At 38.4% G+C, this 260,965-nt stretch overlaps 4 protein-coding genes and 1 long non-coding RNA gene across 10 annotated transcripts; 1 reads left to right on the top strand and 4 right to left on the bottom strand.

The window, feature by feature from the left end:
- Positions 1-377: 377 nt before the first annotated feature.
- PPP1R21 (protein phosphatase 1 regulatory subunit 21) lies at positions 378-29,140 on the bottom strand. Of its 2 annotated transcripts, XM_032217035.1 has the most exons (22): positions 28,982-29,140; positions 27,703-27,771; positions 26,679-26,825; positions 26,407-26,508; positions 24,931-25,095; positions 24,435-24,493; positions 22,454-22,548; positions 22,122-22,174; positions 20,297-20,446; positions 19,226-19,327; positions 19,051-19,139; positions 17,437-17,573; positions 16,679-16,771; positions 16,071-16,198; positions 14,754-14,906; positions 13,402-13,494; positions 10,228-10,476; positions 9,281-9,316; positions 8,639-8,755; positions 4,158-4,256; positions 3,470-3,598; positions 378-1,896 (listed from the first exon to the last, which is right to left on the bottom strand). In XM_032217035.1, the coding sequence occupies exons 1-22, from the start codon at positions 29,039-29,041 to the stop codon at positions 1,867-1,869; spliced, it is 2,355 nt and encodes a 784-aa protein (XP_032072926.1). In that variant the 5' UTR covers positions 29,042-29,140; the 3' UTR covers positions 378-1,866. The 2 variants fall into 2 exon arrangements, with proteins under 2 accessions (XP_032072926.1, XP_032072927.1); XM_032217036.1 differs by lacking the exon at positions 9,281-9,316.
- Positions 29,141-43,680: 14,540 nt separating this feature from the next.
- FOXN2 (forkhead box N2) lies at positions 43,681-88,012 on the bottom strand. Of its 4 annotated transcripts, none has more exons than XM_032215350.1 (7): positions 87,863-88,012; positions 81,505-81,672; positions 73,240-73,790; positions 58,494-58,618; positions 54,068-54,132; positions 52,949-53,017; positions 43,681-51,098 (listed from the first exon to the last, which is right to left on the bottom strand). In XM_032215350.1, the coding sequence occupies exons 3-7, from the start codon at positions 73,774-73,776 to the stop codon at positions 50,572-50,574; spliced, it is 1,323 nt and encodes a 440-aa protein (XP_032071241.1). In that variant the 5' UTR covers positions 73,777-73,790; positions 81,505-81,672; positions 87,863-88,012; the 3' UTR covers positions 43,681-50,571. The 4 variants fall into 4 exon arrangements, with proteins under 4 accessions (XP_032071241.1, XP_032071242.1, XP_032071240.1 ...); XM_032215351.1 differs by lacking the exon at positions 87,863-88,012 and adding an exon at positions 86,821-87,305; XM_032215349.1 differs by lacking the exon at positions 81,505-81,672.
- Positions 88,013-131,027: 43,015 nt separating this feature from the next.
- LOC116507991 lies at positions 131,028-134,132 on the bottom strand. The gene is made up of 2 exons (XR_004255258.1): positions 133,627-134,132; positions 131,028-132,487 (listed from the first exon to the last, which is right to left on the bottom strand). It is a non-coding gene; the product is annotated as an uncharacterized LOC116507991 (long non-coding RNA).
- A 246-nt stretch (positions 134,133-134,378) lies between these two features.
- Positions 134,379-208,243, top strand: FBXO11 (F-box protein 11). Of its 2 annotated transcripts, none has more exons than XM_032216426.1 (23): positions 134,379-135,001; positions 184,227-184,354; positions 184,553-184,634; positions 186,460-186,604; positions 187,888-188,017; positions 189,642-189,725; positions 189,812-189,944; positions 195,244-195,350; positions 195,443-195,554; positions 196,146-196,252; positions 196,349-196,486; positions 198,751-198,968; positions 199,538-199,623; positions 199,707-199,801; positions 200,858-200,980; positions 201,057-201,142; positions 202,950-203,026; positions 203,116-203,259; positions 204,002-204,112; positions 205,200-205,307; positions 206,571-206,679; positions 206,766-206,864; positions 206,934-208,243. In XM_032216426.1, exons 1-23 carry the CDS (start codon positions 134,770-134,772, stop codon positions 207,076-207,078), a joined length of 2,799 nt encoding a protein of 932 aa, XP_032072317.1. In that variant the 5' UTR covers positions 134,379-134,769; the 3' UTR covers positions 207,079-208,243. The 2 variants fall into 2 exon arrangements, with proteins under 2 accessions (XP_032072317.1, XP_032072318.1); XM_032216427.1 differs by having other exon boundaries at positions 134,380-135,001; positions 206,949-208,243.
- On the bottom strand, positions 207,931-238,148 carry MSH6 (mutS homolog 6). Its single transcript, XM_032216425.1, has 10 exons — positions 237,697-238,148; positions 229,270-229,472; positions 225,168-225,343; positions 222,012-224,559; positions 218,035-218,297; positions 216,273-216,390; positions 214,541-214,630; positions 211,613-211,767; positions 208,795-208,994; positions 207,931-208,372 (listed from the first exon to the last, which is right to left on the bottom strand). Exons 1-10 carry the CDS (start codon positions 237,846-237,848, stop codon positions 208,297-208,299), a joined length of 3,981 nt encoding a protein of 1,326 aa, XP_032072316.1. The 5' UTR covers positions 237,849-238,148; the 3' UTR covers positions 207,931-208,296.
- Positions 238,149-260,965: the final 22,817 nt, after the last annotated feature.

Genomic DNA, 260,965 nt, shown 5'->3' with positions numbered 1-260,965 from the left:
ACCCTGCAAATGTAAATCAGCATACTGTGAAATTGCATGCAGTTTTCTCTCTATACACGAGCTTTTCATTAATCTTCCTCTACCAGATGTTTTCTTTTTACCCAGCCCCCTTTAACAGCTGCCTTACTATCTTAAAGGCTGAGAAAGAGATAACAAAAGGATTTCAGGAATCAGCAACATAATATGAAAATAGCCAAGATCAAATCAGCCAGTCATTTTAAAATCTATTCTCTCTTAGTTCATATTTCAAACTAAAGAAATATTATGAATTTTCTAGACAGTTTGGGGTGATTCAAGGGTAATTCCCCTTTTACAACCATCAGTTTAAAATTTGTTTTTGGCGGAAAAAGCATTATTTTCTTCAATGCATAAAATCCTTCCGTGTTTCCATTAGTCAAGATTTTTAATATTTGTTCCAGACACTGTAGTACAGATATATTCTTAAAAAAACATAAAACATGAGATATAAACTTACTCAAGACAGTGTTGTTCAATATTACATCGATTGTGAAATTGTGGACCACTACCACCCTCCCAAAAACTTCTAAAGGGAATATTTAACTGGCAGTGTATTTATTCTACATTCATAAAGCACATTGACGTAGTTTATTTCATACAGTGGAGTAACCTGATGGTAGAACAGCTATCTCTTATAGGTTAGTAGAATTAATACAGTAGTGAATGTTTCTGTGAATTCCTGGTTTGATAAAACCCTTGCAAAAAAAAAGTGAATGGAAGTATCAGTATATTTAGATGGCAATTTCAAATTCCATACAGCAATCAACCAAGGATTGATTAGGCCTCTAATAGGGCCAGTTAAGACTTTTAGAAGTCTGCTAGAATTTGAAAACAAATATTTCTATAAAGTAGTAGTGTGAATCTCAAGATTCAAGCCGGCATTCTCAAGAGGACTTGAACAAGATAGAGAAAATAACAAACGATGATGTAAAAACGTAGGCAGAGATGCAAACACATCCTCAAATCTCTGCATTGCACTTCTTAGGGTGTATTCTTGGTTCATCAAATTCCACAGCAGTCCTTCTGTACACAGCTTTACTAATTCAGTAACTTATTTTATCTTATATACCAGCTTTTATCTGATGACCTTTTCAGTGTTTTTCCTCTCTGCATCTTATTCCAGCTGGCGAGGGTGATTTCTTAGTAATCGCTTTTGTGTGAAAAATAAGTAAGACAAACAAAGATAAGAGAAAGGTCCATCACAATTTTACATTAACTCCTTCTCTGACCCCCTTTCTCTCCTTCATTTCAAAAGACAACTATTGTACATGTTCAGTTCATTACAATTAATAGGAATTTGTATTAGTCACATTGTATTGAATGTTTCAGTATAAGCATTTTGCGGCTGCCTCTCTTAGAAAATCTAAAGTCATTAGAGACATACTACACTAATTGTACAGTTGGACAATGCCAAAAAAAAGTCTTGATGTATCTGGTTTTGTTGGTTATTTCTTGTAGACAAGAATGGATGAGCAGGACTGAAGGAAAAGACAACTACTGCATTGATGCCCAATATGTTCATCTAGTATGCATCAAAACATACACAACTGAAGAAGTTTGAAGATGGAAACTAAAACCTATCCGAAGTGTATGATAAAAAATTATGGTTAAGTTCTATTCATGCTATCCGTACAATATTCATTTTCCAGCCCGTTTTTCTGACCACACCAAGTTCAGTTTTGCTGGCTAACAAAGCCAGTGTGGTTTCAATTTTATGGACAACATCAGAGCCTAAGCTGAATTACAGCCATATCCAGGCAACAGGTGATTTGACCAACTGAAATCCAGTCCCAGCATCGATGTTTTCTTTGCAGCAGCATAATTGTAAATACAGCTAGCCAACCAATACTATCGGCTTTTGTTCTTCTTGGAATTTCCCTAGATCAAAAAAAAAAACAGACATGATAATTTAAAAATGACAGAATGCTGCTGTATAACTACATTGGATTCTGTACTTCCAGCTCAATTTTTTAGATGGCAACAATTATGCATGGCTTCTTTTAAAGTTTTTAAATAATTTTTTTAATCAGCTTTATCAAGAAACGGCCTTTAGGGGAAAAATTCACCATTTACAAAAGCCACAGGTTTGAAATTTTAGTTACAAGCCAGATTTTGGAACTTGGGAAAACAGCAAGGAAGTTCAGATTCCATACATGAAGAAGACTGCTGAGAAGACAACTGATATGCCAGCTAGATTGGATTCATACAACAAATTTGCTAGTGCATCTTCCAGCTAGTCAAATGGTGATTTTTTAAAAGTCACTTTAATAAATGGTTGCAATTTTATTTCAAAAATTGTTTACCACAAAAACATATCATAAACAAACATGTAAATAAATATGAAGTTTATTATTTAACACATTTCAGAAATGAAGCTTTGCTCACAAGACACTCTGGTTACTTGGAAGAAAGGGAAGTCTCTTCATTAGTGAGAAATAACGTTATGATTTGGGAGCTTAATTGATTACTTTCTTCAAGAATTTCATAGTACTGATTTCTAACAAATCATTGTATGGTTGCTGGCTTGATTTCATGTTCATATTGAGTTTGAATTCACATGAATCTTGATGTAAGATTCAAACTGATCTAATGCTATGTAAATTGTCAGGAAGCATTCTATTAATAATAGTAGTAAGTAACCAGTAATTTTAAAATTAGAAGGCAGATATTTTATTCAGACCTGAAGGGTTATAATTAGCCTTCCTAAAACAGAAGTGCATGCATGTTTTCTCATTCACGTCTCATCAAATTAACTCACAATATCGCCATGCCTGAACAGACAATTGATTTATTTCAGCCCAGAAAAATGGCATCAATTGTCAACAGTTCAAGATTTAAGATAGACTTTGTTATCAGAATTCCTTCTAAATGGAGAGGTCAAGGAGTGAGCCTAAAATCATCTAACTGTGCTATGACTCACAATTTTAAAACTCAATAAAGTCTTTGTCCACTCATTCAAAATAGACCCTTTCTCTATTTCTCTATTTTTCTTATTTCAGTGCTTTGCACTTTCTACTGCTAAGTATAAGTCAATTTCTTCACTTATTCATCTCCTCAAAACATGTATCTTTAAACTTTTCTTCATCTCATCTTAATTTAGTGCCTTGTTTTGTGCTATCCATCCTGTTACCCTTTATTCTAAAAATGGTATCTCTTTCCTGATCACATCTGAACACTTAATGTAGAATATATTCCTTCTGAATGAAACTTGCACCTTGGACATAATTAAACATTAAACCACAGACAATCTTTATTGCAAAATCAAAACTCTCAAGTTAATTTTGCATAATTCACAGAATCTATAGTGTACTCATCTGTGTATCTTCCTTGTGAGGCCTAAGGCATTTCCACAGACCATTAAGGTAAATATCCAGAAATGCACAGAACAATACAACATTCCAATAAATTGCACAAGAAACCAAATATCACTCATGGCATTGAGATTACTTACTTTGTTAGCCAGTTTTAATGTATCTATCTCTTCCCGTTGTTTGGTTAAGGTTTCATTCATACTGCAAAGGTGATCACTCATCATGCTTAACTGATCTTCATAGCTTCTCTTGGTTGTTGTCAGTTCATCCTAAAAATCCAGAGGAGGACAGCTTTAGGTTCTGTCCAACATTACAAAACAATCATATATTGCTGCAATCAGTACGCAGCCTATAAAACAGGGGACACACAGAGAAAAAAACAGCTTCATATTCTAATGCTTATTGTGATTTTGCATTTCCTTTAAGATGTTGATCAATTCCTGTTTTAAAGAATTACATTGGAATTAAGCTTACTACTAGAGGGATGGCAAACAGCACTGAAGACCAACCACTTTACAACTGGAACTCAAAGAATTTTTTTTACCTGAACAACACATAACAGGCTTGGAAAAGAGACTCTAACATTATCAATTTACCCTGCAACACACACATACCCAGTGATAAGAAATTCAGTGCGACCAAGCAGATTTTTAAAAAATCCAACCAACAGAACTGGATTGTGCATTGGAGCTGGGCAGCTATTAAAAATTATGATAAAATAATTAAACTTTCACTAATTGGACAATTCTTAAAACCATAATTAAAACTGCAAAACATTTTTTTTTAAAAATGGGTTACATCATTATCAAAAAATTATATAAAACTTGCCTGTAACTTGCTGATATTAAGTCTTGTTGATTTCATTTTTTCCAATGATGTTTCTTTTGCGTTCTCTGCTAGAGTAAGCCGTTTTACAAGTGCTCGGCACTATTAAAAAAAAAAAAAACACAGTAAGTTAAGTTTCCAACAACTGTAGCTAGAGCATAGTACATATGCCCCAGAAATGCTGACTACTTGATCTCCTAATAATGCCTCTTATTCTTCCTCCGTTTCCCCCCAATTATGTTAATCTTCTTGTTGATAGTCCATCTGATCCTACTGCCTCCTGTCACTTTTCCTTAACCGCCTTCCTCAATTTCTAGCTTTGGATACAGCCCAATACTCTTCTGCCCAGGGGTGGGTTCTGGCTGCTGCTACTGCTGGTTCGCTCAGGGATGTGCTGTGCGCGCATGCACAGTACAAAAAAAATAAAGAGAACTGGTTCAGAGGCATGGAAGGCCAAGTTACTACCTACTCGGCCAAACCAGTCCAAACTGGTAGGAACCTACCTCTGCTTTTGCCCCCACCCGAGTTCACTACTTTAGGTTACCTTTTGTCTCTCTTTTTTGTTATAATTCAATAACAAAAAGTTTTGATCTATGCTGGTAGTCCTCAACTTATGACAATTGACCCCAAAATTTCTGTTGCTAATCAAGACATTGATTAAGTAAATTTTGCCCATTTTATGACCTTTCTTGCCACAGTGGTTAAGTGAATCATAGCAGTTGTTAAGTTAGTAACATGATTGTTAAGTGAATCTATTTTGCCCATTCACTTTGTTTGTCAGAAGGTCACAAAAGGGAATCACATGACCCTGGGACACTGCAGCCACCATAAACATGAATCAGTTGGAAGGAGGAGCTGACGTCACAACGACACGACGTGCATCTTGGAGCTCCAAGATTGCAGTCGATACTTTTGCCGCTGGACAGTCCTTTTGGACCTAAACCATCCCGAAGGGGGAACAGGGAACAGTATGTCTTGCTGATCTCAGGGACACCACAAAGTCTCTGATTGATTCAGGAGAATCTCTTTTTGCAGGCGATAGAAACGCAGCCATTGAAGCTGCTGAAGTTGGGACAGCTCCGGAACGGGAGGAAAACGGAAAGAGAAAGTGTGTCCATCTGGTGAGGAAATATTATTATAAAAGAGACTACCCCCAAAAAATTTAAGCTAAATTAAATTTGAAAACAGAAGAGAACAAGCGGCGAAATTAAGCTACGCTAGACAGTGTATTATCCTTTTTTAAAATTTTCTTTCATGAATGGAACTTTTGCAAATGTTTCCTATTCTTTAAATTGAACTGATTAGTTTTTCTTCTACTTTTTATATTCTTTTTTAATATACCTATGGATTAAAATCTTTTCCTTATTTTTATAATGCTGGATTGGATGGGGGTTTTTTTTTGCTCCATTTAAAAATTTTGTTTTCTTTAAGCCTGGAATATAAAGAAGATATAAAAGGAATACAGAGGGCTGTAATAACAGAGGGAAAGGAAGTAACACTGCCACTTGGAAGCTTGGAAGGCTTGGAAATATTGTCTTTTCTTTTTTCTCCTTCAGGTTTCAGGTTTAGTTTATTTGTATGCCGCCCTTCTCCAGGAGGGACTCAGGGCGGCGAACAACTCCGAAGGGGAAAAGGGGACACAAACACAATACACATAATTAAAATACACAAAAGTCGTACAGCCATACAAGTCGAGAGGGGAGGGGAACTCATTAACCCCAGGCCTGCCGGCACAGCCAGGTTTTGACGGCTTTCCGGAAGGCCTGGAGAGAGGTGAGGGTCCGAATGTCTGCGGGGAGTTCATTCCAAAGGGCCGGAGCTACTACAGAGAAGGCCCTCCCCCGGGTGGTAGCCAGATGGCATTGTCTGGTGGACGGAACCCAGAGGAGGCTGACCCTGTGCAATCTAACAGGTCTATGGGAGGTAATTGGCAGCAAGCGGTCTCTCAAGTACCCAGGTCCAATACCATGAAGGGCTTTATAAGTTACGACTAGCACTTTGAAGCGTATCCGGAGACCGATCGGTAGCCAGTGCAGCTCGCGGAGGGCAGGTGTAACGTGGGTGTACCGAAGTACACCCACAATCGCTCGCGCGGCTGCATTCTGGACAAATTGTAGTCTCCGAATACTCTTCAAAGGCTGCCCCATGTAGAGCTCATTGCAGTAGTCCAGTCTTGAGGTCACGAGGGCGTGAGTGACTGTTGCGAGTGCCTCCCGGTTCAGGTAGGGGCGCAACTGGTGCACCAGGCGAACCTGGACAAATGCCCCCCTGGTCACAGCCGACAGATAATATTCTAAGGTCAGCTGTGGGTCCAGGAGGACTCCCAAGTTACACGCCCTGTCTGAGGGGCGTAAATTTTCACCCCCCAGCCTGAGCGATGGAATACTGGCCAAATTCTTGGGAGGGAAACACAACAGCCACTCGGTCTTGTCTGGATTGAGTACAAGCTTGTTAACTCCCATCCAGACCCTGACAGCCTCCAGGCACTGGCACATTGTGTCAACTGCTTCACTGAGTTGGCACGGGGTGGACAGATACAACTGAGTGTCGTCCGCATACTGATGGTATTTTATCCCGTGCCGTCGAATGATCTCACCCAGTGGCTTCATGTAGATATTGAACAGAAGGGGGGACAGGACCGAACCCTGAGGAACACCATATTTCAGGGGCCTAGGGGTCGACCTCTCTCCCCCAACTAACACCGACTGCGACCTGTCCGAGAGGTAGGAGGAGAACCATCGAAGGACGGTGCCACCCACTCCCACCTCTCGTAACCGTCGCAGAAGGATACCATGGTCGATGGTATCGAAGGCCGCTGAGAGGTCAAGGAGCACTAGGATGGAGGAATGACCTCCATCCCTGGCTCTCCAGAGATCATCGGTCAGTGCGACCAAAGCGGTTTCCGTGCTGTAGCCAGGCCTGAATCCCTTGATCATTTAACTTTGCATTTCAAGGTTCCTCAGCTTGTTTACAGAGAGTGATCGTGAGAAGACCATGGGTTATTTATACAGGTGCTCTTCGGGAGCTTTATTGGCACCTGGAGTGGAATGAAAACAAAGCCTTGTCTTGAAAGATTATAAATGAACTTGCTTTAAATTTAATAAAAAGCTTTGAATGCCAGAGTGGCAGTGTTTACAAGTTGGAAGAATGGCGCAACATGAAAAAGAAACCTTAACATTGCAAAAGATTATGTTTGAAATTCAAAAATTAGAAGTTACAGAAAAAATTGAGAAAAGATTGGAAAACATAGATCGTAGAACAGTAAAATTTGATGGGAAAATTGAGGATGTTCATCAAATGAAGAAAGTGGAGATCAGAGTTCTAAAAACAAGAAAAAAATAAACAAAGAGACAAGAAAATTGTTGATACTGACAGTGAACTGGGAGCAGCTGCCCGGCAACCCCAAAACAATAAATCCTCCCCCTATAATAAGCCCAAGGCCATATTTCGTGGAGCAAAAGAAAATAAGACCCTGTCTTATTTTCGGGGAAACACGGTAATTACTCATCTGCCTCATCATTTTGACAATGCAAAACCTTTCCTTTATCCCCGTTACTGGTTTTCTAACTATTCCTAATTACATAAGCTTCCTGACTTCAAAATGGGAGTCATCAACAACATTCGGTTTAAGGAGTATAATAGCCACTATATAATAGCCAACAGGCAGAAGACTAGCAGAATGCATCCATGAAGACCAACTAGCAATCAGAAGACATGATGAAAACTCCTTATTTTCTTTCTGCCCTAGGAGAGAAATATCTGCTTCTACCTAGGATTGAATTCTGAGTCCTCCGAGTGGGAAGGGAGTGTCTTCACCACTTGGCTACTACATCACTCATATTAACACCAAGATTAACACTAAACCAAAATCAAGTAAACAATACCCCAATCTAGGAACTATCAGCACAGGAAAGAAGTATGGTAAGCAACAGCTAATCAAGGAACCACAAAGAAAGAACATTCTCACCAATGCTAACAGGGCAAGCCATTGGTATAATCCCACTCCCTTCTAACACTGATGATGTTAGCTAGTTTGATAATGAAACACCCTGAAAGCTCAGAGAGCACCAAGGACCCTATCGTGACTGAAAGCTCAGAGAGCACCAAGGACTCCATCGTGACTTCACCTTGTAAAAACTTCATGGTCTTCCTATTTATAGCCCAATACATTTCTTTATATGACTACAGCTCCGTTCTTTCAAACATCTAAAACATTTTCTTTTACTTGTTTTTACTGCTGTTTATAGTTGGAACGCCCATGTAGCAACTTCCCTTTTTATGTCCTGAAAATCCATCTTTTCTAGGTATTCTTTTACTTGTCATCCTTGTCCTAATATTACTTTATAGCTAAAGCAAATTATTCTCCTGCTTACCAGATATAAATGGCAAGGAATTAGCCAATGAAAAGACCTCTATAAGAAACAGAACATTTATTATAACACTAAAGTCTGATTTTCAGAGTAAGCCACTTATTGCTCATTTACCTCCGCATGAAAATGTACAGACTTGCTATCAGCAAGCTGCAGCTGAGATGTAAGCTCTATAATTCTTGCCATATAGTGGCTCTTTATCAAATCTTCTCTGGTATCCGCTTCTGGAATCTTCCAAGCAAGAATGTGGAAAAAAATGTAATTGTTTGTTCAAGTATGAAAAACATCACAAATAAAACATGTCTTCCATTGCATTAGATGCCCGTGAAAACCATAATTCAAACAAACAAATTGTGGAGTTGAAAAAGTCCAAACAAAATTATGAAGCGATGGCAACAGCTCATTTATGAGGAATGTTTTTCTGGGCTAAAAAAGGCAATATTGAATGAGAAGAGCATTCACTGAGATTTATAAAATATGCAATATACAGAAAGCAGAGCCTCAAATTAACTGACTGGTGAAAGAAAAACAAAGCATTTCTTCACATTGCACATAGTTAAAATATGGAATTTAATTTCTCGTATCTTTAAAGTTAGACAACAATATCAGAAATGGTTGCAGAAATAGTATTAATAAAACTAGAGCAACAAAAATAACTGCCATTCAACTATATTGAACTGTTTTCATAATCATAATGGCCCAAATAATTTGCATTATTTGATATTCTAAATATAACATATAATATTAATGCTGTACCTCTTCATTTCCAGTGGTCACTGTTAACATTCCAATCTTTAAAAGAAATCAGGACAAGGTTAATTCAAAGTAGTAATTTATTGTTTTAAAATCATTTATATACAGTAGAATTTACTCTTTCTTACTTCAGTAGAATCTTAACTAGAATATGTTCTAAATTTTAAAAGTGCAACTGTGCTTTCATCCATTTCAAAGGATATATTGGATAAACAATATGCCTAATTCTGTCCCACTAGAATCTATGGGTTCAATGAGGTTATAAAACATTACAACCCAAGATGCATGAATTGTTTTCCTTAATACTGTGTGTTAAAAACATTACATCAGAATTGCAAAAGTATCAACACCAACAAATGCTAAAAAAAAAGAAACTCTGAAGCACTAATTGGCATAAAGCATCAGGTTACCAAGTGTCTAATATATACAATTAAATAATCTCCCGTTATTTATTACAGAAATGTTAAGCCGCATAAAATTTGCTTAAGGTAAAAATGGATTAGCAGAAACAAAATCCAGACTGATGATAGAGCATTGTACTTCTATCAGAAAAATACTGGCATACTGACATACTACCCACTGGGATATTTACATTTGTTAGCTATTGTCCCGTTGTACTCTTCCTTCTCTTCTGGTCTTCAACATTCTTCAGATTGTGCACACAAACTCTTCAGAAGTACAAACATGCCTAATCTAATTCAGGAACTGCTCTTTACTAAAAACAACCATCTTCAACAATCTTGCTACCTATTCCGTTTCAGTTGCCAAACATTTTCCAATAGCAATCCAATTCTTCCCCTAGACTTTTGACTGATCCTTTTTAAAATATCATTGTGGCATCCAAATGCTAATTTCCCCAAAGTGCTAATTAATAAATCCATTGTTTCATGATAAACATCCATGAAAAAATTACCATATTTCACCACCTCAGTGGCATGTAATACACTTACCAAACTTGTACTTTGAACTGGCTCTCTCAGTGTTTTTTCTGCATGATCATCCTTCTCTTGTTCCACTGCATTTAACACAAAGGAATTTTCTGTGGTTGCTTCAATCAGTTGGTTGCCTATAGAAGTTCTGGCCTTTTCAGATACTTTTTTATTCTCTTTCTCTAGCTTAATTTTAGCTAGCTGGGCCTCCAGCATCCAATGCTCTTTTTCTTGTTCCAATTTTGCAATTTTTTCCAAACTCTGCTGGACCTGGGAATAAGGAAAATTATCACCATGAAGCAAACTGATTTGAGCTACCGGGAAGGGGGGGAGGGGGAGTTGCAGTGGATAGTTTGAAAAATAATTCACATGGAACTGTAAATTGCAAAAGGAGGTTGGAGGAACAGAAAATATCAACAATGTGCTGCCATGTGGTCTGTAAATTTCCAAGTGGTTTGCATTGAGAAGTTGCTAGCAATCATAACCTCAAGAATAAAGAACAAGGCCTTGATTCCAGTATTGTGTGCCTTTCTATTCCCTCCTTAAAAGGGAAGAGTATAGAAAACATTTTAGATAAATCATAGGCAGTCATTGACAAGACAGCCAGATTTTTATGAAGCTGAATGTTCCCTTAATTTTAAAATGTAAGCATATGATAGTAACAAGTTGCACAGCTGTGTACGCAAGCCATAGCAATTCAACTGCAGAAGAAACAGATGCTTGTAATAGCTGATTAGATAACATTTTATAAATCACAACCAAAAAGACATTATTTGTTTTAAAAACCTTGAACAGTATGATTTAATTAAGATACAAGTACATTAGCGTGATCTCTTTCCCCAACTATAACAAGTTTTGGTTAATGGATTGTTCACTCTAGATAATGTTTTGCAGCTGGGAAAGAGTGTGAAGTTATTCTCCAAAAGCCCCAACAGGAAGTACATTTTGGACTGTACATTCCCATCGATTTACTAATTTCCTTTTTTAAATCAATCCTTCTAATTACTGCAAACTGAATTATACTTGAAAACTAGACCAGGATTTCATAAATAATGTTAAGTCTTTTAACTGCTGTTTACAAGTGAACCCAACACTTTTTAGTTTGAAACGAATTTAAAAGGCAATTTATGTACCTCATATACATAATAGTGCTATGAACTACTAGTACACATTCATACTACAGACTGATTTCAGCTAGACAAATATCCCAAAGAAGGTATTAGATGAAGCAAATGCAAACAGTAAAAAAAAATAAAAAAAAAATCATTGAAGTACCATATTTCCATTTGCTGAGCTCTGGGCCAGTGGTGGGTTCCGGACCCCGGTGTAGCCGGTATGTTGTGCACGGGCCAGGTGTCCTAGACGGGCTTGTGCAATGCGCGCACATGCGCACGCCAGCGCCCTGCAACACGCAGAGATCACACGGGTGCCGCACGCTGTGCGCACGTGCACAATGGGCCGGCCGTGTTATAAACAGCCATGGAACGTGGCTGTTTATAACACGGCCTGTGAATAAACCAGAACACAGGCTTGGCTGTTTGCCACTATTTAATTATGAAGATAACAAATCCTTTGGTTGAGGGCCCAGACAACTCACATTCAATAGAATCGCTTGGCAGCAACCCAGATAGTTCAAATGAAGCAACGCAGATAATCCCCAACAAACAGACACGGTTAGAATACAGACAGATTTTCTCCACTGCTACTTCGAACGGTTGTTTCCTGCAAATGTCCCCTCCCAATATCTCACTTATAAACTCTCTTGGGAGGGGCCCATCCACAAACACCTGTGCCTAATTATCTTCTATCAGTATGCCTACGGAGTTGCTGCTTGCGTTTCTCAGCCCTTCTCAATCGAGCATCATGGATAAACTGCCTGATTTTCCCCACTGCTCCATGCCTCAAGCTCCTCCTGGTGGCCAAACAGCCTCTCTGGTCCCTGCTCTGAGTCTGAACCCTGCACAGGATCCTCCACATCTTCCATGGCAGACTCGTATGGTTCCTCGCTATCCAAGTCCATCAGCAGCCCAACCGGATCCTGCTGGGCCACAACAGGCGGGTGGGTGGGACCAACGAGCCACAGTACCGGTATGGTGGCAGGTTCTCCCAGCTACTACCGGTACCGCCATAGTGGGTTCCGTACCGCCTGGAACCCACCACTGCTCTGGGCATAGGGGGTGGCAGAGAAGGAGAATCAGTCTATATTCGCATCTAACATAATCATCTATCTATCTATCTATCTATCTATCTATCTATCTATCTATCTATCTATCTATCTATCTATCTATCTATCATCTATCATCTATCATGTATGTATGTATGTATGTATGTATGCATGCATGCATGCATGCATGCATCTATCTATCTATCTATCTATCTATCTATCTATCTATCTATCTATCTATCTATCTATCTACCTACCTACCTACCTACCTACCCACCCACCCACCCACCCACCCACCCACCCACCCACCCACCCACCCACCTACATCTATCTATCTATCTATCTATCTATCTATCTATCTATCTATCTATCTATCTATCTACCTACCTACCTACCTACCTACCTACCCACCCACCCACCCACCCAACAACCCACCTATCTATCTATCTATCTATCTATCTATATTTATCTATCTATCTATCTATCTATCTATCTATCTATCTATCTATCTATCTAATTTATCTAATTTATCCATCCATCCAATTTATTTGCTGCCCATCTTGTGGTTTGGATGATTCTGTTGGTTTATATCAGCTTCAATGGCATAGCTATGTTTTTAAGGCCTTTCTTGAAGTCTCAGTCTCTCCCTCTCCCTCTCCCTCTCCCCCTCCCCCTCCCTCTCCCTCTCCCTCTCTCTCTCTCTTACATTTTATACAGATAGGGTAATGTACAACAGCAGATAAGCAAAGTGCAGGTCTAAGTATTATAAAACAGTGTTACTGGGCTTTTGCAGAGAAAACTAGTTTGGGGAGGAAAAGGTTATAAAAGAATCTGTTTGCTATTCTGCATTTGGATTGAACTTATACTGCAGCAGAGGTTCGGAAACCAAGTTCATTCTCCCCTTATTATGGATGTCTGCATTTAGATATCTAATAGTACATGTAATAAATGAAGATGTCTCCCCAGTGCAATTCCCAAATATGGGTGCATATGCTGTATTTTGAAGGGGCTGCATATCAGATCACGAGTACCTGCTGTGCGAGGCCTTCTCTGCTCTCGGTGGAACTCAGAAGAATCCTGCGATTGGCCAAAGCCTCTTCATAAGGCACTGAATCAGGACAAGTCTGGAATAAAACAAATACATTTTAGTGAACCAGGCTAGGCAAGAATATCTTGTTTTTCATCATTTTTCCCCTTGTTAACAAAAAAAGACATTCCAGATGCTTTCCCATCCTCTAGGGCAGATGTCTGTGCCATTATTCTTAGCATTCCACAGTGGAACTTGGCAAAAATGGAAAACCTTCCTTGTGCTTCTCCTCTATATAAAATCGTACCTCAGCGCAATGAATTAAATCAGGGGTGTTATTTTGAAAGAAATGGTATTAAACTACACGCGGTACAAAGATAGCAAAGACTGCAGGAAATGTTGGGAACAGGGGGGAGATTATGGCTGTATGAGGGAAAAATAAAATGACAGCTGGCCAAAGTGATAAAAGTCACAGATGAGAAATGTTTTTTTCCCAGCTCCTTGCTACTAACAAACACAAATGAGAGTGTTACTCTTGCCAGTTTTCTCCATCCAGCTAAAAGCAAAACATGAAAACACCGTTCGTTAAATTAGTATTTATAGCAAGTGAGACTTCATGTCCCTTGTAGCACTTCACAAGACAAAAACACATGAGAATTCAAATAGAAATATTTTTAATCAACCCATTTTATCTTATCTGTGAATGTACTATAACTAATTCAAACTAATAGGCTGAGGAGATACATGATTAGGGATCTGAATCCTTCCTGGTGCTTATATATTTTGCATGTGTGAAAATTTCTCTTTCCATCAATCTCCCCTGTGATATGTTATTTCTGTTTTCCTTATCCTTTGTATCATGATCTTCATATTGTAAACCCATGGGGTGGGACAGTCTTGTTATAAGCAGCTGAGCTCCTATTTAAGCAGCTGAGAATCTTTTCAGCTGAAGTAGTAGACTATGAACAAAGACATAATTATTTTTTTAAAAAAATTTTAAATAAAAAATTGAATATCTGTTTTAGTATCCAGCACTTTATATTCTAATAACAGACATAAATTTACCAATTATAAATTTAAGCATAATCCTGAATTTCTTTCAGTTTCCCTCACAGGCTAACAGCAGGAAGCCTATTACAACTCTCACGCTCATCCATCAATTTTCAGCCTCTGCAATCTCTGAAGCGGCTTCAAACTAGCTAATATACCACTGAGTAACAAAAATGTTTCCATCTCTAACAAAGAACCTCTTCATAAGAGGAAAATATTTCAGTCCCACATGAAAAGACTTTTTGAGCCCACCCAAGGAATCCAAGTTGCTGTTGGTGTATCTATTGTATGTGAACAAGCACAAACCTTCTTCAGAAGTTTTATGTAGGCAGCTGCTTTCTTCTTATACTGAAGCATGCACTCAGCTGAGAGGGGGTTGATAAATGCCATTCCTCCTTTAGGTCCATAACTCAATGATAGAGTGAAACTATCTAAATTATTGCAGAAGAATGACGCAATCTAGACATAACCCAAAAAAAGATGATATATACTGGTCTGCTTTGGATATAAAATTAAACCACAGTTTAACCTAAGTGAAATAAATAATCAGATGATAGCTTGTCAATTCAAAAAAGATGATGGTGACTAGTCACAAAACACCCAAATCCCAGAAGGCCAATAGATGAGATGGCCCTTGCCTCCTTTAAGACAACGCTGCATGGACACACAAAAACAGCACTGGCTTACCTACCAACCATTTTTGTATCTTTAAACTCCATAGGGCCTTGAACTTTTTATGAAATATGTTAAAGGTAAAGGTTCCCCTCACACGTATGTGCTAGTCATTCCCGACTCTAGGGGGTGGTGCTCATCTCCGTTTCAAAGTTGAAGAGCCAGCACTGTCTGAAGACATCTTCGTGGTCATGGGACCAGCATGACTAAACGGTGAAGGCACACAGAATGCTGTTACCTTCACACCAAAGGTGGTCCCTATTTTTCTACTTGCATTTTTACATGCTTTTGAAGTGTTGAGTTGGCAGAAGCAAGTAACGGGAGCTCACTCTGCGGTGCTAGGGATTCAAACTACCAAACTGCTGACCCTTCTGATCCATAAGCTCAGCGTCTTAGCCACTGAGCCAACCTGCCCCTATTGTGAAATATGTTAGAGGTTGATTTTGCAACATCAGCATCCCATTTAATTAAAAGAACGAAACTAGTAATAACAATAGTGGGGGCTAGGGTTAGGTAAATGTGTAGAAGTTCCAGTCTAGATGTATTGAACTTATATTCTACCTGGCTTTTTTTTAAGGATTTACCACATGAATAGTATTTCTCAAAAAATTAGCCCTAGTCACAGTATAATATAGTGTCCTAAATATATCTCCAAGATGACGGATAAACCTCTTTTTTAACTTGTTTTTTTTTTCTTGGTGCCTTCAAGTTAGTGTCAACTCCTGGTTACACTACAGTTGAAGTTACTGCAGTTTTCTTGGCAAGATTTTGGAAGTGGGTTATCATTACCTGCTTCTTAGAGTTCAGAGGAAGTGACTGGCCCATGGTCACCCAGCCATTTTTGTGCCTAAGGTGAGACTACAACTCTAGGTCTCCCAGTTTCTAAACTGAAGCTTTCACCACTACTGGCTCTCCAAATAAGTCACTGCTTGAGTTGAAAACAAACTTTACCTTGCTTGTTACATTAGTTAATGCCACCACAGAGGATAAGATACAATCATTGGTAGTGATGAGTTTCTGAGTGGCTATAGGGAGCTCATGTTCCAAGGTAGCTTTTTGACTAAAGTGCTTAGAAATATCTAAAATCAAAAGAAATTAATATGTATCAGTTATGCACATAAATCACAGCACCGTTACCTATAAGATTTGTATTCCATCTCAAGGGAGTTCACGTGGAGATTTTCCTTCATTGTATTCCCACAAAAATCCTGTCAATACTCATGATTGAAAGTGAAATGGAAATCTTCAAATTCTCAGTCTTGTTACATCAGAAGGCCTCCATTCCTTTGAAACCTCTCATTCTAATCCAATTTGAAAATCTTGCTATTTCTTTTACTTTTTTCTACCCAAGAGTATTTTTATAAGAAAATACATCTTACTTCCTGCTCACCATTATGGAGACCAATAGCTCCCATATGTTGCTGCTCAGTAATCAATTTTGTTTTGTTTTTTTAAACAGGCTTTCTTGCCAGAAAAAAAGCTTCTAATGTAATTGCTTCCCTCACCTTCTCATTTCCTTGAATCAAGGTGAACTACACAGCAAGTTCAATTGGTCTCACCTTTCATAACTTCATGAAATCCATTAAGAGCTGAAGCAATGCATGTAAACACAGAGTTGAAGTTCGTTCGAACCAGGTGGTCTGCTTTTGTGCCTAGATTGTATAAACAGCAATATATTGAAATTTGGTGACAAATACAATATCTAAAGAAGCATGAAATGGGAAGAGAAACACAGAATAGTATTGAGTAAACAAATCAAACACCTCTTTTGAAATAAACCACAGACCTAACTTGGTTAAACTGTGTAATCAATGAGCCCAAAAGGCAGCAACATCCAATTATAGTTTTTTTCTGCTTATTTATTACATTTATACCAAGTTCAAATTTCTTCTTTTAAGCAGAATTAAGATGGCACAGAAAAACCATCTGAAAAATGTGATGTGGAATTATATTATAAAATATTCAAATTAATTGCATTTTTATTGTCTAATAATTGTCAGCACACAATAAAATTTCTACCATTCAGATTAACAATTTAAACAAAATTAGAATCACCCAACTGAGTGAGAACCCAAATTAGTGAAGTTTTAGATCAATCTTACTTTAAATAATTCAAATCATTTCATGGGATTGATTTCAATTATTTTCCTTCATCTATTACGTGAGTTATTACAGTGAAAGATACAAATGTTGTATAGGTCAGCTTCTTTGGGTCAATTAACAGAATGAATTCAGAATATGTCTTCTTTCTTGAAGAAGTCACATTTCATACAACACACTGAATCCTGAATTGTTGTTGTCCAAAGCCCACACTTACTGGGTAAGGCTAGAAGACTAATATATGTATGCAGCTTCTCAAAGATTGCCGTCAGCTTCTTCATATCATTTTGCAGGTTCATATTCATGGCTCTTAATGCAGCTGTGCAAAGAGAAGATTCACACTCTTCTTCCAAACTAGGAACATATGAATTTATGTTTTTGAGAGTGAGTATTATGATGGTGCTTTGATACTTTTAAAAAAAAAGTAGGAAAAAAGGAACATAAGAAGAGCCTGCTGGGTCAGGCTATAAAACCAATCTAGTCCTGCATTCTGCATTACACAGTGACAATTGCATAGATTTGGACAGCATAAAGCCTGAAAGAGTAATAACTCCTTTCCACTATCACTTTCCAATTAAGCATGCTCCTCCTGAGTAAACAATCATCAAAATCAGTAGTCATTGAAAGATTGATCCTCCATAACTTTTTCAGCCTTCATTCAAAGCCACTCATATTGACTGCCATTGTCAGAAGTCTAAGCAGCAATTTCCATTCAATATTTAAAAATCATTTAATCCATTATTTTCATAAATAACTCAAGGTGGCAAAGATATCTAATGCTCCTTCCTCTTCCAGTTAATTTATTCATCATTAAATCTATGACTAATCATGATTAATTATAAATAAATGATTTAATTATGTGTGATGTGAAAACTTATTACCTACTTGAGCCTTGAATTTTTCTGTTTTAGATTCAATGAATAACTAAAATGCTACATTGTCTAAGCCATGAATAAATTTATACAATTCTATCTTTCTTGTCTTCCCTTACCCACTTTCATTTAAGATAAAGAGTTTTTATAATCTTTCTTCATACTCCAGCCTCCTCCTAATAATTTTGGTGCTTCATTTGTACAGATTTTTAGTTCAATAATATTGTTTTCAAGATTTGGTGGTAGCAACTGTACACAATATTGAAAGGATAGTTTCATCACAGATTGCAAAAGAATAGTAATCAAAGGTAACTGCTAAACATAACTGTTTCTTACTAATTCCAAACATGGAATTTGCGTTCTTTCTTTTTTTAAATAGCAACTGCACAATGTGCAGGAGTTAAGAAAAGAATTCAAGGTAGGCTGGACTTAAATCTCTTGCAGGTGCACAGGGACTTATGACATGTTAGGTTCAGCCTGGTCATCTCCTATAAATCCAAATCATTGATGTCAATGCATCTGAAATGCACCAGTCCAAAGAAAGCAAGAGTGCATTAGGGTGCACAATGGCTCCCAATTGCTCACTATTGCAGCCTTCACCAACCTGACTGTCTCCAAATGGAACTATGACTATCAGAATTCCCAACCAGTACAGATACCATTACATCTGGAGAAAACAAGTTAATGCATTTCTTTTTTAAAAATCCAATTTGACATTATAAAGCAACTTTGACGGGGCATGCCCTGACACATTAGATTCTGATGGGTATTCAAGCATCACATTTCCTGCTTAATCTTCCTTATGACCATTGACATCACTGTAAAGAGGAAGCGCAATCAAGTTTGCTTGTTTCCTCTTGCCCTTCTCCCGAACTGGTGGAAAAAAGATCTGAAAAGGGGTTTGTTTTCTATGTATCTGCTTTATTTAAATTGCTTTTGGGGGAAAATTTTGATAGTACCTTTTCAACTGATAAGGAAGAATCTTCCTGAGAAAGTAGACATAAGATGTTAAGTAGTCAGAAAAAGTTTTTAATTCCGTAGTTGTTTCCTTGCAAGGAAAAAAAAAGAAGTTTTAGATATTTAGTACCAAGAAGCTTTAAACAAGCAGGTATAGCAACAAAATAACAATATTACCAGCACTGTGATGGTGTCTTCTGTGATGCTCTCAAACAAGTGCAGAATTCCTTCCTCCAGTGGGCGAATGTAGGACGCATTTTCATGAAGGTACTGTGAGAACTGGATGCAATGAGATCTATTAGTTGGCACTACTGCAACATCTTAGTTATATTAACATTCAAGGGTTAAGGTAATCAGAAAGATTTTGCAGTTGATTTTGTACTGCAACTTGGAACAGGGGGAAAGGAGAAGAAAACAAACTTTTAAAGGTATGTGAACAGCTAACATGTTCAGAAGCAATTTAAAAATTGAAGTTATTTATATAACAGAGATATTTTAGAAAAGTTTTATGTTGAAAGAAAATAATTACAATCCTTTAAATATTTCAGAGACTCATTGTGGCCAAATGGTTTAATGGTTCACAGATTAATTTGGTCAAACTACTGAAGGACAGAGTTTAATTTTTCATCAATTACACAGCTTCAATCATTCCTAACCACAAATAGGCAACTTGCTCTACACACAATACCTTTTCCTGATACAGAAAAAAAAGCTTTCCATAGTTTGATCACTGTTTCATCAAATTCAACATTGTTTCTAATCGAAGGGTATTCGGAAGGCACTTTTCTTTCCCTCTTTATAAACTTTTATTAAGTTCCCTTTTAAATATTCTAAATGAAGCAAGCTCCAAGTGATTCAGTAAGAAAGTGAAAAAACATCTGGAATATTAATAAATGCCCTTTTCTGGACCTCTAGTCACTTTCTGGGTAGTCACATCCTTAAGTCAGTATCTTTTAGCGTTCCATCAACAACAGTATCCTCAGTTATCACCCACCAAATTGATTATTTTAGGGCAAATACTTCCCATGATTATATTTATTTTTAACTCAAAAGGCATATGCATATTTAAAACTACAAGTGCAGGGAAAACTCAGAAATAAAATTCAAAAAAACAGAAGCCCTAAATCAAAAAATCCTATACCAAAATATAATTCTATTGTACTTGTCAAGATATAGAAAGCTTAGAAGTAGCATGTTATTTATCTGTTCATTATATTTAATGGTATAAAATTCCCCTAATAATTTTACCTTCTGATTTAATGGTGAAATAGTATCTGTGGCCGAATCAATGGGGAAAATCTGAATTCGCTGCTCAGTGTAGGTGTGGAAATTAAGGAGAGCTGTCACTAAATCCTGGATAAAGGTCAGAGCTTGACCAGCAAGATCACGAAGTTTCAACTGTAAAGTATAGAGAACCAAGATACAATTTTATAAGAGCTGTTATCCAACAGCACTCCCAACTGAAAAATAGAAATGCCAGGATGATATTTAAAAGACCAGATATACAAAAGCTCAGTAGCATTGAGAATTGGCATGTCAAATTAGACATGGAGTTAAATGTAAGAAGCATACAAACAAAAAGTAGATCATACCCTGTTTCCCCGAAAATAAGACCTCCCCGGATAATAAGCCCAATGGGCTTTTGAGCACATGCGCTAAAATAATCTCTCCCCCTAAAATAATCCCTCCCCAAAAATATTGCAACACAGCAGCAGTCATGAGGTGACCATGCCCGCTGCCTCCTGCACCTGAAAAATAATAAGACTTCCCCAAAAATAAGGCCAAATGTTTATTTCAGGGGTCAAAAGAAAATAAGACCCTGTCTTATTTTTGGGGAAACACAGTATAAGTGACTTTGCTCTTCCACCCTTCCCTAGTATCTCTTCTGAAGATACTTTCCATGTTAGAGTATATTGTATTACATAAGGTTTCATTGGAGTTGTTCCCAAATGAGGTGGAATGGGAGCTGACACAAGAACTTTGCCATTGATTTGAGATGATAGTCTTACAACACTACTGTTAGGAATATAATCTAAAGGTTGGGTTGGCAATATATAAATCATGTAACAATGCTATACCTGTTTCTTTAAATCATGCTGTAAAATGTGATTGGTTGCTGTTTTCCTCAATCGGCCGTAAGAAGGAACCAGAATGACTTTTAGCTCTCTGTTTGTTAGATGGTGGGCTGATCTGATCTGAGTGTTTTGGAAGCTGGCTGTTAGAAAGTGCCGTAAGCTATTGTAAATTTTGCGACTGCTAGCAAACTTTGAGTACCGGACTGTTTGTATGTTTATGGACTATGTTATTTGGATTATCCCTTAACTGAAAGACATTGATGACCGACTGTCTTATGCGTGTATGACTTGGAGTGTTTGATGGACTCTGATACCTATATTTCCACGAAAGTAAAAGCCTATTTAAACTGCAGTCTCTCTGTATGCTGGTTTGTGTGTTCTCCAACACAACTCTCACAATGCTTCTCTGAACGCACTCGCTCTCCCAACGGGGAGCTTATCTAACAACTACACTCAATATCGTATCTGCAAGATACAGTATTTATTTATTCTTCAGTTAAATACAGCATCTAGCTAATCTTGATCTCGAAAATATAAGTAGCATGGATCTGATTAATACTTTGTTAAGAGATCATGAGAAAAACCCAGATATGTAGGGTAGACTGGAAAGTTGAAAAAAACATAACAGACAAGAGTAATGCAAATGGACGTATCAATGTACTCACCAGAAATTGAGTTCAGCTCAACAACTTTCTATCTTTTCATGAAAATAGATCAATCCCATAAACTGCAGTTCAAAATGGGGGAACAAATTCTGGCATTAAGTGCTCCTGCCCTGCAGCTGTCCTGCTTCACTTCATTTCTCATTGAAAAGGAATCAAGCAGAGTTTCCGGTCTCTCTTCTTTTAAAAAAACATTTCTACTGTACTAGATATTACTCAGAATCTGAAATCATTTAAACATACTTAATGGAGAATCTGCATCACATATGCAGTGATTCACAAATGCCAAAGAAATGCACATTTCTTAATTTAAGTACCCTTAATTGTATTACTCACTTGCCTGCGTCGATTATGTAATGGCACATTCAGAGCATTATACTGGCTAGATCCTACAAAATAATCAATTCACAGTATTAAATCAAGTATATTTCCTCTGACCACCTTTTTTTTTAAAAAAAAAGTTAGTTCATAAATCATCCAAGAGTGGATAGTATCTTTACAACCTGTACCAGTAACCACATTTTAAAATGAAAATAAAATAAATATATAAATACTTGTAATTAAACATTTATTAAATTGGAATAAGGAAACAATCTCAGCTTTTCAATTTTCTACGATTTTTCCCCTTTATTCAACTGCAAATGCAATCAATTCAATTCAATACCTACTTGTATCATTGAAAGGTACTTTTTCACTTATAATTTGTAAAGATTCATCCAATCTGCTACTCAAGTCTCTATGAAGATGCTGTAGCTGCTGCTGGCTAGGAGACAAAAATAGAACATCAACATTTTATTCTTTGTTCATTTTCTTAAAAAGTTGATAAAATAAAGAAGTATACTCCCAATATTACAATTCATTAAGAAAACAAAACTTTTTATTAATATAGTTCTAATTAGTATTATGCTATTAGTACGTCATGGCCCCATCGGAGCCCAGTTTGGAGGACCTTGCCCTGTAAGAGTGCTTCTACTCTATGGATTTTCTTTGTAATATACGGGCTGTTGTTTGGGGGACTGAGGGAGACTGCCTTCCGAGTAGAGTGGGCTGTTTGTTGGAACACTTACTGAGAGCAATAAAGGACTTTCTAGAGGCCTGCCTTGCCTTGACCGCCTAGGTCATAACGTACCGTATTTTTCGGAGTATACGCCGCATCAAGATTTTGAAGAGGCACATTTTTTTAAATACATTTTTTTTGCACTCTGCAAACCTCCCAAAAATGGCCCATTTTTCGCAAAAACAGGCCATATTTTTTTTTCCAAAAAAAGGGCATGAACAGCCCTTAGGAGGCTTATAGAGTGTTCCGAGGGGGGGGGGGGGCAAAAATGAACAAAAAACGGTCCATTCTTCATGAAAATAGGTCCGTTTTTCATCAAAAAAAGGGCATTAGGAAACTTATAGAGTGCTCCTGTGGGCTGGGGTGGGGAGGGCAAATTTGAGGGGGGAAAAGCCCATTTTTTGCTCATTTCTGCCTTCCCTAACCCCCAGGAGCTCTCTGAAAGCCTCCTACAAGCTATTCATGACCATTTTGGTGAAGAGGGAGGGGTTTCAGGAGGCAAAAAAATGCTGTATTCAATGTATAATACACACCCAGATTTTCAGCCTCTTTTTTGAGGGAAAAAGGTGCATCTTATACTCCAAAAATATGGTAGTATGACATTATTGATACAGGTCATCCTTGATTTACAACAGTTTGTTTAGTGACTGTTCAAAGTTACAACAGCACTGAAAAAAGTGACTTATGATCGTTTGTCACACTTTCAACCACTGTAACATCTCCATAGTCTCATGATCAGATGCTTAGTAACTGACTCATAGTTATGATGGTTAGTGTCCCGTGGTCATGTGATCACCTTTTGCAGTCTTCTGACGAGCAAAGTCAATGGGGAAACCAGATTCATTTAATAATGGTGTTGCCAACTTAACTGCAGTGATTCACTTAACGACTGTGGCAAGAAAGATTGCAATATGGGGCAAAACTCACTTAACTCTCTCACTTAGCAACATAAATTTTGGCCTCGACTGTGGTTATAAGTTGAGGATTACCTGTATTAGCAGTGCAACAATACTGCAGTGCAACAATACAGTGCCACAATAGAAATATTTGCATCTCCTTAGCAGTTATATATTCAAGTACATTTCAGCAGTACTTTTCGGTCACTTGTTATATTACTGTAAAACCAATGCAAGACCTTAAGTCGGAGTGACTTTTGACCAATTTAACAGTTTGTTTTGTTTTGTTTTTAGAGGTACAAATATTACAGCCTGATCTTAATTACAATGACAAAAAAGATTCAACAGTAACTTGAGCACTCACCTGAAAGCAAAAAGCAGGGGTTTATCTATCACTAGCTCATATGCTAGTATATTATTTTTACATACTCTGATTTGGCAGTAGATTTTTGGTGTGCTTCATGAAGTCAATGCATACGCTCACCCAACCCAAAAATCATACAGGACTAAAAGGCAGTAACAGTAAAAGGTATATATACAAAGTTTTAAAACTAACCCTATATGTACTTAGGTATGCATTTAAGTTTAATGCTGGTGCTTGATGATCAAGGTGATAATAAACAGTACTCATTTAATTAAAAACAACTTTCTCTAAGTAGACATTAATAGTATTTAATCTTAATATCAAAAGCATACCACTCTTCTGTTCGACCTCTGCAGTCCTTGGCTTCCTTCTCTAGGCTTTGAGATTTGACCTAAAAGAAAAGGCAGAAGAAAGATCAGAATTAGCAGTATATATTTGTACAATCAATTCTATTCTAAGATCAGAAATTAGCATTAAAGAGCACTGTATACTAAAAAAAATTAAACTATCAACAAAATTTTTTTAGGAAACTAGACAACTGAAAATGTCATAGAATGAGAGAAATGAAGGAGCAAAAAAGCTGTATGCGAGGATCATCATCATCTTTTAACAACCCCATAATCCTTTGTGTGGTGGAGTCTGAGCAACTGAATGGAGCAAGCAGAGTGTTTAATGGCCGGATGCCCTTCCTGTCGCCAAAGCTGTATGCAAGGATACAAGGTTCATTCTGCTCTCATCTGAAATTTAAAACATACAATTCTAAAAGTGTCACTAGTTGAATCAAAAGAGCAGAGTTCTACAACAGGGAAGTTATAGCTTTAAACTTACTTCTAACTTGGCTTTATCATTTTGCAGCTTTTCTATTGTATCCATATACTTCCTAGTAAGGCCATCCACCACAGCTTGATGCTGTGCAGTCTCCATCTCTAAAAATTCAAGTCTGCTTCTCAGCTCACCTTCTAAGCGCTTATGTTGCTCATCTGCCTCAAAGAACTGAAATGAGAAGGGCAGAAGTTATCACACATATTAAACTCCGTCAATAGCTGCCAAGATAGGCAAATTGCATAATAATAAATGTTGGAAATGCCATGAAACAGAAGGAATAGTTTAGTATATATGGTACATATTTTCTAAAACTCTTTAAAGTATTGGAAAGAAATATGCAGCATCATTCAGAGAAATTTAGAAATCAAATCTGAAATGAAACCACAATTTTTCTTACTAGGCATAATTCCAAAACATATGAAGAGAAATGGTAATTTGCCTATTTATCTCATAAATTTATCTCATAAATTACCGGTATGTGTTTCTAAGATGCCCTGCTACTTATACAGATAGTTCTCAGTTAACCAGAACAACTGTGTCCAGAACTTCCATTGCTAAGTGACACAGTTGTAAAGTGCAACATCATGTGACCATGCTGCTTAGCAACAGCAATTCTGGCACTTCTGGTTGGCGTTGTTAAACAAATACTGCAATATTATTAAGCGCAATGGCATGTGGACACCATCTGCAGCCTCCTGTTGGTATTCCCATTGATTTTGCTTGTCAGAAGCCGGCAGTGAAGGTTGCTAATGATGATCACGTACCCATGAGATGCTGTAATATTGGAATTGTAAGCTAGTTACAGATTATGATCATGTGACTATGACCATCATAACTGCAAGCCATTTTGCCAGGCACCCAAATCACAATATCATGACTGCAGGGACACTGCAACGATTGAAACATCAAGGACTGGTCATAAATATCATTTGTTCAGCGCCTTCATAACTAGAATAGGTTGCTGAGCAAATGGTTGTTAAGTAAAAATCACTGTACTGACACAAGCCAACTCATTTCACAGCATAGTTGTAGAATTGAATCATTTTTGCCTAAGCTGTCCTGATGTTATATTCAGTTTCATGTTCTAACTGCTTCATTTTAAGAATGGAGAAACACTAACCCACAAGCCTAATCAAACTTTCAAGACCATTTGCCCAGCTTATGGGTTAAGGTTTTTATTTATTTAATTTATACGCAGCCCATCTTGCTGACATGTAACTCAGTTGAGGTCCTTTTTTTCATTCAAAACCATTTATTTCAGAAAGATGACCCCCAGATGTATTTGTTGGGCCTGGAAAAAATAATTCTGTCAGCTTATTAAAATCAACAAGAAGATAAACTTGCAATAACATTACTCAGACCAGGTGAGTGTGACTGGGGAGGGATACAACTTTTTCACTCAACAGTGCCCCACTCTTTCCTTACTAATTTCTGTCAAGAATGTAGTGTTTGGATGGTGCATTAAACAGAGCTACCTACCTGAATATGTAACCTCTCATTTTCTTCTATCTTTTTTTGAAGATCTTCACCAAAGACGTTTTTCTGTTCTTGACTCAACTGAGGTACAGAGTCACCACTTTTCTAATCAAAACAAAATATGCTTGTTTGCTGAAGGCTCTTTTCATATCATTATTTCCATGGATTTTTACAATAAAATAATTAGTTAGCTAAGAATTCTAACATGGGAGAATTCTTAACTATTTACTTTACTACATTTATAGAATATGCTAGAAAACCTGTTTACTACGTACCTTGTTCTTCTTGCCTTTATATTCATTTAATGCAAGTTCATCTTGAAGGAGCTCTACTCTCTTGGCCAACTGCTGATTTCGAAAAGTCAAACTATCCATTTCCTGTTGTAGCTTCCTGAGCGATTGGTCTTTCATTTTCATTTGTTCCTGTATTAAGATAAAATGATTCATCACACTGAATTCTAGCATGGATTGATTTTAACAATTCCTTGTCATATCCAATGTCTTCAAAACACCATAGAGAATCATGGTGTTTTATCTAAGATTACTAAAGTGATGTATTCATCATTTCTGTATGGAAGTAAAGTATCAAAATAATGTTTATTTGATAGATATAAAATATATTTATTGCATTGACATGTTGCTTTTCTTTTTTAAAACCTCAATGTAACTTATATGGGAGTGTCTGTCTAATGTCTCCATAACAACAATTCTGTGAGGCAGATTGGAATAAAAGATCCTGACTGGCCAAAGGTTATTCTGTAAACTCTTCCATCAAATATGGATTTGAATCTGGGACTTCTTGTTTAAGGCTAATACTACACTACACTGACACTTTTACTACTGATACTTTGGTGGGAGTTTAAAAAAACAGACTTTCAATAGGTTCCATGTATCAATCAAAACAAGCTTAAGATCAACAAATGAAAATGCTTCTATATGGAAATTTAAGAGAAGATTGTTTTGACTGTTGTCAATTCTGTGATAGATCTTCAAAAAATCAAAATGTGATTTTTGTCCATCCCAAAGTGAATGACAGCATTTCTCCCACATGGATTAGCTTTCACTATAAACCCAATTCTGCCACAAGAAGTCAAGAGATCTTACCAAAAGAAGTGGTGACAGATTTCACAAAGATTAAACTAAAACTCTCTGTGATACAATTTATTTTTAAGCTGAAAGAATATTTCACACATTACACATCAGCTAACTCAGAATCATAGTAGACTAGTAGACAATGACCAGCCCTATTGAGAAATGTTATTTTTTAATCACATTATTATTCAGTATTTTTAAGCTATACCTTTAGAGCTGCTGAGTTTGCCTGCTCATCCATTACACCCTTTTTCAATACTTGATTTTGAGCTCGAAGCTGCAAACACAGAGATAAATTATTAACTCAGTTATGAAGCAATGTGGTCTTTGACATCCTTTAGGAAAATATTAAGCACTTTTAGCAAAATACAGATACCCAAGAAAGAAAGAAATATTCCAAAACAAATTTAAGCTTTGGAAACGTCAATTAACAATTTGTTTCACAGCCAAGGTGAAACAGCATTTCTGCACAAACATAATTTGGGCCCATAAACCTGTATACCTATAGCTAAACAAATATTTGAAAATTATCTATATAATTGAATAGCATTGGTCCAAAGAGGGTCTCAGTAAACAAGCAGTGTTGAAATAAAAGGATTCCAACCAGAGTTCTTGAAATATAACCCAAAGTGCTATGATTAATCAATGAGCATGTACATTCTTTTAATATTATTTATTACATTTATAGCCCACCTTTATTTTTTTACAACTTAAGGCGGTTAAAGTATAAAGCTCTTACCTTCTATCCCCCTCCCCCCAAAAAAAACACCATATGAGGTAGATTGGGCTGAGAGAGACTATGACTGGCACAGAATCACCAACCAGTTTTCCAGAGAAAACTGGTTGGTGATTCTGGTTATGGTTTCACCAACCTCTGCTCTAATATCTTAATCACTACACCAAGTGAAGTCACAATATAAGAGACTGGATAAAAATTCTAATTTAAAAAATTCACATATTAACATTTTATATCAGTGTTGTGACCTCAATAAAATGCTACATTTTTCATTTTAACCCAAGCTAGTTGTTGGTTCTTTTTTTACAATACAGTATTAACGCTCTTCAAACCTTTCTTTCCCAATTCCTATCATGTGAACAGGTTATTTATACAATCCCTGCCTTCCCTAAACGGGAATGAAGGTGGGATGATGGAGCGGAGGACAAGAAGGCTGAATCAGATAAAAGGAAATCCTCAGGCTAGAATCTTTCACACCAGTTGCTCCCTGAATTGATTTAAACATCAGGGCGTTGAATGCATGCAAACGAATTGGCTAAAAAGCTGCGTTTCCTTCCTCCATTGAAACAACAGACAGGGGAGACAAAAGATATGCCGGCTCAACATTTCAAACAGAAAGAGAATGGCACCAAGTCTTTCTTGATACCTAGAAACGATAGGAAGGAACACATTATGGGAGGCTGAAATCACTGGCGGCGGGCCGGCACTTTTCAGGGTCTCGGTACTTAGAGGAGTTGGCACGTGCCAGTACCTTGGAATATTCCTGCGCTAGTTTCTGGTACTTCCCTTGCAGCTCGGTAGCTGCCGCCATGACTGCCCCTGTGTACGAGAAGCCGCTACCCGGAAAGCGCCCCTTCGCCTGCTCCAACCATTGTAGGAGACGTACTTCCGGGTGTGGGCGGAGCGAACGTCAAGCATCGCCCATCCCGACCCCGCCTAGCGCTGCTCGGCTGTCCACCATCTTGAGCAGCTCTTAGCTCAGGAGCCGATCTGACTTAGAGCGAAAGGGCGGGGACTGAACATGGCCCCGCCCCACTTTCTCTGGCAAGGAAAACAGCACGACGGACGGAAGGCGGGGAAGGGGGGTGAAATGTGCGCATGTGGGCTAGTTGCTCCTTACAATGGCGGTAGAAGGAGGGGTGGTTTTTTTCCTGTTTTGGGCAGTTTCGAGGCGGTTCCCTGCACTTCAGTTTAGCATTTTCGTCGTAGCCGCCGTTTTATTTGTCCCCAAGCAACAGAAAACAGATTACGCCCAGGAGCTTTAATTAATGTAGATGGACAGATTACTTAGAAAAAATTAAAAAATGGTTAAAAGCCACTCGTTTTAAAATGTATACGTGTAACCAATTAGACTAATGCAATGCAGGGAAAGGAAACGGAAGCGTTGCATAGCAATGTATATTGTGGCTCCGCTGACATCCTAGTTCTAATGCCTGGGGGAGGGGAATCTGGGTTTTAGTAGCCTTCCAGAAGATTGGCACCACCCGAATCTCGGGGGCAGAGGCAGTTCCATAGGGAAGTTGCTTTGACAGAGAAGATATAGATATATACTTCTTCCTTCAAGATGGCAATATTTGAGAGAAGGCTCTTGGAGCATGCCTCCCCCTCCCCCAATCAAAAATCTGGTAAAATAGGCAAAAATTGACCACACTATTTGATGGTTGTGCTGCCCCAGCAGTATATAGTTAGTGTAGGAATTAAGAACTGTCTCCTTTAAGAAACTACCTCATGGGAAATGTAGGCAGAGACTGCCTTATGAGAAATGTAGTTCTATAACATGTGATCACATCTATGTTTCTGATTGGCCACTGGGACATTTTGCCCATGGGTAAAGTATATAGCCGGTCAATTTGAATGCCTTTGTGAACCGGAATAGTAGTGTGTATCTCCGTGGGAGTAAAATTATCTTTTTACAGTGATGGGACAGATTATGGAAAGTCAGAAGTATCTTAACACTGAACTGTAAGTTTTGCTATTAAGAATGCCTGATAATAAACTTGATCTGAAAGAGATTCCTAAGCATAGAATTAATTGCATGCCCCGAGCAAGCCCACAATGGCAACGCCTAAGGCAGAACAATGGACTCACAAGTAAATTGGCATGTCCCATGTAAGAATGTGAAAGTAATAACTGGTATATTAGGTTGAAGCAGAAAATACTATATATAGGAAGCCAGTGCAACTTGGAGCACCCAAAATGATATTATGGTGGTGCTGCTTTCTGCACCAGATGAAGTCTCTTGAGTGCTCTTCAAGGGCAGCCACATGTAGAGCATGTTGCAGTAAGCCAACTGAGAAATGACTATGGCTGGGTCCAAGATTAGCACAACCAACGGACAAGATGAATCTATGCTGCAGCTGTGAACTGTTGTTTCAGCAGTGAGTTTAAGAGGACCCCAGATTGTACACCAACTTGCTCTAGTGCAGTGCTATCCCATGTAGAGTTAAACCCAAAGCCACTTGGTCTTCCCAAGGTTGAACTACAACCAGTTATTCCCCCGCCCAGAAGAACTAATGAAGCCAGGGGTGGAAATATAAAGCTATGTATCAACATATTGATGATGGCATTTTACCCAATGCTAAGGAATGTCCTTGCCCATAAGTTTCATATAGTTCAGGTCTGCACAGTTTGTAGAGGGAAAAGGACCACGTTGATAATTTAAAATCATTGCTGACCATTGGTGGCCAATCAGCTGTTTCGCTGCTAGCAAGTGTCAGCAGCACTGGAGCAGGCAATGGTGGTGAGACTTGGAAGTGCTAGGGATGCTTGACAGCACATGTTTAAAGACAGTGTCTGCAGTGGAATTTATTGATTTCCTTAAAAACACCAGTGGGTCACAAATGGCTGCTTGATAGGGTTCACGTGTATATGTAGGGCTGATATAGATATTAAATAGGAATCAAAGGAATATTGTAGCAAAATCTTCAGAGAGAAAAAAGATTGTTCCACAATTTCCTCAGAAACTTCAACCATAATTACAAAGGTTTGACATCAGAAATAATAATACGCTATGTGATCATGTAATTATATCTTCTTCATCAAAATTATTGCATCAGCAGAATGCCCCATCAGCATTTTTAGGAGTTTCACCCTCTCTCGTGGGAGGCAAGAAGCAATAGGATTTTTTGTGCAGGACTCTTGAAATATAGGATTTGGCAGCTGAAATTGCTCAGATTTGTTCTGGCTGGTCATCATGTGGGTGGGTTCAGAAGACTGATTGGTGTGTTTTTTACCAGGGTTCATTTCAGCTTTCTGAATCCGAGGAATAGATAGGACGATCTGTTATGTGAGGGTTACATACCTATCCTTGCTGGATTTTAATCTGTGTATTTTTTGCATCTTTTTACTGCTCTATTTCAGAGTTATGAATCGTTTTCGCCATATGGAAGTCAGTGGGACTGTCCCCTGTGTAGTGAAAGTGACCTGATTTGATTTACATTTACAGGGGATTTTTGCTGCAAGGATTTTATATTCTAATAATTTTTAAAAGCTCTGGTCTTACCTCTTTTAACCTCTAATGGGAACTTCCCCCTTTTACTATTCATTTTTTATTGTGGGAAACATTCTCTCATTCTTTTCTCTTCTGCCATACTTAAGTTAGTATATATATTCCAGTTCTTGAGAGCAACTATTTATGTTTTGTTGTGAAAGCTCAGCTACAAGAGCGGTTTGGACTATATTAAAAATTCAAATAACAATAAATTAAAGACTCCAAATATATATCATATATTCCTTACAATGTCTATAAAAAGAGATAAAATTAAGGCAAGAGCCTGATCAACTTAATGTTAAAGCCCTTTGGGGAGCCTTTGGAAAAAATGTTTTTCAACTTACAAATTTAAATTGAAAATGGAGATAAAATGTTTAAATTAAAAATGATTTTAAGTGAACCCAAGGATGGCATTCAGATACAAGTAACAATAGCTAAATCAGGCTTACAATTGGATGGATTGGAATCCAATTTGTAGCTGGCAAATTTGAAGGAGGAGGAGCTTGGTTTGAGAATTGCAGGCTTATTGGAAAAGACTGAAAGGGACATAGATTCAAAAGATTTGGAGATGATAGAATTGATGAGTGATTGGACTTTCTTAAGATTGATGGAGAATGGACTTATTATATTGAATCAAAAAACAATTATCAAGAGATGCTACATTTCAACTTCTAGGGAAATTATTTGAACAACAAAGGCTGGAGAAATATTTACAACAGATTTATGAGTTTAGGGGATGAGATGCAATTGTTGGAAAAGATCCCAATAAAATTTTTAAGGAAAAGTTTTATCATTAAGAATCAATCGAGGATATTTGATCAGAGATAACGATTGTAGCAGTTTATGGTAGATCAGAAGCAATTACTATTTCTGAATTAATTATCTTTGAGTTAATTACAATAATCTCTAAATTATTTCTGTTAATTACAATAATAGATTGTTAGGAGAGGACTTTGAAGTTTGTTGTTGCTTTTCCTGTTAACTATTTTTTATATATAGTAGATTGATGCTATGTCAAATTGGTTAGATAAACAACTGTAAAAGTTCATAAATTATGGGCCTGTTTTGCAAGCGGGGGGAGGAACTGTTATCCTTGAAATATATTTATCAGTATTCAATAAGGGGCAGCAATCCCTGTGTATGCTTTTTTAAGCACTTTTTAATGTCTTGTTTTATTTTGCTATGTTCTTGAATTTTTGCCCTCTCTTTTCTTGAGTTTCTATTTTACCTTTGTGAACAAAATAAAATATTTATTGGAAAAAAATTTCCCTCAAGCTTTTCACATTTCCAACTCTGTTTTGAAATACATCTGTACATTTTTGATAATTTATCTGGTGTCGTGTACCAAATTTAATACAATAACTAATTTTATTTAAAAAATTTCTTAAATGATGACCCACTGTTATCTATTAGCAAACTAGGTGTATAGTATAAGTCTTGACCTGATGCCTAGATGTGAAGCAGCAAGTTGTCTTTTAAAACCTTCAGAGTAAAAGTGTTGTTTGTCCTGAAACAATTTGGCATTCTGCCAACCCATTAATAACTCTGAACAGGCAATAGGTCCTCCTGTAAGAGAAGACCAACAACTTGCTGGGATCCAGACAACACATACCCAAAGGATTAAGGTCTGGTGAAAGAAACCAAGAGTGACACAAGTAGTGACTCCAGAGCAGTTTGTTGTTGCTGCCTATAGACAGGAATCTTGCCAGACTAAAACACAAATCTATGTAACTATTACACAAACCCTATGAAAGATTAGAGAGAGTCCACCCTGTCACTCTTTCTACATGCCAAAGATTCCATGCTGAGCTGCCTCTGTTCATTAGAAAAGACCCCCTTCCTCTTGTAACTGTACTACATTCCATCACAGGAAAGCAGTCAAAACTAAATTCCTTCACAGAAGGTTTTAATTAATTTTAATGAATCATTCATTTAAATTGGGTATTGTTGCTTAACATGGTGAATACTGTGATAGTACGGTGTTGGTTTTATTTTGTTTTTCTTTTTTAACTTCCAGGAGTTTGTATGGAATTGGTGATATCTATAAAAAAATAAACCCAGGGAATGTTTTTAGATCCATTTGTAAACTATTTTTATCAGAAATTCATAATTCTAAAATGAATTGCTAGGAAATCTTATGCAATACAAAACTGCAGTCTGATGAAAAATATGATACAGTAAGAATGCATTGGTTATTATTTTCTTCTTGCCCTTCCTTCTTCATAACATCTCATGTCTGAGAAGATGTCAAAGAATTATTAGGCAGAATATAAAAGATAAAATGTTCAAATCAAATTTGACTCCTAGTGATTTAAATAAGTTGCAGGCAAGTACCTGCTCCTATTCTTGGCACGTTCAGAGCATTGCACAGTCCAAATCAATACTGCTATAATTTTCCTTATTTTTAAGTCAGCATATAAGCATACTCTTTTAAATGTTCAGAAAGCACTCGTTAGTTCAGGTTCCATATAGAACCTGTTAAAAATACTGCGTGGTTCCCTTATAGATGAATTTTTTGTGATAAGGAAAAAAATAGAACAAACAGGGAGAATATAAGATTGTGACAAATGGAAGATATGTCTATAACTTGCTACATCTTATGTATGAAGTAGGAAATTAATATAAAAATGTGATCAAACATTATATAGATAATGTTTGTAGATGGTATTAAAAGGCAGAAAATTACAGTCTGCCCATGAAATACAGTAACATGAATAACAGTTTATTTCAAACAGTAATATATAGGATTATCGCATCTAACGTTCTGGTGAAATATAAATGCTTGATAGTGAATCAAGTTTTCATTTTTCAATTTATCTTCAGTGATTCTGAAAATCTAATCAGTAACCCCAATCCTAGATTGATTCATTAGGGAGAATTATTTCATGTAGAAATATGGAAGCCCATAAGTACTACATAGAGTTATTGTATTTCACAAGCATAGAAATATGCTGTGATATAGCTCACAAATACACTGTAATTTAGTGATACTTAAAATTGAATGCTGCTTCTAAAGGGTGGTCACTGAAATTATTGCCTAACAGTCACAGCTTCTCAGATGGTATTCACAAAAACCCTTCACCTCCTTACATTACAATCCATGAAACCTTTGCCTTCAGTGTTGTGATTTTGTAATACATTTATTAAATATATGTAGTGAGATGCCCCATTTTGCACCTTAGTGCTTTCTATTGGTTAACTGGAAACAGGAATTTTGTGCTAAAGAACTCAAAAACAGTAACGTAAATTTAAATCCCATAAAGATGCGTTCAAAAGAAAACAATCCCCAGATAGTTATATGTATCTAAATAATGTCAGAACATTAAGACTCAACATGATATATGTATTTATCTGTTATAAAAAATTAATTAGTTCAGACTTACATAATTCAGCCATGAATTATTTGCTTGGCCTCCCAAGATTCTGAGACAGATTTTCTTAAAGTTTTAAAATTGAATATTTTTAAAAGTTTAGATTAATTGTCCTAGCAAATGTCCCTTATCAAGCAAAGTCTATTAATAAAGTAGTATACGTTATTTTGCAATCTAGCTCCTAGGTGCAGAATAGTATTGGAGTTAAGAGTTTAGGAAGTAAGTTATAGCTCAAGAATGCTTAAGCATTTTAATACAATATGTTAGTTAGTTCTTTAAAAGTTTTTAAAAGCTTGCTAGTAGTAGATATGATAGCACATCCAATTCTTGGGTGCATGTTGAAAATGTCTAAGAAGAGGATTATGGGAAAATGACAAGATAGCAAATATTAGTCAAGCACAAACCATGATTTGCTATTTGGAGTTAAATGAGGGGCAAGTGTGATGCTAAACTTTTTCTTAATCCTGATATATATATCAAAACCAGTTAAAAGCAATTTAAAAAAATAAAAAATGTAAAACAATATCACAAGGAGGAAAATATTGCATAAAATGTAGCCAACATGCTGGGTGCCTATTACCAGGGCAAGATTGCCAAGATTGAAATTGAAAAGAATACATTTTGAGGGCTTTCCGGAAATACATGGGGTTAAACTGCTGCTGCATATTTAAATCTTCCTGATTAAAAGTAGTTAATATTTACTGTATCCTTTTGGATGCATACTATAATTTTGTTATTTATTTTTGATACACTAGGGGGAGCTTTAATGCTGCATTTGGTTTGTAATTTCTGATTTACTTGAATAGGAGAGAAATACTGGTTTTTTTTGCTTAAAACTTTATATAATTTTAAATTATAAATTATTTGTAAATGAACAAAAAGCAAAACATAAGTCTTCTTGTTATAAAAGTATGTTTTGGGGTTTCTTAAAAAAACTTTGGTAATTATAATTGCCCTTGAAAATATTTAGTCCAGTCATGATGAATTTTTGAGGCTTAAGCATGTACTCTTCACAATTGTAGCAGAACATATCATGGCTGTTCCAATATTGGTGAGACATTTCTGCTGTCATTAATCATCCTATAGAAAGTCGATAATTGACTTAACTTGTTGTGTAAATTACATGTACTGTACATAGACAAATCTTGAAACAACAGCATCAAAATACATGGAAACTGATATTAATGAAATGAGTAGCATCTGTGCATGCAAACTGCTTTTGTAGCCTTTCCAAAAACCATCCAGTTCTATAAATGTTGTGTCCTGGGTGCATGGCTGGACATGCATGAACTACATAAAGCACAACACAGGCAAAAACTAGTAAACTTTGTATGTATGTTTGTTTGTTTGTTTGTTTGTTTGTATGTATGTATGTATGTATGTATGTAGTCCTCAAATTGTAGCCATTCGTTTGATGACTGTTTCAAGTTGCTGTGGCACTGGAATAAAGTGACTTACAACCATTTTTCATGCTTACAACCGTTGCAGCATCCTATGATCATGTGACCAAAATTTGTATACTTGCCATTGACATGTATTTATGATGGTTACAGTGTCCCAGCGGGGTCATGTGATCACCTTTTGCATTCTTCGGACCAGCAAAATCAATGGGGAATCCAGATTCACTTAACAACTATGTTACTAATTTAAAAACTCTAATGATTCATTTAAACGTGACAAGAAAGGTTAAAAAATGAGGCAACATTCACTTAACCACTGTCTTGTTTAGTAGTGAAAATGTTGGGTTTAATTGTGAGTCGAGGATTACCTGTATAACATGAAATTACAAAAACAGATTTCTATCAAACAGTAAATGATAGTTTAAACTACTGATTACTTTCATGATTACAGCCAAAAATCTGACCCAAATGTGTTTAGGAAGCAAAATCTTTGCTGCCCAGTGTTATCAGAGAATTATGATATCATTTCTTATGAAAAAAGGGCAAAGTATTATTGTTACATCCAGTGCCAGATGGGGCTAAACCTCTGCCCTGTGTCTCTATCATGCCACAGTTTATCCACATTCAGCCATATTGTTTTTCAGAATATATTATTTTCTACAGAAATCTAAATATATTTAATTGAATAGAATAAAAATCAGAATATTTTATGAAGACACACGTTCTAGATATTCAGGAGAGAGAATGATAACTCATCCTGAATTAATGAGAAATAGAGGTAAATGAAAGGTGAAAACATTTTTTCCAGTTTTTCGGGCATAAATAAAAGCTTAGAAGAAGTGAGACAGTAACAGGTGGAATGTGAAAATCCTGGACATTCATTGCATTACTCACAAAAACAATTTTCTTTTGTATATTTTAGTTCATATTATATCTGAAATTCTGCCTTTTAAAGTCATTCAACTACTACTACTTTTAAATTCACTCATATTTCTTTATTTAAATGCCACAGTTGATTAAGACTTGAAGGTTTCTGAATTAAAAATGAATGACCAAAAGGAAGGAAAATTTATATTAGGAACAGAAGTAAACAGAAGTAGAAAAATATAGACAGGCCATTTTTAACCAACAAAAGCAGAATCAAACACCCAGAATATTTTTTCCTAAAGTGAAAAAATATTACAGAATTCACTTCTGAACCTCTGTGTTCAATTGGATCAGAATTGCAGATTGAAAAGCAGGTTTAGCATAGGTATTCAAACAAATAAATACTTCAAGGGACAATTACCTTCCTCAGAATCAGAATTTATATATAAAGTAAACCAATATCTGGGTGTTTATTTACTTTGAATATCTGCAGAGTTTTCTGTTTTGCCCTCTTCAAAGGAAAGACATATATATCTTCTTGATATCAATGTAGAGTAAGCATATTGGTCATTTTATCACAACATAAAAACCCTAATCTCTCCCAGTCACTAGGCTTCCAGTTTGTGCCTGCAGCGCATGATAGTTGATCTATATTGTGAAGATCATTTTAGCAGTCTTCTCAGCCATTGCAAAGGAAGCTAGGAAGTTATCACTTCCTCTTTCACTTCCCTTTTCTTTGTTTTGCGAGCTGAAACAACAAGACATTTTATAACAGTCTACAAACAATTTCAGGACAGGAGTGAAATTCAGTAATACAATAGATTGTTCCACATCATTGGTCCTTATCATGGAAGCCACAGAAATAACTGTTGATGTTAGATGCATCATGTTGGGTCGGGAAGAACCTGTAAGAAGAGCCTTGGGGAAAAAAATCTGGAAACAGAAGACAGATTACAGAGGAGGCAATCTAGTAGGCAACTTGGACTCGGCTTTGTATACTGATGCAAGTTTATTTATATTTTTACAACATAGAAAGATTAACTTGTTCAATTATTAACACACAAGTTTTGTTTCAAACACTGCTTACATTCAGTTACAGCATGTTAAGATCTCTTAGTTCACTCTGCCCAAATGTGAAAAGAGCCTGTATTGAAATACTTTCATGTGAAATAAAACTGAGTTGGTTGGTTAGTGGGCTGAACCAGTTTGTAGAGCAGAAGTTGCAGTGATGGGATTCACTTATCTTCCCTACCGGTTTGCAAATGTGAGCACGCACTCAAGCTCACTTCGCTTGCACACACCATGTCTGCGCATGCACACCGCCTTCTGTGCATGCGCAGTGCTCATGCATTACGTCAGGGTGGGTGGGTGGAGCCTCCCGCAGCCGTCCCTACCAGTTCACTCAAACCGGAGAGAACTGGCTGAATACCACCTCTGAGAAGTGGTTTGAAAAATATTAAATAAACAAAACTCCAAACTATCCCAAATTTATGATTTTTTGCATCTGTGTTTTTATGTTTTATGTTTTCCTAGACTTGCAACTCCTGCTCAACGAACAGATGGCAGTCATGGCTAGGAGAGCCTTTGCACAACCTTATTTTGTGCACAAGTTGCACGCTCTCCTGGATCAGGAGGACCTGTATTCAAGTCATTCAAGCCTGGATCATCTCATGCCTGGACTACTGCAATGCATTATACATGGGGCTACCCTTGAAGAGCATTGAGAAGCTACAACTGGTGCAGAGTGAGGTGGCACAGACAATCTTTGGATCCCGTAGAATGGCCCACATTACACTGCTGTTCAGTGAGCTACACTAGCTGCTGGTTTGCTTCCAGGTGCAATTCAAGGTGTTGGTTAATTACCTATAAAATCCTGCATGGTCCAGATTATTTACGGAACTGCCTCATCCTGATAGGACGAGCCTGCAATCTGAGCTAAAATCCTACACCATGTGAAAACTGTACAACTTAAACATCAATAAAAAACGTTTCTACTGTTCAGATAGGTATATAAGAATTTCACAAGTGGCAGTTGGGCTGGGGTTGGGTACAGCCATTTTTGGAGAAAGAGTCATTGTGAGTCATCAAAGGCCATCAGCCAAAGCTGGAATCAGACCTCTGGATGCTGATGACACCAGGCTCTGAATTGCTGCTTTGTTTCTCTTATCATAGCAACTGTAGGACTGGATCACATGTGCTTTTCCTGTTGAAATTCTCACAAATCTATTAATGAGGCAATACTTTTTAGAGCTCTTCTGACCTGTCATGTTAGAGCTCTTCTGACCTCATTTTATTTTATAAAATGAGGCAGAATACTTTAGGTGGAAGAAGAGAAAATGAAAGAGAACAAAGATTATTGAATTTAAGAAATATGTATTAGGCTTTTGGCAACAGAGAATCAGTTTGGTGTAGTAGCTAAAATATCATGCCAGAAACCAAGAGACTGAGTTCTAATCCTGCCTTGGGCATGAAACCAGCTGGGTGATCTTGAGCCGGTCACTTTCTCTCAGCCCTAGGAACGAGACAATGGCAAACCACTCTTGAAAAACCTTGCCAAGGAATCTGCAGACTTGTCCAAGGAATCTGAGAATCAGACATAATTGATAAGAAGAAAAAAAATGAAGAAATACCAAAAACTGTAATACAAAGAACCAACAATAATTTTAATAAAAATTAGGAAGTAAAATATTATTTTAAAGAGATGCCTTGCTGATATCTGAGATGGACAGCTATATAAATTCAATCAATCAATAAAATTTAATATAAGATAGAAAATGTTCCCATCTCAACGCAGAGCATTCTACATACAAATTAATGTTACTAAATTCATTTTTCCACATTTTGCCATCAACTGTCAACATTATAATTCTGTGAATGCATCATTTAGTAGTACACATAAGAGTCTATAAAATAGGAATGATTTTAACCCTACTTGTTAATTATTTCTGATCATCTAAAGGGTGTCTGTTTACTGCATGTTCATCCAAAATGGTTGGAAGTGAATAACAGCATGTTAACTTGCCTGATATGCTCTAGATTCTAGCTTGCATAGAATATCATGTGCATGCTTGGAATAAAATGCTTAGAGCATGCTGGGCTTTGATTGTACTTATATCGGATTATCGAAACTGATTGATACTTTCTTTACTATTAGTTATGAATGCTGCATGTATCACACCTACAACCAAAGCTCTTAATTTAGCTTACACCTTTTTGGGATTACTAAAAAAGCATTAATTGAAAGCTTTGATTCACCAGCATCAGGATGGGCAGCAAGGTTAATATCTATGGGTACATCTGACCATATCAGATAGAAGGTGGCAACTTGTAATATGATAGCTAAAGAGCACAACTTAAAAGAAATGAAAGAGGAAAATAATATGCCATTTGTCTAGGAAACAAAGGGAAAAAAGAATTAAAGTGTTATGATCTTGTTATGTTGATTACAAAATGGAAGAAACCAAGAAAATTAGTTTCATTAACAAGCATTAGTGGCAGATAGCTTCACATTGAGCCAGAAGCAAATTTCCTGAGAACTTCTTCCAATATCCTCTGGCAGTAACTGTACTTAATGTCAAACCACTATGACTCATCATCACTGGTTGAAAATTCTGTGTATTTCAGTCTCAATACATCTAGAGAGTGCCCAGCTGCTTTAGAAGACAAAGAATTTTGTATGCAAGGATACATGAGATGGAGTGGGACTATGAAGCCCTATCTTGCCTTTTCATCAGCCTAATTGCTAGCATTTCTTAGTAGTATTTCTAATATTCTTCTCCCAACCCATGTATCTAAATTCTATATTTCTTTCTTTCTTTCTTTCTTTCTTTCTTTCTTTCTATCTATCTATCTATCTATCTATCTATCTATCTATCTATCTATCTATCTATCTATCTATCTATCTATCTATCTATCTATCTATCTATCTATCTTACTCTAGGTGAAATGAATCCTGGTTCTTCTAGAGTTAAATCTTTAAAATTAGGTCTTGCTGAAAGAAAGCTGGCTTGGTTTCCTAGCAACCACTGCATGGGATGCTACTGTCATTCACTGGATACTTCCCTGGAGAGTCAACCTTCTGCTCATACAAAACAGGTTATGATTGGGTAGAGATGACATCACACTATCTGACAAGAGATACAAATTGTTCCAAAGGCATCTCTGAACGCAATGACTTTCAAACTCATTCAATAAGAAATCTTTTTGTTTTAAATAGCTTTCCGTAATGCAATGATCTCTCTTCAAGTTTTGGACTACAGTTGCCTCAGGGTCGAAGAAAAGCTTCTGGATTCATAAAGCAAAATTTCTATAAAGATATCATTCCATCCTTGAGAGCCTTCTTTACTTTAGCTAATCTTAGCAAGAGAATCTGTAAAAAGAAAGGTTAGTGAATAGTTGTGACACAACTATTATTGGTTACATAAGAGAGGTACACATAGTGAAAGAATATTTTTCAGACATCCAATTTGTTTTCACCTTTCAGGACATTTTTGAATGATACAAGTCCTGTACAAATGTATGCTAAAGGGGGCAATGTATATGTAGACAAAGCCATACTTTACTCCTTAAACCAAGTTGTGTTTCATGAGATTATGGATTAAAATTATGTGAAACATAGACACAGACTCCTCTCTTGCAGGATATAAATATTTCCTCCCCCCCCCCCCCAAATTCTAAAACATCTTTTTTCCAATCCGGAAATTTTCCAGATGTGATGAATTTTATTTCCTACAGAAAAATGCTGCTGAATTATGGGAGTTAAAGTAGAACATAACTGCAAGGCACCAGATGGGGGAAGGCTCTTCTATAAGCTTCCATATTGTTTAGGATATCCATGAACCTATCTATAAACTACCTTTCTTCTCTTCTTTCTTAAGTGAATGCGACTTCACTTAAATTAACAGACATTGGTGGCAAGTTGATGTTGAGAAGCTAATGTATACAACTTAGTTTTCATAAAATGTACATGTAGCCAAGTAATTGGGATGGATGTTAAAGCCTTCTCCAGCATTGAGAGATGACTGACTTTTAATTATAGATTTGACAACGTGCATGAGGAGGTTGTTTAACTCTGGATTTCTCTAGTGTCCATCACAGGTTATAGCTGGGCACTCTCCTTTTGTGTGGATGTTGCAGTATTGATCACCAATATCTCCATTTATAAAGATCTCAAAGGAACGGGACTAGGAAAGCATATGGCTTAAGAACAGGGACATTACCACTGCATTACTAAAAACTTTAGGTGGCCATCATTGCCTTTAAACATGTATTTATCTTACTCATCTTTACTTCAGAAATTTGAAGTGCTAAATATAGATCTTAGTCCACCCATTCTAATTATCTTAGCAGCAAATTTGTAAAATAGGATAAGCAAAGTGTAAATTACTGACCCCAAATCACTTTGCAAGGTGGGTTGATTTGAACTTGTTTCCCAGTTCTAGACCAATACTCTAATCATTGCTCACTGCTTCCTGTGACTGCATACCGTAATCTGACACAGCCAGCTGAATTAACCATGTTAACAAATGTAATAAAAAACACTGAAGGCTTTTAGTATTAATCTAACTTTCCAAGGTTTCATCATTTTACTTCTCCTTCTGACAATCCTGTGTTCCTCCATGAGTAACAAAAGCAAGAAGCAGCACAAAACTTTGACTCTAATGGAATGAAATTTCACCATATTGCAGGAAAAAGTGAAGTGATCCCTTGAATGACAATTGAAACCATCAAGAAATCACCAGATGTTCTTCTAGCACCTGTCACCTTCAAACTGTCTTTCATATTATTGAAACAAGTTTTAGAGGGAAACACATTTCTTATATGAATGAAATTAAAACCATAACTTTTTGTGTCTGCATGCAAGTGAATAGTGGCTATTTAGTAACTGCAAGAACAGCAAATGACAAAAGTAAAAGGGCAAGAAGCACGCAACCAAGACTTACCTCCCATATGGGTGTCACACGGTGGCCAATATGCAAGATTTGGAAAGTCCGGTTCACTTCACCCATCTTAAAATTTTGGTAATGGGTTGGGGGTGGGTGGGCTTTGAGTCATTGTTGACTCCTGGCAACTGCTTTGAAAAGTCCCTGCCATTTTCTTGGCAAGATTTCAGAAGTGGTTTGACATTGGCTTTTTTTTTAGGAGAGAGATAATGACTGGCCCAAAGTCACCCAGCTCGGTCCCCCACCAGGAATTCACAGTCTCCTGGTTGCTAGCCTAGTACCCTAATCACCACACCAAATGGTGTTCCCTTTCTATGGAAAATATAAAGTATAAGTTTTGCTCTATTATCCAAAAGGCAAAGAAATCCATTACTCCAAAGTGTTATAAAACAAAGTTTATTTTGAAATACTTTATCATAATGAATTGCATCTCTTTGGTAAAAATAAACTCCATCAACATTTTAATTAATAGAGGTTAGCATACAAAAACATTTTTAAACCAGGTCAACTACTAAACGGGGCTCAAGGAATTTCAGGTTAGAAAGGGGTTAATCTACTGGCAGAGTTAGTCTCAGTCAACCCAAGAAGTTGCAGGGGCAGGTAGTGGGGAGAAACAGCTAATGTAGATTTTTTTTTAAAAAAAAAGAATTGCTTACTTTGATCTGAAAGCATTCTTACAATTTCCATTTTTAATAAATAATAGTTACAGTGAATTGGCAATTGTAAAAGATCTATCACTACAAGATGGCAATGTAATACTTTTAAATTATACACTTTAAGTCTGAAAAAAAAATACACTTCTAAAAACAAATCTTTTCTTGGCACTGGCAGTTAAACTGTAGAGAATGTGCTTTTTCAAATAAATGGCAGGTACAAGATTTTTTAAAAATACTCTATTCCTTTTTTTCAATAAATATTTTGACTACCCCTTCATTAGCATTGCAGGGTGTGCTTTGCTTTTACTGTCGTATTTGCTTTAGCCAAATAAAGAAGCTGCAAACTGTTCCAATTCAAAGTTGGGCTTTTCTAAGGAAGGCTGCCTGCACTTCTCACGGAAGCTATAATTTAGCTCCAGAATATGAAATGGAGAAAGATTTGCACAATACTGGCATCAGCTTCTACCTCAAGAACAGGTGGGTCTCCCGCAGAAAGCCCTCCATGCTAATTTTTAGGAGCTGAAGAGGATCAGATAATATTCCACCATCACCTCTTTTTCCCCTGAAGCTAAACTAATTTTCTGAAAGGAATTTACCATTTTTTAAAAAAACAAATTAAAGGTAAGATTACACTTTGCATCTGAAACAAAGCATGTCCATCATATCTACTTCTCCTTGACTATTATGTACACAATCACTGGCCAAGGGCCACAATCTGCATACACTTCCTCACAGGTAGTAGACAACATTATAGAATGCATCAATGCAGCCTGACCAAGAGCAAATGATTCCATGTTAATAGGGCACAGACTGGCTGGCCTAGGGATGTTCTCTGTGCAGCAAGTATATGTCACACATATCAGTTCCACACTATTAAATCATTGCAACCATCCTTAGCCTTTTGTTTCCTCCCAAGAGATATAGCTATGCTGACAAAGACTGCTACGAGTTTGTAGGACCAGCACAGCTAATCTAGCACATCCTGAGACGCATGCAATGGCCCTAAATTATCCTATTTCCCTTTCTTCTGAAATGTACAAAGCCATTAATATATCTGTAGCTGTCCCAAATTCCCAACATTGGTTCCTTGTTTTTAGAAGCTAATGCATCAGGAAGGATTCTAGGTTCCTAGTTTTCTATGTGCAAGAATTATTTCATGAAGCCAAACTTAAGAGTAGATAACTCTATTGCCCTTCTCTATTGAACATCCAGAGGGTGCAGATACATGCTCCATTCACATCACAGTTACTTCACAATAATAGATCTCTAACCTTGCTGTTCAGAACCCTGGCCATTCCCATTTGTTCTGGGCTGACCCTAGAGCGCACACATTTTAGAATGGAGAGAGATGCATAACTGCAATAAAAGCGTCCCAATTTACTAATCAAATTTTCTAGCACCATCTGGATGTGTTTCAGACATACCAGAGCTAAGTAACCTTAAGCAAAGAAAACGAGGACTTCTCTGCAAAGATATGAAAACACTTATTTCTCTTTGAAAATTAGAACAGTAAGTTCAGCGTGGATTTTGGCCATAGGAAGACACATATTTTTTGTGAATACGGCTAGTAAAGGCAAAATAATAATAATAATAATGCAGCTTTTCCCCATATCCACAAGAACTTGGATATGGCAGTTCCCTTCTTCATGGAATTTCCACAATGAATTTAGAGATGAATCGAATCTAACACATTACAACGTTGTTCTACCCATTCTAGAGAAAGTACATGTGTAAATCCCTGCTTTGAATCTCTTCAAAATGGGAGGAGGTGGGGCAAGATGTCATATTTTTGCATCTCAAAAAGCACCATGCATATAGTAAACAAGCATATAAGGAGGAAAAATCTAAACCTCTCTCCGATATGCTATTTGCTACCTGCATATATATTACTTCCCATTTATAGGCAGAAATTGTACAATCAGAGGACTTCCCAAAGTCATGTTATGTAAGGTAACTAAGATTGCCTGCATCTACAATCGTAGCTCTTTAAATCTGGACTTTCTGAAGCATCTGTTCTCACCAAATGCTTTTATTGCTCTGCCTTTGGACTTGAAGACCAATAGGGAAAGTGCTACCAATATTAATGATCACTATGCATTTTTCTATCATAGAGGTGACACTAGACTTTTTCGCAATGGGAGGACACTGAAAAACAATTGTGCACAAATCAACTTTTATCTGGAGAAAAGAGATTGCAAACAAGACTTTTAACAGGTCAAATGTAAGACGACAAACCTGAGCAAAGGAGCTCTTAGGGAAAGTAGCCTCAAGCATGAAAATCTGGCCAATATGTATTGAGAACTGAAGTCAACTTTTCTCAACTTTCAAGAGATAAGACCCAAAGAAACACATTTCTTTATAACCATATTACCTGCATTGCTATGGAAACAAATTTCACATCACGCAAGTTATTAAACACACATTTTGGACAAATGTTAAATGGGACATCTCTGCACAACATACAGGACTTAAAATGTGCCTCGACACTTAATATACAGGCTTGCTTATAAATTTGTGAGTGGTGACTTTATATTAAATCCCCATGCTGTAGGTGCTCTCTGGATCATGTATATAGTACAATATTCTTCACTTATCCACATGTTACCACATAGAAAACCCTATTTCATAGGAAGGATATATGATTAGAACCATTCAAAAGGTCAGATGATAATTTTGCTTACTATGAATTGATGTAAAAGTCTTCAACTCCTGTGATTTCTAAGGTGAGATTTTTGTGACTCAATTCTACCCAGTAACAACCTGATTACTGCACAATTATACAGTATTTTATTTTCTATTTATTGACTGCTTCTTTTAATTAACGTAGGTATCTTTTGGAAGAAAATACCATACTTCTCAAGCATACAAAGAGCCTTAAATAACCCTGACTGGCATGTTTGCAGGGCATTCTAGGCTTCCACATGCTCTATTTTACAAATGTAAAACCTAGTAACACTGTGAGTTATTTTTTGTAGTAGTCATACAAATGGAAGACCCTATTCAAAGAGGGGCAAATATTATTTGACAGCAAATAAAAACAATATACTGAAAGGAACTTTTAATCCATCGGTCTTTTTCCAATCAATTCTCAATCACCATGCTGTGTGGAACTCGCAATATTGATTAATGACATTTTTAAAAAAGAGATTGTTGTACAAAATCTATCAGACTTGGAAGTAGACCCCTACATTACTCCTTCCTTAGCAAAACCTAATCAGCAGGTATTTCAAAAGTGATTCTGGCAAGCAGGCAGTTTTTCACCAATCCATGAGAATTTCTGGATTGAAGAGCTGAAGCAGGCAATATACAGAATGAGCACCATTTGTGTTTAAACTTGACATCAAAGAAAGTTGTCTACAAACAGGTGAGCGTGCAAACATCCATGCATTAGATTTTTGTTTCTGTCTATAAAATAACAATGTGATTTACAAGGTTGACTCACTTATAGGTTGCTATCGTTTTAACAAAAAAAAAATTCTGAAATACTAAAAACTACATAATTTTCACAAACTTAAGGCCTACACCAGGAGAATCTCTGCTGATATTATTCTAATAGCACTGTCCTGGGTGTGCTGGGACTGCAAATCTCAAAATTTCCATTGTTCATGGTGCCTGGGAATTCTGTGACTTACAGTTACACTACAGCGGGATGTTGCCAAATTAAGGGAAGCTGTAACAGTAGCAGCATTCAACAAAGTAGGGCTGTGCGGTGCTTTGCATTCTAAGGCAAAAGAGCATATTGGAGCACAAGGGGTGTGAACACTACATCTCTCTGCTTTTTTTGCTAGCTCAAAATACCTGCCTGGTATTTGTGGCTGGGAAATCTCAGGAAATGATAAATGTGACTTAAGGGATTGTAGATAGGTGCTATGTGATTCTCCCCTTAAGCTCCAAAGGACCATTTTGCCTTTAAATCTAAAACCCTACACAAGCCTACAATAAACCTCAAGGGGGGATCGCTCCTTTTAGTTCTGGAGCTGTTATAATCAGTCCAGTTAGGATCACTGGAACCTGGCTAAGGCATTGAACTCCTACAGAACATTTAACAAAAATTACAGTGACAGAGTTTTTAGCAGATATAAAGAGACAGTATGCAAGAAAAGGCAGTGAAGTTAAGTCCCAGACATTTACATCTTTGACACTTTTGTCAAAGCAGCTCTATGTCATCAGTAGAAATGTAATGTACAACTCACAAGAATGCAAAATGCAGAGAGGTAATAGGCAGATTTGCTTAAAGGGCCACTAGTGGACTCTCTTCCCTTCATTCTCAAAAGCATGGAAAATGTGCAGATGAAATGCCATTTGTCAAGCTGCTTTCCAAACAAGTTATACTTTGATCATTATGCAACATGCACAGGACACAACAGCCCCAGCCTGTAGCATGCAAACAATTCTTCCACAAGTGACCACTGAAAAGTAATGTAATTGCATTAATAGACTGCAGCCAAAGATGGCTGTGCCGGCTTGGAGATTCCTATTTTTCTGAGTTAAGCTCATTGTTTCCAGTGCTGTTTGTTCCAACCAGAGACGCTTGCCACATGACTCCAAACTCATCAATATGGCTGACGGTAACAACAAAAAGATATCTGGATAGTTTGGCCCTGTACTTCAGACTAACTATCCCACAGGCAAATGTCTTCTCTTATGGCCCCCAGAATTGAGAAGATGCAGAACTGTTTCTGAATAAATGCCTAGGAGAGACAGAAATCCACAATTTTAGAAGTCCACATCTGGATACATTTCCAGATTTTGAATTCCCCAGTACAGTGCACAAGGTAATTCTCATATTACATGGCCCACGCATTGTATATATTATGTTCTGTGCAACTGTCACGCTATATCTGGACTTATCTAAGAGTTCAACAAGGGAGATTATATTATTGCTGAAATAATAAGATATAAAACATAAACAAAATCCATCCCATCTCCAAGAAAAATGGAGGCTGCCAGAAGTGGACAGTATCTATCTCTAAGCTTCCTCTGTTGTTTCCAGGAATGCTGGGTTAAATCAAAGCAAAACTGAAAGCTGCAGGGTAGGCTAGGAAGTAGTCTGTTAGAAAGCTGACACTGAAAGCCCTTGTTCTCACACAGGTGATACACAGCTGAACTATACTGCTGCAAAAAAGAAGAAGAATCTCTCATGATCATCCCATTATAATTTTTAAAAGCTTTACTCATAAAGAATCAGGGAGAAGTTTAGTCTAGAATTGTTCAGCCAACAGTGACTTTTCAAAGCACTTATTTCTGTTGCATATGGAATATCATTCCATTATGGTCTGCGAGGTGATGTGCTAGAGCCCCCAAAACAACTCTTAGCTTATGAAGAACTAGTCAAGTATCAACTACCTTAACCTAAAGAAAATTAAAGATCTCTGTGCAATGGTCATTTGCAATTGAGCAGTTACTCTTTTGCACATAATTTAGATATCAAGACAGAAAGAAGAGCCTCGGATTTGCAAACAGATGTAGACATCATTGATCCAATATATATTAATTACAATTAACACAAACACAAGAGAAAGAACCAGCCCCTTACCTTGTGTTAAAAATAGGAAGAAAATTCTAATTACCCATTCAAGATCCCACTCTCAAAAATAGGAAGATTCACATGTTGTATCTCTCCCCTACCCATCAATTTTATAATTGCAAACACCAGTCAACCTGCAACTGATTATCATGGCAGTTTTATACCATTCATGTAATCACAGAACCTTGGCTTTAAGTTGAGGAAATCAGTTAACAATGGAAGCTAAAGCTGAAGGCTATAAACACATGTCTTTATGTGTCTTGCTCTGCATTCTATATCGTTTAAAAAATGAAGACACTGTAGACTCCATAAGCAGTGAAAAATGGGGACATTACCTGCTTAGTTGCCCAATTTCAGATAGGCCTCTACACCTTTAGGACTACCAGATTCATGCATACTGAGCACCAACTGGGAATTAGACATATATATGTGTTGTTTGCTTAATTTTTATCGACCATTCTGAGGGCTAAGAATCCTATAATTTACGCCTATTTTGCATAAATGAAATATACTTCATTCATTCAGTATCTAATCCTCACAACTAGAACGACAGAGATTTTTCCTTAACATGATCAAACTCTTTGCATCTAGCCTCTTATTCTAAAGTACAACATACAAAAATCTGATAGGCCTAGAAACTGAAGAGGCATATTGGGAAATGGCAAGCAATTGTCTTCTCCACAATATACACGTTTTTAAAGAATCCCTTGTGTAAAGGACAATTCATTCCTCCAATTATCTATTAGACCCTACATGTCACACCTTTAGCACACAATGACCCAGCCAATGATATCCATGTGAATCAATCATTCCAATGATAACAATGAATATTCCATTTCATTACAATTATTGAGACTTCCTCATCCGTTTCACACAATTTCCATTGGCCCTTCAACGCACAAATTAATTGCTCTTATAATTAAAAATAAAAATAAAATTGTATAAATGGCAAAATTATAATCTGCAAAAATTAAGAACAAACAAAAAGTCCTTTTATGGCTTTGATCTCCCTTGCAAAGGGTAAAAGGAGGAATATTGCCAGCCTAAAAAATAAAACATGTATTTAGATATAGATAGATCAATTATATTCACACTGTGTTGTCATTTTTTTTCCTTCTCTTCTGGGCGTGGCTCTTTGCAGTACTTATTAATGAGCCGAGACAAGTGCTGATCCCAGCAAGATGAAGAAGTGACCCAGCCGCCTCTTTGAGTTCATCATCAATTTCTTGGCAGAGTTCCTCCAGGACCTTCTGATGAGGCTGGGCCTCATCTGTGATACTGACACATGGCTGTGAGGTATAACCACTGTCTGCCAGCGAATCATCATCATCTTCGTTGTCATCTGTGTCCACTTCACTCTGAAACCCTTCACTGCCATCACTCCCTGTCCGGGTGGCCTCTGAGACAAATTTGTATACATCATCGACAGAGGACAGGGAAGACATGCTAGAGAGCGATGCGCAACGCTGTGCAGCCACACTGCTGGCACTGTAATTGTGATCCTCCTTGGGGTCAATGTTAGGGACTGCTGGATCACTCTCTTCCTGGGTGTGGTTATGGAATGTGCTACCATATTTCCTTTTCTTGGATAGCTTGAGGGATGGTGGCTTTTCACCTAAGGCGGGGGGGGAAAGAAAAATCTTCTGAAAACTCAAGGGAGACAATGAGTCCAATAAACATGCTTCCACGTTTAAAGCATCAGGAAGGGATTAAATTAAAACCCAGCTCAAGAATAGGAATGAGATCCTTTCTTTCATTGTGTTTATTTCTTAGCTGAAATTTAAGATAATTCATTTCTGGAATATTTTCATTATGTAAATCAACAAACTATTCAAGGGTACTGAATCAGGTACTGAACCCAGCTGTTCCTCCTCTTCCTCATCAGGCACCTCCAGACCTGGGGGCTGTTGACTCTCCATCTGAAGGTTGACAGACACCCCATGCTCCGCCTCTGTATCTCTCTCTCTCTCTGTTTCTCTCTCTCTGCCAGTTTCATTTCTTCTTCCCCCTTGGACCTCCCAGGTGGCCTTGATGCTGACCTGACTCCTACACCTCCTCCTCCTCCTCCTCCTCCTCTGATTCAGTTGCTGGAAGGCCCCAACAGAAATTTTACATCACTCTTCCAATTAATAGATTGCATGGAAATACTGTAAAACTTTATTGGCAATGTAAATGAATCTCTTGCAGATATTCTGAAATATAGGTAATCATCAACTTACAACCACAGCTAGCCACTGGAATTTCTGTCGTTAAGTCATTGCAGCAATAAGTCAAGTTGGATCTGACTTTATGACAATTTTTATGGTGGTCATTAAGCAAATCAGTTTCCCAATAGGTGTTTATTGCCAGAAATTGGCAACATTTTGCAAACCAGGGGAATAGGAAAGTGCAACCATTTGTAAATGTGAGCCAGTTGCCAAGCACTTGAATTGCATTTATATGATCATAAGGTGGTGCAATAGCCATAAATGTGAGTGCAGATTGTAACTCATTTTTCCCCAAGGTCGTTGTAACTTTGAACCATTGTTAAACAAATGGTAAGTTGAGGACTACCTATAAAACTAAAGAGTGCATGAAATTATACCATAGGCCATGTTGCCCACACCTGCAACAGAGGCATCTAATCCAGCATTCCGATTCCCAGAGAGCAACCCGATGCCTTGGGGTTACTAACAATAAGGGCAATAGCTATCTATGCCAATACTGCCTTCAATTGAAATTTGGAGACCTACTACCTCCACAAGCATGCTGTTAACATAGCAGTTCTCCATGAATGTTTCTAACACCCCTCTGAAATTATCAAAGGTAATGGACTTTGCATACCTCGTAGCTCCTAAATCCATAAAGTAATACAACTATGTGAGAAGGGCTTTCCGTTTCCAGGAATCTCCTGCCTATTACTTTCAGTAGATGATCCTGAGTTCTGAGTTATGAAAGAAGGAAAGGAGGGAAAAGAAAACACTTCTTCCGCTACCAGGAAAACATCAAAGCTGTAACTGGTGTAACAAAAAGTGATTTAAATCTTTCTCCATTCCCTTGTTTAGAAAATGCTACATGACTTTCATCCTGTTTCCTTTAAACAATCCCAGAATTGTTTTAGTTGTCCTTTTCACATGATTTTGGTTGATTTCAAGGTCAGGGTCACACATGGGCGAAATTACTAGCGCTCTAAGTAATCTCAGAAGTTGAAAAAAAAAACATGACAAGGTGTTTTTGGAAAAGAGAAAAAAACTTCTCTGTAGTTGCCAAGAAAGCTTCATGGATATGTCTATAATAGGAGTTAAAGAAAACTTGAGGGAAACTTTTCATCGTTAAACTTTTCCGGGCCCATAGCAACTCTAAAATGTGGCCTTATCTATCAAACTGTCATTTGCTTAAGCTCAGACATAGTTTTAAAAAATTATAATTAAAATAAAATTTAAAAAACAATATTCTTTGAAAAGAAGTCAGATTTATCTTACTTACAATCTAAAATGTCTTGTTCAATGGAAGTATTCAAGAGCATCATGGCAGTAGCAGCATCGATATCTGAATCTAAAAATCAGAAAAGGAAAAAAGCACCCCATCTTAATTAACCTCAATTAAGTTTGACCTGGAACAGTATGATTATCACAGAATAACCAGTCGGAATTCATTCCTAGAAATTTCAGTCGGAAACAATTATTCAAAGAACAAGACTCTTAGAGCTTTGACTAGGTAATATTTATCAGAAAATGATTAATAAAACCAAAACCTCAGCAATTAAACTGCTGTCAATGAAAAATCCCTATATCAAAATTGGCTAACCTTTTTGTCCTCACATTTCGAAAGTGCATGTGCCTCCATGCTCATGCGTGCGCCCATACCCATGTGCGTGTGACCCCCGCATTTCCCCCTGTCCCCATACATGTGCACATGACACCTCCCCTGCGCATGCATCTCCCACATGCGCCCCACCCCCCGCACATCCATGGCAGAGACCCAAAAATCAGCTGGCTAGCAGGAGGCCTGCACGCATGCGAAGTGGAGCTGAGCTGGGGCGATGGCTCACGTGTCCGCAGAGAGGGCTCCATGTGCCACCTATGGCACATGATCCATAGGTGCACCATCATGGCCCTATATAGAACATTTAAAATGGCCGTTCTAGGTTTTTTTCCCATGCTTTTTCACTGCAAAGGCCAATTTCATATCAAGGTTTCCATCTGTTGATTGCTTTTTTTAACTGTGTACAGACATCTTCTCACTGCAGGATGTTATTCTCACGCAGTGATCTAAGGCAACAAAAACTAGCCATACTTCTGAAGCAACCCAGGCAAATAATACAGGCAAACCACTATTGAAACTTCAAACGAAAGTTTCCTCTTAGTTTTCCCATTTGCTACCTGTACAAATGCTGTGACCAAAATCTTGCTTTGAAACTAGGAACAAGTTTTGAGTTCAAATTCTTCCTTCTCCTCATGTGATCAAATTTCCCTTATATCAATAAAGTGCAGTTCTAGTCAGATTTATGGAATCTGTGTCCTATCTGCCTACCTTGATGGACCGATCGATTCTGACTTTTTGACAAAGGATAGGTAAAGGGGCAACAGAAAAAAAAATGCTTACCTTTGATAGATCGTCCCTGACACTGTTTCCGAACTGAGGTTAAATAGCAAGGAGATGATGAACCACTGGAAGAGAGGAAAAAGAATCTCAAAATTCAGCGTCTATGCTACGGAAGACAAAATTAACATGAACCAATCGTATTTTCTTTTATGCATTAGCTATTATGATTTCAATACGCGTAATTAAATCTACATAACAAACACCAGCCTTTTGCTGCATCTTGTCCCAGGCTTTATTCCACATCACACATTACTGTCTGACACAAAGCTTGAAACTGTTGTCCAGAAGTAAATGAAATTTTCTAATGCTGAAAGGAGAGTACAGATTGTCCTCGACTTACGACCACAATTGAGCCAAAAATTGTTAAGTGATTTTTCTCCATTTTATAACTTTTCTTGCAGGGTGGATTTGATTTAAATCACTTGTAAAAAGGCTTGATTTAAATCAACTTGATTTAAATCATAATTTTTAAAGAGCAACTGTCATCTCTGTCCTGCAGTGGCTCCTCCTCTGATCTGTCGTTGACTCATTTGACCGTCCCAATATTGGAGAATATACAGCCTCATGCTACATAACTAAGCTCCATTTCATGCTGAATAAACTAAATTATGAATGTATCTTAAATAGAAAACTATTTTTAGATAGAATTTTACTTGAAAAGCATTTTATTAAAATAAATTTGATAAAAATAAAAAAATTCAATTTAATTTTTTTTTTAAATCACTTAAAAAAAAGAATCGATTTTTATCCACCCTGTTTTTTTGCCACAATTGTTACGTGAATCAGTGCAGGTATTAAGTTAGTAACACAGTTGTTGAGTGAATCAAGTTTCCCCATTCATTTTGCATGTCGGAAGGTTGCAAAATGTGATCACTTGACCTGGGATACTGCAACCATCATAAATATGCATCAGTTGCCAAAAATCCGTTGTTAAAAATCTCTTCGTACGTTTAAAGGGGGAGGATATTTTTGTATTCTGAAACAATTTTCCTAAAGAAATTTCTACTACAGGGTGTCCTCAATTTACTACTACAATTGAGCTGAAATTTCCTGTTTCTAAGTGAGACAGTTGTTAAGTGGGTTTTGCACATTTTACAACCTTTCTTGCAACAGCTGTTAAGTGAAGCACTGCAATTGTGAAGTTAGTAAAAGGGTTGTTAAGTGAATCTGGCTTCCCCATTGACTTTGCTTGTCAGAAGGTCACAAAAGGTGATCACTTGACCCCAGGACACTGCAACCATCATAAATCCGAGTCAGTTGCTAAGCATCTGAATTTTGATCACATGACCATGGGGATGCTGCAGTGTGAAAAAAGTTATAAATAACTTTTCTCAGTGCTGTTGTAACTTCAAACGGTTACTAAATGAACTGTTGTAAATCAAGGATTACCTCTTCATCAAGTCTATTTTGGGAAAAGGGTCTAGGAACAGCTTGTCCTTCCTGCAGTGATGCACTTATCTCAGGACAGGCCATACTTTAAGATGCCTGTGTAATTTTCAAACGCTTTCTAATCTATAAAGCATACTTACATCTAATCAATGGGAAAGTTCTTGGTTTGATATTCAATTCGCTTGTATTGAAAAAAAAACTGTTATCACCAGAAGCATTGTGATATCACTAAGAAAACTGGGCCTACACCTTCAAGCTATTACATGCTAATTTATGCTCCTGAAGACTAAGAAGGGAGTATACCTGAACTATAATATAATATAATAGACTCCTTAGAGCAAACCTGGACATTTTATGGTCCATGGGCCACATGTGGTCCTTTGGCTGTTCCTGCCTGGCCCACATAAGGTTAATTGGAAATTAGAAATCAAATGTAAGTAAATGTATGCCATGTATGCAATACAACTGCATTGCTTTTATTTTGAAGACAACTGATTATTTTTTTCAATTTACTATAAGAATATGTCTGCGGGCCTACACACAATCACAGCTGTATTAGTTCCACTCTTCACAACAGTCCCAGTTTTTCATGTGGCCCCTTGGAAAAATTAATTGCCCTCTCCTGCTTTTGAGCAATGAGGAAACAAAAGCCAAGTGATGGGTTTTGTAAAAAGTTGTTAACTCTCCAGCTTTAGCTCTTATGTACTTTATTCAATTTAATTTAGTAGCTCTGTTTTACAACATTTCAAATATCTTCTTCAGAATTTAATGGCTAGTGGACAATTATCACTGAAACATTTTTTTTGTAGAAAGCCTATGTTATGGACAACTTTCCATAGACCTCTTTTTTTTTTTAATCTTTAAGCCTCAGGCAATTTCCTAAATGTATTAACACAGGAGTTCATTTCTTTGGTTATGAACCACTTTGCTTATGGATAAGAAGCATCCATTGGTGAACAGGTCCAGAATTAACAACATGAGGCAACTTGATTTTCTTCCAGCCTTCTTTCATTCTAGCACTTCCCAAAGGCTGGCACTATCTTTGGAAAGTTAGGGCAGGGTTCATCTGAGCCCTTCAAGTCTATACTGACCAGGCTAAGTTGTTGCTCACTCCAGGAGTTCAATTCTGAGCGGCTCAAGCTTGACTCAGCCTTCCATCCTTCTGAGGTTGGTAAAATGAAGACCCAAATTGTTGGGGGCAATATGTTGACTCTGTAAACTGCTTAGAAAGGGCTGTAAAGCACTGTGAAGCAGTATATAAGTGTAAGTACTATTGCTATTCTTTTAATGGACCTAGGACTCTTTCAAATAGTCTTCTGCAAGTTTTTCTAAACTGCTTTTTGAATTACTCATTTCACTTCCTAATTGGCCCATTTTTATACCAGCTTATTTTTTTATCTATTGCTTTCATATATTTTACTATACTAAGTCTGTTACTGTGTTTCAATATTCCTGCAGCCACCTTAAAAATTACATTGATAGCAAAATAAAAGTATCAAGTGTGGTATTAATTTTTAAACAACATTCTATATTTAAAGGCTGAGGGACCTATTTTCAAGGCTAGATATGGCACAAAACAAAGAATGCAATATATGGCAATCTAATATTGTAATAAATATGCGCTTATTGTGATATTCAAGTTGGAAAACAGAAAAAACTCTAACATAAAGTGATATTGTTGTTAGTTGAGAAGTCATGTCTGACCCATCACGATCTCTTGGACAACGTTCCTCCAGGCCTTCCTGTCCTCTACCATCCTCTGGAGTCCATTTAAGCTCACGCTTACTGCTTCGGTGACTCCATCCAGCCACCTCATTTTCTTTCGTCCCCTTCTTCTTTTGCCCTCAATCTTTCCCAGCATTAGGCTCTTCTCCAGTGAGTCCTTCCTTCTCATTAGGTGGCCAAAGTATTTGAGTTTCATCTTCAGGATCTGGCCTTCTAAAGAGCAGTCAGAGTTGATCTCCTCTAGGACTGACCAGTTTGATCACCCTGCAGGAGTCTTCTCCAGCACCATAGTTCAAAGGCCTCAATTCTTTGGTGCTCAGCCTTTCTTATGGTCCAACTTTCACAGCCATAAATTGCAACTGCTAAAAAACTGGTAAAAGTGATGTACCAGAGATTTTATTTTTGTGCCTACCTTAATGTACAATGCTCCTAAGAACAGAAAACAAAATTCATGCATCTTTTTTCCCAATTATTGCTAGGCATGAATATAAGTCTGAATTTCAATTTCACAGACCTGTGCTTCCAAAAAAAATCATCTCATCCTTAATACTTCCTCAGAAATGTCAGTTTTTAGATTTTTTTTTCTTTAAAAGGTCTTATGCACTAGTGTCTATTTTTAAACTGTATTTTCTTCTAATTTTTTTATTCAGTTGTAATTTCATGTGAAAATGAGCTTTTCTCTCTCAGAGTATTGCCACACTACAAGACACCATGGCCTTGCAAGGAGCGGCAAAGCCTCTTTGTGCTTGTAGGTAATTGGTACACCCCAGGGGTAGAAAATAGAAAATATCTGAGAAATGTGGAATTAGTTCATAGTATGCAAACCTGGGCCGTTAATGGTCTCAACATATTAAGCAAGAAGCTTCATTACCTGGCTTACATAGGTACTCCTAAACATCTTTCAGATATCACAAACAATTACGTTCTTTTTTTTAATCCTAGTATCAAGATCCCAATAACTATGATAAGAGGCAGGCTATTGAGATGAAAAAATAAAACTGCCTTGTTCAGTGCTGGTCTCCTGTATTCTGTGACTGAGACATGCTTTTTTTTTTTTGGCAGGGGGGAGCACACTCAATGCATTTGGGGAATGGAGGGACTCTGGACATGGAAAGCATTTCTGCCTACAAAACATGGGATCTGCCATTGAATATGAGCTGTTCCCCAACTTTCATAAAGCAAAAAAAATTATATAGAAAAACAGCTTTCCACCACAGCGTTGTCAAAATACAAACTGCCCCGTCTTCTTTAGTAATATTATCTGGAAAACCTTTTATTCCAAGGTTGTATTGCTTGAAAAAAGAAATCCTACCTTAGTGGTGATGCTGGTGGGGTATAAAATGCAAACGCAGAGGGGAATGGCTGCTTCTTCAGAGCCTGTACAAGGTTTGGTTTATATTCTGGATCCACACACCACAATGAACCTTTTCCGTTCACCTAGGAAACAACCATGCATTAGCAGTGATTACAGGCAGTTTCAATAGGAACATCAGATCTAAAAGTGTGTTACACTCCACAGGTGCTTGAATAAAACACAATGTATCACTATTTTTATGTCTAAAGATCTTAAGATGAATGTAAACACAGCTGGAGGCACACCTCTCTGAATAAGCATGGTCAACGGATCATTACAGCACCATTACTGCAATCCTACCACTTTGGCACTGTATTCATCACTGGTAACAGTGGCAGAAGACCTCATGAGGGAACTGCCATCCCTACAGCCCTGTGCCTCTCCAGAAGATTGACTGATCTCAGAAATGTGATGGGAAAAGAAGGGGCTTGCAACGTTCCTCACCAAGTGCTTTTCTTTTCCTCATGGCAGCACTGGGGTCATATTTATGAACAAATATACACTTAAACCTTTTAAATCTAATGTTCAACTACTTGGAAAGTTTGGATATTTTTTGCCACTATCAAACTTCAAAAAGAAACCTTCTTTTCTTAAAAACAATAGATATCTTGCGGGCCAAGCTTCTCCAACCTGTAACTACATTTTCATAAGACATTAAAAATGAAGCATTACATATGTATCAGATTTTTGTCTTGCTTTTCATTCTGGAGACCAAGATAGCATATTGTCAGCCCCACTAGGCAGACCAGACCAGGAATTCAACTCCACATGAAGGCTAAATTGATTTCATTTAGATCGGCTACAGTAATGAAATTCTGAAAGTTTGATTGTGCTGCACCTCCCCTTCCTCCATCTTCAGTGAATTAAACAGGTTTCTGTCCGAGCTGCTTCCAAACTCTTTGTTCTAGACTTCATCCCCTTTTGATTTGGCAATACTTCCTGCAAGACCATCTGACTGACTGATTGACAGGTTTAGCAATTTGCTTTTCAATACTTGATATTTGAAACATGTCAAATTACTTGTATTGATTTACTGAAGTAAATAGTTCCTCTAAAATATCCCTTTCTTTTCATAAAAAAGACCAACTGACACCATTTATTTTAAAAAAAAATCAAACTTCATATTAAACAACTGCTGTGACAACAAAGTTTGAAAGCTACCTTTGTTTTCTTAGAACCACCATTCATAATTCTTACTCAAACTATGAGAAATACACTTTTATTAAGGAAAGGAGAATTCTGTAGCTGTTCTCTACTGTATTCCTTATACAGGTAGTCTAAGGTGACCAGATTTTCAGATTGGTAAAGAGGGACACCTTTGACCGGGGGGAGGGGGGGGTTTGATTAAAAATTTTATACGGAGCAACAAAAATTTTCATACGACGCAAAAATAGTATTGTAATGTGTTTTTTTATTTCAACATAACTACAATTTACAAATATAAATTGTAACTGTTGCCAAACATCCGAATTTTGATCACATGACCATGAGGATGCTGCAACGGTCGCTAAGTGTGAAAATGGTCATCATTCACTTTTTTCAATGCCATTGTAACTTTGGTCACTATATCACCTTTCTTGCCACAGTTCTTAAGTGAATAAATGCAGCTGATAAATTAGTAACATAAGTGAATCTGGTTTCCCCATTTGACTTTGTCAAAAGGTGATTATATGACCTCAGGACACTGAAACCATCATAAATACGAATCTGTTGCCAAACATCAAAATTTTGATCGCGTGACCATGAGGATGCTGCAACGGTCGCTAAGTGTGAAAATGGTCGCTAAGTGTGAAAAATGGTAATCAGTCACTTTTTTCAATGCCATTGTAACTTTGGTCATTATACCACCTTTCTTGCCACAGTTCTTAAGTGAATCTTAAGTGAAGATGTTATATCTTAAGTGAATCTTAAGTCTTAAGTGAAGATGTTATACAGTAGAACCTCTGGTCACGAACGCTTCTGACCAAAATATTCACATTCTCCCCGCTGCTGATTTCCCCTTCTGCACCATTTTTTTTTGTAAGCACCAAATTTCCAAAATTAGGTTTGATTCATGACCAAATCAGTTTGCGACCAAAGTTATGGAACGAATTATGGTTGTGACCAGAGGTTCTACTGTATTCATGCCTTTACATACTCTATATCACCTCAAAATGTTGCACAGCCTTCATAAGTTTCTAATACAGATAAAATTAAATACAACATCAAAACCATAAAAAAGTAAAATTAACCTGGCTGGAAAATCCTATGCCTGTCTTGCTATTATTACTGACACACTTGCTGCAATATTTGATGACTAAAAGAAAAAAATATATTGTTAAAGTGTGTATTATGTTCACTCCCATGTCTTGTCTGCTGCGTTGATTTTGAATTCATTAAAAGAGCTTATTTTACATCAAATCCCTCTCATATTATTCTCCTATGTTCAATAAACCCTAAGAGACAGCATACTATACATGAAATTCCTGTAACTGTATATTTAGTAAATTGTGGAGCTGGGTTTATCAAATTAACTCAGTTTTTGGACTTGAGTAATCACATACAATAAAGGAATGAAGTGTAGTTGGCTATTTCTGATTAAGGGTGTCATGCAGAAACAATTATAGTTTTGGTCAGGAAAATACCCTAAAAAAACCCTTTTGTTCTTTCAGGGTTTTTTTTAATGATTTTTCCATGTCACATCACATATTGTTTTGAATAAAAAAACAGTAGCTGCACATTTTAAAAAACCTACATTATTTTAAAATGCATTAAAAAATAAAAATAAAAAACCCAGCACACTTACCAGAAAGTTTCTTTTCCCACCATTTTGAGCAGTCCTCCAACCTCCGTGCCCCTCCCCTCCGGAAAATCCAGGAAGTAACACTGGCGACCCCTCTAGCCATTTCCTGCAGCTCTATGGTACTAGGATCATTTTTTTTTCTTATAAAATGAGGTAAACGCAATCGGCGTGGGGGGAGGGGAGAGGTCTGTTTTGTTGCTTTAACGTTTTAATATCTTCAGTGAAAGTACTGAGACAGAGAGAGAGGTTAGACAGGGTGTCTTTTGTTTTGCCCCGGTTAGGATTTCTTAAGCAAATCCATTGGGCTTTCAACATGAAGCCAGAAAAAAAATCGGGACTTTTTTAAAAGGCGGAGGGACGCGGAAAAAATTGTTAAAAATCGGGACTGTCCCGCTGAAATCGGGTCATCTGGTCACCCTAAGGTAGTCCTCAATTTAGGACTTCAATTGAGCCCAAAATTTCTGCTGCTAAGTGTGGCAGTTGTGAGGTGAATTTTGCCTTATTTTACAGTTTTTCCTGTCATAGTTGTTAAGTGAATCATTGCACTTGTTAAGCTAGTACCACAGTTGTTAAATGGATCTGGCTTCCCCAATGACAGAAGGCTGCACAAGGTGATCACATGACCCTGGGACACGGCAACCGTCATAAATGAGTCAGTTACCAAGCATCTGAATTTTGATTACATGACCACAGGGATGCTTCGATGGTCGTAAGTGTGACAAACAGTCATAAGTCACTTCTTTCAGTGCCATTGTAATTTCAAATGGTTACTAAATGAACTGCTGTAAGTCAAGGACTGCCCATATGTATTCTGAAAAAGCTATTTTTTAAACACAAAAACAAAAGCAATTAGTAAATTAGTAATTAGTAAAGCAATTAGTAAAGCATTAGTAAAACTGACAAAAAATTGAGGCAAAGTCTGGAATAAATTCCTCAAAAATGCATTATAAAATGATTGACTAAAATTGGATTTTGGCACCTACTCCTTTCCTCATCAGGAATGCTTCCTGCAGATTTTAAGCTGTGCTCTTTCCCCCAATCTCACCCCAGGCCCTGGCAATCTAGTTTTGTTTTTGCAGACCATCCATATTTTGCGTTACCCTTTTAATATCCTGGAATGGAAGAAAATATACTGTAACAGGCAAAGATTCAGCAGGCTGATAAATGCTGAATCAGATTTGAATCCTATTTCTGATACCCAGGGCCAAACCACTTCCCTCTGTTGGTTTAAATATATTTATTTTGTTCTGGGCAATTTTGTTATTCAGTGTCTTTTTCATTTGGGTTTGCGTGCATGTTACATTAATATTTTGTCTTCAAATGCCTGCTTGGAAGCATTAAAACTGAAGTTGAAAACATCAATAGATAGGATTAATAGAGTAATTTCTTAATAGCAGCCCTGCTTGTATTTCTAATTGGCTTTTATTTGGAGAGGCCTTTTGTAAAAGGGTGTTTAGGACATAATGCATGCATTCATCCTCAGCCATCTCTTTCTCTTCAGACAATGAATAAACAGGCACTATTCCAAAATAGCGATGACTTTTCCTATCGGTTCCCAATCTTCCTTTCCAAGTGCTCAAGGTGAATCAACTGGGGCTGTCTTTTTGTTACTCTTAACAACATATCTTAAATGAGGTACATCTGGCCAAGAGATACTGCCAAAAGCATTTAAGAATTGGATTCCACTGGAGTATAGCTATATAATTGGACTTCATATTTTTTAAATATATACTTATTATCCTCCTTTTTCATAGGACTGCCAGCAATTCTTCATCCAGGGAAATCAAAGCTATTCCTGCTTCAACTTCAAACAATGATGCATCAAGATGGCTCACTGGGCATCTCATTATCTATTTTAAAGCCACGTTCTAGTGCATGCAAAGACATCACTGGGTGGTAAGTAATCTCATTTCAATTACTGAACCTAATTCACTTTTAATTTTAAGTCCTATACATAAGACGCTGAAAAAGTAAGAATAACCTGAATGGTCCCAATATGTTACAATATGCAGGATATTTTTAGGAATCATTGGGTTTGTCATATTTTTGCCATGAACGGTGGTACGTTGGGTAGATTTGAATTATTTATTCTTTTGAATAATTTTATTCCTCTTGGATAAAATAAGAGAATGCGTTATTTTTCAAATAATAAAATTTCCACATAGAAAGTCCCAGATTCAACTATTTCTGAGATAATCCTTTGAATATCTTAATTAACAAATTGGGAAAAAATTACTTACCACATGGAGGGGAGGAATCCTCAAATTTGAATTTATTTAAAACATTTATATAGCTGTCCTTCTTGAACCAAACTCTGGATGTCTCATAACCTCAAAATAAAACAGAATCTATCTACAATAATAAAACATCAAAACAAAAAGATTTGGCATCACAACTAAACTTTCCCATGTAACCTATAAGTTCATCTCCCCAATCTCACCCTAGCCCAATGTTTGGCGAAAAAGACAGATCTTAAGTATTTTTCAGAAGGTTAAGTGGGGGCTGCCAGTCCTCTGCCGGAAGTGTGTTCCATATGACATATGCTTCCACAGAAATGGCATGTTTTCTAAAATAACATTTAACAGAAGGGATTAGGCATGCCCATTTTATCCAATCTGAGAGGCAATCATACCAATAACCCAGTTTTATATCATACAGGGCCATAATAAATATAATTAATAGAATAATATTGGGAGCCAATGCAACTCATACAACACGGGTGTAACATGGCTGATCTTCATGACACTAAACTCTGGATCATCTGTAATTCCAGGCGGTCTTCAAGAGCAATCCCAAATTTCAGTAATCAAAAGTTAGCTATTGTTTATCAAGAAAAAAAAATCTCCAACTTGATTCTATCCAGATAATTTGGAACTTAGCATGTCCATGTGTGATTTATGCTCATGTGTCCATAGTTTTAGCAGAAATTTTAAAACACCATACCATTTTTGGAATATTGCAAGTCTTTTCTGGATGAAAAGAATTCATTTAGAGGAAGTCTGTGCTAATTTCTATGCCAGTTCCTATGGGCAACCATCCTTTCTACAACATATATAACCCCAGGCTGTTTTTCCAAATTGAACTGCTGAAATTCAATAGAAAAACTAAGAAATTTGATGCACAACCTCTCAATTTAGAGAAGGCTGTGATAGTACTCAATTACAGATTCCCCAAGGGATGCATATTTGTTTAGCAAATCTCATTTATCTAAGCATTGTGTACCCTACCCTGCTTTGTTCAGAATACTTCTATTAGTAACTTTTTTCAATGATCTGATCCCTTTTAACATTTGGATCAATATTACAAAAAAACCATTTCATCGATACAGAGAAGTTTAACATCTGTGGTACATTTGGGAGATCAAGCATTGCAAAAACCTCTTTCCTAACACTCTCTATATAGAGGTACATCATTTTCATAATGAAGATTGCAATTTTAATTCTATCATTTGAGTTCAACAAACTTACTTTAAAAAAGGATGACTTTAGGAATAGTCTTCAAATTTCATTATGATAGGCTTCTCTAATCTAGTGACCTCCAGATATGTAGAGACCAAATCCCAGAATTCCTTGTCAGTAATATTTCCCTCCTATTTAGAGGAATCTGGAAATTGCTGGATGAAACAATTCAAACTTCTACGAGTAGCCCTTGGCATACAACCATTTGTTCACTGTTTGAAGTTATGGCGGTGTTGAATGAAGGTGGCTATAAGTTGGTTATTGGAATTCTTGCCACCCCAGTATCTTCACGGTCATATGATTATGATCTTGGAGCCAGGTCATGCTTACAATTGGTTGCAGTGCCTCATGAAATCATGATTTCTATTTGTGAACTTCCCTCCAACTTCCCCAGAAGTCAATGAGGAAGCCATCAGGGAAGGTCTCAAGCCTGAGGTAGGTTTTCCCCTCATATGCCTTCTCCGAACCCCTCTACCGCACCAGCCATTTGCACATTACACCTTCCTCAAGCCTCACTTCATATCCCCCACTTCTCTCACTCCTTCCCTAAGCCTCCCTTTCATCTCCTTCCTTCACATTTCACCAGGCAACAGCCATTTTACCTGCCTGCCAGCCTGCTTGCAAGCCACTTTGCAAGGCTAAGCAACTTTCCACCGGCTTCCCCAGTGACTTGGTTATTGGAAGCTGGCATGAAGCTGCAGTATCTAATAACGATGGGAGTCAGTTAACAGGCAGAGATGGGATTCAGCCAGTTCAGCCCAGTTCACGTGAACTGGTAGTTCCGCCCATGCGCTAGTCTGTCCTATATTTCCTTTGTTTGAAGCCCAGGGTGTGGCAGAGCGGATTGCCGCACCGCAGCTGTTTTACTCACCGGTGCTGCAGTAAAAGGTAAGTTTTAGAGCTGTTTTCAAGCACACTTTGCACGCTGAGCAAACCAGTTGTTACACCAGTTGAATTCCACCACTGACTGCAGGGATTGCCATCATTAAACAATGCAGTTTCACTTTATAACCACGTCACTCAGTGATGGAAATTCTGGCCCCAATTGCTCGCATAAGTCAAGAACTACGCATACTCTTGTTCAGGATTTATGTTTCTTTTGTCTCAGTGGATTAGGAAATAAAATACTCTGAGAACATACTGGCTGAGTATTCTGGAAACTTTAATCCGAGCATATAGGGAGGGTACCAGTGGAGAGAAAGCTTCACAATTAACCTTTATTATACCAACACAGTAAACCAACTGTTTAAAAAGTGAGCAGTTTACCAGAAGTTTGTTATGCCAAATAATGCAGACAACAAGTGGTAATTTTATGTACATTTTAATATTATGAAACAATTTCTTGTGGAGACATACTCTACCAGGGAAAGAGTCCATTTGATTCCAGATGGGTTTTCTATCACCTGAGTTCCTTATTTATTTAAATAGTCATTCTGATGGTGTAATAAAGGAAAGAGACTTTTATATTTTGAAGCGGCGACAGTCGTATCTGAGAGAACTTAATAGGGACAAATGTGTGTGACTTTAAACCTCTCCATGAAAACTGGCCTCTATGTAAGCTGCAACATTAAATTAGATGAAAAGCCTTATTACTACCATCATACCAGAGAGAGATACTTGCAATGTAACAAAGCAATATTCAATATATTTGGCTTGCATATCTTGTTTCCATTGCATAAGCAGTTCCTCTTTATTTTCTATAAAACCAGTTCTGCAGAATAACTAAAAAAGCTAGCTAAGTGCCCTCAGATGCTCTTGAGTTTATGTTACATCAAAACATACAAACACATGTGCATTTGGGATCCACCCTTACACCTGAGTTTAAAAAGACAGAGAAGAGAGTTGACATCTCCCACCTCCAGCCAGCAGCACACCCGATCAACACAGCTTCTGCTTTGCACTTCCAGTCACTCATAAGCCAGCCAAGCAAGAGGAAATGCTACCATGGCAACACAAACCAGGCTGCTTAAAGAGCTGGTACTTTACACACTAAGCTCTTCCTACCACAAACAGCATAACTTTCAAATAACCCATTTCTCCTACTTTAGGCAACAGAACTAACGCAACATACAATTTCCAGGTTTTCTAGGACAACCACAATCCTCCTACCATGAAAACTCTGTAAGCTGGGAAAATGTAAGTCACCTGGATAGGTAGCAAAGGAAAACCAAGTGTGAACATATACACTGGTGTTCATTCTTACAGGATGGTTTACAATGGATACAATTGGATAAATTCTTTATATTCATTTCTATTAAGCTAACTGCATGAAAATTATTAACTAGGCAAAGAACAAATCTACACATACATCCCATCTTTTCCCTCCCCATTTTCTACACATTCAGTTTGGAAGTCTAAAGCAGAGTTGCACTCATGTTTGCTAGAATGTAAATACAGCTCCATAATAAAAGTTGTCCAAGACTCTGCAGTTATATTTATGTTCTAGCTATGTATGGGCCCCTTTTAAATCTCACAGCTGAACCCATGGAGATTCGGGAGATTTTCATCTCTACCTCATCTCTACTTTGAAGCCTTGCAGACTTTCCACTGAATATCTATAGAAGACATAAGGAATGGTCTTGAAGCACAGGAGGAAGAGTTGCTAGCACAGCAACAGCAAGGTAAGAAGATCTTGAATCTGTAACTGAGTAATAAGAGAGAATGTATCAAGCAAACTCTTTCCTAGTTCACATGAAGATAAAGTGAGGGAGGAAAATTTGGAGGCCTGTCATTATAGATGTTACAATAAAAGTAGTCCCAAAGGCACTTTTTCAAAAGGCAATTGGACTTAGTTTTCCCTTGAAGACAATTCTCTTCTCATCCAAGAAGCTTCTTCAGTTTTGAAGAAGTCCAATGCCTTTGGAAAAAAGTACCTTTGGGACAACCATGACCTGGATGACTGAGAATCTCCATAGACAATAAAAATAGTCTAAGTCCATGTGGTGTTGGTTTCAAAGTCTGGTCTACTTTGCAGGGCTTCAATCCATCATTTTTTTCAACCAAGTGTGTGGGATCTGATTGCTGCTCTGATTTGAAATCTCTTTGCATCTTCATTTCTCCTAAACATATTTCTGTACTTGCTTTTTCTAATATATGAAACTGTACAATTTTCCCTTTGTAATTTCATGATTGCATGCCGCTTCCATCAATGTATAAATATTTCTCCATGTTTCCCACAAATATGTTCATAAATAACATCACAATGTATGTTTCGCGATTGTCAACTTAATATACTTTGTTTTGGGCTTTGGTTTAAAGAACGCACATTTTTGTAAATGTACAATAAAATGGGAAGTTAACTGATTTGCCACTCGTCCCTAGTTTAGTCAGATATAATTTAAGAATCATTAAATGAAGTGTTAAGCAATAGCAAAAACATATAATGGCAACCCACTATACTGCTTGATTCTTGTAGCTCAGCCAATGACGCCACCTAGCATACGCTTCAAAAATCCCTCTTTACCAAAATTAATCCACATTTCTTATTAGCTATTACAAGTTTTGTAAAATACACCAAAATAGTTATAAGAACAAATCCAACACATCTAGTTAACTTAAAAATCTCAAAAGCGGACAAGCTTTCAGTAGTTTTTGAAATTTCTTCATCAACTAAGGTATTAGAAAAATTAGGTTACGAGAGAATAAAAATAGATTTAACTACACTGTTAAGAGTTTAGCTCAAATGTGTGCAGTGCGAGATCCATATTACATGCAACTCTTGAATTCCTTGGATATAGTTTAAAGAGAATTTGAGAAGTTACTATTAAATTGTCATTTTCAATACACTAGGGAAAACACTACATTTATGACTGGTATTAATCTTATTAACTTGATTTTATTTTAATTAAACTGAAGTGTAAGGTACAGAAAATCAATTTTAGTTTTTCAACTGGCTTCATTCACTACTTTTTGGAAAACCACCTTGGCATGTTACTCAAAGAAGTACTGTTGGAGATGTAAGCATTTATATTATACTGTACCGGTCATTGGATACTTGGCTTATTTCCAGCCCTATTATTGTAATTTTGGGATTAAGAAGTAAGCAAAACAATGACTGCTTTCCTGTTCTCAGAAAAAATATAAAATCTTCTTGTAAATTATTTTCCCAGCATGATATTTTTAAGCATTTACTGTCAGATCTTAAGAGGTTAGTTATGCATTCCCAGGAATGTGATAATTTTCTACCCCCCACCCTTGCATTTTTAAGTCTTATCTGAAATCTGCCACACCCTGGCCTGCCATACCCTGCTTACGGGCAATTTCACAAAGCTTGACTTAGCTAATTTTACCACCATTATGCTGAATGAAAGATGCCTAAGCCTTCCTCCCAACACTGAAATTGCAAATGGGGAAGGGTGGGTACAATTCCTCAACCCCAAAGATGACTAAACACCAGAATACGTTTTCTTTAATTATACCTTTGCTTTGTACAAGTGAAACACCTTGATTCTGAGCTCATAATGTAATTCAAGTACAAGTTTTAGCTTAGTGGATTGTGTGAAGGAAGAAAGCTGTTTGGAAAACTTGGAAATGGTCCATATGATATAACCAAAACAAAACAGAAGTTGGCTTCACTCAATACACTACTGCTAAACTAGCAACTCAACATGATGAGCTAGCTCCCACAATGTATTAAGGCAATGACTGAATTCCAAAAACAGTAAACTGTGAATTACCAAACAATAATATAGCCCATTGTGTGAACAAATCTAGCATGTTGTGTGAACCCAGTCTTTATGTCTTCAATGCTCTTGACTACATCCAAGCTGGTGAGGGGCAGCAGAAGTATTCAGGCTTGTCCTTAATTTTCATTCTAAGAGACAGAATTCCAGTCTGCTGACTATAAAGGAAGGTATATTCAGCAATGTCACCCCAAATTTGCTGGTTCTTAATGCAAGTAGTCTCCACAACTAATTACTGTTGCCCAGAAAACTATATGGATTCATATACCTTTCTTTTTAGAGCTCAATGTGAGATACGTGGTGCTTCTTCCTCAAACCTAGTCACCTTGTGAATTTCCTTTGCTAAGACTGGATTTGAACCTGCAATGCCAATCAACACATTACCTCTATACAAAGGCAGTATGACTTTATAAATTATAGGTAACATACTAGATTTTATGTTGTTTGCAGCCTTCACATTGATGACAACCTTTCAATATTTCTTCATGATATTAACATCAGAAGGAAAACAAATCATCCAAAATGATGGTGCATATTTAAAATTATTCCTTTTAATCTGAACAATACAAAATGTATGTCCATCATAAATAAATAAATGCAACAGCCTGTCCAATTATGGCTTTGTCTTTCTATTCTAAATCTTTAATAGTCAAAAAAATTTATCACAGCACACTGAATATTTGTGACAGATTTTCACAGGTGGTTTACTGTATGGGTTCAGTCGAATAAGGATAGGAAAGATAGTCTTATAGATACCAGCAACTAAGCCATGTAGAACTTAAAAGTTGGCCACCAGTATCTTGACTTGGATCCAGGAGCTATCTGCTATCAATCTGCTATCTTGCCACAAAGATAGAAACTATAAATATGGAAAAGATCTGCTAATGGCAGATATCAAGCTGTCTATGTAAATATATGATCCAGGATTTAAATTTTAAGGCTTTTGCGTAGAGATTTTCAATCTGTGGAAATCTGGCCAGTATGAGGCTTGGAGGCACCTGATCAATGCTTACACAACAATTCTGTCTAGTCTGAGAACCAGTAATCCCTGCCATACCAGTTTCAGGTCTTACAGATTGGAAAAAACCTGTAGAACAAATCCTGGACAACTTTTAACATTAAGCATTAACAGTGCTGAGTTGGGTGGAACAATGGCTGCCTGGGGAGAAGGCAGCTTTCTAGGTATAGAAATGGGAGAGGAACTGATAGTGAAGCCGAGAATGGAACTGGAAGGCATAAACTCATTTCCAGCTGTTCAATACATGCAAATAGTATTTGTTATCACCCCTTTTCTGGGTACAAATATTTATCATTTGAATTCTACCAGGAACTCAAGGGAAAATACACAGCATTCCATCCTTCCATTCCCTTCCCCCAACAATCACCTTATGACATAGACTGAACTGGGAGACTGAATTGGTCTTACCTGAACTGTTATTTTAAGAGGTGTTTGCAGGATGGACCAGAGATGGTTATTATCATAGCCAATTGGCCTCGAGACTGGGCTGAATCTAAAGCCACGCCTCTGGGCTCCTCTCCTCTAACTGCAGTTTCAATGCAGTATGCGCTCCCGAGATCCTGAAAACAAGTCACAAAGGAGACACCTCCACCCCCCAATACTGTCTATCTAACCTAGGGTGGGAACTGGCCCATCTTGCAAAGATCTCTTAAAATAACAATTCAGTTAAGACTAACTGTCATTTTCCAGAGTGAGTTTGCAGAATGGTCCAGAGATGGGACATGCCCAAGTTTCGTCCCAACGGTGGGCCCTCACTGATCCGACAGGACCTGTTGCAGGACCCTGTGGCCGAATGCTGCGTCGGAGGATGCAAAGGCATCCAGCCTGTAGTGCCAGATGAAGGGCAACGGGGATACCCATGTCGTTGCCCTGCAGATGTCTTCTATAGGGGCCTGGGAGGCCCAGGCTGCCAAGGTGGCCACACTCCTAGTGGAGTGGGCCATGATGCCAGCCGGAACCAGCAAGTTCCGCGCCTCGTAGGCGAGGGCAATGGCCAGACGGATCCACCAGCTAATGGTGGACGGGGAGACCCTCTTCCCTAACGCCGAGGGTTGGAATAACACAAACAGAGCCTCAGACCTACGAAACTCCGCCATCACCTTAGGTAAATCCGTAAGTCCCTTCTTACATCTAAACGGTGCCAACTGTGCTGGATGCCCCAGGCACCTGACTATGGCTGGGGGTAGGTGCCAGAGTTGGCCTGGACGGATCTCTACCTCCCAGCTGAGTCTCTAGGGATGGAAACCCCTGCTGGTTATTTACCTGGTCAAAATCCTCCATGGAAAGGGGAGAGGAATGGGCAACCCACCCACTGCACTCCCTCAAGGAATCTGGTGACCTAGGGGGAGAATCCTGCCTGGAAGGGCCTCCTAGGGGTGACCTGGACCTGGAGGGGGAGGGACTGATCCTGCCCTCAGAGCCCTCAACCTCTCTGCCCTGGAGAAAGTTCTCACCAAGGCCCTGTGCCTCCTAGCTTCGTCTCTTTGGCTGGCATGGGAAGGGCGAGTGTCAGCTGAGGCTTTAAGCCTCCTGGAAGAGGCAGTGGGACGCTACCTGGTGGAAGTCCCCTCCCCAGGAGACATGGGGGGAAGGGGATCTACCCGCCATCACGCAACTACTTATGATCACTCCTTGTGCTTCCTGCGATTCGCTCTTCCATCCCCACCTCCGCAGCTAGAATGGCAAGGTCCTCACTCCTTTCATCACGCAGCCCAAATTCTAAAACACTGCCAGGGCGCGTTTCGGGGTTGCTGTGGCCTCTCAGGGAGTCTGCTGCTGCTGCGCTGCTTCCCAGCCACCTCTGCCACTCCTGGGGCTTCTGCGGCCTTCACGCGGCCCACATGCTCTTCTGTGCCCTCTTTTAATGCTGCTGCAGCAAGGCACGCTCTCCTTTTAGGCTTCTGGGCTGTCAGGCTGGAAACCAGAGCCCTTTAGCCCCCACCGGCGCCGATCTGCCCTCTCAGGGCTCCACGTGGTCGCTGGCCAAAATGGCCGCCAGGACAGCAATCCAGCCACCAGAGCCTCCCAAGCCTTGAGATTTAACTCCCGAGTAGCTGGAAAAACTGCAGGGACTTACTGGGAAGTGAAGGAAGGGTCTCCTTGTGAGAAGGAAGCAAGTTGAGTCAAGGATGCCCCAAAAAATTTGAATCAGATCAGGAGTCAACCTCTCTTTGGCCAGACTGGATTGAAACTGGAGTCAGAGGAGAGGAGACCAAAGGTGTGGCTTCAGATTCAATCCAGTCTCAAGGCCAATTGGCTGTGATAATGCCATCTCTGGACCATTCTGAAAACTCACTCTGAAAAAAGAAATTGCTCTAAAGTTATTCTTTTATTAAATAGAATTTTTAAAAATGGGGCAGTATAAAAACCATCGGTAAATAAATACTTACCCACTGAGCTTTTACACCTTAGAACTGACCAATTGAACATTCTAACTAACTTCTGAACCACATGGGTTTTACGTGATGTTTAAAAGATGTCAAAACAGAATGTAACAGCCTTATGTTTATAAGGAGCACAGTTTCCTTAACTAGGTCTCTCTGATGCATTGACACTGTAACGATTAGGCTGTCTAATCAACATAATCTGAAGTCCCAACATATCTGGAACGCACCTGTTTTAATAAAGCCATTATAAGGTAACGAAGATCCCAAACATTCCATATTTATTTATGTTCTACTAAACATCTGAATCAAGGGTTCCACAATAAGGAAAATGGGTTTACAGTAATTAAAAAGACACATGTAAACAACTCTAATCTCACCTTGCCATGGCTTCTCTCCACCTTTCGGAAACACTTATTCAGAGAAAGATTATGCCGGACGGAGTTCTTCCAGCCAGTGGGAGCCGTAGCAAAGTATGGGAAGCGTTCCAGAATCCAGCTGTAAATTTCTTTCACTGGCAGGCTTTTATTAGGAGAATGTTCAATTGCCATGTATATAAGAAGGCTGAAAGAATATGGGGGCTTAGATGTGGCAGATTTCTTCTTCGGATTAGAATAGCAGGAGGATGGATAGGTTGGCACATTATCCCCCTCAATATCATACAGAGGACTAACAACTGGAAGACCTTCACTTCCCAGGCTAAAGTTCGTTAGGAGATTACTGTTTTCATGCAGCCAGTTCAAGTTGGTGAGCTCATCGTCCGCAACTTCACTATCCACAGCTGTGGCTTTTGGTCGAGCAGCATCACCAGCCTCCGGCAAGCTTCCCATTCTTTGGATATGCCTTAGACCTGCAGCTTTCTCTACTCCTGGCGTTTCAGCTTTCTTATCCGGAGTCATTCCTGTTACTGGACCCATTTAATCTTGTAGGCCTAGACATAAAAATAAAACCCTAAGCATTAAAAGGTGGGTTGTTAGTGGTCCTGTATTTAGTTTGATCATCTAGTTCAGTATTATCTAGATTTTCTATTTTAACAAATCTTCATCTATATTTTTATAAAATGCCTGACAAAATGTGATAAGACATTCCTTGTTTACTGATTGTTTTACTTAGCAATTTTTTGCAGTTATAACAATGATGAAAAAATACCTTTATGACAAATCCTGCATTTACAACTTTTATAAGTCTTAAAGCAAGTGAAAGTTTATTTATTTATTTATAAAATGTATATAGTTGCCTACTTGCTCATAGCAACTCTAGTGGCTTACAAACAATAAAACCACAGTATAAAAAATAACAATAAAACAATAAAAGCCTTCCACCATCCAAGTTTAAATAAGATCATGAGCAAACCGCGTCACAGTTTCACTTCGTGATCACTTTGTTTAATGTCTGAGTTGCCAATCCTAATTGTGGTTACTAAATGAAGACTACTTGTAGTCTTATTAATAGTGAAGTAGTGGTTTATTTGGTTTTGAATCCATAATGATAGGCAGGATTCTTGGTTTTCAAAAAATGAATTTCATAGCAAAAATACTCCACATCTTCACAAGAGTGAGGGCTGCTTCTTCTCTACAGTACTTCTGGAAACACCATGCAACCACATAAATATTTTTATTATTTATTTATTAAATTTATATGCCGCCACTCTTATTAACAAAGCGATAATATGACCAATATTGATTCTTCACTTGGCCATTCTAGAAAAGACAGCAAAGGAAATATCTCTACAAAGTTTTCCATTCCTCAGTGCTCAGAGGATGTTACAAAAAGAAAAACAAGAGCTCATAGCACCCTCAAAGCAAAAGTTCCAAATGGCAAAATATGCTTATTCTGGTGATTATGATTATAACATTTACTATCCTAACAGCTTGAACATTCAAAGCAGACAAGCTAATTATTTCAGCAACTAGTATGAACTTGTAAGGTAGATCAGTATTATTAAAACATTAAAACATCCATAATCTAGTCCAAAATCCACACAGGCAATGCTTTTATTTAGCCAACAATATTTACAAAATATTTTAAGTTTCCAGGAACTTTATCTTAGGCAAGATAGGAAAAAAACCCTACAGTATAATGCCAACCAGAATCCAGTTAATGTAAAGCTAGCAAATCCACAATTGAGGCTAGCACATCTGCTATTGTCATTGAGGCTTTTAGAAGCCAGAATGGCACAACTTGCCACGGTCAACTTGCTGTGAGACAACTTGCTGTCAGACAATTTAACAAATACAAAAGCGAAATTAATTTTCACGGAACCTTGGCCAATAATAATAAAAATTTCAGTCCAGAAATACAAGCGTTGCAGTAATTTCGACGAAAACATGAGCACCAATAATAAAAGTAACTGAATGAAACAATTAAATTGTTTGAATTGTCCCATAGCGAATTGTCCCACTAGGAGAGCAGCAGTCTCCTAGCAAGCAGTGGGTGAGCACGCAAAGCTCCGCTGGACAGTTCCCCAACCCACAGGGCCAGAAAGGTTGTTTTAGAGGCTAATTATTGTTTGAGCAAAATGGAGAAAAGGAAGATTCTGTTGGAGAAAGCTCAGAAAAATGAGACTTATTTTGAAGAACTACAGCAGAATACTAGAGATATTGGTTTATCTTCCAGCATATCCTTTGTTTGCTTGATGTATTTTTTTAAAATATTTATGAGAACTATAATCCATTAGAAAGCAATAAAAATGCTAAAACCACACAAAAATGACTGAAAGTGGTATTAGTAACAATGTTGCTCTGACTTCCTGCATTATATGTTAAAGATGTTTTTGTCAGTGTAGACTTATCTTTAGAAGATAAGGCTTTAGAAGGTTTAGGCTTATATTTAGAAGGGAGGGGTTTATTTTGTTTTCTATATCTGCTCTTTGACAAAATATATTTAAGATGTAAATATGTTTTTTTAATTTTTTACTGTTATATTTCATTCATAAACATATAAAATATGTTTTAAATTTTTCATTGCCTATTTCCTCTGAGCTGGGATCTATTATCTTATTTTTCATAGAAATATCAGTCTGAGTTGTGCAAATTCAAATAATGAGCATTTCAGTGATTCATTATCAGTATTAGTTGACACCTACCTGTATACAGTTTATGTATTAAACTCCGTAATGTATTTAGGATGCTAGTTTACTTAAACCTTTTATAGCTGCAGGTAAAAGGAAGCTCCCCCTATCTTTCCATCTGTTAATAATTCTTACGATTACAAGCTATTAGTCTAATAATATTAAAACTGGAGGAATCTCCAAAGCTAACCCTTTGGAATTAGTTGCGATTTCCCAAAAGGTACAGGTGGTGACGTGACAAAAACTTATTATGCACTCCTCTGATTTTGAGAGAAATACAGTGAATGTAAGATAATATGGCCTATCATTTTCATCTCAGAATTAATGTTCAGCTTTCACTGGCAACATGCTTCCATTTAGTGCACTGAAGAGTGAAGACGGATCCACATCATCTGTAATACAACAGGGAGTCATTTAAAGAACTATAGGTGGCTTGATGGAAATGTACCATCACAATACATTCTGAAGAAAAAAATGTTTGAAGTTCAGGGTATGAAGTAAAAAAAAATTGGCGATGGAAAGTGTTAGCTGGCTTACGCGTGAAAATACTAATGGATTAAAGGTACATGATATTGCTACTATACACCTGCACTGTGGTTCGGCAGTATATCTGCTTCTATTTCAAAATAAAGGACTTAAAGATAATGCCTATAATCTTTAAGCATATTAAACTATCAAGAAACAATAATAAAAGTAGTAGATCTATCAATAACTAAATGTTGCATATCTGAGACAATGGCTAGTCATAATTTACACACCATGTTTACACAATTTCACTGCATTCAGTGCTCACCACTTTGATGTCTGCAGTTTGGGTATGCTTTGCTGTCAAAATCAGACTTGCCAACAGTGAAAGGAAACATCTTCTACAACCAATATATACTAAGTGTGTATTGGGAGTCCTTGCTGTTCTCTGAGCTTGGTTATTTACTTACACATTTCATTATTCAAATAATCATTATTCAATCACTAGTGCCTGTTGCATTGATAATTGCATTAATATTACGTACGTAGTAATGAAATTTCTACAAGCAAACAACCAAATTCAAGAGATCACCAAGGACTCCACAGTTCAATCCTGAGTTAGATACATTCTTGACTATTGGATGCACCAAGCTCTTAAAAAAATAGAAGCCCTTCCAGAAAGATGGTTGGATCATACTGTAAAGTACGTTTAATGCACCGTGCATTTAGTGACATTAAACTGTGAACCAAAAAGGTCTAATAAACATCACGATTTTTGCTAAACAAGGTTAGTGTTGTTTGGACCCAGTCAAAGAGGCCTCCATTTGAATGTAAGGAACTATTTTTTGTATATAAGAACACATTTCCCAATGGGAAGGATAAACTCTGTAATACCGAGTTTTTCTCTAAATTAAAACACCTTAAAACCTTTACCACAAATGTATTAAACTTGTAGCTCACAACAGAGCAGCAACATTATGCTTGCTGGTTTGCTGTAACCCACCTTGATTAAATTCTGCATCAAAGTCATTTGGTAAGCTGTAAAGCAGTGGAATTTATATTCTTTCTCTACATAAAAGAAATACTGTCTTCATTTCACAGTAGGAACCTGGAGCACATCAGTGTGAATCAAACAGAGTTATGACATCTAATCAAGTGCAGGTTTCTATAGCAATGGCACTGTGATTTCTTCAAACCTAACTGGCAGCTGATTTGTGGCAAAATACACCATACTTTACATATGTGAACATCCACAGAAGAAAAAGCATTCTGGGAAGTTGCTGTTTTTTACCACTCTGTCTCTCTCCCACGTACTGAGCTGATAGAGGGCTGATTTTCTCACAATTCACAATAATGAAGGGATTTTAATTCTAGCTACCTAGTAGTGTTTCTCTCCACCTGCAATGTTATTCTTTGCCACACAGAGCTGATAAAGCCACCTACCTTCAAATAGCTTGGAAGGAATAATATTAGCCAAAGACCGTTCCTTTTCACAACTTCTATTTACTCTCTCAAATACCTAAAAATTGCCATGTAATATAAATCCAGTGGTTACTGTTTTACAGTATTATTTTATACATAATTTTACAAAGTACTGATTTTACGTACATTTCAGAAAGATTTCCATCTACACAACAGATTTATGATAAAGTATTTGATTTCAAATTTCCAAATAGTTATTGTGCATTCCTGCTTTTCAAGCCCTTAACTTTATCTGTACTAAACAAGTAACAGTAGACCATACTGTGAATAGGTTAACACCTATTCAGTGTTAACTTTTGAGCCAGGTATGCAAAAAGTTGAAAGACCAAAAATATCTTCAATTTTAGCTTTTAATATGATAGATTAATATAGTGCAACAGATATAAAACTAAAGAAAATAAAATTCAGGTTGTGTCCTGCTCGCTTGTTTGGTCTATCCTTTCCCCTTCTGTAGAATTTCAGCCCAACACACAGAAGTTCAAAGCTCCTGCCAAATCAAAGTGGCACATCTTTGTACTATGCCATGATATCAAACCTAGCTTCAAAGTAATCCAAGTTATCCCCAACAAGTTTATTCATGATGCCAAATTAGAAAATAAGCAAACCAAACAAAAAGAAACAGATTGCTAGAGGAAGGTTAGGAGAATCTGAGCTAGGATACACTGCCCATCTTATCAGAGAATACAAAAAGACATTTGATCAGGTCAGAATATCTGTCCAGCCTAGTTCAGTTTTCTCCAATTAAGAATCCTCCAACTATTATGTGACATTTCTCATAAGTCCCAGCTAATATGATCACACAGAACAGAATTAGAAGACCCGCGTGGTCCAATTGGGAGGAGATCACATAGGGAAGGGCTACCTGTTCCAGTTCAAGCAAATGTCCTTGAACTGGAAATACTTTTCAGTGCCTCCAAGCAACTTGAGTATTTCTCTCTCCCTCCTTGTTTGTGAGGGATATTATGTGAGGGATACTGTGACTTTTTTTTTCTTGAAAAGCCAATTACAGCTTTGGAATTGCTGAATTGAACTAGTACCATGGGTAATTATCAAATTCCTAATTATTTTCATTAAGCAGACATTCTATATGTTTTTTTAAAAATCCAAATTGCAAAGCTTTGCCAAAAAAAGTACTGTATATTTTGCCTCTGCTATGTCTTGGGTGGGAATTTTTCTTTCCAGTGGAAGGATCCTCTCACCTCTTTGCCCATAGTTGGGGCATCAGAGAGTTGGGCAGTTTAGAAATAACAAATATAAATAAAATAAAATAAATAAAATCAGGCAGCCTGGGAGGGCTGAAGCTAGCAAGTGTGCTGTATTCCAAATAGTGTCATGTTCAGCTTCCATGACTTCCTGCTTGCTCAGCATTGCACGTTCCAATCAGCCTCTGAACAAATGGACTGTGCCCTCATTACCAACACTTAAACCTTTGGCATGTAATGCTAGAGTGCATTATGTTACGATGCTTTTAGGGCGTGTGTGTGCAGAAGAGTGCAAGTGGAGGCAGGGAAGGAAGAGGAGGATTGTTACCAAACCTGTAATTATTAAGTGACATCACATAAAACTTGTTTTTGTTGCAGGCTGAACTGGTTTAACAAAATAAGGGAAGGATTCCATGTGATAAACAGAGACAGCTGAAATAGCACTATAAGGCAGCAAGGATTTTCATATACAGAGCAATCAAAACCCAAAAACCAAGAGTGGAACTTTGAACACTGTTTAGCATTATAGCATAAACAAAGAATATGGTGAAGTTCACATGTCACTTTAGGCTATGGTTTACTGATTGATAGAATTTTACAATAACCTAAATCATAATTTAGAATGACTGGATTCATCCAACAAACTAAGCCAAAATCAAACAAGCACGTGATGGTTTAGCTTGACATGTGAATTCAGCCAGTATCTCTGCTTGCTGTGTGTTTGACAATCAGTTATACAGGGTCAAGTATATTTGAGCCTGAAACACAGAATGTTAGCTTGATCATAGAGACTGCATCTATCCTGATATTTAGCATCTTGACAGCTCATTAAGAGTATTTTACCTTCCAACTTTCAAAGTACATGCAGCTTCTTTGAAATCAATGCCTATTTCGTTCTGATACCTTAATGTTCTAGTGGAGCACAGCATGTACACAGAGAAAAACCTAAAAAAGCAACTTAAGTTTCATTTTGCTTAGCCATCAAGAGCAAGAACAATCATTCACAGAAAGTAGGATGCATTCAAGAAAAATGCAAGGTATCTAAGGCAAAGAATTATATCCATTTCTTTTTCCCTTTGTTCTCAGAATTTACCACATATGTGCTAATATATACCACCCATCTTACTGGAGCTGCTACTGGGATCAGAGGTCAGATTTAAATCCCAAAATGCACCGCAGAGAGCCTGTACTTGATTACAATCCTACTTACACCACTATGTATCCAAGACAACTGAAACATTATGTTCTCCTCGGGGATAAAAACCTACCTCAGTCACAGGTTTAGGCAAGCTGGCACATTAGTTGACCAGATGAAACTCTGCATACTGGAATATTGCTCAGCATCAAAAGATCCAAGTTACTGTTGTTTTTCTGTTGCCTGGTGGCAAGACCTTCTGAATCAGTCTTAAGATTTTAAGCACATCCAGGATGTGCACTCAGCTTTGCCATTTGCATTATTAATGAGACATGTCAACAGTCAGCCTTTTTCTCATAAGCATCAGGTGGCTGGTCCATTTTTTTAAATGGCTCATATATGTACCCATCCTTTATTGTAAACCTTATTTAGCAATTAAAAGAAAGACGCGTTGCAAAACCAGCTATGAAAAATAGCCTTGGAAGTATAATGCTGTCAGCAAAGAACCCAGCTAACTGGGACTTTCCACAATTGCTTCTCCTGGGTTCAAACAGTCCATGCCTTCATATGCTCAACATTGAAAAAAGCAGAAGCTTGCTTTAAGAAAAGGGTGGGGGGGGGAGGAGTACAGGTAGCCCTCAACTTGCAAAAGTTCATTTAGTAACCTTTAGAAGTTACAATGGCATGAAAAAATGACTTACGGCCATTTTTCACACTTATGACCACTGCAGTATCCCCATGGTCATGTGATGAAAATTCAGAGGCTTGGCAACTGATTTATATTGATGAAGATTGCAGTGTCTCGGGGTCATGTGATCAGCTTCTGCGACCTTTTATAAACCAAATTAATGGGGAAGGTAAATTCACTTAATGAACCTGTCACTAAATTAACAGAAGGGGTTCACTTAACAAACACGACAAGAAAGGTCATAAAATGGGGCAAACATTCACTTAACAAATGCCTCACTTAACAGCAGAAATTTTGTGTTCCATTGTGGTCGTAAGTCAAAGTCTACTTGTATATATCTGTATGGAGCAGAGCAAGGTTTTCAATGCGAATATCTGTTTTTCACTTTGAAAGCTTCTCCTCAATTTGTACCTAATGATGATACAATCATGCCCTGATAATATCTATTTTTAGAGTGTCTTGATGTTGTTCCTTTCCTTTTACACCCAGACTATGAGTAAGATAGGCTTAATTTCTTCTTAACTTCATCAGTGTTATAATAAACTTTTCCTTCTTCTTCCCCCCACGCCATGTAAAGATAATTCCAAGTTATATAAAACTTACAATGCTTTGCTTTGCATTATGTTGGAGGAAAGTGATGTGGGCAGAGCTGAAGTGGCAATCAGTTTTTCTTTCCTGCCAATTCAAGAATGGGCAGATAATACTCTACAGCAGAGGTCACCAACCAGTGGTCCATGGATGACTGGTGGTCCGTGAGAAAAGTTTGGTAGCCTGCAGAAAAATGATTTGTATTTTTATATTGCACTAAATACTATTTATCTTTTTAAAAAATTCATATTAGTGGTCCGCAGGATCTAAAATTACGAATTTAGTGATCTCTGAGGTCCGAAAGGTTGGCGACCCCAGTATAAGGAGAGAGCTCTGAGTAGAAATTTGGAAAATGCTGCATCAGAATTAAATGTTTCAATGTCAACATTAACAGCTAGGCTTTAAAAGTAGTCCCACTAAGCTAAGAATTAGTTAAACAAATTTTTCAATAAGCCACTGGTATGCACAATATGTGAATTTTTTTCATTAAGTGATTTTCAGGAGGGAAATAACAAGGAAAAAAAGATTCTTGATTTTAGAGGCTCAAGTGAATCAACACCTACACATTTCTAGTTCCTGAAACACTAACATAAATCATGGGCCAAACTAATTACATTGCCAATTAAAATGTTAAATTAAATATCTTTCAATAGCATAAGTCTGTTTTTGTATATATGCAACTGAACATTTATATTCATTCCACCAGCTGTAACTTTTCAGGATATCAGGCTCAGATTCTAGCAAAACTTGGAAGAAAATAGTATATTCTATTTTTGGACAACTATTGAGCCTGACTATAAATGTGGCCTTCTGCCAACACACATAGCATCATTTGTTTGATAAAATGTATAACCAGACAGGCAGTAATTTGTGATGGCTTGGCTTTGCTGTATATATACACATCTACTGGAATGAATAGGGCAAATGCATGAGCACAAAGAACCAAAATACACATACAACTTGATTTGAAAAGCCACAGCTCTATTTGGAAAAACTCTATGAAGTCAAAAGGGTCCCAAGAATGCCTATAACCATCCCATCTCAGTAGTGGCTGAGCACAGAGTAGGGACAGTGCTTTTGGATTGGCATGTGTATCTGTAATTTTGCGATTATGCTGTAAATGCTCCCACAAAACGGCTGTTTTGTCACAATGCACCCATTTTTCAGAAGACAATACAAAGACAACCAACTAGAGAGGTTGGGAATTGACAGCATGCAAATATGATACATAAATTAACATGATTGTTGGTTTGGGGAATCTTTTCTGAAATGCAAATGTACAAGATTTACAGAATAAATATCCTGTTTCCCCAAAAATAAGACCTTCCCTGATAATAAGCCCAATCGGGCTTTTGAGCACATGCGCTAAAAGAAGCCCCTCCAAAAAATAAGCCCTCCCTGAAAATATTGCAACACAGCAGCAGCCATGAGGTGACCACGCTTACCTCCTCCTGCACCTCAAAAATAATAAGATCTCTTCGAAAATAAGGCCAAGTCCTTATCTCAGGGGTCAAAACAAAATAAGATCCTGTCTTATTTCTGGGGGAACACGATGTCCAAAAGATGTATAAGAGATGTATACTATGTCTCAAAATGCCCACAAGTCAGAGGACTGAATCGAATGGCCAACAGTACTTTCCAACGCTTTGATATTGTGGTGCTAATTATTCTGGTTTTGATATCTGAGATTTTATAGACATAGTAGCCCTAGAGTGCGATTGGCGGCAAATAAATTTAACAAATAAAAAAATATTTCTCCATAGCAAAAAGTCAGTATGGTCTTTTGTTCAGCAACATGCCAGACAAATTAAAAAATCATCCCTCATCCTCAGTGATGGTCACTACATGGTCACTGTGTGGTTATAGTTCTGCACATGAAGAGGAAAACATCCCCCCCTTTATAATCCATGACTTCTACTTCCATAGGAGCTCCCTGTGTAATATCAAACCTAATAAACAGTGAACTCTGTAGTGTGCAGCTATACTATAATAGTCCGAAATTGCAAAGAAGAAAGCAAGAATAGTGACTGTGAGCAAGTTTTTCTCATTTTTCAACCTCTTATCTAACTAGAGGGACAATTACACAGGGTAATTAATTTAACTTTATGCAGCAGGCATGGACTTTGATTCAAGATCTCATATTACAACATAACATGGAATAAGTTAAAACTGGTTTACAACTACCTACTGTTTTATAGCCAACCAGATGCTGGATTCCCTGTTTCAAAATGGAATGAAAAATAATTTCTGCCTATGTTCCACAATGAGCAAACAGAATAGATACTAGGGCCTAGGCTATTTAACCTTATGTACAGTTCTGATATTACATAACTTTATTCACATTTTCTTTCTGAGGCTTAGAAGGAAAACAATTTTGCCTAATAAAATATTCGCTCTCTTTTAGGGAAAGATCAAGCTGACTGTGAAAATGCAAAAGATCTTGTCAAGGTACTAGGAACAGTAATCTAAGTAGTTCCGAATTGCAGGCTCATATGAATCAAACATATCAAGACAATATGAGGAAACTGCATGCCAGATTAAATTTGGGTCTACATGGAGTTGAAATATTGGACAATGTAATGTATAAAGGTAAGAAAAACTCCAATACAAGGTCATGATTTTTCTCCTGGCATTTTCCATGCTCCAAATTCTAGTACTTATTAAAAACCCATTGCCTGTGCTGCACAATTGTTCATTTCCCTAGTTACAACAGGAATTTTTGTTCCCTTTGAAGAATAGATTTTTACGATTCAAAACAATTTGGATGTGGAGTCCTATGCATACTTAATTGCTTTTCTGAATTCAATAGAACACACTTGAATGGATACATACAGCACTGTGCAAAAAGCTTTTTGAATATTATCTACACAATTACTGTTACTTAAGTCATTTGTCCATGTGATTTTAAAACTTTTTATCTTCAAGGAACTTTTTCCATATTAGCACTGGTGAAGCACTAAGATTCAAACAGGGCATGTAAACTATGATTGGAGAATATGGGGCTAAATATGTGTTGGCCCTACCCCACCTATCCATCTCATACCTCATTAAAATACAAGACTTGGAGAGGATAATGGTTTCATTAGTCTTCACTTCAGTGTAGCAAAAGACCTTGATAAAATCTAGTCCATATCACCTGGAAGGTTTGAATTTTCTAGTGAAAAAGTGTGAGTGTGTGTGTGTGTTTTGGCCTACATTAACTTTGCACAGCAATATACATTCTATGCTCAATAGCATATGCAGAAACTTATGATTTTCTATATGTTGCTGAACCACAACAACTGCAGTTCCTTCAGAAAGGCTGTAAGTGAACATAGATAATTAATGAATTACATAACCCTTTTTCCTTCTGGTGAGCTATGCTGGAAGTTGAGAAGGCTTCAAAAGTTTAGTAAGTAACAGTATTCTTGCAAAAGTAAGTAACTTATAGTAACTGAATTGGAAAATGTTATTTCAAAGTTTAATATGGCTTTCAGTAATAATAGTGAACATCATAGCAAAATGCCATTAAAGCCAAAATTAAACCTATCGTTATGAACAGGTGTTCAAAGGTTAGTGAAAGAGGTTTTTCCCATCTTTTAAACACTGGCACCAAGTACATTGCTTTAGAAGTACATTCCATATTTCAATACTGGGAAATCATATTCCCAGCTTCTCATTACCCAATAAAGAAAATTAGTGCTGTGCATTTAGGGTGTAGACTTTGTCAGCCTTCTCCCATTTGATGCCCTTTGCACTTGTGCAAATATAGTGCTGTAATTCTCAGGCACAACTTTTTGAGATTACTGTATTTCAATACACAAGAGACTGAACTTAATGGTTTAATATGGTTATCAATGACTAAGAGGGGGCACATTAAAATATGTCACTAAGTATTCTCAACTGTATTTTCTAATTCTAAATAAATGATCTCTAGAAAATGCTGCAATTTTTTCATCACAAATACAAAAAAATAAATAAACATAACTTAAGTAAACGGTAAACTGCTTAGAACAGTCTTTCTCAACCTTGGCGACTTTAAGTCCGGTGGACTTCAACTCTCAGAATCCCCCAGCCAGCAGACCTCTGCTGGCTGGGGGATTCTGGGAGTTGAAGTCCACCGGACTTAAAGTCGCCAAGGTTGAGAAACACTGGCTTAGAACCTTATTTAGGTTGAACAACACATAAATTGTGCTGATAAATTAAAAGGAATAATGTAGCTGATAAATTAAAAGGAATAATGTACATGTATTTTAAAAGAGTAGATACACATACATGTCGTTTATCTGCAATAAAAAAAATCTTTATGGAAGAGGGAAAAATACTAGCATCTTCTAGATAACAATGCAACAACCCCCAATTTGCAAGAAATGGCTTCAGATGGCTTACAGTAGATTGTTTTCTCCATTCATGTTCAGGGCTATTAGAAAAGAACAATAGTAGACCATTGTTTCACTAAAGTTCTCTGTTTCATACATACAGAGATGGGGCTTAAAAGTGTGTTTAAAACTGAGGATGTATTTTATAAACATTTCAGATATGTTTGCAATTGTGCAGTTAACGATTTTCAAGGGGAGATTGCTATCCTTTCTACCCCTTTGCCCAATCAAAACGAAATGGGTGCAAGTTTGTTTCCTGCACTTCCGTTCAGTTTTATCAATAGTTTGCATTATTTTTTTAGCAGCCGGAAGCGAAGAAAGCGGTACAGAGGGAGGAGGGGTTGATGCAATATTGCAGAGATTGCATGGAGGGGGGTTCCTGTTCTTAAGCTCCCCTGGAGGAGGAGGAGGAGCTTTACTCTGTGTGCCTGGCTTTGTGTTGAGCTGCTTACACAGAGCCACACGCTCCCACAGTCGCCCGTGTGACCCCATGGCCGCCTCTCCCTGCGCAAGGCTTTGCCGGCCACGTGGCTGTCACAGCCTCAAACCAAAATGGGGGAAGCAAAACTGGCGGAACTAAACAAATCGCAGCCGGTGACAAGGGGGAAGGGAAGGGGAGGGGGAAGCCTACTTTAAACTGGAAGAAATGTAACTTCCAAGAGCTAAGTTTTCTGCAATCTGCTGGAGAGATTTTAGCCGCATCACTTGACACGGAAGAAAACTGACGAGCTTGTCAGAGGGACCCTGGTTGTTTTGAGCCTTATAACATTTCAGCGGTCGCTCAAGCGTTTCTCTTCCCCCCTCTTTATTACGACCGTCCGTAGAGAAAAGGATCAGCAGCCACATGGCAGCGGGTCTCCCACGAGAGCAAGGAAGAAAGGAGGCATTTGCGACAGCTGAGCAGCCCCAAGGAGTCCCCCGAGTCTTAAAGCCCAATTCCCTGATCGCGGGAAAGACTCGAGTTCTTCCTCACCGTCACGGAAACTCAACACCACCCGCCGCCGCCTGCCTACTCTCGAAAGCTGTAAAACTCTTCCCTCGAATAGACGCCGCAACGCCTCCGGAGTACAACTCGCAGCAGGTCCAGACATTAGCAGTTATTTCGAGGCTATTGGAAGATATTCCCTCTTTTGGTCTCCGCGTTCTTCGATCAACAGGCAGAAATCGTCTCCAGCAGTTCTCCTTCATCCAGAAAAGAAGCTTTTCTAAGCCTGTTCACATGCCTTTAAATTCACTTCTCCCCCGCGTCCCATTTGAACCGTCGGACAGAGCCGATCTCTCCCCATGCAAAATGCTAACTGCCAATCAACCCAAAGTCTTTCTTTCTCCCAACCTCTGGCCTCTGCAAAAACTGGCTGGAAGAAGCCCTACTTCGCGGCTGGCGGAAAGCGACCCCTCTTTTTTCAAGTCGCTCCTCTGAAATTCTTAACCTTCTTCTTCGTCTCCTCCCCCCCCCTCCCCAAGCGAAGAGGCCACAAAGCTCTGGCTTGGCCATGCAAATGTTTTTCCTCCCAGATGAGCAAATAGAGCCTCTGGAGGTACAAACTCCAATTTACGCTGATCTTCGACATACGCTCGACCCGATCACCTTTCCCTCCCCCCCCCCCCCCACATTTGCAGCCTTTGCTCGATTCCACCCCTCGCCCGAATTAAATCTTCAGCCGGAGCGCGCGGAGACACGCAAGCACGCCAGCGGCGCAATTTAAGCCTCCGCGTTACCCAGCTCACATTGTGCAACCGAGGGAAGAAAAGCTCAGGCAGCGTCTTCCTCAGATACATCTTAGCCCCACATCTGGATTTTTTTTTTAAAAAAGAAAGAAAGAAAAGGAGGGAAAAGGAAAAGAGAGAGAGAGAGACTAGCTGGAACTTAGCATTTAAAGATTTGGAAGTTAAAAATAAACGGAAAGAACAGAAAATCCCAGATTTTGGGGGGAGGGGGGGAAATGGAAGAAATTATATTTGATTCCCGCCCACTTTTCCCAGAAATAGTTAATAAATGAAATATTCCAACTCACTGTACTCATGAAGCAGGCGCATGGGGGGGAGAGAGAGGACGGGGGCACAATATGGCAGCAGTAGCAGCAATATGGGAAATGTGTCACAGAACAGCAGCGTCGCCGCCTCTGGCTTTCCCTGCCCTGCGAAGCAGCAACAGCAGCGGCGGAACCACCTCCTCCCTCTGTCTCCCCATAGCAACAAGGCGTCCGAGCCATTAACTCCTCCTCCTTCTCTTCCCGCATGCTAACCTTCCTTGCTCACCGCCAACTTTCGCCTCCCTTTATTGTAAATGGGCCGCCCGGCTCCTTTCCTCGCTTCTCCTGGGACAGTCACCGAAGAGCCGAATCCATTCGAAAGGAAAAGGGCGGGCAGGTATTTTTTTGTCGGGAGGTAGGGAGTGTTTAGTTAATGATAATTCCTATAAGTATGCATAGACAACTGGCACCCCGCGGTCCTCCGAAGAAAAAGGCATGGAATTCCTCTAGTTAGTAGTTCCTTCCACACCTTGACCTTGAATCAGTTCATTCAGGGAACATCCTTAAAGTCTGTCTATTATAAAAGGGGAATTAATCTATTATTGGAATTGACTATTATTGAGAGAAGGAAGTGGAAGAGTTCAAAGAGCTGATGTGGTTCCCATCTTCAAAAAAGGGGGAAAAAATAGATCCAGGAAACTACAGACCTATCAGCCTGACCTCAGTACCAGGAAAGATTCTGGAAAAGATAATCAAGCAATGAATTAGCGAACACCTAGAAGCAAACAAAGTAATAGCCAAAAGCCAACATGGGTTTGTCAAAAACAGATCATGCCAGACTAATCTTATTGCATTCTTTGACAAAGTGACAAAATTAGTGGACCAGAGGAATGCCATCGATATAGTTTACTTGGATTTCAGTAAGGCATTTCATAAAGTAGACCATAACCTACTACTAGATAAAGTAGAAGAATGTGGGTTAGACAGCATCACCACCTAATGGATTTGTAACTGGCTGACCAACCGCACTCAACATGTAGTCCTCAACGGAACTGCATCTTCATGGAGGGAAGTATGCAGTGGAGTACCCCAGGACTCTGTTTTGGGCCCAGTACTTTTCAACATCTTCATCAATGATTTAGATAAGGGAATAAATGGGGAACTCATCAAATTTGCAGATGACACCAAGCTAGCCAACACTCCAGAAGATAGGCTAAAGATACAGAAGAATTTTGACAAACTTGAACATTGGGCACTATCTAATAAAATAAAATTCAATGGTGAAAAGAGTAAGGTTCTACATTTAGGCAACAAAAACGAAATGCACAGGTACAGTATAGGTGATACCTTGCTCAACAGTAGTAACTGTGAAAGGGATCTTGGAGTCCTAGTGGATAACTATTTAAATATGAGCCAGCAGTGTGCAACAGCTGCCAAAAAAGCCAACACAGTTCTAGGCTGTATAAACAGAGGGATAGAATCAAGATCATGTGACGTGTTAATACCACTTTATAATGCCTTGGTAAGGCCACACTTGGAATACTGCATTCAGTTTTGGTCACCACGATGTAGAAAAGATGTGGAGACTCTAGAAAGAGTGCAGAGAAGAGCAACAAAGATGATTAGGGGACTGGAGACTAAAACATATGAAAAACGGTTGCAGGAACTGGGTATGTCTCGTTTAATAGAAAGAAGGTCTAGGGGAGACATGATAGCAGTGTTCCAATATCTCAGGGGTTGCCACAAGGAAGAGGGAGTATTTTCCAAGGCACCTGAGGGTAGAACAAGAAGCAATGGGTGGAAACTAATCAAGGAGAGAAGCAACTTAGAACTGAGGAGAAATTTCCTGATAGTTAGAACAATTAATCAGTGGAACAACTTGCCTCCAGAAGTTGTGAATGCCCCAACACTGGAAGTCTTTAAGAAGATGTTGGATAGCCATTTGTCTGAAACGATGTAGGGTTTCCTGCCTAGGCAGGGGGTTGGACTAGAAGACCTCCAAGGTCCCTTCCAACTCTGCTATTGTATTGTATATATAAAATATATAACTGAACTCTTTTTGGTTTTTTTTTTCCAGAATGCCATCACTCTGCTTAACAACAATTCCTACAACACTGGCAATAATTTACTAAGACTATATTACTATTATTCTTGTCATCCTTCCTAGTATCTATCGCTCCCCGCTTATGGCTATAACCATGTTGCTTGTATCTTTCAATTTATATTGTTTTTTATTTGTTTCCTAGTACGATTTGATAGTTTATTAGTAACCTTGACTATCACTACGTGTTGTATCTTTTTATTCTTGATGAATGTATTTTGTTCTCCTTATGTACACTGAGAGCGTATGCACCAAAGACAAATTCCTTGTGTGTCCAATCACACTTGGCCAGAAGAATAGAATTCTATTTTATTTTATTCTACTCTAAAAAGAAAAACCTGGCCAGGGACTGGCAGTGGAAAAAGATCACAAAATTGCTCACATGCAAGTTCAAAAACAGCCAACTAATTTCCATGGCATGATCTTCATTCTTATTCATCATTTGCAAGGAGAACATCAGGAAATCCTGAACCTCATTGATCGGGAAGCAGAGGAACTATGAATAACCTTAAAGAAGATGTGAAAGAGAAACCACGAAAGATTAAGAAACAGAAGAACGCAAACTGGTTGGCAGAACAAACAACAGAAATTTTGAAGAAAACATGAGGTGAATAATTTGCTTAATACCTGATCACTTAACCATTTAAAGTTACAACAGACCTCCCTCCCGAGCTATTTCATGAATTCCAGAGATCTGACAGTTGTATATACCCTGTGAGCACATGACCACATATCAGGTGCATGGCAACTAGCTGACCTTTACTGCCGGTTTCAGCTTTCTGTGATCATGTTATTGTGATTCACCATGCTTTTTGCCTGTTTCCAGCAAAAAACACCTATAGCCGTAATGCCAAAACTGCCCGAAGTGGCTCGTAAAGCCATGTCAACTGGCATGCACAGTGCTGCCCATCCCTCTTCCAGGTTTCTGGCACGCATGCGCGTGCAACGATCAGCTGGCCTTTGTACGTGCAGCAGTGCTGGAAACTGGAAGAGCTGGTCTTCCATTTTCCAGCAAGAGCATGCGTGCCAGCCAGCTGATTGGCACATGTGCATGTGCAGCAGTAGCCAGAAGACTTGCTGTCCAGCGCACATGAGTGCACCAGAAAGCAGAAGTTCATTTTCCGGCACGCGCATGTTTCCTGGACAGCTCTTTTTCCTGCGCAAGACATGCGAAGGGCTCCCTTTTTGGGAGCACCATCATTGACCTATAGAAATACATAGAGTTTTCTTGATGACTGCTGCATTCACTTAACGACTGATGGGTTCACTTAATGATTGCCATATTTGCTTAACAGTTGCTTCAAAAATGTTTTAAAATCAAGTCTGGTCACATGGGTGCCTTAAGTTAAGATTTGCAGCCTTCATTATTTATTCCATGCTCCATTCAAGACTTAAGTTGAGAACTAACTGTAGTAACTGATTCAAGGAAGATCAAACAAGGACTAAAGGAATGTAGTGAAATTATGTATACTAGAGATGTTAACATCTAAGATACCCTAGAAGACACATCCTGCTTATGTGAATATCTAATGCTAGAGAATGAAATTAGATCAACACTCCACTTGTTACTCAATGAGAAGACTATAGGAATTGATGGAATATCTAAAAAAATGGCAAGCAACAGAACAAGAAATTGTAAAAGTTCTAACAGCCTACGTCATCACACACAGTTCTTACATAGGACATAGCTGCTGTTATCCTGTACTTTCAGTTTTCCAAGAGCATTGTATTTGTTCAGGTCAATATATAGTAGTGTTTGTTTACATTCTGCATGCATGATACAAGATTTCAGGAATATCTTTCTACATTTAAACATGGGGGCAATAAAATAAAATGACAAGAAATAAGTGACATAATCAGTATATTTACAGCATTTGAGAGTACTGTTCTATTATATACAGAAGATAAGGTAGAGTACTTGATTAGTTTTCCAGTTAGATTATGCTTAAACTTCATTTTAGTCTTTATGAGTATGGGAACCTATCATTGTTTTAGAGGAAATCAAGTTGATATGAACTTTGTGATTAGAATTAATTGCCTAGTTTTAAAAATGTAAGTAGTGCTGTGGAATGCTTGCACATTATGTTTCTGTTGACATGGCTGCTTCCAAGATACCAAGAGCGTAATTCTACTAATAATATTCCCAAATCCTACTTACATAAGAATTATATACATTTGTGTAAACTGAATAATGTTCCCTCTACTTATTTTTTACAGGTATAATATGTCAACCTTCACTGTTGACAATATGGTTAAAACTAAATTAAACAGATAAATCAACACAATACACTATGTCAAAACAGTCACTACCAGCAAGTAAACCATCCTAGTCATAAAAATTATAAAACCAAATGACAAGCAACCTTAAAAATGAAATAACACTGTTTTAATAGTCTTACAAAAAAACAAATCACTAACAAGGGTGCTATACTCACCTTGAGGGCAAAGGATGCTAAAAGAATGGAGTTCATTCAAGAGGAATAAATCCTTTAGCTCTGTGTCCCCTGATTTCTTTCAGGGACTGCACCTTGAATGTCCCTTATCTAGGGTCAGCAAGTTTTACATGGAGTGAACATCCCCTAAATTATCCTGGAGTGAAGCCATAAACTACTTTGAATGGAATTCTAAAATGGATACAGAAAAATAGAAGCCATGTTGCAATAGTGATTCTCACCCTGGCCATATTTTATACCAACTGAAATTTTTGGACCACTTTCAAAGTCAGTTATTTATATTGCTCTTGACATTATTGGTAGTCCTTGTTTAGCAAGTTCCTCGTAGAGCAGGAGTGTCAAACTCAATTTCATTGAGGGCCATATCAGGGTTGTGTTTGACCTCACAGGGTGCGAGGGGCAGGGGGGGCATGGCCAGCTCAACATAACTCCTGTCGGGGGGTGCCTATGATGGCCCTAGTCCTCTGCCTCTACTAAGATCAGGAAGAAAAGATTTTCTCCATGCCCCTTCACATAAGGAATGTCATCAATAGGGTTCATGAAGTAAGGCTTTCTCAGTTGCTGCCCCAGTATCTCTGGAAAGGCAGTCTGCCAGAAATTAGATTGACCCCCACATTCTTTAGTTTTCAAAAGGAAATAAAGACTTGATTTTTTTTTCAACAAGACTTTGGGACTTGATGATATTATCTTGCTCTTCTTTGCAGGGACTGTCTAGATGTGCATTGTATTATCAGCATCTGAGGTATTTGGGATTGTATATTTTTATACAAATTAGAAATGGAAATCTATTGAAAAATAATCCACATTAATTAAGTGCTCCATTACCAAAGTAACAACCCAAATTCCCACAAGAGAAGCTGTGTAAGAACAAGCTGTGTAAGATGAGCACTAATGCACTGCAGCAATAGGAACACCAAAAAAAGAGAACAGACCAGAGGTGGGGTTCACTTACTTCCCTACTGGTTCACTAATGTGAGTACATGCTCCTCATCTATGCATGTGCACTGCCTTCTGTACATGTGCAGTGCTCACACATTACATCGGGGCGGGGGCTGTGGAGCCTCCCACAGCCGCCGCTACCCGTTTGCCCAAAGTGGAGAGAACTGGCTGAATACCACCTCTGGAACAGACCACATACTGTATACATCTTCCAACAAAATTGGCCCCATGTAACTTTAACAAAAAGTCCTGACCAGTCAATTCACTACAGCACAACAAACAGAAGCTATGAAAAGGATAATACTGCTATACATCAAAAACACAAAGGCATTTTAGAAACAACCAACAGATTATTACAACCACATGGCATCACATATCATACAAACCAACTAAAGCCCTCTAAAACATGTTAACTAACCAAAAACCTCAGTAGCCCAAGTGGAATGGGGAGAACAGGAATAATCTGTAGTGTAAGGATTATAACAGCCACCAGGTAGGACCGGCAGGTAGGCAGAGTACATCCTGAACACCAACTAGCAAACAAGATACAATGAAAATTCCTTAACCTCACAACACCTGGATAGACTCAAATGGGAAAATTGTGAGCATCCTAAACTAAGCCAAATTTTTAAAAAATGCTAGGAAATCCCTGGAATCTTAGCAATCATACAAATCAGATTTCAATAGACACAGACATATTTTATAACATTCAAAAGAGGCAATAAAAAACTAAAAAGGAAACAAGACAAGAATACATCTTCTCCAGCAGCCAACACCAAGATAACCAGTAATTAACACCAATCAATCAAGCAGTAAATAACACCCTAATTAAGGAATTACCAAGGAGAAAACCATACCCTTACCAACATTGGCAAGATAAACTAGTTTATATAAATCCGACAAACTCCAAACTCACTACCACTGATTATGTTACCTAGTTGGTTAATGAAATGTCTGCAAGTAACCAAGCTCAGAGAACACTGAGGATTCCATAGTTTTATGTATTTATTTTATACAATTGTTGAAAACCATTCAGGTTCTATAATTACTGGAGTGGCCTATCAATCTACTAAAGTATTAGCTTGCTGTTTCTTTACTAACAAATGGACTTTCCAGTAACTTAATTAAGATGTTAAAAAGCAATAGGAAGAAGGCAAAAATACAAGGTATACACATCCATAGCACCCAAAGGTGTGACTGTTCTTTCTTTACAACTATAGACAGGAAATGTCACTATGGTAGAAAAGAAAGATCTGCAAAGGATATCTCTCCTTTTCCCAAATTGCAAGTGATCAAGCAAGAAAATATTATTGATGTTATCAAACACCACAGATACATCTAAAATGATCATTCACTAGGTCTTTTTACCAGAGCAATCAATATTGTTTGTATCTGCGACATTCTATGTTGCATCTTAAACTATAATTCAGATTGAAAGTTGGATTATGATGGCAGCCTTTCTTTAGCTACTGTATTATCTCTTGGGGAGATCCAACATGTGATAACCAATAATGAGGATAGGAATTCTTTATGTGAGTGGTGGGAAAAGGGGTTACTTGTATTTTACAGGATTTTCTTTTCCTTTTTTTAGTTAAGCATGATTTTTATCTTATTGTTTCAATATTTTAGATATATTTTACTGGTCTCATATGTTTCTGTCTCAAAAAGATGGGAAATTGCATTACAGTTAAATATAGCAATAGTACTACTGCATTTCAGAGAGATCCATGGCATAACCTATATCATACACAGTTCTTTAAAAGCTGATGGCATATTAAGATTACCCTCTCTTACTTTCTTAAATTAGCAATGGGGGGGGGGATCTGTCAAAGTAACCACCTTTGGATTGGGACAGTAGGTTGTTGTTAAGTTTAAAGAAGCTGCTGAGAATAGACAAAGAGGCAGGAAGAGCAAATTCCTGCACAAGTAGCTGCTGGAACACCTATTGGTTTCTGATTAACTTAGTTTTCCATAACATTACTGTATTGCATTGGGAGAAGGGAGTGGTGGTAAATGGCCACATGCTTTTACCAAGTATGCATGTGGCCAGAACCTGTATTACTTTGGGATGGATTTTCAAAGGACATCTCTCCTTGCTGAGGATTAACTCCAACCTGGACCTGGTTCTGACCAGGCAAATTAATTTCCGTGAAGTAAACCTTGTACAATGAACATACCTTAAAATACGCACCAGCAGAAAAGTGTCATGGAATATGGGCAATATTAAACTTTGGCTTTTTAATGTGCTTAAAATCCCACTTTTTTCACTAGGCATCAGAATTATCCGATGACTAAAATATGGCACTCGTAATCATAAAATGTAGGCAAAGCTTACCCACACTTACACTGCCCTTACAGTCAACACTAGTTTTTCAGTACATTTGTCATGCCTCAGGGCAGTTCTGCTTCAAGTAAGATATACGGAATACAACCACCCTTATGGTTTCTGAAGTAGTAAACAGGCACTGGAATTCCTTTGGAAGAAAGGAGATGACGTACTTTGATTATTCAAAATCATGGTACTGCAGTATGGTGTTGAATTTCTAAGCATTTCATCGTATTCATGCAAACTTTTATTGTTCTCTAATTTATTTGTATTATATTTTAAGACATGAACCAGCTTGTATTTCAGGAAAATATATTTGTTGATAAACCCCTATGGGGTGAATGTATTCAGTAATGTCCTTCCTTGTTTTGAAAGCCACTTTGATAAAGTTGACAACTGAAATGCCTTGTCAGAGAGATCTGTCTTAAAAAACATCTGAGTGCTCAGAGGTTCACCATTTACATATTCTCATCCTTCTCCAGCAACATTTGGAAGAAAAAACTTCCAAAGCCTGTATGTATTCATAGCAGAGGTGGGTTCCTACCAGTTCGCACCTATTCGGTAGAACCGGTTCGTCAAATCTACTGAACCGGTTAGAAGAAGTTCCACCAGTGGACCCGGAAAGCAGGCCACACCTACAGAAGAGGTTCCAAAAATTTTTGAAACCCACCACTGATTCACTGGCATGAGAGTTGAGAGCCCTCAGAATGACTGCAGGATGTTTTAATTTCCTGGATTGTTTTCAGTGGTCATTATGGATATCATATTGGGTTTTACTCTTATTCTAAGATGTTGTTAGTTGCCCAGAATGCTATAGTGACATGAGTGGCCATATAAATTGAGTAAATTTTAACAACTAGCAAACAGAGATGGCCAGAAGTCTGCACCAACTGAATGCACCTCCATAGATTTCCCAGAATGCAACAGGAAGAGTTCTACATGAAATCTTCAGGGGTTCATCTCATAACTGAAAAAGATTCTCATGAAACTCATTTCTATAGCAACTGCTGCTAGAACCTGAACAGGCCACGAACTTCTTTCCAAACAGGTCAAGGGAGTTGGATTTTGGTGAACCTAAAAATGACAGCTGACACAACCTGCTGTATAATCTTTCTTTGGCAGAATTACTCAGATGGGTTTTGTTTTTAGAAGGTGTAGATATTCTTCAGGTTTAATTGTCAATAAATCAGCATGACCTACGTGCCTTTAAAAACAATGATCTTTTCAACCAGAGGATGGAGAGCAATTTTTAGTGTACGCAACCTGCCTATGGTAAGATAACAGCTATGACACATGCTGTTTGCTCCATGAAAGGTTTTGCCAGATAATGAAGGAGTCCATTAAAAGCATGTCCTTTTTGTTTTCTGGCTTATGTCCATTTTATATTGTGATGGGCTCACACATCAGTGCACCTATGTGCGGTCATAAAAACATCTGTTTTTAAACAATCATCCTTTAACTTAATAATATTCCTTAGTCCTTGAGAAATTATTTTGACTGCCTTTTCAAAATATGTTTTAGAAAAAAGGTATACCATTTCAAAGTTTACAGTAAACACTGTAATTTTCTGCCAGAAGAAAAATGCATACTGTTAGTGTTCTACCATAGAAATAGTAGAACTTTATTTCTACAAAACAGAAATGTGGTGTGGTGAGATTACATTAAAAATTTCTAGGATAGCTGAATATTAATAGACAATAAACCAAGGATGAAAGCTTCCTGTTGTATTTTACGATTTTAAGGTGCAAAACATCTTTCTATTCTTGCTGTGTTTGAAAATAGGTGTGTAATGAAGAATAAGTGGCACTTTTTGGAACTCAAATCATAGAGTTTTGCATTGATTTGTTATTAGTCGTAGACCAAGGTGGGGAAAATTTCAATGGGCAAGAATACACTTAATGTTTTGGTTACATTGTACAGATGGGCAGGGCTGAAGTTTGATGGGAATATTGGAGGAACTTGTTTAATTGTAATCTCTCCCTCCCTCCCTCCCTGTTTTAGGACTTGCAGAACAGTTTCCATTAGTTTTCACCTCAGCAGTGAAAAATTGTACTTTCTTACTTTCTTGTAGGTACTAGCAACTTCAACATAATAATACCCTCCAATAACAAATACATATAAAAGATCTAGAGCGATAAAACACAAAAACTGCAAATGCTGTGCACTTGCAAACTCCACTTTCTATTATAACACACCCCCTTCTTGTGCAAGCTAGGTCTTGACAATTTTCCTAAAACCCAAGAGGGAGGAAGCTGAGGAAATCTCTGCCAAGAGGCAGTTCCAAAGTGTGGAGGCAGATACTGAGAACATCTGTTTTAGAAGCCTGTCAGGTGACAATGTTATAAGGACAGGACCTGGAGAGAACTGACCCTTTTGATCTGGTTCAGAGGAAGCTCTAAAGGTCACAAATGAGGGTTTGAACCTTGCAAGGCTCTCTGGAATTGCAGGTTGGCAACACTTGTTATATCATTGATCAAAGTATGTATTGGTCCTTGGAGCATATTAAGATATTTCATACTCCACTTTAGATCTCAAAGAACTTGCATGATGACTTGCAAAAACATTCCAAGATCAATATAGATTGGCTTAAAATGATTGTGAAATGCTAAACAAAACGATAGCTTAAAAAAGCATGTACAAAGGGAGGGGGGAATCACATGCAAAATGCTTTTATATCTAGTAACTTGAATCAAGCTAAAACTATTATGTATCTGTTAATAATAGAATTCAAAATCCACATGAATTATTCAGAGAAGATTCAATTATGATTTTCTTAAAAAAGATATGTTATCATCTCAATAAATAAAATACATCAATAATATTTTTATCTAATTTCAATGTGATAAATTCTCTGAGGCTAATTAAAAACAAAAAGTGCATCATCCATGAATATTGGTTTCTTATTACAATTAATTTTCCAATGATTAGTAACAGACTCTATGCTATTAGACTCACACTGTAACAAAAAGTCAAAAAGAAAATAGATTTTCTGTAAATCAGGCCCACTAGGGTATCACCGAGTACCCAAGAGCCCTCTGTAGCTGGTTACCTTCCTCATGTGTTGCGGTTACAGTTCCTAAACTGTGAGCCAGGCTAAGTGGAAACTCTAGAAATAGTTAACCCAATACACTGGATGGGCGCTGATATGGGAAAAATGATATAAAAATTACAGTAACCAGTTTTGGAACAAAGACCATATATGTTTTTTTTCTCTCTCTTCTGATTAAAATATCCCTAACCCAGTGGTGGGATTCAGTCAGCACCTATTCGGGAGAACCGGTTGTTGTTTTTTCCACTTTGTAGGGCTAATCCTGTAAGGAAGGCATGAATGAAACATTCTGGTGTTGTTTCTAGCCTAATCTTTATTGCCTTTACAGAAACTGCCTCTCCGGTTAACTAAGGCGAAGCACCCATCGATGTGAATGATGTTGAGTTGGTCATGCCCACCCAGTCACATGACCACCGAGCCCCACCTACCCAGCTGGTCATTAGGGCAGAGAACCAGTTGTTAAATTATTTGAATCCCACCACTGCCCTAACCCTAACCCAATTCTGGGAGAAACAGCAGGTCTTAAGCAGTTTATGGAAAATCAGAATAGTGGGAGCAATATGAATCTAACTGATCTAACCTTCATATAGCCATGTAGTCAACTGACTATAAATCCTATATTGCCACCTTGCCCAAGAAATAATTTTATATACTTTGTGGAAAAGTTCTTTGGATGAGCTACCAGTTCTGTATTTAATGTGCTAATGTTATGGGGCAGTTAGCTCCCTGGACAGTTTTCTGCTAGGTTGCTAGCTTTCTGTAGATGTTCCTCATTTGGCTGAAATGCCCTCTTGAAACAGAAGCAGAACAGTTGTCAGAAGTATTGGTAGGAAATCAACATCAGGCATGGTTGTGGAATTTGCATTGGTTGAGTCAGCTTCAATTAAAGGGGGGGGGGGACTCTAACTCTTCTAGTTGTGAGATTTTAGGCTGTTCTTCCAGTATGTCATGCATTCTTTTAGTTCTTGATTGACAATAGGCAAAAAGACATATATTCCTGACAAATCTTTTTACTAATGTAAGGGCTAGCAAAATGTAGGCACAGCTCATCTTTATATAATCTCCCTTTATCTCTGTTGTATAAACACAAACTATTCAGTGTTCACAGCTGTTCTCTGCAACATAGTAATTGGTGTGAATAGAATTAATACTCTCTTTCTTCATTGAACATGTCTGTGCTAATCCGTGCTGGTCTAATTCCCTGCATCTTGTTTAGCAAATGAATTGAGATGAAGCATTTATGGACAAGTAGGAAAAGTAACAACAGCACCAATTTATTTATTTAGGTTTTCTTCTCCCACAGGAAGTAAAGGTTGAAGAGAGAGATATTGCAGTCATAGCAGGTTCTTTGTTCACATCAACAAGAAATAAAAATGTATATCTGAGCAAATCATGTATTGGATTATAAATATGTTTTGGTCTTCTAAATTGTCAGTGACATTTTAAGAAGATTGTGTATGCAGTAAAGAAGGGTATTCATCCAGAGTTGTGCGGAATAGGTGATATGTACTAACCATTAAGCTTTTATATGAGCAATGCATTCAAATCAATTTATATTGGAAACCTTTGTCAACTCTAGGACTAGAAAAAAATGTACAGCTAGAAAAGGACTTAAACAGTTTTTAGCACTCTTAAATGTATTATCACAGTTGGGTGGTAGTCTGTAGCCAATGTTAGCTGAACAAGAAAGTTAAGCAGATCAATCCTAGTTAGTATTTGGATGGGAGACCCACTGGTTAATACTAGGGTTGAAGGCTAGACTGGAAAATAAATCAAACCCCCCCAAAAGAAGGCAATATCAAACTGCTTTCACACCGATGCTAGGACAACTGTATAGCTATCTCCATGAAGCCAGCTAAATTCAATTTGAAAGATATTTTATTTGTAACATATCTTAACCCAACACAAGTTCCAACTGAGCATGGACATTGTTGCAAATCAGATTATGGATATGAGCATATAACTCAGAGTAAATTAAGAGGTGTGTAAATATGCCAGTTGTAGCTGTGATATCAGAGCAACATGGTCTTGATGTATCTGACTTACACAAACATGCAATTTGTACGTATTTCTGTGCCATTAGGCAAAAAAAAAATTAGGCATATAAATTTTAAGTTACTCTAAAGGTATGTTCATGCAAGCATTGTTTGATTGGCAGTGGGAACATCTAGTCATTTCAGATAATTAAGGTAGCCGGTAACAATCCATTAGCAGATCAGACCGTTTGAAGACAGTGAAGACAAAACACTGGGGGGTTACTGCAGGTGCTGTGAGTCACGAAGCAAAGATCTCTAATAACTAATAATTACTTCTGGAGAGTGGAGTTATGTAATTCCCAGGAATTCTAAGTTTAAAATCTTTGCTTTATTATGCTTTAACCTATCCATTAATTTCTCATATTGTCTGTTACTGAATTCAATAAGGAACTGGCATATTTCATAGATCCATGATGGCGAACCTATGGCACACATGCCACAGGTGGCACGTGGAGCCCTCTCTGCGGGCACAGGAGCTGTCACTCCAGCTCAGGTCCACCATGCATGCACATCCCCCTCCCACTGGTGAGCTGATTTTCAGGTTTCTGCCAGGCATGCGCGAGGAGTGGAGTGCATGTGGAAGATGCCCACGCATGCGTGGGGAGGCGGGGGGTTCTGCGCGTTCCCAGTGGCCTGTTTTTGGTCCCAGGAGGCTTCAGGGAGGCTCATTATCAACAACTTGGGGTTCAAGGAATAGATAATTAGCTCCATTCAGGCAGCTTTGGAATTAGTGTGCTACCAAAAACTACATGATAAAATTCTTCTAAAATTGAAATTCTTCCTGGCAGGAAATCACTCTCAGCAATACATCAAAAACTAAGGCTATTCAAATGAGATACAGGGGGTATCTGCTGGCCTTAGGCAATAAAATGTCTGTCTTAAGTCAACTTTGCCTATGGTAAGTTTCTCTCCCCAGCTTATTTATTGTGAGTGAATCAATAATTCAATCAGGCAGCCTCTGGGCTAGGCTTGTATGTAATTTTGAAAAATAATTTTACTTCCAGGAAATATAGGTTGTAATTTTTGACAAAATAATATTTTTTGAATTTTGTTCTATAAAAACAAGTAGATAACAACTAGGAGTAAAATGGATCAGGAGTGGAGGCTTAGTTCAAACCTGGACCAATCATACCTTTGATTGAACTTTCTCCTAGATAGATGTTACTTTTGGTGAGGAAAAAGTGGCCTCAGGTTGAAGAAAATAAACCCTATCATTGAATTTATTATATCCCATTGGAAATATAATTTTTAAAAGATGGGACTAAGATGCTTTAAAAATATTGAGGACTTGAGAATCTGTGAATTTATTTGTGGCCTGATGTGACAGAGGTCAAAAATAGAAAGGAACACCTATATTTGGCATTCTTCAATGAAAAATGTAGAACTGTTATTGGAACTGATGAAAGAAATGTCCTTCTGGGTTCGGCTCCAAGTGGGGAAAAAGACACTGGAGACATGGAGGCTGCTTGGAAAGATGGTTTTAATGGTGGACAGGACCACATGGCTTGAGCCCTGAACAGAAAAGGTGATCATGTGCTTCAATGCTGGTGGAGGAGAAGGGAAGGGCTGAGGGAGGGGCTTGCTAGGCTTTTTATAATCTGTTCAGTCCCTTTCCTATTCCTGTTTAAGAAAGATATTCTGATTGGGTGTCAGACTTCCATAGGGCCATGCAGGGGCAACACTCTAGGCTGTGTTTTGAATCCAGGTTTGGTTGAGTTCTCAGATGCTATGTGGTGAGTTGGGGCCAATATTATCATGCTTTAACCACATCCCCCTGCAGCTGAAATGGAGAAGTTTTTATTATGTAAAGTGGGCTAGCTTGGTCCTCTTAATGGCCCATTGACAAAGTGGGGATGGGCAGGAAGCTACAGGCATCTATTCTGTCTTTTAAAACATGTTTCTTTCTTTTTACATCCAGATAAATATTCTGCCTTTTCAATATTTCCTAGGATATTTCATTTTTTCTGGGAGAGGGCTGGGTGATAACTTCTTACAAAGCTAAGTAGCATTTTGTTCTTTGAGAAACATTAAATTCTTAGAGTATAAGCTTATCATTTGACATCCAGAAATGAGAAACTACAGACTCCAAAAATTAGTTTTTACTGTATACATGTACACAGACATACACAAACTAGAAAGCTTTTTTGCTCACTCCATTCAGATCTGTTCTGTAGATCTAAACGTGTGGACACCTTTGCACAGAAATATCAAAAGAAATGTTCTTTCTACAAACATGAACCTCTATTCAACACGTATAATTTTAATTTGATAATTTCAAGATACATTAGGCCCATTTATGTTGGATGTTTATAATGAAGTTCTGCTAGAGGCTAAAGTATCAAATTCATGGATGGAAGCAAATACTATTCTTATACCGAAAGACGATTCAGATTTAATACAGATAAAGAATTATAGGCCAATATCTTTATTGAATGCGGACTATAAAATATATGCTTCAATAATTGCAGAGAGATTAAAAAGAGTTTTGAATCAATTTATACATGTAGATCAGAATGGATTTCTGCCAAAGAGGCAAATTAAAAACAATATCAGAATGATTTTAAACACATTGGAGTATTTATGAAACACATCCTAAAAAAAATGAAATTGATCTTTCTAGACACACAGAAAGCATTTGATAACATTAATTGGCAATTTATGTTATTACAATTAAAATTCATGGATTTTGGGACAGATTTATAATATGATCAAAGCAATATATCATAAACAATCAGCTACATGACAGAGAATTTTGATATAAGAAAAGGCACAAGACAGGGATGTCCACTGTCTCCTTTACTATTTATACTGACCTTGGAAGTGCTAACTAGAAATATTAGACAAGACAAAGAAATAAAAGATATGGAAATAAAAAAAGAGAAATATAAGTTAAAGGGCATTTGCTGACAATTTGATTTTTATATTGGAAGATCCACTAGAAACTGGACCTAAGTTAATTTAAAAAATAGAAGAATATTGTGAAGTTGCAGGACTGAAAATAAACAAATAAAAGACAAAAACACTACTTAAAAATATTATAGATACACAGAAAAGAGAGCTAATGGAAAAATTGACATGCAGATAGTTAAGAAAGTAAAGTACTTAGGGATATGACTAAGAGCAAAATATGCAACGATTAAAGAGGATAATTATATGAAACTGATGCAACAAATCAAATCAGATTTGGAGAAATGGAAAAGCTTGCAATTGTCATTGACAGGAAGAATAGCTACTATAAAAATGAATATTTTACCAAGACTATTATACTTATTTCAGACAATTCCAATAAAACTGGGGGGAAATATTTTGAAGAATTAAATAAAACAATACTAAGATACATTTGGTAGGGATACATTTGGCTAGGGAAAAAAGCAAGAATAAGCCTGAAAATGTTGCAAGATTCCAAAAAAAAAAAGAAAAAAAAAGAGGGGATTTTGGGTTGCCAGATTGGGAATTGTATTATCAGGCCTCGGTATTTACATGGGTGAAAGAATGGATTAATTTGAGGGATAAGAGACTATTAACTTTAGAGGGACCCGATCTTCAATTAGGTTGGCATGCTTTCTTATGGTATGGGAAAAATAACATATATAGCTATTTTCAAAGATATTATATTAGAAATGCGCTACTATCAGTATGGGAAAAAATTAAGGAACAACATTATAAGGAACATCTGTCTAGCTTTTCACAATGGAAGCATTGATAGATCCTAATGTTATCAATATGGAAAAAATGATAAGATATAAAAATATTTTAAATGAAAAGGGGGAATTAAAAACTAAGCAAGGACTGAGTTGGCCGCAAGTGCAGATACAATCTCGATATGAGAAAGATGCTAAAATGTATGGTTTTAATAAAGAATTAACAGACTTTGACCAGATATTAGCTGGAATAGATGAAAAATTAATAAAGAAAATGTATAGCTATTTACTAAGCATCAATTTGGAAAGCAAGCAAATAAAGGAGACAATGATAGCTTGGGCTAAAAACTTTGGATATGCAATAGAACTGGATAAATGGCAGAAATTGTGGAATACAAATGTTAAATTAACTATGTCAATTGCATATAAAGAAAATCAGTATAAAATGTTTTGTAGATGGCATTTCTCACCAACAAGATTGGCAAAAATGTTTAAAGACAGGTCTGCTAAATGTTGGAAGTGTAACCAGATCAGAGGTGGGTTCCTCCCTGTACGGTCCAGTAAGAGGTAGTAAAAATCTGGCATACCGTATTGGACCGGTAGTAATGGTGGCTTGGCCACACCCCCAAATCTGTTCTCCTGTCAGAAGCTTCATCAGAAGCTACTTAAAAAAAGTTTTTCTCCCCCTGCCGGTTCAGGCAAGGGGAAAAAAAGATTTAAAAAGTAAGAGACAGAGACAGAGGAAGGGAGGGAGGGAGGGAGGATGGACGGAAGGGAAGAGAGAAAGAAAGAGAAAGAAAGAAAGTAAGTAAGTCACTTTTCAGCCGGGAGATTCAGCAAATGAGAAAAACAAATGTTGTTGCTTTAAATCTGAATTGAGCATGCCTGGTTGTGGAATTCTGGGAGTTGAAGTCCACAAGTCTTAAAGCTGCAAACTTTGGAGTCCTGCTTTAAATTGAAAAGCTGCTCGGAAGGAGGTTTGCAAAGTGACATTCAACAGTAATTTTGGGGTTTGCTTCCCACAGAGGGAAGGGAGAAAGAAAGGAAGGAAGGAAGGAAGGAAGGAAGGAAGAAAAAGAGAAAGAAAGAAAGAAAGAAAACAGCACAACAATTTAGGGCTAGAAGTCTACTCAGAGGTCATCTAGTCCAACCCCCCACCACAGCAGGAAACTTACATTGTCTGGATTATTTTGGTGCCTCTAACATAGAGGAAAATTGCCAGAAAGGAGAAGGAGTTTACTAGGACAAGACCACCTTGACTTATGACTACAGTTGAGCCCAAAATTTTGGTTGCTAAGCAAGCGTATTGTTAAGTGAGCTTCACCACATTTTACCCAATCCATGACATCTCCTTGTGAGTGACAACAAGTTGGCCACGCCCAACCCATCACATGACTACCAGGCCATGCCCACAAAATAGGCCACATCTACAAAATAGGTAGTAAAAAGTTTTCAAAATCACCCCTGAACCAGATGCCTGGTTTGTATTATCATATGTGGTGGACATGCCCAAAAACAAAAAAATGGACAAAAATACATACTTGGTTGGAAAAAAATGATAAAGTAGCATATAGATTTGAAACCAAAAGTATTTTTGTTGGGTATCTGTTCTGACCCCCCCTCCGTACGATGAGTCATGCCAACACAAGATTACTGCAAGACAATTTATTCACAGTAAATTAACACACCGACAAGACTTTGGTAGCAACCCAGATAAGAAATACACACCAGAGCTTTTCCAGCTTTAGTATAATAGTTGAATCCTGAAAAAAGCCTCCTCCCAAAGTTTCTTCTTATATACTTTCTTGGGAGGAGCCTAATTACAACTACCTGGGTCCAATTATCTTCTGTATTTGCGTAGTTGCTGTCGGCGCTTATCTGCCCGCCTTTACCTGGCGTCCGGGACCAACTACCTTAGCTCCTCCCCACTGCTCCAAGGCCTGATGTCAGGGATCAACTCCCTTTGGCTTTCATCGCTGCTCCATGCCTCAGGCGCCGCCTGGTGGCCAACCAGCCTCTCTGGTTCCTGCTCGAAGTCTGAACCCTGTCCAGGGTCCTCCACAACTTCTAGAGCCGACTCATAGAGCCCCTTGCTGTCGGAGTCTTGTTTGCAGCTCCAACGGCTCCTGCTGGGCCACAACAGATATCCTACCAGGAAAAACATAAAAGGAATATATATTTGATTTTACATGTACTAACTGCAGCCAGTATTGTATTTGCACAACAATGGAAAAGCGAAGAGATCCTGACAGAATTAGAATGTGCAGAAATGGACAGATTAATGCTTACAATTAAGGAAAAAGAAGGAACTGAATTATTTCTTGACATGGGACTTATTTTATCAATGGTTAGAATTAGATAATAAAAACAGAAGTTAGAAATATGGAGATACAAAAAGGACTAATGTTATAAAGGAGATTTGTTAAAGTTGATTAGTAAATATTTTTATTATTATAGAATTAATATCATTATGATGAATATTGTTAGGTAAGCTCCCCATTGGAAGAGCAAGTGCGTTCAGAGAAGCGTTGTGAGAGGTATGTTGGAGAACACACAAACCAGCATACAGAGACACTACAGTTTAAATAGGCTTTTACTTTCGTGGAAATAGAGGTATCAAAGTCCATCAAACAGTCCAAGTCATACACGGATAAGACAGTCAGTCATCAATGTCTTTTAGTTAAGGGATAATCCAAATAACATAGTCCAGTATCATATAATCCATTCAGTACTCAAAGTTTGCTAGCAGTTGCAAAACTTACAATAGCTCACGGCACTTTCTAACAGCCAGCTTCCAAAACACTCAGATGAGATCCCCCAGCATCTAACAAACAGAAAGCTAACAGTCATTCCGGCTCCCTCTTATGGCCGATTGAGGGAACAGCAACCAATCACATTTTATAGTATGATGTAAAGAAACAGGTATAGCATTGTTACATGATTTATATTTTGCCAACCCAACCATTAGATTATATTCCTAACATACTACTGTATACATTTTCATTATGATTTCCTAAAAATAATTGTACCCAGAGAACACATTGTTTCATTGAAATTGAATTTTTATGTGTTACAAAATCAAAACAAATTTAAAAAATCATTTTTTTAAAAAATTGATAATTTTGGCACCATGGTCTTAATAGGAAGCTGTTTTGTATACTGTATTCGTGTTATAGTGTGGCTCCCCAGGACTTATAGGATCTGTTGTGTGAGCAGCTTGTTTTGGGTCCAGGACAGCCATTTGGATTCATTTTTGTCATTGTTTTAAAAAATACAGCAAAAGTTGAGATGGTAAAATGATTTTATTCATATTACAAAATTGATAAGCAATTAATTGTAATCAACTAGAATATAAATCTTCCCAGTCATTGTATTCTATTGTTGTGTATCACTTTGATCTCTGATCACAAAGGAACAGCAAATATTCAACACAATATTTTGTGGTTTGATGCAGCTATATACGGATGATCGTTCTTGGGGTCAATTACTTTTAAGGAAAATAAATTACCTGCTGATTTTATAACATGAATGATTGCAATGATGCAGATAATATTTCTCCTTTCTATTTGGGGCAGGACTATCTTCTATTGCCTTCAGAATATTACAGTAGTATACTTCATTCCTGAGTTGCTGATACCTCAAATTCCAACATCTATAAAGCAGAGAAAAGAAATGTCTGGCCTATGAGTTAAACTTTCTTACAAGGTGTTTACATTTAGCCAGCAGAGCCCCCCTTTTTAGACTTTCCATTCTTTATAAAAGAATTTAATAGGAAGGTAGCTTTGACAACAAGTCCCAGAGTTAACTGTTAAAACTAAGTATAACTCCCAGTAGTGGCCACACTACCACTTCTGTTCCATTGCCATTATAAATATCCAAAACTGACAATTCAATAAAACTAGCACCCTGTTTCAATTTCTTAGTCACAGCTGCCCACTACTTGGTTATGCCTGGCTGTGCACACCCATCAACAATACCAAGAGCAACACAGACAGTAGTCCAGTTATGGTAATTGGCCATCTGGCAGACTGGCAAGCTCTATAGACAATAATGGCAAATATAGTGAGCCCAAAAATCAGGATTGGCAAATGAAAAGCAACATCATTTATAAATATAAACCTAAGCTAGATGGTTCTACATTTGAAAGCTACTGACAGCTATAAAAAAAATAAAAGGCAGCTGTCCTGGATGTGGTTATTTAAATTCACCAAAATTATTTCTAACTAAAATAGACTTAGGGGAATTTACATCCGAACAGAAGTATCTTGGCTATTCTGCAAATTATCCTGGAAAATTACAAATTTTGTTTATAAAAACCTAAAGATTCTCTCCCCGCCCTCTCTCTCTCTCTCTCCCTCCCCCACTCTCTCTCCCTCTCTCTCTTTCTCTCAATAGAAACTTCATATAGCCAGAACTGACCAAGAATTCCTAAACAAAAAAGCCAAAATAAATTCAAAACCAATAATCTGTGATAAAATAATCTGATTCCCTCCAAATCTGTGGTGGGTTCCTACTGGTTCGGTCCAGTTCAGCCAAATGGGTAGTGATTTAGTGGCCTAGGTCACTGGAACCAGCAGTGACTCAGGCCTGCCATGTTCCCGAACTGGTTTCTGTGGCGGTGGCGGCACCAATCTTGTTTTTCGGTTCTGGGCATGCACGGAACAATTTATATTGTAATGCACATGCATGCACTGTATGCATCAAGCATGCACACACAGCGCACACACGAACGAACCAGCAGTAGTGGCTGCCAGAACCCATCCCTGCTCCAAATGATTAAGAAAATAAATCCCATAATCCCACTCTTCTCCTATTCTGATCAGCTGTTGGGAGCCTTTACCTTAAACATCTGGGATGACATCTGGTTGCCTCCCATCAGCAGTAAGGCTACAAAAAAATCAATTCCATTAGTGAAATAAAGAATCCAGACTTCCCTGAAGCCTTCTAAATGGTGTGTAGTGATTTAAATCAAGAGAGGATCTAGATATAGTTCTTCCAGGGTTGCTTTCCTAAAGATTTAAAATGCCATTGTATAAGAATGAAAAATATTTGATGGCTAACAACCCAAAGCAACCATTCAGTATGGCATTACCAAAATAATACAAAACTAGAGTAATTCAATATTCTTGCAATTGGAGTCAAGAACTTCAAAATGCTTTCCATAAAATAAGCTTTTACTGGCAAGTCTGAAATCATTGAGTTAAGTGCCATTCAGCTGAGTGCATTGATTTCCCCCCCCATCCCCTCCCCTCTCCTTGCCTTGCTTTTAATGGCTTCCATTTACTATTTATTGAAAGAACCAGAGAGTACAGTAAAGACATTATCTGGCAGATGAAAAAATAAAGCAGGGGTCTCTATGGGTTCAGAGAGGAAAACTGCATATACTTCCTGGAAATACTCAGCAACAAAACATATCTTGTCAAAAAATTCCAGATATTGAACATCTGACCAAGCATATCTGTTTCTTGCCTTCATAATGTCTCCATTTTGAAAGGCCAAGCAGGAAAAATTAATTTTAAGGGTGCAGCATTTATGCAAACAGTTGCCCTAATTTTGGACAGCAATTGTTTACACTGTTGATACTTTAGTATATACTAATAATTGGTATAGGCAGACTAGAACAATTGGATGTGGGTTGCAAAATCTCTAGAGAATTGCAACATGGCAACAAAGAGATACAAAACTATTGCTTTATTGAGTTTTATTTGCTGTCCGTATATGTAGAACCCAGATCTGATAGCTCTAGAGTAAACTTCCCTCAGATTCCAGGAGGGCTGGCAAATTATGCTATGTTCCTGCAGATCAAAATATCTGTCCCCAAAGGCTCCCAAATTAGTTCTGAAAACCACATCTCTTTGCATCCCCATTTATAGAACAATGAAAATTTTTTTTAGGTTATGCAGTTTTCAAAGTGCCTGATATCCATATCAGAGATCCCGGGCAAATATATTTTCCAGAATTTTTGGTGCCTCAAATGTTGCTACGGCAGCACTCACAATATTGGTATAGGAAGCTAGATTTGCAGCACTTGTTGAATCACAAATTAGCCAATTACATATTAGACTAGCTTATGATGTTTTACAGCTATCACTAAGTGGTTTACAGAGTCAAGATATTGCCCTCAACAATCTGGCTCCTCATTTTGGAAGGATGGAAGGCTGAGTCAACCTTAACTCTCTCGGGATCCAACTGCTGGCAGTCAGCAGAATTAGCCTGCAATACTGTATTCTAATCACTGTGCCACCACGGCATTACCTTAGTATGTGATATGTATATAATCCATGTTATTAGTTTATAGTTCATTGTGTATTCAGAAGATGGGATTAATTGAGTAAACGAAGAATATCTGGAAGCTTTACCTAATATTGTTTGCAGTATCATAGGAGTTATGTGTGCTTCTAGAGTAGCATGTTACACCTGTGCTCCACAAGCTGTATTGGTTGCCAGTTTGCTTCTGGGTCCAATTCAAGGTGCTGGTTTTAACCTTTAAGCCCTTCTTAGGTAACCTGAGTTATCTGATGGACTAACTCTTCCCAAGTACATCAGCCCAGCCCACTAAATCTGGCAGATAGGCATATTGCAGGTAGCATCATCCAGGGACCATCATTTGATGGCTCCTGGGAGATGTTTCTTCTCTGCTGAGACACTCACTTTATGGAACATCCTTTGCCCTGAAATTAGAGAAGCTCCATTCCTTTTGGATTTCCAAACATCCCTTAAGTCTTGGCTAAGTTGTCAGAGATCCCAGGTGATTGGAGAACTGATCAAATGGCTGCATTGATGAGGTAGCTATTTTAATCTTCCCTCTCCTGTGATTTGTATTTTTATGGTATTTATTTAAAAGGTTTTTATAGTTATATTTTTGTTTTACATTTATTGTTCTTATTTATTCTTGTTCATCTTTGGTGAGATGCACAGTCATAAAAATGTGATTAATAAATAAAAATAAGATTAAATTAAAACACATATAAACATATAGTGTGAACCCAACCTTTTAGAGTACACCAGTGGAAAATTCCTTCTCTTATCCAAACTAGTGAAGAAAATTTGAGAACAGCAGAACTTGCTCTGTATTACAAATAAGATTTGATGGATAAATCTATATTTCATCTCAAGTAAGGATTAATCATAAGTTAACATTCCACACAAATTATTTTTCCTCATCTCTGATGATTTTGCCCCTCTCTAAAATCTGATTTACACTTCATAAGAAAGCAAGGGTTTTTGAAGCAACTATAAATGAATGGATTTACGAATCATTCAATATAATAAATTCTGATTTCAATACCTGCTAATGCAAAACAGCGAATGTTGTCAGACCTGTGGGACTGAGTAAGAGGACTGTATAGAATTTCCAAAAATAAGTTTTTTGCTGCCTCTGACCTGAAGAGGAAGAAGTATCAATTGGACTGAAGCAGCTTTCTGTCGGTTGGATAGCTTTCAGGAGAAGCGTGCTGCTTTTGGGGGGGCACACATATGGGATGTGGCAGAGAGACTTCAAAGACTCTTTAAGTCTTCTGACAAATATCCTCTTCTTGGATCATGTAGAAACAAATCACATAGCCAGATATAACCTTGAAGACACTGCAAGGGACAATAAAGTACTAGGCAGGAGACTGAAAGAGCTGGGAACATAGAGGTATTTTCTTTTGTCAGAGGACACTACGCAAGAAGAGAAAGAATGCTGGAAATGAACATATAGCTATACGAAAAGTGCCTACGGGACTGGATGCAATTCTTTGTTCATTGGATATGTTTCTGAGATCAGAGATTTAGGTAAGAGATGGATGTTGCTTATGAGATCTGAGAAGAACATGTCTGAAAATCACATTGCCATTTTGATCTAGTCTTTAAAATGAATTGTGTGGGAAGAAAGAAGAGAGGCAGGAAATTAATTTGATGCTTAGTTCTGGAATGCTCTACATACTCTACAGATATGCAGAAAATGGAGGAACCCAATAAGAGCATGGAAAAAGGAGTACAGCATGTACGTGACCTGAAGATTCCATTTTCTATACAAACGCATGACAAACTCTTAATGCGGGAAAGAAAATACTATACAAGTTAGCATATATTACTGAAATTTGATTGAACAAAACTCACAACTGAATGCAAGAACCGAAGAGTAAAACTTACCCCAGCATTGTCAAAGATAAGAACTTTATTCTTATGGATCGGGATTTCTAGAGTAGAAACGTACTGTACACTAACAAATAGTTACAATAATGTACACAGAGAAGCAGACAAAGCGCAAATGAAAATGATAAGAAAAGCTAAAAAATTTTTTTAAAAATGTCACTATCGTGTTTCCCCAAAAATAAGAATAGGAAAATGCACTTTATTATTATTTATTAAATTTATAGGCCGCCCAATCCCGGAGGACACTTATAGTTGATTCAAGAGAGGACGATTGGGAGGCGAGTTTTACCCAACCCTTCATTTGGAAAAAAGATTGAGAGGTTTGCTCTATGTGATAGTTGAGCAAGTGGACTGTAACTGGACAAAGCAATGAGCAGTGTGCCCAGATATGTGTTGGTACCAGTAAGCAGAGATGCAAAAGGAATCAGAAGAGCATAGAGGAGAAAAGAGGAGAAGCTGCTCCATAAGATGCTTGAAAGACAAATAAGGCAATTGAACGGTGTACTTGCATGTTGGACTTTAAAATATTCTGGGATTTAACAATCCTAACTATTGGGTGATGCTGAGACTGGTTCTCTAAGAAAACATTCCAGGACATTGAGTCCCACTGAGCTGAATAGCTACTGTTTTGCAAAGTTATTATTTTGTTCTTCTGATTTGTAAATCTATGTAGTCATTGTTTGAATACAAAGAGTAAAAGGGTTCACAATATTTTGATTCTTGAGTGCCCCACAATAAAGCAAAACTGTTTATCCTTAATCAGAAGTATACACTGGGTCATACTGGATTAATGCAGAAGCACTTGTTACTCCTTAGAGGTGGTTGGAAGTGACAGGTTTGATGAAACAAAATGTTATGAAATCCAGAAGAAATTCCATTTGGCATATCTCTTGGGTGAGATTCATTTCTTGAATACAGACTGGCTCATGTGTTGTGACACAAGCTACCAACCTATTGATTGATTCAAGTCAGGGTCAACTTTTAGCTACCACATAGATAGATTTTCTCCATGATGATCTATGCCTAATCTGGTGTTTCAGTCTTCGAACAGTGTACTCATCAATACTGTAAGTTAGTCCATTCATCTCACTTCTTCTTGTCCTCTTTCCTTTTCTTTCCCTGCATTAAAGTCTTCTTCAGAGAGCTAGGTCTTAACATAACGTTTCACAAGGATAATTTGATGCTGGTTATTTATACCTTAAGTGAGAATACTGTGTTCATTTGTTCACTGATCCATTTGCTTGTTTTCTTGGCGGTACATGATGTTTTTAGGAGTCTTCTTCAATACCAAAGTTCAAAGCCTAAATATGTTTTGTATTCTGCTTCTTCAAAATCCAACATCCAGTGAGTCTCCTCTGCTTTTTTTTTTTAAGTAGGTAAAACTACTCAGGTAACTGCAGGCCAGTTGGTCTGATGTCAATACTAGACAAAACTATTTAGTGTGTCAACATCATATAAGAAGGCCCGATCTCCAACTCAATATTACCAATATCAAATGGCTGTGGGTATTTGGCCCATCCTGATATTGGGATACTTCATCTTGGAACTTGAATGAGATAGTATTTAATCCAGAGGTGAAATTCAGCAGATTCTGACCAGTTCTGGAGAACCAGTAGTGGAAATTTTGAGTAGTTCAGAGAACCAGCAAATACCACCTCTGGCTGGCCCCAGAATGGGGTGGGAATGGAGATTTTGCAATATCCTTCCCCCAGGAGTGGAGTGGGAATGGGGATTTTGCAGTATCCTTCCCCTGCTCTGCACGCCAAGCCCCACAGAACCAGTAGAATTTTTTTTTTTAATTTCACCACTGATTTAATCCTTTAAGGAGTATATCAGAATAGGAAAAATCAAAGGAAACCCATACTGGATTAACCCATATGAGGCACCAATACATATTAAAAGGATCTGGTATTTGTCCCAAGCTGAATGAGAACCAACAGTGTGACACAGTTATTTTTAAAAAAAGCAAATGCAATTATCAGTTTCATCAGCCAAAGTAGGCCAAACTCAAGAACAGTCATTGTTTCTCCCTATTCTGCATTCACCTGACCAAAGCTAGAGAACTCTGTTCAGTTGGAGGTGTTAGGTGGGATTAGCTTACAAAGAGAAGATTGCAATAGTGTCTGAAAGATTGTTATTTTCAAGACAGAATCATTCAGAAGTTTCGCAGAAGACACAGCAAGAAATTTTGGGTTCAAATTCCAGGGAAGTTAATTTCAGATAGATACCATAATTTTTTTCCCCCAAAAATAAGAACTGTCTCAGGACTTAGAAAGTGTTTAAATAAAGGCTGGATGATCATCTGTTGAAGATGCTGTCCTGGGCAGGCAGTTGGTGTAGGTGATCTCCAAAGTTCATTCAAACCTTACATTCTATTATTCCAGTGTTTCTCAAGTGTTTTCTTGAAGTCCGGACATCTTCAAGTTGCCAAGGTTAAGAAACACTGTATTATTCCAACCCACACTATATGTGACATGTGTTGAGTATCCAGCTACTTCATCATATGTGTACTTTCTGATATTTCAGCCAAAAACCTTTGTTCAACACTCAACCGGCCATCACTTATGATATTGGTTGATATTTTTTATTTCTTCTGTTTTCTCTCCTTGTTTTAAAATCTCCCTTTTTGAAATTTAGATTTTTTTTTGTTTCTTTTTATTTTGTTTCTTAAGAACACATATCTTGTTATATACTTTGTAAATTACATCCAGAGCCAACTTTGACTGAATTCAGTCTGTCACATGAGTGAGAAAAGGCAGTCTGCCCTAACCTTCATGTAACAGCATCAGCCAGTTCCCTGCCTCCCCCATCCCCACTCACCTTATATTAAGGAGCAAGGTCGGGGATACAGGATACCATAGTATCTTACTTTTCTATCACTGGGCTTTTAAAGTAACCAGCACATCACTAAGCTATACACTGCTATATTTTCTACATGGGGGAATTTTTTACCAGCAAAGATTGGAGCAAATTAATTTGCTGGTTGTTTCCTCCAAGACTCTTTTGCTTTCATTTACATCAGCAACCATAATTTATGAACAGGGTGGTGGTAAAAAAAAACCTGAATCAGCTTAATGTGCTATAAGTAGGACATTGTCATGGCAACAAGATGCTGAAGGTTTGCTACTATTTATGTACAGTTGGGGTTATTCCCCCCCCCCCCAAATCTTGACATAAATAGATTTTAAAGTATCTTGTTAGGAACATGATTCCCCTCATCCTAACTCTCATTACATTTTTAGATATATATGTGTGTGCGCACATGCAGAAGTGCTTAAATAAGCTTGACAGTTTGCAAACATTGCCACAAAAATAGCTAGTTGCTATTTAAACCAACTGCACAAAAATCAAAGGTTTTGATTCAGATTTCTCCCTATTTATTTATTTATTGGCATGTATCCTCCTGACTTTTATGAAAAGGAACACAAAGCAGGAAAATCAACAATGCTTACGACGATCCTTAAAACATCAATGCACATTGATTAGTTTGTTTTAAAATGCAGTTAACTATAAAAGCTACCCATTTAAGATTTATTCACTTTTAATCCATGGGTAGGCTGCTCAAATCTAGAAACCTCTGTTTTAAAGACCTCAGATCCTTCTTCGAGATCAGGTTGCTGAAATTTAGCAAGAAGGTACCAATTTTCAGTGAAATGTGTTTGGGGGTGGATGTTTGGGAGGAAGGCAGTGTTGCATTCTTTCCAGTGAGAATAAGAATAGAAAAAGTGTTTATTAGTTTTTTAATGACCTTGTTTAAAATACTGATTTTTTTTTTATCAACACCCTACAAACTCCACAAAAAGACACATTTTGTCAGTCCGGCCTTCTCTAGTGACATTATAATGTCACACAATATCACTTCATGGATCCTTAATGGTTGCCATTTTTAAGTACGTATCTGGTCAAAAGAGAGATGCCCATTTCTATTTTAATTGAGTATATTAATTACATTTTTGCACTTTTCTTAAAACAGTACAAAGCTACATCTGAATGTATCTTAGGTTTACTTCATACTTGGGCATTTAGGATCATGAGACCAGAAAATATGAAGCAATCTCTCAGAATGAATTAAATTCTGCCAGTGAATTGAATGATACCAAAATATATTATTTCTGATTAATTTTTTAAAACTTAGAAGCCACAAGATGCAAGGGAATTAGTATCTTTTATTAAAATAAGATTATACATGGTGAGAGATGATGATGATGATGATAATGATGATGATGATGATGATGATGATGATGATGATGATAATAATAATAATAATAATAATAATAATAATAATAAGAAGAAGAAGAAGAAGAAGAAGAAGAAGAAGAAGAAGTCATGGGAACATAAAGTGGAAAAAGTTATCGAAAATGAGAAGGTGAAGATCTTGTGGGACTTTTGAATATAAACGGATCATCATTTGGAGCACAACACGCCAGATATCACGGTTGTAGAGGGCTGAAATGTACAGTTTATTGATATCGCTGTTCCTGGAGATGCAAAAGTCGAAGAAAAAGAACTAGAAAAAATAATGAAATTGCGACCTGGCCATCGAAACTACACAGCTATGGATGAAGCATGTAACAGTGATACCCATTGTCATCGGGGCACTTGGCACCATGTCCAAGAATTTTACAAGCTACATTAAAAAATTGCAGCTTTCTGCAATAACACCAGCGGAACTGCAAAAAAGTGTGCTACTAGGAACATCTTATATTTTAAGAAGGTACTTGGTTGATACCTAGGACGCTGGCAGCAAACCATATCAACCATTAGCACCAGTCACTGGTATTTTTAATGCATTTTTGAATGCTCAGCTGGTTGAGTTTCATGTTTAATGAATAAAGTATATAATAATAATATAGTAATAAGAGCCATCTTTAAGGGAGAAGAGAAGATGAAAAAAGTCAAAAAAAGTCAAGATGGCAATCATGATCATACAATTAAGTCTCGACCCCTTGTATATGTGAATTGTGAAAAAATATTTTGGTTGTCTAGTCACAAGTCTCATATGGACTTTCTTGACCACACTTGATAGTGATCCATAAGGTAGCCAAATCTCAAAATGATCAAGTGGACCTCTGTGAAGAGGTTAGTTCAGTGGTGGACTCGATGTTGCACCCCAAAAGACAGGCAAACCTGAAACTGTGGAATAGTTGAGGTTTGAACAAAATATCAGTTTACATTATGGACAAATTAACATTTTAAAAAACCTGTTCATATATAGTTATATAATTCTCTCAATTGGTCAGTCCCAACTTTTGGATGGCTTGGGGGTCCTGATCAGAGGTGGGTTGCTCCCGGTTTGGCCCAGATTGGGCAAATCGATAGTGGTGGTGGCAGGAGGCTCCGCCCCCCAACCTGGACACTTCTGCGCATGCATCATGCGCACGCATGCATGAATGAAGTGGCAGTAAAAAAAAATGGAAACCCGCCAGTGGTCCTGTTTCAAAACTTTGGGTGGCTGCAAGTCACCTGAGATTCCTAGTTTTGTCTGTCTGTTCTGAAAATCTGACCTTGCTTCAGTCTTTTGTTCAAGACCGTAAAATTGTTTATTCCAACTGCAGTTAAGACTTGGCACCCCTATTATTGTTAGTGTTGGACATGTACTCTGAGTCTTCTTACCTTACAGGGTAACATCAGAGATAACTGAAACAAAACCATCAGCTCTTCAACTGAATCCACATATATCATTTGAATTCCTGGATTGCCAAAGTGATGTTCTTAGCTAATTGACTACAATGTTTTTTGAATCCATTTGAATTTGCACCAACCAAACTTTTTTAAAAAGGGTTTAATTCTAGTAATCATATTACATTATAGTCGATTCATGACAACTCTGTGAATACTCATCCTGAACTGCATTTGCTCTTATCATTGCTGGAGTGATACTCATGACTGTTATTGTGTCAGTCCATCATATTCCTTTGCCCTGTCAGAATTCAAAATCATTTCTGTTTCTTTTTTCGCCATCCAACTTAGTCTGAACAAGTTGGAACTTAGTATCTCTGCAGTTAAAAATCTTCTATAGGTCCATCAGGAAAATATGCAGCTTTGTTTTATGTCTTTGCATTCTTTTTTATCTCATTCTTTTTGGGCTATTGGTTTTTGATCAACATAAAGTTTGTGATTCCTAGTGGTGCAGTAGAGAGAATGCACTGTTGCAGGCCAACTCTGCCCGTAGCCTGGAGTTTGATCCTGATGGGACTCAAAGTTGTCTCAGCCTTCCATTCTTCCAGGGATGGGGCAATAAGCTGTGATTGTAAAAGCACCAGAGAGTGCTGTAAAGCACTAATTGTGTCTGTGTGTATGAGATGTATGTATGTATGTATGTATGTATGTATGTATGTATGTATGTATGTATCAGTGGTGGGTTGCAGGCAGTATGCCCCGGTTCCATTTCGGTACGGTGCTCCGGAGAGCCCACTCTCCCGCCCACGCTCCTTACCTGTCTTTAAAGTCTTTGGCGCTTCCGTGCACGGCATGTACAGCACTTGTGTAACACTCCGCCAAGCAGCTGGAGCATCGCAGAGGCTCGTGGAGGCATCGCTAGACAGTAAGACGCATGCGGCACTGCACACATTCATGTGGAGGACGCTGGGTCCTGTTGCAACCGTACAATCCGGAACCCACCACTGGTATGTATATATGTATATATGTATGTATGTATAAAAATCTAAGTGCTATTGCAAGGTTTCAAAGAGAGATCTTTCAGTCAATCTTCCAGAATCTGAACTTGAACTCATTGGCATATGAGGACAAGCTATTTTTTTTTAAAAAAATAAAGATCTTTGGGATGCTTGAAATACCAGGGCAAACCACCCTGATTTTCCCCCCACTGCATTATCAACAGATATCAGAAACTATGAGAATAGTGTTGTGTGTTTTTTCAGTGAATTATTTTGGAGTTCTACTGTGACTTGGCATTTCAGCTAGGTGATTATTGAAGGAAATAATCTAAGAAAATTTCCTTTCACCTTAACCAGACTGAATATAACACCTTCAGCTTTCTAGGTAGTCTGAATTTTGGGCTCTGAATTCTCAATTGTTTCTTAGTCTGTCTCCTAGTTTGTCCTATAACAAGCACTTGCTCTGAAATCCTGATTACTGACACATCCCACAAACCATGGCTCCTGATTAACTGTAGGTGTCTGCCCTGGCCAAGGTCTGAGAAGACTGTTGATTTGTGCTTCAACACTAGCACTAAAAGGTGGCTGAAAAGTGACATTGCTGCTGTTAGCTAATATGAAGTAGTCTCAAGGGGACAATCTGCTTCTGTGAAGCTTCTCATGTATCTACTAATCTAAGAAATAAAGAACAGATTCTAAACCTGTGAGTTAAGAACATATTCCAAAATTGAATTGACTAACCAGCTGGCTTAACCAGCAGAATGATTAATCAGTAGCAACTAATCTGAAAGGACCTATATCTGTTTGATCTGATCATATTATCATTTACACAATACCTGAGAATAGTCTTTGCTTCTGACAGAAGCCTGGAGTCAAAATAGAATTATTTTAAAATAGAGGATTGCCATCTACTGGCCGTATAGACAAAATACATGGCAAGAGGAAACTACGGTAAGCACTGTGTTAGATAATGGAGTCAATTTTCCAATTTAATCAAACTGTAATGATGATGATGTTATCCATTCAGTTGTGTCTGGCTTGGGAATTCTATGGGCCAGGTCTCTCCACATCTTCCAATCTTGTACTTCTGGAATTTTTCTATGCTCTGTCTGGTGTCATCTTTGATGATGTCCAGCCACTGTATTCTTTGGTGGCCTAATTTCCTTTTACCGCTAACTGCAATCTAACATTTGCTTTTAACTCAGTCACATTTAAAAGAACAGGAAATAACTTTTCAGCCAATGGTGACACAGGATCTTAAAAAATCCTCCAGTTGCAGTTTGTTGCATTGATATTTGGTCTCTACTTTTAGTTATAATAAATAGTAACGCCTAATATATATTTCTAGATATGCAAATATGTTTTGGATAGAAGTATTAAATATGGATATTCAAAATGTTTTAGTTCTGCTTAAGATAATAAGTATACTTTTATATATGATCTAATGTTGCCATTTTTTTTTAAAAAATGCAGTTTTTTATTTGATTTAGTGTTGTGTTCTTCTTTTATGATTTGCTAAACTTATATCCCACTTCTGTTCCAAAACCTCAAGGTGACATATACAACACTCCCTTTTTCACCCTCCGGCCTTCATTCTAACAGCCTTTCAGGAGGTAAATAAAATGGTTTTTCTGGAAGGCCTTTGGAGACTGCAGCTGGGGGTAAATAACTATAATGATAAGATATATTTTATTTTGTAATGAGAATTGAGCTAGTAGATAAACTGCATAAAAAACAAACCAACTTCTGGGTTTTCCTCACAACCACCACCCTGAGGTAGGATGTGCTGCGAGAGAACAGCTGGCACCAAACTCACACAGTAACCTTGTATGGCTGAGAGTGGGGTACCATAGATTTTTAAAATTAATGTCTCACTCTGTCAGGAATTCATCATTTTGCACATAAATGTCAGGATCACAATTGTGGTCTTCGTAAATGAGATGGTTGAGAATGATAGGCACTGTAGTTCAAGTCGTCTGAAGAAACACAAGCAACTGTATTCCCAACCTTGGATTTTTTTATTTAACCGAAGGGGAAAGTTGGATGAGCTGTAGTAGCTGACAGTAAGATCTAATTCTCTTTTCACTGTTACAGGAAAAGGGTTAGAATTTCTCAGGGTAAATAAGAAGGCTGGAAGATTTCTGCATGTAGAGAAGCTCTGCCCTCAAATTATAAATTTATAATAGTAATAATTCAATAATCACCATTATAAACCATATAAATTCAGACTGCATCTCAAAAAAGACTATGCTATTCTAAAAAAAAGTATATTTACACAATACCTGTATGAGGTTAATAAGAAAACAAACAAGCACCTTCCATTTTCTTCTTCCTTGAAGATTAGGGAAGATAGAGCAGTTTAATTCTCTGTGCAATGTTATTTCCTCTCCAATAGATGGCAGTAGTGACTTCTCTTGCTTTACTTTCTTGGTGCCAAAAAATCCTTTAAGCCAGTGTTCTCTTGACAGTTTTGATTTCAATTTTAGAATTACAGTTTTAGAAGGTACCTCAAAAAACATCCTGTCAGCGTATGTACTCTGCTAGGTAAAAGTTATGGCGCCTGATGTAAAGCTGTATTTTAAACTTTCGTGCAGTTGTTGGTACAGTGTAGCATATGGCATCTTGACAGCGGGATGCAAGTTCGGTAAAAGGTTCTGCAGACTCTCAGGTATATTATTGTACCCAAAACCTTAAATATGCCTAAATAAAAAACAAAATTGGTGCTCAGGAAAATGAGCAAAGCCCTTGAGAAGAGTTTTTGACATGAAATACTGTTTTAAAACTGCTATTTTATCCAACTTTGCTTTTAAAAACAAAACAGTAAAATCAATGTAAGCTATTTGTTTATGCCAAATTGCTGAAGGATAAGTCATCTATATGGAAAAATTAAAATACTTCATATCATATTAAATAAAAAGTCCTTTTCAAATCACTGATCAAAATGAGTAATATTTTATTGGTAATTAATGAAGGAAACCATTTCTTCCTTCAGGTGTTCTCCTTTACAATATATATATAATACAGATCTATGACTATGGTGCAATCCCGGGGATTGTTATAAAGTTTTTCTGAATGTATTATATGCTGTAGCACTGAGCATCTTTATGGAATACAGATTCCTCCAACTGGTGCACATTTTAAGGCAGAAATGTGGTTAATCATTACAAGGATTGCAGTTCAAACTTCTTTAACTTGGAAAAGCATGAATAATTTTTAAGATTCATTTACCAAAGCTGATTAAAAGTTTATATTTTGAATTACAATCCAGTAATAAAAATTTGAATGACAGCTACTCAGACATTATGAAAATTGTAACTTTTATGAAAAGCATTCATCCCCTTTTGGATTTTCTGAATTTTTGCATATCTTTGTCACTGTTATCGAAGCTTAATGTGAGTCTTACTTGTTACATCAAAAGAAGTGTGAGAAAACAAATAGCAAAGTTTCATGCTTGTTTATTTCATAATCAATGTAACCTACAATTCAGTATGTTACTTTGGAAAAACAATTATACATATGCAGGCACATAGCTCAATCAAGTCAATTAAAATGTTAATAAACAAGTTGTGTAAGTACTTTATTCAGTACAAAAAGGACTGATCTTGGCCAGCTCACACCACTATATATCCCATTGATTTTGACACCTCTCAGCACATGATGTTCTCATTACACAGATTCTAGAGGTATCTTCTGCCATGTCACAAGAAATTTCTGAAGAGTTCTGTAAAAAAAATATTCTGGAAAAGATTACATTAACTATTTTTAAAGTTCTAAGTTTTCATTGATCTATTTTGAAGATAGTCTTGAATTACAGAAAATCTGGGACAATAGATCAATCTTCCAAATAATTATTCTCTTTTGAAAACCGCTTCAATAGCATAGCATAAAATCATCCAGAAACTCACAAATAGAAGAATAAGACTGAAGGAACGGCAGATCTCCCTTGCCTTGGCCAAAGTCAATGTTCACGAGTCTACTATAAAAAAATGATAAAAATGGAAATTATGGGATAGTAGGAAAGTGGCTCACTAAGGCAAACAATGATCACCTTCTGAAAACAAACACCCACAATGACTTTCCATAAGTCTAGGGACAGATGTATCAAACATGGTCTTTTTTTGGCTACATGGTGTTGTTATGACTGTTGGAAACCAAACACTGCATTCCACAATAAGAATCTCATATTGACTATCAAGAATGGATGTACTACTGCCATGGGTTGGCAGGGACTCTGCTGCCTCAATGTCTTCACTGAAGGAAATATGAATTTTACTCCTGGAATGCTATAGAAGAATGTTAGGCCATAAACTGAAGTGCAAAAAAGCAACAATATCAAACATGTAAGTAGTTAGGTAAAGGAAAAACAAATTCGATATTTTGGGATAACCAAGTCCAGAAAAAAATCCAGAACTAAACTTCACAGAAATATTGTGGCAGGATCCAAAATGGGCTGTTTATATTGGAAAGCTCTTAAATGTTGCTGAGTGAAACTGTTTGCCAGGAAAGAATGTGGCATAATTCATACACAGTGATATGAGACTGATCAAGAATTACCAAAAATGTTTTATTGCAATTACTAGATCTAAAGGTAGAGGAACCAGTTTTTGAATCCAAGGGACTATTATTTTTTCACACTGGCAAACGGCCCATTGGTGACTCTGTTTTCTTTTGCTTTCTTATTCCTCTCATGTTTTTGTATATTAAATAAATAAAAAGAGCACTAAAGTATGGTGTTATCTATTTACTTAAAGTCCCTTTATATATCTATAGAACACCCATGAAGCTCTGATAACATTTGATATCAAAGTTATATAAAAATCCAAGAAGGAATGAACACTTTTTCATTTAGTTAAACACAACTATTTTGAAGTGTCTGTACAGATAAATGTGAATAGTTCTAGAATATAAATGAACTTCACAGCAACTTGGGTGTGGTTCCTATTCATAAACTGTAATCGCAGTCAAAAATAAAGGTGAATCTATGTGTCCCAGGATAATGTTTCAGGATATAATCTGGGCTGGTCCTGGATTGGATCCTGCAATAATCACAGTCTTTGAAATAAACCCTGGAATTTAATTGAGTACAAGAAATTTCCAGATATACAAACGCTTGTCCTTTTAGTCATTTTATATATACTTTATGAAGAAAAAGTCATGAAAATATATACAAATGGACATACACTGTTTCGCCACCTCCCACTGCATCAGCTACCCTGCTTTTCACCAAATGTTGTTCCATCTTGTCCCACACATGCCTTCAGATGGTTGTGTTACACATAGACTCTGTCCTGGAGGAGGCTAACATTCAAATGTTTTGAAATTGGCGTAGGGGAAAGGATGAAGGGACCAAACCACACAATTGAGACAAGTAGACTGTTTACAAGAATTCTCTCTATCTATGTATTTATTAAAATAATGTGAGAAATGCAGATTGGCTATACCCAGCACCATTCTTGAAGGAAATGCTGCCATTCATCTTTAGATTCAGAAGAGGAAAAAATCTCCATTCTTAAGACTTCTTCACATGCAGATATACCCTGATGGAAGCAAGCTCAGCTTTGTATAGGGAAGCTCTATGTACATGCATCAGGAAGGGTTTACAGTCAGTAATGTGACAGAATTATTACTAAATGGGGAATAATCACATTAATAGAATTTATTTTAATTTTAATTATTATTTTTTCTCTTGCACCCATGCAATATTTGTAAAAAGATGTAATTTGTAATGAGAGCCAGTTTGATCTCGGCAGCAGGCTAGAAAGCAGGAGATTGTGAGTTCAAGTCCCATCTCAGCCATAACAGCCAGCTGACTTTCGGCCAGTCACGCTCTCTCTCAGCCCAATTCACCTCAGAGGGCTGTTGTTGTGGAGAAAATAGGAGGAAAGTGTAATAGATATGTTTGCCACCTTGAGTTATTTGTAAAAATAATAAAGGTTGGATACAAATAAATAATAATAATCCTCTCTTCATAGTGTCACAATATTAAAAGAATGAGGGTGACCCTCTGACCAAAACAACCTCTATATCCTTTTGGATAAAAAATGACCTTCCCTGATGGAATGCAACAAAAGATCTGAAATACAGGTACTCCTTAACTAATGACCAGAATTTCTGTTGCTAAGCAAGGTGGTTACTAAGTGTGTCATGCCCAATTTTACTTTTGCCACATTTATTAAGCTTGGAAGGTCGCAAATAGAAATTACATAACTCTAGGCCGCTGTCATCATTGTAAATATGTGCTGGTTGCCATCTGAATTCTGATCATGGGGATCCTGCATTTGCCGTAAGTGTGAGGACCAGTTGTAAATCACTTTTTTCAGTGCTGTTGTAACTTTGAATGGTTCACAACCACTGTAAGAGCTTAGTCTGTCATTTCATATGTCACCACCAGGATGTAGATGAATATTTTTAGAGATAACTCCACCCTACCTGGTTTTTAAAAAAAGGACTTTGGGTGCTTTCTCCATTGCCCTGGGTCCCACATCCTCTTTCCCATCCCTCATTGTTGCCTGGTCCACTTACTTTTTCCATAGACCTCCTTTGGAAAGCAACCACTCCACCACACGATCTTCCTACATGAAGGCTATGTGGTACCATACCAGAAGCGGGAAAGTATCATAGGCCTCTGTACCATATAAAGAAGGCAAGGAGTAAACTGGATCTGAATGCAATCATGCAGGGCCATACTGCCTCATTTTCTCAGCTCACAACTGGCTCCTTACTTAATGACCATTACGACCTGCTGCCATAATGGACAAGCTCCACTATAGTTGTAAGTTAAAGACTACCTGTATAGGGAAATCCTGTGCGTTGAAAGTTTAGATAGCAGGAAGAAATGTTTTTGATCTGGAATGCTGATTTATGCAGCTAAAATTCCACTTGCCGCTTCAAATAGGGGATGCACCAGCAAAGTTCACTGACCAGAATAATTTCCCTTTTCAAACATACCAAAGGACAAGTGACATTTAAAATGTTTAAGCCATGATACTTCCTAAAAAGAAGTATCTTTTAAGGAAGTATCATGATCTCAGGAAGGATCTCCCAATTTATGTCCATCAGTTATGAGAAATGGCCATAAACCCCTACCTTTTTTCTGTTCTTTCAGAGTCATTGGTTCACTGCCTAAATGCCAAGTTTAATGATGACTCTTTTAAAGAAACTTGTCTACAGTCTTTAAAAATCCAAATAATAAGGCTTTTAAATAGGTGCTACTGAAATAGCCTTCATATGGAAGACAGTTGGTGAGGACTTATTTTGCAATCTCTTTTGATAACAACACTGCCATCCAATGATCCAAATGTCTTTGTAGCCACTTTCTTATTTGTGATGTTCATTGGTTTTATATTATAAGCAATGTGCAGGAATGCAGCATCTTGCTTATTCTTTCTATTTCCTAACACACACAGCTTGATGTAGAAAAGGTAAAAAGATTTCATTCATTATTGTTAGCTGCTAAGTTTGGTATTGAAATTGCTGGAAAATCAAACTATATTACTATATTTTAATTATGGTTAAATCGTCCCTCCAGTAAGAAATGAATTGTGTGTAAGAAAGTTAATCTTAAATACACAATTGATGTATTTTGCTGGGTAAATGTTTTCATGAGCTAAAGGGAAAAAAAGAAAGATCCATATAAATGATTATTCTCAGAATCAATTTACATTGTGTCAGTAAAATTAAATTGAGACTGTCAAGGTGATGCCAAGTGCAAACTAGCTTTTGATTCACAAAGAATACCTGCATAAGATCTTTAATGGAAAGTTATTTGCTTTACAAACTTGCTTTCCAACTGATATGAGAGGAAACAGAAGAGCTCTAGTGGCGGTTTTTAAAATCTTAGCAATGGATCATATAGAATTATTTACGGAAACTAACTTGAACAGCTGCTTTACCCACTCTCTAATGGGACTCATTAAAATCCTGTTTGACACTCCAATAACTCTGTGTGTTTGGTGGTGAGAAAGAGAAAAGTATGTATACTTTAAAGAAATTACAGGATCTGGAAATTAAGATCAAAGGTACAGAATGATCTTGAGGTTGCTCATGCTCCCCATGCTTTCCTGGCGGATTAAAGAATGATGAGGATAAGAGATGAGCATTTTTTTTCCCCTGCATATCCAAAAATGGCAGACAGGAGCAGCAGACTTTCTGCAATCTGATTCTAAAAAGGAACTACGGAATAAAAAAAAAGATTCATTCAGATTGATTTAGGAAGATACTTATGAGGTACCCTTTTGTATCTGGGATTTTGGAAAGCCCAGAATTAGTAGCCCTCATATATCATGTTAAATTAAAATATGAATCTGACTTTCCATATTTTATGAACTCAACTATTAACTCAACTGAAAAGATATCTACAGACCCCTCACATCCTGGACATAAACTGTTTCATCTCCTTCCCTCAGGATGGCGCGATAGGGAATTGTATGCCAAAGCAACTAGACAAAGAGAGTTTTTCCCCTCATGGAATCAATCTGCTGAGCATCTAATTCTCACAGTGCTGTCTGATGTTTATATTTTTCCCCATGTAGTATGACTGTAATATTATTTATCCTTCTTATCTTCTTTACTCCCCCCCGCTTTATTGGTGTTATTATTATTCTGTATATTGAGAACTTGTGCAGCAGAGACAAATTCCTTGTATATCGAATCACACACAGTATTCTATTCTATTCTATTTCAAAAACAATATCTCATGTCTTAGCATGTTGTGCAAACCCAGGCAGTTTTGCTTTATTAAACCAGTTAACTCATGGTTAAAATTAGGTTTAAGATAGTGTGAGAGCCCAACCAGTATAAAGCTGAAGAGTATGAGAACAGTTTTATGTAAAGCTGCATGTGGACAAAACCTTCATATTGTGTTTGATTCCCAAAATAGTTCTAATATTTAACCATAGTTTGATAAAATTGAACAAAACATGGCTCAAAAGAAAGTTTAGGATGCATAAGGGAATCAGAATTTGTGAGGACAGGAATATTCCTTTTGCTCCTATATCAATTTGACAAATGAGAAGCCTGAGCATATGCATTAGTTGAGGCACTACAAGTGCCATTTTAATTACAATTAAATAACGACAGAATTAGCAATTATTTATCAAATAATACATTTGATTTCATTTTAGATATCTCTTAATTGTTCTAGAAGTAAACATCCAATTTCCTTGGATAGATTCTGTCAACATTGTTCCTGATAGAAAAGAATATTTATAGCTCAGGATTGAGCTGTGGGATTCATGGTGATTTCTGAGCTTGTTTTCTTCGGTTATTTCATTACCAAGCGAGTTTACATCATCAGTGCTAGAAGTAGGGTTTTACTCATATACCAGTGTCTTGGCCTCTCAGTACTGGTGGGAGTGGCCTTTGTGGTTCTTTGATTGTTTACTATTACTATTAGCTTGCTGGTCTAAGTTGGTAGTTCTTTGATCAGGGCATTGTTTATTTCTTGGTCTAATGTTAATTTTAGGTGTTAATCTCTCCTCATCTGGACGTTGATTGCTGGTGAGATCTTTTAGGTTTTTTTTAATTGAATGTTGTGTTCTTTATTTCAATGTACTTGATGTTGGCTGATCTGAGTATCGGGATTCCAGGAATTCTTTAGTGTTTTTGGACTTAGTTTGATCTAGGATCATCATAATTTTCCAGTTAAAACCTGGTTGAATCTTTTCATGTGTTGTGAAATTAAGGAATTTTCATCATGTCTTCTCACTGCTAGTTTGTGTCCATGGATGTCCTCAGTTAGTTTTCTGCTTGTTTGTTTTACATAGTGGCTATTGCAGTCCTTATGCTATATGTTGTAGATGACTCTTGTTTTTTCTTCCAGTACTGTTGGGTGTTTGGTTTACTTAGGTTGTTTTCAATGGCTTTAGTTGGTTTGTGTGCTTCAGTGATGCCATGTAGTTGTTATCAATAGATAATACCTCTTTATTTTTATTGTGCTGAATTTTTAAAATGTTTTACGATTGTAAACCACAAGGAAATAGTGAATTCAAGCAGAAATATAAATAATAGATTGTTCCTAACTTCATGGGTATTAAATTTTCAAATTGAAATAAATAAAAATAAATGTAATTTTATAATTTATTTCATTATTTGCCTTTTTCCCCCCTAGTATTTGTTATTTTCACTTGGATATATTTTAATTTCAGGCCAGATATGAAAACTTGGGTTACTGACTTCAGGAAGAAAATGTAAGTTGATGGAATTTTTGGAAGCATTTTTTAATAATATTTTTCATTTTTTCAGAAGCTAATATTAGGGTTCCAAGTAACACCCACCATGAAAGAATATTAAAGATGGCTTCCAGGTCTGACAGCTTTTGGTCTAAACTGGGTTATTGAATTTGTTAAAGACATTGGAAAAACTACCAATAAGTTTGTTTTGATTTATATATTACTAAAACTCTTGTTATCTTATTCTTTAACTGGGCAAAATGGTGCATCATGGGGCAACAATTTTTGAACCAAGGTACTTCAAATCGGTTAACTTTTGGAATGCATCCAAAACCTGGGACCTATGACTTACATGAAATTGAAATTTGGCAACTTTTATAAAACAGCTTAGGATATAAAATATTATCATAAAACAGTTTATGACCTAATGCCAAATGTCATAAAACATTTCTTGTACTGATGTTTGACTATGCTTTACAGTTCAGCATGGGTTATTTTCAAGGTAGATACAGTGAAGGCAATACATTAGAAGCTCTTTCACTGTTGAACGCTTTGAGGAATCTGGAAAGGAAATATCTCTGAAATGGCTCATGGGTTGTCTAGTTATTTGTGATTAGTTACAAATATCGAACAACTATGGTACTTCATTTAAAGGTTCAGAACAGTAAGTATCCATTATTTTCCTTAGTTCTTTTTAATACATTGTTTAACTTCTCACAATTCATTCCAGCATTTTTGAATATTAGAACTCAAATTGTCATTGTCTTATTCAGTTGAGGTTACAAACAACCTTTACCCTATATTCCATTTCTGTCTGGAATTCTTGTATACTTTAATGACTAGCACAGATCATTTGAAAATGATCTGCAACTCTGCAGCAAAATGATCTACAAGGCAACTGACCCACAAACTTTCTGCTCATCTTTTGAAATTATTACTATAAGTAGTAATAAAGAACTTCATACAAAATGCAGTACTGTGAGCGGTAATAAAGTTTTACAATCTGTTTTGATCAGATTGGGAAGGAAATCTGTTCTCTCAAAATTGCAAAATTCTGTTAATGTAGCCTTGCAATAGTGTAGAATTAGCTCCTCTAATTTTGTTTCCCGTCTAGTTTACCTGGGAGGGCTGACAAAATAGGATAGACCAGGGGTAGTCAACCTTTTTATACCTACCGCCCACTTTTGTATCTCTGTTAGTAGTAAAATTTTCTAACCGCCCACAGTTCCACAGTAATGGTGATTTATAAAGTAGGGAAGTAACTTTACTTTATAAAATTTATAAAGCAGAGTTACAGCAAACCCCTACCGCCCACCATGAAAGCTGGAACGCCCACTAGTGGGTGGTAGGGACCAGGTTGACTACCACTGGGATAGACAAACAGCTAGAAAGACTGATATTAATGGAGGATCCCCAACCTAGCATTCAACAGGCATACTGAATTGCAAACATGCCCTATTAACAGGACCACTGTCTATTGTTATTGTCTTTTTAATGACATATGGCAACTTGGTATCTCAAGTCCTTCAATACAATTTTCTCAAGTATATAAATTTGATCTCTAAATTACTTTTTTAACAAAACTTTGCTCAGTCCCAACTTTCTTTGATTTTAGTCATGGAACTGCATTGTACTTGTGCTTTAATAATATTTTTTAACTATTTAGTTCAGAATAGTCATTGTGGCTTAGGTTTACAAGTGCTAATTTTTTACTTTTTTAAATAACTACTTATTACACATTTTCTTATTGTTTTTAGGTATTAAATAATAAAGTATTTATTTCCTGTAATTTAATACTTTTTTTAAAAAAATCACTGTATATTTGTCAAGGTTCAATGTACTTGCCAATTGTTATTGTCCATCCTCACAATCAACCAGGCTATGGGAAATCTTTATTATTCCTAAACAGGAACAGGACAGGAACTAAACTGCATAATTGGCAGCGAATATCATCTCCTTAGCCCAACATTCCATCTCCAGCAGTTGCCAACCAATTATTGCCAGAGTGAGATGGTGGTTCTTGTTTGTATATAGTGGTTGGTTGGAGAGTTAATTCTCAGCTTCCTTAACATAATCAACTGTAATCATGACAACTGCCCTCCATTGTCAGCTGTTGTTCTTGGAATCTTAAATGGCATTCTGCTCTATTAATATTATTGTATCAGGAGAATACATAATTGTGGCTTGGTCTTATTAGCGATAGCTTTCAATGTAGAAATCTAACAGTGCAGTATCCATCTGGGAATATCTGTGCAGTATTTTTAAAAACATAGTTTGGTTTGGTATGAACTATGTTTGCTTATTGTCCCAGGATATGAGGTGTTAGAAATAGTATGCTTGTTCTAGATAGTATCTTGAAAGTATAGGAAGTCCTTGGATTATGATTCTAATTGGGATCAGGATTTTCATCAAGTGAAGTGGTCATGCAAGACACATAACTATGCTGCTTAGTAAAGCAGTTTCAGCAGTCCCAGTTGTGCTCATGTGATGCTGTAACTGGTCATAGATATGGGTTCTTACAAGCATCTAAATTTGGATCACATTACCAAGATGTTGCAATGGCCAGAATTTCAAGGGCTTATTGTAACTACCATTCATTCAGTAATATCATAACTTTGAAAGATCACTAAATGCATGGATGTAGTTTGAGGACTAATAGTGAAAAAAGTGTTTCATCTAAGTTGTAAATTATGCGTGGATTTAGTGGGTCAAAGGATACACAATTCTCCTTGGCTGAATGGCTGCACAGATTCACAATATTTTGGAGAATCTATGAGCTCTTCACACTGTGGTAAGTGGAAGGGTGCAGCAGCTTAGATAGTAAAACATGAAGCATATTCAGTTGGTGAATATAAACCGTACATCCATTTAATATAATCATTGCCAAAGGTTCACTATTACTGTCAGACCTCGAGGCACGATGGCACATCCAAGTCTTCAGGCCCCATCAGAAGGGTAGGTTTCAGTCTAGGTTCTGTGGGAATGAGGGCAAACATCATGACAAAAAAACTCTCTCTTCCTAGATCTTGTGAGATTACATTTCTTAATAGATAGGACATGTAACATGCCTCTCCTGCTGGATCTGCTAGATAGGATGAGTAGATGTAACTGGAAAGAGGAGGTCCCTCAATAAATATGTTGACAGTAGAAGATTCTTCACCTTTAGTCTTTTAAGAATGATGTCATGTTGCTTGCTTCTGGTTAAGAAAATAGCATTGGATTATACCTATGACAGTTTCTTGGAAAGTTTTATGGATTTTTATATATGCAAAAAATCAAAATGGAAGAGGAAGATAACTTTTAATGTAACAGAATTTGGTGGCACTAAGAGAGAGTTTATCTCCCATAGACACAGATAGTATCAGAAGGATATGACTGAAATTATTAGGGTTAAAAGCATCAAATAGGATGGGCAAAACCAAAGTAATTTAGTAAGAAATGTCAAACATATGACAAAGAGGCTGAAGATGATTTTGAGATGAGGAATAAAATTAAATAGCTATCTAAAGAAAGACCTACTATAGTAATTTGTAATATTAATTTTTTCTAGTTGTAACATAAATGTAAAAATGTTCTAATTATAATAAAGAGATTGGATTTTTACAAATTCTAAATTGTCTTAAGACTAATAGATCATAGAAAAAAAATTGAGGGATAACCTTTGATATAAATCTATTGGTATACCCTTGTAGTTTCTGTAGTTATAGAAAACCTATTGCAAATTTCATAGCTTTTATAATAATCTTTGTGGGTTTTTCATGCAATGGAGTAACATAGTTAACCTTGCAGAGGTGAGGGGATAACTTATAATTAAATGCATTAAAACAAATACATTATCATGAAAACAGATATAAAGGCAGTAAAAATTAAAACCAAATGTTGTAGTCATAAAAGCAATTTGGAAAGGTTAAACGTGATCAGGAAAATAAAAAAGGGAATTTGCCAAAGACACATTAATATAAGCAGCAAGCAAATTTCTAATCCAAGATCACAAAAACTGAGTAGGTTCTCTAGCACAGCAGATGGAGGATCTAACAACTTCAACACTAAGTATGCAGCTTTAAGAGAGAGGACATTTTCAAATTGTCCAGACAAACTCAACTGACTGATGCACCCCACAATACATTTCCAATGCTGTTATTTTAAAACAGAATAGTTTTAAGAAAAGGGACTGAATCCACAAAATATGTCATATTGGCCCCTCAACTGAGAAAGGCTATGCTCACCTACTCCAGAACACTGTAGTATCCAAACAGAAGAAAGCCACCCAGCAAGAAACATCAAGAATACCCCCTTCCAAATGGAGACCATTTTCCAAAAAGTATTTCATACCTACCCTTTTATACTAGTTCCTTGATATATTTTCAGCCTCCCTGAAAACCGGGGTCCCAGATGAACCAAGCTGTCAAATCAATTTCCCTGATTCAGAATTAAACCACCTTTTCTTTTCTGCTCCACCAGATTCCCCACTCAGGAACTGATTAATGATTTCTTTGAAGCTGAGATAATCATTTATAATAAACTACATCACTATTATCCCATGCTCCTTCACTTCCATTCTTTCTCGAAAGAACGAAATGCTTCTCTTTCTCTGGCAGGAAGACAATTTTTGAACTCTTTGTACTTCTGACCCAGTTCAAAGACGGAACCCCCATTTTCTCCCTCCCTTTCCTGAACCTAGAATACAGCTCTGGACAAACTAAGGGATTTTTCTGCCCTGAGTAACCCTCCCCAAGCCTTTCCCGCACTTCGTTGGCCTCACGCTTCTCAGCTTTTTATACAGCCCCCCTTCTCTGCAGCCTCCTCCTGCCACCCCACCCCGCGCTCTCTCCTCCCACTAGCTTTCTCGGCTCTCTCCCTCCCTCTCCGCTCCTTTTTTTTCTCCACCTCCTCAATACCAGCCGCCCCTCGGCCTCAACATGCAAGCCTCGCCGCGATTGGCCAAGCAGCCTCATCCTTTCCATGCGGGATGCGCGGATTGGACGAGCCAAGGCTTGTCGCCTTGCCCGTTGTGAGAGTGTAGAGAGGGGACGGGGAAAGGGAGGGCCTTTTCCCCTCCTCCCCCTCGCTCTCTCTCTCTCTCTCTCTCTGGCAGTGTCCATGGCTCCTCCTGCCACGGAGAGGCGACGGGCTTAAGCCGAAGCCGGGCCGGCTGTGGGTGACTCCCTTGAGAGAAACCTTTTTGGGGGGGCTGGGGAGGGGTGGGAGGGAAAAGCGCGAGCTCCAGAGTAGGGGAAAGGGGGTCACCAGCGGCACGAGCATCCCCCTCGTTAACCGCCGCCGGCGGAGGAGAGACCCGGGCGGCAACGGAGGCATAGGAGGAGGCGCCTTCCTTTTCTCTGAGCGAGCTCCTCTGGGCCGGTCTCCTCAGCCAGGAAACCTTCCTTCCCCCTCTCCTCCTCCTCCTCCCCCACCTCCCCTCCCCAAGTCTCGTTGCCGGAGGAGCGACCCCCTCTCCTCCCCCCGCCCGAACCGGCAAATGAACTCGGTCCGAGCCGCCAACAGGAGACCCAGGCGAGTGTCCAGGCCGCGCCCGGTGCAGCAGCCGCCGCCACCGCCGCCACCGCCTCCTCCTGTTCAGCCGCCTCAGCAGCAGCAGCAGCAGCAGCAACCCCTGCAACTGCCGCCGCCACCTCCACCGCCGCCGCCGCCGGAGAGGAACAACAACAACGCCGTAGCTGCCGCAGCCGCTATCGCCGCTGGGGAACGGGGTAAGCGAAGGAGGGAGGGGCGGCAAGGACAAGGGCGGCAAAGGGGCGCGGGCAGAGGAGAGACGGCGAAGCGGGTGGGGTTCCTTTCTCCCCCTACCCCCACCCCCTGTGCCAGCTCTAGATACGCTTCCCCTGTTCCGTGGACCTGTTAGGGACATAGGCCGCGCTTTGTTTGGCTCGGGCCCTCCTTGAGCTTTGGGTTGCCAATAAACTATGGGTTCCTCTCAGGTACTTTTGGGTGGGGGTGTTGGGGGGGTGTTGAATGGAGAGCACAGAGCCTCCTCTCGGTTCCCCCAAGAGAAAAAGGGAGAGTAAGAGGACGAAGAGGCCCCGGGTCCTTTCCCACCTTCTCCCCGGTGGTTTATTTTAGCCGTGGGAGGCAAAAGCTTCCCCCTGTGTCCGGGACACGGTGTGTATCCCAGTAACTTGTGTTGACACATTTCCTTTTATTCTCTTTAACCATCTCCTCCTCCTCTTCGGCGGCGGCTCTTCCCTCCCTCTCCCCCCCCTCCCCGGGTTCTCTCTCTTTTTGTAATGGTGTCTCATGGAGACAAGAACTGCTCTCTCACCCCCTCCTCTTCCTCTCTCTCTCTCTCCCCCTCTCTCTCCTCCCTCGCCCTGCCCCAGTGTTTTGCTGCGCAGTTTGCATGGCTTTGGTTACCCGGACCCCCGAAGAAAAAAATGATCCGAGATAGGGAGGGATTCGGAGGGTGGCACGAAAGAAAGGAATTGCAGACCCCTCGTTCCTACATAGGCGGCGTTTTTGTCAGGGGTAGATCATCGGCCATTTATTTATCTGCTTCCTTCTCTTTCCCCTTCTCGCCCCCTTCAGTCTGTCGCACCACTCTCACACACTGGCCTAAATAAAAACCCACAAATATTTGTTCCTGGTGTCAGGCTGCTGCGGGTGGCGGTAGAGAAACCTTCGTCGTTTTTCCGCGCGTGTGAAGGTTTCAGTTCCCTGCTTGTCGGTCGGGGCCTAGCATAAAAATAATAAGATTGAGACCAATTAGACAAGCACCATTGTTTGAAAGAATTGGAAATGTAATCATGAAAGGGATTCCTGTTTTCCCTCATTCTCTAATAGAATATTTACATGATCACCGGAAAAATGAAATAAAACCCAGATCTGGGTGTCTGGGGGCGGGGGAAAGTGTTGGAAAAGGAGGAGGGCGATCATTTTCTCACTAGGCTGCGTAACTGTTGCCATATTAATTGGCTAGGTTTCTCTCCCAGTGTTGGTGTGCTGTCGTCGCAGGGTTATTTTCTAAAGGAGAAGAACGGGTGGGATCGGAGGAGACATTTTGCATGTATTATCCATTGGGTTGGATTTTAATTTTTTATGCACTGGGTGTCGCACCTTTCTCATAAAAGGGAAATGACCTATGAATTTGGTCGGTTAATAAAACACCTTTAGCTGTTGTCAGAAGAATGGCTTTTGTTTGAGTATGTAGGAATAATTTACTAGGGATAAAATGCTAAAATTCAGAAGTACATGGTGATGTTTTTTTTTTAAGATGTAAGTGAGGGATTGTTAACTCTGAACTTGTTCATAAAGAATCCCAGGATGCTTTTAATTCAGCTCTGGCTATTCCTCACAATCCAATCAAACAAGAATGTTGCAGGAACCAGATTATTTTTAGAAGATGTGGGGTTTTTTGCCTATAGTTTATGTAAAATGTAAAAATAATTTTGATACAATTACATAATTATTAATGTTCTAATGTATCATTTGAAACAAATCACTTCTTTTGAATATCATATAGACTTTTTGCTTTTGGATTTATGTAGTAATAGTTTCTAAATAGTTTAGCAAATTTTGTGAATAGTGAAAAATACAACTAAAGTAACATTGCATTTCATTTGCTTACTACTTGATTGAGAATTATAACATAAATGAAATAGATACTAGATTTCAGAAGTAGCGTTCAAGCAGTACTGATTAGCTCCTGGAAATTATTTTTCCTGTAACACATTAAAATTGGATAATATCCTTCTGTTTATGTCAAACATAAATATTCATGCTGCAACTAAGACAAAAAGGAGTACATCTAGTTAATCATGGCAGGTCAGATGAAGGAGATTTTATGAAGCTAGATCAATGATTAACACATAGAAATGCTATATATTAAGACATTTAATTCATTGATTGAGAAAGTGTTAGAGTAACAAATTTATAAAAAAATAACTTTAAAGTGCTTCTTCAATAAGATTTTAATCTATCATCATTAAAAGTCTTTAGCTAATAGCAGGCTTTCCCTAAGTTTTGATTTTCTGGTATTTTAAATTTCTATTTAAAATCTTTAAGGCTATTGGCATATGTATGTATGTATGTATGTATGTATGTATGTATGTATGTATGTATGTATCAGAGGTGGGTTCCTGCCGGTTTGGTCTGGATCAGGCGACCGATAGTAGTGGAGGTGGGAGGCTCCACCCACCTGCCCAGATGCTTCTGTGAGTGAGTGCCCATACCAGTAGTAAAAAAATTAGCAACCTATCTCTGGTATGTATGTATGTATGTATATGTTGGTTGGTTGGTTGACCGTGCATCTTGTGGTTCAGTCATGAATAAAGTTGTTAATGAATGAGACTTGAGTTGTAAAAATGTTACAAATTCAATTTGTTCCCTAAACCTCTTTAACAGAAAATCTACCAAGGGAATGGTTGACAGGAATTTTAAGAGAAACCAACCAAGTGAAAGAGTAAATGTAGGATACAGTTATTAACATATAATAAGATAAAAAGGTAAATTACACCCTATATAAGAATTTAAATTTTTTTAGATCTACAATATAGCCAAAAATCAATAATTTATTCATGAAAGTTTTAAAAACGTAAATTTGGCCTGGTATTTGTGTCTAAAATTTAAATCTGTTTTTCAGTTTGTTTGGACTGTTGTATTAGTTTGGTTTGAATATTCAAATGGCAGTGATAATTTCATCATATAAATGATTTAGTTGACAGGATTGGAATGAAGTATTCCTTGCTCAATGCATTGTAAAAATAGTGGTGATTTAGATTCAGGATGAACATATTCAATCTTAATAACTTGCAGATATAAAAAAATGAATCTATGTGTAAACCTTGAACATTGTCCAAAGAATAGGTGAATTATAGAGTACTAAATTGATGACTTTTGTTTATTTATTCCAAATTAATTGCTATCTTTCAAATATCCTGAAATAAGGAAATATACTGTATTTTTTGGAGTATAAGACACACCTTTTTTCCTCTAAAAAGAGGCTGAAAATCTGGGTGCATCTTATACACCGAATACAGCATTTTTTGCCTCCTGAAGCCCCGCTCCTTCACCAAAATGGCCGTGCATAGCCTTATGGAAGCTTTCAGTGAGGTCCTGATGGCTGGGGAGAACAGAAATGTGTGAAAAATGGGCCGTTTTTTGCTCAATTCTGTCCCCCCCCCAGCCCCCAGGAACACTCTATAAGCCTCCATAAGGCTATGCATGCAATTTCTTTGACAAAAAACACCCCGTTTTTTGCAAAAAATGGTTCTTCTTTGCTTGTTTTTGCCCTCCCCCCAAGGAATACTCTGCAAGCCCGCCCAAGGCTATTCATGCCTTAAAAAAAAAAACAAGCCTGATTTCGTGAAAAATGGGACGTTTTGGGGAGATTTGCAGAGTGCAAAAACTTTTCTTCTCCTTTCAGAAAGCTGTTTAATTAGAGGGATTGATGAGAATTACATTGGTCAAGTGTTGTTCCAGCAGAAACAAAGTTTTAGGTACTACAGGTTGTCAGAGTTTTCCTTCTCCAGCACATGGATAAAATACACCTGGAAACATCTACCTACCTACTCTCTCCCTACCTACTTTATTTCTCTCTCTCCCCCTCTATCTATATATCTACCTACCTACTCTCTCCCCCTACCTATCTATTTCTCTCTATTTTTCTCTCTCTATCCCTCTACCTACCAACATACTACTCTCTCCCTATCTATCTACTGTATTTCTCTCTCTCTATCCCTCTACCTACCTACACACTCACTCACTCTCTCTCCCTCCCTCCCTACTGTATTTCTCTCTATTTCTCTCTCTCTCTCTCTCTCTCTCCCTTTATCTACCTACCTAACCTCTCACTCTCTCTCTCTCCCCCTACCTACCCTACTGTATTTCTCTCTCTTTCTGTCCCTCTCTATCCCTCTATGTACCTACCTACCTTTTTAAAAAAATTGCCTCTTCAAAACCTGGGTGCGTCTTATACTCCGAAAAATACGGTATGATACTAGAGAAGTAGTTTTTTTAAAATCAAGATAAATGTAAAAAAGATGCTTTGATGGTATTTTGAAGAGTTTTATTTTAAAGATTTAAAGTGCTAAATAAGCAACAGTTGTTCAATTTCGCAAAAGACTGTCCATACAACCCAATTTCTCTGAAACTATTAAAAAGTAATTGTTACTTTTGTTAGTTTTTGGACAATAATTTTATTGATTTATTTATCTTTTAATATAAATTATGTGTAGCCAATCAAAAACAGTATTGCTAAAGAAGTGTTGGTTGATAACCTCCATGTTTCATTGCATGTCTAGCATGTATTCTGATATTCATATGAATAGTTTTTATTTTAGTAAAATACTTGCTGACACCTGTATTTGCACATGGAGCTCTTTAGTTCTGTTGTTGTGATAATGAGAACAATATGATAGAATTTGCTACAGATAAATTAGCATTTCATACATACCTGACAAATCAAAAGCGAATCCAGATTTAATTTATGCAAAAAGTTTCATATTCAATATGTGATGTATTTTCAGTTTTAAAAATATTTCTGCAGAGAAGAGGGTGGAGCTCCAACACCTCTGATGGTGACAGATGTAGCCTTTGACTTTATATTGGGATATATTGGTAGTAGTATATAAGAGGAAATTTTCTTTCACAGTATACCAGATATGATGCTCATTTTACAATGCTAAAGTAAAAGTGAAATAATTAGAAGACAGTTTCATGAAGCCAGATATGTACAGATTGAAAAGTATCTGCACTAAATAAAGTTTGAAGATTATTAATTCAGACAAAATTCATGCTATAATGAGTTTTATTTTTCATATTATTTAATATCTATAGTCACTTATTTGAGGGAGAGGAAACTGCATATATGAATTCAATGTAGTGACAATGTATTTTTCATTAGGTTTGATATTATTTGTATATATTTATCAGAATCTGCACTTAAAAATAAATTTCTGTTTGTGACATCTAACCTTTCATGGAAAACAGATTTCCTGAATATATATATATATATATATATATATATATATATATATATATATATATATATATATATATATATATATATATATATATCATTTAAAAAAATTAGAATTAAGCAGTGTTTTTAACAAGTTCTGTCTGTCTGTCTCTGTCTGTCTGTCTCTCTCTCTCTCTCTCTCTATGTCTGTCTCTCTCCCCCCCCTCTCTCTCACTCACACACACACACATACACACACACTGATTAAAATGGAAGCAAAAGCTGTGAAATAAAGCTTTGGTTATATATATTTTGTGGTACTGTACATGAATCTAGAAAAATAGGCTGTTTTACAAAGTAATTTGTGAAACTCAGACACATTTCTGTTTTTAGATGCTTTGTGAAACTAGCTGGCAAAAAGGTTAATAACATCTGTTATATTTTTAGCTTTATGCCAGTCTGGTGGATGCTGTGTAATCTTCTATGCATTTCAATTCCTTGTTCTCATTAAAAAAAGCCAACATTCAAATATCTCAAATACTTTTGAGATTGGTGAATATTTTATTAATTGCTGCAGAATAATTGTTGCTGAATTGTTTTACTAATTATTCTTTGAGTTATACTTCACATTATTTTAATAGAGACATAAATTTAATATATAGAACGGAAATTGAAATTTATAGAGTGCTCTGTTTTCATGTATGCATTTCATTCACTCAAGGGCCTACCTATATGTTTTAGCACTAGCTCTAAATCCTATCTCCTGATAATCTTAAGTATCTGTACTAGATTTGGAATGAGTATTGAAAGTGATGAATTTACTGACTGCTGTCTATTCTCTGTGCCTATATGGACTATGAAATACCCTGCTTTTCAATGGCTTATGATTCTCATAATTGTATGAATGTAGTAGATGAATATTAATGTATCTTATGACATTGAGGCATCTCTTAAGCCATATAGACTGTATAAAGTGAACATAGACATATAAAAGCACAAAGATACGTATTTGGCTTCAGTTAATGAAATTTTCCATCCCTGTATTCCACAACGATAGAGTTATATTTGATTTTGTACTTCAAGGATGGATAATACATAGCCTGATCATAATGGTCATTTTTATATTTTTTTAAAAAACATTTGCTTAATTAGATAGGTACAGTCTGTTCTGATTTATTTAAAAAAATCACATTTAATTTAAACAATCATCTCTTGTAAATATGAATATCATCCAACATACAATTAGCACAATGAATAAATACAGGAATAAAAAAATAAAATGCAAGCTTGGCTCAGACTTCATATTGAGACATAATGTAGTTTTTAGCTTAGGTATAGTATACAATATGTCACATGTGCTAGAATGATTTGCAAATATGCAACTTTGTATGTTGTACAACTTAGCCAATCATGTTTTATTCAATAAACCATATTCAAATAACTTACTGATTAAGGTAATTGTATGCCTTCTACTACCAACAGATGGGAATAATTTTCTCTAATATAAAGAAAAAGGAGAAGTTACTGCTTCTGCTGAAATGTTGCCACTTTCTTAAGTGTATGTGTTGTTTGATGTGAAGTGCCCATTATACCCGGTATGTTAGAAAATAAATGTTTAAAATGCAAGGTAAAGGTTTCCTCTATCCTGTTATGTGGGCAGTGCTCATCTTTCTTACTTGGCTGGTCATGTGGCCAGCATGACTATACAACAAGGCACATAGAATGCTATTAGCTTCCCACCACACTGGTACTTATTTATCTACTTACATTTGCCTGCTTTCAAACTGTTAGATGGGCAGGAGCTGAGGCAAGCAAAAGGAGCTCATCCTGTCATGCAGTGCACATGGGCTGTCAGCTTTCCAGCTGATCAGCTCAGCATCTTTAACTGTTGAGCCACCTTTAGGAGGTCATTTATGTTAATACAAAATTTAAAACAACAAAGTTATTGTTGGAGTTATTATAGAGCCAGTTTTCAGTATATTGATGTGGCCAATCATTTTTCCCAATTTCTGTGGTTTGAGGTACCAAAAGTAATAAAAGGCTTTTATTTATTTCATTTATATAAACATCTAGTTTATGAACCATAATCTCATGCAGCTTAACTATCATAATAACTCCCAGTATCACTGGAAAAAACAAATCCCAAATATCAACAAATAGCTTTACTGGGCCTCAGTCAATTCTACTCCAACATTGGGCTGAGCTTTCTAGAAAGCAAGGAGGGTAGGTACCTGCCAGGGTAGGTACCTAAGAGCAGGAGCAATTGTCAAGAAGGCACACTGCCTACCATTAGATGACAACATTTAATGAAAGGGACCTGGAGTATGCCCATCGTATCTGACCTGGTAAGGGAAATACCTTGAGGGAGGGTAGTCAAGAAATTGGAGACATTGTTCTTAAAAGATCTTTTGTTTTTACTTTCAACGAATTCCAGAATATATGTACATTTGACTCACCTGAAACCAGCTATAGTTCTCCAGAGAAATGTTATGCCATTAGTGATGTTACAGTGGAACCTTCTAAACTTTCCAAAATTTCTTTCAGAAATTTTAAATTCACTTATATTGCCCAATATATGTAAAAGTTCTTTATTAACCAGTTAAATTAATTGATCATAAAGTTTTAATAAAATGTGTCATGAATTAGAAAATGAATATTTGATAAGGAAACTAATTTTAAAGATTATATGTATATATATGTTTTATCTGCTTTTATTGCTTTTCTTAACTCTAGAGAGTAACAGATCCAACTTTGGAAGAAAGTCTGCTGAAAAACATTTAGTACTTGAATTTGTGGTTTTTAAAAATGAACTCAGGTAATTGTTTGGAAGTCATTACTTAAGGAGTCAAAGAAGTATGTACTATATTTCTATCCCATATGCTGTGAGAATACAGCAATATATAAAACCAACTAGGTCTGATGAACACAATGTGAAGGTTTTACACTATATGAAAAGAAAATCAGTTGTCATAAAGTCTATTAACACCTTTTGATAATTATAGTATAATATAATATCTTAAATTCCAGTTGCAATTCTAGATGTGTGTTGAATACATTGAAATACATTTGAATACATTCAGTTAATGTGTAGGATTGCAGATGGTGCTCACTCAAAAATTGCCTTTTTAAGAAACATTTGGGTACTTGTTTGAAATATTGTATAACGTTTGGTTAGTCTTTCTTCCATTTGTTTCTAAGAAAGCTGAAAGTGTATGGAATGGAAGATACGTGATAGAAGCATAAATTATGCTTGATTTGGAATACACATAAAACTCTTTTTAACATATTCCAGAATGTAACAGATACATAAGTAACAAGTATTTATTACTAAAGACATCTGTTTGATAAGCTTCTGGATATGCTACTGTTGTACCCTTAGGCCTTTGGCTCAATTTCCATGGTAAGACATAAAACAGCAAGTGTACAAATGTAACTCCCATGAAACAAAAGGCTTTACCAAGGTAGCATTAAGAATATATGTGAAAAATGCACAATATTATCTGGCAACAGTGCAGAAGTACTGTGCTTAGGATATGATGGCAGGTAAAATAAGCTTTATAAATTGAAATCTAGATTTTATATCCTATATGATTAAGAAAAAATATAGCCTATTTTTCCAGCAACAATATGTCACTGGGGGTGGCTGATAAAAATTAGAGCTACCTGTACTTATAAAATGCTTTTTTAATATATTTGGTAAATAGAATGTTTATTCCCATCAAGTATACTTATGAGGTCATTAGAATGTAAGATAAGAGGGGTGCCAAGTAATGAAAGCAGTATTATAATGCAAGCCCCTTGTCTTTTGTGTGTGTATTATGTTATAGACACACCCCAAAAGGCGGAACTGCTTTCATTGTTTTGACAACAGTAGCGGAAGATTGCAGATACCATTATTAAAGGCTATTGATTTTCAGAGTAATATTTGGAGAAAGATTGCATAAATGAAACCCATGTTATAAATTATTAAATTTATATAATTTTTCCCAATCTGGTAACTTTCTAAAATGTTGAGTTTAATGAAGTTAACTAAGGATAAACTTTAATATATCTGAAAAGTACTGGATTTAGAAAGTTTCCCTCTGTTTATACTATCCCAGGGCTTTTGTATTTAGTTGAAGACAAGATATTGATTTAAAGCTCTGACAAACCATGATGTTTGACTTTTTGATCTCCCTCACTAAATATCAAAACTTAACAGTGAAGGGAAATTGCCTTCATAACTATGTCTATGAAGTATATAATTATCTAATTCATAGTTGTCCCAAAAGTTTTTCAGGAGGCAAGTGGACTTACTTTGTTTTCCCTTGAAGATGTTTCGCTTCTTATCCAAGAACTGAAGGAGCTTCTTAGATGAGAAGTGAAGTCAAGGAAAAACAAATAAAGTCCAGTTGTCTTTTGAAAAAGCACCTTTGGGACCGTCATAAATACCTATGCAGACCAAATTTAGGGATATATGAAACCATGTATTTATAGTCTTTGTCACTTTCCCATATTTTACATTTTGTTTTTATTTTCATCTCCAGGGAAAAAATAATTTAAATAAAGTTTTAAAATGTACACTGATACTGTGCTGGAATATTTGGATAGAAAGGAACATGTATAAGTGAGTATACATGTGTTGAGTGTATGTATCTGTGTTTGTGTATCTTCATGCATGCATCATGCATGCATGCATGCATGCATACATACATACATACATACATACATACATACATATATGAATAAAAGTGATACAGGTTATATACCTCCATAAGCAATCTAGCTCATATCAAATGTACCAATGTGATAGATACATTTAAAATAAATAAGATGCAAGATTTATATTTGTATTTAAGTATTTAATTTCCCACTCTTCTGATTAGTATAAATAGGATCACAATTTTATTGGTCAAAATTATACAATGGAGAATGCCAAAAGGGGGTATGCCAAAAGGCTCAGGAGGAACTATATAATTTGAGATTTCAGTGGTATTGTTAACTATGTTGATTCAATATGTATTGCTTTTAAGTTAACAATTGTATGAGAAATGAAATAAAACTTGGTTATCGAAATTATGATACTATAAATTTAGGTTATTACATTACTGACAACTAATGTAATTCAAAATTAGGCTTTTTTCATATTTATATAGCTATTATTTAATTATCTATGCTACCTTTTATTGTGTTCCAACAGAATTATGTTTTGAAGTGGGAGGTGGATTGTTTGGAATAAATCTATATAATTACTTTGAGTGGATCAGGGCTGACATGTAGCCAATAAAATTAACTTAGGAGCAGTAGTTTATTTATGTATTTTATTTATTTAGCTTGTCAAGCATGTACAAGATAACAGGTATAAGTTTAAATATGGACAAAGAAAGGAAATGAGTACAAATAAATGGGGACAGTACGACAGGGACAGTAGACATGCTGGTGCGCTTATGCACACCCCCTTTATGGACCTCTTAGGAATGGGGTGAGGTCCACAGTAGACAGTTTTAAGTTTGAAGCTGTGGGGGTTTGAAGATGTAACAACGGAGTCAGGTAGAGCATTCTAGGCGTTGACCATTCTGTTGCTGAAGTCGTATTTTCTGCAATTAAGTTTGGAGTGATGAAATGAGACAGGAAATAATATTCGTTGCCTTTTTTCCCCCACTGATGCTGCTTTAAGTGGTGTAATTGAGGGAAAATATTTACAAAAAATGGAGAACAGCCTTTTTTGAAGTAGGATTGGAGAAACATCACAGTTTGCTTGAAGTATTCCAGATACATTTTTAGCTTCCAACCCAACTCTTAAATTGATCTGAAAGATAACTAAAATGAAAATAGCTAATCCTGTTTCATTTAAATATCCTTCTTGCCTTCAGTGTACTTGTGAGCATTGTACTGTGCATTTTCCTAGCATTGTGATCTCCATCATTTCTTGAGTAGCAGAGAGAAGAAGAAAGATGTGTACTGATTGGTTCCTCATTATGAATATAGTAGTTTACTTTACTACCACAGTGTTCACTTTACAACTGCAGCATTCACTTTATGACTGCCACAAAAAAGATTGCAAAGTTGAGTGGACCACATGGATAACTCATTTTATGACTTATTTTTATAGCAACTTAAACCATGATGGGCAGGATCCATAGAGCCGAGGTGGCAATAGCAATAGCAGTTAGACATATACCGCTTCATAGGGCTTTCAGCCCTCTCTAAGCGGTTTCAGCATATTGCCCCCAACAACAATCTGGGTCCTCATTTTACCCATCTCGGAAGGATGGAAGGCTGAGTCAACCCTGAGCCGGTGAGATTTGAACAGCAGAACTGCAGAACTGCAGTCAGCTGAAGTAGCCTGCAGTGCTGCATTTAACCACTGCGCCACCTCGCCACAGTGGTTAGGGTGCAGTACTGCAGGCCACTTCAGCTGACTGTTATATGCAGTTCAACGGTTCTAATCTCACCGGCTCAAGGTTGACTCAGCCTTCCATCCTTCCGAGGTGGGTGAAATGAGGACCCAGACTGTGGGGGTGATATGCTGACTCTGTAAACCGCTTAGAGAGGGCTGAAAGCCCTATGAAGCGGTATATAAGTCTAACTGCTATTGCTATTAGAGTCAAAAGTCAAGGGCTACCATATGCCAATAGCACTATATATTCATAATGAATGACTACCTACAAGAACGGGTTCCATATCTGTCTGTCTGTTTATCTAATCTATTGCAAATTTAAACATTCAGAGTTTGATTTCATGGGGAAAATAATTAAAGAACTGAGTTTAGAAATATGAAAATATTAAATCTATTATATATCAGTCAATGCAATAAAAGGGATATGTTTTTAGTGGATTTTTTCTTTTTTTTTCTAGGTGATTTATGTTTAAATAATAAAATATTAGTGGAATTGGCATTCAGCTCAAGAGTTTTAAAAAACTTTAAAACCTTTTTCTTCTTTTTGGTTTAAAAAAATCATATTCTGTTTTTTAAGATTAATCCTTTCTCAGTGATATAATAAGCAGTAACTGTACAACTTTTTCAATTTCTCTGTCTACTTACTGATACTATATGTTTACATTAACTTTTTGATTTTTCTCCTTTTTAAAAGGTTTTTATATAAAATGATTAATTACAAAAGGAAGAAAAGGGAAATAATATTTTAAAAATATGACAGTGATTTAGAAACCATACTGTTGGAACAAGCAAATTTTAAAACTTTATTTCTAAAAAGCTTAATGACAGGCAAAGGACAGATTCTAGCTTAATTGTGTAGAATTGGTCTACTGTTTAGATAGGTGCTATATATTCTACCAAAATATAATTTGTTGTTATTCAGTATTTTTTCTTAATTGTAAACATATATTAAATTTAATGCAACTTCCAAAATTTATTTATAACTTTTTGCTAGGGATTATAAAATATGCTCTCATTTCTTTAAAATTTGTGACATTTTACTGACACGTAAAATATGGAGTACCAATAGGGCAATTAAAAGATATTGAGAGGAATAATACATCAGTTCATTTTTTTATGAAGGCTTTGTAAAATGGCTGAGTATAAAATATTGCCATGGAACGAGAGCGAAACACTGGAATGTGTCTCTTAATTTTTCAAGCCTTTTCCTACTTTTTGAAAATTACACCATTTGAAATTTTGAGTTTCAATGATGTTAGGTTAGAAAACGATACAGAAACAGCAAGGGAAATGTGGGCAGTGCAGTGTTCTGGACTGTATGCAGTTTCTTTGGTAAACTTAAGATGCTAGTCTTATATGATCTATCAGTCTATTTATATAATGCAGGTAGTCCTTATCAACCATTTGTTCAGTGACTAAGGTTGCAGTGGTGCTGAACGAAAGATGACCAGTCCTCAAAAGTTTCAGGTATTGCAGCAACCCCACAGACACTTGATTGTGATTTTGGCACTTATGATGGTTGCAGCATTCCGCAGTCATGTGATCACCATTTGTCACATTCCCTGTCAGCTTCCTACAAGCAAAGTCAATTGCCATTGTAACCCAAGGACCCACCTCTCTATGCTCTGTTGTGTCTTTAACATTCATATATTCTGTTTAACAATACCAAGTTTGAGTGATTTGCAGAAAGTATCTTATCTGCCTTTTTCTATATTTAATAAAAATTCTGTATGCAGTAATTGCCAAGGACTGAATTTGAATATTGTCAGAATTGATCCATTTAAGGACTTTTTTTTATTTTAACTCACTTCAATAAACTAGTGGTAGATTGATATTATCCCTTTTCCTTAAGAGAGAAATCTAAAATCTTTGGAGTTTGCTATTAAATGCAGCACATGCTTAGCAGAGCATACGTGGAAAATAACTGTTCAGTTATTTAATAGGTTTTAAGTTTGTATAAATTATAGAAGTGTGGTTAAATAATTTAATGCTTTTCTTGAAGTCTTCAAAAGAGCAGCGTGGTGGCCTAGTGAGGAAGTTGCTTGCTCCCACTCAGAAAATTGAGAGTTCAATGCTAGGTAGCGGCAGATGTTTCTCTCCTAGGGTGCAATAGAAAAAATATGCTGCGATCTCCACATGGCATCAGGAAGGGCCACCAGCCAGTAAATGCTCAGCTCCAACCAGTCACCCCGACACTACCCGGAATTAAAGGATTACAGGATTGTAAAAAAGGAGTTTTTGAAGACTTGAAAAGTGTTATTAGCAATATTACTACTGATGCACCATATTAAATCCTAATGAAGAAACATTGATCCATTTATTTGTTTAAGTTTTTTATTTTTCCATTTTCATAACATATAATCACATGCGTACTATTACATAGTCAACATCATATTGCATTATTAAATGTTTACATCAATTCACCTTACCATCAGCTTCCAAAAACAATTATTGGCTCTTCTGCTCTCCAGACACCATATTTGTACGTTATCCATTACTTTCTTCCCCCTCTCTCCTCCCCCTCCCTACATCCTTTCTTCTCTGTCATCCTTCTCTACTTCCCCTTCCTCTCTCCTTGTCCTTTCTTCCCTTTCCGCTCCTCCTTTCTCTCCTCTTCCCCCTGCCCTCTCTTCTTCCCTTACCTCTCTCCTCTACTTCACACTCTTCGTCTCATTTACTTGATGTATTTCAGCTCCTGAGGGAGCTCCATTTTATATTGATGGTATTTATAATTCCTTTTCAGTATACATATTTAATTTTCTTCCTTTTTTTAAAACAGAGAACAAAAAAGTATACATATATAATTGTGCTTTTAACTCCCTCCCCCACCCGCGCGTATTTTTGGCCGAGATGTAGACCTGGTTACAATTTCCAGCTATTCCATCATTATATTTATATAATTATACATCCTTACATGCCCCAATTTGTGATTCTGTCTTTAAATCTCAATAGTTTCCCATTGTAAGTATATTTCATGTTCCCTCTCCATTTTTCCATATCTTGCATTAGATTACCCTTAATTGTCTATAAATGGCAGTCCTTACTATTCATTGTTCATTATAATTCCCTTAATCTACTATATAGAATAACAAATGGTACACATCTCACTTTATTCCTCGTCTTAAAGGGTCTGTATATATCCATGTTTCATATATTTTAACCCATGCTTAATTGTCCTTCTATTGTTATATTCAATCAATTAGCAACAGTTTAATAATGTAAAAAAGTGAATCACAAACCTCTGCTTTACAATCTCCCCATATCAGTTTCATATTTGTCCATATTCCATGTATTTTGACCTTTATTTAATTATCTTTCCATTAACATATTCAATCAGTTAACAACTCAATTTTATTGTCATATTTAGGAATAAACCCCTTATCTTAGCTTTATATTTTCCCACATAACAATTTCTAGTTGTCTGATTTTTTTCCTACTAAGTCTTTTGTCCCACTTCTCTGTTCTTGCCTTCTCCCTTTTCTTTGTTTTGACACATCCACCCTCTTCAATTTTCCCCACTCCTCCTTCAAAGAAATATTTTATATTTCTCTTTGTTGGGGCATAACCTATTTCAATTTTCCTTATGCCACTGTCAACCTCCGAAACATATTTTGTCTGCTTTTTATTCTTTATTCCCTTTTGTGGAAACATCCCCCCCTTACCATTTTCCTTATACCGCTGCCAAACGCAATTGAGTTTTTTGTCTGCTTTTTATTTCCCACCATTTCTACCCCTTCATTATCTTTCCCCCATTCTTCTTTCCCTTCTTTAAATCCCTGCTTCTCTGGGTTCAGAATTCTATTTAGGCTTGATTTTAATGATTTATGCATATTTTTTAATAATTTCACGTAGTTCTTAAAATTCCCAGTTTTCCATGATGTCCAGTTCCAAAGTTACAGTTAGTTATACAGTTCTTCTTTCAGAGTTCTGATCCACCTTACGTTTATCTACTTCAGCTGCTATGGGGAAGAGCAACGGGAGCCATCTTGGTCTTTTGTTCTTCCTTAAATGTCCATTTTCAAAATTGCAGTTAGTTATGCAGATTTTATTTTGAGGTTCTGATCCACCTTAAATTTAGCTAATTCAATTTATGTAAAAATGGAAGAGAAGCTGGAGCCATCGTGATCTTTTACAGAAAAAAAAAAGAAAAGAAGAATTTCATAGTTTTCCATTTTTTCCCCTTGCTGCCTTTCACCTCCGGTTGGTTATCACTGCTCAAAATATATTAATTGGGACAACTTGCAAACAGCCACTCAGGTATGTTCTTTGCCTCCTGCTTTTCCAAATTCTGATTTATGGCAGTTGGTTAATTAAAACTTCCTGCACAGTCAAGTTTAGGTTATCAGTGAAGATGGTGCTTTTTTCTTGATTTTTCTCCCTAATTGGAGTTGCTTAAGATATATTAGTTGGAAGAAGTTCAGACAAAATCCTTCGGAATGTTTGGTTTCTATTTCAAATCCAAAACCAAATTTAGAGTTTATATTTGAATGGGTTTGTCACTTCTCTGCTTTCTCACTTTCTGTCTGAATTATTTCAAACAAATAGCTTTTTTAGGGGCTAGTGTTTCAACCCTCCATTTCCCTTTCTTTCTTTCCTTTTGCCAAAATCCAGATCTGTCTATTACTGTTATTTGTACTCTCAAGATTCTTTGACTTTCCAAGTTTTGATTTATGTCTGTGGGTGAAATGAATCTTCTTACCCCTCTTTCATCTCATCTCCTGTACGCTCCTGTTCAGTGCTTTGGCTGGAAGCCAGCTTCTGTGCAGCCATGTTACCATGCTGCTGCTCCTACTCCAATTCAGAGGGAAAATCTTCGACCTGTGAGGGACCTATTGCCTCCCTCTGGGTCTGATGAGACTCTGCCCCTTCCCCCCCCTCTAGGGGGTTTCTGATCCAAAAAGGATCTTGGAATAGGTTTGTCAGACAGGGTTCATGTGAGGCTCTTAAGAGCTCACACATCCCACGTCTGTCCAGCTGGAGAGCTTCCAGTCGAATCAAAACATTAATCCATTTATGTTGCTGTAAATTAGAATATCTTTTAGGGGGTACTTAAGAGTAAAGATTTAACTATCAATCTCTTCCATTTCTTCCACCAATGCTTCCATCTAATATTTGTTGGCATCTCCTTAAGTCAGTTGTGTATGGCTGCTGTCCACAGCTGCCACTTGATTCTGAAAAAAGACATAGTTGGTTTAAGGATTTGGAAGTATGCCCTAAGTGTGCACCAATGTGCACTCCAAAGTGCGTTTTCCTCCTTTGAATCCAAAGTCCAGTGCAGTACTAGTATTTTGAGCAATTTGAGCGATGCAACACTTTGCTGCTTTAAAAAACAGTGTTAGTTTAAAACAGTAACAACAGCGCTGGGTATATATAGAATACAAAACTGTCTTGAGTTTTAAAACCCCTTTCTGATGTTCCCCATTCAAGAAGAATACAATATTCTTCTTGAGTTTTGTCCCAAATTTGAGACAAAATGAAATTTCATTTTATATTATTTCAAAGATTTCACTATTCAGATATTGATGTTTTCTTTCAAGCCACAGTAATTTAAAGCCAATAAAGCTGCAGGAATGAGCTCCGTTTTTTTTTTAATGTGACTGGACTTTATTGAGGGAGAAAGGAGGAGTGAGAATTGGGAATAATTTGTTATGTATACCTTGCTGCCAACTAGTAGGTAGGGCTAACTGCTGCTTTTTTAATTCTGAAAAAGAGTTCATGCTTTCCTTTTCAAAGAGGTTGCCAAAAGCAAAAGTTGGTATATGCATTACTAAGAACCCAGCCAAAGCCACAGAAATGTATTTTACTGAGGTAGTGCTGGTTAATTGTAGGTACTAACACTGTTAAATTGAAAAAAAATGTTGCTGTTTGTTTGCTGAAATCTTAGTTATGCAAACAAGCTGCAAAAAAGCCTATTTAGCTGTTGCTTTCATTGTTTATTATAAAAAATTCCTAACATAGTTTAAGTTTTTTTAAAGAACATCCTTCTCTGCTATTTTTTGGGAGAGGAATTAGTAATATTAAACATAAATTATTAAGCTGCTTACTTTTAGGCCATTGTCTGACATAATTATTTAATGATTTACTATATTGGTGTACCTGTCACTGGCTTGAAAAAAATAGAAGTGAAAGGATGAGGTACAAATATTATTTTTCAGTCAAAGTTGGAGTTCAACAACTATATTGAATATTAATTGCATAATATGATCATTATTCTGTATTTATATATTTAACAAGCTGTTGCTTTACTTTTTAATGTATAATTTAATTTACATGTTATTGATATTGTTTATCTGTGTTAAAATAATTTATACATGACAAAGGCATTGGATATTTCCTGTTGTGATGAATTTCTAGCATACATATATACTAGCATTTGTTTAGTATTTTAAATCTACACTATTGCTATTATATGTATTATTAATTTCTCTCTGCCATTATGAAATCAGATACTGGAAGGCATGTTTGTCATTAGCCCTTGTCCTATAAAATGTTTAGATTACAACTAAAAAAGTCAGTATCATAAATAGCTCAAACTGTAAAACATTGGCTAGATTGTTCTTTTCTGTTTCTATTTTTTATTTCTTGCTTAGAGAAAAATGTACAGAAATCCCAACCCTTAATGAGGATTGGAATTTTCATTGTTTATGATGTGGTCGCTAGGTGAAACAGCACATGATCAAATGGCATAGCAGTGGCAACTTGGTAGGTAATTAGACTAGGACTATGCTATTGTTAGATGTGGGTCTCATGCTTTTCTGACCTGCTGTGCTTGCCTCCACTATAACTCCCCACACTCACCTATGTCCGCCAATCACATCCCCCCCCAAAAAGGGCACATTATTTATATGTGTGTGTGTGTGTGTGTGTGTGTGTGTGTGTGTGTGTGTGTTGGGGAGGAGCACAGAAGGGGTGTAGGGAGAAAACAAGTGGTATGGGGCAGAGCACAATGTAGCAGAATGAGAGAGCAGGGCAGCAGAGTGCTGGGTGTAAAAGGCCAGAGGTTAGGGAGAGATGGCAAGTGGTGGGATGGTAAATACAGGCAGGCTGCTAAGTGCCTGAATTTTGATTAGATGTTTACTGGGGCACTGGATTGGCTGTAACTTGGAGGACCAGTTGTAATTTTGAACCATCACTGAATGAATAGTTGTTAAGTGAACTCTATGTATACTGTAAATTCAGATGAGGGGGGATTTATATTTCCATCATTTCTGAAGTTATATGGATTCTTTTAAAAAATGTATATCTTGCTTATTTTAGCTTTTTGAAGTTTCTATACTATCACCTAGAAGTGAAAAAGCTAAACAGCGAACATGGGAATTCAAAACAGTGCAACTGACTGAATTTACACAGATCAGTTTGAGAATTATTGTTGTAAATGTATAGAAAATACAAATAGATACTTAGTTATTTCAGCTTCCATAACTAAAAATGAATTTGAATTTGTTGAATTATATAAATTTAGTAAATCATTTTAATGTCTGATATTTTAAAGAAAAATAGTTATTTAAAACTATAAATATAACTTTAGTATTGTTGTTCAACAACAATAAGTCATGTCCAGAGGTGATATTCAAGCAGGTTCAGACCAGTTCTGGAGTACCAGTAGCAGAAATTTTAAGTAGTTCGGAGAACTAGTAAATACCACCTCTGATTGACTCCGCCCTCATCTATTCTCTGCCTCCTGAGACCGGGAGGAAATGGGGATTTTGCAGTAACCTTCCCCTGGAGTGGGGAGGGAATGGAGATTTCTCCATAGCGGGGGAAGTAGCATCCAGACTGGGTTGACTTCATCCTCTCTTTGATTGGACTGAGCCTGACAAGACCTTTAAGCTACGTCCCTGTTGCCAGGCAATCCCAGTTTTGACTCAGTCCCTCAATTTGAATGGCTGTGTCATCCTAGTGTTCCAGTGGAATTCGTGAAATATTGGATTTATTTGTCAAAATTCAGTTTTGATTCGGGCTGAGTGAGTAGCTACAGTATCACCAGATATCCCAGACTGTGTGGTGTTAATTTGCCATTAACCCTTAGGGGTGGCATGCAGACCAACTATCAGTCTGTGAGGGCTATTCAGTCTGACAGCATTGAAGATCCACGCCTCTACTTTATTTCAAAATTGGTTAGCCAGGCTATTGAAAGGAAGCCTTAAGTCAGCGCAGGAGCGCTCCGTCGTCCCCTTTAGAGGTTGAGTGATGAACTGCAGCTTGTCAAGACACCGCGGAGCGCCCACACTCCTTTAAATTGACTGTCAAGTGAAGCAAGCGGCTTGGAGAGCTCTCTAATGAGCCGTTCCTTTGTCGGAAGCAATTTCTGAGGCTTTTTCAGCAGCGGAGAGGCGCGCGGCAGCTCTGAGCAGCACAAGCCGCTTTTAACCATTTAACTGACAGAGCTGTCAGTTGCTTTTGGCGCCAGCCCAAGCCACGATCCAAAATGGCGGTCACCAGCAACGCAGAGGACACTGGCAGAAGTCAAGTCCTCACAATTTCAACCAACAGCCTGATGGGAAGCGTGGAGGTTTTCCCACCTGCACCTGTCATCCCAGTGGATGCCCTCCAGGGGTGGGGGCATGCCGCAAGGCAAATTCCAAGACAAAGCATGTATCCTCTCAAGCCTCCAAAGTGGCCAGACCTAGCTCCAAATCTAAGCCCATTTCAAAGTATGAATGAGAGAGACATTTCATTTCATTTATTGAATTTCTATGCCGCCCAATCCTGAGGGATTCCGGGGGGCTTACAGAAATGAAAAAAAATTAAAAGAATTTTTTAAAAAGAAGGCCACTTTGAGAGTGAGGAATCTGAGAGACACTGTCCGGTAGCGGTTCAAAGGGGGTCACCCATTAGTGTGTCCAATACCTTATGCAAATCCCAAGAAGGGTACCTATGTACCGTGGGTGGCTTAAGATTAAAGGAACCTTGAGAAACCATCTGACCATAGGGTGATGAGTCAGTGTTTGTGACCTACTGCACAATAGCACAGAAGAGATTGCCGATACCTGTCTCCTAATAGTATTAGGACCCAACCATTTATCCAGGCCTGCTTGAAGGAAGTCCAGGATCTGTGGGATTGTGGCTCGAACAGAGTCAAGATTGTTAGTGGAACACCACGTGCAGAATGTGCTCCATGTAGCATTGTAAATTCGCTCCGTGGATGGTCTATGAGCAGCCTGAATAGTCTATATATGACCCTGGAGGAATATTTGTCCTCCTTCAGGACGCTCCGCTCAAGCGCCAGGCGGTCAACTGGAGCCACTAAGGTTCCAGATGCTCCAGCGACTCCTGGCTGAGGGAAACAATCTCTGAGGGATCATCCAGGGGCTGTCCACTGAGAGAGACCGGAGGTCGGCAAACCAAGGCCGCTGGGTCCAATGTGGGGCAACCATTATCACCTTCGCCCCCTCCTGCAATATCTTTTGTATTACCCTGGGAATCAAGTGTATAGGTGGAAAGGCATAAAGGAGACCCTGAGGCCATTGGCAGTGGAGAGCATCCACCCCTCCGCTTCCTGGTTGCTGGCTGCAGCTGCCACTCCGAATTGTCCACCTTGGTCCGGCTGAGCCAATCAGCCCTGACATTGTCCACTCCCGCTACGTGTTCTGCCGTTATAGATAGTAGGTTTCTCTTGGCCCAAAGTCCCAGTCTCTTGGCTTCTAGCATGAGGGACTTCAATCTGGTTTCTCCCTGTCTGTTTATATGAGCCTCGGTGGCTATGTTGTCCGTTAGGACCAGAATATGCCTGCCAGTGGCAGAATGGCGAAATTGTTTGAGAGCCAGGCAGACCGCCCTGAGTTCCAACCAGTTTATGTTGTGAGCCTGTTCCGCCTGGCTTCATTGTCCCTGCACCATCTGCGTGTGTAGATGCCCCCCCCCCAAAGAGACTGCCATCCGTAGTAACCAGCACACGATCCGGAGTCCTGAAGCATTCCCCCTTGGTGACAGCTGGGGACTTCCACCATATCAAGGATCAGGATACCTCTGTTGGTAGAAGGACCTTGATCTGGGAGCAACTCATGAGCCTTTGCTGAAATGGTAAAAGAAACCATTGAAGGTCTCTTGCGCTCATGGGACAATGCCAATTGCAGACACCATGGTGCCTAACAGCTTGGACAATGTAGCTAGGGACACCCTTTGCTCCCTTCTGACCTGGGAAGCTAGCTCCTTAAGATTTTGTTGCCTCTCAGGGGACAGAAAGACTGTGCCTGACACTCAAAGCCCCTAGGTGAATCAGCCTCGTGGTTGGTTGCAGATGGCTTTTGGCCAGATTGACAGAGAACCCATGATCTCTCAGGTCGATATGGTAATGTCTAAGTCCCTTGGGGCACCATCCAGAGAAAATGATTGCAGTAAAAGGTCATCTAAATAGCATTGGAGTTGTATAGGCACCTGCCTTAGGTATGCTGCCAATGCCGCCATCACCTTTGTGAAGACTCGGGGCGCAGATGACAACCCAAAGGGTAAAGCTCAATACTGGAAATGGTGCCCTAAGTAACAAAACCTGAGATACTGCCAGTATTCATGAGCTATGGGTACATGCAGGTAGGCCTCTTCTAATCTGTTGGCTGCTGGCTCATTCTCCAGATTTATTGGCATAGTTTAGCTTCAATTTCTATTGATTCTTCTTCCATTGCTTGCCATGGTTTTGTAAATATTCTGACAAATCCTATAGCTATCAGCCATCCAACGTAGAGGAGGCTAAACATCCAATGTCATGTAGGTCAGTACTATTTTTATTGAAAAGCTGTACCAATAACATCTGGATGCTATCTTGCTAGCAGCTCTTCCTCTTTTCCCTCAAAGCCATTCCGTCTTCCCTCTACAAAAGCTTTTGGACTTGTTAAAGAACAGACTGCTGGTCCCACTTCATCTTATTAGAGCTACAGGTTTTTGCAAATAAGAGAATATCTTCTATTATATCTGGGTGTGGATATGTTTACTGTAATGAATTTCAATATACTCCTTCCATCTGTGTTTCATCTTTTATGAATCAGTTATTGTTACTAATAACTATACAGTCCTTGGGCATTTTTTCACATTCAGTTTGAGATTGGAACTTTCTTCTGAGGCGATCAGTTTTTTCTCTTTTCTTCTTGGTAATTTCAACAAATTGCTTTCTTATATTTCTTGGCCTTTAGCAGTCCCTTTGTGCGCTCAGTGTTAACAATTTTCATTTCATTCCATACTTCTTTTGGTTTCCTATGAGTTTTAGGACTTCAGAGTAATTCCTAGTATTTTTCTTGGAAGACGAAAGGTACATGCTTAGGAATATATTAGGGAAACCGGTTAGCTTTGTTGTTTTGCTTTAGCTTGATTTGGAATTTGTACATGAGGTGTTGTTTTGTTTGTTTTGAACACTGTTGGCAATTAAAAAAGAGCAGATTGGCAGAAACAGATAAGTCATTCTGCTTTATTTCTGTTTCCTAGGCCATATAGTTCAACTGTTTTCTTTCTTACTGTTTCCAGCTTTGACATTCCTGTCTCCAACCATAAGCAGCATATTAATCACCCTCGTCTTTTTCTGCCTCAGTGGTTCAAGCATAAACTTGGATAAAGGTAAAGGTTTTTCCCCTGTCCAGTTGAGCCCAACTTTAGAGAGTGAAACTCATCTCTATTTCTTAGCCAAGGGAGCCAGCATTGTCCGAAAACATTTTAGTGGTCATGTGACCACCATGACTTCAGTATATGCCAAGGCACATGGAACACTGTAATCTTCCCACCAAAGTGATACCTATTTATCTACTCACATTTGCATGCTTTCGAACTGCTAGGTGGGCAGGATCTGGGCCAAGGATGGGTGCTCACCCTGTTATGTGGTGTTTGGGTCTCAAACCCAGGCTGTCACTTTCCAGCTGAGAACTCAGTGTCTTTAACCACTGAGCTCTTGTGCCCCCGTAAACTTGGATCTATCATATTAAAAATTGTCCATGAAATCTAGTTGATATTGTCTATACATGTAAGATCTCTGCTGTGTGAGCTGCACTGGATGCTTGTTTGATTCCAGGTCTGATTCCAGGCATTAGTTAATACCTTTAAAGCTCTTTATGGCATGAGGACATGTTATCTGAGGAACTATCTTGTCCCAAATATATCAACTCATCCCACCCAATAGGCAGGAAGGCCATGTTACAGATCCTGTTAGCTAAATATTTTATCAGCAGAGTCCAGGAAGAGAACCTTTTCTGCTGTTGCCCCCACTTTTTGGAACATCGTGCTGACACAGTGGTTAGAATGCAGTACTGCAGGCTACTTCTGCTGACAGTTCGGCAGTTCAATTCTCACCGGCTCAAGGTTGACTCAGCCTTCCATCCTTCCAAGATAGGTAAAATGAGGACCTAGATTGTTGGGGGCAATATGCTGATTCTGTAAACTGCTGCAAAACACTGTGAAGTGGTATATAAGTTTAAGTGCTATTGCTTTCTTTCCATCTGAGGTGAAGCAGACCACCAGTTTTCTGGCTTTTCAGAAGATCCTTAAAACCTTAAGTCAATTAGCATGGGGATCCAAGTACTGGAATGTAACTGGGATGGTTGGTGGCTTGAGGGTGCCACCTCAGCCTTTTTAACTTTGTCTGCTTTTGTATGAATTTTATGATGTGAGATGGGTAATTTATAAATCTGACAAATAAAAAAGTATTGTCATTGACTGTATGACATCCAAGTATTGTTTATGTTATAACCTTCCAGTTTATGAAAGTAGTGTTGTTCCCTCTTTTCTCTGTGTGTTTGTGTATTCTGAATAGTAAACAGTATGATCTTTCAACTGAAAGTGTTCAATTCCAGTTCATGTTTAAAATGTCAATATGTCATTGATTCATTTTATCTTTCATCATGATAAGCTTTCCCATGTTCATGCTTATTACATTCCATATTCATGCTGTAAACTGTGGATGGATTTTGTTTTCCTGCATGGAACTATCAACAACTAGGTGGAAGGTATAATCTACTGAATTATAAACAGGATCAGTAGTGTACTCTGAAAAATCGTCAATTGTTCCTTATAGCATCTGAGTTCTATCCAACCTGAAGGTGTCATCATGTGACACTATCATTAATCACTTTATCCTTCCTGTGTAGTCTTCTTCGTAAAATAAACAAGTAATTTACTATTTCTTTTTTCTGTGTAGTATGAAATGATGCTTTTGTTGTTGCCCCTAAAATGATCATTCATCTCTAGCATCACTCCTGCCAGATACAGTATAGGTGCTTGTTTGTTTAACTGTGCAGCCAGGACAACCCTAATGCCTTGGCTACAGTATTCCAAGTCACATTCTTACTTCATCCTTCCTAGGAACCACCCCCTTATCATAAGGAAGTAGTATAACAGAACTTGAATAGGAAAGAAAAAGATGAATATGAATCCATATCATTGTTAATAAAAGAGTTCTAATGGAGCAAGACCCTGCTTATAAACACAACTGGGAATAGCTAACACTTTAAAAGACGGACTCAAAATTCAGAAGGATCGTGAACACGGCTATATACAACCAAGTTCAATCCAATGATGAGAAAGGCAAGGTCCTACAGGAAAGCCATTTGCACTGGTATAAAATAGATGGTATCTGGCTTAACAGCAACTGCAAGAGGGCTTTAAGTGTTGTAATAGACCACTACTTAAGGATAAGTCAGCAGTGTGTTGTATCTGCCAAAAAAGCTAATGAATCTTAGGTTGCATGAACAGGTTAGCCCCTAGAACAGTGATGGCAAAACTTTTGGTAAAGGCGTGCCAAAATTGTGTGCACGTGTGTTATCACATGCGCGCCCACACCCACAATTTAGTACACCCCACCCACCTGTGCATTCGTAAGCGACCACTGTGCATGCGCACACAACTCCCCCCCAGCTCTAGAGGCTTTCCTGAAGCTGGGGAGGGCAAAAAACAAGCCCAATGGGCCAACTGAAAGTTTGGAAACAATTCCTTTCCGGCTTCCGGGGGGCCGCCGGGGAAGGCCGTTTTCACCCTCCCCAGACTTCAGGAAAGCCTCAGGAGCCTGGGGAGGGTGAAAACGGCCTCTTCCAGCCCTCTGGAAGATGAAAAATCAGCTGACAGCTTGCGTGCCAGCAAATATGGGTTCGCCATCATTGCCATAGGTTCGCCATCACTGTCCTAGAAGGAGAACAGAAAAGAACAAAGATATCTGTATGCATCTGTATGCTAAACAATACAAAGAACGATTAAGGGAACTAGGTATCTCTAGTCTAATGAAGAGAAGGGCTGGGGATGGTACAACAGCAGTCTTTTGAGTACTTGAGATTCTCCAAAGCTCTTGACATAAGGACAAGAAGTAATGGATAGAAGATCATTAAAATGTGTTCCAACTTAGAACTAAGGAGAAATTTCCTGTCTATGTGAATAATTAATCTGTGGAATGGATCTTACCTCTGAAAGTTGTGGGTATTCCACCACTGGAGATTTTCAAGAAGAGACTGGACAGCCATTTGTCCAAAATAGTATAGGGTCTCCTGCTTGAGCTTGGACTGGAAAACCTCTAAAGTCGCTTCCATGTACTTGATAATAAACCTGTAATAAATAAACTGTGTAATTTTCTTCTATTTGCCCCTGAATTTCTTACAATTCAGCATCATTGTATGAAACAATATTTGAGTATTATGAGAGATTATATAAATTTATTAAATTAATACTCCCTTCAGGAGCAAAAGTGACGTACAAAGCACTTTTATGCTATTTTTCCCCACAGCAGCAGCCTGCAAGGAAGATTGCCTTGAAGAGTAGTTGGCTCAAGGCCATGTAGGGAGTTTACATGGCTGAAGTAGAATAGAACTGGATCTCATATCTTTGAATATTACCTTCCTTCTTATATTAGTCAATACTATTTTTTTTATATTGTGAAAATTAGTAGAAGGAATACATGGAGCCAATTTGGTATAGTGGTGAAAGTTCTAGTTTAGAAATCAGGAGATTTAAATTGTATGCCTCCCTTAGGCATGAAACATGTTGAGTGACTTTGAGCCACTCTTTCTCAGTCCAACCCATCACACAGACTTATTGTGAAGAAAATAGGAGAGTGGAGTGGAGGTAGATATCACTCAGCATCCATTTATTCAGTGGCTATTCAAAGTTACAGTGGTGCTGAATGAGAAGACTAAAAACCAGTCCTTGAAGTTGTGACCAATACATTTAGTCACATGATTGTGATTTAGGCACTTGGCAATTGGCATGCAATTATGGCCACATCATCCTGTGATCATGTGTTCACTATTTATGACCTTCACCTCCAGATTCTGACAAGCAAAGCCAATGGGGAAAGCTGATAGGAAACTCATATTATGGTGAAGAATTGTGCATGTAGTTAACAACTGTGTCATAATTTGGCACAGTCACATAATGTTTCGCTTTACAATTGCATCAGTGATGAGTTGCCAGACCCAATTACATTTCTTAACTGAGGGCTACCTGTATTGGGTATTGTTGTTGCCTTCAGTTGATTCTATCATCTATATATCTTATTGTCCTCAGCTTACAACCACAATTAGGACCAGAAGTTCCACTGCTAAGCAAGATAGTTATGTGAGTTGTGCCCACTTTTATGACCTTTTTGCTATGGTTGTTAGTTTAAGTGAATGATTCAGTTATTAAGTGAATCTGGCTTTCCTCGTTGATTTTGCTTGTGGGAAGATGGCAGTCATATGACCCCAGGATACTGCAATTATCGAAAATGCGTGCTGTTTGCCAAATGCCCAAATTTTGATCACATGATCCTGGGGATGCTGCTATGGTTGTAAGTGTGAGTATGATTGTAATTCATTTTTTTCAGTGCTGTTGAACATTCACTGAATGGTTGTAAGTCAAGGACTACCTTTGTGTTTGTGTATTTGTGTGCACAAAAGTGTATGCTTATTTTCATTAATGTGTAATAAACTGGCCATGGTGGTCCCAGTGATTAGATGCATACTGGGTGTCATACAAAAAATAATCTTGGATGGCACTTAAGAAAATCTGCATATTGACAAAATTTCCATCTATCAGTTGCAAAAGGCACATTGCTTGGATTGACACATCTACTATCCCAAAAAATTGTAATATCCTAGGCAAACCTTTTTGGCACTGAATGCCGAAATGGGAGTGCATGTGCACATGCGCTGGAAACTGGAAGAGTAGCTGCCTGGTGCACATGCATGCGCCATGTAGATGATCTTCCAGTTTTTGGTGCGCACATGCCCACTGGCTACCTGGTCTTCCAGTTTCTGGCGCGTGTGTGCGTGAACAGCAGCAATAAGATGCGGGTGCAGGGCTTCATGAGGCCAAAAGTGGCTATATTCGATGTATAAGATCCACCAACATTTCCACGCTCTTTTGGGGGTGGGGGAAGGTGCATCTTATACTCTGAAAACCATTGGCTATTTGTGCTGCTACAGACATGCTGCAAACTGGGGATATCAGGGAATTCAACCCTTCAAGCCTGTTTCAGCCTGTAAGACAAGGGCAACCACAACCAAAGAGGGGGGGGATTAGCTCCAGAAGCCACATTTACCCCAACAGCTGCAGGCCTTTGCCCAGAGGGATCCCAAGGGCCAGAAATGATGGATCAGATGAGGAGGATCTCAGAGGCCCTGACACAGGCCATCTCAGCAGCCTACAACAGGGGCAGCACATGGGCCAGCCTATGGCTCCTTCCCAACAGAGATAAAGCCTTCAGAGATCAAGCCCAAGACACTCATACGCGCAGAGTGAGGCATCTAATTCAGGTGAGGAAGAGATGAAGGAGGATGAACTTTTGGAGGATAAGGGCATGATCCCAGATACCCTAGTTTTTACAGGACTGTTTCACTCTGCTCTTTTCAAATCCTTGCTGTTCAAGGCCATGGCAGTGACAAACCTGGGGGAGGTTCCCCCAAAAATCAGAATCAGCATTGGATCTGCAGGATCCAGGGGAGCTTCTCTTTGCAAAGTTAATCAAGGAGAGTGAGGAAATCCACTCGCTGGAACTATTTAGGGATGTGGTTCAAGGCCAATGGACCCAACCAGCAGTCTTTACAGTACCCGGAGGAAACAAAAGAAGATTTTATAACATGGCACATGAATTCTCCAAAGTGCTAAAATCACCAACCATTGATGCATCAGTAGCAGCATTGACATCCTCCACTATCCTGTCCAACGACGTTGAAGACGCGTTGAAGGCAGAGGACAAGAAGACAGAACAAACACTCCGCAAAGCACATCAGGCAGCTGTCTGGGCAGTCAAGGCTGCAACAGCCGCATCATTCTTCAACAGAACATTGATCCTATGGCTGAGACAGATGCGGGAAAAGATTGTCCCGGGCGACCCTCATTCACAACAGGATTTCAACAAGCTTATAGCGGCATTGGAGTTCTTGTTGGATGCCACCCTGAACGCATCCAAGTACGCCTCAAAGGCCATAACCTCCTCAGTGACGGCATGCCACATGCTGTGGCTATGCCACTGGCAAGCAGACCTGAAGTATAATGGAAACTAATCTCTGCCCCCTTCAAGGGCAGCAAGCTGTTTGGAGAAGCCTTAGAAGTCCTGCTTTTAGAGACGAAGGACAGGGGAGAGTTTGCCCTCAGGATACAGGTGAGCAGACAAGTGCCTCTCACCTTACTTCTGGAAGCCACCCTTTCAGTCTACGGACACGGGATCCAATATCCTGAAATTCCATAGAGCATATACTCACAGGCAAGACAGATACTTCAGAGACAGGATGGGCCAGCAGTTGCAAAATAAGCAGCCATTTAGGGGCACAGGCAGTCCCACCTTCCATCATAATAAGTGACAGCAGGTCAGGGCCACCCTTTGGGGGACGACTAGGCTTCTTAACCAACCAATGGAAAATCATAATGTCAGATGCCCGGATTCTAAACACAGTGAGCCTAGGCCTCACCCTGGAATTCCTCTCCTCACACCCAAGGTTTTCATAAGCTCTCCCTCCCTAAGGTACAGAGCAAAAAGGAGAGTCGTGGAGTCAGAAATTCAGCACCTGCTAGAAATTCAGGCCATCCAACTGGTTCCCAGTGAATAGCAGGAGCAGGGCTTCTACTCCATCCTATTCATAGTACCAAAGGCCTCGGTGGGGTAGAGGGCAATTCTGAATTTAAAATGGCTCAACAAAGATCTAATATTCAGGAAATTCAAGATACAGTCCCTGCAGTCAATACTGGAAAGCATCAGGGAGGGCAACTTCCTAATGTCCGCTTAACGAAGGCATACTTCCATGTTCCGATCCCATCATCCCATCGGAAGTTTCTATGATTCCACTATGTCAGCCATCACTACTACTTGGCCTATTGTTGGTGCCCAGAACCTTTATAAAGCTTCTGGTGGCAGTAGCAGTGAACCTCAGGACAACCCCGATCTGCACCCAATGCTATCTGGACAATATCCTGATCCAATCGTCATCCTACCTCCAGTCAATAGAGGATCTCAGGGTCACAATCCAGGCCCAGCAGGATCACTTTGACAAAAATCAGATGGTTCCCTCCAACAGGATACTGCACGTGGGGGCAGTGATAGATACCAATGCGTACAATGTCTTCCTGTCCCAGGAACGAAGCATAAGGAAACTGGTGGAACAAATTTAAAGAGACAGGTTGGTACCCCTGGACCTCCTTTCTCAACTTCTAAGCAAGATGATATTGTATATATCAATAGTGCCTTGGGCACATCTACATGCCAGGACCTTGCAATGTTTTCTCCCGCCTTACCAACAATCAGGCAGGAACAACTCCAATACCAGGAGCCGCATCCCTCAGAAGATGTGATGATCTCTCCAATGGTGGAGATCAAGGGCACTAGAGAAAAGTTCTGGGTTCAAGGAGCCTGACCGACAAATCATCACCACAGATTCCAGTCTCTTTGGCTGGGGGGAGGCACACTGCCAGTCCCAGACAGCACAGGGACAGTGGTCCCAACAGGACCTCAGGAATAACATCAATTGGCTGGAACTCAGGGCAACACACCTAGCCCTAAGACAGTTCCAGGAGATAGCCTCAAGGCAACATATCCTCATCCTGATGGACAACTTGGCCACAAAGGCCTACATCAACCCCCAAGGAGATACCCACTCCAAGACACTCATGCAGGAGGCCAAACAGTTAGGCCTCTGGGCGGTAAAGCACCTGTTATCCATCAAAGCGGAGCACATATCAGGCACAACCAATGTGCAGGCGACTGGCTCAGTGAGGTCGATCACAGAGTGGCGACTACATATGAACCTATTCAGAGAGAGATCAAGAAGGTTCAGGGACCCGGTAGTGGACTATTTGCAACTCCAGAAAACACTGAACTAAACAGGTTCTATTCCATATACTCAACACCAGGGGCAGAGGGCATCAATGCCCTCCACAGTCAATGGCCATGTGGCCTGTTCTATGTCTTTTCACCACTCTAGTTCATTCCGAAAGTAATCAAGAAGATACTGATGGAAGGAGCAGACATTCTATTAATAACGCCACAGTGGGCCAGATGGTCCTGGTTTGCAGACCTAGTCAATCTATCTGTGTCCCATCCCTGGAGGAAACCACTGGACAGGATCGCACTCAGCCAGGGGGCTGTCGCTCACCCAGATCCACAATGGCTACAGCTGACCATCTGGCACTTGAATGGGCAGGCCTGAGACAAAGCAACTTCAATGATAGGATCATACAAACAATACAGGCTGCGAGGAGACCCTCCACAAATAGGATCTATAATGTTACTTGGAGAGCCTTCTGCAGCTGGTGTTACAAAATGAAACTAGATCCAATGAACGTATCCATACCCAGAATCCTAGAATTTCTTCAGGAAGGGCCTCTCCCCTAACATGGTGTGCAGGCAGACGGCAGCCTTAGCCTCTGTACTATCATGTGAAGACCTAGATTCCCTGGCACAGCACCCGGTGGTACGCAGCTTCATCAGGAGTGCCACAAACCTGAAACCCCCAGTAGTGCACAGATACCCTACATGGAACCTGGGTAGGGTACTAGAAGCATTCACCTCGAGACCATTCGAACCATTAAGATCATGTAACCTAGGCCTACTTACCCTCAAAGTAGCCTTCTTAATGGCCATCACCTCGGCCAGCGAATATCAGAACTAGTGGCCCTTTCCATAACAGAGGACCAGTGCATAATCCACACTAACAGAGTGGTCTTACACTTAGACCCATCTTTCCTTCCCAAGCGCCTCCTTTCACTGAAGGCAGGAATTAATATTGCTGGACTTCTGTCCAAACCCAACTCATGCTCAGGAAATGGCACACCCTGGATGTGGGGAGCGCATTCACAACCTATATCAAGAGAACAGCCTCAATCAGGAAGACAGGCCCTCTTTGTATCAGTTAAGCCCTCCATTCTCGCAACAGCATGACACCATTGACCATAGGTTGGTGGCTAAGGTCCTACATCACCAAAGCTTATGACAGCCATGGGCTGCCACAAACTGGTTCAGTGATAGTGCACTCAACAAGAAGCGCAGCCACAACAGCATCACTTTTTCTATTTGTTCATTTTGTATTTTAGTTTATATGCAGCCATTCTGTTTTTTTCTGTAATCTCTTTATTTTCCTTTTTTAGTGGTATTGTGCTAGGCTGGACTTTTATCAACCCCCTTTTCAGCATTTCCCATGGTTTTTGAGTTGTTTTTCTCTTTGGGAATTCTTCCCAAGCTCTCCTAGGTTTGTTGAAATCAGCTCTTTTAAACTCTTAAGACACTAGTTTGTTTTCGTTGTATTGCATGTGCTTGCAATAGTTAGGATAAAATGTAGCAGTAATGTCCAGTGATTTATATAGAGTGGTTAGAATAAAACAAAAAAGACTTTTATCTGTATTTGACAAATCCTGCATCCAGTACAGCTACCAAGTACTCCCATGATCAGCTTAATGAATACTTAATTTTAATCTGATTAATGAAGATGTTAAGTTTGCAGATTTGAAACCCACCACTGCTCCAGAGGGCCTCTAGGGGGCGGGGGAGGCTGTTTTTTCCCTCCGCAGGTTCCTAGAAAAAGCCTCAAGCCTGGGGAGGCCAAAAAAAATGACCCAAAAAGGGGGAGCGCTGGTCACGCGCATGCACACGGGGTGGAGCACGTGCATGCATGCTGGGGTCATGCACATAGAGTTATGGGTGTGGCATGCCCATGTATGACCCTCCCCCCGCTTTTGGCACGTGAGCCAAAAATGTTTAGCCATCACTGTCTTAGAGCCTCATTACAATATTCAATATTCAATGCATCACGAAACCTCTTCCAAATACTACCTTGTTTCCCAAGTCTTAAGGAATCTTTAATCTGCTTTGATTATTTAATGGTTCTTGTTAACTTCCCTCAGAACAATGGTAGGTTGCAGGCAGTACGCCCAATATGGGTGTACCGGAGCCTGCCTGGAGCACCGGGTACCATTCTGGTACGATGCTCTGGAGGGCCCGCCCACCCGCCCGAGCTCTTTACCTGTCCTTTAAGTCTTTGGTGCGCATGGCGCCTGCGCGACACAGTCTTCCCTCTTTAGTCTTAAATTCCACTATCCCACATGCACAGAATACCTCAGGCCAAAGTGATAGGAATGAGCAGGAAACGTGAGGTCATCTCTCTAATTGTCTATACACTTCCCCATACAGAGTTGATGGGCACCCTGGGAGTCCTGAAGAGCATGTGGCAACTATGGCTAGGATGACTTATTCCAAATGTATCTTATGCATCAGCCCATTGGAGATGGATTGGAAAGCTCTTGTCACTCATTCTTTAGTCACTTCCCAATTGGTTTACTGCAGTATACTCTCCATGGGGTTGCCAAATGTGGTTTGTGCTGTGATTTTGTTATATACAACTGGAGTCATTATAATTGTTTCAATGGTGCTTTCTCTTTTTTTTCTAGAGATTGTTTTTCTTGTGAATGGTTGCTAACCAACCAGAGTTATGTATGCAAGATGTATGGTCATATACATTTTTTAAAATGCTTAACTAGAAAGTGATAAATCATTTCAAATGTGAATGTGTTTGTTTACTCTTTTAATTGAAAGTTAATAAATTATATATAGCATCTCTTCAAAAGAATCTATTAAAATCAAACACCAGTGTTAATAACTGTAGAACTCTATTTTTAAGTATATAGTTTCTAAAAGCCCAGTCATCTATTTATAGTTGTGTATTCTTTCATAACCTACTGGTGCAACTATATTAAAGAAATAATACTTCTGGGGATTTCTGGTGAGGAAAATGGTGGTTTAGAGAGCTTCAATGTACTCAGAAATGACATCACAGCTTATTTTGCCCCTTGAACAACAGAGAGGCCATATTTTTTCCTCTGGGTTGAAAGAAGGAAGTAGAAATCAACCTACTTGATCCCCAGATGGTTCCTCCTCGCAAATTTCTGAAATGGTGGTTTCCCCAATTGACTTATTAGTTCAACAATGGGGAGGGGGAGACAGATTTTCATAAACTTTACAGCTTTGACATGGCCAATTTTATTGACAGTAGAACCACCCTTCAGTGTTTATGAATCTCTTTTTGACTGTATTCATCTTTGTAGATAAATAGGGACTTTATCTGAATTTTGATCTCACGACTATTGGGATGCTGCAATGGTTGTAAGTGTGAAAAACAGTCCTAAGTCACTTTTTTCAGTGATGTAATTTTTAACGGTCATTAAATGAACTGTTGTAAATCAAGGACTATATGATATATAAGATTAAACTTCAACAATAATTATGCTAACTATAAGATAAATACAGACAACATTGAAATATGTGAAGCAGAAGAAATTTTGAATTTGCAAATAAACCTGGAAAATGGTTGGCATGTAAACTGAGAAGGAAAAAGAGAAAAGAAAATGATACTATAATTTAAAAAGGAGATAAATTATTAGTGGACAAAATTAGTGTACAGAAAACTTTATTAGTTTGTATAAAGCATAAGATATTTTCTCAGAAAAAATGAATAATATGTTGCAAAACAAAATTTACAAAAAACTTTCAGAATCCCAAATTATGAACAGTCCCATATCTACTATGGAGAAATCAGAAGTTATAAAAATTAATTAAAAAGTATACAAAATCAAAAAAAATTGAAGACCAACTTTTACAGCAATTTTCTGATGATATCTGTTTTACAAAGAGAAGTAATGCCAGAATTTTGGAAGAGGCCAATATTGCACTATTACTAAAGGGAGGACAAGTTTTAACTTCTATTAAAAATTGTAGAACAATTTCTTAATTGAACAATGATTATAAATTGTTTTCATCAATTTTGCCAGACTAAAGAAAATTTTTATAAGAGCTTATTCATGAAGATCAATGTGGATTTTTACCTAAAAGACAACTAAAAGATAATATGAGGTCTGTACTGGATGTAATATAATATCTACATACCAGAGGTGGTATTCAGCTGGTTCCCACCGGTTCCCCGGAAGCAGGGGCGGACATTTTGCCCAGTTCGACAAACCGGTTGCGATGGCCAGCTGCCCATGCCCCTGAACCAGTCCCCGTGTCACCGGTTGCTCACCCTGCCCTCCCGGTCACCGCTCACTCATCCCAACGCTTTGCATATCAGCTCTCAAAGAGGTGGCGGCTGGCTGCAGGCTGCAGACTGCTGAAAAGTCTTTCTACAGCGCTTGCAAACCATGTTGCCGGTTTCGCACCATTTTCTTGTGCTTCTTTTGCATGGCCATTAGTGCAGGAATACGGATTCAAACTTCTAACTATTTTTTCAAAATGTCGTACCTTTCCTTGCCCGCAAGCAGCAACCCGACAGAACCTTCCTCCAGGCAGAAATCTTCAAGTCCCAGGCCCGAGAATCAAGGAAGATCTCATCTGCTGCTGAAAAGAATGCAAAAAAGGAGACAAAAGGTGCTGGAAAAAACAATTCTCCAAGGCCCAGAAACAGGCAGAAACAGACGGGGCGTCTAAGATTCCAGTGTGTAGACCTGAGATTTCTCATCCCTTGGAGACAGAAACTGCTATTGCAGATTCTGGAAGAGTCAGCTAGATTGGTCACCCAACACCAGTGAGATGCACCCCTTTCATGCAGTCCCTTATGAGGAGGATTTCGTTCCTCTCTCTTGCTTATTATCCTTGCTTATTATCTGCTTCCTTGGGATCTGCTGCTGCTAGGCCTTCTGTACCTTCAGTTACCTTTACTCCCACAGCAGCGGGCCTCCTCTCTGGGAAGGATCAGGCCCTGGTCTCTCTTAGGAATGGTGTGCCATTATTACTGAGACCTACACAGGGCATTGAATCAGCTCTTCTCCAGAGAGGCCTCCCATGCCATCCTCTGGCAGGACTCCCTCGTTTATCAGGTCTGCAATTACAGCCTCCAATTAGTTTCCCTTCTAGACAGGAAGCTCATTCCCCCCTCCCTTCCCTTCATAGGGAGGTTTCGATTATGGGAGAGGCTATTTCACCCTGCCCTATTCAAGGCCCTATTGTTTAAGGCCAAAACAACGGTCAATATGGGAGTGGCAGATAGACCGACAGATTCGGCTCCAGTTACTCAGGACCCTAATGCCCTTCTGTTCATGGAGGCAATGATGGAACAGGAGGTCCTTCCTTTCTCCAAACTGTTTAGGGATGTTATTCAGCAACAGTGGCACCAGCCAGGTGCCATAGCGGCCCTTAGTGGGATTGATCAGGAGCTTGAGCTCCTTAAAGTTCCAACTGTGGACGCTCCTATGGCTACCTTGGCCTCCTCATCCATCCTCCCTTCCGACACAGCGAAAGGCTTGATGGCGGAGGATAGGAAGACAGAGATGTCTTCTCACAAGACAGCCGCCTGGGCGATTAGATAAGCTACATCAGCTTCCTTCGTTGCTAGAGCATCCTTATAACTTCGTCAAATGCTGACCAGAGCCTCCCCAGAAGACACCAGGTTGTTACACGATGTCAACAAACTGATAGCAGCTGCTGAATATTCAGCAGACACCACCATCAATGCGGCTAAGTTCGCTTCCAAGGCTATGGTGTCCAATGTCACCTCTCGTCACCTCCTGTGGCTATGCCACTGGCAGGTTCACATGAAGTGTAAGTGGATGTTAGTTTCAGCCCTCTTTAAGTATGGCAACCTCTTTGGAGAGATGCTAGACCCTATCTTGGTGGAAGGTAAGGATAAGAGAAAGACTTCCGCACATGTACAGGAGGGCGGAGCGAAGGATCACTCCGTACTATCACAGGCAGTCCTTTTGGATCCCAGAGACAGGGTTTAGCTCCCCGTCATATCAAAGACCTTACCCCAGAGTGTTGACAGACCCCAGGATAGGTCTTGCCTTAGGGATAGAGTTAGGCAGCTTCAGACCAGGCGGCCATTTCAGGGGTCTAACAACTGGTCTTGGCCGTCAATTGCCTCTTTTCGTCAGCCAATGGCAAGAGTCCACTACGGACACAGTAAAACTTGGCCTCACTCTTAGAATTTTGTTCCATCCCCCCAAGATGCTTCGTTCGGTGTCCCATTCCCAGGGACAAGGTCAAAAGGGCATAGTTGGAATCGGAGATCCAGCATTTGCTGGACATCCAGGCAATAGACCAGTGCCCCAGAAACATCAGAAAGTAGGATTTTATTCCATCTTTTTCCTGGTTCTGAAGGCCTGGGGGGGGGGGGAATGGAGAGCTATTCTAGATATGAAACAGCTCAATGTCCATCAAGCATACAAGCGCTTCAAGATGCAAACCCTCCAGTCCATTCTGGGTTGCATCAGACAGGGAGATCTCTTCACCTCCATAGATCTCAAGGAGGCTTACCTGCATGTCCCCATTTGGCCCTCCTCAGGTTCTCTTACGCAGGGCTCCATTTCCAATACTGGACCATGCCCTTCGGCCTTTCATTGGCCTCCAGAACCTTCACCAAGCTTTTAGCAGTGATAGCCCGCTTTTAGGAGCAACCGGTCAGATTACAATGTTACCTGGACGACATCCTCATCCAGTCGTCCTCACCACATCAGACAGGTTAGGATCTCCAACTCCTGATCCAGGTGCCCCAGAGACATAGATTTTCTATAAACGAGAAAAGAGTCATATGACACCCACCACCAGACTTCCCCATTTGGGAGCAGTAATAAACACAGATACCTGCAAAGTTTACCTTTTCCAGGAATGTCGTGCCAGCATCCATTGCATTGTGAACCAGGTTAGATCACGTCACAAGGTGCAAGTGCTTCTTCTTTCCCAACTATTAGGAAAGATGATCTCCGTAGCAATCATTCCCTGTGCTCGGCTACACGCATGGACCCTTCAATGGTTCCTGCTCCCGCACCAGAGGTCCAGGAACAGCAGCTTCCCCATCATGGTTCGGGTCCCTCTGAGGTTGAGTTGTTCCCTGGAGTGGTGGACATCACCAGCCATGGCAAGAGGAAACCTGTTCAACGAACCGAGCTGCATGTGCATAACATCAAACGCCAGTCTCTTTGGCTGGATAGCTGATCTTCAGTCTTAGTGATGCAGCGTCATTGGTCACTGGAAGACCTACCACACAACATCAATTGGCTGGAGCTGAGAGCAGCGGATCTGTCGCTTCGCCCACCTCCAGCCACAGGTATCTGGCCAACATGTTCTCTTGCTCACAGACAATGTGGCAGCCAAAGTGCTTGTAAACAGCAGGAGGGCGCCCATTCAGATTGCTCATGCGAAAGGCAGAACAGATGGGCATCTGGGTGGAGAAGTACATCCTTTCCCTAAGGCAGAACATATCTCGGGAGCCTCCAAAATTCAGGTGGACTGGTTGAGCAAAGCCACCATCAATCAGTCCGAGTGGCATCTGCATCTGGATCTCTTTCAACAGCTGTCCAAGAGGTTCGGCTGCCCAACACTAGACCTGTTTGCAGCCCGGAGAACACCCACCTGCCAAGGTTCTTTTCCCGGTTCCCATCCTGAGGCGCCAAAGGAACCAATGCTCTACACTGCCCAGGACCTTCCGGCCTCTTGTATACCTTCCCTCACCTTCCCCTCATCGCGAGGGTCTCAGGAAAGTGTTGTCAGAGGGGTCGGAGGTTCTTCTCATGGCTCCTCACTGGCCCAGGAGACTATGGTTTGCCGATCTGAAAGGTCTGTCTGTATCTCCCCCCAGAGGATACCCCAGCACAGGATCTCCCTTAACCAGAGCCTCAGTGGCTCCAGTTGACCTTCTGGCATTTCATAGGGAGATCCTGAGAGCAGATCACCTCTCTGACAGGGTGATCCAAACTATACTAGCCTCCAGGCAGCCTTCCATGAACTGAATCTACAACGCAACTTGGGCCACATTCTGCTGATGGTGCGCCAAAGGAAGAATAGTTCCATCTTCGGCATCAGTCCCACAAATTTTAGACTTCCTTCAGGAGGGACTTAATAGGGGGCTATCCCCCAACACTCTCCACAGACAAGTGGCTGCTTTGTCCAGAATTTTAAAATATGACGATCTGCAGTCCCTTGCCCACCACTAGAGGACTCACAGTTTTCTGAAGGGGGCAACTAATCTGAAACCCCCTATGATACATAGATATCCCACTTGGGACCTTTCACTGGTTCTACAGGCCCTCCCTTCTCCTCCCTTTGAGCCATTGAAGTCTACTAGTCTCTGACTGTTAACATTCAAGGTTGCCTTCCTTGTAGCTATCACTTCTGCCAGGAGGATTTCTGAGCTGGCAGCCCTCTCTGTGAGGGAGGACCTTTGCATTTTCCACCCCAACAGTTATCTTGCGGTTGGATCCAGCCTTCATTCCCAAAGTCAACTCCTGGTTCCACAAGGCCCAGGAGTTTTGCCCAAGACCTGCTTATCCTCGGGAACGGTGATGGCATACCTTGGATATGTGATGAGCTTTCCAAAGATACATTAGGACAACAGCCTCCTTCAGACAGAGAGAATCTCTGTGCATTTCCTTTCAGCCAACATCCATGGGGAAGAAGGTAACACCATCCACCATTAGTCTCTGGATACAAGCTTGTATTGCAATGGCCTATGATCAGCAGGCCAGGTCCTTGCCAGGGTGCATTATGGCTCATTCAACCAAAAGCGTGGCCATGGCAGCTGCTTGGAAAATGCAAGCATCAATCAAGGAGATTTGCAGGGTGGCAACCTGGGCCTCTCCAACAGCCTTTGTCAGGAATTACAGACTGGACATGTTTGTTTCGCTGAGGCTTCGTTTGGGAGATGAGTGCTACAAAGTGTTCACACAGACATGGGGACCCTGGACCAGCCTGTTTCCCTCCCTTGAGACATTGCTTGGGTATGTCCCATGCTTGGACTCTCCAAGTAGCACACAGGAGAAAGAACATTGTCTTACCTGAACAGTCGTTCTATGTGCGCTGCAGGAGAGTCCCACCCTGTGGCCTTCTGGTCCAGTGTCAGGAGTTGGTCGATTCATCTGAGACATTGTGTCTTCTAGATCCACTCCATCAAAAAAAGGAATCGCCAAAGGAAGAGGCATGGCCAAAGCTTTTAACTTCTCAGTCTCTGGCCAAATAAGACAGAAGATAACCCATGCTTGAACTCTCCCGCAGCGCACATAGAACGACTGTTCAGGTAAGACAACGGTCTTTTTCCATTGTTTCTCATCCAGTTAGTATTTTAAATTGTTATCTTAAATAATATGAGAAAGAAGGATAAAGTTTACTCCTCAGTTATTTTTACTAGGCATAAGTACTGACTTTACGGTGGTAGAGACTAACTTGATTCTGCACCTAATAATGGCAGTAAGACTGTTGGTGGCGCAATACTGGAAGAAGGAAGACTTGCCTACAACTCAAGAATGGACATTGAAAGTTACAAATTTAGCCGAGATGGCTAAAATATCGGCATATCTTAAAGATCATTCAAATGAGAGATATAAACGAGACTGGAAAAAATAGATTGATTATATACAAAACAAATATGGGACTAAGAAATTCCAGATAGCCTATGCTTAAGATCAGGAATGATTTAAACTGTTCAAAGTTAGCGTAGCAAGAAGAAGCTAAGATCAATGTAGAGATGTTATTAACCCTTTTTTAATTTCTTTTTTCTCAACATATTTTAGACTGTGTTTGTTAAAAATCTATACCGTGTACGGGCTCTGGGAAGTCGGGGGGGGGAGGTGGGGTGTTGGGGGGGAGGGTGGGGGGAGGGAGGGATATATACTACAATGTGTTAGATTTCAATGTAACACGATTTCACATGTATACTGTTTTTCTTTAATTTCTCTGTAAAAATAGGATAAGTTAAGTACATTGACATATATTGGAAATACACCAAAGGGAGGAGGAGAGGGATAGAAGAAAGATGGGTAAAGAGGGTGGGAGAGAGGATGGGAGGGAGGGTGAGAAGGAAGGGAGGGAGTGGATCGGGAGAGAGGAGTGGTAGAGGGGGAGGGGAAGTAGGGTAGAGGGGGATGATGGAGGGAAGATAGAAAGTTGGAGGGGGGTGGAAGAAAGAGGTGTACAGAGAGTGGAAGAGGTATATTGGGTTTCTATTTTGGGGGGTATTGTTGACAAGAGGAATTGCTGCGATTATTGTTTAATGTTGTATGGTGTTGGCTATGCACAGTATGTGAGTGTATGAAAATGAAAAAATGGAAAATAAAAACCTTTTAAAGAGAAAAAAATAAATGAAAAGATACAAATAACAATAATAATAATAATAATAATAATAACAACAATAATAATAATATGAGAAACCAGTATATTTTTATTGTCATAACAACCAAGGAATTATATAGGTTTATTCTGAGGAAATATAAACTAGATAATGGCAAATTAATTATCTTGCTTTTGAACTACTTATTCTGGAATTACAAGTCTTCTGTATAAGTCCAGATTTTATTAGTCTCAGCTTACTTCCATTGTGCTATATGTAGAATTACCTTTTATCAAATGTTTCTTAATATGATAAACAAGTACAGTAATTGATTATGTAACTATGGGTATAGCAAATTGAATTTGTTAATTCTAGCATTACTTTTGTTACAAAATCACTGTATATACTTACCACAAAGTGGTTATTAAGCGACATATCATGTGACTCCTTTGCTCAACAAATCCAAGTAGGATTTTAAGCCTCTAAGCAGAGAGGCACTTGTGCGCACCCTGTGGCTGGCCGCCCAGGGCCTCTCTCTCTTTCCTAAGGCACTCCTCTCTTACCACATTGACTCTCCACTATATTTGCTTGGATTTTGGCTCCTCCTTACCGGTGACTGACTGAAAGAACTGCCAAAAGAGATCAGCTCTCCTCCATACACAGAAGGGAACTTCTTTACTGGAGTGTAGGAACATGAGTGAAATCGTCAGGGTTTGGGCCCGATTCTGCACCCACAAACGGAGTTCAGCTTCCCTCTGTGCCTGGAAGGAAACTCCTTTGATGGGGTGCTGCAACAGAGCTGTAATTGCCAGAATTTTGGCTGTTTCTGCACCTCTCTGAAGCAGATCAGTTCCTCTTGAGAGGCAGCTCTTTCAACCAGCCCTTTTTGGCTTCGGATTTGAAGCTATCTCTGGGGCCCTACTTGGTGAAATCTTCATGATATAAAATAGTTGTGTCAGCATTCTTGAGGTGTACTGAATTTAGTATTCATATAGTTTTTTAAAAAGGTAAAACAAGATGCTAATTTAATGTATAAGTAATACAAGAAAATTATTGTTTTCTTAAATATGTAATAATGAATATGGATGTAAATCACAGAGTGCATTTTCTTAAAATTACAGAAAGATTGTACAGTGGAACTAGCTGTAAATAAAATAACTTTACAGTTGTTGCCAGAATGGCAACATATTAGCAAATATAAAGTGAAGGTTTTAACATTTCCTAGCTGGTGTTTGCCTGCATATGTATAACAATATTTATATGCTGCATCAGTTGGACAAATTTAGCATTAAAATCCTTATTCCCCAGTCCAATTATGATACAGGATTTGCTTAACTCATTTAGTTAGTAGCAAATTTTCATTCTGTTTGGCCTATCTTTCATGCACTGCTTTGATAAATCTAAAGAAATTAAATACCAATAGGTATAACTTTCCATTAAGTTCACTTAACTACTACAACCTAGTCTACAAAAGTGTATTTTGGCTTTATACAGAAAATATTGTAAATGTAAAGAGAATTTATTATAACATATTAAAAGACGTAAAAGCCCAGTTTTTCCCAGAGGCTGTCTTATAGGGGGGATTTCCGCCCCCCAGGGCTCCTTAGTGAAAAAATGCTGCACCTGAGATGAAGAATATTCAAGGAAAGATGGAAAATTATTGAAGAAAAAAGGAAGGAGTTTCTTCCAGATTATAATTAGATATTTCACAGCAGTGCTTTATGGTAGCATTGTTAAAGTCAGTTCGTGTGTGTGTGTGTACACAAACACACAAATACGTGTGTGTGTGTGTATTTGTATTAATGTTGGTGACTATTTGTTTGTGTATTGAATTTATTTGACTGTCGATTCAGCACACAATTTGGAATGCTATTTCCCTTTGACTGGCTACTTTCATATGTTGAAGAATTCAGATGATTTTCATAATCTTGATATCGGAGTATAATACTATATGTAGCGCTTAGGTTATGACAAGAATTGAGCCTGGAAATTCCATTGCTAAGTAATACACTTGTAAAGTGTGATGTTATATGAGCATGTTACTTATTGATGGCAATCCTAGTCATCACCATTTCTGTAGTTAACCAAAGACCAACAGGTTGTTAAATAAGGACTTCACGTGACTGTGACATGGGAAGAGGTGTTAAAACCATATCCCAGGGTAAATAGGCCAATGGGTGATTGCTGTGGGTAGGTGTTAGGAAGTACAGCTGAGCAGGGAGTGTAATGGATGCTATGGAGTATGTGTGGGTAAGTGGCTGTCATGGATATTATAGAGTGTGGGCAGGGATTGTGGGGATCTTGGGGCATTGAAGTGTAGACTGAAGAGCGCTAAGGAGTATGTGATTTCCATGCCGTCTTGCAGCTCCTCAGGAAAAAAAAGCAGTAAGAGCTATTTGCAGGGGTGGCTTGTGACTTTCTTCCAGCTTCCCAATTGACTTTGCTTCCCCCTGCCAGCAGGGAAGGATGTAAATAGTGATCACATAACTGTAGGATGCTGCAATAGTTGTGAGGGCCAGTTGCCAAGCATCCTGTGGCCATAGGGATGCTGACATGGCTACAATTTCTGAGGATGGGTTATGAGTCCCCCTTGTTCAATGCCATTATATGTTTGAACAGTCACTGGGCAAGTGGTTGCAACCCAAGGACTATCTGTAATCATATTTGTTTCCTATTTTTCCCGAATTCCTTGTGTATGAAGTAAACACTGAATGCCTTTTTTCAATTAATGTAAACATTCTATTTTCAGAATCTAAGAAGTTCAAAGTGAGAATTGAGTATAAATTTCAGTCCACCAAATAGTACTCTTTTGGTTTTGATCAAATTAATTCTGCTGGTATTTATTTCCATTGAAACGTAGAGATAAATGTGGGTTTAGAAAGTGAAATTCATTATTGTTTTGTTATTAATGATTTAAGAAAGAGTTCATTTATCAGTTAGCATATTACATTTTGTTGGAAGAAGGTAGATGTAATCTATTCAAATTCAGTGCTGTAATTCAATTCAGATACTCAACAACTGTGATGGCGAACCTATGGCACGCGTGCTACAGGTGGCACGTGGAGCCCTCTCTACGGGCATGCAAGCTGTTGCCTCAGCCCAGCTCCACTGCACATGCACACGTACCTCCTGCCAGCCAGCTGATTTTTGGGTCTCTGCTATGCATGCGTGTGGTGCAGGGCTCATGGGGGAGACACGAGTGCATGCGCGGAAGGTGCGATGCATCCACCCGTGGCCCATTTTTGTTCCCAGGAGACTGCACAGAGGCCTATTAGGCCCAAAATGGGGTGCGGGGGTGCATGTGCAGGGGGTGGGATGCACAGGGGGTGTTGCATGCGGATTTCATTATGGGTGCGGTTATGTACGCATGCTGTTGAGTGCGTGTGTGCGCTTTTGGCACGCAACAACAAAAAGGTTTACATCTTTAAGATGTTCTGTGTCCTAGTTATAAAGAAATATTTTTTCATGTTTTTGAAAAAGCCTTCTATGTTGGTAACATTCTCTCCATTTTCGCCTTTTGTTTTGAATCCTTTGTTCCAGATGTTTTACTATATTTTCATAAAGTCCTTCACTAGAACATGGGTGAGCAAAAACAACTGGGAAGGAGATGTTTCAGGAATGCAAAGTGACTTGAGATATAATATGTGCATAATATGTTTAATATTTACATAAAGTTGCTAGAGAAGGCTATCTGAGAGTAGGGTATGATACCATCAGTGTACATTACTACCTGAAGCTGTTCAAGAGATGTTTATCTGTTTCTTGAAACTGTCAGAGATGGGATGAAACAGGTTACAGTTGAACCCAAGCAAGATAAGAGTTGCTGTTTATGTAAGCAAGATGCTTTGTTAGCTCTGATATTTTCTCTTGGTACTTGGTACACCTGATCTGTGAAGCAGCCTTCATCCAAAAATCAGACATGCCCCCATGTTGTTGTCTTTATAGAAGTTAATGAAAACTGAGTATTTTCAGACAGAATATGGAGGTGGAGATGCTACCTCTGTTGCTGTTGATTACAGATACATAATATATATTATTCTGATATTATTTGCTCATTTATATGTTATTTATGTTATTATTTTAGTTTTAATTTAATTTTTTTTGTAGACATTTTGTTTATATTACAGATAGTCTTTGACTTATAGCAGGTCACTTAGTGGCATTTGGAAGTTAGGATAGATCTACCTGGGACTATTTGCAACCTGGCTCCAGCGTTACACTGGCATCCCCCACCCACCCCCATTGCATGATTGCATGCTGGGCACTCCGCAATCAGTCTTCATTTTTATTTTCAACCTTTTTCCTTAATGACTGCAGTGTTTGCTTAATTACTGTGATGAGCACTTTATAATCATGTCAGTCGCTTAATGACCACCGGAATAAAATGATGTAATTAGGTCAGTCATGTTGATGATCCATTTTACAACCAGCAGGCTCTATTACAGTTATAGGATGGCCACTACCTACACTGTGGATTATATTGTTCAGATAATTCTCAATTTACAATCATTTGAAATTGCAATGGCACTGAAAAAAGTGATTTATTGACCGGTTTTCACACATATGACCCTTACAGCATTCCCATGGTCACATGATCAAAATGTGGGCACTTGCCATCTCGCGTGATGCTGGAGTTATGGGATCACTATTTGTAATCTTCCCAGTTGGCTTCTAACAAGCAAAGTCAATGGGGGAAACGAGATTCACTTAAAGATCGCATGATTCACTTAGCAATTGCAGTGATTCATTTAACAACTGTGGCAGAGAATGTAAAATGGGGCAAAATTCACTTAATAACTGCCTTGCTTTACAATGAAAATTTTGTACTCAATTGTGTTTGTACATTGAGGACTACCTGTATTTTTACCAGGCCATTTTATGCATCACTGTAACGTTAAATGCTTGGTAACATTTAGCTTCCTTTCTAGCTGTAACATTATGATAATGGAGTTCTTACCTTTAGGAACATAGATGCAATGACTTATATTAGCAAGACAGAACATTTTGCATACCTTTTTTTTATTCTGAATAACAGACAAATCAAGATTAATCAATACAATACAATATTATAATTATTATAATAATCTCCTTTTATATAGTCCATCAGTAACAAGTCCTGGATTTCAAAATATAGAATTTCTTTGTTTTTGCATTAGCATTATTGTAGTAATTAATAACAGAACAGAATAACAAAGTTGGAACAGACCTTGGAGTTATTCTGGTCCAACAACTCCACCCCGCCCCGCTTTGCTTAGGCAGGAAACCCTACATCATTTCAGACAAATGGTTGTCCAATCTCTTTTTAAAAACTTCCAGTGTTGGAGCATTCACAACTTCTGGAGGCAAGTTGTTTCACTGATTAATTGTCCTAACTATCAGGAATTTTCTCTTTAATTCTAGGTTGCTTCTCTCCTTGATTAGTTTCCATCCACTGCTTCTTTTCCTGCCTTCAGGTGCTTTGGAGAATAGCTTGACTCCATCTTCTTTGTGGCAATCCTTGAGATATTGGAACTACTGTCATGTCACCCCTAGTCCTTCTTTTCATTAAATGAAATCCCAGCAACCGTTATTTATATGTTTTAGGCTACAGTCCTCTAATCATCTTTTGTTGCTTTTCTTTGCAATCTTTCTAGCGTTTCAACATCTTTTTACATTGCAGCGACCAAAACTGGATGCAATATTCCAAGTGCATTATAAAATGGTATTAACACTTCATGTGATCTTGATTCTATCCCTCTGTTAATGCAGCCTAGAACTGTGTTGGCTTTTTTGGCAGCTACAGCACACTGCTGGCTTATATTTAAGTAATTGCTCACATGGACTCTAGGATCCCTCTCACAGTTACTACTATTGAGTCAGGTACCACCTATACTGTACATTATGTTTGTCTTGCCTAAATGTAAAACCTTTTTTACTGTTGAATTTCATTTTGTGTTAGATAACTGTCCAAGTCTGTCAAGATTCTTCTGTATCTTAAGCCTATCTTCTGGAGTTTTGGCTATTCCTGCTAGCTTGGTGTCGTCTGCAAATTTGATGAGTTTCTCATCTATTTCCCCATCCAAAATAATTGATGAAAATGTTGAGTACTGAGCTTAAACTAGAGCCTTGGGGTATCCCACTGCATACTTCCTTTCATGGAGATGCACTTCCATTGAGGATTACATATTGAGTGCAGTTGGTCAGCCAGTTATGAATCCATCTGATGGTGATGCTGTTCTAACCCACATTTTTCTATCTTATCAAGTAGTTAGTTGTGGTCTACTTTATCAAATGTTTTATTGAAGTCCAAGTAAATTATATCCACAGCAATTCTCTGGTGCACTAATTTTATCAAAGAATGCAATAAGATTTGTCTGGCATGATCTGTTTTCGACAAACAGATCATGCCAGATGTTGGTTTTTGACTATGACTTTGTTTGGCTGTAGGTGTTTGTGGTTTGTTGCTTGATTATCTTTTCCAGAATCTTCCCAGGTATTGAGGTCAGGCTGATAGGTCTATAGTTTCCTGGATATATTATCCCCCCTCCCCCACATTTTTTTTTCTTTTAAAGATGGGAACTGCATTAACTCTTTTCCAGTCCTTTGGTATTTCCCTGGTGCTCCAGGATCTCTGAAAGATATAATTCAGTGGTTCTGAAATCACGTCTGCTACTTCCTTCAGAACCTTGGGATATAATTTAGCTGGTCCTGGTGATTTGAACTCAGCTAGGGTGCTCACTTACCATTTTCTTGCCCATTTTAACTTAATAGTTAATAGTGAAAGATGCACAATTCAAATGAGATGTTGTGTTTATAAATATACACTGATTCACCTATTAATAACAAGTTACATTTTAAACCAACATACATAATTGCAAATGGAAAGTAATCAGCATCTTTGAAACCTTAAGTGTACAATATACTTCTTTGAATTAAAATTAATTAATTAATAATTTAAAATAATTGCAAAAATTGAGAGTCATGAATCAAGACAAATATATGTGTTCCAGGATAATGTCACAAGATCCAGTCTGGGTTGGTCACCAGAGGTTTAGTCTTCTGAGCTTTCAGACTCGGGTTGGTCCATATCCTTAGACAACTTCTCTCTCACTAAACCGCTGGTCCTAGTGACCAACCCAGATTGGATCCTACAAATTTGAGACTGCCATCTGTTTCACTGCAGACTGCATAAAAGACTAGAAGACTACAATGTTCTCTGGGGAAAAATTAGTTTTAATATATATTTGTGAATTAAGAACAGGAAAATCTTGTGCTCCCAACTTTTGTATTGCCTATGTGAGCGCTCAGTAGATCAGTTAACCTGAGGTATATCATTGTGTATATTCTATTGCAAACTGCTGCAGGGCAATACTCAGCTTGAAATGTTAGATCGCTGATTTACTGTGACCAACTTGGAGACATTTCCTTATATCAGAATTATTCATTTGTTTCAGAATTTCTGGCTTTTCAAGAAAAAATCAAGACTAGCAGAGTAGCTTTTACTTACCTATTTTTGCGCTTAGCTAGTCTAGAAAAAAGAAGAATTAGGGGTGATATGATAGCAGTATTCCAGTATTTGAGGGGTTGCCAGAAAGAAGAGGTCAAATTATGCTACAAAGCATCAGAGGGCAGGACAAGAAACAATGGTTGGAAACTAATCAAAGAGAGAAGCAACGTGGAATTAAGGAGAAACTTCCTAACAGGACAATTAACCAGTGGAACAGCTTGCCTTCAGAAATTGTGGACGCTCCATCACTGGAGGTTTTTAAAAAGAGGCTAGACAGCCACTTATCTGAAATAGTGTAGGTTCTCCTGCTTGAGCAGGGGGCAAGACTAGAAGACCTCCAAGGTCCCTTCTATTCAACTACTGCACCAAAACCATTTTTGTGGTATCTAAAGGGTTCCGAAGAGCTAAAAATCTTTTATTACTGCAATTGAAATATTCTACAGTTTATTTGTAGTGTATTTCTCTGATAATATAAGGATTTTAAAAGTTTAAAATATATGAATACAGTGCAGTAATGTTTACTAATATTATATAAAATATAAATATGCAGCATAATATGTAACTAAAATGGACATGTGACAGATAACTGCATTAATATATCAGTTTTGACTTTCTATAATTACAACCAGAAAAGTTTTCCTATTGTAATAAAATAATATGTTATTTTTGTGTGACAATCTATTATGTGTACTTTGTTTCTTGGTAGATGATGATGTACCTGCAGATATGGTTGCAGAAGAATCGGGTCCTGGTGCACAAAATAGTCCATACCAACTTCGCAGAAAAACTCTTTTACCTAAAAGAACAGCTTGTCCTGCAAAGAGCAATATGGAGGTATTTTTTTTTTTAAAAAAAACTTTTTGGAATAGATAAATAACAACTGTGGGCATAATCTAATCCAGAGAGTTTTGTGAAGGGAGCATATGTAAGAATACAAATACCAATAAAAATTTGAAGAAGATGGGTTGGGATGCTTGACTGAATCTAGTAGCTAAAAGAACTGCTTAAATGTTTTCACTTTTTTCTTCTCAGGGTGCTTCTACTTCAGCTACAGAAAATTTCGGCCATCGAGCAAAACGTGCTAGAGTATCTGGAAAATTACAGGATTTATCAGGTAATCCCTGTTGTATGTGATGGAGTGCTATGTAAAAAAAAATAGTCTTCCATGTTTCCTTTGAATTTTTTAAATGGAAAGCAATTAGGATGTTGACTTTAGACCTCTTTGTTTTAAGTAATCTGATTTTAATGTCAAACAAAATAGAAGTACGGTCTATGTATAGCAAGTAGTTCTGTTTGCCATGTAGATCAGAAAGAATTTTAACTGATAGATGCAATTAATAGCACTTCTGAACTAGTGGTGGGTTGCAGGTGGTACACCCCAGTACGGGCGAATCGGTGCCTGCCGGGAGCACCAGGTACCATTCCGATACAGTGCTCCGGAGGCCCCGCCTGCCCAAGCTCCTTACCTGTATTTGAGCTCTTCAGCGCTTACGCACACAGAGCCTACGGCACCTGCGCGACGCTCCGCCAAACAGCTGGAGTGTCACGGAGGCGTTGCGGAGGTAAGGACACATGCGTGCGTGCTGCACGCATGCATGTGGGGGACGCCGGGCCCCATTGCACCATACCGGTTGCAACAGGATCCGGAACCCACCACTGTTCTGAACAATGCAATCCTATGAGTCGTTTTATAAGGAAGTAGAAAAATCTCAGCCTCTAGAGATATAGTAAAGATTACAGCACTATAACCTTGAAATGTTCCAACCTCAAAACACCTGTTTTTGAGTGTTCTGAGCATGAATTGTGTTTTCTAAAGTTATGTTTCAAGCATGAGACAACTTAAGTTGTTTTAAGAGGTGTCATTTTGAGGCTGTTGCAAGCACCCTGGTTGAGCTGATATTCCTTGGCTTGTGATTGGCCTTGCTTGTTTTCTCAAATTTATTGTATTTCCCAAATTGCAACAAAAAACAGCAGCATGTTCCCCCTATTATTGGCTTAGACAGGATGACATTATATGGGGAAAGGAAACAGTTAAACATAGCAGACAGAAGATTTTAACAATTGCATGTTGATAGCCTAGTTTTTATGTTACTGCTGTGATTCTTCTGAGGAAGTTAAAGTTAATGTAGATTACTATTTTCATGAACGTTGCATGCTGCTTTATTTTGCAGGTTGATAATGCAAAGATGTAAGTGTACACAGAAATATTTCCAGTGCTGTTGAATAAATGACTAGCACAATGCTAGTTTGGTTGATGTGTATCTACACATTGTCTTTGTAGTAATGCTAATGTTGTTCATGCATTTTATTTTATTATTATTTTTTGCTGTTCTGTTCATCTCACTATCAAAGTGCCTCTGTGCAGCTTAAGTACCAGCAAGAGTCCCATCTATCCTCCCCTCTTTTCAGTCAGTTACCAATTATACCTGGAAGTAACTACAATAGCCTGGAAGAGAAACTAGAAAAAATAAAACCCATAAATCCTGCCTACAGTAAATTGGACACGAAGATTTTTTTTATTTTCAAAACTTTAAGCAAACCATTTAGTATAAAAGTATTAATATCAATTATTAATATAAATATTAAGAATTTAGTTGCTCTCTTTGTAAACTCTTGACTGACTGTTACAAAGATATTTATTTGAAGAATTTAAAAAATCAGAAATTCAGTGTTGTTCACTACCTATATTGATTGCTAAGCATGGTTGTTTGTTGTAATTTACTCAAAATTTATCATCATTTTTATAGTTTATAAAGGTTGATGCATACCTATGTTTTATGCTTTCATATGCTAATGTTTTATGTTATAAGAAGCTGCTTCTTATAACATCTTTTCAGTCAGTTCATGAGTATAAGAAAGATACAAGGTGTCCATGATCTTTCTTAATAAAAATAATCCAGACAATTCAATCCTGTTATTCACATTTTGTATTTTAATAGCAGCACCTGCAGAACAATATCTTCAAGAAAAATTACCTGATGAAGTGGTTCTGAAAATCTTTTCATACTTGCTGGAGCAAGATCTTTGTAGAGCAGCGTGTGTATGTAAACGCTTCAGTGAGCTAGCTAATGATCCAATTTTGTGGTAAGTGAACAGATAATTCTTAATTATTCTGAAATATGTTATCAAGCACCATAAGAAAAATGAATTCCTAGTTAGTGGTTCTTATTACTTTGAATGAAAATAGATATTTGAATTGCAAGAAATTTTGTTTGGCACATGCTTCAAATGGTCTGACTACTCTTCTTTAATGCATCCTGTCAGTCTAATTTTGCCGATCACAGATATTTTGCTATTGTTTAAATAGAAACCTATTTCTATAGTCAGAGTTGTGGAAATACTGTTTAAAAAATCCAGAAAAAAAATCTGAATTCTTCATAGTCAATAGGATTTTTGCTTTTTTTAATTTTGTCTTCATTGTAAAATTATGTTAATAATGTTCTGATTATCTCCATATCAATATATATTGAATACTAACTATTAAGTAAACTGCTTAAATCAAATTTTACTACTAATTACTTTAGGGACATATATCCGTGTAGCCTTTACATTTCTATTTAGTTTCCAAGCTTAAATATGATTGGCCAGATGCTGCCACCTGCTGAGATGTAAAGAGTGTAGTTTTTGAATGATGTTTTAAACAAAGATTTGTAAAATAGAAAAAAATCAGCAACAGGGAAAAAATAAAATAAAACAAGAAGCCATTAAAATAAAATTGTATAAAAATATTTAGCGGATTCTAAATATTTAAAAGGGCAGTTCATTTATCATAAAAACTTGATTTTAGCTATCACCTAAAAAAATAAACAAAAGCTCTAGGTCTAAACATTAATGAATTTGAACAGAATAAATCATGAATCAGCGCTAAAATGTGTTAGTTGTTTCACCTCTTCAGACATTGATTTAAGGACCATTTTGGGTAATATACAGTATATATTTATTTGCAGAATGCATTCTTTCATATATTAATCATCGTAATTCTATGAATAATATTCAGAATATGATTGATCATATTCTGAGTATCAATTGATACTCACTATTGATTGATACACTCAATTTAATTTTCGATTTAGAATTCCAGGTAAACCAACACATTTTGCTTTTATATAAGAATCTTTAGTAGAAAGTGATGATTAATTTGTGAAGGAAAAAAAAGAAGAGTTGATGAGCAAATATTTCTGTTCAACCAGATGCTTCTATAGACCCATAACCTTAATCCCTTGTTCATGTTTGCCCTTGTATTCAAAGAAATTCACATCAAAAACTACTCTTAATGACTATGATTTCATATAATTTTATCTATATAGTTTATATCTGTGTTCTCTTAAATGTATTCACAATTTTCTATTCATAATGCATTTATTCAGGAAGCGATTATACATGGAAGTATTTGAATACACACGTCCAATGATGCATCCTGAACCTGGTAAATTTTATCAAATAAATCCAGAAGAATATGAACATCCAAATCCATGGAAAGAAAGCTTTCAGCAACTTGTATGTATATGTTTTTAAAGACTTCTTATTTATGTTGCCTTTTTACAATGGTTGAAATGCTGAAGAACAGTCAACATTACTTAACATTTATTCATCTGCTTTCTTTCCCACTTTAATCAATTTATAGTTTTGAGATCTTGATTCTCTCTTACTGACATGATAGCTTTATTTCTTAAGTCCCTGCTTCAGTTCATTACATTACAATAAAATTACATTAAAATTCCTCACCTCTATGCAGATGAAATATAATTCTTAAGATGCTATTTGGTGCATTCAATATACTATCTGTTGGGCTAAACTGCAATGAAAAGAATGTCTTTTATTTTGAGAAGAATGTTCTATTAAAGGTAAAGGCAAAGGTTCCCCTTGCACATATGTGCCAGTTTTTCCCGACTAGAGGGCAGTGCTCATCTCCCTTTCAAAGCCGAAGAGCCAGTGCTGTCCGAAGATGTCTCTGTAGTCATATGGCTGGCATGACTAAACGCTGAAAACGCTGGCTCTTTGGCTTTGAAATGGAGATGAGCACCACCCCCTAGAGTTGGGAATGACTAGCACATATGTCCAAGGGGAACCTTTACCTTTTAATGTTCTATTAGGAACATATCAATAGAAAAACTGTAGAAGGAACTGATCAAAGTGTATGGGAGAATAAAGAAAATAAATGTATGTCTATATTATAGTATACAGGTAGTCTTCGTTTAGTGACCACATTTGGTTCCAGACACTGTTGTTCATCAAACTAATTACCTCCATGACTTAGGACCTTATTGCAGCTTCTTTTGCTTTACAGACCTGCAAAGGTCGTAAATGCAAGGATTGGTAATCAAATTACTTTTTTATCACCATTCATAACTATGAACGGTTGCTAAATGAGGCAGTCTATAAAGAAGGATTACCTGTAATAGTAATGAAATATAACTCTAGAATTTAAGTCAAATGTGATTGAAAAAATGGGAAGCTTTAGTATTCAATACGCATACTTTCTGTTCTCATATAATTTGTGAAATCAAGAAAAGTGATACAAGTAAAGCAAATGAATAGTAATTAATATAACTAATTCAACAGGTTGAGAATTCTTAGAAAATCATTTTATTCATAGTCTATTTTATTCATAGTCTTCCTTATTTTTGCTGTCTTATAGCAGTGGCTGTGTGTATGTGTGTTTAAAGTAATGTGTGTAATGTGTAAAGCAATAATGTGTAATTGTGTGTGTGAAACAAGCAGTAACACAGCTTCGGCAATGTATAACAACAAAATGCATTCTTCATACATTATTGAGCAATTTTATAGCAAATTCCAGTAAGTTCACTGCTTTTTAAGAATGAAGTTCATGTATTTCAGACCAAGGGCACATGCCTAGTGTTGCCTGTTAAAGTTGGAAGCACCTTAATAAGATTCTAATTAGGTCTATTTCCTAACTCCCACCAAATTCTTTTTATATTTGTTCTTGAACAAACATGCCTAAAATTTAGACCTATCTACTGATAACAATTATGTATTGAAATGACATGAATTATTTCCAGGAGTTTTGCAATGAAGTATGTGTTATTAACTCTCTCTTTCTCTGGTGTAGCTCAAAAAGTACAGTTTACCATAATTTAACATTTTTTTCCTCAAATTTTAGTATAAAGGAGCCCATGTAAAGCCAGGATTTGCTGAACATTTCTATAGCAACCCAGCAAGATACAAAGGAAGAGAAAACATGCTGGTACATTTTAAAATCACCCTAATTGATTGCTAGTATACTTTTTCAATATCGATTTATCTCTAAACAGTTCCTTTGTCTTATTTTAGTATTATGACACCATTGAAGATGCATTAGGTGGTGTACAAGAAGCTCACTTCGATGGACTTATCTTTGTTCACTCGGGCATATACACAGATGAATGGATATACATTGAATCACCTATAACAATGATTGGTGCAGGTACATCTTAATATCACTTGCTTTAATTGGCTATTGTATTTAATTTTCATAAATAGAGCCCTGGCTTTATGGTCATGTGAGAAATACCAAGACAATAAACTACAAAACAAATAAGTTATTTTTACTACACCAAGTTCCAACAGCACTCTTTATTTCATTTCATATTGTTTTGTTTTTCTTTCTGAAGAAACATTAAAAACTTGAACAAGCTCCCCCATTCTTCTCTTTCCCAATAAAGTCCACCCTCATCAGATTTCTTTCTTAGAAAGAGACCAGCATTTAAGTTGTTTACCTCCTTACTTTTAATACAGTATTTCAAATAAACCTTACTTATTTTGCAATAGATAATTTCTCTTTTTGATAATTGTTTTATTGTTCTTTCCTTTTACTCCTGAGCTAAAGTAGAAATGATTATATATTTTGCACTTTTGGCTCCTATATACTTGATACTGAATTTTTGTTGTTGCTAAAGCCTTTCTCCTAACCCTTTATTAAGGATCAGCTTAATAAACTTGAGTTTCCTTAAGAGTGATGTTATTATAAATTTCCTAATTGGGTTAGGTTTTTTTACTTTTGTAGTCTGCAATGGAAAGGCTATGCCAGTGATGGCTAAACTTTTTTGGATCACGTGCCAAAAGCGGGGGGAACCCAAGGGGGGTCCTGCGTGGGCATGGCCATACCCATAATGCTATGTGTACGACCCCAGCACGCATGCGCACGCAACCAGCACTCCCCCCCCCCAATTTTGGCAAGCTTTTTTCGCCCTCCCTAGGCTCCAGAGGCTTTCTAGGAGCCTAGGGAGGGCGAAAAGCGGACCTACGGGCAACCTGGAAGTTCAGGAACGGTGACTTCTGGTTTGTATGTAGGACTGCTTTTCACCCTCCAGAGGCTTCCCTGAAGGCTCTGGAGGGCAAAAAACGGTCTTAAAAGAAGGCTGAAGTCAGCTGGAGCTGACAGGGCAATGCCTTGTGTGCCCTAACAAATGGCTTCATGTGCCACATGTGGCACACATGCCACACATGCCATAGGTTCGCCATCACGGCTCTATACTATAATGGAAGCGTCCATACAGTGTTTTGCTCCATTGTTTTTCTCCATTGGCTACAATTTCATTGTCAATAAATTTTCCTTTTGTCTTTAAATATATTACTTAGTTTAAAGATGCTAGTTTTGCACATTAACATAGAATTGTCTTGCAACAAATCATGAGTGGTTCATGTGGTTCCCATCTTCAAAAAAAAATAGATCCAGGAAACTACAGACCTATCAGCCTGACCTCAATACCACGAAAGATTCTGGAAAAGATAATCAAGCAACGAATTAGCGAACCCTTAGAAGCAAACAAAGTAATAGCCAAAAGCCAACATGGGTTTGTCAAAAACAGATCATGCCAGACTAATCTTATTGCATTCTTTGACAAAGTGACAAAATTGGTGGACCAGAGGAATGCCGTCGATATAGTTTACTTGGACTTTAGTAAGGCATTTGATAAGGTAGACCATAACCTACTACTAGATAAAGTAGAAGAATGTGGGTTGGACAGCATCACCACCAGATGGATTCGTAACTGACTGACCAACCGCACTCAATGGAACTGCATCTACATGGAGGAAAGTATGCAGTGGAGTACCCCAAGTCTCTGTTTTAGGCCCAGTACTCTTCAACATCTTCATCAATGATTTAGATGAGGGAATAAATGGGGAAGTCATCAAATTTGCAGATGACACCAAGCTGGCAGGAATAGCCAACACTCCAGAAGACAGGCTTAAGATACAGAAGGATCTTGACAAACTTGAACATTGGGCACTATCTAAAAAAATGAAATTCAATGGTGAAAAGAGTAAGGTTCTACATCTAGGCAAGAAAAACGAAATGCACAGGTACAGTATAGGTGGTACCTTGCTCAATAGTCGTAACTGTGAGAGGGATCTTGGAGTTCTAGTGGACAACCATTTAAATATGAGCCAGCAATGTGCAGCAGCTGCCAAAAAAGCCAACACAGTTCTAGGCTACATAAACACAGGCATAGAATCAAGATCACGTGAAGTGCTAATACACTTTATAATGCCTTGGTAAGGCCACACTTGGAATAGGACATTCAGGTTTGGTCACCACGGTGTAGAAAGGATGTGGAGAGACTAGAAAGAGTGCAGAAAAGAGCAACAAAGATGATTAGGGAACTGGAAACTAACATACAAAGAACGGTTGCAGGAAGTGGATATGTCTAGTTTAATGAAAAGAAGGACTAGGGGAGATATGATAGCAGTGTTCCAATATCTCAGGGGTTGCCACAAAGAAGAGGAAGTCAAACTATTCTCCAAGGCACCTGAGGGTAGAACAAGAAGCAATGGGTGGAAACTAATCAAGGAGAGAAGCAACTTAGAACTGAGGAGAAATTTCCTGACAGTTAGAACAATCAGTGGAACAGCTTGCCTCCAGAAGTTGTGAATGCCCCAACACTGGAAGTCTTTAAGAAGATGTTGGATAGTAATTTGTCTGGAATGGTATCGGGTTTCCTGCCTAGGCAGGGGATTGGACTAGAAGACCTCCAAGGTCCCTTCCAACTCTGCTATTGTATTGTATGAGTAGGTTTTGGCCACTACTTATTTTACATCTTTTTTCTGATAATTTGTTTCCCCCCCCCCAACAGATAGGACACAAAAAGAAATTAGAAGTAATTTAAGATCCTAAGCAAGTCAGGGTTTTGATAAAATGTAGTGGCATATAAAAAAATAAGCAATAGTTTCCTTTTGGGACATGCTACCATTGTTCTAAACAGAAAACAAATTACATTATGATGTAGAATTAAATGCCAAAAATAGAGGAGTGCAGTGGCTCACATGGGTTGTGAGGCTGGGTTGACTAATAGCAATAGTGGGGTGAGCTCTCATCATTCACTCAAGGTCCTACTAACCTCACAGTTTGAAAACAAGTTATCACAAGTATATAGATAAGTACCACTTCAGTGGGTGCATTAATGGGGACATGAAAGAAATACCTAATCGGGCGTCCCCCAGGCAACAGTGATGTCACTGGCTAATCCTTTCAACCCAGAAGTGCTTTAGACACAAATATGACATGCCAAAAAGAAAAAGACAACTTGCCAAGATTGAGGCATTAAGAGACTAAGGTATCGTGATTGGTTGTGCAGTCAGCCAGACGTTTAGATTGGATTTGGAATTTTATCTATCAAGTCCTTCCCAAGGACCTGGATAGACATATGTTGTTACTTAATAATATTAAAGCTGCCTTTTGCAATTGACTGATATAACTACAATGTTAGTTAAACTTCAACTCTTCAGTCATTCATTTGCAATTGAAATCAACTTATGCCCAAGCTAACTATTGTATGAAGGGCCTAAACTTATCCCAGTATCACAGCACTTGCAGAAGTCAAATTGTTTAGTTAAGTGTGTGTTGGTTGGAGATAGGAAGATATAACCTTTTTCATAACACAATTTACCATTCAAAATTTATGAAATCTGCTTTCCTCTTTTCTGAAGGAGAGAGAGGGATGGTTATATCTCTTCCCCAAATAGCTTATAATAACTCAGATGATATTTGTAGGTAGGAAAACACCATGGGAGAAAGAATAATAATTTCCAAGTGCTAATTTTCTAATCTAATACCAATGTAATGTAGTGATTAAGGAGCAGGAAAATTAGGGTTCTAGATGCTGACCCTCAGTCCAAAATGTGTGATGGGATTAAAATCACGGGAGGAAGTATAATATAAAACACCTTGAACTTCTGCTTCAAAAAAACAAATAAATATAAATCTAATAAATAAATAAACATGCATTTATATGCATATTCCAGTCTTGTAATCAAATACATTAGGAGCCAGCAAAAGTATATTGTCATCTGCTTGGCCTTCTCCAAATCAAAATCTTCTGGTATACCCTGAATTACTTCCGTGGATGTTAATGGATCTTCTGGGTTGTATTCCATTTTTCATGAATTGATCATTGCACACACAAGAAAATATTTGCTGCAAAAGAAAGAGAATGCCTTTAGAGGAACATTATTTGATTAAAGATACTGTTTCCATGACACTCTTCTGTTTGTTACATGTTCATATCAGTTTGCTTACAATTCCTTCTCTACTGTCTACTGGGTAAGTGGTAGTAGTAGGATGAACAGTGGTCACACCTCTATAGCAGAGCAAAGGAAAAGGAATGGAGCCACTTGCCCTCAATAGGCAAGTGAAAGGATCAGCCACGCTCAATGTGTAGTCTTCAATGGAATTATATCTACATGGAGGGAGGTATGCAATGGGGTACTGTATCTTAAATCTATCTTCTGGAGTGTTGCCTGTGTCTGCCAGCTTGGTGTTGTCTGCAAATTTGATGAGTTCCCCATTTATCCCATCATCCAGATAATTGATAAAGTTGTTGAAGAGTACTGCACCTAAAACAGAGCTTTAGGGTATCCCACTGCATACTTCCCTTCATGTAGATGCAGTTCCAATGAGGCCAAGTAAATTATATCTACAGCATTCCTCTGGTGCACTAATTTTGCCCCTTTGTCAAAAAATGCAATAAGATTTGTCTGGCATGATCTGTTTTTGACAAAATTGGCACTACTGAGATTAAAATTAAAATGACTAATTATAACTTTGTGCTCCTTCTGATGGCTTTTCAAATAGATATTCATTTGATTAAACATAGTGCAGATGTAAGTAGTACTATAACTTATTTTGGTTTTAAGAATTCTACAAAAATATATAACAGCCTGAACTGTTTAATACTTTACAATCACTCCTGTGTTCTGCCTTGAATGAGATTATGTTGTGAAGTCAATACTGGCTCATGGCAACTCTATGAATAGTTGTTCTCAACCCTCTCTACAGTTAGGTGACTAATCATTATTAGAGTAGCAACCATCACTGTTGTTGTTATATTAATCCATTGCATTGCTGGTTTTCTTTTGTCTGTATATTTTCTTAAATCTTGCCGAGCACAAAGATTTTCTCTTTGCTTGCCATGTCCACGGTTTGAAAGTCATTGTTTGTCATTTGAGCTTTGATTAATGGTATAGTTCTTTCTATTAAAACTAAAATTATTGTCTGATTTAATCTGAGGAAAAACATTTTTTTAATTTCTGTAAAATAAAGTTACTGGGCTGAATGTAGACTAAAAACAATTCAAATTGTCATCTGAACTGTTCAATATAAAGTTTGATTTTGAAAAAAATATATGATGTCAAGTCTTGTGATACTACTTTTTAAAGGAACTAGAAACTATGGTTTGTAATTTACATCTTGTAATTTATTTTAAAAAATTATATTTTTTGTAAAGCTCCTGGGAAAGTAGCAGATAAAGTCATTATTGAAAACACAAGAGATTCAACCTTTGTCTTCATGGAGGGATCAGAGGATGCTTATGTTGGTTACATGACAATCAGGGTAAGAAGAAACATGGGCAAATATGTGCCTTGAACCTATTCCTCTGAAAGAAATGAATAGCTAATAAAGGGATTTATTTTATGTTATTTCAGTTTAACCCTGATGACAAATCTGCACAACATCACAATGCTCACCATTGCTTAGAGATTACAGTCAACTGCAGTCCAATAATAGATCATTGTATTATTCGAAGTACTTGTACAGGTATGCAATTTCTTTGTAAAACAAAAAGTAGAAAATATTTGTAGATAATTTCTGAACTGTGTTTATATGTGTAATGGAACCTTGCTTTCCTAGGTGATGAAATTTCATGTGTTAATATGAACTTTCCACCTAATGACAGTCTTTGGATTCTTGGAGCTTTACTTTTTTAAATGTTTGTTCACTTGTTCCCAGGTATCCCTAACTGATAATTTATGGTAGGGGTGTGCAAAAGTTCCATTCTGGGGAATACTTGAAAGTGTTATGCTTCTTACAGCTCATCCCAATCCAGCTCTTCTAGGAGTGGTCTGGCAGACTTCCAGAACAGGAGGTGGTTTGTTGTATTCCTACTCCACAGAGCTCAAAGCAGAATATCTTATATATCCTTAATTAAGAATTATATAAATTGCTATACTGCTCTTTGTCTTCTATAAGATGTAATTTATTTAGCTTAGTATTGTATTTTGAAAGCCAAGATTACATAATTGGCAAAAATTATCCAATTGCAAAAATGAACTGGTGGTATTTGTTTCACATATACTATGAAAGACAAACACATATCTCATTTTTTATATGTACAAACTTCATTTTCAGTTGGTTCTGCAGTTTGTGTTAGTGGCCAAGGGGCTTGTCCCACTATCAAGCATTGTAACATAAGTGACTGTGAAAATGTTGGACTCTACATCACAGATCATGCACAGGTAATACTTCTTCCATTTTTCTTTTTTGCTATCTCTTTTTTATTGTTTCTTAACTATTATAACTCATTCTAAAGTCATTCTTTTCTAACCTTTTAGGGGATATATGAGGATAATGAGATTTCTAATAATGCATTAGCTGGGATTTGGGTTAAAAACCACGGAAACCCTATTATAAGACGAAATCACATTCATCACGGGCGAGATGTTGGTGTTTTTACATTTGATCATGGCATGGTAATGTATATTTCTCTATGTGCATAAATACACAAGCAATATAGACAAGTGTATTTTGCGGACAGATTTTTATGTGTATGTATGTCTCTTGGGAAGAAGCTTTGTGAACATTCAAGATGTATTTGTTAGTTCATTAGTCTCCATTACCAAAGTAATGAAATCTCTTGCATCTATAGAACAAGTATATAGTATGGTTAGCAGAGAAAATTTAAATCAAGAACCTTGGGAGACAATTACCTTCATGATGTCCTTACATTCCATAACTCTTACTCTCCGTGTATTTAAGAGACATAATCAATTACTACTTTAAAACATTAACTCTTCTAAAGCTATTTTCAATCCTTCAATGATTGTTCAGAATTGTTTCTGTGTAGGTACTTACATATTAGTATGGCAGATTTTCTATTGTATCAACTTAAAAATATAACTACAAATTCCCTTTCCTCCCCCCTCCCCTTCCAAGCATGATTACAAAGGCACTGTTGTTTTATAGTCCATCAAGACATAAAGTGGGAACTGCAAGCAGTGGAAAGCTTGAAATGAATGAGTTTTTTCTCTTTATTTTTTTATTTGGATATCAAGTGCAATTGGGACGATGTTTGCATAAATCACTTATCACAATATCTTAGTTTTACTATTTTTACAATTGCACCTTGACCTAACTGGGAAACTATCATATATTACTTATGTAATGAATTGAAATTGTCCACAGTTCCAATTCAGAAATATTTAGTATTTTGAGGGGTGTGGCATTATATGAATTTCTGCTTCTTGGTGGTGCTGCAACAACACAACACTTTATGTGTTAAAAGTTGCCAATATTCCTGTTAGTTTAGCACTAGTTGGAACTGTTTCTTGGTTGCCAGTATAAGTAGTTACTTTTAAATGTGCTTCCATGTTGGTTGTTTCATTTCAGACATTGGACATTATTGCCAAGAACCTGACTTGAGTTCTCATATTTCTTATATAAATTATATTTATTACATTCCCTGAGTGCCAGAAACAATATTTATTTACTAACCTTATGTCACTGCAAAGCTTTGATGCTGCTTCTTGCAAAATATTATTGCTAGACAGAATGTCTGACTTCAGAAAAAGAGCAGCAGACTGTGACAAGTCATGTGATTTTAATTCAAAGACAATGTAAAATCCTTTTGTTCAAAATTAATAATCAAGGGGCTACATTGACACTTTCCTATAAAATAAAATCTGATAAAAGTCAGTTTATTAAAATCATATTTCATTTCAGAACTAAAGGAAGTTTGGATGTTATAATTTAAAATTTAAAATTTTGTTTCAAAATACTTTGTTCTCTATTTGAATGGATTTCCTGCATTTCAAAAATTTATTGTTCAAAAATACTAGCATCCCCCAAAGATCTTTTGAAACAAGTTCAGGTATACGCAGGCTAAGAATAGAAATATTTTAAAAAAATATTGTGCACTATTGAGCTTTTCTTATCCTTTAGAGATCACAAGTCTTGCGGATAACATGGGAACTTCTCTGGGAGAGTCAGAAAATGTTGGTCTTTTGTTTCAGAAGTTAAACTTAATAATGCATCTACATTAATCTTAATATTTAAAAATTAAAATAGCACACCAAAAAAATCTTCAATGTATTGTGGAATTCAATCAGCAGAATTGAGAGAGAAGTTTGAAATGTTGCAAAAACAGGATTAGAAACTGCATGTAGTTTGTAAGCCAAGGTTATATATATATTTTGTTATATGAACCTTTCTTGAGAAAATAATCTAGGGTTGGTTATATTGAATTAAATATAATAGCTACATAGAAGACTCTTTTTTTCAACTGAAAAAAGGGGCTTAATATATTCTGCTATTATTAAGGGTCCAACAGATGGTGTGAAAGAATATGAAAACATTTTTCTTAATATTATTTTCATGCCATAGTAATAAATAATAGCCAGATTAGCATAGTGGTTAAAGCACCAGGCTATATAAACGGAGAAACTGAATTCTAGGCTTGCCTTCGGCACAAAGCCAGCTGGGACAATCCCTCTCTCCGGGACCTAGAAAGAAGACAAAAGCAAGCCACTTCTCAAAATGTTGCCTAAAAAAGTGGAGGGTCTAAAAAGTACCATAAATAAATAAATAGTTTTAATAGTATTACATATTCTTGTGTACAGACGTGTTTCATTACAACCATTAAGTAGGTAGCCAGAAGATAATTTCTTTCTATTGTTTCTTCTTGCCTCCCAACATTCTCTCTCCCCTTTCTCTTCTTCTCCCCTGGTCTTATGTTTAGGGTTATTTTGAAAGTTGCAACATACATAGAAATAGAATAGCTGGTTTTGAAGTGAAAGCATATGCAAATCCTACTGTAGTTCGTTGTGAAATCCACCATGGGCAAACTGGAGGAATCTATGTTCATGAAAAAGGAAGAGGACAATTTATAGAAAATAAAATTTATGCAAACAATTTTGCTGGTGTATGGATTACTTCAAATAGCGATCCAACCATAAGGTACTATCTTTATTTTAACTTACAGAGTTTTACCCTAGGAAGTATTGCAAAATGTTTTCTGTATATTATTTTAGTTATTTGGGAATCATCTACTCTTTAAATTAGCATTTGAAGCAGGACCCAGAAGTTATCTGGATGTGAAACCGTGTATAAACTATTCTAAGCTCTCCAGATGAAGAGCACATTATACCTGCAATTATAACATTTGAAAAATAAATTTAGATAAGAGACGGGTAATCTTTTATTGTATAGAAGACTATATTGCATTATGTAGTTTATTGAGGAATGTGTGATATACAGAACTGAAGCAACTATTGGTGGGTCCAGGGCTAAAAATGTCTGACTTTTTTTCTTCAATGATATCCTGTTCTCTTGCTTTCTCTCTCCCTCTTTTCCCTAAGCAGCAGACTGCAAAAAGCAGAAAGATGGTTTGAACTAGAAGTTTGGAGATATCTTGGGGGAGAGGCAGAGGAGGGAGAGATCAAGTTGAAGCATTTGGAATTAATGTGATGACCCTATTTAAAAAAGTTGATACCTGACAATGTTATTTTCTGGTTTTAAACCTTTAGGGGCAATGCAATTTTTAATGGAAATCAAGGTGGAGTCTACATATTTGGTGATGGAAGAGGTCTTATTGAAGGAAATGACATTTATGGTAAACAAATATTTGGTCAGTTGCATTTAATATTCTTTATGTCCTACATGCCAAATTTACTTACACTTTTCTAATTCCAACAGGGAATGCATTAGCAGGAATACAAATTCGGACTAACAGCTGTCCTATTGTTCGGCACAATAAGATTCACGATGGCCAACATGGTGGTATATATGTGGTAAGCATAGTTTTGGAGTAAACATTGGAAGATCCATTATTTAGCTTTATTTACAATATTAATTTTGTAGATAATTGAGAAAATCATAGCATGAACTCCAGGAACCATAGGAGTTCTAAAATGCATGAAAAGGATGGATGAGTTTGCTGCCAACATGTGCTCCTCCTTTGCTCCAGTCTGCATACAAATCTTGTGCTGCTGACAAAGTGAGCTGTAGCTAGATTTAACAGTAGATGGAAAATACCATATTCAGGAAGCAGTGATGCAAAACATCTCATGGATGTCATACTCGTGTTGTCACGGCAGCATCATGTTACATATCAGGACTTTTCTCCCCTTTGTTAAATTGAGCATGAGCGTGGCCAGCACCTGATGCATTCAGCCCATAGGCAAGGAGCTTGACACTCCTGATCTATCTGGTTTTTATGTACTCGACTTCCAGTGACTCTGGGCAGTTGAGACAGCAGAATAGTACTATTCTCAGAAAGCTGGTTGGTTGGAGGAATGAGCAAAATATTTCATGTATGAGAGCATGTAGTTTTACCTGATTGTGACCACCAGACCAAAATATGTGCTTAATTTAAGCAGTGGTGATTTAGTGTGTGGAAAATTAGTAAGGAAGCAGCAAGGTGAGGTGAAAGAGAGGAAGCATCTGACAAACTTGAGAGAGATGGGTTAGTGTGGCATTTGAGAACAAAGTTAAGGAAAAAAGGGCTATGAAGATTAGTAGGTTGCCTGCCTGGCCACACAAAGAAGTGGTGGAATGAGAGAAGAGGTGCACCAGTCTTGCTTTACCTGCTACACAGAATTACTCTGGATTTTTGCTTCAGGCAAATGCTGGCACCCAAAATGCTTGATTTTGGTTTGGTTAGACCATGGTCTATCTTGCTCTCCAAATGTTTGCTTCAGGTTTGAACAAAACATATTCATTTTGTAGATAACAACACCCCCCCCCCCCCCAATTTGTTTGTACTCAGAACAGAAAAAACCCTTAGAAGGAATTGACCAAATTGATTGCAGGTTGCATTTGATTTGCATACTTCTGTTTTCTTTCAGCATGAAAAAGGCCAAGGTGTGATTGAAGAAAATGAAGTTTACAGTAATACCTTGGCTGGAGTCTGGGTTACAACAGGAAGCACTCCAGTTTTAAGAAGAAATAGAATACATAGTGGTAAACAGGTATGTTGCTTACTATTGTGTAAGTTACAGCAATACTAGTTTCAAATGTTTTACTATTTTTATGTTTATGCTTCAGGTTGGTGTCTATTTCTATGACAATGGGCATGGGGTATTAGAAGACAATGATATCTATAACCATATGTACTCAGGAGTTCAAATCAGGTAAAATATACTTTTATGTACTTCCTTAAAAGAGGCTTAGTATGTATTGTTTTCATTCAGTGACTTCCTTCTCCTTTAAAATGATCCACACATGGGATTGTGTCAGTCTGTGTTTGTATGTCTTATTGCTTTCTTCTTCTGTTTAATGAGAGTGATTTTTCAAATGGTAATTCAACTACAAACAGGGAAGGACAGTTGTCATTCATTAAATGTAATTGAGACTTAGGACTTAAGTGGTTGACTTTGAATGATTAACTTATTTGTAGCTATCATGAAACATGCTCTACCTTGTCAGCACACTGTGGCTTTTTTCAGAATTTTTCTTTCTTCAAGTTTAGCGCATTGGGGGTCTGTCAGAGATACATTTGATACCATGAAGAATTTCACTGAAAGTGATAATTCCTTAAATGTGGGGTGGGATGAGTGCTGTAGTTATAAGACTTTATTACCACTGGGAAAACAGACCATATTTTGGAAGCAAAAACATAACGACATGGGAGGCTCAGATAAAACACATTCAATCTAGCCATATCTAAGTCCTATTAAAATAGTGAAATTTATCACACTGTTTAGGAATTCTGCTTGTAGTCAGATGATAGGTATTCAAAGCTGAGCCAGAGAGGAGGTGGTTATGTTCTTTAATGCTTTCATTTTCTTTTCAGTCTTTACTTCAAAATAAGATTGTTTTATCTGGAAGCATCCCCTTCGCTTACTTTACTAAATGAGATTAGCTTGACTAATAATATTTGCATGAGAAGGAATTGATTTATTGTGTGGTACCATGATATCCACTATCAACCACATATAGGATAAATCTGCCAGTCAATTGAATAGCTTCAACCTAGCCCACTGCTTGTACTTTTGTCCCAATGTCTTGCCCAAATGAGTCAAAGGCTGTTTGATGACATGCAGTTAAAAAGAGCTGCAGCAGGATTATTGGAAGTGGAATGAGACAACTTGGCACAGCCAACTTGCTGCAGCCAATTTGCCATGGCCAATTCACTGCGGACAATTTAACAATTATTTAAAATAATTTTTAAAATATTTTAATTTTTGTGTTTCACATTTCATTTTGTCCCTTCTTTTGCATCCTTTCTTTAATATTTCTATTTCACCATTTCTTCAATATAAGTTTAACTCTTGTCCCACAGCAAGTTGTCCTGCAGCAAATTGGCCATGGCAAGTTGGCCGTGATGTGTTGTCTGCAGCGAATTGTTATAGATCCTCTTGAAAAGAGATTTTTTTCCCCTCTCTGCAACAATCCTTCCTCAAGATAGCTACTTCCCCACAGCTCTTGGCAATGATTTGGAACAGGGCCATTGAAGGAAGCGGAATGAAGCAACTCTTGGGCTGAAAAGAGTGTATTACCCTGTTCTCTGTGACATAAAATCATTTAAAGATAGAACAGGGGGGAAAAGTCTCCATAGAGAAAGTGCAAGCAAAAGAAAGCAATATGCACAATTCAAGTTTAAATATGCTAAATAATGCTATGAAGTAAGTAGTATGTATGCATATGCTGTTTGCCCTAAATAAATAAATTCCCTGTCTGGCTGAATACATTTTCTTTAGAGACCAGTCTCAGAGTATGGAAGATTTGGCATTGAGATAAATGCAAATAAATTATTTTTATCTGTGCCAGGATGATGTGAGAACAGAGATTAACGTTCCATTTCTGGTCTAAACTCATCAGACATTCGTAACTGAAATGTTAACATTTCTAGCAATGCCCTTCCTCTTACAAGTGAATTTTATTTTATCAGTAATAAATTATAAATACATTTTGACTAACATGTTTACTTATACACAGAACTGGAAGTAATCCCAAAATTAGGCGCAACAAGATTTGGGGAGGCCAGAATGGTGGAATTCTTGTTTATAATTCGGGTAAGTTCAACTTTACTTTGCTTAATTTTTAAAAATGCAATTTTTTTCCACATTGCTGATGTCTTAAATTTTGCTTTTATCTTATAAAGGGCTTGGTTTTATAGAAGACAATGAAATTTTTGACAATGCAATGGCTGGAGTATGGATTAAGACAGATAGTAATCCTACATTAAGAAGAAACAAAATCCATGACGGCAGAGATGGGGGAATCTGCATATTTAATGGAGGCAGAGGTTAGTGTCTTATCATTTTTGTATTTTTATTATATTTTCTAATAGTCTTGTGCTGATAAAAATAAAAATTGAATTCCAGATCCAATTTTGTGATCAGAATCTTCGCTTCCATAGAACTGAAAATGCTAGTCCCAAATTTGCTGATTACTACTTTCCAAAGCATTTCCAGGCGGATGGGATTGATACTAATTTACCATTTGCCTTTAAACTATTCTTTGTAACAGATGGATGATATCTGTTCTTTTCTACCCTTGAATGACCATAAATTTCTTACTTACACCAGAGAAATAGGTTCAAATATTTTTGGTTCTACTAGTTTGGCCATGCAACCACCTTAAGAACTCTTCTAAATTTAATTGTTTTGATTAAGAAACTGTTTCCACTTACAATAAAAATGGAACTGAAGCTTTTTTGATCCATCCAAAATAGTTTGGTGGGCAATATTCAAAATTCCATTGGTGTAATTGTAGCCCTTTTTTTTTTGCATGATTATGAAATTGATTGAAGAAAACTCTATGCAACATAATCCCATGTAGGTCTGTTATTCAAGATTTTTTTTCATTAAACCGTATTGGAATTCAGCTATGCTAGTTTTCAACATAAAAGGCTTATTCATATTATTACTGTACTATTATTGTAGTACTAATATTAGCATATTATAGGAGATGTGTGTGCCCTTTCCTTTTTCTGAGGAAAAAAAAGGGATTTCGGACTGAAATTAATGTTCTTGTTTTGGTGTTAGGCCTTCTTGAGGAAAATGATATCTTCAGGAATGCACAAGCTGGAGTTCTTATCAGCACAAATAGTCATCCGGTGTTACGGAAAAATAGAATATTTGATGGATTTGCGGCAGGTTTGTGTTTGATTTGTATTGATTTTAGTTCAGAAGAGTGGCTGTTTTAAGCAGCTTAGTAAGGGTGCCAGGGCCTTGCCAGTACTGAAGATACATCCTGGGGGACACATGCTGACATTTTAATACATTTCAAAAACAACAATTTTGGTATTATATCAAAGTTGTGGTTTTCCTCCTTTTTTTCTTTTAGAAAGTGTCATAGCCAGAGCACCATGTTTCAAACAGCTTAGCATTCTTCATGACATTTGCAATTACTTTTTCCAGAATGTTAGTGGTAGCTATGCTAATTTCTTTAAGAAAAAAAAGTAGTTTCTTCTGGCACCATCCCAAGCCAAAATTGCCATTGTGATTAGCAGCTGAATTGCTTTATATTGAAATCAAAAGATCTGTATTTTTTCATGAAATGTAGTTATCTGCCCAGTCCCCAGATATATTTACTACCCTGTATAAATATCTCCTTTGGGGAATGTTCAAAGAATAGCCATAATTACTGAGTTTTACCAAAGTTAAAACAGCACTTTGCTTTTGTTGAATATCCTGGCATACAAAGTCATATTACTCTTGAAGAATAAACTTGCACATAAAGATACCAGGCTGCAATACTGGTGTATCTCAAAGAGTATGGTAGGCTTCACATATTAAATATGTAGAATTCCCAAGTAAAAACTGCAATGCTACTGACACAACTAACTTTTAAATAGTACACTTTGTGTACAGCAGGGTTATATGTTGAATAAAAATAAATGCACTCATGCAAATGAGTTGCTTTTTAAGGAAAATTTCATTTGAAAATAGATCAAATGAAGCCCATTATATAATCCCAAAACTCAATTCTTGCCCTGCCCTGTTCCCTTTGTATTCATGGAATTGAACCTAACCATCTGTTTCCTAAAGCAGTGCTTCAGTGTTTAATAAATATTACAAAATGTTGATACTTGAATACTGAAAGTTGTAATCAGCTTCAGCGTGAGTGCATCTAATAAGTGCTTTTTCCTAGTTGGCATTTTTTAAAGTCATGTGGAGTTTATGTAACTAGTAAAATACAAGTTTTGTGATTATTAAAATATTTTTTTCTTTTTAACCTAAGGTATTGAAATAACAAATCATGCAACTGCAACTTTAGAAGGCAATCAGATTTTCAATAATCGGTTTGGAGGTTTATTTCTAGCCTCTGGGGTCAATGTGACAATGAAAGGTAAGTAAATTATACTTATTTGTAGCATACCAAAACTGTTGGAATATTTTATTTTTGCACAATTATCTATTTTCATAAGCATGGCTGTTTAAAAATAAGGAAACATCTTAATATTTAGAACAACTTTAAAAGCACAACCCAGTCACCATCCACTGAAGGAAAGGTATCTCACAATAGAACAGGCTTTTCCAGTAAACTCTTAAATCTACTTTGGAGGGTTGGGTTAAAAGATTTCAAAAGGACAGAATGGGAACATTTCTTCATGCTTCAGGGAATAGTTTGTTGAACGAGCAGAAATATACTGGTGTAAGAGATATAGCCCTAAGTTTTTGTAATGAGTACTGTGGTAATTTGTTGTAAACAAAAATCTTTCATTCAGAGCTAGTTCTTGTTCTGACTGCTATGGATTGTGAACATAAAATAATTTCACTCTTTAGATACATCTAGATACTTCACTGATTAAACTTTCACATATATCATCAGTTTTATGAATATTTTTCTGTAGTTCTATATATTTGCATGAACTTTTCTCTGGAGTAGGCTTTTTCCTTCCTTGAATAAAAGGTTCTCTTGATTTCTTGCATTCATAACCTCTTGTCTTTGTTATTTTGTTGATCTCTGTTTGATTGCATTGCTTTTTTAGGCATAATATCTATCTCCTTGCTCTTGCTTTCCTGGCACTTGTCCAGGTTTCTGGCCTCTTTTTCACTTAAAAAAAATGGTGGTAGTTCTTCTCAAAAGCTTTTAGTATTATGTTCAAGAATGTATTTGGCCTCCCTAAGCTTTCTTGCAAAATAAACAGGATAGGCAGTTTCAGCTCTTTGATTTGTAGTCATTCCTCAAAAGAGAGATACAAAAATTGATTACATTCTGATCATTCAGAACTTTGTAACATCTCTGAAGGCAGTTATGTTGTGAAGATCTAGGCTTCAGTTTTTGAGTGTTGACCATTCCCAAACATTGGGGACAACATAATATGCAGTATTTAATACTTAGGACCTCAGAAAAATAAAGAGAATACAAGCCAAAGACAGATGGGACAACTGTTGACAAGGAATGAGGTGCTCCTGGATAGCTTTGCTGCATTTAAGAAATAAGGCATGCATTAAGACTTGTATTACTAAATTCCTTTGAAATTATAATTAAACTCTGAAGGAATATTTTAAGAAGTAGAATACTGGAAGGTTTCCAATTCAAACTATTTTAGTGTTATCAAACATCAATATGGTAAACTAATACTGTGAAATCTGCCATTTAATATAGATAATAAAATAATGAACAATCAAGACGCCATTGAAAAAGCTGTTAGTAGAGGCCAGTGTCTATATAAAATATCAAGTTACACCAGCTATCCGATGCATGATTTCTACAGGTAAGCAACTAAACATGATAAATCCTTCTGCCCTGTTGATTTGGATTTTGGAAAGTCTAATTATTTCTTTCCTTTATTTTTTGTAGATGTCATACATGTAATACCACGGACCGCAATGCTATATGTGTAAATTGTATTAAGAAGTGCCATCAAGGACATGATGTCGAATTTATTAGACACGATAGGTATGTTGCATAACCTTTGCTGAAAGACTGTTAAATATAAGTTGAACTTTTTCAATAAATATTTAAAAGATTTCTCTCTTTCAGGTTTTTTTGTGACTGTGGTGCTGGAACACTGTCCAATCCCTGTACACTAGCTGGAGAACCGACACATGATACAGATACACTATATGACTCTGCTCCTCCTATAGAATCTAATACACTGCAGCACAACTGAATTACTTTTGAGGAAAAAAAAGTCCTGCCATTCTATTGTAACTATTATTTTGGTTTTTTGTTTTTTTTTGGAGGAAGTTATACTTGCCCATTTCTGCAGAGACTTTAAAATGGATAATAAATGGTGACACTATGGAGCTCAACCTACCAAAAAGAAAGTGGCAATATGTTGACTCAGGATAACAGAACTGGGCGTTTCAGCATTACTGTGTAAAAGACTAAGGGACAGGTGTGAAGAAAGTGAGCCGTGTATTTGTACAGATGGCAACTTCCAAAAGACTGGTGTTTCTACAAGTAGCATTGAAACGCAGTCCCATTTGCAGTAGTCCTATTCTATAGACGAGCAGCAGTCTTTGTTGCTGCCTTTATGGACATGGGTACCAATTGCTTTTTGTAATATGGTAAAAATGTGAGCTAGCACTTCCGCATTTATTTTGGTTTTTTAACATTTATTCAGATTGAGATGATTTTAATGCTTTAATCTCATGTAGTTTTTAATTTCAAGCAAATCTTTATTGTACTTGAATGTGTCCTGTTTTGTTAGCACACCTAGACTTGCTGTAACTGTACTCATGTCCCAGTATGTATGTTCTTTCTATGAAAGAGAACACTAATCTTAAATTATATCCAGCAATTTTTCTGGTATCCTTTGCAGTTAGAATCTCCCCTTCCCTTTTTTCCAATCCTCATGATTTACATCACCTCACAAAACAATGTTTTAATGAGACTTTTTGGGAGATAATGCACTATAAAACAAAGTACACAGGTGACAGTTTGCAAGAGGAGGTTTTACTGTGTTTTAAAGTACACTGTAAGGATCTCCCTAAAAACAATCCTGTATTTTACTCTGTTCACAGTTTTATTGAACAGTCTAGACATTACTCTTATGAACTGCTGACAATTGTAATTTCCTGCTCCAATGAAGATGAGAAAAAGTATATAGACGCCCTATACAGTTTCATAGCTTTTTTCCATTTATGTGTATTGGTGACAGTGGGTAATCAACAGCCTGAAAGTGTATGCATGTACCATAACATCTAGACTTAATATATTGTGGAGTATTCAATAATCATTATGTAGAGGGTAGCTAAGAATTAAAAGGGTTTAATTTCCTAGGAAAGACAATGGAAAATGGTCATTTTTAAAAAATAAAGTTTATTAGATCATTGTGTTGTTTACATACTGCCTTTGAAAACTGCTGGAAAAACTATACAGGGTCTCAAAAATGAAGCAGAGTTAGTTTGTCAAGATAGTCTTTGGCTGCTAAAGCTCCTTCAGCTATCCAACAAAGATTCCTGCAAAAGCAAACATGCAATTATTCCAGCACAATTACTCAATCCTCAACCCATTTTAATATGCAGAAAATGTATAGCTCTGGATTTACTGATCCAGATGGTGCATACATTTTTCCATTGAAGCCTTAACACAAATCTGACATTGCACTTCAGGTCCAAAGCACTATTTTTAAAACTAGTTGAGAAATGGGTCTTCTAATTAGTTATGAATTACAACTCTCTGTAATTCTAGCCAATGGTTAAAGATACTGCAGGTTCAACAAAAGTTGGAAACTAGGGTTACTCCTCCCCCCCCCCTCAACATCTCTCCCCATGTTTGTTTTAAGCCTTCCCTTGGGTTGCAGAGGTACTTTAAGGAATATTTGTGACCATTATATTTTTTTTAAATAGAAAAGTGAATAATTGAAAAATGATGAACTTACCTAAATACTTTCATTGAAAGAACAGATTTTTCAAACTCTTTTGCCTTTTTGTGGCCTTTCTGAATCACTTCTTCTGGAATGTCAGCAAGCCTTGCAGCATTAAATCCATAACTTTTAGGGCAAGCCCCCTTAACAAATTTATAAAGGAATGTGATTGTTTCTTGACTAGGATCTTCACACTCATTTTCTACCATACAAGCCTGGAAAGAACAAGACATTAGCAATTTAGGCATTTTTTTAAAAAAAAACCTCCATTATTATAGCAACATAGTTGTTTAAGATAGGCAGGCCACCCAATATATTTTAAAAAATAAATTCCAAACATGCAGAATTCAAGCAAACAAAAGTAGAAGACATGTCTGACAATCACAATGGCTGGGGAGTTCTAGGAATTGAAAACCACACATCCAGCAATTGCAAAGGTTTGAAAACATTACATAGAAACATTTAATTCTCAAATGACCCTCAACATAAGCATTTCATTTTTCATGATAAGTATGATTAGCCCATAATGACAAACCATACGTATTTCAAGAATGAAAGAAAAAGAAACCAACCACTTTGAAAAATCACTTTGTCCTTAGAAGTGTTTCAAGCTTGATAATGGGATCGTTTAAACATTGGAATATATCTTGTCACTGAATAGTGAGCAGAATGTATTTTGCACCCTTTTAAGTACGTACATTTCACAGTGGTGCTTAAAAGTTTGTGAATAATTTTGAATTTTCAATATTTCAGCACAAATATGTCTAAAACACGACCTGTTCTGTACACAAGCCCTAAAACTAGATTAGATCTTGTTTAATTAAACAAATGTCAAAAACACTGTTCATTTATTTATTGAGGAAAATTATCCAAAATTACATGTTTGTGTCTCAAAGGTGCTTGTTCAAATGGACTTTGTTTTTCTTTGAAGATGTTTTACTTCTTATCCAAGAGGTTTCTTCAGAACTGAAGAAACAAAGTCCAGTTACCTTTTGGAAAAGCACCTTTGGGACAACCATGACCTGAATGACTGAGAATCTCCATAGATATTTACATATTTGTGTGCACAAAAATATGTGAACCTTTGCTTTCAGTAACTGGTGTTCCTGCTTTTGCAGCAATAACTATAATGAAATAATTCTGATCAGTCTTGCACATCAGCTTGAAGGAATTTTAGCCCAATCCTTACAGAACAGCTTCAATTCAGGGAGGTTAGTGTGTTCAGTTTCAGGTGTTTCCACAATGTTTCTATAGGAATTAAGTCAGGATTTTAACTTGGCCATTCCAAAATGTATTCTGCTTTAACCATTCTTAGTCCAACTTATGGCTTAGGCCACTGTCTTACTGCATGATACACATTCTCTTGAATTCAGTTCATGACGAACCTTGATATTTTCCTGCAGAATTTGCTGGCACAATTCAAAAATTATAATTCAATCAATGACAGCAAGCCATTCTGGGCCACAGCAAAGCAGGCTCAGACCATGATATTCCCACTATGTTCCATAGATGGGATAAGAGTCTCCTGCTGGAATGCAGTTTGCCTTTCATCAATTTTTATTAAAGCCACAAGAACCATGGCGGCACGGTGGTTAGAATGCAGTACTGAGGCTACTTCTACTAATTACCGGCTGATAGCAGTTCGATTCTCAGCAGCACCAAGATTGACTGAGCCTTTTATCCTTCCGAGGTCGGTCAAAGGAGGGCCCAGATTGTTGGGGGCAATATGCTGAGGGCTGTAAAGCACTGAAGCAATATATATAAGTGCTATTTCTATTTTGGTCTCATTCACAGACTATTTTTCCAATAGTGCTTTATCCATGAAGTCTTTCACAAATAGTAAATGGACAACAATGTTTTTTGTTTTGTTTTGGGGAGTAGTGGGTTTCTCTTTGCAACCTTAACATGGAGAGCATTATTCAATGTTCTTGTGATCATAATCTCATGAATACTGACATCTGCTGAAGTGAGAGAAGCTTTTAGTTCTGTAGAGGTTACCTGAGCTTCTTTGAGGAGTCCTGGAATGATACATGCCTTGCTCTTTGTGTGATCTTGGTTGGTTGACCTTTCTTGGGTCGATAATAATGATATTGAACTGCTTTTATACATGATCTGCCTAAGAGTGGAGTGGAGTCCAAACTCTTTAGAAATAGTTTTCAAAACTTTTCCAGTCTGGCGAGCATCAACAGCTGATTTTTTGGGAATTACTCAGGAATGTCCTTTGTTTAAACCATGACACACTTTCACCTACCTGTGTTGTGAAGATCTGACTCTGATAGTGAATACCCAAAATTCTATTCTTTAAATAATGCAGCACCTCCCATACTCACATCAAACTGATCAAAACATCCGGCTCTTAATTTCTCCTTCAAATGAACTGGTATTGCTACAGGTTTACATACTTTTGCCATACAGAAACATGTTGCTTTGTATCACTGCCCTCATAAGTATAATATTTTTAACATTTGTTTAATTGAGTTCTCTTTGTTTAGTTTTAGGACTTGTATAGAGAACAGCTCATATTTTAGATCCTATTTCTGCAGAAATATTGAAAATTCAAAAGAATTCACAAATGTTTAAATATCATTGAATCTGCACCGCATTTGATGCAAATTAAGGATAAAGATCAGAAATTTGCCACTATTTAGGAAATGAAGGGAAAACAATTTTACACATTTTCTTGCTTAACAAGAATTTCAATTCTTGTTAATCTATTCTTGGAAACAAGGGTAGTTTTCATTTAGCAGTAATCTATTAACAAAACATTTTTAAACATTGAATATGTCTAATAAAATTGCTGAAGCCGCTATTACAAGCATAGAATATTACATACCATGTGTCCCAATCGTACAGAGAGACTGTGAGAATAATCTTCTACTAAAGAATGGTAATGTGTTGAAAACATTGTACGGCACTTAATATTCTCTGAAAGTTCTTTGACAACTGCACTAGCAATAGCAGTTCCATCAAAAGTTGCTGTTCCTCTCCCTGGAAAATTGAGAGAGAACTGTAGCAAACCTATTGCAACAGACATGTCTTGATTTAAGCACCACAACTGAGCCTAGAATTTTGGACAAAAGTCATTGCAGTCGTAAGTCGAGTCATCACATGACAGAGCTTTTTTATAATTGATGGTCATTAAGTGAGTCACTACGATCATTACGTGAATTGTGGTTAAGTCTGAATCCAGTTTATTCAATGGGTGGGATTTTTTGGCCAGAAATTGGCAAAAGGGTGGTACAGCAATTATAAATTTGAGGACAGATCGTAAGTAACTATTTTTGAGTCCATCATAACTTCAACTGGTCCTTCAACGTAAGTCAAGGTCTCCCTGTATCCAGCAGTTTGGATTTAAGAACACTCAGTTGTTAATTTCCAGGAAGCCAACCCATACACCTACTGCATGTATGAAGCCTGCAAGTACCTGACCATTTTACAGGGATAACAATCATGGACATTTTACAATATTTCTTGCCACAGTTGTTCAGTGAATCATTGCAGTTGTTGAGTTAATAACACAATTATGTGAATCTGACTTCCTCATCAACTTTGTCAGAAAATCACAAAAAGTGATCACATAATGCCAGGACACTGCAACCTTAATAAATACATGCCAGCTGCCAAGAATTTAAGTCACTTTTTCCAGTGCTGCTGTTAACTTCGAAAGGTCCCTAAACAAATGGTTGTTAGCCACCAATACCTTTAATATTATTAGCAACAAGATCTGCCTAACCCAAGTCCTTAGGAAGGACTCAACAGGTAGATAAAAATGTCAATCTAATCTAAACATCTGGCTGACTATGCAACCAACCACAATATATAAACTGACTGTGGTGGTCATGGTTAGAGGCATATTGTGTGGCATATCAAAAAATCTTGCATGGTACTTAGAAAATCTGCACATTGACAAAATTTCCACCTATCAATTACAAAAGGCACACATTATACATTATGCCAATACATTATGTCAGTCTAGGTTCTTTAAGAAGAACCTGATGCTTATGAAGCCAAAACCAGCTAAAGAACTGGCAGGTGACGTCACATTATTATGAACAAATAATAATCTTAAATTTTAATTCTAGGTTTATTCAAGTATTTGCTAAATTAAAATTATTTAGAAAATCAACTACAATAAATTCAGTTATGAAAAACAAAGATACAAACCAAAGGTTCCGTAGGAAAAGGTTTTTGTCTACATATGGAATCAAGAATGGGCCCAAACTACTTTTTATTTTGATTTTTTTAAAATCATTTTGCACTACTTGCAAGTCCCACCTTGTAAACAGAAGTTGGAAGTTTACAAATTGGAGGTTTAGGATAAGAAAATGTATTGCTTTTCTGGATGGCTGGGCCAAATATTTTAGAACTATTAAATAAAACTGTTCAATGAGAGCTTAGTCAATGAAGGGGGGTTCTACTTGCCAATTAAAACTTTGTCAGTATTCAGGTCAGATAATTTCAGAAGCATTAATTATTGTTTTTTAGTTTGTACTTACAGCCTGTTAATCACCTATGTTATCTTAAATCAACATGGAATATACCATGTTCCAAAACATTTGGGTGTCTCCAGGGAATCGGCAGAATATGCAGGCAAAGGCCTTCATTGAAATGTTTAAGCACAAACTGAGCAGTCACATTGTTCTAATAATCTTGCCTTCTGCTTTATATGCTTCACCTTACATGAATGTGAAGATGCAACTCTGCATCTCTGTAACTGTGTATATGGTTAGCAACTCTATATATGGTTTCAGTTGCCTCTTAATTTTCTCATTCACTGTCCTTGCAAATCATGTCAATTTTGATGAATTAATTTATAATATTACTATAGTTTATTTACCCATAGTTATATAGTATATATATTTGGAAAAATGGGTCTGACTTTTAGATATGGCTGGGCAAGAAAAACCCACCATTAAGCATTGCAAGCATTTATTGTATCCATATATTGTATTGGTATCCAGAAAATATTAGATGTTTGCATTATTATTACCCAGGTTGGAATGGGACTGTTCTCGTACCATTTGTCGCCCCTTGTTTGCCCCCAGGGTTCCGCCCCCAGCCATTGACCCCTACCATTTCACCTCCGCTGAAAGGGCCCTAGTCAATAACCAATTGTGGAAATGTGGGCAACCTCCAGACCCCAACCCAGTTGTGTTTAACTTTCCTGTAGCCCTTGTGTTGTCCTGTCACATTGGGGGGGGGGGGGGAGGAATGCAAACGGTTTTTTAGCTTGGAGTCCTTTGGGATTGGGCGGCCTATAAATTTAATAAATTGAATTGAATTGAATTGAAAGAAACCCCAGAGAGGAAACTCGACATGAAACTCCCTCCCTCTCTCTCCCTTTCCTTCCTCACATTGGCTGGCGGTGAAGTATCTCTTGAGCCCAAAAGGTCAGGGTAAGCAGTATTTCTCTGAATGGTCTGTGACGAAGTTTCTGGGACTAAAGAGGCTGGGTCCCATTGCCCAGGGCAAACAGCTAGGGTCCTTTCAGCTGTGGCGAAATGCTAGGGTTCAATGCCTGGCGGCAGAACCCTGGGGGCAAACAAGGGCCAGCGAAAGGCACGAGAACATTCCTAGACCTACCCAGGTACTAGCAAAGAGACTTCATTTAAAAGAAAATGCATATCATGTTATACATTACTTTGCCTTTCTAAGCCACATTGAAGTAAGCAAATATATGGGCAACACAAATCTGATTTTGAAGCAACAGATTTCACGAAGTATTAAAATTATGACACTCTTAACCAAAAAACATACATACCTAGCTCGTCCATAAGAACAAGGGAATGCTCTGTTGCATGTTGCAGTATACTCGAAGTCTCACTAAGCTCAACAAAGAATGTACTTTCTCCTAATGGAAAGCATATTAAGATATTAACAAAATGTAGCCAGAGGCAGGAATATCACATGCAATAAATCTAAAAATTTCTCAATTATTGGTTGCACATACTGTGCAATGCACAACCACAATTTCTGTTTACTGCAGTACCAACAAGTCACAAAATATTTCAGATTGACCAGCCACATAGGGAAAGATCTACAAACTGTAAAAGATGAGAAGAGTTACACTCCAATACATGTGGAGAAAGCCCTACAGGTAATCGAGGTATGACAGTTTACTTAGCGATCACTACAAGCGAAGTTATGGCATCACCCCCTCAAGTACTTATGACACAGTCCCGAGGTTACGAATGTTGCTGCATCATGGCAGTCATTCATCCTTACGAATAACTGCAGAGGCCCTGCAATGAAATTCACCCTGTCTATATCAGACACACTTCCACGGGATCTCCACAAGCACTGGGCCTGTGGAGATTCACCTTTCAAAGATCTAGCGAGCTGTCTCCTCTCCAGCCTCTCTGCTACTATGCTTCAGGCCCTCTGTGCATTTGCAGAGAATTTGTTACTGATCTCACATGATCTCGTACTGCTTCAGATCTCCATTCTCTGCAAATGGAGACCCGAATTAGATCCATGCCACAAAGCTTAGCAAACAGACAGGAAGCTTTGGTGTTTGAGGCCTTGCCGAAGCCTGCAGGGGCAAGACATTGTATCCCTGCAGGCTCCGGTTGTCTTTGTAAAAAGCTTTTGATGCCAAGAATGGAGACCAGGAGCCCTCTGTTTTTGGCGGCAAAAGCCTTCAGCAAAGACTTGCCAAAGCCTGTAGGGGCAAGAGATTGCATCTCTGCAGGCTCCAGTTGTCTTTGCAAAAAGCTGTTGCTACTAAGAATGGAGGCCAGGAGGGCCATGCACATCGCTCCCAGCCTCTGCTCTTCGTGCCAAAAGCTTTTTCCAAGGACAACTAGAATCTGCAGGAACACAGGCAAAGAAACCGTGGCAGAGGCTGGAGATGACACAGCTCACTTGATCATCGAGCTCTTCAAAAGTTAAATGAATCTCCACAGGCTCAGTACCTGTGGTGACTAGGTGGGGCACTAGCCCCCACCCCCCCGGTCTTCCCAATGCTGATACCTCATACACACTTAATGACCTGAGCATTTGATTAGTGAATGCATTGGGCAAATCATTCACTAATCATTAAGTAAACCATTAAAGAATTCCTCAGGTTACGCATGGCAGGAATTCTATTACATTCGTAAATCGAAAACTACCTATAAGAGTTTCTAGGTTTATTTAATTCAAGCCTTGGATTAAGGCAATATTCAACTGTAGATTTTTCATGCTTCTCTTCATTATAATGCTGATATTTTATTAATCTACTAGGAATGCTGTAAATGTTCAACCAGAAAATAATAGCATCTTAAACAATATACTTTCACCTGCCAGACAATTGAAAGCATGCTGTGTATTTAAACCCTGTTATTTTCTAATCAATAATAGAGAAATTGGAATTGATTTGTACTTTCTAGGTTTGGCATGATAATTTTTAGCTCAGACTGAACTTGGAGGTAGTTTAGAAAGAAATCCTTCAATTTGATCATTACATATTGTGTTGAGAAGGCAATTAATTTACAAAAACACATGGAACCCACCTGACATAATTCTATCTGAAGCTCCTAGTCTAGTGAACACTCTATCAACAGGAGTAAGCCTGCAAGATTCAGCAGGTACAAAGCATCCCAACTGAGCCATTACTACCAAGAGACCAGCCTGCAAAGGCAAAAGCAAATAACTCTTTTTATTAACTTGTTCTGCAACCAGAGAAATTTCTCTTCATCTGCTCCTCCATCTGTATTGCCACTAAAGTTGAAGTTATTCCACTGAGATCGGAGAGCCAATCGTGTGTAGTGATAAAGGCACCAGGCTAGAAAGTGGGAAACCATGAGTTGTAATTCTGCCTTAGGCACAAAGCCAGCTAAGTGACCATGGGCCAATCACGTCTTTGGAGATTCTCAGTCATCCAAGTCATGGTTATCCCGAAGGTGGTTCCCCCCCCCCCCAAAGGACAACTGAACTTTCTGGAGGGGTTTTTTTTTTGAAGATGTTTCACTTCTCTCCCAAGAAGCTTCTTCAGATCACATAGGTGCCTTGACTTACAACCATCATGACCTATGATGGAAATGCCAGGCTCTATTACGGTCGTAAATTGAGGACTAATTACACTAAGGGCCTTAACTACATCAGCCCTAATAACTGATGGCAATGGGACACTTTTTTCCCCAATGTTCAAATTTAATACTAAATTATTCTATTTATTTTAGTCACTCTATGAAGTCAAATTCTAACACCCACTGGTGAGATTTAAAAATAGAAGACATTTTGAAAATCTTTAGTAGATAGCTTTAAAAAGGGCATGTGAAACTAAAGGTAGTCCTCATTTAATGACCACCCCTTCAGCAACCATTTGAAGTTACAACAGTGCTGAACAAGGGGTTTTTACATCCTTCTACCTGTAGCTTGGCAACTGACTTAAAATTACAACAGTCATAGTTTCTGTTGGCTTCCCATAAGCCAAGTCAATCAGGAAGCTGATGGGGGTTGCAAATGGCAATATGACCGCAGGACACTGCAACTGCATGGAATTTGCCTAAAGACAGCAACCAGGACAGTCAGAATTGTCATTGTAAGCTGGCATGCTTACGTTCTGTCATGTTTTATGAGTGTGTTGTTTAGCAATTGAGTTCCCAGTCCCAATTATCTAATCAAGGTTTGGATGTAGTCATTTAATACAGAACTGTTCATAACATGTATAGAGCATACTTGGGATCTCACAAGGCTATTTACAATTTATCCCACATGCTCCAAAAGGAGATATTATCAACATTCTAGCAATTTCATTTTATTGTTTAGGCATCTTTCAAAAGAAAATGGAACATATGCAAGGCATGTTCAATGGTGTGTTTCTTTCCTATGTCTGGCACAGTCTCATCTGAACAATCAGGAAGCAGTTTATATAAATTCAGGGATTTCCTTGAAAAGTTAAGCAAATTAAATTCAATGAAGCAAAATTCGTTACTCCAGTACCAGAATCTGGACCAGTAAAAAAATGTGACTAACACTGAGTCCAGTCCTCTTTTGAAAAGTGTCCTATTTTGGAGCAGTAGTTTTCATTTGAAATATCGTTGTACGATAGCATGTAACTAATACTTACATAAAAAGATGTTGGGGGTGGAGGGAGACTATTTGGTTCCAACTTATCTTCAACACAATTCTGTTTGCACAAATTATAGTAGCAACTGAGCAAACTAATATTGGAAATACCACAAAGAACTATAAAGTCACTGCAAATACATATAAGATTAAAAAATAAAGGGTGTTAAAGCCAGACTATAAGGTGACTCTGCCTTTAATCACCTGTCTCATGAGCGTAGATTTTCCTCCCATGTTTGGACCAGTCACAAGGACACAAGTAGCTCTGCTTTTTGTTTTTTCATCTTCTAAGCCTATCACAATATCGTTAGGGATGAAATCATCTCCAAAGAATGTTTTTGTAATGCATGGATGGCGTGAACTTTTGAGCTCCAGAAAAGTTGAGGTGTTCTCTGGCAACAAGATTTCTGGGCGGCATAATGGTCCATCACATCCCTGACTATAGCATGCAAGGCATAACAAAACATCTAGAAAATAAAACAAAAGTAAAAGTTAACTTTCCTCCTTCAAGTGTTTCTTGTGAAAATTTCCTATTTAGCTATACATTTGGAATTATGAAACATTTTGATTGCAGTACAAATCTCTCAAATGACAAGGCACAGTGCCAATCTATGCTCAGCCAGGGAAGCTCCCCTTTCTGTACTAAGTATACAAATTCTTACCTGTAAGTATACAGTACTGTGCAAAAGTTATAGGCAGGTGTGAAAAAATGCTGTAAACAAAGAATGCTTTCAGACATATAAATAATGATAGTTTATTTTTGTCAATTTTCACAATGCAAAGTGAGCAAACAAAAGAAAAATCTAAATCAAATCAATATTTGGTGTTACTACCTTTTGCCTTCAAACCAGCATCAATTCTCATAGGTACACCTACACAAAGTCCGGGATTTTGTAGGATTATAATCAGGTGTATGATCAACCAATTATACAAAAAAGGTGCTAATGATCATCAATGTCACACATAGGTTGAAACCCAGTCATGAACTGAAACACAAACAGCTGTGTAGGATGCTTAAAACTGGGTTGAGGAACAGCCAAACTCTGCTACCAAGGTGAGGTTGTGAAAGACAGTTTCATGTCATGGCAAGATTGAGCACAGCAACAAGACACAAGGTAGTTATACTATATCAACAAGGTTAGTCTCCCAGACAAAGATTTCAAAGCAGACTGGGGTTTCAAGATGTGCTGTTCAAGCTATTTTGAAGAAGCACAAAGAAACAGGCAACGTTGAGGATCGTAGGCGCAGTGGTCGGCCAAGGAAACTTAGTGCAGCAGATGAAAGACACATCAAGCTTATTACCCTTCGAAATCGGAATATGTCCAGCAGTGCCATCAGCTCAGAACTGGCAGAAACCAGTGGGACCCAGGTACACCCATCTACTGTCCCGAGAAGTCTGGCCAGAAGTGGTCTTCATGGAAGAGTTGCAGCCACAAAGCCATACCTCCAACATGGGAACAAGGCCAAGCAACTAAAGTATGCACGAAAAGAGAAATCTAAATCAAATCAATATTTGGTGTGCCTTCCAAACAGCAGCAATTCTTCTAGGTATACTTGCACACAGTTTTTGAAGGAACTCGGCTGGTAGGTTGTTCCAAACATCTTGGAGAACTAAACACAGATCTTCTGTGGATGTAGGCTTTCTCCAAAGTTGGTGGAGACAGCGGTCAAGCATGGGTTAACTCAGCCAGTAACCAATAGAACTGAGTCTACCAAAGTGATGTCATCGCCTCTGAGGAGTGTCCTCCCGCTTTGGAACTGGCTGTGTTAATTGCTCTCTCCTCAACTTATCTATCTTAATCTGTTTTAATTGGCTTCTCCTCTGAAAAGTTTTACTTCTAAATTCCTTGTGAAGGACAGATCTTCGATAATAGCTCCTCTCGGAGCAAGGGCTCTCAATTAGCCCCAGAGCTTTCCTGAAAGGGACTGCCAGGGTTTCTTTGGGGGCTTTCAGCCTCTTGGCTTCGCTTCCCTGGACGCAGCGCTGCCTAGCACTGGCTGTTGGAGGCTCTGCTTAGCACTGCTGCCTCTACTGGCTCTCCCTTGCTGCTGCCGCCAGGAAAGTGCTGCCGCCGCAGCTATTAAACGCTTCTGCCACCGCTAGACCGCCACTGCTGCCGCCATCGCCTCTGCAGCTCCTCAGGGCCCTCACCGCCCTCGTTCCTTTTGCGGCTTCAGCTATCTCATGGCGCCTGGCCCATAGGCTCTGTAGCCTCAGTGGCCATTTTGTTTTTGCGCAAAGAAGCTCTGGTGGCCATTTTGACTCTCTCCTTCGGGACAACAAAGTTATGAGTACAGGCCATGGCTTCCTTTTCTGCCCATGAGCCACAAGTTCCTCCAACTACCCTGGCCCCTGCTTCCACCACCGAGTCTCCTTCATCCGGGACCCATAGGCGCAGACCTACCCCAGAGGCTCCCCCCACTGAGCTCTCTTTTAAGGCTCCCAGATCTAGTCACAGGACCACAGCCAATCCACCTTCTCAGGAAGATGGCAATGCCACTCAGGTTCCTCCTAAAAATACCAAACACATGGAATCCCATCTGTTTCAGCCCCAGAGGCCTGTTCAACCTAGTCGTCCTCCTGACCTATCTACTGATTCGGAGGATGATCTCTCCCCTGCAGCATCCATTATCCAACCTGAGGAAGCCAGGGGCACAGGCGATCTGGCCTGTAGTGGGGATGAATCCGAGGGTGGCAGGAGCTTCACTCCTGATGGGAAGCCCTTCTACAAGGAGGATATCTCTCCCCCATCCCACCATTGTTCTTACTCACCTGGCATAGCTGATATCATATCTGAGGCCATTGAACGAGGCATAGTAGCAGGACTTAAGCACAGCCACTAACAGAAACTATGAATCAACGTGGTATATTTTCATTACTTGGTGCCATTCTAGAAATGCTCCCCCCTGGAGGCTTCAGTCCCCCAGGTTTTGGAGTTCTTGCAACAGGGGCTTGATAAGCTTTGGTACATCCCATGCATGACTGCTGTCTCCACCAACTTTGGAGAATGGGGCGTTGGTTTTTACCTGAAACGCCCCTTCTCTGGGCAGGTGGAGACAGCGGTCATCCCCACCCTTTCAGGCTCTAACCTAGTTCATAGAGGGAGATCTGGGAGAAATGCTGGAGCATCAAGGGATTTAGAGCAATTGAATAGCACACAGCAGTCTACTTATCTCCTTCGTCAAGAAAGCGGGAGGACACTCCTCGAGGCGATGACATCACTTTGGTAGATTCAGTTCTATTGGTTACTGGCTGAGTTAACCCATGCATGACCACTGTCTCCACCTGCCCAGAGAAGGGGCGTATCAGGTAAGAACCAACGCTCCATTCTCACATCCTTCTGTCTTCATGCAATCCCAGAACACTCAATGATGTTGAGATCAGGGCTCTGTGGGGGCCATGCAATCACTTCCAGTACTTCTTGTTCTTCTTTACGCTGAAGATAGTTCTTAATGACTGGCTGTATACTTGGGGTCGTTGTCCTGCTGCAGAATATATTTGGGGACAATCATATGCCTCCCTGATTGTATTGCATAATGGATAAGTATCTGCCTGTATTTCTCAGCATTGAGAACACCATTAATCCTGACCAAACCTCCAACTCCATTTGCAGAAATGCAGCCCCAAACGTTCAAGGAACCTCCACCGTGCGTCAATGTTGCCTGCAGACACTCATTATTGTACTGCTCTACAGCCCTTCGATGAACACACTACATTCTGCTACAGCCAAATATTTCAAATTTTGATTCATCAGGCCAGAGCACCTGCTGCTATTTTTCTGCACCCCAGTTCCTATGTTTTGTTCATTCACTGCGTTTTGTTCATTTATGAACATAAATGTTTAACACTTCCATTTTTGAAAGCATTCTTTGTTTACAGCATTTTTTCCCACCTGCCTAAAACTTTTGCACAGTACTGTAGCACTTTGATGAAAATTTATGTCATATAGCTTAAACTTTTGTATCTGAGACTCCACAGCTGAAGTAGTCTCAAAGCTATGCAGAACATATAACGGTTACTTTGATGACTGAGATATTACAATAAAAAACCAAACAAACTCAGCGTAATTGTATGATTATTTTTTCTTAATAAATAATCCCGTGAGCACTTTTGGATAGTCCCAATCAAAGTTACATCGATCTGCCAATATGATTCTACTTCTACACAGAAGACAACTTACCTAGAACAGCAATGCATTCCACCGCAGATTGCCAATCTTTTCTGGTTTTATCGAAGTCATAGAATAATCTTTTCATGCAATCTTTTTGTGCTGAATCTCTCCGTTCTTCAGCACTGATAATTTCATTTAACATCTTCTCTATGTCTTTTGTCCAGTAACGTTTATAGCCCTTTCTACTGGACTTCATGATATATTCATCAGGCAAATCCTGAGGCACAGCAGTTTCTGCAATCTCCATTTGGTAACGGTTTCTGCCTGCTCCCCAATACATCACGGCTCTGACACCAAGTATTTTGCGTTGTTTTTCCAAATACTGACGAAGGTTTTCCTCAATTTCATTGATATTTGCTAAAGCTTCATCGTAATCGGAATCAAAACCAGTTCTTGGATTAACCACACCTGTCCTCCGTGCTACGTTATGATCAAAGGCAGATTCCCATCTTTCAAGTTCTGCTTTCAAGTCTGGGAAGCAGCCTGCTGGATTTTTTGATTTCACGGTTGTTATTTGTTTTAGTATTTTAGACTTAAAGCCACCAACAGTATCTTCCAACATTGAGATAATGTCAATTATTATGTTAAATCCTTCCAGTACAGACAAGAAATCTATAATCTTTTTCTTGCTGTACCTAGCCTCCTCATATAAAATAGCCTTATTGTCTGGATGGCTATTGTTCTTAAGAGAAGATCCAATACTGTGAATTTTGCTCAAAAGCCTTTCAAGATCTGGGAGCTTTTTGAGACGATCACGGATATCAGACATTTTAGCAGCCTCAGCTAGGAGATCTTCAACTGCATCCAGGCGATCGTTAATGGCACAAGGATTACATAATGGTGCACAAAGCCATTGCTTCAGGAGTCTTCTTCCAAAAGGTGTACAACAAGTGTCAATTTTTTCCAATAACGTGCCCTCTATTGAACTCCTGGTTGCATTCTGCAGTATTTCCAAGTTTGCTAGTGTTACCCCATCTAATACCATGTGCTGGTTTGTTTTCTCAAACACACTACTTGATCTGGTTCTGTTAACTATATCAACATCCACAGGAATGTATTCTTCAAAATTTGCCATTGATAGAAGTTCCTTGTCAATTATACATTTTTTAAGGTAGAATACACAACTGCCTAGAGCAGAGAGAGCAAGTTCACTGTTTTCTGCAGGAGTAAGTCCAAGTGAATCATTTTCTGCAGTCATGGATCTGATTACTGGGGGTAGAGTGATTCCACTATTTGTATTCTCTTTGTTCTGAAAATAATCTTCTTCAATGAGAGTTTTTAAAGTTTTAGATGCATTCCAGAACTGAGAACCAGGAGTCAAGCTTTCTTGAATAGTAAAAGAGATTAAGCCTTTAAGTATCTTTTGTGTTTCTGCAGAGGGGTTTCCTCTCTCAAAAAGTATCTGTACAGGAGTATAATGAGCCAGAAGTGTTCTAAACCTAGAACAATGACGGTCATCTGGAAACTGGCCAATATAAAACTTCCCAACTGTTGTATCAACAAAGCAAACTCCGTAAGTACGATGCAAGCCAACAGAATCATCTGTTTTTTCTTTTATGCAAAGAAGGTATTTGTTGTGGGTCTCTGAATAGTCACCATCAAGAATATTGTAGGTCTGTGTGCCTTTGGAAATTATCCTGCATATTTCTCGGCGCACAACTCTGTCAAACCTTGTTGGGTGCGCCAAAGATTTACACCGTGCTTCCATCATCTCGGGAGTCTCCATCTGCTCGACTCGTACAACTTTATGACCTTTTTGGATTAAGACATTGGCAAATCTATCAAATGCCATTTCTGGAAAACCTGAGTGAGCCCAAGTGCCTTTCATAAATACCAATCCAAGCTTATTTACACCAACAACAGCATCCATATGATATAATTCATAAAATTTTCCAACTTTATAAAAAATCACACCATCAAAATTTTGACTCTTCAACTCCCACCATTTCCGCATTCCTGGAGTGCAGTTTTTAAGATAATCCTCTGGCACAAATAAAGTACTTGGGTCGTAATCTGGATCATTTTGTCGTCTTCTATGACCATCCTTCCTTTTGCCATCCTGAAGCCAATCTATTTTTTCATGCTCCCATACGGTTGGATTACCATCTCCTCCACCCCCTCCGGCTCCTCCTCCATTAATGCTTGGCCGAAAATCAAAACTTTCAGGAGCAGCATAAGATGCTAATTTTTGCATGAAGTCAGGATAGAATTCCCTATTGGGTGTTTCAGAGAGGTTGTTTTTAAGATTAGCCTCTTGGGTGGATTTACATGCCTTGTCCTGCATTTGTTTAGGAGAATGTTTAGTAAGTACTTTAACAGAATTCTTCTTTTGAGGGACAGTTTCAGATTCAGAAGTTTCATTGTCACATATTTCGATACTATTTTCATCACTGCTAACTTCATCTGGCTGAAATTCCATATCCGAACCCTCATTTTCTGTGCCTGAATCTATGAAAATCTTTCTTTTTTTGGCTTTTCCATCAGAATGCTTTCGTCTAGCTATCCTTTTATTTCTACTTTTTACTTCTGTGTCGAAATCATCGCCTTCATCACTCATCTGCTTAAGGGGAAAAAACCAAGAAATATAAAAAAGAGATATTTTAAAGACAAGCCGATAATTAGCAATCTAATACTTCAACTTTGCAACTTGCAAAAACTTGATCCTTTCCCCAATCTCCTATTTGTAAACAAATGAGTGGATCAATGTTCTTTACTTGCTAAGACAAATGTATAACCAATAAAGGAAAACTATACAGCTTTATCAGTCTAAGATAACAGCCCACATTTTTCTACATTAACCAATCAATCATATCCAATCTCAACTTAAATAATAAATATGAAGCTCAAAAGATAAAATAATTTATCTACCGGACTTTCTTCAAGAGACATGCTTTCCTACAGATGCCTAATTGGATCCCAAGCAAGTGTAGGGGATGTATTGATGTTTTCACAGGGAATTCAATTTGATTCTTTTAACTGAATTGATTAGATATTATGTTTTATTTTTTGTTTAGAAAGGAACTTAGAGTTCCATTGATAGAGGACTTTGTGAAACTTTTATTTTTTAAAAAAGACAGATGCATTCACATAAAAATGTATCCTGAGAAATGAAGAAAAAATATTTCTCCTAATATTTCTGAAAGCTACAATTGAAAAAAAAATTACCTCCATTTCTTCTTCCTCCTCTTCTTCACTTTCTGAAGGTTTGTCACACACAGCTAGACCTAGTCGTTCACTTTTATCCTTTCTCATAGCAGCATCTGCCAGTTCCATTGCTCTTTTAATTTCAGGTCTTGAACTGTAAAACATACCTCCCCTCTGGGTGTCTCTACCTGAAGAACCTTTAAAATAAAGGAAATAGAAAGATTGATGATTCAGATTTCTTTTTTTCTAAGTCCATCCTATGTTTTAACTTTCAATATCTTCATTTAATCCTACTGAATCTAAGCTATTTGAAATCTCTTTTTGAAATTACTGAAACACCATAGCCAGAGAAACTCTGGTTTGAATCCCTAATTCAATCATTTATCTCTCTGGCAGGGCTCCTGCTTTCTATACAGCACACATTAAAACTACTATAGAACTCAAGTGTAGCTTTAAAAATTCAGAGGGTTTTATCAAATTTATACAGTAACTGAACTTTGGAAACGCACTGTGTTCTTTACACTCCAGAAGATGCAAACATAAAGCAAGTAGAATCTATAAGCTGAAAGGGAAGAGTAGATAACAGCAGTAAAAGAAAAATGGCTCTGAATCAATAAGTCTCTTCTACCAGCTGACCATGAAGAGCATACATTGTTTAAGAGTATGAGACATTTTGAACGCATTTTAACATATACCATTATTTTTTTATGCTTGAAGATGAGAGAGTAGGAGAAAGCAAAACAAAGCAAGCCTAATTACTCTGGATTGAATTTTGCTAATCTACTTGAGTTTGAATAAATCTTCTCTTTTGAAGGCTATCTAACATGTTCCCCTGAAAATAAGACCCGGTCTTATACTATTTTTTGCCTCCAGAAGAGGCACCAAGTTTTATTTTCGGGGGATATCTTACCCGTTTACCTTAGGACCACCTCAATGAGGCCTCCCACACTTAACACCTGTTGCACCTCTGCCTGACTTCTGCTGCCACTTGCTGCCAGATGTCATGTGTTGCATCATGCTGATGACCCCACTCATGGCAGGTGCTGCACAGCTCATTGCACCAGCGCCACTGTTTGCAGGCTGCATGGTGCATCGCACCATTGCATGCGCTCTATGCAGCACCAGCGCAAGGAGCCACATGGCTTCCTGCTGTGCAACGCACCACAAGGCATCCTACAAGCAGTGGAATCACGTGGCATCCAGCCGCAAGCAGCAGCAATGGCATGATACGCCACATGGCTTCTGGCTGGTCAGGAAGCAGCGCAACAGATGTTGGGGCATGAGAGGTCTGGCTGCAGTGATCCTAAGATAAGCAGGTGTAGGGCAGGTGGAGTAGCTCCACCCAACTCCAACTTCATTTTTGTGCATGCGCCTCACCCCCTCATACCACAAGACAGTGGGATGGAATGGGCGGGGTGTTAACTAAGATTTATTTATGGGGTAGAGCTTATATTAGACGCAGATGTAAAAATAAACTAGATCTTATTTTCAGGATAGGTTTTATTTTCAGGAAAACATGGTAGGACTGATCCTGCCTGACACTTCATCTAGATCTCAAGTTCTGTAATAGAGTAGGAACATTCTCTATTCTTTTTTGTCTTTTCAGAGGGAACAGATGGTTTTGGTCATAATTTTCTCATTTTATTTCTAGAAATAGCTTGAAATAATTCTGGAAGACCTCTTCTTTTATGCCTAACTATAAAATCCATTCAAAGTAGGTATTTCTTTACCTCCATAAAAAGAAAGTTATCTGCATGTTCCTACACAAGCCAGCATTTTTTTTTCAATCACGTGGGAATTAGTTTGTGGAATTAGCACCCTTTCTTCTGACCATATTAGAATGCTTCCAAACCACTCTTCCACCAGATGGTCATAAAAGAAAAGAATCCCTGGAGTCAATCATAACAACCTGGTTATTAGATAACATGATCCCTCCATCCCCCTGCCTAGCCCACACTGTTACTTGTCTTCTTTTAAAGTATCAACCACAAAAATCTGCAAGGAGGATCAGATGACAAAAGCAGTGTAATGCCACAAGGCCCACCTTTTTGTACATGCACTATGATACTCTACAAATGTACAAAAGGGATGGAGCCTTTGACATAATGGTACAGTATTACTTTTAGCATTTTGATGAAAACGTCCTCCAATCCTATAAATGCCTCCGGTACTATCCAGATACAAATCAGCTTAGATTTTTTTGAAAAGACATTATAAGGTAGACAATGCCACATGATGTAATCATGCTAGCTCAGAATTATGAACGTTACAATCCCAACATATGGATTCATTATTTTTCACATCCTGTGCTAAGCATGTTGGGTTACAAGGATACTCCATAGTTCTCAATCAGCAGCTACAGTCTCCGCATCCTTTCATTTAAGATTGATGTTTTTCAGGTCTTCCTGAAATGTTTGGCACCAGGTTTTCTTTGGCCTCCTTCTTTTTCTCCAACCATATGGTAGTATCTGATTGCAGTCTTTGCTAGACATTGCTCACTCTTGTGGAACAGTGTCCAGCAAAGCCCATTCTTCGTTCTGTCACTATCTCAGAGAGTCTTCAGGAATTCCTTCTATTTAGAATTTCCTCATTTGGTCCCAATATGACATACGAAGAAATTTTCTGAGGCAATGTTTTTAAAAGACATTGAATTTATGAATAATTCTTGTTGTAATTTCCAGGTCTCATCGGTATATAGGGCAGTCCGTGTAACAATGGCTTAAATACTCTGATCTTGGTTGTTGTGTTTATGGTAGACATGGTTCATATTAACTGCATTTGTTGGAAGACAGCAGTTGTTTTGCCTATTCAGCATTTCACATCTGCTTCTGTTTCACAATCTGTATCCATGATACTATCAAACTAGTTGAATTGTTCCACAAATTTAAGGCCTGTCCTCCTAATGTCATATTGGGGTGTTATCTTGAACACTGCCAACTTGGTCTTATCTTCACCAATGTACTTGCCCACTGTACTTGCCTCTCCTTCAAATGCCATGCTATATATACTATATTTAGGAAAAAATGTTTTAAACCAGGATATTTTTTCTGTACTACTTGTAAACAGATGTGTAGAAATCTATGTAGGAAAACCAGATAGCAGTTGAATGAAATCTTGTTCAAACAATAGTTGTTTTTCTACTTTAATGGAAAAGCAAAATCAGTTTAATATTTTCTGTCATACCTTTTTCCTTTTTAAAAAAATTATTTTTATTTAAGTTTAAAAATACAAGTATAAAAAGTAACACAAACTAAGAAAAATACAAAAAAGGAAAAAGTGCAGAGGAAAAAAGAAGGGGAACAGGAAAAAATGTTTTAAAAAAGGAAATACACACACACCTCCCTTCACCAAGACAAATACAATTTCAACAATTTCAAGATCTCCTCCTGTATTTTGCTCTAATCCATTCTCCCAGAGAAAAAAATTTCATGCATAAATTCAGTGTCTTCATATATTTTAATAAGATTTTAAACAAGCCAAGTACAAGAAGCGTTCTTATAATTATTTGAAAACCTTACTGCTAGTTAATTTAACCTCTTAATATATTTATAAACTTTCTAAAATCAATGTTCTAATAACCCCATTGTTGCTTATTTCCAAATTTTAAAAAATTTCTTAAAATTACATAAAACTTCTTTCACTGAGGATTGAAAGAAAATAACTGAATGTAATAAAACTTGTCTTCTGAAGGTTCTTAATATCCAAAAAAACACTGTACAATTTATTTCTAGTGAAAGTAATTAAGAAACTCAGTGTCCCTTTGGAAGAGTCCTTATGCAGCTTGGGCAAAGCTGATTCTACCAGCTTCCAAAGCTCTAAAAGGCTGATCATTTATGGTGCATCACTGGAAACATCTACATGAAGCACTATGGTCTTCTCTTTAATCCAGAGTGTTCAGGCAGTCAACTCATTCAGTGGCTCCTCTTTCCACCACAGTTGTTGGCTCCACTCCAGAGCCATCTTCAATTTGCCATACTTCCCAGGAAATCTATCATACCTTTTTCCCAATTAAAGAACAAAGGGGTTTTTTTCTGTCTCTTAGCTATCAAGGTGAAGCAAATAACAGCATTAAGTGCAAATACATCTAACTTCAGCTGTAATACTCTATTACTGCATCTCTTACCTTTATATGGTCTTATATATCTAATGCTAACCCAGCCTCTTGAAGGGTCATCTTCAAAAAATTGTACATGGATACGTGATGCTCTTCCTCTCCCCCTTAAAAGGGATCCTTCTGTTGGGTGTGCATACACAAGGCATGGCCACCACGGGTAGCCTTCAAGTTTGGCCCAAACTAAATCACCAGGTGAATAGTCATTCAAGTCACTGCAAAAAAGGAGAAAAATAAGTGTAATTTTAACACTAGCTTGCAATTCTTTAAAGCATTTGAATGTTTTCTAGGATCCCTCGACTGATCTCTGCCAATGCTACATGATTTTGGGAAATTACATGGCTTCTTTAAAGATTTGCAGATAATGTGTCTTTGTACATTCCATCTTTCAGAATTTTATCTATGCAATATCTATAAATAAAAAAATTAAATGTTTATTTTTGTTAATTAAGGATAAGAAATTAGAATTTATAGGTCCTATTTTTGATAAATGTTTTCTTAAAATCATTAGACCGTACAAGCCTGATTCAGGGCCTCTTTTTTTCTGCTGAAATGTCAGTAGAGGTGCCCCTTTGCTGCTGCACGGAAAAAATGTGTTTGAATTTCTCTTTCCTTGACTCTGTGGAAATAATTGACCCATTGTGCCAGGTAAAAAAACTCAGGGTTGGCCCTTGGCCATCAATAGGAATATCATTCATTGGTTATTTGCAACTTCCTAGGTTTACTTACTGCAGGAATATCTAATATGTCAAAAAGTGCAATTTTTATATTCAATAAAATCAATTTTATTACACTAACAGGTTTCACTTTGCTTTTTTGGGGTATAATCAAGAAGCAGGTAGAAACTGTGGCTGGGGCTTTGTACAGATTGAAAAGGGTGTTGGAAGAATATCTGAAGGACAGTGAAGAAGATGTACTGAAGCATGCCTATAAAGCAATGATCATTTATGGTGTGTCACTGGAAACATCTATATGAAGCACTATGGGTGATCCCAGGTCCTCTCTTTAATCCAGCGTGTTCAGGCAGTCGACTCATTCAGTGGCTCCTCTTTCCGCCACAGTTGTTGGCTCCACTCCAGAGCCATCTTCAATTTGCCATACTTTCCAGGAAATCTATCATACCTTTTTCCCAATTAAAGAACAAAGTTGTTTTTTTCTTTGTCTGTTAGCTATCAAGATGAAGCAAGACAGTGAAGACAGTGAAGAAGATGTACTGAAGTATGCCTATAAAGCAAGAATTGAGAAGACAGCAAGGCTTTACTTGGAACAGCTTACATCCTGCAATGATACCTTCAGCACCATCAAAAAACAATATCTGCTTATCCCAGATTCGCTGGATAGGTGGATGAAAATGCCAAATCCAGTCTAAACATCTGGCTGCTTGTACAACCAACATAAAAATGCCAATTCCAATCTGAACATTTGCTGATTGCACAATGAATCGTAGTAGTAGTAGTAGTAGTAGTAGTAGTAGTAGTAGTAGTAGTAAATGTAGGAAACAAAGGTATGGCATTAAGAGTCAAAAAACTTTTATTAACTTGTATAAATTTCACTATCTAAATTATAACCTACAAAAGCACAAAAAAAATACAAAGTACCCTTTTCTCCAAAAATGTATAACTGATGTCAACATAGTATATCTTTCATAGGGTTTTTTGTACCTAAATATTTATACAAGCCATTAATTCCACAATTAATGAAGAAATTCTAGAAATTCAGAATCCATTGTTCTCTCTGAAACTTAGTTTGCAGTTTTGTTTTGTTTTAGCTTAGTTTATAAATTTTTGCCAAATTTGTTTAATTTGAAGATACCATATTTTTCGGAGTATAAGATGCACCAAGGTTTTGAAGAGGCAAAAAAAAAAGGTAGGTAGGTAGAAGAAGGGAGAGACATACAGTAGGTAGGTAGGGAGAGAGAGAGTTAGGTAGGTAGATAGATAAAGAGATAGAGAGAGGGGGGGAGAGAGAAATATAGTAGGGAAGGAGTGTGAGAGAAATAAAAAGAGATAGAGAGAAAAATACAGTAGATAGGGAGAGAGAGAGAGTAGGTAGGTTGGTAGGTAGAGGGATAGAGAGAAATAGAGAGAGAGCGGGGGAGGGAGGAAATACAGTAGGTAGAAAGAGAGAGAGTAGGTAGGTAGGTAGATGTTTCCAGGTGTATTTATCCACGTAATTCTCATCAATCAGTTAAAGAGCTTTCCAAAAGGAAAAGGAAAAAGTTTTGCACTCTGCAAACCTCTTTCTGCTATTGATTGGATAGTTTATTTCAATCATATATCGTAATTAGATTTTAAAGTTTTCCTTTATGTTGTAGGAAGCATAAGACCTTCATGCGCAGAAAATGAGAGCCTAAGGAAGGGGGGTGGGACTATGTACCTCTAAACAGTAAGAAAAATAAACTGCTTGAGCATTCATTCCTATGCTAATAATAGTATTAAAACAGATGGCTTTCCCTTTTTTGTTTATTCTGCTGCTGAATCTAAAGTAATAGGAAATAGAAGATGTAAGCTATAAAACTGTTGGAATTCATTCCGGGTGTTTGCGTGCAGGGCAGCTTCTGCTGTCTGAAACACACATACACAGGGATGCAAAAACATCGCATCAGAAACATCTTTCTGGCCTAACAGTCATAACTCACTATGCAGCCTCATGTAACAAGAACTATGTGAGCCAGCTACTCCCACACATGCCCTTTCTCCCCCCTATGCTGTGCTATAACTTTCTATTCCCTCTCTCCCCCTCCCAATGCCATGCAGCTTGTAATCTTCTGTTCCCCCTTTGCCCACCCTTTGCCATGATGTGATTTTCTATTGGTTTATTTGTAGAATGCTGTGAACTTTTCATTAGTTTACTTGTGCCATGTGTGATTATATATGCCTTTTGATACGCTCCTTTTTGATGACGCTGTAACTAACTTTTTCTAATAAAAGAGCCCTTCGATGATCATTCGAGGCTTTTGCTCATCCCGAGGAATTTCATCTGGTGTTTTCCTTTTGATTAGGCAAGGACACATGAGCAGCCCACCAGTGTGGCGACAACGCCGCATAAAACATATTGCCTTCTTGTCTGGGTTCTTCCATATGTGCTATGTTGAGCCTAACAGCACTTTTCCAATGAACCATTTTCTTTTAGACCAGGGGTCTTCAAACTTGACAACTTTAAGACTTGTGGACTTCAACTCCCAGAATTCTCCAGCCAACTATGCCACAAGTCTTAAAGTTGCCAAGTTTGAAGACTTTTGTTTTAGACTGTCAGTGTGCTGCCTTTTTCCCTAATAGTCAGACAAAAGATTATCACCAAATCACTTGAGCAGCAGGGAAATCACTGGAAAGGAAACTTGCAGCTGAAATGTTTGTTTTGTTGGAATTCATTCCAGGTGTTTGTGTGCAGGGCAGTTTCTGCTGCCTGAAACACACATACACAGGGATGCAAAAACATCGCACCAGAAACATCTTTCTGGCCTAACGGTCAGGACTCACTATGCAGCCTCATGTAACAAGAACTATGTGAGCCAGTTATTCCCACACCTGCCCTTTCACCCCCCTATGCTGTGCTGTAACTTTCTATTCCCCCTCTCCCCCTCCCAATGCCATGCAGCTTGTAACTTTCTATTCCCCCTTTGCCCACCCTTTGCCATGATGTGATTTTCTATTGGTTTATTTGTAGAATGCTATGATTTTTCATTAGTTTACTTGTACCATGTGTGATTATATATGCCTTTTGATGCGCTCCTTTTTGATGACGCTGTAACTAACTTTTTCTAATAAAAGAGCCCTTCGAAATTCATTCGAAGCTTAGCTCATCCCGAGGAATTTTGTCTGGTGTTTTCCTTTTGATTAGGCAAGGACACATGAGCAGCCCTCCAGTGTGGCGACAACGCCGCATTTGTTAAGTGAATTTTGTCCCATTTTCCATTCTTGACACAGGTGTTAAGTGAATCAAGATTGTGCAAGGCTCCTTCTCTGAAACCTTGGTTAGAAACTTAAGACATACAGGATTTAATTACAGTGGATTATCAAGAGCAATCACTGGCCTTGAAACTGTAGAAATGGAATTTAGTGATGCACTGAACACTGTAAACATTGACAGTGATTTAAAGCAAGCAAAGGGGAAAGTAGCTGAAAAACTTTAGTGATAAACTGCAGTGTGTGCTGTAATTGAATCTTAATTATTCAACACTTTGCAAAATAAATAACGTTCTCTCAAAGCAAAATTTGAAGACTTTGGGCCAGAATTTTCTCCGGATATCTCTTTTTAAATTTATTTCTATAACCTCTCATGATGTCAAACAGTTTCTCCAGATAAAGAACATACTGGGTTAAAAGGAGTTTTGAGTCTGATAATCTCAAAATGCACATGGTCATCTAATGCAATTCTGCTGTTAATGAAAACTAATCCAGTTTATTCTCAAAATGTTTGATTCCTTCAATGCTTCCATGTCTACACTGGAAGTGAAATTGTAGAATAAAGTTTTTAATGTATGTGTGAATATAAGCAGAGATGTTTAAAAATTGGATGCTAATTTCAGAAACATTGTAATCACGTTTTTGCTTTAAGAGTCATGTTTGTTTTAATTGGTCTTATTTAATCAATTTTTAAGGTCATTAATCCTTGCATTTTTCTAACATTTTAGGTCATAGAAATCCTTGCCCTTATCATGACAATACCTTTTTTCACTCCCCCCCCTACTACTTCCCTCAATTTTAGGTTTCCGTAGGTTCCCCCACCCCCCCAGGTCTATTGTCTTCTTGCACAGCAAGCCCAAAATATGTGAGTTTCTATTTCTGACCATCTTAAGCAAATGGCTCAGAATGGGCTGATTTCTGTTAAAGAGCATGTATGTATGTATGTATGTATGTATATATGTATGTGTGTATATGTATGCGTATTCGGGTCTTTTCCCGTGTAAGATTGAGAGTATCTCGGTGACGTTTTGACGAGGTCCGACTCGCCATCTTCAGGCTGGTGCATTCGGCTTCGTGCTTGTGCGAGCAAAGCGTGATCGGAGCTGCAGTCTTTCAATAAATATTGGTGGGGGTGTGTGGAGTGCTGGCTTTGATGCTATAAGTGGATTGGTTGGCTGTGTTGTAACATCTTGATTAGTTGATGGAGTTGATGTTCGCATATTAGTCGGCTGTTTCATAACATCCTGTGTGGTTGAGGTACTAGCAGTGTGCCTATTGTTCTATTGTGTTGTTACAACCTGGGTAATGGGCTGTGTGATGACATCCTGAGCTCTATTGTAGTGATATCCTGAGTCCTGTGCTGCAACCTCCTGGGGGGTTGGCTGCGTTGTAACATCCTGAGCCTTTGCAGTGTAACCTCCTGAGTTCTGTGATGTAATGTCCTGAGCAAGATGGCTGTGGTGTAACATCCCGGGCTTTGGTTTGGCTCCAGGTTTGCGGTCTGGCCATGTGTCGTCCTAATCTACAAAAAACCCAATGCTCCCTAGGACACACCATCTACCGGAAAAAAACGCACCACCAAGAGCTACTTAAACACATAATCCCATCACCACCCTGCACAGATCAACTCCGTAGCCAAGACCCTCATCTCCAGAACCAAACGCCTAGCCGACAAAGACCACCTGAAAACTGAATTACACACTCTCACAAACATATTAATTTCCAATGGATTCCAAAGAAACATAATTACCAACCTAATCCAAAAGGAGACACCCTCCAAGAACAAAGACAAAACAGGACAATGGCATTGCTCTCCTCCCTTACATCAAAGGCACCACAGATAAAATCAGCAAAATTCTCCACAAACACAATATCAAAACAGTCTTCGGCACTGACCAAAAAATAGCCAGCATCTTAAGAAACCCCAAAGACAAGATCCAGCTAGAAAACCAAGGAGTCTATGAAATACCATGCAAAAACTGCCCAGCCACGTACATTGGACAAACTAATAGGAGAATAAATGCACGCATCGCAGCACACAAGAACGCAGCCAGAAAAGAAGAAAAAACTTCCTCCCTCTTCCAACACCTTAAAGCAACAGGACATGAAATTGATTTTGAAAGGACCAAATTAATCTCCAATACTAAACACTTCAACAAGAAAATAATTATGGAAGCCATCGAAATAGAGAAACACCCCCACAACATGAATAAACGTGACGATACCTCCTGCCTACCAGACATCTGGAAAATAGCCTAGTCATCAAACGAGTCTCGAGGGGAGGCGGGTCTTGACATCGCAACAACACGACATGCAAACTTGGGGCTCCAGAATCTCTGTTCCTGGATGGTCCTTTTGGACCTAAACTGTTCTGAAGGAACAGTGATAGAGAAGAGCATGTCCTGCTGATCTCAGGGGCATCACAAAGCCCCTGATTGATCCAGGAGAAAACTCTTAATTTTGTAATTTTAATAAATTTATATGCCGCCCAATTCCATAGGACTCCGGGCGGCTTACAAAAACAAGACTAAAAATTAAAAAGTTAAAAATAGGAAGAGAGGAAAACAAATTTAAAAGCAATGCACCATACACTCAATCATTGGTGGGGCCGGATCTCGTTCGTGAGGTCAACAGCCCCAGGCCTGCCGGAATAGCCAGGTTTTAGTGGCTTTTCAGAAGGCTGAGAGAGTGGGAAGGGTCCGGATCTCTACGGGTAGATCGTTCCACAGGGCCGGAGCAGCTACAGAGAAGGCCCACACACATAATACATAATTACAATTATAATGTAAAATGATTTAAATTTTAAAATTCAGCATTTCAGGAAGTCTGTTTAAAAAAAATATTTTAGCCACTTAAAATAGATCTTTCTACTATGTTTTGCATCAAGTCACTTAAATATTTAAGAAAAAGAAGCAGATACCTCTTGATTGATTAAAGCAGTACAGTACAACTATCCAAAAAGCACTGAAGGGGTCCAGAAACAGAACTGTCAATTTGTTGGTAACTAGAGAGTGAATTCCTATAACTGATATTTCCACAAAAAGAGCAAGGAAGGATTAAGAAAGAAAAAGATTATTATCCTCCATGTCTAGTTCTCTGGTCTTTAGATAAATAGGAAACCCAAGGCCCAAGTTTCTGCAATCAACAGGATACATCTTTAAACATCCTGAATAATTATTCTGAAACTTACGCAATCGATCAAAGGACTAAAAAAAGCATCTTGCTTTTGAATATGAAGACATTTTTGTTGGAACACAAACAATAAAGTACAAAAGGATATAATTCCGCTCTCAAAAAACCTTTATATTCTAAAAATACAGATTTTTTTCATTTCATAGCAAATAGCCTTCAAATATCTTCAATGAATTCTTAATCTTCCTGTTAATTCAATGCTAGACAGATGATTGGAAAAACTTTAATCATGCAAATTACACTACAATCATGCAAATTATTGGCAACATTTTTGGCAGTGGTTTCTACTGCTTCTGCCTAGAGCTGAGTGACTGGTCCAAAGTCATCCAGCTAGTTGTTCTTAAACTAGAACTCAGTCTCCTGATTTCTACTTCAATGCCCTGTAAGCATATCATCAAACTGGCTCTTAGGCTAGATCAGGAAATTAAAAAAACATTAATACAAAGCATGTATTGCCCTATGACAGTTAATTGTTATGCATATTTATGATTGTAGGTAGCAAGGCAGACAAAATGAAAAGTGGATAAACGTAGAGAAAAAAATTGAACTGATGATAACATGCTATTCCAAAAATGGAACGATGGTAAATGGAGAATTCTGGATGTTGAAGTCCACAAGTCTTAAAGTTGCCAAGTTTGAAGACCTCTAGTATATACTATGCTACCACTACCCACTCTTATATTTTGCTTTCCAGTAGCTCACTTTTAGATCACACTGTTCCATTAAGCTAACTTTATGCAACTCGCAAGATGGCCAATTTAAATACAATCTGTACAATACCACACGTCTCAAAAGCTACACTGACATTCGTATTATTACCGCGATCCGCCTTTTATTCCATTGAAATGCACCCCAATAGTTGTGCACCCCAAATAAGGCCAGGTCAACTCATGCACTCGTGAACGAATTGCGAGTTTGTCCTCTGCAGGCGTGAGTTGAAGCATTTTCTACGGTATTCAACGTACAAGAATCCAATCCCTTGCTTTCTGCCACGGAAATGAACGGAGAACGAAATAAAATGCGAAAGTCTTGCTGGGCCTAGACATAAATCTCGCTGGACTTAGATATGCGGCGCACTTTACCTAGGGCCAAGCGATTGCCGCGATGCCCTCAAGCAACGAAAAAGCTCCGAAGAGTTGCAAGTTAACTGTCAACTTATGAATTAAGGGCCTAGCAAGTGCATCTGCGGATCAGAGGCTCCGCCCCCCCGCCCCCAAACTCCATTGTGCGCTTCCCTCGAGAAGGAAGGAAGCGGTATAAGGCCTAAGGTGGGAAAGCTCGGGAAATGAAACCACCCCCCGGAGGGCCTTGGCTGCCTTTCCCACTGGACCACGGAGCTCACCAATCCGCCGGCAGCGTTGGCGTCCTGCCCCGGCTGCTACTAGGGGCACTGGCCGAAACCTCGGTGTTTCTTGCGGGGCTATCGCTGCCACCGTCCTGACTCTTCTCCGCAGGCTTTGAGAAAAACGTGAGGAGGCTGCTCTGGCGGGACATGGCGGCGGCTGGGAAAAAAGAAAGGAAAAACCAGCAGGCAAAGCCGGGAAGACGGTGCAAGCGGTTCTGCGCCTCCTCCCTCCTCCTCCGTCACGCTGGCTGAGCAACGCGCGAAATCTGGCTCCCCGCCCCCTCAGCTCCGAGGGGACCCTCCCAGCGCAGTTCCGGCCTAAGAAAGAGCCCGCCTTTTGCCCTACTTAAAAGCGCCGCGCCTTGGCTGCAGGCCGAGCGAGCGGGAAATGATCCCATTGAGGGCTTCTCGCCAAAAGAGCCTTCTCTAGCTATGCTGGAATCGAAGGACTCTTAGCAACGGAGAGCCGGGAAAAACGAGCCCTTCCGGGTTAGGAATAATTAGCTTAATCGGGAGTGTCTTTCTCTTCATATGTCTTCTCGTTGGATTGGTCTACACAGCTCTCATAGTCTGCCTTCCCACCTGCATGGGCCAGAATGGCGAGCGTTGTAGGGCGTTTCGCCCAATAGAAGCAAAACAGTGCAGCGGCAAAATGCATTCCGGGCCCCTATTTTTACCGCCGGAAGGAAACAGAATAGGGGTTCTGTTCTGAAGCAACGAGGTGGGGAAGGAGCTCCTTTAGTGCCAGTCTCTGGTCTTTTTATAGTTATTTTAATGATAGTTTGTTGCCTCCACACAAAAAGGCTTCCATCAACAGAAAGCAACAGATTGGAATGTGCATTTAAGCATAGACATCAAACACTAATTTTACCCCCAAGTCCTGCTTTCTTTTAACGGTCGTATACATTAACATACATGAAATGTGTGTTCAAGTGTTAATACCACTTTATAATGCCTTGGTAAGACTACACCTGCAATACTGCATTCAGTTTTGGTCGCCACGATGTAAAAATGATGTGGAGACTCTAAAAAGCGTGCAGAGAAGAACAACAAAGATGATATGGGGACTGGAGGTTAAAACATGAAGAACATTTGCAGGAACTGAGTATGTCTACTTTAATGAAAAGGAGGACTAGGCTAGACATGATAGCAGTGTTCCAATATCTCAGGGGCTGCCACAAAGAACTATTCAAGCTATTATCCAAAGCACCCGAGGATAGAACAAGACACAATGGGTGGAAACTAATCAAGGAGAGAAGCAACTTAGAACTAAAGAAATTTCCTGAAAGTTAGAACAATTAATCAATGGAACAACTTGCCTCCGGAAGTTGTGAATGCTCCAACACTGGAAGTTTTTAAGAAGAGATTGGATAAACATTTGTCTGAAGTGATGTAGAGGCCTAGGACGTCGTAACGTATTTTCGTAATATGCGTGCAGATCCAAGCAGTGTGGCCTTTTGCATTTGACTGATGGTGATTTTGTCAATTTTTAACTGTTTTAAATGTAATTCCAGTGCTTTTGGTATAGCACCCAGTGTGCCAATTACCACAGGAATTATTACTGCTGGCTTGTGCCATAGTCATTGAATTTCGATTTTTAAGTCCTGGTATCTTGCGATTTTTTCATGTTCCTTCTCGGCGACCCTGCTATCACCTGGTATTGCAATATCTATGATTGTAACCTTGTTTTTCTCAACCAGTGTGATGTCTGGTGTATTATGCGCCAGTATTTTGTCGGTTTGTATACGGAAATCCCACAAGATCTTGACCATCTGATTTTCAGTGACTTTTTCAGGCTTATGTTCCCACCAGTTTGTTGCTGTTTTAATATTATAATTTTTGCACAAATTCCAATGGATCATTTGTGCTACTGAATTGTGCCGCAATTTATAATCAGTCTGCGCGATTTTTTTACAGCAGCTGAGTATGTGATCAACAGTTTCAACAGCTTCTTTGCAAAGTCTGCATTTGGCATCATCAGAGGATTTTTTTCGATTTTGGCCTTAATGGCATTTGTGCGGATAGCTTGTTCTTGCGCAGCCAGGATTAGTGCCTCTGTTTCTTTCTTTAATGTGCCTGCTGTTAACCATAACCAAGTTTTTTCACTGTCCACTTTATCTTTTATTTTTTCCAGAAATTGGCCATGCAATGCTTTGTTCTGCCAACTCTCCATTCTTGATTTTATCACATCTTTTCTGTATTCTTGTTTCATCTGTTGGACCTTCAATAGATTTTTGTTCTTTACTTCGATTAATAGATGTTCTTGACTTTCTTTTAAATAATCAGCCGGTGCATGTTTTTCTTCTTCAACTGTTTCCTTCACTTGTATTAATCCTCTGCCACCTGATTTTCGGGGCAGGTATAATCTATCAGTATCACCACGTGGATGTAAACTGTAGTCCATTGTCATTAGTTTCCTGGTTTTTCGGTCCAGAATGTCCAAATCAGCTTGTTTCCAGTTAACTATACCACCTGTGTATCTTATAACTGGTATTGCCCAGGTATTAATGGCCTTGATTGTATTTCCACCGTTCAATTTAGATTTCAAAATTTTCCTAACTCTGTTGGTGTACTCTCCCCTGACAATAGTTTTTACTTCTCCATGCTTGATGTTATCCAACTGCAGAATGCCTAAATATTTGTAGGCTTCATTTTCATTGCATTTAATTAGTTGGCCATTGGGCATTTCAATTCCCTCACATGTAGTGATTTTGCCCCTTTTTATGGATACAGTGGCACATTTTTCCATGCCAAACTGCATTGAAATATCAGTGCTGAATACTCAGACTGTGTTTGTCAGTGATTGGATTTCTATTTCTGACTTTCCATAAAGTTTCAAACCATCCATATATAGTAAATGTGAATTTTTTTCAGCTTCTTTGGCTATTTGGTAGCCTAATTTCATTTTTTTTAAGATTACTGATAGTGGGATCATCACGATGATGAAGAGAAGTGGTGAAAGTGAATCACCCTGGAAAATTCCTCGCTTGATATTAGCCATTCCATAGTTCTAATTCTCTACTGCCAACTCGGTTCTCCATTGTTTCATCGCCTTTTCAGTAAAGGATGTAATATTTTTGCTAATGCCAGTTGTTTCTAAGCATTTTATGATCCAACTATGTGGCAATGAGTTGAATGCCTTTTTGTAATCAATCCAGACCATATTCAAGTTCGTTTTTCTGTTCTTACAATTTTCTAATATCATTTTATCAATTAGGAGCTGATCTTTTGTGCCCCTGTTCCTTCTTTTGTTGCCTTTTTGCTCTACTTGCAAGATGTTGTTTGTTTCCAAATAATCCATAATGTTATCTGCAATAATGCTTGTGAGTAATTTGAAGGTTGTTGGCAAGCATGTTATTGGTCTGTAGTTTTCAGGTATTGTTCCTTTAGCTGCATCTTTCTGAATCAAGTATGTTTTTCCAGTTGTCAACCATTCATCAATTTGGCCCTTTTGTAAAATTTCATTCAGTTGCCTGGCCAATATTGCATGTAAACTGGTCAGATATTTGAGCCAGAAACCATGTAATTGGTCCTTTCCAGGTGATGTCCAATTCTTTACTTTTTTTACTCGATTTTTGACCATCTCAGCTGTTATTTCTAATACTTGCATTTGTTTGTTGCCAATGCTTTTCTCAAAGTCATGTATCCACTTTGCTTCCTTATTGTAGTCCTTTGCATTTTCCCACAATTCTTTCCAGAATTCAACTGTGGCCTGCTTTTCTAGTTTTTCACTTTTGGAGTCACCATTCACATTAAGACTTTGATAAAAACGCCGTTGGTCTGATCGAAATTGCTGATTTTGTTTATATTGGATGATTCGTGCCTCATATCTTTAAATTTTTCTAGCTGATGCTGTTATCTGCTGTTTTACAATCTCTACAGCTTCATTGATGTTTCTTGTATCCAATCTATATCTTCTGATTAGCTGATCTATGATTTTGCTGTTTTTAAGCCGTTGCTCATGCATGTTCTTTAAGTTACTAGCATCTGCCCTTAATTTTTTGACTTTTTGTTCTAATCGGATTTTCCACTTTGGCTTTGATGCTTTTTCCGTTGTGTGACTAGGTACTTTGATTTTAATGCCTAGTTCATTAGTGACTATTATAGTTGCACTGTACATTAACTGGTTCGTTTCCAAGATGGATCCCGATTCAATTGTTGAAAACACTGCATTAACCATTTTCATGATAGGCACCAAAATTTTCTTAGGCACAGTTTTTAGTCATGGTAAATGTTGCCTTTCCTCATTAAGCAGAAAATTCTCCATGATCTTATCCTACAATTCTTTTTGTTTTTGAGTTAGTTCATCAGTTAGTTCAGTGATAACTGGTTCTAGTGGTAGTGTTGTTATTTCCTCCCCGACAGCTTCTTCTGGGAGTTCTACTAAAATGTCTTTAGTTGTGTCTTGAATATCAGTTATTTCCGCTTGTGATGTTGTTTTTTGGTTTTGCAATTTGTCTGAATTTCCTCAAGTTCAACTTCACTAAACACTTTATTCCGTATAATAAATCGCCTTTGATCTGCTAGTCGTTGTTCATTAACATTTGAATCTGGATATTGTTGTTTCCATAATTCATACATTCGCTTTAAATAACCTCTTTTTTCTGGCTCTGAGTTGTAGTAACAGGCCATTATGGCACGGTTTTCATCTGCACTATATTTTTGGTTTTTTGTTGGCTGGTCCACTTGTCGAAGGATGTCCAGGGACCTCAACATCTGCCGTGGACCTTGTTAACCTGCGCGATGACCGATGCAGTGTAGAATTTTTATTCGTTTCTTTCACCATATTGTATGGGTTGGCAGGGTTTTTTTATGGGGCCAGGTTGCCAACCTGACCCCAACCCTCCTCCTTTCTCATCTGGGCTTGGGACCGGCAACGCCGGAGTTGTTGTTGTTGTTGTTGTTATTATTATTATTATTGAAATGTATTCTCCTCAAGAAACTGCTGGAGACAATTTAACACTAACCTTTTATTAACGTAGCTGACAACGAACAAAGTAACGAACTTAACTGACAGCCTTTTATATGCGAGCTGTCAACTGTTAACCAATAGGAAGCTCGCCCAGCTTCCTCGAGCCTGCACTCGAGCCAGAGTCAACGGCTTCCTTTTTTCCCCATTGATTGACAAGTCTTTCTTGAGACTACCTGGACCGGGAGGCGCTCGCAACAGTCACTCATGCCCTTGTGACCTCAAGACTGGACTACTGCAATGCGCTCTACATGGGGCAGCCCTTGAAGAGTATTCGGAGACTTCAACTCGTCCAGAACGCAGCCGCGCAAACGATTGTGGGTGCACCTCGGTACACCCACGTTACACCTATCCTCCGCGAGCTGCACTGGTTACCGATCAGTCTCCGGATATGCTTCAAGGTGCTAGTCCTAACTTATAAAGCCCTTCATGGTATTGGATCTGGGTACTTGAGAGACCGCCTGCTGCCAATTACCTCCCACAGACCCATTAGATCTCACAGGGTTGGCCTCCTCCAGGTGCCATCTACCAGCCAATGCCACCTGGCTATTACCCGGGGGAGGGCCTTCTCTGTGGCAGCTCCGGCCCTCTGGAATGAACTCCCCGCAGGGATTCGGACCCTCACCTCTCTCCAGGCCTTCCGAAAAGCCATCAAAACCTGGCTTTCCGGCAGGCCTGGGGGTGATGAGTTCCCTTCCCTCTCGACATGTATGGTTGTGCGACTGTTGTTTACTTTTATTATTTGTATTTTGTCTTTTTATGTTCCCCTTTTTCCCCCTTGAATTGTTCGCCGTCCTGAGTCCTCCCGGAGAAGGGCGGCATACAAATAATACAATACAATACAATACAATACTTCAGGACATAGCACTCCTTCTCCTGGATGGTACACACATAGTCTCTGAGATATGCGGGCTTCCTGAATATCCTTCCCGATCGCTGTACTTTGTTCTGTTCCGCAGAAGCATACGTTTGTTCTTGCCTCTCCGCTGATGTTGCTGCCTCCGCTGCAGGCTCCTCTATCGGCCCCTCCCCTTCTGGCTGGTATAGTTCAACAGGTAATGGCTCACGTGACAAAGATATGGGAAATGTAGATGCATTGAAACTGGATGGGTAACAGGCTGGTCGGACATTGTTTTCTTCTGATTGCGGTGGCGGGGATGAAAAATTTTGTGATGGGGTAATATCATGCTGAATTATCTGTTCATTGCATCACCGCAGTTGATCTATGTGGCGTCGCCATTGCCGGCCATCCTCTAAATGGACCCTATAAGATCACGGGCCAGTTATTTGAATTACCCAACCCGGTACCCATTTAGGATCCCCTATGCAATTTCTAGCAAATACTCTTTCCCCCAACTTAAACTTCCAAGTGTGTTTTGTCAACTCTGGAGCCGCATTTGCATGATATTGTGGGTGTAACCTCTCTAAAACGGTGCGAAGACGCCATCCCATTAAAAACTCCACTGTACTTTTACCCGTTGTTGGACAAGGTGTTTCGTTTCAAATGTTTTATTCATTTTCATTTTCAATTTTATACATTCACTTATATACTGAATATTTGCAATAATAATAATATAATAAAAAAAAAACCCACCTAAACACAACTCATCATAAACCCAACCTGTCGCTTTCATACACCCCTTCTTCTCCCCCTCCAACTTTCCTTTCTCCCTCCAACAATCACCCCTCCTACTTCCCTTTCCCCTCCTATCTTCCTTTCTCGCCTTCCTCACCCTCCTTCCCCTCTCATCCTCCTTACATTCCCCTCTTCCTCCCTCCTTACTTCTCCCTCTTCCTTTCCTCTACTTCTCACTTTGGTGCATTTCTCTATTCATTAATCTATTCAGTTACTAAAAATTGCGCTAAAAAGAAAAGAGAAGGAAAAAAATAAAAAGAAAAAGAAAAAAAAGAGAAAAAGAAAAAGAAAAGATAAGGAACAACAGTATACAAGTGTATTCTTCTTATTCTATATATTGAGACTATATCTCCACCCACCCACCCACCCCCAATGAAGCCCCCTCCCTAATCCCCTCCGACTTCCCAGGTCCCACACCCAGCACAGTTCAATACCATTCACCTTCTAGAATATCTTATAATCAAATAGATTAACAATAATAATGAAAATAAAATAAAAAGAACACTCCGAAAAAGAAAAGAAAAAAAAAAGAAATAAAAAAAAGAAAATCTTTTGCATTATGCTCAGCCTCCCATCATTCTTAAAATTTAAACAGTATAGATCATTCCATTTATATTTTGTCTTCGTCCCTTGCTTCTTTGATATTTACCCCCATCTTCCTGTAGACTCTCCAAATAGCCTTTCTTAACCTTATATTCAAATAATAGTTTATACAAAAATCAATTTACCTTCAAATACAGAACAGTCTAATCATACTTTCGCTACTCTTCTTCCTACCCCTCGTTTCTCATCTCCATTCCTCCCAAGCCCAAATTCCATAAGATTAGGATCTCGCTCTTCACTTTAAAATCCTGAGCTTTTTATGTTATACTTCAAGCATGTAAATCCGTAAAATGTGTGCCCAAAATCCATACCACTTCATTCAGTCCCAAGATCCCTTCATCAATATCCCGCTCCACCTTCCCTTCTGTCCCACTCCTCCCGACTCCATTCATCCCAAACCGCAATTCAAATAAATCTTGGTCTCCGATTTCCTCACACCAGAAAACAATTCATGCGCAGTTTGGATTAAAATTCAAATAAGTCTTATAAAGATCCCATACAATATCTGTCCAAAATAAGAGATGCTTCTTTCCATTCCTCATCGGTACACAGCTTTACCATTTCATACCAAACAGGAATCCTAAAATTTTAATCAATCCAAGAGTTTAAAAAGTATTTTAAAGACATCGCTGGATCTTTATACTTTACTCTTCTGCCCTTCCGGAAAGAGAAGGCAACCCTCTGCCTTATAACCACGTGTCCCGCTGCTTTGAAGATATGGCTAAATCCTCAGTTTCCGCTCTTCTGCCTCTCCGGTAGGGGGAGAACAACTCCCTCCGTCTTGTAACCAAGTAAATTGCTGCTTGTCTTTCCTTCACCTTGTCTTTCCACATTTCCGAGTGAGTCAGGAAGCCCCGCCTTCAGAGTTTTATAATAAAAGTCCCGAGCTTCCGAAACAGAATTGAGACGAAATCTTTGATTCTCGAATGTAACTGTGATTCCAGCTGGAGCTCCCCATTTATACTGTATTTGATGATTTCTAAGTTCTTGGGTTAAAAAAGTATAGTCTCTCCTTGCTTGCAGCATCTGGAGTGGTATTTCTTTAAAGACAAACAAATCTTGCCCGTCGATTCGCAGCCTGTTGTTGTGAAATTTTTGGATGATCGCATTTCTGGATTCTCTTGTAAAAAAGTATATAATTATGTCTCTTGGAAGCTGTCGCTGTTCTGCTACACACGAATTCTGGCGATAGATTTTTCGAATATTCCAATCAAAATTGAATCCCGGACTTCCCACCGCTTGACTGAAAGCCTCTACAAACGTCTGTTTCAAGTTCTCTCCTTTCTTTTCGGGCAGTCCTCTAACTCTTATTGCAAACGCCTTTCTGTTATAGTTTATCATTATAAGTTGTGTTTGAGTATCTCTAATCTCTTGTTGTAATGCTTGAATGTTGGAAGTCAAATTAGAATTAGCCTCCTCCAAAGTTTCCAGTTTAGTCTCCATTTCTTCGATATAATCTGTCAAAGTAGACATAGCTTCAAAGATATCCGTCTTTATCTGGGCAATCTTGGTCTGTATTTTGTCGCATAAATCCAGCACAAATTCTTTGATTTCTTGTTTAAAATCATTAAGTATTTGAAAAAGAAGCTCCTGTGTTGAGGAATCTCCAGTAGGGGGTGTAGGAGGCAAGGGCAGCGATTTTCTAACAAGTTCTTTAGGCACATGCGGGGGGGAGCGTTTTGCCTGCTTAGACCTGGGAGGCATTATAGATAAAAGCTGAGAATAAACAGATAAACAGTATCTTCACCTGCTCAGTTCTCAATAAGTTATTTGTAGATTTTGCTTGTTAATGAGGAGCAGTCTCCAGGGAGAAGCCGGTTAATTACGTCATCAATCACCAACACAGTAAAAACGCCATTTTGTTGAACAAAGAAGCTTCAAAGGAAAACAGGGCTGGTGTTTAGATAGTTATAAAAATAAGAACATCTCAGGAGTAAAACCCGCTCGTGTTATTCTTGCTTTAAGCAGTTTATCATTGTCCTGAGGGGGGGGATCGCCTGTCTAGGGCTGCAAAAAAAAAGCAGCTGAGAAGAACTGGCTGGAGATAAGAGCTCAGTTACGCTGGATCTTTTCTCCGTTCGCAGCCCAAGAAAAAAAAGAAAAGGGGCTGTGAACTACGAATAAATCCTAGCACCTGAGCTTCTGCCTGCCCCTTTCTGCCAAAAAGGGGTGATATCTATTGATCTTAATTAGATATACAGACCAGAACTCTGAGAGGAGCTCCGTTGAGCTCCTTCGTCGACAGGCTCCGCCCCCAGGAAGTCCGTTGGACAAGGTGTTGAATGTTGTGCTAATAAATACTTATTTATTTTCTGTTCCCATGGACCTGACCCCAAACGTTGCAGAGCGTCTTTAGCTGAACGGACTGCCTGTTCCGCTGTACCATTACTGGCTGGGTGATAAGGCGCTACCTATGCATGTCTTATTCCTAAGCCTGCTAAAAAAGCTTGGAACACCGCTGATGTGAATTGCGGGCCATTATCGGACACTAAGGTGTCCGTGAGTGGAAAATAGTTTCTGTAATTCTCTAATAGTGGCCTCTGATACAGTTGTATTCATGGATGCAATTTCCACCCACCTTGAAAATGTGTCTACCACAACTAAAAAGGTATGCCCCTTTACTGGCCCAGCGAAATCTATATGAATTCTTGCCCATGGAGATTGTGGTAATTCCCAAACCCTAGGTTGAGCAGCTGCTGGATTAGGGCATGATGATTGACAAGAAGAGCAATTGGCCACCCAATTTGTTATTTCTGCATCTGGGTTGGGCCACCAGACATAGCTACGGCCTAATGCTTTTATTCTAGCTATGCCGGGATGACCCTCATGTAGACGTTGTAAAATTTGCACTCTTAAATTTTGTGGAACTACTACTCTGTTTCCCCATAAAATGCAACCTTTTACTACTGACAGTTCCAGGCGCCTCTTCCAAAATGGCAAAAACTATTCAGACCGCTCTCCTGTAGGGCCAACCCCTACTGACCCATTCAATTATTTGAGATAAAATAGGATCAGTTTTAGAATGACTTGCTATATCAGAAGCGGAGAGTGGTAATTCTAAGTCCTCTATTAGGAACACTTCTGAAGCTGGAGCTGGGTCTTGAGCCTTCTGAGGCAACGGACATCTACTTAAGGCATCAGCATGCCCCATGTGTTTTCCTGATCTATATTCCAGCTGATAGCGGTATGCTGCAAGGAATTCAGTCCATTGAGACATACGAGGTGACAGAATTGTAGGAGTTGGCTTGTCTCCTGCAATTATGCCAAGCAACGGTTTATGGTCGGTTTGTAATGTAAAAGAACGACCATATAGATAGTGGTAGAACTGTTTAATTCCAGCCACTGCTGCCAGCGCTTCTTTGTCCAACTGGCTGTAATTTCTTTCCGCCTTGGACAATGAACGCGAAAAATATGCTACTGGAGCCTCACTGCCATTTGGGCATCTATGGCTGAGTACAGCCCCTATGCCATATGGAGAAGCATCCGCAGCTAATATTAAAGGTAGTGCTTCATTGTATTGAATGAGGACAGCAGACGACGTCAGGAGCGATTTGACAGCCGTAAACGCTTGTTCCTCACGACTGCCCCATTTCCAAGTCACTGAGGCATCTAACAGTCAATGTAAAGATTCCGCTACAGAAGCCTTATGGGGTAAAAACATGGCATAAAAATTTAATAAACCCAGGAAAGCTTGTAATTCTGTCTTATTGTTTGGAGCTGGAGCTTTCTTAATAGCTTCTACTTTTGAAGGGGCTGGATGAATACCTCAGGCATCAATATGAAACCCAAGGAAATCTACCGCCTGCACACCAATTTGTCACTTATTTTTTTTCAATTTCAGCCCTGCCTTCCGGAAACGGAGGAAAACTGTTCTACGTTTATTTAGTAACTCCCCCTGACTCTGTGCTGCGATGAGCACATCGTCAAAATATGGTAACACTCCAGGTAACCCATGGAGTAGCCGTTCCATGATGCTCTGGAAAATGCCGGGAGCCACGCAGACTCCAAATTGGAGTCTAGGGCAGTGAAATGCTCCCCTATGTGTGACGATAGTTTGGGCATCTGCCGTTGCATCATCTACAGGTAATTGTTGATAAGCTTGAGCTAGGTCAAACTTAGCAAAGAGGCGTCCAACGAGTACAACAGGTGTTGCACTATAGGTACTGAGTAGGGATGGGCTTGCAATCCTTTATTAATCATTGTTTTATAGTCAGCACATATCCTTATGGATCCATTTGATTTAATTGGTATTACGATTGGGGTCTCCCACTTCGCATAATCTACTGGTTCTAATATTCCTTGCCTAATTAGTTTATCTAGCTCTGCATCCACCTTTTCCTGCAGTGCAAAAGAAACTCGCCTAGCTTTAAGCCTAATGGGTGCTACATTTGGATCTAAATTAAAAGAAATTGGTGTTCCGTTATATTTACCCAATTCATTGCTAAAAACGTCTCAAACTCCCTTGTCAAGTCTTCAAAACCGGCAGCAATTTCTGAAGTGTGAATTCCTGAAATAGAGAACCCTCAAACCAATCTAATCCCAATAATGAAGCAAGCGGACCCTCAACAACTACTAATGATAGTGTGCCCTTAAAATTGCCATGCTCAACTTGAAATTGACCACTACCCACAATTGGAATAGCCCTTCTTTGGTAATCTTTTAAAATGCAGCTAGTTGGGACTAACTCTGTTCTAGAAATTGTGGGCAGGATTCTTTTAAGGCTGCCCCAGGAAATAATGGATCTTGCCGATCCCGTGTCGATCTCCATTTTACAAGGAGATCCCTCAATTAAAACAGTGGTAAACATCTTCTGACAGCTGGGTCTTTCTTCAGAGGCTGTGTTGACAGTTCCTTATTCCTCGCTGTCCCAGTCAATGGTGTTGCAGGTCTCCCTGGCATGGCATGTTCGTCTTTGCACTCCTCTATTCACAGTACGACCAACATCTGTGGCAGGCAGGTTGGCACGGCAGACATAGGCTAAGTCAGTGGTCCCCAACCTTTTTATCGCCGCGGACCAGTCAGCCTTTGATAATTTTACCGTGGCCCGCTGAGCGCGCGCAGGGGTGGGGGGGCGTTGTTCGCGACAACACATTGATTGTTTATATATCAGATTGTTTTGATTAAACAACTTTTATTTTATTGTATTTAAACATGCCTTACAAAATAAAATACAATTACATAAATATAAAGTGCTTTAATATGCCTCCCCCACCCGGACAGACTTATGTTCCTCAAAGACCATCCTGAACCCTCAACCTGGACCAACCTTTCTGCCCGCCCTCCCCCTCCCCACCACATTCGGCGGGCAAAGAACAGAGCGCGCGCGCGCGAATGCCGTGGAGAGAGAGAAAATAAATATATATATAAATATATAACTGTTTGGGAGTAAAAGCGGGGAGGCGCACCCGGCCGGGGGGGGGAGGAGGAGGAAGGAGGGTGGGAAGGAAGCTGGCAAGCGAAGAACAGAAAGTAATTAGCAAGGATTAAAACGACCTGCCGGAAAAAGGAGAGGGGAAAAAAAAAAAACCAGATCTGACGGCTAGTGCAGCCTCCACCGGAGGGGCTGCAGAAACACACACCGCCAGTCCTGTCCTTCCTTTCCAACCAGTCTCTCTCTGCGCACGCATACACACACACACACACACACACACCACACAAACACACACCTGCCGGCAGATATGCACGCACACACACTTTTTTTTTTTTGCAATTGGCAGAACTACGGTTTTCTTTCTTTAAAAAAAAAATAATTAAATGGAGGTGGGGGGTGTGTGGAGAGAAAGGGAGAGAAGCGGACACATAAAACCGAGCCGCACTCGCGAACCACAGCATGCATCTGGGTGACAAAATTGCAGGGAGAAAGCAGGAAAAGCCGAGGAGAGAGCAAAAAAAGAAAAGAGCCAGACCAAGCGCGGCAGGGCGGGAAGGAAGGCGATGATGATTGGGGGAGGTTTGAAAAAGCAGATCCAAGCGCAAAAGTTACTGAGTCATTTCAGCGGCGGCCGGAACAGTTTTCTTGACTCCCTCCCTCTCTCCCTCTCTCTCTCCTCTCTCACTCTCTCACTCTCTCTTTCCCTGGCGATGGATCGGTGCGGGTAGGGGGGAGAGAGAAGGGAGGAGACGGCGAGGGAGGGAGGGAGAGAGAGCCGAGGGTGGGACCAAAGGGGGGGGAGAGAAATGCATTTAAGAGGAGCGGATTTAAAAGAGCGATCATGGCCCCCGGCCGCTGCGCGGCCCGGTGCCAGGTACTCCACGGCCCGGCACCGGTCCGCGGACCGGGGGTTGGGGACCACTGATCTAAAGCAACGGCTAAAGTTAGCTCTGTTTTAGCTAGCAGGCGGCGCTGAAGCCTTAAATCCCTGCTGCCATAAATGAGTTGCTCCAGTAATGCCTCGTCGAGATCTGGAAACTTGCAATAAATTGCGGCTTGCCTGAGAGCTACCATTAATTGGCTGACAGTCTCATTTTCTTTTTGAACACACCGGTGAAATCCGAAACATCTAGCAAAACGGGAGGGAGCTGGTGCGTAGTGTCCTTTTAGCTTGGCTATTAAGACTTCCCAAGGCACTGTCTGCACGGAGGCAGGGACTGCCAATGCCCGGGCCATGGAGAACATCTCCAGGCCACATAAACTCAAAAAATAACCTCTCTTCCTCTCTGTGCTAATCCCTGTCAAGTCATGGGCGATAAGGAAACATTCGAAGCGCTGAATAAACGCCTCCCACGACTCTCTCTCGAGCATAAAAGCTGCAAATGGAAGTATAGCCATCATGCTGGGATCGTTATCAGTCGTTATCTCTGTATTAGCGGTTACTCTCTGAATCCCACTTGCTCATCACCAGTGAAATGTATTCTCAAGAAACTGCTGGAGACAATGTAACGCTAACCTTTTATTAACATAGGTGACAACGAACAAAGTAACGAGCTTAACTGACAGCCTTTTATATGCGAGCTGTCAACTGTTAACCAATAGGAAGCTCGCTCAGCTTCCTTGATCCTGCACTCGCGCCAGAGTCAATGGCTTCCTTTTCCCCCCATTGATTGACAGGTCTTTTTCGAGACTTCAGGACGTAGCAATTACTATTATTATTATACAATTGTATCACAGCGGCCAGTTGTTTTGCCGGATTTGGCATTGGTTACTAGTCGGGCCCCACCCAGGCGCCTAGGACATCGTAATGTATTTTCGTAATTTGCATGCAGATCCAAGCAGTGCGGCTTTTTGCATTTGACTAATGGTGATTTTGTCAATTTTTAACTGTTTTAAATGTAATTCCAGTGCTTTTGGAATAGCACCCAGTGTGCCAATTATCACTGGAATTACCACTGCTGGTTTGTGCCATAGTCGGTGAATTTCAATTTTTAAGTCCTGGTATTTTGCGATTTTTTCATGTTCCTTCTCGGCGACCCTGCTATCTTCTTTGCAAAGTCTGCATTTGGCATCATCAGAGGATTTTTCGATTTTGGCCTTAATGGCATTTGTGCGGATAGTCTGTTCTTGCGCAGCCAGGATTAGTGACTCTGTTGTTGTTGTTGTTGTTGTTGTTGTTACTATTATTACATCCATCTTTCCCAAAAGAATCTTAAAATAAATACAAACACCATTATTTTATCTTCCAGATAGGCAAAGGTTGCATGGCAAAAGATTTTAGCATCATTGGAACCCAACTCCAGGGCTGTGGAAAATATTGCCATTGTTCTTCATCCAAGGAGCTGTTGGAATAAGGCATGACATAAAGTGAATCAGGATATAAAAGTAAGATATGACAGAAAGAAGGAATGAATACTTGCTTTTGAGACATGTACAAGAACAGGAAATATTAAAAGCCAAACTGCAAGTTCAGCACACGTATGAGTCAAGAGTACAGCTAGCCACAAAAAGTTACTGGAAAACTTAGGCAAGATATTTAGTAACAGGAACTATGAACCCATCAACGCTGTTCTGCTGCTTTTGAAAGATATATATAAGAACTGTATTTTCTATACGTTGGTGTTCAGATATTTAGATGTCTGTTTTGGCTATCTTTCTGAACCTTTGCGCAAATAAAATACTCCTTTTGATTCTGAAGTCTGAGTCCCTTAATTTTCTGCAACAGGAGAAAAATCTGTAGGGGAACTCCAAGCTGGGAGAAAGAAGTTGGAAACAACATGGAGGCTGATTGGAAAGACGGTTTATTGATGAAGCAGAACCACCAACCCTGTGTGATTCTGGGCAACTGACAAAATCGAGTTGAGAATGGGGAGTTTTATACCTTCTTTGGGCTTTGTATTTGAGCTTCCTGTTCCTGTGCAAGAACATAGCCTTTAATATTCTATTGGCTGTTGTCAGATTCCTATGGGGTCATATAGAGGTTATGTAGTGGTCATAGCTGGCTCATTAGGCAAAAGAAGAAATGCAAGTCCTAGGTCTGAGCTAATTTGATTGAATTTGGTTGACTGTTCTGGGGGTGTGCAATGAAGAGGCTTGTGTTCTGAAAGGGAGTTGGGCAATTCCTATTGTACCTTAATGGCTTTCGTCCTGTTTTGGATCTTGGGAAAGGGGCTGTGAAGGATCAGATGATGGAATATATGCACAGATGAGGCCCTGGGGGTCAGAGGAAGGGTCATATGTGGTGATAAGACTCAGGTGTGGATGGAATGACATGAGAGTGAGGAATATGATTTCTGATAAAACATTTTCTTTGTCTTCATTGCCTTGACAATTAAGAACTTTGCTCCTTTCCTGTCTCTCACTGAAGAGGGAGGGGGTTGCGGAGTAGCTGCCTCAGATAAAACTGTTCTTTTATTCTGCTCTGCAATTGGAAGGAGGGGGGCTGCACATTAACAGGGAGACAAAAGTTAGCACCTTAAAACCACTAGCCAGAATGTTAGGAACAAGAATAGCTGGCTCATAAGAAAACCCCCAAAACCCACATAGAGATGGAACACTTTGCAAGATACCCCTGACCTGGGGTGAAAAACAAGTGACGTGAAATCCAAATAACCAATCAATATTATCTGTTATACATGCATTATTAGGGGAAGGGCAAAGGGTTGAATGCGACCCTCCCTTGACTATAAAAACTGCTGTAAGATTCTACTCTTGGCCCTTGGTTAGCTTTTCAAACCAGGGTCCTTATATCTTGGTACCAAAATAAAAGTACAATTCTATATCACACCTTGTATACGGTGACTTATTGGCTTTGACACCAAGCAAGAGCCCAGTTTTGGGGACAACAGCTGCTTCTAATCCTACCTTCTGCCTTTGTTCAGACTTTGTTGCTGGGAGTTTCAAAATATCCTATCTTGAATGGATTACCAAATCTGAGTGGCTCCTCAGTTTCTGCTTAAAGGCAGGGAGACAGGCTGTTTCCTGCCTCCAAAAAGCATGTTTCTCTGTTTCTCATTTAAGGATATATAATACTCTGCCTTTTTAATATTCCTCAAAATACAATATTTCATTCTTCTTGGAGGTGGGGATTCCCACACTATTTTTCTTTATATTCTGTTATGGTTTTTATTTTGTTCAAAAGTTTTTCAATACTTTTTTTATAAAAAAAGGAAGGAGCTGTGGATCTGCTTTGACCCCTATAGAGGAGACAGCCCTTGCCAATGCATATATCAGATGAACAAGAATATTCCCTATTTCCCTCACTGGAAAGAAGGGAAATAAAAAACAATGGATGGCTTGGATAGGAAATAAGTGCAAATATATATGGGTAATGTTCATTTAACAACCATAATTTGGACCAATAACTTCATTGCTAAGACACACGGTCATTAAGTTAAATATCATGTGACTACACCCGAGTTATAGTGTCCATAGCCCACAGCAGACGTCAGCACTTAAGAGATAAAGAGATAGTTAGCTCTATTCATAAACAAATTCCCTGCAGCAAGGTCTGAACAAAGGTAGGATTAGCCCTCAGCCACAATAGGAATTGCCCAACAAGCCCCTTCATTGCATCAGCCAAACTTCAACCAAACCTGGGAACTGACACAAATTACAGAGACAGCTATGACCCCTAAAACAGCCACTAGAATACATGTTCTTGCACAGGAACAGGAGGCTCAAGTTCAAAGCCCAAGATAAGGTATAAAAACCCTTCATTCTCAACTCCATGTGGCCAGCTGCCCAGAACCCATGTGCTTGGTGGTTCTGCTTCACCATTAAGCCATCTTTCCAATTAGCCTCCATGTCTTTCCAATTAGCCTCCATGTTTCCAGTGTCTTTCTCCTGGCTTGGAACTAAACCAGATGAATATTTCTTCCAACAGATTTGTTATGCAGTACTGTTGCCACAGATTCTTTCACTAGTTATGGATCTATGAAGAGTGCTGTGACATTGAATGAAAACATAATTTCTCCTATTTTTAAGTCTCTGATTTTTTTGGGAGGCACTCCAATGGTAAGTTGATAGAACATTCACTTCCCTCTGTGAAATATCCAAGCTTTATTTTTATACATTCTTTGGCTATGTTGCATTTTGGGATCCCTGGCAACAATACAATTGGATGAAGAGGTATGCTGAGTGTCTTTATTTTGGGGTACCCATAAATAGTGAACAGGCCCACTGTTTTTCATCTGCCATTGTTCTTCCTTCGGATTTTACCTTTCTTGGTTAGGCTGTTGAAAGTTCTCTTGATTAGGTTGTCCAGTTTTAAATTGGGTTGGTGTTTACAGGGATGTAGGGTTCTTTTTTGGCTGTTGTATGTATTACCGTATTTTTCAGAGTATAAGATGCACCTTTTTTCCTCAAAAAAGAGACTGAAAATCTGGGTGCATCTTATATACTGAATACAGCATTTTTTGCCTCCCGAAACCTCGCCCTTTCACTAAAATGGCCATGCATAGCTTGTAGGAGGCTTTCAGAGAGCTCCTGGGGGGTTGGGGAGGGCAGAAATGAGAAAAAAACAGGCTGTTTTTGCTCATTTTTGCCCTCCCCAGAGCATGATAACCCTAGTTTGGCCTTTGTCTGCTGGGAGAATGGTGATGGTTTGGTCCTTTAAATTTTTTTAGATTGTTCTGTCCTCTGCTTTGAGTTGATTCTGTTTCTGGGTTCTTTTGGTCTATGTGTGATTATTTGTCTTATGTTTTCTTGTGTCCCTATGGCAAGTCCAAAGGTTTTAAATATTGCTTCTAAAACTGCATATAATTTTTACTGATTCTGCATTTGTATACATCCGGGATGGTGAACCTATGGCACGCATGCCACAGATGGCACGCAGAGCCATTTGTCAGGGCACACAAGGCATGCTGGCCAGCTGAGTTCAGCCTTTTTTAAAACCATTTTTCACCCTCCCCAGACTCCAGAGGTTTTATAGGAGCCTGGGGAGGACGAAAAGAGCCTCCCCTGACCCCCCCGGGGGCCCTCCGGAGGCTTCATAAGCTTCCCTGAAGCCTCCGGAGTGGAAAAAAAATGGCCCTAAGGGGAAACCGGAAGTTTGGGAATGGACTTCCGGTTTGCTCGTAGGGCCAGTTTAAGCCCTCCAGAGGCTTCAGGGAAGCCTCCTGAAGGTCCCTGAAGCCTCCGGAGGGCCTCCAGGGGGGCAGCGGATGCTGTTTTCGCCCTCCCCAGGCTCCTATAAACTCCCTGGAACCTGGGTAGAGTGAAAAAAGCATGCAAAAAATGGGGGGGGGTGCCTCTCATGTACGCATTCTCACTGCGCATTGCATTATGGGTGCGGCACACCCGCGCACAACCCCCCCCCTGCGCTCTCCCCCTTATGGCACACAAGCCAAAAAAGGTTAGCCATCGCTGGTATATATGTATATAAACCCTACATAGTTGCTTATAACTGCAACCTATCAATCCTATTTGGAGTCTGGAACTAGAACAAAATGCCAGGTGAAAGTAATTTTATTATAATCCAGCAGAGGGAGATAGAAGCCTTTGAGTTGAAGCCTTAAATGATTTGATATTTAAAAATGAAACCAAACCTCTATCCTTTCCAAGATACTTAATTTAAAGATCTGAAATTACAATATTTCTCCATTCAGAAGAAAAAGCCTAATGACTAGATGTTACTTGGAAATGATCATTTCATTGTCTGGATATTCGTTTTGTACACTTGATTTTATAATTTGCATGTGCATTCTCTATTTTATCCTAAAATTTGATTTTTCCAGATTTTTAACACCATGAAATTTTATTTAATGCCCAACCTAAGACAAAGTTTTATAAAAATCAAAAGGTTGCTTATGAATTATAATTGTAAACCAAAAAGGCTAGTCCTCCTGCAGCAGAAAGCACTATTTGTACTACGCTGTTCAATGGTCTCTGAACTGCTGTACACATTGGGTATCTTCCAGTTTATATTTTGAGATTCTAGGAAAGGACCAGATGGATTCATTCTTACGGATGTACATTAATTCTGCCAGTAGCCTGTGGAGTTCAGCTGACTGTTTTTTCCCCTGCTGGAAATGTGAGGGAACCTGAATCTTGATGAGATTGAGCCCAAGTGGCCTCTTTCTGCACACAAATCCCAGATGGCACCTTAATTTACTAAGGGACTCTGGGAGATGAAGCAACACCTAGAAAACTGGTGGCTAAAGATGAGAAGAGAATTTGTTTAAGTTTGTTATAAACTGATCTTATACCATAGCAACAGAAAAGGAAGACTGTTACTACTTTTACACTTAATCAGCTGCCTGCCCATTAGATAGAACTTTTGCCTAGCTACTGTGAGAGGTAACACAGCTGATCACATTTATCAATTTAAGGATATTCTCAGTATCTGTTCAAGCTAGAGCAAATGAGGAAGAAAAGAAGATTTCAACCTTATCTCTTAGGTGAGGCCTTAGTCTGTCAGTTATAGAATACAAAGACTTGAGCTTAATACCGTTAATATTGTTTTCTTACTTAATTTCCAAAGATTCTGTAAGCCTCTTGTCTGAGCATTCAACCTGAGTAACAAGACTGTACATTTTGCTTCTTTGGTCTGATACGGGTTTGACAATTCAAATTCTCCAGCCTCTTAATTCTTTTTGAGTAGAGTCTGAATAATTGGCAAGACCTTACCATGTTATATGAATCTCACTTGGCCCTGTGGGGTATGAGGAGATAGACAGGAGGCTCTAGTATGTTCTTGGCTATTTGAGTTCTGCATAACTGGCCCTTTTGGTTTCTGCATAGAGAAAGTGTGTGTGTGTTTGTGTGTGTGTGTTTGTGTGTGTGTTACTAATGCTTTATTTCAAGAAGAGCTGGTCTTTACAGTCTTGAAAGAAACTGTGCACTCTCTTTTTAAGAAGCCCTCCACGGGTACAGTCATTCTTGACAAACATTGTCCACTGTCTAACATTCACTTCAGAGAGAAAATTATTGAGACTATAGTCACAGGACCTCTACAGCTCAATTAATGTTCAAACCCAGGCATAGGATGACTTGGTTGCTCTTATCAATGACCTTTGTCAGAATCTGGATGGAACAGTGCATCCTTTTTGTCTTTTTCAATCTCTTGGTGTCTTTCAGTGCTAACAACTATGTTATTCTGTAATAATTTAGAATTGTTCTACCGTTATTCCTCTCCTTCCTTAGTGGACTATTCCAATTAGGAGGTTGTTTGGGTAAAAAGATCAATCAAGCAGTCACTCATGCAGAGTGCTCCCTCTCATGCTTTTTACTATGTACATAAACCTCTGAGGGAGGCCACCTATCAATTTAGGATGCTGAAGCCATGTAAGATAGACTTGCTATTTGTTCATCATGGTATTCTGATGACTGTGGCATTGCCTTATGAGGGGGCGGGGTGTGCTAGCCTTGAAAGAGTCATTTGCAGTCATTACTACTGCTTCAGGACTTGTATTTGTACTCTACTTAGGAGAAGAGGACCTTGCAACCGTAACTCATGACTTCACTGCAACCTGAGTGAACAAGGGCAATGCATCCTGTGTGGGATTCATTTAGTAGCTGGCATTAGTACCATGAACACCCTTGCTCTGAGTATCACACTGGCTTTTGATATGTTTCTGAATGCATTTCTGATAAACTGGCACTGAAGTATCTTCAGAACTGCTTTCGTCAACTAGGATTCATTCATCATATTTGTTTGTCCCAGGAAAAATTATAGTTGCCCTTCATTTCTGAAAAATATATACAGTGGTGGGATTCAATTTCTTTTTACTTCCATTCTGTGAGTATGGCTTGGCGGGTGTGGCAAGAGAAGGATACTATAAAATCTCCATTCCCTCCCCACTCCAGGGGAAGGTTACTTCAAAATCTCCATTCCTTCCCAATCAGCTGGGACTTGGGAGGCAGAGAATAGATGGGGACAGAGCCAGTCAGAGGTGGTATTTACCGATTCTCCAAATTTCCTCTACCGGTTCTCCAGAACTGGTCAGAATCTGCTGAATATCACCCCTGCTATAGAGGCATATAGGCACTACTTTATTGTGCCTGTATTTTGGAATAGTCCGCGCTTGTGTATTTCAATCAATCTTTGCCCACAGTCTGGACTTCAATCCTGAAGAGGCTCACGGTTGACTGAGCTTTCCATCCTTCCGAGGTCAGTAAAATGAGGACCTTAGTATTTGTATTTGTATTTGTATTTATTTGTCTTGTATGCCGCCCACTCCCAAAGGACTCCGGGCGGCTCACAATAGACAAGGGAAGGTGGAAGACTAGACAAAGACAACACTTTAAAAACAAAACCGCAACATTCACAATTTCCGCGGGGCTGGATGTTTCACAGGCCCCCCGGCCTGCTGGAGCAGCCAGGACTTGGTGGCTTTGCGGAAAGCTGGGAGGGTCGTAAGGGTCCGGATCTCGACAGGGAGATCATTCCAGAGGGCTGGAGCTGCAACAGAGAAGGCTCTCCCCCGGGGGGTCACCAGCCGACATTGGCTGGCGGATGGAATCCGGAGGAGACCTAACCTGTGAGATCTGATCGGTCTATGGGAGGTAATCGGCAGGAGGCGGTCTCTCAGGTACAAAGTGATCGTTGGGGGCAATATGCTGATACTGTAAACCACCGAAAGAGTGCTATAAAGCACTATGGGGGTATATGGGGTATATTGCGACTGAGAATGAAGTTGCTCTGATGATGATTATACTACCACTTCTTTTGACTTTATGTGTTTTATAACTGCATAATGTTTTCTTTTTCATTACTAAAAGCAGCAAGAGTCTTGAGACTACAGCAAGTAATAAACCTAATATATAAAAAATAAAATACCATTAGACAGGTCTGCAATGCTATGTGTTCCCTGACAATCAGTATGCAATCATTTAATTTTTTCCAGCTACTAGACCACTAGAAATCATATGCAGTAATGAGACTGCTGTGAGTGGATGTGCCTAATATTAAAATGCCTGAATTCCTCAGTTTAGTTCCTCCAGATGATTTGAACTGTAATTCATCCTATTCTGCAAAAGCCATGTTCCTTGTAACCAAAGGAATTGTAGTGGTTAGAAATACCCATCACAACTTGCTAATCTTAAGGGGTAAAACTGTGTGGTCAGGTTCCCTTTTCTGCCTTTGATCAGAGACATATACTGTACCTATGGAGCTCCTACTCTCTGACTCTCCTCTTAGTAATACATAGCTATTAGAAGTTTTGCCTATTCCGATCATGTACTTCCCTTCTGTTCTAGTTATGAAACCTGCTTGACTATGGTCAGGTGAGATTCTCACTCTTAGGAACATTCATTCACATGCACAGACATTTTCTTTCCCAGCAATCAGAGATGCTTAGAGAATATCAACAGTGTATTGTAATTTCCTACTTCACTAAGGTTTAAACAGCACTGAAGCTCAAACACTGAGTGCTGGTACTCTTAAAGTATTGTTAAAATGCAAGTCTACATCACCAAGAAACAAGGAAGATAAATAGTGCTTATATAAGAGAAGCAAAAAACTGTAAATATATTATAGTGATTAGAATGAATTAAATACAACCAAACCCCCTAATTAACAGAAAAAAGATCCATATATGTACAGATACTAAATAAAATTAATTCATTAAGCTTATTATTACATCTAACCATATAGCAACATGCTGTGGCCATATTTTTAGAACACAGAGATGTTTAAAAAGGGTAACAAACATTCCTTAAAATCATAATTTTTCAATTATGTAAA

The sequence above is a fragment of the Thamnophis elegans genome, chromosome 4, assembly GCF_009769535.1.
Source record: "Thamnophis elegans isolate rThaEle1 chromosome 4, rThaEle1.pri, whole genome shotgun sequence".
Lineage (NCBI taxonomy): Eukaryota > Metazoa > Chordata > Lepidosauria > Squamata > Colubridae > Thamnophis > Thamnophis elegans.
This window is presented reverse-complemented; position numbering and strand designations above follow the sequence as displayed.

Bases quoted from the DNA above. Each gene is read 5' to 3' on its own strand.
- PPP1R21 (XM_032217035.1), bottom strand. From the start codon at position 29,041: ATGGCGGCAGCTACCGAGCTGCAAGGGAAGTACCAGAAACTAGCGCAG. The intron at 22,549-24,434 runs GTATGCTTTTGA...TTTGTCTCCTAG, and splicing joins AGAGGTCGAACAGAAGAGTG to CCAGCAGCAGCTACAGCATC. The intron at 1,897-3,469 runs GTAAGTAATCTC...TTTTTGATCTAG, and splicing joins CATTAAAACTGGCTAACAAA to GGAAATTCCAAGAAGAACAA.
- FOXN2 (XM_032215350.1), bottom strand. From the start codon at position 73,776: ATGGGTCCAGTAACAGGAATGACTCCGGATAAGAAAGCTGAAACGCCA. The intron at 54,133-58,493 runs GTAGGATTTCTT...CCTCTCTTCCAG, and splicing joins CCACCAGCATCACCACTAAG to TGGTTCATCATCTCCTTGCT. The intron at 53,018-54,067 runs GTAAGCATTTTT...TCTGATTTTTAG, and splicing joins TCAGGGACGATCTATCAAAG to ATTCAGATATCGATGCTGCT.
- FBXO11 (XM_032216426.1), top strand. From the start codon at position 134,770: ATGAACTCGGTCCGAGCCGCCAACAGGAGACCCAGGCGAGTGTCCAGG. The intron at 189,945-195,243 runs GTACATCTTAAT...TTTTTTGTAAAG, and splicing joins TATAACAATGATTGGTGCAG to CTCCTGGGAAAGTAGCAGAT. The intron at 198,969-199,537 runs GTACTATCTTTA...TTAAACCTTTAG, and splicing joins AATAGCGATCCAACCATAAG to GGGCAATGCAATTTTTAATG.
- MSH6 (XM_032216425.1), bottom strand. From the start codon at position 237,848: ATGTCCCGCCAGAGCAGCCTCCTCACGTTTTTCTCAAAGCCTGCGGAG. The intron at 225,344-229,269 runs GTAAGAGATGCA...TTTATTTTAAAG, and splicing joins ATATATAAGACCATATAAAG to GTTCTTCAGGTAGAGACACC. The intron at 211,768-214,540 runs GTATGTATGTTT...TCAATTTTCCAG, and splicing joins TGTTCTTATGGACGAGCTAG to GGAGAGGAACAGCAACTTTT.